Consider the following 288,358-nt stretch of genomic DNA (forward strand, 5'->3'; position numbering starts at 1 on the left):
GTGCTGTAGCAAATGAATTGAGCCAAAGGAGGGACTTGTGGGAACCTCTGGCTTATATCCAGTCGGTGAGAAACAACCTGAACTTTCTACTGGAGTCCGAGGAGGAGATCGGTGGAACTTCTGATTTTTAGCCAGTCAGAAGCACAGGTTACCAACTGGGCTTGCAACTAGCATCTGAAGTGGTACTGAGCCCTCAGCCTGTGGCACCTGGTGCTATCACCTGGTAGACAGTGTCAGCCTTGAATTGTAGGGGACCAGCCGGTGGCATCAGACCAATGCTCAGACATGTAAAGAAGCACCTTGCCCCCTGCCCTGGAAATTATGCCCAGGAACACAAAATACTTGCACATCTGGGATAAATCTCAAGTTGGCTGTGGTGTATAATGCATTTTATATATTGTTTGATTTGACTGGCTGATTTATTGAGGATTTTTTTTTGTTTCTATGTTCATGAGCTATATCGGTCTGTAGTTTTTTGTAATGTTTTTGTCTGGTTTTGGTATTAGGATAGATAATGCTGACCTAATAGAATGAATTAGGAAGTCGTCCCTTTGCTTCTGTCTTCTGAAGGAGATAGAGACTTGGTGTAATTTCTGAAATGTTAGGTACAATTCATCAGTGAACCCACCTACTCCCAGTGCTTTCTGTTTTAGAAGTTACTCATTACTGATTCAATTTCTTCAGTAGATATAGGCCTATTCAGAGTGTCTATTTCATTTTGGCCATTGTGTTGGAGCTTTGTAATCAAGGGGGAACATAATGAAACATTAGCAAAAACATGTAGCGGTACAGATATGTAGGACCTTGCAGACTACAGTAAGGACTTTGGGTTCTACTCTGAGTACTTTGGAGATCCATGGACAGTTCTAATCAGAAAAGTGACATACATTCTAATGCAACTTTTAAAAGGACCAATTTGGAGTAGGTGTCAGGAAGACTAACTAGTACATACACTAATGCAGTAATGTAGGGAGATGATGGTGGCTTGGATGAAGTAGTAGTATGTGATTAGTGTATTTTTTAAAATCATAAAGTGGAAAATAGTTTTTCAGCATCTGTTAAAATAATCATATATTTTTTTCCTTCCCTGATATGTTAATGTGGGGAATGAGATTTTTCTTTTTCTTTTAGTGAAGGAGACAGACAGACAGACATGAAGGGAGAGAGATCAGAAGCATCAACTCATAGTTGTGACACCTTAGTTGTTCATTGACTGCTTTCTCATATGTGTCTTGACTGGGGGGTGGGGACTCCAGCAAAGCCAGCAACCTTGAGCTTCAAGGCATCCACCTTTGGGCTCAAGCCAGCGACAATGGGGTCGTTCATGCCTATGATCCCATGCTCAAGCTGGCGACCCCTTGCTCAAGGTAGTGAGCTTGCACTCAAGCCAGTGACCTCCAGGTCTCAGTGTCCCAGGCCGATGCTCTATTCATTGCACCACAGGAATGGATTTTCTAACTTTAAATCACTCTTGTATTCTTGGGATCAAACTAATTCAATAGTAAATTTTAAATATATTTATAAATTCAGTAATTATAAAATTTATAATTGTTACATTTATGTTCATGAATAAGTATGAAGAAATAATTATGTTCCTCATAACATTCTTTACTCGTATGGATGGTATCAAGAGTATAGTGTACTGTGAAACTGGCTTTTTTTCCTTCTATTTATTGAATTTAAAGAGAAAGGGAGAGAGACAGAAACATCCATCTGTTTCAGTATGTGCCCTGAGGATCCAATCTGCAACCTTTACACATTGGGACAACACTCACCAGTCAAGATATCTAGCTAGCGCTTAGACAGGCTTTCTAAGAGGCATCATGATGTATTCTTTTCCTGATTTCTGAAACATTAAAGTTGGAAAGGATATATTTATTCATAGAATATTTGTTTGTAAAACTATCTAGATTTGGTGTATTTTTTATGGATCGTTTAAAATTCAGTTTCTTTAACGCTTATTTTTCTTGATTAACTTTACTAGAGTGCATTTTTTTAAAAAATATTTTATTTATTGATTTTTTTAGAGAGAGAGGAGTGAGAGAGACAGAGAGAGAAGGGGGAGGAGCAGGAAGCATCAACTCCCATATGTGCCTTGACCAGGCAAGCCCAAGGTTTCGAACCGGCGACCTCAGTGTTTCAGGTCAACGCTTTATCCCACTGCGCCACCACAGGTCAGGGATTTTTTTTTTTTTTTTATTCATTTTAGAGTGGAGAGAGAGAGACAGAGAGAGGGAGAGAGAGGAGAGACAGAGAGAGAGAAGGGGGAGGAGCTGGAAGCATCAACTCCCATATGTGCCTTGACCAGGCAAGCCCAGGGTTTCGAACCAGCGACCTCAGCATTTCCAGGTCGACGCTTTATCCACTGTGCCACCACAGGTCAGGCACAGGTCAGGCATTTTTTTAAAATTTTTATTTATTCATTTTAGAGAGGAGAAGGAGAGACAGAGAGAAAGAGAGAGAGAGAGAGAGAGAGAGAGAGAGAGGAGAGACAGAAGGGGGGGAGGGGCTGGAAGCATCAACTCCCATATGTGCCTTGACCAGGCAAGCCCAGGGTTTCGAACTGTTGACCTCAGCATTTCCAGGTCGATGCTTTATCCGCTGCACCACCACAGGTCAGGCAGAGTGCATCTGTTTTTGAAAAATATTTTGAGATATGGGTTTTGATTCTGTTGATCCTTTATTCCATTTGCTATTAATTTCTGCTCTTTTTCTTCTCCCAATTTTTAGGTTTATTTTGCTGTTGTCTTTCTATTGAAATGATTAGGTCATTAAATCTTTAATCTTTTAAGTATATTTATTAAAGCACATAAATTTCTAAAACAGTGCTTCAGTTGCACATTACCATCTTATATTCAGCTTTTATTTAAAGATTTTTGAGCACTTACGTGCATTTTTGTGAATTACGAGAAAAACTGACTAAAAGGTATTGAGATTTAAGAGTGTACAGTTGCTATTTAAAGTAAACTTATATTACCATTTGATTTGTAGTCATTGATATGACTTGATTTTTTTAATATTTAATATGATGACATTTCTGAAAAGTTAATTTTGTCAATTCAAGCATATGGGCATAAGAAATTTCTTTTGGGTTACTTTCATAGGTGATATCTAATCTTACTGCACTGTTGTCTAAAAATCTGAGTCTTTGGTATTTATTGAGATTTGCTTTGTGGTTTACGATATATCAGTTTTTATAACTATTCCATGCATACTTTAAAAAGTTTTACCTAACAGTTGACTGATAGTTATGTAAGCCTATTAGGTCTAGCTTTTAAAGTTGTATTCTTCTACTTATTGCCTACTATCAATTATCACTGTTATTGTATACCTAAACTTCTCTTTATAATAGCTTTATATATTCCAAGCCTGTTGTTTCAGAGTTGCTATCGTTTTGGTGAAATTGCTCTATTATTATTATTAAAGCCCCTTTTTTATCTTAATACTTCCTTATTTGTTTTTTTACCTTAAAGTCAATTTTATCTTTCACAATTTATCTTTGATTGGCATTTTCTTAGAATATTTTCCCCAACAATTTACTTTAGACTATTACATCATTAAGAAGTGTTTCTGTAGAAACTACAATTAGTTTTTATACTTGCAATTTGTGGTACTTAATATTTACTATTACTTATAGACTTTATTTTTAAAAATATTTTATTTATTCATTTTAGCGAGGAGAAAGAGAGAGAGAGAAAGAGAGAGAGAGAGAGAGAGAGAGAGAGAGAAGTGGGGGAGGAGCAGGAAGCATCGACTTCCATATGTGCCTTGACTAGGCAAGCCCAGGGTTTCGAACCGGCAACCTGAGCATTCCAGGTCGACACTTTAATCACTGAGCCACCACAGGTCAGGTTATTTATGATTACTTATATTTGGATTTCTTTTGCATGATTTGTTCTTTGCTTCTCTTTGCCTTCAATAGGGTTCAATTTCTCTAATACATTCTTTCTTATTAACTTTTAATTTAATCTGATCCTTGATATCTCTAAAACCAGTACCCAAATCCTTTTAGATTTATGCTTTATCAACAGTGAGGTTGAACAGGAGACTAAATGTAATGTTGCAAAAGTGAGGCAATGTTGCTGAACACAAACAATTCAACTTCGTGCAGGCTATGTGAACTATCTTGAACCATTTTTGACCTTTAGAAAGGGGGGATTTTTGAGGATAAAGTATTGGGAGGAACCTAAAAGTCAACAAACATTCCTTTTCCACCTCTGGAAGGTTATCACCTCTTTCCTATTTAATTCTTAGGGACTGAAGTTTTAAACAAAAACACGCAAAATCCTCTACAATTTCCCAAACTCGGGATGAGATAAATAGAAATAAATTTCAATTGTTCACACATCTAGACTTCAGAAGTATTTAATTGCATTTCATTGGAAAGTTTCAAGTGGATGGAGACACCACACTTTTTAGATTGAGGGTCCATTATCCTTCAAGTTCTCACAAACTGTTCAATTCCTGGAAAGTTAAAGACTAAATGCTCTAGCTTAGACCATGGGTCCTGAAGCAATTTTTTTTTTATTATCCCAATATGCTAAGCTATTTGACACCTTTTTGTCAGGAATAGCAATTCTCAAACAGAGGAACTATGATGAGACTCTCTGGGGAAGGAAGCTCCTCTTTGCCTACTGAAAATTTCTAGTCTTCAAATTCATTTATTTCTAGCTCTCTTGCACTATAAAGTTATTTTTTGACACTTCCAAAATTAGTAACTACTGTACTGCAATTGACTCTGGAAAAACATGGAATTTTTTCAGTAAATATGCAGTAGGCTCTCTGTCCCTGGGTTTTTGCATTCTCAATCAACTGAGGACCAAAACCAGTATTTTCCACCTGCGGTTGGGAATCCTCAGATGCGAAGAGCCAATGGTATGCATTGTTTTGTGCTATTTTATATAAGGAACTTGAGCATTGGTGTACTTTGGTATATACAGGTGGTCCGGGAACTAAGTCCCCATGGATACTGAGGGACAACTGTGGTTTGTTTTGAGGGAGTCAAAAGTTGTATGTGAAATTTTTTTTAATTTAGTGAGAGGAGGGGAAGCAAAGATATAGACTTCCGTATGAGCCGCAGCCGGGTCCACCTGGCAAGCCCACTAGGGAGCGATGCTCTGCTCATCTGGGGGGTTGCTCCGTTGCTTAGCAACTGAGCTCTTCTTAGTGCCTGAGGCGGAGGCCATGGAGCCATCCTCAGTGCCTGGGGCCAACTCACTCCAATAAAGCCATGGCTACTGGAGGGGGAGTGGGGGAGAGGTGGAGAAGCAGCTGGGCGTTTCTCCTGTGTGGTCTGACCGGGAATCGAACCTGGGATCCACACACTGGGCCAGTGCTCTACCCCTAAGACAACTGGCCAGGGCCATATGTGGATTTTCAAGTATGCCAGGGATAGGTGCCCCTAACTCTTGTGTTGGTTAAGAGTTATTTTAATTTTCAGAATCATTAACATCTGAGTGTTTGAAAATTTTGCCAATTTACTACAATGCCAAGCAAATTCCTGTAAAGGACTCTGATGACATGTCCACAAACTACCATCAAGTCAATGAAATTCAATCTGTGAAAATTAAACCTCAAATGTGCAAAACTCATGGGTAAAGGAGTAAGTAGATATATATTTATTATAATTACATAACTTCTTGACAGTGTGCACTGACATCCAAAATGAACTTTTATTATCAATTGCCATGTTTGCTCACTAGTTTTAAGCTGCCAATTTACATACATAGAAAACTTTGATACTGCTAATATGTAAGCATTTTTATGATATGTTTGTGAACTAAAATTGTATGCCATATATATATATATTCCTAGAACGTTACCAACATAACATCACAAACCATTCTCATGTCTGCTCATTAAAGCTAGGGACTATTATATGCAAAACTCAGTTCATCATATTTATAGACACATCCCACTTGATTATGGTTTTCAACACTGCACTGGTAACTCTTTGTATTCAAAACAAACTGGGAAATTGAGAAATCAAATGTAATAGTTTTCTTTAAAAAATTATTATAAGCTGCCTGAGATATTTTACATTAATGATTAGAATAAGAGTCACTATGTATATGAATTATTTTAATAATGGTTGAAGAAAAAAAGTGACTTGGATGCCATATTGTTATACTAAACAATTGGGTACTTTCATTCAATGTTGCTTCTATAAACTGTGGTATTAAATAGTGATGGCTTCATCCTCCCAAATATAAGGTAACAGCTTTTAATGGGAGTTTCCTTCTAAACAGTAAGCCATAAGAGCTTCTCTAAGGGGAAAATAATCACATATTAAAGCTTCCATTATCCAGATTTCCACCTCTAATTACATTTTTAACATCTACATTCTGGGTGGGGACATATGATTTTAAGATCATTTATTTTAACTCAAGGTCTTGGAAGCAAAAAAATTAAGGACATTCTAAAACAGGGGTCCCCAAACTTTTTACACAGGGGGCCAGTTCTCTGTCCCTCAGACCGTTGGAGGGAAGGACTATAAAAAAAACTATGAACAAATCCCTATGCACACTGCACATATCTTATTTTAAAGTAAAAAAACAAAACGGGAACAAATACAATGTTTAAAATAAAGAACAAGTAAATTTAAATCAACAAACTGACCAGTATTTCAATGGGAACTATGGGCCTGCTTTTGGCTAATGAGATGGTCAATGTGCTCCTCTCACTGACCACCAATAAAAGAGGTGCCTCTTCCGGAAGTGCGGAGGGGGCCGGATAAATGGCCTCAGGGGGCTGCATGCGGCCCACGGGCCATAGTTTGGGGACCCCTGTTCTAAAGCAAGGAAGATGCATAATGTGTGTAATCAGAAAGCAGCAAAGAATTGAAGATGTCTAATCTTTAACAACCATTTTAAATTTCTGACCCTTACTATTTTGTCACATTGATATTTGGATTAAAAATGAGGGGTGTTGGTTGCTTAAGACTCACAAAACTGACCTCTCTGGTCCAGAACTGCTTACAAGTAGTCTGAGTCAGATGTGAAAAATCTACTTGACCTAACCAATGTTACATTCTAAAGATATTATATGATATATAGAAGTTTATAACATGGCTTTTCAAGTATGAATTTAAGATAAAAAGAAATTCTTAGTAAGATTAGGCATTAAACTAAAAGCAGACAGAGGTAATCAAATTAGGTAGTAAAGTGATATGAAAGCAGTGGAACTCTTTAAAAATGCATGAAACAGAGCCTTCCGGTCAAGATGGCAGCATAGGTAAATGTGGTACTAGCATCCTCCCACGACCACATCAAAACTGCAACTAAACTACAGACTATCATTCAGAACTGCCTAAAATCTAGCTGAACACAAGTCCTACAACTAGGCATTTAAAGAAGCCACATTGGGAAAGCTAGAAGGGTAGAGACACAGAACAGGCTGGTCCCACGCCCACCTGTGGCAGATAAAAATCGGAGATATCACAGCTGTGGAGGTCCCCGGAGGAGTGACAGTACCAGCCCCATACCAGGTCCCCGAGCCCAGGGTTTGAATGCTGAAAAGTACCCATAATTTCTAGCTATAGAAACCGGTGAGGGTTGTGGCTGAGGGAGGTGAGAGGGCTGGTGGAGTCCCAGTGAGCCCCTCTGATGCACCACATGGAGTTCTAGCACTGCGGTAGTAGCTCTACAGGCACCAAGGACACAAGGAGGAACTGAATTGTCTGCCATCAAGCAGGTAGCTCCGGGGCAGCTTTCTCCCAGACCAAAGTGCTGGCAGAGGCCACTGTTCCTTTGATGAGCCCTCGGACAGCCAGCAGGCGGGTGCCATATCTGAGTCTCTTAAACTGGCTCACACTGTCCACCCCATCCTGTCATCCCCAAGACCCCGCCCACCAAACCTGCAGGAGCACCCACGCTGGCTCTGAGAGTGGCCAATCTGGGCTCATGCTTCACTTTCCTACAATCTCTCAAACAAGCCGTAGCTCTGGCCTGGCCATGTCCTCTCCCTCTTGTGGAGTGACTCCAGGCCTGGCAGTAGCAGCAACCAGCTGTGGTTCACAGCGTGGCTTCTCCTGGTCATTGCCAAGCACAGCAGAAGTAGCAGCCATTTGCAGATAGCTCTGTAGCTCAAGCCGTGGGCAGGACACAAGTGGCAGCTGACTTTGGCCTGCACCTCCTGAGAGGCCCCGGGGCCAGTGTACCCCAGTGGATAGCTTCAGACCATGTCGAGCACCACCCAGCTACCTCCACAGTGGCCCACTCCAGGGGGAGACGCTGCAGGCACCAGAAGTAAGCCCTGATCTGTGGGCGGCAACTGCACAGCTGCTCTCCTATGGTGGTCAAAGCCAGTCCTTGCTGCTGCTGGGCCTAGGAGTAAGCTCCTCCTGTTGATGTGATTGGGCCCACAGCAATCAAGGCTCAACTACAGCATGAGGGTGTACACAGCCTACACGGCGAGGGAGTGCACCTGAGTGCCCAGCTCGGATGCTGTATCTGTGTACTCTACAGAACAGCTACTACATTAGGCTGCTCTACCAAGCCAAGTAGGTAGACACAGCAGCTCTACCTACTGCACAGAAACAAACACAGCGAGGCTGCCAAAATGAGGCAAAGAAACACGTTCCAAAAGAAAGAATAAAATTCCAGAAAAAGAACTAAACAAAGTGGAGACAAGCGAACAGATGTAGAGTTCAAGACACTGGTTATAAGGATGCTCAATGAATTCAGGATAAGAGTAGATGAACTTAGAACTTGAACAGCATAAAAAAGGACGTGAAAACCATAAAAATGACCAGTCAGAAATGAATGCTACACCTAATTAAAATGAAGAATAATTTAAATAGGGAGTCAACAAGAGTAGATGAAGTAAAGAATCAAATCAGCAATTTGGAATAGAAGGAAGCAAAAACACCCAATTAGAACAAAAAGATTTTAAAAATCCAAAAAAATCCAAAAACAACAGCAACTGAAGATAGTGTGAGGAGCCTCTGGGACTTGAAGCACACCAGCATTCACATCGTGGGGGTGCCAGAAGGAGACAAGTCTGAACGAGAAATTGAAAACCTATTTCAAAAAAGAATGACAGAGGCCTGACCTGTGGTGGCGTAGTGGATAAAGCGTCAACCTGGAAATGCTGAGGTCGCCGGTTCGAAACCCTGGGCTTGCCTGGTCAAGGCACATATGGGAGTTGATGCTTCCCGCTCTCCCTCCTTTCTCTCTCTCTCTCCTCTCTCTTTCCCTCTCTCTCTCCTTTCTAAAATGAATAAATAAAAAAAAAAGAATGACAGAAAAGTTCCCTAACCTGGTGAAGAAAATAGACATACAAGTCCAGGAAGCAGAGAAGAATCCCAAACAAGATGAACCCAAAGAGGCCCACACTAGACACATCATACTTAAAATGCAAAATGTTAAATACAAAGAGCGACTCTTAAAAGCAAGAGAAAAGTAGTTACCTACAAGGGAGCTCCCATGAGGCTGTCAGCTGATTTCTTAACAGAAACTATGCTGACCAGAAGGGACTGGCAAGAAATACTCAGTGATGAAAACAACGACCTACAGCCAAGACTATCCAGCAAAGCTGTCATTTAGAATTTTTTTTTTTCATTTTCTTTTGCATTTTTCTGAAGCTGGAAACAGGGAGAGACAGTCAGACAGACTCCCGCATGCGCCCGACCGGGATCCACCCGGCACACCCACCATGGGGCGATGCTCTGCCCATCCTGGGCGTCGCCATGTTGCGACCAGAGCCACTCTAGCGCCTGAGGCAGAGGCCACAGAGCCATCCCCAGCGCCCGGGCCATTTTTGCTCCAATGGAGCCTTGGCTGCGGGAGGGGAAGAGAGAGACAGAGAGGAAGGCGCGGCAGAGGGGTGGAGAAGCAAATGGGCGCTTCTCCTGTGTGCCCTGGCCAGGAATTGAACCCCAGTCCTCTGCACGCTAGGCTGACACTCTACCGCTGAGCCAACCGGCCAGGGCCGGAAAAGTAAAAAATGATTAGAAAAAAAATAAATTTTTTAGCGACAGAGAGAGGAACAGATAGGGACAGGCAGGAAGGGAGGTGAGAAGCATTAGTTCTTTGTTGCAGCTCCTTAGCTGTTCATTGGTTGCTTTCTCATATGTGCCTTGATGGGGCGGGGGGGGGGGGGGTTACAGCTGAGCCAGTGACCCTTTGCTCAAGCCAGCGAAGCGACCTTGGGTTTCAAGGCAGTGACCATGGGGTCATGTCTATGATCTGGTGATCTCGAGGTTTCGAACCTGCGTCCTTGGTATCCCAGTCCGACACTATCCACTGCACCACTGCCTGGTCAGGCTGATTTAAATTTTTTTAAAAATTCATGAAATAAAAGATCTAAACAACAACCAAAAAAAGCAAAATAGACTGGAGAAAAATATAATGATTATTTAAGGGTCTTAAACTGGATGAGAGGATAAATGAAACACAAACAGAAAAAACTAAAGACCATGTAATTAAATTATCTAAAACATGTTGAATTTTACTCATGTTTTTAGAGGATGGGTCATTTTTTAAAAATTTTATTTATTTTTTATTTTATTTATTCATTTTTAGAGAGGAGAGAGAGAGAGAGAAAGAGAGAGACAGAGAGAAAGAAGGGGGAGGAGCTGGAAGCATCAACTCCTATATGTGCCTTGACCAGGCAAGCCCAGGGTTTTGAACCGGCGACCTCAGCATTTCCAGGTCGACGCTTTATCCACTGCGCCACTACAGGTCAGACGAGGATGGGTCATTTTGAGGTGTCAGTATATTTCCCTAATCATTAACCTGTGGCTTAGAACATGACAATAAATTAGAGATTCCGAAGCAAACAGCATACTATTAATTTCTGTTGTTGTGGATGTTGACCTATTTGAGAGACTGAATCAAATGTTCATGATTCAATTATTATTATTTCTTTGGCTTGAAAGCTCCAGGGTAATTTAGTAATGTATTTTAACACACGTGCTTTTTCTTTTAATACTTACTTTAACAATATGCAAGATGTATCCTTAGGGATCTGGAAAATGAAAGATCCATTACCTAGAGACACTGACCACTGCTGTGGTCATTTAGGGGTTTTGTTTTTCCTTCTAAGCAGTTTTAGTTTGTTATTCTAAAAATTACAGGTGCCCATTTATTGTATGAAACAATTACCCTTGAATTTCATAAGAAAAGAAAACTTAAGACATCTGGTTGTACTGTAAACCCACAGCTGTGTTCACAGGAAACATATGAGTACATGGAAGAATATTCATGTTAGTGTATTTTAAATTATAGATGGGAAAGTAAAATAGCTATTCATTTTTTAGTTAAAAGCCTTGGCCTTTGATCTGCATTAAAGTTTTGTTACTTTTTGTCAAAAGAAAAAGATTATATGCTTCCTGGGAATTATTTTTAAATGATACTTTAAATTAGACCTTGCCAAAAAAAGAAAGTAACTAAACCTGATTTTCATTTTTGATCAAAAAGTTTTTCTCTTCTAAAATTGATTCACTGCTTTAAGATTTAGTTTGCTAAATCAGTGCAGAAAAAATGTTAAGAGAATAATGTTAGATACAACTTTATAAGTGTCTCTACCTATGTCATTTGAAAAGTCATCAGTGGCTATTTAATTATTGCTATATTTTAAATAAAGAAATACAATTAGATATGCCTCTCATTAAGTTTTACAGAATCAAATACCACAAAACCAAAATCCATTTAAAACTCAAAACTTCCAAAGTTTAACCATAAAAATAACATTTACTTTAGAATTGTTTTTGTTGTTGTAAAATTCTAAAAGGTAAGAAAAACAAAGCATTATTTTTCTAGCCATTTAAGAAATCACTTCTAAATCTGAAATGTAAGATTAATGTGGAGGCTTTAATTGTTGTGGACTACCATATACAAATTACCGTATTAAAACAAAGTCTTAATGAATATGCTTATAAGCTTATTATTATAATTCCAATTTATGAAAATGGAGGGATGGTTATGTCCATCTGGGTCAAACTGAAGTCAGGTAATTTGATTACTGTATTTAAATGTCTATTGTCTTTAAATATGAATAATTTACAAATGTGCTAATGTGGATAAAATATTTTAACACTACAATTTTATTATATTGATAATTGAGCCCCAAAATTCACTTTCAATAAAGACTTCTATCAAGAAAATAGTCATGAACGGCCCTGGCTGGTTGGCTCAGTGATAGAGCATCGGCCTGGCTTGCAGGAATCCCAGGTTTGATTCCCGGCCAGGGCACACAGGAGAAGCGCCCATCTGCTTCTCCACCCCTCCCCCTCTCCTTCCTTTCTGTCTCTCTCTTCCCCTCCCACAGCCAAGGCTCCATTGGAGCAAAAGTTTGCCCGGGCGCTGAGGATGGCTCTGTGGCCTCTGCCTCAGGCGCTAGAATGGCTCTGATTGTGGCAGAGCGACGCCCCCTGGTGGGCATGCTGGGTGGATCCCGGTCGGGTGCCTGCGGGAGTCTGTCTGACTGCCTCCCCATTTCCAACTTCAGAAAAATACCAAAAAAAAAAAAAAAGAAAAGAAAATAATCATGAACATATACTTAAAACCAGGCCCCCCAAAGTCTTAAGAAATCTTTATTTTTTTCTTAATAAAAGTCTAATTACCCTTTAAAAACAGATTATCAGTTATTCCAATACCCTAATTCTATGGTGTGCTGTTTCTAGTGTTTTAAAACTTAAGAATTCTGTCTACTGCTAAGGAATTAAAATTTGTCATATTATTGTCATAGTACTTAACAGTTTTTGTTTTATGGCCACAGTAGAATGGGCTATTGGGAGTTGGTTTTCAAACCAAGTAATTTATACTTTTCCATATGGCCAAAGTGTGTTAATATTTATTAATCATCCTAGATAACTTCTATATACTTAGTTCTTATTTGCTTACTCTAGAAAAAGTGTATTTTGCTATGTATATTTTAAAATAACCTCTAAAATAGTGTCTTTTGATTTATAAAAAAATCTTTAATTTTTTTTATCTAGCATTATGTATTTCAGTGATTAAAATTAAACTAAACCACAGCACTTACCCAAAACTGTATTAAGGAGAACATTTTCTTTTATTAATATAGTTAATAAATAACTGCAGTATAAGGTTAAAGAGCTTTTGAAAATACTACGTAAGTTGAATAAACAGGTAAAAAGTATACATCTTATCTTTGGATGCATCTAACTTATTGAATAAGTGTTATATAACTGCAAGAATTGGAATGTTATACATCTGACCAAAGCACAGAACTATATAAAATGATTTAAGAGAAGGAATGGAAAATGTTAGGATATACCAGACAATCCAGATGAAGAACAGGTTGTTTCCAAATTTATTCCCAAGAAGTTATTGAGGTATAGCTCCTTAAAAAGTGGGTAGAGGTCTTCTTGTTAACTAAAGAAAAGCTATAAACTCCTTACTTATACTATTATGAAATCCATTTAATAACTGTTCTTCCTGAAACAAATCTATATATTCAACATACCAATGAAAACTGATACATGCTTCTTAAAATAATGTACTTATATTACTAATAATGGATATAATGATTTCATTTTAAGAGTATTAAAATAGTGATAGTTTAAAGACTTGGAAGACAGTAAAAACATATTGGGGATATATGATTTTCAATGTACAAAAGGGCCTTCTCCTTCAAAAAGGATGGATAACCTCCCTGGAAAATACCATCCTCCTTCACACACCCCTTTCAGTGCAGACTACATTGTAGAAACAGAAACTCTCTTAGAGAACTAGCTGTGAGAAATAATGACTATCCCTAAAGATATTAAACTCTCAATGTTTACTAAAGAAAAGTCCATATTAATTCTTAATATAAAGATTTAGCTTTGGGAAAAGTCTTTCAAAATTTCAAAACTGGGTCAGTGTGGTTGACTGGCATTGAACACAAGAGCCCGTGCACTATCTATGCCCCATGGCCTTACAGGTTTAAGTCATTTCAGTCTGCTCCCAGTTAGTTTCAAGCTTGTGGACAGAACTGAACGATGTGAACAAGTCTGGTGACGAAGCACAGATTAAGTCACAGTCCCTTGTCCCATATAATTTATATAAGAAGCACCAAAACTGGAGCCAAGGTCTGAACAGGTAAATTTAACAGCTGGAACTATAATTTAATCACATCATATCATATCACACTATACATTCTATATTTGCCTGTTGATATGTAATGCCGTTTAGTACAAGCATTATTTCCTAAGACTTAGGGTATAAGTGCTTCTTTTCAAGTATTACTGCTTATTTAATAGTGTTTATATCTTAACATTAAGCACTTCAGTGAGAAAGGTACATAATGCAATACATTGTGCTGTTTTCCCTTATCCTGGGTTAGGATTTTAACAGAATCAATTAATAAAACTAAAACTATTAAGATTGAAACAAGGCTATCAATATCATAGATGCATATCTGAGAAGGTCAACAGCATTTCCCACTTAACACGAAGGTATTTTCATCAAAAATGATTCTTTTCTTTAGGCTAGTTTCTATAGCAGCAGGTCTTTAGGACATGTAGATCAGAAGTTTCAAGTGAAAATGACACTGACTTACTCTGAGAAAACATCAATCCACATTACTGATAAAAGAAGAAAACTGCTGGTGTCACCTTAACATAAAAATGTGTTTTGCCATCCAACATTTGATTTGGTTCATGTATGAGATGACAGCTAAGCTCTGGAGGTCTCAGGGCATACCGATGAGATGGACTAATTTGTCAAGGACCTCTTACTTGTTTTAATATTTAAGTCAGAACAATAACTAGAAAAAGGTCAGTGCCTCAGTGACTCTAAACCACATCAATTTCAATATTTGTTTTTCAAAATAATGATCAGCTATATCTATGTTCTGCAACAATAGTGCAAATACGGTCTCCTTTCCTGAATCAAGAGCTGAAGTTTATCAAACTAGAAGCTTTAAATAAGGTAGATTGTTGCCAACTACATGACAATCTTGCATGTTTGACATAAAATATATTAGGAAAGCTTAAACTGATTTATAAATCTATATTCAGCTAAAGCTTCACATAAGCAGCAATGGAAATGAACAGACATGTACTCAATATAAAATACTTTTCAAAACTGCTCCAAAAACAAATGACAAAAAGTGGTTAAGAAAAACTGGACACGTGTTGTGTGTACCAGATGTAAAGAAGAATGGACCCGTGGCTGCTTGCACTGTTTGAATTACACGAAGGGAGAATGAAGACTTAGTCGACCTCCATCTCTCCGGAAGATTTAGCATGCTGTGCGCTGTCTTTCGGTGTCTCTGCTTTCAGCTCAGGCCCACTCTGTCCATCCATCTGTCCACTGTGTTCACTGTTAGCTTTCGCGTTCTCTTCTGCAACCTCGACTTTCGGTTTGGGTTTATAAATGATGGGGTTACAGAAATTATCCAGTTCCTAAACACATGAAGAATATTGATTAAGTTAACATATTACTGTTAATTCCACATAACTTTCTAAATTTTCATTTAATACCATACTTAGCTCAGTGAGATAACCAGCTGTTTATCAGTAAACAACTAAAGTGCTTCAATGAAGGATTTGGCTTCTGGGCTAGTGCTTGTTAGGGGTGACAGGAAACTAGTAAATCTTTAACAATGCTTTTTGTATCTAATCTTCCCCAAAATTGGTTCCTCATAATGTAAAATACAGTTTACTTCAGCAGCAATAAATTTTTTTAAACATATTCTAAAAATTATTTGTATTATAATTTACATACAATATTATGTTAGTTTCAGTTGTACAACGTATTCATTCTACATTTATACACCTTATGATGTGATTACCACAGTAAGCCTACTAATTATCATCACCATATAGTTATTGTGATATCATTGATTATTTTCCCTATGCTGTACATTATATCCCGTGACTTCTTTATCACTGGAAGCTTGTACCTCTTATTTCCCTTTTCCCTTTTTATTTATTTATTTGTTTTTTACAGAGAGAGAGAGATGAGAAGTATCAACTTATCATCTTGTAGTTGTGGCACTTTAGTTGTTCACTGATTTCTTCCCATACGTGTCTTGACAGGTGGGGGCCTCTAGCTGAGCCAGTGACCTCTTGCTCAAGCTGGTGAGCCTGCGCTCAAGACAGTGACCTCTGGGTTTCAAACCTGGGTCCTCAGTGTCCCAGGCCGATGCTCTATCCACTGTGCCACCACCTGGTCAGGCTTGACATTTTCATTAGAAATGTTTTTAGACTGGAAACTTTACCTTATAAATAAGATTTTACCATAGAATTAAACACTTTTTGAATTATGTCAGAGACGGCTATATTGCCAAGTTTTACAATAGAGACTTAAGAGGTAAGTCTTATCCAGCCCAGAAAGTCTGACATACTTCATTGTCAATAATTGTCAAACTGCTTTATTTCATTCTGTATTACACTTAAAATAACACCCCCCCCCCAAATCCTTGTGTATTTGACTAATGAAATCAAGGAACAGAGATGTACAACCTAGAATCTTTCTTTTTCCAAAATTAAAAATTATAGTTCCAGCCTGGCTGGTTGGCTCAGTGGTAGAGCGTTGGCCTGGCGTGCGGGAGTCCCGGGTTTGATTCCCGGCCAGGACACACAGGAGAAGCGCCCATCTGCTTCTCCACCTCTCCCCCTCTCCTTCCTCTCTGTCTCTCTCTTCCCCTTCCGCAGCCAAGGCTCCACTGGAGCAAAGATGGCCCGGGCCTGAGGATGGCTCTGTGGCCTCTGCCTCAGGCACTAGAATGGCTCTGGTTGCAACAGAGCAACACTCCAGATAGGCAGAGCATTGCCCCCTGGTGGGCGTGCCGGGTGGATCCCGGTCAGGCACATGCAGGACTCTGTCTGACTGCCTCATCGTTTCCAACTTCAGGAAAAAAAAAAAAATTATAGTTCCCATTAAAAAATTTAAGTGCTTGAACCCCTTAAAAAGAGAATTTTATAGTTTCTTACCTTTGATTTTGCAACTATTTCTGAAACTTTCACCATAGGATCTTGAGTGAGACTCAATTTATTCTGTGCATTCATCTTACTGTTCAGCCAACTCATGGCTTCGCTGATGTATTTTTCAACTTTTTCCATTTCAGCAGGATCCAAATGATCATATCTTTCATCCTATTAAAAGAAAACCGTAACTTATTAGAACAGATTTTTTTTTAGCAAGTAAATTTTATTAATTTCTAGTTAAAAGATTCATACTCTTATTGTATATACCTTGTACATAACCATGTGAAGAAGCCACATACACATTACATAGAATTGGAGAGTATGGCTTCTTAAAGGGAAAGGCTTTCTGAAGGGTTAAGATTTGGAAAAGAATGACTAGTGGTGAATATTCAAGGAAAGGTATTTAGCTAAAAAGAAGCTGTATGAAATTGAATTTGTTAGTGATTAAAGAGAAATAAAGGAAGCAGGCATACTACAATCTAAACAAAAAATTCTGAATATACAACAAAATATAGTAAGTTGTTGGTAAGGGGGAATAACATAATAAAAAATTCTGTCTGAAAAAGAGAACTACAGCTGGCATACCTAGAAGACCATCTCAGAAGCTGTAGTTTATACTGTTTACCACAGAACCAGAAAAAAGTGGCAGTGCAACATACAGAAAGGGGATTTCCTGATGAATGGTAGAGTGGACGTGGAAAATACACGGAAAGAGAATGTAAGAACACTCAAAGCCAGAGAACTGAGAGGACCGTGATGCCGTTTTTTAAAACCATAAAGCTTTATCAGATACTTGACTCATTTTTCTGCTTGTATGATTACAAATTATGTATCCATCATCACTGACTCAGTTTCTCGGACCTCCTTTTCTGACTTCCAACTTCATGCATCATTTAAGTTCCTCTCCATTCATGCTCCACCCACATGCTTTAAAAAAATCTCTAGCCTTAAAACTTCCCTGAAATTCCAACTCTATATCCAACTTCCAACTTGAATTTCTATTTATAAAGTTTGAATTGACTACCTACTTTATTTTTTAAATTTTTTATTGATTTTAGAGAGGAAGGGAAAGAAAGAGACAGGAACACAGATCTGTCCCTGTATGTGCCCTGACTGGGGATCAAACCGGCCACCTCTGTGTGCTGGGACGATGCTCTAACCAACCGAACTACCAGGCCATGGCTTTTTTTTTCTTTTTTAAAAAAGAGACAAAGACAGACAGGAAGGGAGATGAGATGAGATGAGAAGCATCAACTCGTACTTGCAGCACTTTAGTTGTTTACTGATTGCTTCTCATATGTACGTGCCTTGACCTGGGGGCTCCAGCTGAGACAGTGACCCCTTGCTCACGCCAGCAAACTTTGGGCTCAGGTCAGTGACCTTGGTGTTTTGAACCTGGGACCTCAGCATCCCAGGTCAACAATGCTCTATGTGCTGTGCCTCCACTGGTCAGACTATTTTTTTTAAAGATTTTATTTACTGATTTCAAAGAGAGGAGAAAGGGGGTGGGGGTCCAGAAGCATCAACTCGTAGTAGTGCCTCTCATACGTGCCATGACCGGGCAGGCCTGAGCCTTTGAACTGGCACCCTCAGCACCCAGGCAGACCACCTACATTCCAAATGCCTGATGACCTCCCGACCTACTCTTTCCAGTTCTCCATCTAAGTAAATGGAAACTTCATCCTTCTACACCAAAATCCTTTGAGTCATTTTGGACTCCTCTGTTATATTTATATAAAATCTATCAGCAAATTTTATTAGTTCTGCCTTCAAAATATATGCAGCAAAAATCCAACCACTTCTTCCCCCTCCATTATTTGGATTCAAGTCTCCCATCATTGCTTGCCTGTATTTTATTTTCCTAATAATGCCTTCACTAGTCTGTTTCCAAGTTCTTTAAAAAGTAAGTTAAATCATATTTCTTTTATGCTGAAAAGTTGCAATGGATCCCTACTCTCAGAGGAAAGGCCAAACTTCACTAATGAGCCACTAGCCCAGGGGTCGGGGACCTATGGCTCGCGAGCCAGATGTGGCTCTTTTGATGGCTGCATCTGGCTCACAGACAAATGTTAATAAAAAAATGTTAAAAATGTAAAACATTCTCATGTATTACAATCCATTCATTTCCTACCGCTCATGTTCATGGTTGCGGGTGGCTGGAGCCAATCACAGCTGTCCTCCGGGACAACACCAAATTTTTATTGGATAATGTGTAAGGTACACAGGTCGTTATATGGCTCTCATGGAATTACATTTTAAAACACGTGGTGTCCATGGCTCTCAGCCAAAAAGGTTCCCGACCCCTGCACTAGCCCCTCTGTCATGATCTGTCAACTGCTAACCCCACCCCAACAGTTTTAAGCCACACTGGCCTTCCTACTGTCATCCAACATGTTTTCCCCTTGAGGTTGTACAACTGCTATTCCCTTTTTCTAGAACTTTCTTCTTACAGTTATCATACATCTTGGGCCCTCACCTCCTGCAGTTCTCTCCTCACATGTATGTCATCTTATAAAGTCTGCCCTCTGATAAATCTCTACCTCTGAGAGTCCCTTCCTTTTCCCAAAGCCCTTTCTCACCCTTGTCTCCCTTACAGGAACTTACTGTAAAGCATCCAGTCCCTACTCAAGCATAAAGTCCAAGGTGCTGCTTCAGGGTATAGTTTTAGCACCCTGAAGGGAGCCTGGCACAAAATCAAAACTCAGAATCCTGAACATAAGCAAAGTCTCCCTTGCTTCGGATTATCCTAAACGCGCACACTCGGGAAGACTGGGAGAGCCTGGGGACACTGGGCCATAGTCACTGTTCGGGAGGCTCCACTACCACGTGTGCAGCGGTCCTGGTATTCTCACTGGTCTGCTTGTTCCGCCGCGCTTTTCCGGTATCCTCACTTTTGTTTGTACCCACGGACAGTGTGAATGCTGGCAGAGGCGGGCACATTCATAGTCAGCACCTGGGTTCTCTAGGTCACGTGGATTGCAATCTTATTTTATAAATCTCACAGGTCTTTTTTTTCTGTAATCAGTAACCTCTTTTCACATTACATATAGTGAAAAGCACTCTAGAGTTAAGAGTTTGTATGTTAACTTCAGACTGCTTAGGTTTAATCCTGATCCTACCATTTACTACCTGTGCAATCTTTGACAAGCTGCCTAAGCACTTTAGTTTTCTTGTTAGAATCAAGTGAAATATTCCATAAAAAAATGCTTCAAATTCACCAAGTGCTTGGTCAATGTAAACTATTATGATAATCTGCCTGAATCTTTCTGATACAGTATAAATTGCAATTTAAGTTCAATGCAATGACAATGATAAAAACAGGAAGAATTACAGTGACTATTTATTTAAAGCAGAAGTCAGCAAACCTGCAGGCCAAATCCAACCCGAAACCTATTTATTAATAAGTCACTCTGGGATGCAGCCACGCCCAGGCATTTCTGTATCATGTATGGTTTCTTTTGTACTGCAATGCAGAGCTGAAAGATGTAGAGAAAAAGCCCACAAAGCCCAAAATATTTGTTCATTTAAAGAAAAAGTTGGCTAAAAAACAAAAAGTTGGTTAACCTCTGGTTTAAAGGGAATATATGGTAAGCTTAATTTTGTTAAATCTTACTGTTATATCCAAATAGAGATATCATTTGTATAAATAAATTTTTGAACCTTAAAGTCAGTGGAAAGGTCCAGAGTAGTGATGTAGATTTGGGTACGTATATATATAAAAGAACAAAGAGTACAGGGGATTGGAAGAGAAATCAGAGAGAGGCCAGAGTATGAAATAAAGGCTGGCAGAGTCCTGTCTCAGAGAGGCCTGTTATAAAAAAAGGTTCAAGAAAACCTCTCTCATTGTATCAATACTGATTAATAATGGATTTGATTACTGGATTAATATTTTAGGGATTTAAAAAAACTAAAGCCACATATCTGCACTGCATTTTAAATAAATTAGTATTGTTTACCTGACAATTCTGCAATAAAAAACTAAGTGTCAAGTTTGGTGCACTGTGGCAGCCACAGCTGTGATAGCTCGTAGCTGAGGACGTGCAGGTCTGCCCTGTGCTCAGCATGTACCACCCATGCCATCATCATCAGTCGGCTTTATGCATGCAATACCTTGTTTCTGTATGCTTCTATTACTTTCATGACAAGTTGGATCTTTTTTCCCAAGTCGTTTAAAGCTTTGGGTCTCTCTTCATGTTCCATGTATCTCATTTGAATAGGCTGGCCATATTTCTGTCAACATAAGACATTTTTTTAAAAGAAAAAGTTACTAACAAACTTTTTAACAGAAGACCTTAAATATTATATATATATATATATATATATATATATATATTATGTTTACTCATTAGACTAATATGTCTGTATTATAAATGTAGTGCTTTAAAAAAATAAACCTTTGGGCCCTGGGATGGGGAGTTTTTAAATGTTAAAATAGCATCTATAACTTTGAGGAGGAGGATCCACTAGAAGAATAACTTTTCTTTCAAATGTTTTACACAATTAAATAAAATCAGCTTATTTTCGATTTTCCAAAAAAGTTCCAAAGGGAATGCTAGAGCCCAGTAGCTCACACTGCTTGTCTCTAGCGCTGACATCGATACCAGCGTGGACAGTGGTCAGACTCAGAGACCAGCGCTGCTGCATCACTAGAACCCACCTGGACTTCACTCAGACCTCATCTTTCCCTCTTCCAGAATACCGTATTACATTTTAGCTATTTACATCATAATTTTTATTGTAAATGTTTCCCAAAGTGAATACTGCATTTTTAATTTCTAAAAGCCATCTCAAAACAATAGTAAAGCCTATAAAAACTTCTGCAACATTCACTTTTATGGTTACTTATACAGTTGGGCAAAATATCCATATTGGGTGCTTCTGGGCTTTTCCAGTTATTTCTATTGGTTTTAGTTGCCTGGCTCTTCCTGTGGCCCAAAATATATGTATTCTCTTAGGGAGATCATGAGTAAAACCACCAAGAGGATAAAATAGGATAAAGCCTAGTATTTCTATCATAAGCTTAGGTTTTCTGGTTACTTTCTAATTACAGGGGGTCCTTAGGTTAGGGCACAGTTCAGTTCCTACAACAGTAACATAACCCGAATGTTCATGTAAGTTGAAACACACCCTACCCTAACACAAAGGGAACACTTGGGCTTTTAAGAGTTCAAAATGGCATAGATAAGCGCACTGGGAGATGCCAACTCCCTCACACATACGCCGCACGCTGCATTACTGCGTATTCTTCCTCCGTGCACAACCTAACTAGTTTGGCCATGTAGTTTGTAAGTATGACGCCCACTGTGTAAGCCAAAACACTCACGTCCCAATTTTTTAAAGTTTTTATGCAAGTGAGCATCGTAAACTCAAAATGTCGTATGTTGAGACTTATAACCTGAGGACCCTCTGTATTCCCTTTGCAAGTAATTTATTGGCATGAAAATAATTGTTTTAAGATACTAACTTTTTTTGCTTTTAATTAATTTCTTTGTACCTCCTCCCATCCCAGCCCATATTCTAGAAATCCTATTTTTATTTATTTATTTTTATTTATTATTTTTTATAAATAAATTTTTATTTTAATGGGGTGACATCAATAAATCAGGGTACATATATTCAAAGAAAACATTTCCAGGTTATCTTGTCATTCAGTTCTGCTGCATACCCATCACCAAAAGAGAGATCGTCCTCCGTCACCCTCTATCCAGTTTTTTTTTGTACCCCTCCCCCTCCCCTTCCTCCCTCCCTCCTTCCCTCCCCCCACCCCCCGTAACCACCACACTCCTGTCCATGTCTCTTAGTCTCGCTTTTATGTCCCACCAATGTATGGAATCCTGCAGTTCTTGTTTTTTTCTGATTTGCTTATTTCACTCCGCATAATGTTATCAAGATTCCACCATTCTGCTGTAAGTGATCCGATGTCATCATTTCTTCTAGCTGAATAGTATACCATGGTGTATATGTGCCCCATCTTCTTTATCCAGTCTTCTATTTTTTTTTACAGTGATTAAAAGCCTTTAAGCAAACTCTTGGCCAATACAGCAAGAATCCATAAAAGAGTAGTGTCCTTAACATGTTCACCAAGTCCAAGTTGGCCCCATACCATGCCAAATCCCTGAGAAATGCAACCCAACCACAGTTCAGTCTGTTAGGAGCTGTCACAGGGAGCAGGAGTCCAGGAAAAGTCCACACAGGGAAAGTCCGCATGGCACTGGAATTGTTGTCCCCATTCTATACTTTGCAGCTCATGTCCAAGTCCCAATGACAGCTGCTTCTAGCTGGTAATGATTCAGGTAGACTTTTCTAGAAATCCTATTAATGCCATCACAACATCCATGTATTCCCTTGCTATTCAAAGACTAGTTCAGGGGCCAGCAACATCAGACTCTCTCAAAAGCTTGTCGAAACTGCAGAACCATGAGCCCGCCTCACTATACTGACCCTTTACCTGCATTTCAGTAGGGGCCCCAGGTAATTCCTACGCACAGTAAAGCGCTGCCATGACCCACACACTAAGAAAGAATAAAATTCCCTGTCATTCTGCCAGGCTGAACTTTTTTTTGGGGGGGGGGGCGGTAGGGAGGGGAATAGACAGGAAGGGAGAGAAATGAGAAGCATCAACTTGTTGTTGCTTCACTTTAAAGTGAGAACCTGGCCATCTGGCTCAGTGGTAGAGTATCAGCCCGGAGGTGGAAGTCCTGGGTTTGATTCCTGGTCAGGGCACACAGGAGAAGCACCCATCTGCTTCTGCACCCCTCCCCCTCTCACTTCTCTTTCTCTCCCTCTCCTGCAGCCATGGCTCAACTGGAGCAAGTTGGCCTCGGGTACTGAGGATGGCGACATGGTCTCTGCCTCAGACCCTAAGAGCTTGGTTGCTGAGCTTGGCTGCAATGCCCAAGATGGCCAGAGCATCGCCCCCTAGTGAGCTTGCCTGGTGGATCTCAGTCCGAACACATGTGAGAGTCCATCTCTGCCTCCCTTCTTCTCACTGAATAAATAAATAATAAAGTACACTGATTCCTTCTCATCTGGGGGCGTGGGCTCAAGCCAAGCCATTGATCCCTTGCTCAAGACAGTAACCTTTGGCTTCAAATTAGCAACCTTTGGACTCAAGCCAGGGACCTTGTTCCTCAAGCCAGCAACCTTTGAGCTCAGGTTGATGATCTGACACGCCAGTTACCAGCACTAAAGCTGGTAAACCAGTGCCCAACCTGGTGACCTTGGGATTTCAAACCTGGGACCTCAGTATCCAAGGTTAACACTCTTATCGACTGCACCACCACCTGTGAGGCCCAGGCTGAACTTCTAATCAAACTTTTTTTTTCAGGGTAGGGAGAGGCTACCTAAAAGGGAACCTGGTGACCATGTCTTTAAAAAAAGAACATTTAAGAGAAGGGGTGCAACAGAACTAAATGACAAGATAACCTGGAAATGTTTTCTTTGAATGTATGTACCCTGATTTATTGATGTCACCCCATTAAAATAAAAATTTATTAAAAAAAAAAAAAAAAAAGAGAAGGGGTGCTATTTTTGAAGTTTTCGCCAGTCAGTTGTCCCCATCAGTTGCAATGTGAAAATACAAAAGGGTTAGCAGTGTATTACCCTCAAACTCAGAGTAGTGTAGGGGGAAGAGAGGCTGAGAGCATGACGCCTCTGATATGCAGGGCTCAGATTGACAAATCACTTCTTAGTGACATATCTCAGAAATACATGGCTTGTTAAAGTAATAGTAACACTCTGGTCATCTTCTAAATATATCTGAGTATCATGAGAAGACAAATATGATTATACATTATTTGATTTTAATTACATGTAGCATTACTCACCTCTCAAAATGCTTTTATTTATTTATTTTTTTAAAAAATTTTTTATTTTTTTGGTATTTTCTGAAGCTGGAAACGGGGAGAGACAGTCAGACAGACTCCCGCATGTGCCCGACCGGGATCCACCCGGCACGCCCACCAGGGGCAACGCTCTGCCCACCAGGGGGTGATGCTCTGCCCCTCCGGGGCGTTGCTCTGCCGCAACCAGAGCCACTCTAGCGCCTGGGGCAGAGGCCAAGGAGCCATCCCCAGCGCCCGGGCCATCTTTGCTCCAATGGAGCCTTGGCTGCGGGAGGGGAAGAGAGAGACAGAGAGGAAGGAGGGGGTTGGGGGTGGAGAAGCAAATGGGTGCTTCTCCTATGTGCCCTGGTCGGGAATTGAACCCGGGTCCCCCGCACGCCAGGCCGATGCTCTACCGCTGAGCCAACCGGCCAGGACCTCAAAATGCTTTTAAAATAAGAAACATTTCTTCTTACACATTATCTGTCTTAAAACTTTCTTACATAGTTATAAAAAATACACTGTGCTATTTTACAAATTTTTAGGAAAACTTAATGGTCTATTTAATAGTAACATAGACTTTAAAAAATTTTACCTTTAGTTCTTGAAGTTTATCCACATAAATTTGTTTAGGTTGGTCCTCTCCTTCTTCATAAAGCCAATTTTCTGTGTCTTCCAGTACTGAAGACAATTTATTCAAGTCCTAGATACACATTTAAGAGACAATGATTAAAAATGCTCTTCTTAGAAATAAAAGTCAAGGATACAATGTTTTCAAGCATAAAAAATTAAAGAGGACAGAGGGAAAGGGGATGATAGGATGAGATAAACCTGAAGGGAAGGGGGGAGGGCGCTGTAGGGAGGGGGGCAAGGAAGATGTTGAGGGGAATAAGAGGGAGGGGGGATGCATTTGGGGTGACCCTAGAATCACAAATTAATAAAAAAATATATAAAAGAATAAAAAAATAAAATTTTGTGGGAGGAGCAAAAAGAATGAGATAAAATTTTCCAAATGTTAAAATAAAAAGTATAAAAAATTAAATTTTATATTTTTATGAAATTTTACTCATAAATTTGTCCTTCACCATACTTCTGAAAATTAGAAAATAACTGAGAACCATTTCTAAATGTGCTAAAGAAAATTGACAATACATTTAGTACATTTATTTACATAATTTATATTAGAAGTCTGAAGCAAATACTAAAGTAGTTCTAATAAAAAATTCTAAAATTTAGACTCACTTCTTGAGTGATGAATTTTTCATATACAGTGCCCAGCTTGTCTCTAAAGTCATATACATATTCTTCAACAGCATTCTTAGCATCGTTTCTTTCTTTTTCCAACTTATCTTGCATTATCATTTTCCCCTATTCAAAGAGTTTCAGATTAGTTGCCACTAAGAGTATTAAGGAATTAGGGATGCAAATCAAAACTACAATAAATTGTCACTTCAGACTTACTAGGATAACTAATAAAAAAGTGTTGGTGAGGATGTGGAGAATTTGAAATGCTTGTGCTGTGCTGTTGGGAATGTCAAGTGCTGCTGCTATGACATAAAACAGTTTAGGGGTCCTCAAAAAGCTACACAAAGAATTACAGTATGACCCAGGAATTCCACTAGGTATATACCGAAAGGAACTGAAAGCAGGAACTCAAAGAGATATTTGTATGTCAATATTCATTGCAGCATTATTCATAATAGCCAAAAGGTGGAAATAACTCAGCTGTCTATTAACAAATTAAAGGATGAATAAAATGTGTATATTCACAATGGATATTATTCTACTATAAAAGTTCTGATACATGTTACAAAGTGTAGTCAGTCAGACACAAAAGGACAAATGTTGTATGATTCTATTCATCTTACAATAGGCCAATTCACAGAGACAGAAAGTGGATTAGAGATTAAAACAAAACAAAGCACCCAGACTATCAGACTATGCTTTTGTAAATACTCAGGTTCAAATCCTATGTTCCCCATTTATTAGCTTTGAGATTTCAGAAAAGTCACCTAAACTCTCAGCCTCAGTTTTCTTATCCTAAAATTGCACATTTCTTTCTAGCTCATAGGATTAATAAAATTGACCCAGTCCATTGAAAATATATCGTCCAGTGCATGAAACATAACTGGTACTGAAAAATGTTAGTTCTGGAAGGTAATATAATATAGTGGTTGTCATTTTGAGCTTTGGAGAAAGACAACTTGGATTCAAACAGAAAGTTTCTGTTTGCTGTTGTGTGGTTCAGTCTACCAGTTCCTGTTTCCTTATCTGTAAAACTCAGATCTCCAGCAGCACTTACATGTCACAGGGTTGTTTTGAGGTTGAAATAAAACACCAAAGATTTTAGAAAAATTATTATTGTTATAATAAAAAGCAAAAAAATTACCTGAGGAGTGTAATACGTAAGGAACAAAATTTTCACTTAAAAACATAGCATTTTAAAAACAAGACTGCAGTGTAACTAACATTTGTGAAAATAGCAAGACACTAAAAAACTTAATTTTATAACCCAAATTTGCCATAATTACAAATTCTGAATTATTCAGGGCATGCAGGAATGCTTGCTTCCCATAACATGCAGCCTTCAATAATTACCGAATAGGAATTAAACTAGGAACCACTACTTAAATGTAAATTTTAAAAATAAAAAGTTACTTCTTATAGAACTACTGGTAAAGAAACAAAACTCTTTTCTTCAAGAGACTAAAATTAAACATTTAGACATGTAAAGGAAATTTCAAGAATGACAACAGATTTAAAAAATTAAATGGAAGTCAGAAGCATTATGAATAGAGCCTTAATCTTTTAGGACAACATAATAGAAGAGGGAAGTTTCTAATACTTCCCTACATGATGTCTGTTCAGTGTTACTGTTACAGATGGAGTAAAAGGGGTACGAATCATTAATGTTGGAATAGCTTTCCTGTATAGTGGAGATAATCATGTTCTTCATATAACTAAGATAAAAAGTACATTGTAAAAGACATTAATATAGCTCAATATTTTGTCCAAAATAAAGTAGTTCAATGATCAATTTAATAATTCCTTAAGAGTTATAAACTAGTTTCCCCATTTGGGGAATAATCATTGACTTATAAAAATCTCAGAACACACGACCATCTATTTCAACATCAACTCAGATTTACAAACCTCATTTTCAATGTAGCTATTGAGAAGATCTTGACCCAATTGTCTACATAGGCTACTCTGGACAGGTAGATCAATATTCTTAACTTTTCCTTTTTTAATGGGCTGATTTAATCGGTCTTGTTTGTCCAAGGAAGCTGACTGTAAAAGAAATGCAAGAGAATAATATTAGTTTCTAAAACACTTTAAAAATAGATTTAGGCCTGACCAGGTGGTGGCACAGTTGATAGAGCGTTGGACTGGGATGCGGAGGACCCAGGTTCGAGATCTGAGGTCGCCAGCTTGAGTGCAGGCTCATCTGGTTTGAGCAGAGCTCACCAGCTTAAACCCAAGGTAGCTGGCTCGAGCAAGGGGTTACTCAGTCTGCTGTAGCCTCATGGTCAAGGCACATATAAGAAAGCAATCAATGAACAACTAAGGTGTCGCAACGAAAAACTAATGACTGATGCTTCTCATCTCTCTTTGTTCCTGTCTGTCCCTATCTATCCCTCTCTCTGTCTCTGTAAATAAAAAAATTAAAAAAATTAAAAATTAAAAAAAAATAAAATAAATAGATTTAGGAGTAATTTCAGATAAGACAAAAAAGTAAAACCAAATAAAACTTATCATCTACTATACCTTATTTAAAAATACCACTGTAATGCTGACAGCATTTTATACTCTATATACTATGTCTTTCTACATAAAATATTGGGCTGGAAATGCAAATTTAAGCCATAATGAGATACTATTATATGTACTTCTCACCCACTAGGATGGCTATAATATAAACAAAGGAAGATGACAAGAGTTGGTGAGGAAATAAGGAAACTGCAAACCTCATTCACTGCTGGCAAGACTGTAAAATACTGCAACCATTTTGGAAAACAGGCAGTTACTCAAAATATTAAACACAAAGATATGATGGAAACCAGCAATTTCAGTCATAGATACATGTCCAAGAAAAATGAAAACATACACTCAAACTTGTACATGACTGTTCAGAATAGCATTATTCAGAATAGTCAAATGTGGCAACAATCTAAATGTCCACTAGCCAATGACTAGATAAAATGGGGTATGCACCCACACAATGCAGTATTCTTCAGCTCTAACAAGGAATTAAGGACTGATACATCCTACAACCTATGAATTTTGAGGACATATATCAGCAGTGGAAAAAACCATTCACAAAGGATCACTTATTGTATGACTGTATTTTTACAAAATGTCCAGAATAGGCAAATCTATAGAGAAAGAAAGATCAGTGGTTGCCTAGCACTGACAGGGAGAGGGCTGGAGAAAAAGATGCAGTTACTGCTAATGGGTACAGGGCTTCTTTCTGAGGTGGGAAAATGTCATAAAATTGATTGTTACAGCCTGACCAGGCGGTGGCGCAGTGGGGAGCGTCAGACTGGGATGCGGAAGACCCAGGTTCGAGATCCTGAGGTTGCCAGCTTGAGTGTGGGCTCATCTGGTTTGAGCAAAAATTCACCAGCTTGGACCCAAGGTCGCTGGCTCAAGCAAGGGGTTACTTGGTCTGCTGAAGGCCCATGGTCAAGGCACATATGAGAAAGCAATCAGTGAACAACTAAGGTGTCGCAATGCACAACGAAAAACTAATGATTGATGCTTCTCATCTCTCTGTTCCTGTCTGTCTGTCCCTGTCTATCCCTCACTCTGACTGTCTCTGTAAAAAAATAAAATAAAAATAAAAAAAAATAAGAAAATTGATTGTTACAATTGTCGCAAAAATCTGAGTATATTTAAAAACCAACAAATTGTACACTTAAATGGGTGAATTATTGTACGGAAACTGTATCTTAATAAAGCTGTTAAAAACAAGAAATATTGGGTAAAATAAAAATACAGATAAATAGGTTTCAGGTTTTAAATTACTTAGACTACCACTTAAAATTGAATCTTTATAACCTCTGGGGAAAAAATAACAACTGTATAGCTAACCAACAGATTAAATTTTGTTCAGGTTAGGATCTGGCTGGATAGCTCAGTTGGTGGGAGCACTGCCCCAAAGTACAGAGGTTGCTAGTTCGATCCCCTGTCAGGACACATACAGGAGTAGATAGATGTTCCAGTCTTTCTCTCCCTCTCTCCCTTCCTCCCTCTCTAAAATCAACACAATAAACATTTTAAAAAAAAATCTGTTCAGGTTAGTAAAATCTGTTGAAGATAATACTTAAGAGCTGTAGCTACATTTATCTGGGTGATTGGAATAGGGTCTCCCCTTCTTTTATCGGAAATTAGGTCATTTTTAAAATTAAATTTATTGGCATGACATTGGTTAATAAGATTATATAGGTTTCAAGTGTACATTTCTATATTTCATCTGTATACTGCCTTGTGTGCCCGCCACCCAAAGTCACACCTTCTGTCACCATCTATTTGACTCCCTTTACCCTTCTCTACCCTCTACCTCCCCAACCCCCCCACCCCGGTCTGGTAACCACCACACTACTGTCTATGAGTTCTTTGCTTGTTTGCCTTGATTGTTTATTTGTTGCTTTCAGTTTTATACCCCAGGAGTGAAATCATATGGTTCCTGAATTTTTCTGACTTATCTCACTTAGCATGAGAAGGCAATGATGTCTTAGTAAAACAATGATGCTCAACAGTCATTAATCCTTTAAATTTTCATTCTCAAAAATATTTGTTTTTTGCCTGACCAGGCAGTGGCTCAGTGGATAGAGTGTCGGACTAGGATACAGATGACCTAGGTTCGAGACCCCGAGGTTGCCAGCTTGAGCGCGGGCTCATCCGGTTTGAGCAAAAGCTCACCAGCTTGAACCCAAGGTCGCTGGCTCCAGCAAGGGGTTACTAGGTTTGCTGAAGGCCCGCGGTCAAGGCACGTATGAGAAAGCAATCAATGAACAACTCAGATGTTGTGACGTTCAATGAAAAACTAACGATTGATGCTTCTCATCTCTCTCCGTTCCTGTCTGTCCCTGTCTATTCCTCTCTCTGACTCACTCTCTGTCTCTGTAAAATAAATAAATAAATAAATAATATATATATATATTTGTTTTTGCACAAATAAAAATATTTTAAAATATGCAGCCAAATGTATATAGTAGTTAACTTTTTTTTTTTTTTTTTTTGTATTTTTCTAAAGCTGGAAATGGGGAGAGACAGTCAGACAGACTCCCGCATGCGCCCGACCGGGATCCACCCGGCATGCCCACCAGGGGGGGGGCGACGCTCTGCCCACCAGGGGGCGATACTCTGCCCCTCGGGGGCATCACTCTGTTGCGACCAGAGCCACTCTAGCGCCTGGGGCAGAGGCCAAGGAGCCATCCCCAGCGCCTGGGCCATCTTTGCTCCAATGGAGCCTCACTGCGGGAGGGGAAGAGAGAGACAGAGGGGAAGGAGAGGGGGAGGGATGGAGAAGCAGATGGGCGCTTCTCCTGTGTGCCCTGGCCGGGAATCGAACCCGGGACTTCTGCACGCCAGGCCGACGCTCTACCACTGATCCAACTGGCCAGGGCTTATAGTAGTTAACTTTGAGATGGAGGGTTATTGCTAATTTAAATTGTCTTCATTTAGTTTATTCCATTTTCTATATTCTCTGAAATTGTATGATTTTTAATGAGAAGTCACGAAATAAACACATTTTTCCTACCAAAAAGTTAGTTTTACTTATAGTATTATCAGAGTTCATTCTTTAAAACACTCTATAATATAAATCTTTGAAATGTATTCATTCTGGTTCTGTGCTTTCTATACATTTCCATAGTAGTAAGATTGAAAACATCAAGTGCATTAAAGCATGCATTATAAAGTAAACATATCAACTTGAACTATCAATCTCAAAAGACAAAACCATAGAAATAGTAGAAAAAAAAAGAATAGAAATAGTAAAAGAAACCTTTGTTTTAGTTCCTGTATGATCAATTTCCTCTTCTGGGGTGTGTTCAGCATGACATTTTTGATGACCTTCTTCTTGGTCAACCTGCATTTTATCCTGAAAAATAAAATGTAATTTATAGTATTTCTAGTATATATTTTTAATAAACAGTATATTAGAGCCTGACCAGGCGGTGGCACAGTAGATAAGAGCATTGACCTCCAACGCTGAAAACCCAGGTTTGAAGCCCCCAAGGGATCACTGGCTCAGCTGGACCCCCTGGTCAAAGCACATATGAGAAAGCAATCAAGCTTGACCTGTGGTGGCACAGTGGATAATGTGTCAACCTGAAACGCTGAGGTCACCAGTTGGAAACCCTGGGCTTGCCCGGTCAAGGCACATATGGGAGTTCAGGCTTCCTGCTCCTCCTTCCCTTCTCTCTCTCTTTCTCTCTCTCTCTCTAATTTGCAGCAGCAAATTAGAAAGGCTAGGGAGGTAGAAAATGGGTGCCATACTAGTCTTGCTTATAGTGCCCAAGATTCACAAACATTCCACAGAGAAAACGAAAGTCTCCACAGAGACATTTAAGAAAAAAAGTGAAGTAAAATGGATATCAAGAACTCCTCCCTAAGACAGTTCTCTTAATTTTAGTAAATATTAATGTTAATGGATTAAATTTATGTCTTCCATAAATTGTGAACTACAAGAAAGAACTTTTCACCTATCGTTCTTATGTTACTTTATGAAAAACTGACTTATCTTCTAACACATTAGGATATTTCGTTCTCAATTCAAGTGAGTAAGGATGTAATAGCAACATAATAAATTGGAAGAATGAAAGAAACACCGCAGTCCCTAAATGAAGTACTTTAAAGAGTAGTGGTAGAAATATGATCAAGTCTGAAAGACTTTATAGTAAATTATCAATAAAAACAGACAAAAGACAAACTTTCTAAGGAAGAAATTATCTTGAAGTTTATAAAAAAATCCATTTTTTTTTGCAGATGACATACAATATGATATTAGTTACAGTGTAAACTTAGTGATTAGATATTTATATAACTTACAAAGTGAGCCCCGTGGTAAGTCTAGTACCCTTCTCACACAAAAAATCTGTTCTAAATATGTACAAATACATAAAAAATCTAGGGATTGCCAGTTATAACAGGGGGAAAAAATCTCACAAATGCCATTAAAAATATAACAAACAGTATATACAAAGAGATGAAAAATTTGTGTAATGGAATAGAATCATGTTCTCCTAAGATTCCTTCATCTATTGTATACCAGGAGTAAGTACAGTATTAGAGTCACAAACTCTTTCCTAAAGAAATAACCGTATTTAGAGTTACTGAATGAACAGCACATCATTCTGCCTAACTGCTGAAAAGCTCTGAAAAATTCTTCACTGTGTATTTTCAATGCACACGTTTCATATAACGCTATAGAAGGTGCACAAGCCATGAGATGTGTTACTATATGAAAAAGTATAGCACTGCAAATAGAATTATTCTTTGATGCTTTAATTTAAAGAGTTTATACTGATTCCTACAACAGAACTTCAGAGTAAAATCTGAGATGAATGTTTCTGACTATTGAAGTACCAGTTATGAATACAATACTGTATATTTATTAGAGAAACTTGAAACAGACTTGCAACATACCACATCATCTTTGCTTTCACCCTTATACAGAGTCTCTGTCTCCATAGGAGCATCGCTGTGGTCCCCTTCTATATTTTGCTTCTCAATCACTGACGCGCTGGCCACACTGAAGATCCCATGGACGTTAATGCGAACTTTAACCTTCACTTTGGAACTGTCACCATCAGACTGTGGAAAAACATTCTGAATAGCGAAGCTCCCTTCAAGAAAAAAAGAGTTTTGATCAGTACAGGGGCCTCAGACTAAGTCAGTAAATTCATGAAATTCAATAATCTGACCATCATCTTTCCAAAGCTGGCAAATAGTTGTAAAATTATTACCATATCTAGATTAATTACTGTGGGATAGGTATTTTCCCCAAGTCACTGTTTTCATACCTTAGTAAACTTGGTTGTAAGACTCAGAAAGGTTAAGCTACCTGCCCCAAATCATCAATGCTATGAAAAGTAAGAACTGGTACAATATTAACCAAGGACAATCTGACTTAAGGCAATATAACTTTTAAGTGTGTTCTATAATATTGCTGCTCTAAAAACCAAATAACAAAATTCAATTTCTGAGTTTAAAAAACAAATATAAAATTACCCCTTTTTACTATTATTAGCTTTGCAAATCATAATCATCTTGGCAATTCATAAATAAAGCAATTAAAAATTTTTCTGTATTGTTCTTATAGGAAAATTGCCATTATCCACTTACAGAGATATTAATTTTTCACATTAAGAAATCTAATTTTTAAAATAATCTCAATTGTATAATGATATTCATAGTACAAAAGAACTAACTTATAAGCCATCCGGTTCACCTCTGCTGCAGGTTAAATTGTGTCCTCCGACCCCAGTTCACATATTAAAGTCCTATTGTCCTATACCTCATGTCTTTACAGAGGTCAAACAAGTTAACATGAGGCTGTCAGGCTGGGCTCTACCCCAGTGACTGGTGTGTTTCTTTGGAGACAGACACACACAGAAAGAAGGTCATGTGAAAACAAAGATGGCCACCCACGGCCAAGGAGAGGGACTGAAGAAATGCCAGCTCCTTGACTGCCGACCTCCAGCCCCGGAACTGAGAAAAATGTCTGTGGTTTAAGCCTCCCCAGTCTGGGGCACTTTGTTTCAAAATCCCTAGCAAACTAATACCACTGTCAATAATTTACACCTACCAATTTAATTAATGTATGTGAAATATTTATACTGTCCCCTCTCTAGTCTGTCAATGAAAGCAGTTCATAGAGGATTTTAACTCCTAAAAATTATTCCTTCTCTTTTAAATGATACATCATGATTGTTTTGTACCTTCTAAAAAGCTTATTAGGCAAAAATAAATAAATGAAAATAAAAAGCTCAATAGGGATAATACAGTCTCCCATTCTCACTTTCCTATTAATCTAATCATACTCACTCGTCACTGGAGCTTAAGTTTAAAATCAGAATACATAGTCAGGCAGCACAATCTGAATTTACTGATTACAGTTTTTTCCATTAAAAAAAAATCCTTATTCAAACCTTTCACACCTATTATAGAACATTTTAAATACAGATGTCAAAATGAATTAAAAATACTCAAACCTGCTGTTATTCTAGAAATAAACTCTGAGTACTAAAAAGTACATGTTTAAAAAAAGGTACGGGCCCTGGCTGGTTGGCTCAGTGGTAGAGTGTTGGCCTGGTATGTGGATGTCCCGAGTTTGATTCCCAGTCAAGGTACACAAGAAAAGCGACCATCTGCTTCTCGAACCCCTCCCCTTCCCCTTCTCTCTTTCTCTTTCCTTCCCACAGCCATGGCTGGATTGGCTCGAGTGAGTTGGCCTTGGGCACTGAGGACGGCTCCATGGCCTCCACTTCAGGAGCTTAAAAAATGGCTCAGTTGCTGAACAAAGGAGCAACAGCTCCAGCTGGGCAGAGCATCACCCCCTGGTGGGCTTGCCTGGTGAATTCTGCTCAGAACATACATGGGAGTATCTCTCTGCCTCTCCTCCTCTCACTAAAAAAAAAAAAAAAAAGTATGAATATCCATCTTTTAAAATCCAGTTTCTTTGATTCAAATATTAACATATTATCTATAAAAGTAAAAAAATTGTAAAAGTTTTTTCTTTTCAATTATTTTTATTAAATTATTTAATTTATTGTATTAACATGGATTCAATTGTCCCCCTCAATATATTCAATAACACCGTCACCCCCAAACAACGTGAAAATTTCTTTCTTGAGTTTTCTTACCAATTCTTGGATCAGGATAAGGCACTTCATGTAAATTAGTATAAAATGCTTCTAGTTCAAATGGTTCCTTCTTGTGGAAAGTAATGACTTTTGAGAATGGGGCAGGATGGTTCTTAGAGAATACTTCACATTCCCTAAAATGGAGTGGGAAAATGCTCAGTTCAAAACAAACAGAAGGTTATCTATAAAAATAATTACAGAATCCATCTCATTTTAAATTCATAAGCAAAAATTATAAAAACCTCTCTATGTACCAATAAACAGAAAAAAAGAACTGGCTGCACTATAAACTTGCATTTTATTTAAAAAAAATTTTTTTTTAGATTTTACTTATTCATTTTTAGAGAGAAAGAGAGAAAAGAGGGAGGAGCAAGAAGCATCAACTCCCACATGTGCCTTGACCAAGCAAGCCCAGGTTTTTTTTTGCATTTTTCTGAAGCTGGAAACAGGGAGAGACAGTCAGACAGACTCCCGCATGCGCCCGACCGGGATCCACCCAGCACGCCCACCATGGGGCGATGCTCTGCCCATCCTGGGCGTCGCCATGTTGCGACCAGAGCCACTCTAGCGCCTGAGGTAGAGGCCACAGAGCCATCCCCAGCGCCTGGGCCATCTTTGCTCCAATGGAGCCTTGGCTGCTGGAGGGGAAGAGAGAGACAGAGAGGAAGGCGCGGCGGAGGGGTGGAGAAGCAAATGGGCGCTTCTCCTGTGTGCCCTGGCCGGGAATCGAACCCGGGTCCTCCGCACACTAGGCCGACGCTCTACCGCTGAGCCAACCGGCCAGGGCAAGCCCAGGGTTTTGAACTGGTGACCTAAGCGTTCCAGGTCAACGCTTTATCCACTGCGCCCCCACAGCTAAAGCCAAACCTGCATTTTGACAGGTTTATGGCTGAAAGTTTTTAGAATGTCTGTCTTAGTAATAAACAATTCTACTCAAAAGAGAAAAATTACCTAAGAATAGGTATATCTTAAGGCATAAGATTTTGCTCACATAGGAATTTTTTGCTCACATCTGAGGACCAAATCCTATTCATTAACTTCCAAAATACTTGTCATATGTAACCTGTTTTATTCTAGATTCTTTAAAATGGAGCTTTTATTTGCAAATAAATTCAAACTTACAGGGTGAAAAAATAAAGGAGAAGTAACAACTGAATACTGTATATATTTTACCTAGATTTGCTACTGTTAACATTTTACTTTATTTGTTTCAGCATTTGAGTATACACACATTATCTGTATTTTATTTCTGAAACAACTGAAAGTGTTATATACATTTATGGCTCTTTCCCTTTAAATACACTGCTAAAAAAATTAGGGGATATTTTATGGTTTCATATTAATTTTAAATACCCCCTAATTTTTGTGAGCGGTATACTTCAATGTGTATTCCTAATAAGGAAATTTTCTAATATAACCAAAGTAGAACTGTCAACTTTATAAATTTACATTGATACTTTGTGATCCATATCTCAATTTTTTTCAGTTGATATAATAGCAGCACTTGTAGTATTTTCTTCTCTCCAGTACAGGAAATTTTATTTCTATATATTTTTATTTTACTTAAGTGAGAAGTGGGGAGGCAGAGAGACAGACTCCCCTATGCACCCCAACTGGGTCCACCTGGCAAGCCGCCTATGGGGCAATGCTCTGCCCATTTGGGTCCATTGCTCTGCTGTTTGGCAACCAAGCTGTTTTAGCACCTGAGGCAAGGCCATGGAGCTATCCTCAGCACCCAGGGCCAACTTGCTCTAACAGAGTCATAGTTGCAGGAGGGGAAGAGAGAGGTACTGAGAGAGAAGGGAGAGGGGGAGGGGTGGAGAAGTACATGGTCATTTCTCCTGTGTCCTGACCAGGAATCAAACCCAGAACTTCCACATGCCGGGCCGACGCTCTACTGCTGAGCCAACTGGCCAGGACCAAGGAAATTTTGAAACCAAGAAAGCAATATGTATTCTTTAAATAGTGTAACAGGTTTATAACAATTGTTAACAGTGTCCCAGAAACTCATTCTTTAATGTATAGCACCATCCTATTAATACTGCAAGGTTGAAAGTTGCATATTCATGGGCCTTGTCTCTATCCTAGTATTCAAGAACCTACCACAATTACCTTCTACTTTCCTACTGTAGTCACTTCGATATACTTACTTTTAAATTTAACTCCCCATGTTATAAATTTTTTTCTGGATCACTTCTACCTTTAACTGAAATTAGCTTTAAAGAATAATATTTCTTGCCTCAAAATTGACATAAAACAAATGCCATTTAAATGCTATGTAAAACATTCAAATCAGATTGATAATCTATAGTTTTGAAATCTGTGCAAATATTTCTATTTCTTGGGAGTGTAGATGTATAGTATAGTACATAGACAAAAATTTAAAAGCAACTTCAAAAGCTAAGTACAACTTTATTGTATAAGCTATAATTCTGGAAAATAGTCAATTATAATATTTGAAACAAATTATATTGTAGGATTTAAACAAATTATTTAAATCCTGAGTAGTTCATTGAAAAGAAAACATAAATGTCAATAAAAGTATGAAATTGTGACTCACAATAGTTAGAAATAGAAATTTAATGAGAAAGTAATATATATGTATTTCCCCCCCCTGAAGTGCGAAGTGGGGAGGCAGTCAGACAGACTTCTGCATGCGCCCGACCGGGATCCACTCGGCATGCCCACCAGTGGACAATGCTCTGCCCATCTGGGGCGTTGCTTGTTGTAACCAGAGCCATTCTAGAGCCTGAGGCGGAGGCCACAGAGCCATCCTCAGTGCCCGGGCCAACTTTGCTCCAATGGAGCCTTGGGAGGGGAAGAGAGAGAGACAGAGAGAAAGTAGAGGGGGAAAGGTAGAGAAGCAAATGGGTGCTTTTCCTGTGTACACTGGCTGGAAATCAAACCTGGGACTTCCACATGCCAAGCTGACGCTCTACAGCTGCACTAGCCGGCCAGGGCCAAAGTACTATATTTTAATATTAGAAAATTAAATTTAAAAGTATAGGAGAAAATGAGTGATCTAATACACAATTATTAAGAATATAAATAGATAAATCTTTTTAGTGAATAACTTGGCAGTATCAGTTAAAATAATGTCATATTCTGGCTCAATTTTATTCCTACACAGTTATCTTATAGTTATACCAAAGAAATGTTACAAGGACATCCTTAAAAGCATTGCTCAAAACAGGAAGAATATAACTTTAAAGTGTATTGGTTAAGTTAATAATGGCACATATAACTGTAGAAAAAACAGTTATTTTCTGTTGGCATGGAAAGGTAATATACAACATATTTTAAAAGCAAGTTACATGGGAGATATACAGATAATCAGTGCATGCATTAAAAAGTACATGCTTTTTGCCAGACCAGTGGTAGTACAGTGGACAGAGTCTTCAAAATCCCAAGGTCCACTTGCTTGAGCGCGGGCTCATCCGGCTTAAGTGCAGGCTCACTAGCTTGAGTGCATTGGGCGTAGGATCATCAACATGATCATCATGGTCACTGGCTTGAGCAAGGGGTCACTGGCTCAGCTGGAGCGCCCCCGCCCCTGTCCAAGGCACATACGAGCAGCAATCAATGAACAACTAACAGGCCGCAATTATAAGCTGATGCTTCTCATCTCTCCTACTTAATAAAAAAATGCATGCTTTTATTCTTGAGTATTTAAAAAGTATATTTAGCCTGACCTGTGGTGGCGCGGTGGAAAAAGCATCAACCTGGAATGCTGAGGTTGCCGGTTCAAAACTCCAGGCTTGCCTAGTCAAGGCACATATAGGAGTTGATGCTTTCTACTCCTCCCCCCCTTCTCTCTCTCTCTGTGTCTCCTCTCTCTAAAATGAATAAATAAAATTAAATAAATAAATAAAAAGTATATTTTAAAAAGCATTAGACTTAGCTGTTAACTATGGTTACCTCTGCAAAATGGGCTAAGGAGAAGAGGTGTGACGAATGCAGGTTTTTAAGTTTTTATATTTCTATACTGTGATTTTTTTCATTAGAAAATAAAAATGTGGCCCTGGCCGGTTGGCTCAGCGGTAGAGCGTCGGCCTAGCGTGCGGAGGACCCAGGTTCGATTCCCGGCCAGGGCACACAGGAGAAGCGCCCATTTGCTTCTCCACCCCTCCGCTGCGCTTTCCTCTCTGTCTCTCTCTCCCCCTCCCGCAGCCAAGGCTCCATTGGAGCAAAGATGGCCCGGGCGCTGGGGATGGCTCTGTGGCCTCTGCCTCAGGCGCTAGAGTGGCTCTGGTCGCGGCATGGCGACGCCCAGGATGGGCAGAGCATCGCCCCATGGTGGGTGTGCCGGGTGGATCCTGGTCGGGCGCATGCGGGAGTCTGTCTGACTGTCTCTCCCTGTTTCCAGCTTCAGAAAAATGAAAAAAAAAAAAAGAAAATAAAAATGTTTTACTTTTTAAAAAACACTTTGAAATATGCCATCATGCTTTATAGCTTATATATTCTTTTTACTAACATTTAATTTTATTTAAATGTGTTTGAAAATTTTAAGAAGTGTGAATTTCATTAACTTATGAAAGTAGGTTCAATTGGTTATTTATAACAACCTCTACCCAAGGCTTTAAGAAGTAATTTACCCAGTTCCATCTTCAAAAGAGCTCTTCCATCTTAATGTGATTGAATAGGGAACAATGTCCGTTATGGAGAACTCACGCACTTTAAACGCTGGTGAGAGAATCGCACACTGCAAGTAAGATGTACACCACAGTTACACCAACACACACGAAACATAACCTAGGCAACACTTGATTAAAATGCTAATAAAGCCTTCTAATAAAATTGTGACATTTTAAAAACTACTGTTTAATGGTAACTGGTTAAAATTTAAGTGTGTCAGAGTATTCTTTTTTGATATTTTGAAATATCAAAAAAAATTTTGTTTGTTTACATGGATTCATAAAATAATCTTTCAGTCCAGTTATAGACATATTGTCTTATGATCGTTTAAAAATATAACTATAAGACTTACTTTTCAGGAATGTTTTCAATTTACTTTTAGCCTATTGACAAGTGGTTAGAAATGATAATATTTAAAACTCCACTTAGGCCTATCACTGTATTTCTGGCAAAATATATATTTTACAAAGAATGTCTGATACTCCCACCTGTAACGCACATCCTCGTGCAACGGCTTCGTCAGCGTTGAGTGTGGTGCTTATCTCTTTAAAGAAGAACTTAGTGATTTGTTCCTTCACTGCAGGAATTCGCGTTGCTCCCCCCACAATTTCTATACTACTTATGTCTTCACGTTGCAAGTCTGAAAAGAAAAATGTTTTTAATTGAGAAAAATAAGATAATCTTTATAACAGCGGTTCTCAACCTGTGGGTCGCGACCCCGGCGGGGGTCGAACGACCAAAACACTGTGTTTATAACAATGTGAAAAGTAGACCTTGGGAAGTACTTTTTTAAAACGTGGGTTTTTTCATTGGCTCAAAACAAGAAAAAGGTAAGAAGATAGGCAAATAAAAGGCAAAATCTAATACTAATTATCTGTGAGTCAGGCACTACACTTGGTCCCGATGACAGAATGATGACAATAAAGACAAGCACCTCCTGGGCGTTAAACGGACTCTGCAGAGTCCTTCAGTGTTCTAACTACCATCTCACAAACTGCCACAGCAGGTAATTTTTTTTTTAAGGACAAAATATAGTTATTTCCCTGGGAACAGTTTTCAATTATAACTTTCTCCACAGAAAGTGGATTTTAATTGATTACCAAAAACTTAACAAAAAGCAATCATCTCCCCACTTCTACTACTTTCATCTTAGAATCTTCTAAACACTTCAAATTTTACTAACATTAGTTTTATGATATAAAGTAAGAAATGAAGCAGGAGGAGTTCTCAAAAACCCAGACTTCTAGCACCCTACTTTTATAAATGAAAATGAGTTACATGCCCATCAATAAATGATTTGACAAAATAGCTGTGGTATGTTTATACAATGGAATACTGCACAGCCATAAAAAAGGAGATATTACATTTTGCAACAGTACGGATGGACCTGAAGGTTATTAGGCTAAGAAATAAGCCAGTCAGAGAACAACAAATACCAGTGATCTCGCTGATATGTGGAATCTAATGAACTCGGTAAACTGAGGAACAAAACAGAAACTGGCATGGACACATGGAACAGACAGACAGCTGTCAGAGGGGATGGAAGTAAAGGGAATGGAAAAAAGGAGGTGAAAGGATTAGCCAAGAAAACATATAAACATAACATACAGACACAGTCACCAGAGTGGCAACAGCCAGAGGGAAGGGGGGGTGGATGAGGACAGAAAGAGATGTCATTTGGAGCGGAGGGTGGATGCTGCCCTGTGCAGATGGTGTTATATTGAGCTGTACTCTTGAAACCTGTATGGTTTTGCAAACCATGTCATCACAATAAATTAATAAGCAATTCAAAAAAGAATGAGTTATAATTTCATCTAAAATGAAAAATAAAAATCTTAAAAAAAACATGAAGTTTTATAGCTTTTACTGTTTCCTACACCAGCGATTTTCAACCTTTTTCATCTTATGGCACAAATAAACTACTAAAATTCTATGCCATACCAAAAAAAAATTTTTTTTTGTTGATCTAACCAAAAAATTAGGTTTAATTTTGATTCATTCGCACTAGAAAACTATTGTTGTGTTGACTGTTGTAATTTCTTTTATTTGACAAAGTGAAAAGAGGTCAACGTCTTTGACTAAACAGTCAAGTATTGTGTGTTTTAAAAGTTCTTGGGTGGCCCTGGCTAGTTGGCTCAGTGATAGATCATCAGACTAGTGTGTTGATGTCCAGGGTTCAATTCCCAGTCAGGGCACACAGGTAAAGCAACCATCTGCTTCTCCACTTCTCCCCCACCCTCTTTTCTCTCTCCTTCTCCCACAGCTATGGCTCGATTGGTTCGAACTCATCAACTCTGGGTGCTGAGGATGGCTCTGTGAAGCCTCCGCCTTAGGCACTAAAAATAGCTCCGTTCCGAGCATGGCCCCAGAGGGGCAGAGCATCAGCTCAGATGTGGGGTGCCAGGTGGATCCTGGTCGGTACATATGTGGGAGTCTGTCTCCCTTATCTCCCCTCCTCTCACTCGGAAAAGAAGAAGAAAAAGAAAACAATTCTTGTGGCACATCAGTTGAAAATCGCTGCTTTATACCATCCCAATGAGTAACAACGTGCTACAGGATGGGTGAGTCCAATGCTCCCACTTACTAGCTTGTTCCATTACTGATTTTAAAGGTGGTTCCACTCTGGCAAACAGGGAAGCACATAATTGTTCAAACTGAGCCCTGTGGGAAAATGAAATAAAATTCACTATTTTGAGATCTAAAAATTGAGCATATCTTCTGAAATAACAGAATATAAACATTTTAAATTAAGCAAACACTTTTTCAGCTGAAAACATCTGTAGTACCTGTTCATTTTACTGGAAACATCAAGGTCATTCATGAAACACTCAATGTTCAGAGGAAGATCTGACGCATTTGCACTCATCAGCTTCTTCAGTTTTTCACATTCCTGATACAAACGCAACAAAGCCCGAGAGTTTTCTTTCACATTAATCTTATATTTGGTCTTGAACTCTTCACAGAAGTAGTCTACTAAAGCTTCATCAAAGTTCCTGCCACCCAAATATGGATCAAAGGTAGTAGCTAAGACCTGTTTAATTGAAAAAGAAGAATTGAGTTTTCAGAATATACATGTTTGCTTACAAACAAACAAACAAACACAAAAATTTTTTAAGATCAAAGACAAAAACCTTGTCAAAAGTCACGAGGTGCCAAATTTGAAATCAAATTAATTATAATTTATATTTAGCCAACATATTTACCCACAGTGAATTATCTGCTTGACGTTACAGATCAACATATCATAATTTAAGAATAATTCTAATTCTGGAATAACTGAGTTACAACTAAAATTTCACATCCTTTGATTCTATGACAGGACTGAACAGGTATACCAAAATCAAGTTTAAGAGAACAGAGAAATAGTCCTAAACATGCAAGCAAAAACAAAGCAGCCAAGAAAAGCTGATCCAAAGATTAAATCTAAAGTACTATAATTGCTCAATTTAGAGATCAGGAATTAGGTCTTCAAATATTTTTATTTTTTTCTTAAGTGAGAGAGAGACAGGCAGGGACAGACAGGAAGGGAGAGAGATAAGAAGCATCAACCTGTGTGGCACCTTAGTTCTTCATTGATTGCTTTCTCATGTGCCTTGACTAGGGGACTTCAGCTGAGCCAGTGACCCCTTGCTCAAGCCAGCGACCTTAGTCTCAAGCTGGAAACCTCAGGATTTCAAACCTGGGTCCTCAGCATCCCAGATTGATGCTCTATCCTCTGCGCCACCATCTGGTCAGGCTACGACTTCAATTATTTAAATAAACAACAACAACTAGGCTATTTAAAAAAAAAAATACAGAAAAAACAAAGACTACTTGAGAGGTCGAAAAAGAAAACAAAAGTGTGAAGAAAATACAAGAATCTGCTATGGTAGGCTTGTTGAGCAGTAAGCCCCAGTTAGCAATTAGGTGAAACAGGAATAGATAAGTCACGGACCTTTGTCACCAAAGCTACTAAAATCACAGGACCAGCCATCTAGTCTGCCTCCCTATGGTGCAGGGCACAAAGGACTACTTACAAAAGTAACTACTGAGGACGTCAGAGTAATGGCGGAGTAGGAAGCGATACTGATAAATCTCCCCCAAAACTCAACAAGATCTTCAACCAGAAACAGAAAAACCTATACTTGGAGCCTCCAGATGCTTCACAATACACCCGAAGGTATGGTCGAGTGAAAAATTGGCTAAATATATAACCAAATCCTGAAGGAAATAGGGAGTAAGAAATGCTCCAACTTCCTCACTAACCTAAACAGGGCGGCTTTCTCTGGTAACTGTGAATATAGAAACTGAGGTGGGCAAAGGGGGTGAATACATCCAGGCCGCGCACAAAAGGCCGAACCAGGCTGTGGCACGAAGATCCTAGCGGAGGAAAAACTGTTCCTGTGGCAAGCCGGGCAATACAAGCTAACACTCGCGCCAAACCCAAACAAAGAAAGACAAGCGGGGCAGCCATTTTACCCGTTCTCCTGGTTGGTGCGCAGTTAGTGGGCGAGAGATCTCTTCCTAAGCCCCAGAAGTGGGTGTCCGTGTTGCCCCACAGAGAGGCAGGGTCAGAGGCCTTTCTGTGGGCTGAAAGCAGAATCTCTGGGCAGCCCCAGTGCCCTGGGAAAGCCGCGCACGGGAGGGAGCGAGAACTAATTCCAACGGTGGAAATTTTCCGTGCTGGTGAGGGTTTCACTCAGGGAAACGCGGCCGGCCTCATATCCTGGTGTGCGCGCGCAGATAGGTAGTGAGAGATTCCTCCGAGTGCCTCGGCAGGGCGTGCCCGTGTTATCGCACAGAGGGGCAGAGTCAGGGGCCTTTGTGTGGGCAAAAGCGGAATCTCGGGCCGCCCCAGTGCCTTGCAAAAGCCGCGCACGGGGACGGAGCGAGAGCGAATTCCAGCGCTGCAAATTTCCATGCAGTTGGGGGTTTCACTCAGAGCGTGAGACTACTGGCCGGATATCCTGGTCTGCGTGCGCAGATAGTGAATGAGAGTTTCCTCCAAGCACCCCGGAAGTGGGTGCCCGCCTGTCTTACCGGACAGAGTGGCAGAGCCAGAGGTCTTTGAGTGGGCGGAAAGCCCGCCTGATTATGCTAGCAGCTCTGACTGACTGAGCCTTACCCAGAGCCCTGTGCTGAGTGGAAATAGAGTGGGGAGTTGCCAGGTCTTTGAACCTCTTACTATCCAGGCAGAGGCAGCAACAACCCCATAGCTGGATTATCAGGCTACTAATTGAGGAAGGAAAGACTAGGAGAAAGGCTCCAGGAACACGGACTCTCTCACTGTCGGAGCCTATGAAAGCTAATGAGTCTTGACTCCCAACGAGACTAAAGCACAATACATGACATTGCCATAGAGACTTATCAACTGCAAACCTCTACCTGAGCGTGCCAAAGGGGCAGAACCTGGGGTACAGAGTCACCGACCAGGAAGAGGGAGAGAAAAGAAAAAACAAGAAGATAACCTCTCAAAATCAAGAATAATCTGCAGACTTTATAACCTATCCCATTTTATTATATTTGTTCGTTTGTTTCTCTTATCTTCATTCTTGATACTTTTTTTCCTCCTCCAATTTGGCCGATTAACTCTCTGCCGGTCTTACTCTCTCCTCTCCTTGAACTACACTACCCATAAGTGTTACATCTCCCATTATCTTTTTCTCCTCTTCCTTTCTCTCTATGAGGTTTGCACTCCAAAACCCTTAACTCTCTCTCTCTCCTTTCTTTTTTCTTCTTTTACTGGTTCCCTCTTTTTTTCTCTCTCTCTCTTTCTTTTCTCCCTCTATATTAGTTTCTTCCTTTCTCCTTTACATCTCCTCTCATTCAAACCTCAATAACAAACAAATTATCTTATCTGGGACTCAAACTTATGTTTGTGGCATTTTGGGGGGTTTTACTTCACCTTTTTAACTCACTAGCAGTGCTCCCATCCCTGGCTCTCCATTTTATCTAGTTCTTGTTCCACTAAATACAATAGTATTTTTTTAATTTGTCCCCCCATTTTTCTGTTCTCTTATTCCTCTCATCATAACTCTTAGACAACACCAACACCTAAAAGCAAATCATTTTATTCTTGACCCAAATTTTTTCCTTATTTGCTTTTTGTGGGTCCATACCGCCCCCCCCCTTTTTTTTTTTTTCCTTTTTTTTTTCTTTTTTTTTTTTGGCCCCTTTATTACTTTTCCCCAATTCAGGACCTCCATCACAGGCATTGTTTGTTATAATTCACAGTTCACCACAAGATTTTCTCAAGAAAAAGGGGAGAGGAGAGGAAAAAAGGAGGGGGGGGAATAATTTACTTTTTTTAAAAATTATTACTTTATTTTTCTTTATTTCATTATTAATTTTTTTAAAAAAAAAAACTTTTTGACTTTTTATTTTTTTTAACTTTTTATTCTTTATTAAATCTCATTAATACTATCAACAAAACCACCCTCAGATGCCATTAAAGAAGAGAAAATTGAATATCATGGATACAAAAGAAAGAGAGGTAACACAGCTAGATGAGGAAAAATCTATGGAGAAAAAATTTAATATATTGGAAACCTTGGAGCTAAATGACAGAGAATTCAAGATAGAAATCCTAAAAATCCTCCGAGATATACAAGAAAACACAGAAAGGCAATTTAGGGAGCTCAGAAAACAACTCAATGAACATAAAGAATATATGTCCAAGGAAATTGAAACTATAAAAACAAATCAAACAGAGATGAAAAACTCAATCCACGAGCTGAAAAACGAAGTAACAAGCTTAGCTAATAGAACAGGTCAGATAGAAGAGAGGATTAGTGAAATAGAAGACAAGCAACTTGAGGCACAACAGAGAGAAGAAGAAAGAGACTCAAAAATTAAAAAAAATGAGATAGCCCTACAAGAATTATCTGACTCCATCAAAAAGAATAACATAAGAATAATAGGTATATCAGAGGGAGAAGAGAGAGAAAATGGAATGGAGAACATACTCAAACAAATAATAGATGAGAACTTCCCAAGCCTGTGGAAAGAACTAAAGCCTCAAATTCAAGAAGCAAACAGAACACCGAGTTTTCTTAACCCCAACAAACCTACTCCAAGGCATATCATAATGAAATTGACACAAACCAACAGCAAAGAAAAAATTCTCAAGGCAGCCAGGGAAAAGAAGAATACAACATATAAAGGAAGGCCCATTAGATTATCATCAGATTTCTCAGCAGAAACTCTACAAGCTAGAAGAGAGTGGACCCCAATATTTAAAGTCCTGAAAGAGAAAAACTTTCAGCCACGAATACTATACCCATCAAAGCTATCCTTCAAATATGAAGGAGAAATAAAAACATTCACAGATACAGAAAAGATAAGGAAATATATCATCAGAAAACCCCCACTCCAGGAATTACTAAAGGGGGTTCTCCAATCAGATACAAAGAACAAAAAAAAAAAACAGAGCCACAAGTAAAAGCTCCAAGAAGAACACAATAAAACCAAATTTAAACTGTGACAACAACAAAAAGAAAGAGGGGGAGAAGATGGAGATTAACAGTAGCAAAGGACGATGGAGTGCAAAAGTACTCACAAAATAGTTTGCTACAATGAACAGGGTAGGGACCCTTTTCATTACTCAAAGGTAACCACCATTGAAAAACCACCACAGAAGCACATGAGATAAAAAAGATAGCAACAGAGGAAAGATGTATGGAATACAACCAAATAAAAACAAAAGATAGAAAAACAAAGAGAAGGATCAAACAAGACACAAAACTAACAGAAAGCAATCTAAAAAATGGCAATAGGGAACTCACAAGTATCAATAATTACACTAAATGTAAACGGATTAAACTCACCAATAAAAAGGCACAGAGTAGCAGAATGGATTAAAAAAGAAAATCCAACTATATGCTGCCTACAGGAAACTCATCTAAATAACAAGGATAAAAACAAATTCAAAGTGAAAGGCTGGAAAACAATACTCCAAGCAAATAACATCCAAAAAAAAGCAGGTGTAGCAATACTCATATCGGATAATGCTGACTACAAGACAGGAAAAGTACTCAGAGATAAAAATGGCCATTTCATAATGGCTAAGGGGACACTGAATCAAGAAGACATAACAATTCTTAATATATATGCACCAAACCAAGGAGCACCAAAATATATAAGACAGCTACTTATTGACCTTAAAACAAAAACTGACAAAAATACAATCATACTTGGAGACCTCAATACACCGCTGACGGCTCTAGATCGGTCATCCAAACAGAGAATCAACAAAGACATAGTGGCCTTAAACAAAACACTAGAGCACCTGGATATGATAGACATCTACAGGACATTTCATCCCAAAGTGACAGAGTATACATTTTTCTCCAGTGTACATGGATCATTCTCAAGAATTGACCATATGTTGGGCCACAAAAACATCATCAGCAAATTCAGAAAAATTGAAGTTGTACCAAGCATATTTTCTGATCATAAAGCCTTGAAACTAGAATTCAACTGCAAAAAAGAGGAAAAAAATCCCACAAAAATGTGGAAACTAAACAACATACTTTTAAAAAATGAATGGGTCAAAGAAGAAATAAGTGCAGAGATCAAAAGATTTATACAGACTAATGAAAATGACAATACGACATATCAGAATCTATGGGATGCAGCAAAAGCAGTGATAAGAAGGAAGTTCATATCACTTCAGGCATATATGAACAAACAAGAGAGAGCCCAAGTGAACCACTTAACTTTCCACCTTAAGGAACTAGAAAAAGAAGAACAAAGACAACCAAAAAGCAGCCGAAGAAAGGAGATAATAAAAATCAGAGCAGAAATAAATGAATTAGAGAACAGAAAAACTATAGAAAAAATTAATAGAACAAGGAGCTGGTTCTTTGAAAAGATCAATAAAATTGACAAACCCTTGGCAAGACTTACCAAGGAAAAAAGAGAAAGAACTCATATAAACAAAATCCAAAATGAAAGAGGAGAAATCACCATGGACACCGTAGATATACAAAGAATTATTGTAGAATACTATGAAAAACTTTATGCCACTAAATTTAACAACCTAGAAGAAATGGATAAATTCCTAGAAAAATACAACCTTCCTAGACTGAGTCAAGAAGAAGCAGAAAGCCTAAACAGACCTATCAGTAGAGAAGAAATAGAAAAAACCATTAAAAATCTCCCCAAAAATAAAAGTCCAGGCCCTGACGGCTATACCAGCGAATTTTATCAAACATTCAAAGAAGACTTGGTTCCTATTCTACTCAAAGTCTTCCAAAAAATTGAAGAAGAAGCAATACTTCCAAACACATTTTATGAGGCCAACATAACCCTCATACCAAAACCAGGCAAGGATGGCACAAAAAAAGAAAACTACAGACCAATATCTCTAATGAATACAGATGCTAAAATATTAAACAAAATACTAGCAAATCGAATACAACAACATATTAAAAAAATAATACATCATGATCAAGTGGGATTCATCCCAGAATCTCAAGGATGGTTCAACATACGTAAAACGGTTAACGTAATACACCATATCAACAAAACAAAGAACAAAAACCACATGATCTTATCAATAGATGCAGAAAAGGCTTTCGATAAAATACAACACAATTTTATGTTTAAGACTCTCAACAAAATGGGTATAGAAGGAAAATATCTCAACATGATAAAGGCCATATATGATAAACCATCAGCTAACATCATATTAAATGGCACTAAACTGAAGGCTTTCCCCCTTAAATCAGGAACAAGACAGGGTTGTCCACTCTCTCCACTTTTATTTAATGTGGTACTAGAGGTTCTCGCCACAGCAATCAGACAAGACAAAGAAATAAAAGGCATCCATATCGGAAAAGAAGAAGTAAAGGTATCACTTTTTGCAGATGATATGATCCTATACATCGAAAACCCCAAAGAATCCACAAAAAGACTACTAGAAACAATAAGCCAATACAGTAAGGTCGCAGGATACAAAATTAACATTCAGAAGTCAATAGCCTTTCTATATGCCAACAATGAAACAACTGAGAAGGAACTCAAAAGAATAATCCCCTTCACGATTGCAACAAAAAAAATAAAATACTTAGGAATAAACATAACAAAGAATGTAAAGGACTTATATAATGAAAACTATAAACCATTGTTAAGGGAAATTGAAAAAGATATAATGAGATGGAAGAATATACCTTGTTCTTGGCTAGGAAGAATAAATATAATCAAGATGGCTATATTACCCAAAGCAATATACAAATTCAATGCAATTCCCATCAAACTTCCAATGACGTTTTTTAAAGAAATAGAGCAAAAAATCATCAGATTTATATGGAACTATAAAAAGCCCCGAATAGCCAAAGCAATCCTAAAGAAAAAGAATGAAGCTGGGGGCATTACAATACCTGACTTCAAACTCTATTATAGGGCCACGACAATCAAAACAGCATGGTATTGGCAGAAAAATAGACACTCAGACCAATGGAACAGAATAGAAAGTCCAGAAATAAAACCACATATATATAGTCAAATAATTTTTGATAAAGGGGCCAACAACACACAATGGAGAAAAGAAAGCCTCTTCAATAAATGGTGCTGGGAAAACTGGAAAGCCACATGCAAAAGAATGAAACTGGACTACAGTTTGTCCCCCTGTACTAAAATTAACTCAAAATGGATCAAAGATCTAAACATAAGACCTGAAACAATTAAGTACATAGAAGAAGACATAGGTACTCAACTCATGGACCTGGGTTTTAAAGAGCATTTTATGAATTTGACTCCAATGGCAAGAGAAGTGAAGGCAAAAATTAATGAATGGGACTACATCAGACTAAGAAGTTTTTGCTCAGCAAGAGAAACTGATAACAAAATAAACAGAAAGCCAACTAAATGGGAAATGATATTTTCAAACAACAGCTCAGATAAGGGCCTAATATCCAAAATATACAAAGAACTCATAAAACTGAACAACAAACAAACAAACAATCCAATAAAAAAATGGGAAGAGGATATGAACAGACACTTCTCCCAGGAAGAAATACAAATGGCCAACAGATATATGAAAAGATGCTCATCTTCTTTAGCTATTAGAGAAATGCAAATCAAAACAGCAATGAGATACCACCTCACACCTGTTCGATTAGCTATTATTAGCAAGACAGGTAATAGCAAATGTTGGAGAGGCTGTGGAGAAAAAGGAACCCTCATACACTGTTGGTGGGAATGTAAAGTAGTACAACCATTATGGAAGAAAGTATGGTGGTTCCTCAAAAAACTGCAAATAGAACTACCTTATGACCCAGCAATCCCTCTACTGGGTATATACCCCAAAAACTCAGAAACATTGATACGTAAAGACACATGCAGCCCCATGTTTATTGCAGCATTGTTCACAGTGGCCAGGACATGGAAACAACCAAAAAGCCCGTCAATAGATGACTGGATAAAGAAGATGTGGCACATATACACTATGGAATACTACTCAGCCATAAGAAATGATGACATCGGAACATTTACAGCAAAATGGTGGGATCTAGATAACATGATACGAAGCGAAATAAGTAAATCAGAAAAAACCAGGAACTGCATTATTCCATACGTAGGTGGGACATAAAAGTGAAACTAAGAGACATTGATAAGAGTGTGGTGGTTACAGGGGGGAGGGGGGAATGGGAGAGGGAAAGGGGGAGGGGGAGGGGCACAAAGAAAACAAGATAGAAGGTGACAGAGGACAATCTGACTTTGGGTGACGGGTATGCATCATAATTGAATGACAAGATACCCTGGTCTTGTTATCTTTGAATATATGTATCCTGATTTATTGATGTCACCCCATTAAAAAAAATAAAATTATTTAATAAAAAAAATAAAAAAAAAAAGTAACTACTGAAAGGTAGAATCTCACTGTTTTGTCAGCCTTTTTTCACAGGAATGGGTGGAGGAATAGTGATAAACCCTCAGATTTGATGGCTTGGCCCCCCACAGATTAGCACAGGGAATCCATGCACAGACTTCTCATGAAGTCCAATATTACCCAAAATTAAATGCAGAACTGTGTTGGTATGTAACTAGTGCAAATGTGCAGCATTCTGGACAGAAGGTCAAATAGCTTTTATCACACTTTCAAAGGTGTCTATGATCTAAAAATTATAGATCACTACTCTAAGGTATCTACTAAAAAGGAAAAAGAATGTTCTTTTACTTTTCCATTAGTTAAAATTCAAGACTGACTACCAAGGAGTAAACCAATTTTTACAGAAAACTACCCCATATTCATTGTGAACCATGTCCATTTAATTTTAAGATTACAAGGATGTTGTGATAGTAATAGAAACTGTAAGACAAAAGGCTTTAAAAGGAATTGGATAACCCAAAGCATTTCATATTCATGTAAATTCTACACATGTGCATAATGGAGGGAGAGAATCTGTAAATCTTTAAGATAATCAATGTAAAAATGAACATAAAACCAAATACAGACTATACAAAGATAAACAGAAGTAAATTATGTCACATCACAGAAAACTTTGATTAGGACTCCTGGATGCAGAGAGGTTTCTAAAAACAATAGAATCATTTTAGAAAATCTTTCCTAAGTATATTTATAAATGAATATATAAATTTATGCTCCCCAATAGCTGATATAACAGGTCAAAAATAATACAAATACTTAACGCACATTATAGTATTTACTATATGCATTCCAAAAATTATATATATGTTAATTCATTTTGTCCTAAAAATTCTGAGATAGCTACTAGTGTTATCCTCAGCTGAGATACCTAAGGTTTATCACTTGTTCAAGGTCACCGTTTTTATATACAAGAGTCAGGATTTAAATCTAGACATTAAAGTTCTCTATATAGTCTTATATGCTCTGAACCATTAAAGTATAATACTCAAATCATTTATTTACTTACTTTAAGTTTTCCTTTGTTAAAAGCACAAACCGAGACTTGGTAGGCAGAATGTCCCATATCGATAAATATTACATTTCTTGGTTTCTCATCTAACAGAGGAAGATCCTGTTTATAAATTCCATATGCTAGAGCAACTGTGTAAGAACAAAGAATTAGGTTAATTCCAGCATAGCAAACGTGGAAAACACATAAGTCACTCTGATACTGCACTTTAATTTAATACACAGTACAGCATGACACGTTATTAATTTCAAAGTAACTTAATTTTTCATAATTTGCTAAATATTTTTAAATTTATCTTTTTACCCATCTATAACTCTATATTAATGATTGTTATAGCCAATGTAAGATATATCTTAACTTCTGCCAAAATGTTGTACTCCAAAATAACAAGCTTACAAGAACGAATACATGATAGTTAAAAATATAAATACTTTGTACTAATTAGAAAAACACTGTAGCTATTTATCTGACAGTGATTTCAAATTGCAAAGGGCTCACCTGCAGTAGTTTCATTCATCAATCTTAAACAATTTAAACCTGCGACCTGGGCTGCAGCCATCACAGATCTTCTCTCGGCATCTGTGAAAAAGCTAGGAATCTGGTATTTAAAAAAAAAAAAATTAAGTATATTAATTTGATGTAACTTATTTGATGCTTAAAAATGTAAAATAATTGCACTAAAACTTGTGTATAACTTAAGTAAAAAAAAACAGTGTTTTAATTAAATGAGAAAATATACTCATTTTTTTTAAGTTTAGCAGTTTTTTGTTTTGTTTTTAGCGAGAGATCGAGAGAGAGAGGAAGGGAGAGAGATGAGAAGCATCAACTTATATTTGTGTCACTGTAGTTGTTCATTGATCGCTTCTCATACGTGCCTTAAAGGAGCGTGGGGAGGGGCTTTCAGCTGAGGCAGTGACCCTGGGGTTTCAAACCTGGGTCCTCTGCGTCCCAGTCCAATGCTCTATCCACTGCGCCACCACCTGGTCAGGCCAGAAACAAACAATTCTTAAGTTTTAAATTGTATGCTGTTTGTGGCCTGACCTGTGGGGGCACAGTGGATAAAACATTGACCTGTAATGCTGAGGTCACTGGTTCGAAACCCTGGTCAAGGCACTTATGGGAGTTGATGCTTCCTGCTCCTCTCCCTTCTCTTTCTTTCTCTCTCTCCTAAAATGAATAAAGTCTTACAAAAAATTGTATGTTGTGAGTAGCATGATGAAATCTCACACAATCCCGCTTCATCCTGCCTGGGCCAATCATCTTTTTGTCCCAAGTGTCCACCTGCCCAGCCCTTACCAGCCACCTCAGTTATCAGAGTGACTGCTGTGGCATTGTAGTGCTTGTGTTCAAGTCACCCTTATTTAACTTAATAACGGTGCCCAAGTGCAAGAGCAGTGAGGCTGGCAATTTGGACATGCCAAAGAGAAGCTATAAAGTGCTTGTTTTCTTTGAGTGAAAAGATGTACGGGGAGGAACAAACATAGTATAGACACAGGGTCTGGTACTATTGTGGTTTCAGGTACCAACTGGAGGGTCCTATAACTTAACCCCTGTGGATAAGGGAGGACTACTAAACACTGGAAGATATGATTCAAGTATACATTACTTGGCCCTGGCTGGGTGGCTCAGCAGTAGAGCATCAACCTGGTGTGTGGAAGTCCTGGGTTCAATTCCCAGTCAGGGCATACAGGAGAAGCGCCCATTTGCTTCTCCACCCTTCCCTCTCTCCTTCCTCTCTATCTCTCTCTTCCCCTCCCACAGCCAAGGGTCCATAGGAGCAAAGCTAGTCCAGGTGCTGAGGACGACTCCATGGCCTCCACCTCAGGTGTTAGATTGACTTTGATTGCAGAGGAGCAATGTCCCAGATGGGCAGAGCATTGCCCCTTGGTGGACATGCCAGGTGGATCCCAGTAGGGTGCATGCGGGAGTCTGTCCGTCTGCCCCCCACCCCTCTTACACCGTTTCTCATTTCAGAAAAATACAAAAAAAAAAAAAAAAAGAGTATACGTTACTGATGTAAGACTTACTGAAATCACACAGTCAGCCACTGGTTTCTTCAAAGCATTTTCTGAAGTCTCTTTAAGCTTGGCCAGCAGCATCCCTGTAACCTGCTCAATAGCAAAAGGTCTCTCTTCATCTAGGTACCGCACCTAAACCCAAAGGTGAGATTTCTACTGAATCATTTATTCACCCAACAAATATTTGTGAAATCTTCTCTATACATGATGAACATACAATAGGGAAAAAGGCAAAGTCCTTGCTCAAGGGAACTTATATTCCAAAAAGATCTTCCAGTATTACAACCTCTTAGCTCACAAGTTTCAGCATCTCACACAGTGTCATAGCCAAACTATTTTCCAGTGTCTTTATGTGCTCCAGATCCCTACCGCCCACAAAAGCAATGTTTATCATTCAGTTTCCTAGCTAACAACAAAGAGGAAAAAGATATAATGACCTTCTTCCTGGGTTTAAAATAAAAACTTTCATTATACAGTTTTAGGAAAAGAAATTATAACATCAAGAAGGAAAAAAAATTTCTTATTTAAAAAACGTTATGTGCCTGACCAGGCGGTGGCACAGTGGATAGAGCATCAGACTGGGATGTGCAGGACCCAGGTTCGAGACCCTGAGGTCGCCCCAGCTTGAGCGTGGACTCATCTGGTTTAAGCAAAGCTCACCAGCTTGAGCCCAAAGTCACTGGCTTGAGCAAGGGGTTGTTACTCAGTCTGCTGTAGCCCCTCAGTCAAGGAGTATATGAGAAAGCAATCAATGAACAATTAAGGTGCTGCAACGAAGAACTGATGCTTCTCATCTCTCTCTGTCCTGTCTGTCTGTCTCTATCTGTCCTTCTCTCTCTCACACACACACACAAAACATTACGTATTACTCCAAGGTTTCTGGAAATAATTATCAACTAAACATTAGAGTTGTATATATTAAACTTAAAAATTAGTTTTTGACCAAATAACTATTTCATCTTATACACAGGTTTAGGACTAGGTTGCATTTAAGGCCATAAAACTTGAAAGTGCTCCTTGACTAAGAAAAAGTGGAGGACCAGTGCTTATTCAAGTAATTAAGCCCTTTTATAATGACCACCACAGAATTTATAAGCAATGAAGCCCTTTTATAATGACAATCACAAAACTTATAAGCAGTACAAAGCTACCTTAGAGCCCATATAACGCCTACTCTTACTGAGGAAAGGCAACATCTGACCTCTGTACCTCCAGTAGAATGAGTTTCTTCTTTAGCACTCAGCTCTGGAAGAGCTTTAAAGAACCTCTTTCTCAAGCGGCACAATGTATGTGTGTTTATAAGTGTGTATAAGTATATGTATGTAATGTAAAAATTACTTTGAAACAGACCTAAAATTGATATCCACTTAATTTAAAAACAAGTTCAACACCAAGTATAATATTATGTGAAATTAATAAATGTGGGAAGGTATCAAAATTAGGAAAATGAACCAAATACCAACAATATAGTATTCCTTTGCATAAGAATATAAATATAGATGAAACAAACATCAAAGTATATCCAAACAAATGTAAAAAAAAATGTATAAAATGCTTAAGGAGCCGAAATCTAAAGATTGTCAATCTTCAAAAGATGAAGATATTTAGTTCAACCCAGAACTGATTGATGGTTTCAAAGCCTCTTACACGCAATCATTATGACTGCATAAAAATTGTATCACTCAAAAATCAGGTTTGGCCTTCTTTTAAAAAATCTTACTCTATTTTTCTCAAACTTCTTACAAAGCATGATTTTTTATTTTTTTTAAAGAATAAAAGCAAAACAATTTAAGTCTCTTCAAATAAAATTGCTTTACATGGTCATTAACCTGAAACACCTAAATATTTTCCTTTATCTCATTCATTGTTGTCACAGTCCATCCAGCTTCCTAGTCAGCAACCCTTGACCCATAAATTTCACCTAAAATATGGCTTCAGTTTGTCTCCTTGTCTTTAACCACTCATGTGTCTTTGAATTATTTTAACAGCCTCATATCTTATTAATAATCACCCATTATGTACTCAGAACCCTCTTTTAAAAATAGAAATGTGAACATAGTTTAAAACATATACATTACATTTAAAATTAGTTATTAAAATAACTTTGAGATATAATTCATATAGCATAAGGTTCCTACTTGTGGTGCACAGTACAGTGGTTTTTAGTGTATTCCTAACTGCAGTACATTTTCATCATCCTACAAACACAGTCCTGTACCCATTCCTCTTCACCCTCAGCAATCACCCACTTTCTGTGTCTACTGACCTGCCTTACTATGGACACCCATATATATGGAATCACACAATATATGATCTTTTGTGACTGGCTTCTTTCAGTTAGCATGTTTTCAAGGTCCACCCATGTTGTAGTACATATGAGTACTTCCCTCCTTTTTATGGCCAAATAATATTCCATTGCATAAGTTTACCACATTTTGTTTATCTACTCATCAGCTGATGGGCACTTGAGTTGTTTCTACATTTTTGGCTATTATGAATAATGCTACTATGACCATTTGTGTACAAATGTTTTTTCAAAATTTTACTTACTGATTTTTAGAGAGGAGAGAGAGAGAGAGAGAGAGAGAGAGAGAGAGAGAAGGGGGAGAAGCAAGAAGCATCAACTCCCATGTGTGACTTGACGGAGCAAGCCCAGTTTCAAGCCGGCGACCTCAGCGTTCCAAATTGACTCTATTGACTGTGCCACCACAGGTCAGGCTGTGTACAAGTTTTTGTGTGCACATACGGTTCAAATCTCTTGTGTGTATACCTATGAGTGGAACTGCTGGGTCATATGGCAACTCTGTTAAGAGGCATTGTTTTGTTTTTGTAAAATCAACAGAAACATATTTTTATTAACCAATATATAGCTTACTATCTCAGGATGTAGAATTAAAAATCCAGACTCCAGATCTTACTTGGAAGCAGTTTGCTTTAATACTTCTAATATGTTTTAGGATTCTTCTAAATTAGGGAAAACTCATTATAGCAATTAACATATTCTTTGGGACTATTTTTCTAATTACATATGCCACCTCCGCCTTTACTCCTTAAAAACAGTTCACCTCTAAAAGTTCTCCCAATAATAATCATTTTTCCTTGATAATACATGTACTGTTGGGATTAAAAAGATTATCCAGAATCAAAGAATTCCCTAGGAATGGAGAGCGGTACCTGGTTGTCTGGTACCAGTGGTGGCTCTGAGCTAGGAGCTAGGGTAGGTAACCCAAGCCAAAGGGACCATTCCAGAAAGTCAGCTGCCGAGAAGATCAGAGGAGTACTACGTCTTCCCCCAACCCTGAGGCTACTCCACAAGAGCCTGAACCTTCAAGTTCCAAGAAGAAAAAGAAGAAAAGTGGCAACAGCAAGAGGCCAGCATTCAAGCCCTCACCAGGGCTGGCCACGGAACCCTACTGGCCAGCCAGAACCATAAGGCCTTGGTCAGCTTCCAGAGGGCCTTCTCCTGGCCTTCGAGGCCTCCAAACCTGTGCCTTCAACCTGGGGGCTGCCTACGTGGAGACTGGGGACCCAGCCAGAGGCCTTGAGCTGCTCCTAAGAACCCAACCTAAAGAGGAGTCACAGGGCGGGTGTCATGGTGACCAGTGTTTCAATGTAGCTTTGGCCTACCAAGCCCTGGGCAACCTGCCTCAAGCTTTGGCCTGGTACCACAGGGCCCTGGGTCACTACCAGCCACTAGGTGACCAGGGGCAAGCCCAGGCAAAAATGGGAGCCTGCTCCCAGGCTCTGGGACAGCCGGAGCTAGCAGCCCACTGCCTGCAGGAAGTAGGCTGGGCATATGCCCAAACAAAGCAGCCCCAGGCTGCAGCACTGGCATTGGGGGCTGCGCCAGGGTGTATGCTGAAGAGTGGGCAGCATGGCCTGAGTGAAGTGGTGCAGGTGCTGGAGGAGAGCCGGAGGCTTGCTGAAATGAGTACTGAGGGGGGACTGCTGGGGCAACTCTTTAATGACCTAGGCCTGGGTTACTCTCAACTCCAGCTGTTCCCGATAGCAGCAGAGGCCTTCCAGCAGGCCCTGCCCTTGTGCCAGGGGCCAGGAAAGGAGGCCAGAGTGCTGAGAACCCTTGGGATGGCCCACAATGCCCTTGTCAACTCTCAGGAAGCCCGGAAGTTTCACCAGAAGGCTGCTGACCTACATGGCTCTGTGGGGCAGCAGTGGGAGCAGGGCCAGAGCTTTGGCAGCCTGGCATTCGCACTGAGCCAGCTGGGGGACCACAAGGCCACCAGAGACAACTACCTACATTCTCCGCAGGCTGCCCAGGACACTGGGGACACGAAGGGGCAGTGACAGGCCTGCAAAGGTCTGGGTGCTGCCGTCGCCAGGCTGGGGCAGCACAATCAGGCTTTGAAGTACTATAAGAAAGCGCTGGCCCGGTGTCAAGAAGAGCCTGATTCTGTGCGAGAGCGGCTGGTGGCCAAGTTGGCAGATGCCATGAGGACCCATTTGGCCTGGGGTGGGCTGGACCTGACTCACAACCTGACCTCAGCTCCAGAGAGGCCTCAGGCTACAGGTGGGGCCTGCCCAATGGGGACTCCAGCCAGGGTGGGAAGGGCCCGGCAGAAGCACAACACAGGCACTGGCGAATTGTTCCCACATCTAGCCCAGGCTTGTCAATAACAGAGTCTTTGGTACAGCCTCCATATATAGTGACCAACACATTCCCTAAAATCTACTTTCTTTGTTCTCCCAAAGCGTTCTCATTTCCAGCATGAGGGTTCTTAGTTCAGAGAGGCCTAGAGAATGGATAAAGGGAATAGGAAAGAATGTATCTTTGGATGGTTTTAATGGGACCATGACCACTGTTAAAACTGGGAGAAGATGGGGCCTGTGTTTGGGAAATAGTGTTCTGAGTCTCTGTCCTTGCCGTTTAGCAATCTGAACAACCTTCACCCAGCTCAGGAGGCCTGGCATGTACCCTGCCACCTGCACAGCCTGACTGTAGACCTCAGAGAAAGGGAAAGTCCCATTGAATGGGGGGATATGTAGCTTAAGTCTATTTCCCATTGCTCTGCAACCTACCGGCACAGGTAAGAGCCAGGGAGGGCGACAGAAGGTAGAGCCAGAGCAGGCTGCTTCTGCTCTTTCCACAGCCACTCCCACTGGCAAGTTCTGCCCTGTCTCCTGCAGGTCATTCAAACAGCCCAGGAGAACCCCCACAGGAACCCACAGAGGAGACCCACCATGTCAGGCTTCTGCATGATCATGTAACCCTGCCCTGCTGGCCTCAGCGGTACACCCCCAATATACACACTTGTGTTTCTGGGATCGAGCCTCTTCCCAGTGCTTCAGCGCTGTGTAGACACGAAATACAACATAGTGAGAGCACTTGGGCTGCTGAGCAGGCTGGACAAGGGCTCTGCAGTCTCAGCACTGAGGTTATTTGCTCCTTGCTGGGAGTTTTGGACTCAACAGGCAAAAGGGAAAAGGAAAATAGATGATGAATTTCCCTCTTTTCTTTCTGGATCCAAACCTCATGATCATTAAGGCCCTTTCCAGTTCTAAAAAATGACTTCTTGGCTTTGGAGTCGGTGATTCTCTCCAGACCTCTGTTTTCTCATATGGGAAATGGGATTATAATACTATATAAGGTACATTTTAACCAATGGACTCCACTTACTCCATGAAATATCACAGAGGCTGGATACAGGCCCCTGAGGCCTGTAGCCTGTAGGACAACTGCTGCCAGCAGTAACAACACTGATATCAAGTAGATTTATTGATCACTTAGCACATGCCACACATTGTTCTAAGTGCTTCACAAGTATACTTACTGCTCACAAAACTTAGGGGATATTTAAAAAATGAATATGAAGTGATAAAATGTCCCCTAATTTTTGTGAGCAGTATATTTTCTCCTTTAATCATCACAACAGGTCACTCCTCTTTTGCAAAAACATTAGTAGTTTGTCTTCTCAGGTCACACAACTAGTAGGTGAAGAAGCCATGATTCTAACCTAGACAGTGAGTTGAGTTCCTTCTATTAATGCTGGGCAGTTCTACTCCCCCAGTTAAACCATGGTTTACCAAGAGTTGGTTGTGCTTGACACCAAATGTATTTAAGCTGGTTGTATGTATTAGTGCAATTTGGTAATGTAATTTATTTTTTAAAAAAAGATTATCCAAATTATAATTTTTTGTACTCACTAAAGCTTACTAAAACAGCTGCCTGTATCTTGCCATATATGTACTACTACTACAGAAAAAAAGTTAAACTGCAAGTAAGCAATATTATCGTATTTGGTTTCTTTAAGTATATGAGTGCACTCGAGAATGCAAAGCCTACCTTAACTCCTGCACTTCCATTAGGCATCTTCTGCAGCTCATAGGGAAGTCTGATCCTTTCAGTTTGCACGATGGGATCATCAAATGATCGTCCATGAAGCTTTTTGAAGCCATGAATTGTATTTCTTACATTTGTGACTATCTGTTGGTAGTAACATTTTATTAATTACTTAATGAATGCAAAATAAACATGCTAATATCTGAGAACCACCAAGTCTCTTTATTCTCACATTGAAGTTCAGAATTACACACAATCATTCATTTTTTGGTTTCCAACTAGTAGTAAAATTATACAATAAAACATAAGCATCTTAACTATTGCCCCTCAAATTCTTCTTTCCTAGGAATCATAGATTCAAAATTAATGTCTTCAAAAAAAGAATAGAACTTAAAATTTTTTCAAATAATAAAAACCTATCTACAACTTGTATCTTTGGTTTTCTTCAACACTTTTGCTATAGTACAGTGATTTTCAAACTGTAAGCCACAAGAATTTTTAAAACATGCAATGCCTGACTATTTATAGTCAGGATGCACTGACCTCTCTCCCCTTAGACTGTCAAATAAAAACATGACAACAGCCAACTTAACAATAATTATCTGGTATGAATGCCCTATCTTGAACTATAATATATAGGTTGAACTTGAATTATATTATTTAATAAAGTTGCATCTGATTGGTCATGACACATAGTAAGGTTGTATCTGATTGGTTAATTCCTGGTACCAGAAATCTTTATCTACAAGTATAGGCATCTGATTTTTAAAAAAGTCACTTTGGAGCAAAAAGAGTAGGTAATTACTATTAATATATTTTTTGTAAATCAAAATTACACCTATTTTATTGACAGATCAGCAAAAAACATATTTTTGGTGTGCTGCAGAATTTCAGTAATTATTTTTTGATTTTTTCTGTTTCTTTCCATTTTTGTTTGTTTTCACTGTCCCGTTTTTCTTTTCCTCTGAATATCTAATTCTCTGTGAAATTTCTTACGTACTATACTGTGCTGTTACCATTGCTAAGAATTGCTTCTAGGCTAATAAGTTAAAACTTTTTCCATGTAGCATGGTGCTAAGTTAAAGTGTTAATTGCAAATGGCTTGTATTCTGGCAAAGTAATTTTTTTCTTTAACTAGAACATGCAGTTATAACTATAGAATAGTAATGAGATCCATTTGTTGCCCTCTTAGTGATTTTTAAAAGCCAGTTAAATCTTTATCTTCAGTTATGAAATGAAAACTGCAGGAATGCTGAATTGCCATGTTGGTCTTCAGCTTTTCAGGAGAAATATCTTTATAACTTTCTTTGGAGACTGATATCTATGATACACTTAGAAAATCAGCCAGCATATGAGATGTAAACTTTAGTGAAGGGCTCATTTCAGCACCAATTGACATTTGTTAGTGTACAAATAACAGTAGAAGAGCATACAAACCTATTCATATATAGACCAATTGTAAGACAACCTTCATAAACATGGTAAGCAAAAATTCCTGGATAAATGAGTCAGTTATTCCTACAAAGTCATAAAGAAAAAAGCCTCATTAAACAAAGTTAACCTATAATGGAGAAAAGAAGACCCAGGTATATATTAAGATTTAAAAAGTAACACTGGTCAGATAGCTCAGTTGGTTAGAGCATCACCCCAAAGTGAATTGCCGATTCGATTCCTGGTCAGGACACATACAAGAACAGATCAGTGTTCCTGTCTCTCTCTTGCTCTCTCCCTTCTTCTCTTTAAATCAATAAAAAAATAAACAACAACAACAGAAGAATTAACTATAAAGGGCTCTGGTTGGAGCCCAGAACATAAGTGAATGAATGTGCTACCACCAGCATTTCAGAAGTTGAGAAATAAGAACACTTAAACAGAGTCCATGTAAAGTACCAGCAGCCACATTAGTTTCCTCTGGAAATGATCTCTTCCATTTTCCCCACCAAGACACTGCTCACTGCTGTTGCAGTGGGTATCTAGATAGGACATCCCACAGAAAGTGACCGACCATATAGTAGAAAATTGAAACCATATGATAGCACATCCTAAATTCACAACTAAAGATTTTTAATAAATAAAATTTAAAAAGTATTTCAAAACCAAAGCAAAATATATCTAATAAAATACAAAAATTTAGGATGTCATGTTTTCCCACTCTTTTTTCACCCTTAATACATAAAATGGGAGCTTAGTTAATTACCAACATTTAGTTGCTTATTCCTCTAAATCAGGGGTCCCTAAACTTTTTACAAAGGGGGCCAGTTCACTGTCCCTCAGACCGTTGGAGGACCATCACATACGGTGCTCCTCTCACTGACCACCAATGAAAGAGGTGCCCCTTCCGGAAGTGCGGCGGGGCCAGATAAATGGCCTCAGGGGGCCGCATGCGGCCTGCAGTTTGGGGACAGGCACAGTTTGGGGACACCTGCTCTAAATCAAAACACCTACATTAAAAATTTACCTGGCTCGGCCTGACCTGTGGTGGCGCAGTGGATAAAGCATCGACCTGGAAATGCTGAGGTTGCCAGTTCGAAACCCTGGGCTTGCCTGGTCAAGGCACATATGGGAGTTGATGCTTCCAGCTCCTCCCCCCCTTCTCTCTCTCTGTCTCTCCTCCCTCTTTCTCTCTCTGTCTGTCTCTCCCTCTCTTCTCTAAAATGAATAAATAAAAAATTTTTACCTGGCTCTTAGCTGCATTTCCAATGGCACGAGTTCTTGATCCCAAAGATATACAGGCCCTAAAGAGGGAAAAAAGACACAAAGTTTGTTTCCACAGTGCTTTTATATCAATGTGCTATGCTTCACTTTATACAAAAATAGAAAGATTAATACATTAATGTACTATTTTTGTGTGTTTGTGATGAGAACCATCAATTCTTTGTTGTGGCTCCTTAGTTGTTCATTGATTGCTCTCTCATATGTGCCTTGACAGGGGGTGGGGGTGACAGCACAGTGAGTAACCCCTTGCTCAAACCAGCAACCCTGGGTTCAAGCCAGTGACCTTGGGCTCAAGCCAGTGACCATGGGGTCACATCTATGATCTCACACGCAATCCAGTGACCCCATGCTCAAGCTGGTGAGCCCACTCTCAAGCCAGCAACCTTGGGGTTTTGAACCTGGGTTCCTCATGTCCCAGTCTGATGCTCTACCTATTGTGCCACCACCTGGTCAAGCTAGTCATGTACTATTTTTAAAAGAGATTACCAAAAATCAGAATTTTACATATTTTAAACTTTTATAAGTAAAGGAATAGTGATTAGAGTAAATGTTATAATTTTTTAAAATGTGCTAATAGGTAGCAACACTTTGTTAGTCCACAAAATTGTTTTTTAAATTCTACTGGTATGACCCGCTAATAAAATTAACTGTATTCAGTAAGGACAGGCTGCATGGATTTAAATCCTGTTTCTGCCACATAACAGCTAAATAACCATGTGGAAGTTATCTAACCATTATTTCCTTATTTTCCCATCTGGGAGATAGTAGTAATGATAACACCTATTCATAGGCTGTATGAGGATTAAATGAGTGAATATAGGCAAGTGCTTTTAAACAACAAAATGCTGTTTAATTTCTGCATTTATTTGTAATTCTGCTTATAAAAAGCAAGTATAGAGTAACATTATCATTAAAATACCATTTCATGTAAATATTTAAGAAAAGTATTTCTATGATTTCAGATGTAATTACAGGTAACTATACATTTAAGGAACAAATAGTTTCAGATACTGTGTGTATACTAGCTACAATAACTCTCTGAAGAATTTATAGTCTATTGAAAAAATCAGAATGAAGGTAGCAAAAAAAGAGGTTAATCACTTCTGGATGATAAGGTTTTAGGAAATGCATGCAGGAGAGGTGATTTCTGAATTAAGACTTGAAAGAGAAGAAAACATTTTATTATGTTTTGTTGAGAAGGACATTTATAGTAGTTAGGTTTATGTCTAGTCTCAATGATACCCAGAGTAATCCTCTTAAAAACTAAGGTCATTGTAAAGCCAGTATCTAAGACCAGGGCCACCATCAGAGCAGCCCAGCCCATGCAGGTTCGCATTGGATTCGGACAGTCGGTAAAGAAACCATGGAGCCAAAAACTGGTGGGCCATAGCCTTTAATCCTACCTTGCACCCGGCGGGCAAGTAAAAATACACACTGGGCTCCAAAACCCAGTCACACTCAGTGCTCACAAAGCCACTGACTTATCCGAGTTTCCTAGAATCAAAGGTTTCTAGCTCACCAGACTTATTCTCCTCAGTTCCCCATCTCCTTCCTTATCCCAGATACAAACTCTACACAAACTGGCATCTCACTCAGCACTCCGCCATCTTGGCTGCTTCTCCTGGCCTCCTCCACGTGGCCTTTCTCTGTTCTCCTCTGCTCTCTCTTGCTAATCTCAGGAACCAAGCGCGCAAACTCTCATTCCGCCCCCATTTTATACTGTAGCTTCACAACCTCTAATCCAATATACAAAATAGGGAAGTCTCTAATACAAAGTCACTTCTCTGAGGCATGATTGGATTGTACCACCCCACATCAAAAAGGGTGGGAAAGGCTTAATCCCAAAACCAAGCCCCAGGCTACAAGGATTCCCAACACACATTAATATCACCTGGGCTACGGCCTCCATCTTTAACAAAGTGAGCATAATACATTTTATCTGCCCAACAGTCATGAAACTCTTCGGTTTAAAACCATCCAGTGGTGTCCTGTCTCACAAAATAAAAGCTTAAGTCCCCTAACAGCTAATAAAGCCCTTCAGAGCCTGGTCCTTGGCTGCTCTATCTACCCTGTAACTTCAATTTAGGAACAATGGTCTTGTCATTTCTAGAATAGGGAAAGCATATTTCTACCTCAGGTCATTTGTACCTGCTATTCTCTTATTGAAACACTTCTAAATATTGATATATCCATATTGGTTCCTGCTCTTTTTTCATGTCTCTGATCAAATGTCAGCTTATCAGAGACACCTTTTCTATCTTATATAAACAAAATTCCTACTCCTCCCACACATACATCTCCTACTGTTTACTCAATTTTACTTTTTCTTTATAATGTATGACCATTTGATACAATTTATTTATTTATTGACTGTATCACCATACTGGATTGTGAACTCCATGAGGGTAGATACATACACTTATGCCTTGATTTGCACTGTCCAATATAGCATCCACAGGTTGTATGTGACTAGAAAAATTTAAATTAGTAAAAGTAAAAATTTCAGTTCTTTAACATTAGTCATAGTTGAAGTGCTCAATAGCCAACTTCCAAGTGCTTAACAGCCACACATGGCCAGTGAGTACAGAGAGAACAGAACAGAAATACATTACAATGCAAAGTTCTGGATAGAATTGGCCTAGATTATTATCTGGTACATAGTAAAGGTAGTTTCTAAATAAATGGAACATACTGATTACTAAGATTTTAGCTATATTGAGTTAAATATATTAAAATTAATTTCACCTGTTTATCTTTCTTAATGTAGCCATGAGAACATATAAAAATGTATGTGGCTCATCTTATACTTTCAGTGAACAGTGTTAGAGTAGGTAACAGAGAAGGGAAGTGTCAAGAACAATATCCAGGTTTCCATTCTGCAGAAGAGAAAAGACAGACAGTGGGTGCCATTCAGTGAGAAAGAAAATCCTGTAAGGAGGACATGTTTGGGGAAGCTCCACTTCGGACGTGCTGAGATTGGGGAACCTTGGGGACACTGAAGATATAATTACAACGAAAATGTGGAAAGCGATGAACAGATGGAGAAGGGAATGCAAGTTACTGTTCTCTAACTGTGAGCTGGTGAAAACGGGAAAACGAGGACACAGCAGAGATCAGTGGGTTAGGTGACATCTTCACATCTCTCACGAACAACTCCCAGATTCGACATAGCCTCTGCCACAGCAGATACGTGCGCCCCAATATGGCAATCCATGTGGATGGTTAACACTGCCCCCAAAACTCATCAGAGAAGATACTGATTAGCCATCTCTTAGCCAACTTTATAACTTGTCTTTCTGTCTACTCTATCGTTTGGACATAATTCTGAATACTTTTAATTTTTCATTACTTGACTATCAGCAATTGTGTGCACAGAAAATCTTATGTTGAATTCTCAAGATTTTGTCTTCTATTGGAACACTAGATTCATGTCATTGATTCAATTATCATTTATTAAGTCCTAGATTCTTTGAAATATGCTTCACACATATATCACTTCACAGAGAAAGCTAAACAGTTGCCATTACCAGATATTCTCTTTAGTTGAGAGTAGACATATAAAGTTTAAAAAATTTAATGTTATAGCTTGAAAGTACCCAGTTTCAATATATAGAAAACCATCCTCAAACTCCTTTCTTCCTTCAGTTTTCTGTCAAAAATATTCTAGAACACAATCATTATATAAATGTCAAGGATTTTCAGAAAAATAAAAAGTTAAATACCTTTCTCCCTCAAAACTTCTTCATAACTTTAGTAATACCAAGGTAAATAGGCACCTCGTATCACATGTTAGGCAGATAAAAAGTTTTTATAAGAAAAGATATTCAACTGTTTATCCAAATGTGTATCATGTAATCCATGTATATTGCACTTTCAACTAACACTTAGAAATTCTATTTTACACCTAAGAAAAAGGAGTGTTTATAGTGCAACTTGCATCTGTAATATTCAGTCTAATGTTGTCACCATAGTGGTTATCACAGATTCTCAAGAGAATGCCACAGAACTCTAAACAAACAAGCAGAACTTCCAAATGTCCTATGTTCCTTTCAGTAGAGGAAGGGCATAAAATCAAATGACAGTTATCACTTTAAGTTATATTTACACTGTCCCTTAAGATTGAAGGTTAACTCTCTGTCTCATAAAGCCCATTTTAATAATGCCAAGCATGACTGGGGTGGAGAACACACTGCCAGCCGACTAAGAGACTTCTCAATTAAGAGGTCAGCACTGTAAATCTGTTTCTTCTTTGTCAATCTCCACTAAGGATTCGGAATCCCTCGAATTTACCATTCACACTTTAAAAATAGCCCTATTTAAAAAATTCCGGCTTTCCCTTGCCAGTTTCCATATGATCACAGTAACCATTTATAGCAGCGGTTCTCAACCTGTGGATCGCGACCCTGGCGGGGGTCGAATGACCAAAACACAGGGGTCGCCTAAAGCGGAAAATACATATTTATTATACAATACATTTTAAAATAAAATATGTATTTATTATACAATACATTTTAAACAAAATATGTATTTATTATACAATACATTTTAAATAAAATATGTATTTATTATACAAATACATTTTTAAATAAAATATGTATTTCCAATGGCTTTAGGTAACCCCTGTGTTTTGGTCGTTCGACCCCCGCCGCGGTCGCGACCCACAGGTTGAGAACCGCTGATTTATAGCCTCTTCGGCTATCATTAAGTAGACTCTAAGAATACAGCTCAATTAATAATGATGTGAAAGGGCAATAAGTTGGTTTAAATCATAGGGTCAGCTTACACTACCAATTTCAACTAGGGTTGCCAAGATGTCCATAAAGTAGGATTTCTCAGCCTTGGCCCTACTGACATTTGGGCCAATTTTGTTAGCAGCATGGGGCTATCCTGTGCAGTGCAGCATTTTAGAATCATTCCTGGCCTCTACCTGCAGGATGCTGGTAGCATTTCCTCCCTCTCCACCTCCAGTGTGACAACCAAAAATATCTTCTGACATTGTCACGTGTGCTCCAGGCAGAGGAAGGGGGGAAGGAGGGGATTGCTTCTACATAGTTTAGAACCACTGACCTATAGCATCATTTCCTAAATATTACTCTGTGGAAAATGATTTCTTAGTCAAAAAGTCTGGGGAAAGAAAAACAACCATTCCTGGAGTGTTTCAATGTTTATAAGTAAATTAAAGGACCTACTAAGAAGTTCTGCAGTTAAAAAAAAATCTGGTTATTTCCCAAACTTAACTATCTGGAAAAAAGTTGCCCCAGGAGGAGGTGGGTGACAAATGTTCTTAAAAAACTCATTGTTACCATTTGCCTTCTTAGAAAAATAAGACTTCTTTTAGGCCTCATGCTTAGTAATCACAAAAGCTTTCCAATCTTTCAGTGTGGACAATGGATAAAAAATTTTAACATATAAAAACAATAAAAAATTTTTTAAGTTTCCAAATGCTTTTAGTAAGCATAATTCATAAATAAATTTGTTCATAACTTGAAACCATTAACAGAAATCACATTTATAAAAGCTGATTAGATACATTAAATTAGATATATTATTTAACTATTAGATTATTACATTAGAGATACCATTTTTTTTTTTTTTGTATTTTTCTGAAGTTGGAAATGGGGAGGCAGTCAGACAGATTCCTGCATGCGCTTGACCAGGATCCACCTGGCATGCCCACCAGGGGGCAATGCTCTGCCCATCTGTGGAGTTGCTCTGTTGCAACCAGAGCCATTCTAGTGCCTGAGGCAGAGGCCACAGAGCCATCCTCAGTGCCCAGGCCAACTTTGCTCCAATGGAGCCTTGGCTGCGAGAGGGGAAGAGAGAGACAGGGAGGAAGGAGAGGGGGAGGGGTGGAGAAGCAGATGGGTGTTTCTCCTGTGTGCCCTGGCCGGGAATTGAACCCGGGACTCCTGCATGCCATGCTGATGCTCTACCACTGAGCCAACTGGCCAGGGCCTAGAGATACTATTTATAAAGCTGATTATCTTACTTAAAATTCAACAGTTCAGAGACAAATAGCATTGCACAGTAAATTGAAAGTTCTAGACCAGGGGTTTGCAAATTACCACTTGCCATCTATTTTTCTAAATGAAATTCTATCAGAACATGGCTATATGGCTATGCTCATTAATTTGTACTGCAGTGACCACATACCAAAAGAACTGCCAATGGCATTTGAAACACCTCAAACCCAGATATTATGTAAACTGTATTTATTATTCTTTGCCTTCTAGAAATCTTTTAGAATTTCTCACCCACAAATTCAAGGCAATGACTGAAAATTTTATGTTTTGTTGTACATTTCATTTTGTTGTACATGATACTCACACCCACCCAAAGGTCCTAGCTTTGGCATGCTCAAGTGTGATCTGCCCTTCTAAACATCGCAGCACAATATGGCTTAAAAAATGTGAAGACATTCATTAAATTTTTGTTTGTCAACAGTAAAATATTTCAAATTTTCCACTAACAACAGTGTATCTATCAATGGAACATAGTAGAGCCATTAAAAAGATGAGGTACGTTAGAGACACATGTATATGTTTGAAATGTTGCAATATACTTTGAAAGAAGCAATTGTAAAATATGTATAATGTAATTCCACTTTGTTAAAAATCAAATAGAAAAACATCCCAGCCTGGCCTATGGTGATGCAGTGGATAAAGCATTGACCTGGAATGCTGAGGTGGTTGGTTTGAAACCCTGGGCTTGCCTGGTCAAGGCACATACAACAAGCAACCAATAAACAAAGTGAAGCAACTATGAGTTTGATGGCTCTTATTCTCCTCCTCCTCTTTCTGTAAAATCAAGCAATAAAAATATTTTAACAAATTAGAAAAACATCCCAGTTAAGTATATATATTCACATATTTGTGTAAAACTAGGAACAAACAAGTTTTGGAAATAGCTGGAAAGGCACAAAAGGGGAGATTTACTTTGTGTAATTCTTCAATATTCTAAATCAAAGTTGATATAAGCTAATGGCAAAACGTATAAACAGAAACAACTCATATAGTACAAAGAATATTTAATAAAAAAAGCAAAAGCCTCTTCTTTCCCCCAAAATACTATCACCATGAAAAGTCCTCCTATCCAACCATAGCCACTCTTAATCTGTGAATTTTAACTTTTGAAATATATAAAAAATCTTAATATATCCCAGTGCAAGGGATTTCTACTTTTATACATTGAAGAGGACATCCTAAACACCTGAGATGTAGTGCATAAATAATATTTTCCTATACTGTCAGATTATTCATGTACTGGTAAAGAAATAGGGAAAAATAACAAAAACAGAAATTCTGGGACCTGAATATTAACTCTGATCACACAGAATTTGATGATAAAACAATATACCTAACAAAAATCTCTTGAAATAACAGTTCATTAAAAAAACCTATTCTCCTTATTGTAAAATATGTTCATAAGAATTCAAATTACAGACTCTATGTTAAAGCACTACCTCCAAGAAACACCCACTGTTAATAGTTTCTAGTCTTCCACACTGCTTTCCTCCTGTTTATACTAACATATTTTTTTTAATTTTTTTTTAACTTTTTTATTAATTTTTAGAGAGGAGAGAGAGAGAAGGGGGAGGGAGGAGCTGGAAGAATCAACTCCCATATGTGCCTTGACCAGGCAAGCCCAGGGTTTTGAACCGGTAACCTCAGCACTCCAGGTCGACGCTTTATCCATTGCGCCACCACAGGTCAGGCTATACTAACATATTTTGTGTTAGCGTATGCTTTTTATGAATGTTTAAACTAAAATTTTATGTTAGTAAAATAACTTAGGAAATTAAAACATTTTAAAGCACGATAGTATTTCTTAGAAACTAGCCAAAAATAGATGAGTTTGTCGATATTAGAGCAAAGATGCTTCTCTGTCCAGTAACTGCCCAGCTACCCCATTAACCCAGTTTGTGTACAGCATCCTAACAGCAAAGGAGAATGGAAGGACTACGGGGTTCTGGGGTCAAGCGGCCTGATACCGAATCCACTGCATTGCTTAGTTAGTTCTTGGCCAAGATACTTAACCGTGCTTTAGGTTTCTTATGAAAAAAGACGGTGGTAACACCAAACTAGAGAATGATTGAGGTATAGATGACAGTGGAAGCACTATCATCAACATAGGCAGCATGTTTTAGGTGACCTCATGCTTTCACCTGGTATTGAATGAGAATCCCTGGCTGCAGTTTCTTTTATCATGTGTGAAACTAATCACTTTAATATAATTAAGCCTAGAAATTCCAGTCTCCACATCTCTACTTAAGTGAACAACAATACAAACATATCTAAAACCTTTCAATTCTGCACACATTAATTCTACTTTTAGAAATGTATTTGAAGGAATTATTTCTGGGTGGAAGAATTATAATTTTTAATTTCACCTTTCTTTTAATTGATTTTTTGATAGAGGAGAGAGTGACGGGGTGGGGGTAGAGGCAGGAAGCATCAACTCATACTTGTTGCTTTCCATATGTGCCTTGACCAGGCAAGCCCAGGGTTTCTAACTGGCGACCTCAGCATTTCAAGTCAAAGCTTTATCCACTGCGTCACCACAGGTCAGGCCTAACTTCTTTTTTTAATGTGCCTATATTGTTACAATGAGCACATACTATTTGTTAAAAAACTTTTTAAAGAAAATGTTCAGAAAAAGTTAAGCTAAATTTTTCCTTTTCAATTTATGCATGTTAATTTTTTTTCCTGCTTCAATTTATGCATGAGATGAGAGGAGAGGCTACACACTCCAACTTTACAGAGGTGAAATCTGAAGAATTAATAGGTTAAATTATCTGGCCTTGGTTCCTTAGTTATAAGCCAAAATTAAGCAATGATTTGTTCATTAAACTGTCCCTGGTTTATACACAGTATCCTCCTATGTATATAATCAAGTATGTTACAGAATAAAACACATGGCCCTGGCCAGTTGGCTCAGTGGTGGAGCGTTGGTCTGGTGTGCGGGGGACCCGGGTTCGATTCCCGGCCAGGGCACATAGGAGAAGCGCCCATTTGCTGCTCCACACCCCCCCTCCTTCCTCTCTGTCTCTCTCTTCCCCTCCCACAGCCAAGGCTCCATTGGAGCAAGGATGGCCCGGGCGCTGGGGATGGCTCCTTGGCCTCTGCCCCAGGCGCTAGAGTGGCTCTGGTCGTGGCAGAGCGATGCCCTGGAGGGGCAGAGCATCGCCCCCTGGTGGGCAGAGCATCGCCCCTGGTGGGCGTGCCGGGTGGATCCCAGTCGGGTGCATGTGGGAGTCTGTCTGACTGTCTCTCCCCGTTTCCAGCTTCAGAAAAATACAAAAAAATAAAAAAAAAACAACAACACATGTGAAAATGTATGGATGCTAACACCAACTAAATCAAGCCTTTCTTTCCTCTTTTCCACAGAATCCTTTTATAATGTATTTGCATCTTAGAAATACCTGTCTTATTACCTTGATGTCAGCAACTGGAATATGGAAAACACTCTTTTTGAAAAACCAGTTTGCATGTATTATTAACTAGTATGAAGTATTAGAAGAGTTACACATCCCTTACTATTTATAATGCTTTTTGCCAGATAGGCATTCAATAAATAAGTACCCGGGATCAGGAAGAGATATATATTCACTCAATAATTTAATCCCCACAAAATAATTACCTAGTCTAAAAAACCTGGACTACAATGAACTACTAATTCCGTACAATACAAGATACATGCCTGAGGTAAATTATAGTACATACGGGAAAGACGGGCCAAGCTGCCGATGCAAGCAAATTAAGAATGTGATCCTTCCACCTTGGAAATTTCTAGTTTGTTAGGCTCATTAATCTAGATATTGGTAGTGGTTCTCTTACACACAAACCAGAAGTATATTAAATCTCAGCCACAAAGAATCAGCCAATATGCTCAAGAATAGTAACAGATCTCTAGAAGACTCAAATGAGCATCCTAATTTTCAAAGAACTCCCTTTGTAAGCCTAGCCAGGCTCTTTAAAGAGTTATGGACTCACTACTAAGATTTCTGAGTCTAGAAAGGCAGTATCTGTCTTACAGTTCTGGTTTCTGATCTTTCAGGATAAAGCTTTAAGGATTAAGGGAATGTCTACCCTACCTCTCATTTTTTCTCATGGGTTAAGTCCCTGAAGCCAAAGGCTGCCCCCATTAATCCCCACTCTGCTGAAAAGGAGAGACTACTATTTCCTGGTCCTTTTCTGCATGTGCTAGCCAGGTTTACCGTGCAAGTCAGGGAGTGTAGACCAGGGGTTCCCAAACTACGTATGGCCCATGGGCTGCATGCAGCCCCCTGAGGCCATTTATCCGGCCCCCTCCGCACTTCCGGAAGGGGCACCTTTTTCATTGGTGGTCAGTGAGAGGAGCACATTGACCATCTCATTAGCCAAAAGCAGGCCCATAGTTCCCATTGAAATACTGGTCAGTTTGTTGATTTAAATTTACTTGTTCTTTATTTTAAATATTGTATTTGTTCCCGTTTTGTTTTTTTACTTTAAAATAAGATATGTGCAGTGTGCATAGGGATTTGTTCATAGTTTTTTTTATAGTCCGGCCCTCCAACAGTCTGAGGGACAGTGAACTGGCCCCGTGTAAAAAGTTTGGGGACCCCTGGTGTAGACACTCAGCAACACTGTTTCCACGGTTAATGACAACTCAGCAAAGCACTGTTCTTTTTTCATGCAGTCTTCAATTTGAGAAAGGTGAGAAATACTGTTTTAAATAAACAAAATTCATACCATAAAAAATCTTGTAGAGATGTCATAAATAGTTCACAAGTACTATTTCAGCCTCTCATTATACAGAAAAACATGTAAAAAGAAGAGTTTAACAGTACAATGAAGATTAACTGACCTACGCTCATATTCCAGTATATAAAGATTCAAAATTTCAATAGAAATATATATAATGCCTATATCTGGAAAAAGTGATATAAAACCTAGAATATTCTTCAAAGAAACCAATGCAGACTGCTTTAAGTAAGATACTCCAACATTTTGACATGCTTAAAAATTTTCAGAGTTGTTGTAATTTAATCATTTAAAGGCTTAGCTTAACACTGATATTGGTTAAAATTAGTTTTACATTTAAATTATTATATTTTAGACCATTCTGAAGGGTCAAATTAATGTTTAGTGACCTCTGCATAGGAAATAAGACATGGAAACTTGGTTTCCTCATAAAATGACCAGTAACAAGAGCCCACAATAAGGATCCAATTTTGCATATCCCGGCCTTAATTTCATTTCTTTGCCAACAAACTTCCCAGCCCAGAGAAACAATGAAGCGTGTGGGAGCACGTTTCCATGACACAATGCCGCTCCTTTTAAGTCTTTCATCCAGTTTCACAACAGACTCACTCCACAACCATGTTTCCACAGGACAGAAGGCTGCGACCCGCCGACTGTCCATTCTGTACACAGGCTTCTGGATAGGTGTTCACTCCACCTCCCATTAAAGCAGGTGCATACCCGTCCACGAAGCCAACGCCGATTCTCTCTCCCTAGTAATGCACCATCAACACACCCCCTGGAAACCGGTTCCATCACCTCAAATTCTCAAGGACAGTGGGGTAGAACCCAGCAAACCTCAACTGCTTCTCAAAAAAACAAAACAAAACAAAAAACCAAAAAAAAAAAAAAAAAAATGAGGGGTGGAGGCCTGGGCCAGATGACCCTACACCTCGTCTTCTGACCCGTGCAGGCTAAGCTTTCCTTTACTCTCTGCGAGAACGTTAACACGCAGAGGGACGGGGAAGGAGGAAGGGCAGAAGGAACGCAGAACTCTTGACTCCGCTGGCGGCGGACGTCCGTCCGCAGCCGAAAATTCCCCGCAAGCTCCACTAAAGTACCCGAGGGCGGTTTTCCAGCGCCGGGGACGTCGAGCAGGTCCACCCCAGCCCCCTGCCGGAAACTACAGCAGGGCCGCCGGGGAGCCAGGCGGGGGTGCGGGGACCGACAGGGGACATGCGCTAACTGCTCGAGTCGAGTCCCCGGTCCGCCGGAGCAGCCCCGCGGCGCGGGCGGCCCGGGGAGCTGCACCTGTCACCCCGGCGCTCGGCGCGCATCCCCGGGGCCATCGGCGGGCCCAGCGCCAGGGCCGCGGCTAGGGCCGGACGTGGCACTTACGGGGTACACCTGTCGCTGTACTCGTTGGCGATGGTCTCGATGCCGCCGCTCCTGGCGACAGCGATGTAGCAGTTGAGGAAGCCGAGGTCAATGCCCACCACGGACATCCCGCCGCTGACTGGTCGCGGAGCCGGGGCCGCCTGCACGGAGACCGCGTCCTTTTCTAGGCTGTTGCTCCAGGGATTGCCACCCCTATGGGAAGCAAAGGAGGGGAGGTGACCCGAAGTCACTGCGCTTTAAATCGGGGGCAGCGCGTCGGGAAGCCGCGGAGAGCCAGCAGACCACCGCACCGCAGCCTGCGCCGCCTGGGTTCCCACTGCGGTCCGGCCGCCTCCAACCGGCAGTTACTGCGCTCTGCGCCTGCGCGCTCGGCCGCCCGGGAGGGCGCGCGGGCCTCGGCTTCGGCCGCTTCCGTCAGCGCTCGGGCAACGGCTCCCCGAGGTGCTGCGGCTTCGAGAAAGATCTGGAACGTGGAGGCGGCTGCGCCAGCCGGGGGATGGGCGAGCGGGGAGGACCGGAGAGGAGGAGGCAGGAGGGGAGCGGCCGGGCGCGCTCGCGCTCGCTCTCGCCCCCGCGCGGCGGCCGGCGGCACTGCGGCCGGGGCGCAGGGTGGCGGCGCCCGCCCGCGGCCTCCGAGGCGCCCAGGCTGCTGTTGGCAACCGGGGCCGCGCCTGGCATGGCGGCAGGACGCCGCCCAGGCTGCCCGAGCCGGGCGCGCGGGCCGAGCGCAGCTTCTGCATCAGCCCGCCGGACTCGCTGCCTCGAGGGGCCCACGTGCCGCCCGCCGCGCGCGCAGTGTGACGGTCGCCCAGCGCTGTGCGGTGGCGCCCATTGTGCGGCGCGCCCTCCTCGCCCTGCCCCGGGGCGCAGCCGATAGGCTGAAAGAGGGCCTTTTCCCCAGGATGCTCCCACCCCATACTGGGGCTGGAAGGATCAAAAGACAGACTGTCTAGAGTCCAGCACACTGACAGCTTTCTCCTCCTGTCACTTCCTTGCCACAGCTCCAGAAGTGCAGTCCCCTCCATCAACCCTCACCTCTGAAAACTGGTTTTATAGGGAAGAGACCTTAGGCGTCTGTCACCATGCCCCGCCCCCCAGCCAGCCTGGGCGACGCCTCCCGCGTCCACCCTGTAGTTGGTAGGATAGGAGACTAGCGAGGCCCGGCCGCCTGCCTGTCCACTTGATGAGCATCTGAGGTCGAAGGGACCAAGTCAAGGTTTATACTTAACGGAGTTTGGCTGTCCTGTTCCTTCTGGTTCCGTTCTAAATGAGTTTCCTGTTCCTTCTCGTTCAGGTCCTTTTGAGATTCCTGTTCTTTCTCTCCCAGTTCTTCGTGGGATCCCTGGTACTTCTTGTCCAGTTCATCAAATGTTTCTTGCTCCTTCTCCCCCAGTTCTTTATCCTGTTTCCTATTTGTTGACATCTTAAAACAGACTTCCTTACCAGACTTCTGGGTACTCGCATTGTCACTAGTTCGCCAATTCTTAAAAGAATTTATGCTTATTACTATCAATGCTGCAACAACAGCGGCAGCAGCAACTGTGGCTATAGCTCCTACTGCTGTTGCAATGAGCACCAGGAAGTCCATTTTCCAGGGCAATACTGGGAAACTGTAATGTATCGTATTGCCCTGACCCTGGTCTTTCTACATGCAAGAATCACACCTCTCCTCCAATTCAGCAGTTCGCGAAAGCAGCAGCAGCTCCAGGGTGATGCCGTAGTCAGGGACACCGCAGGCTGGCCGGAGGGGCCTCCGTCAGACAGTGTGCCTGCACAATGGGATTGGCTACCCGCTCCCCCACGGAACCCACCCCAGCCCCACCCATCGGCGCGTGGATTCGACCCACCTCCTTCAGTTGCCTTGGCCGCCATCATCCTCTTGAGCCCACTACCATCTAGACTTATTCCAAAATATTCTGAAACTTGTTATTAAAATTTTTTGTTAATATTCAAAGCTTGTACATACAGGGGTAGGCAAAAAGAGGTTTAGTTATTCTTATCAAAAAGACATATGCCAAAAAAAAAAAAAAAGACATGCCAGCCAGAGAAAGACAAGAATCATATTTCATTCATACGTGGAATCCAATGAACAAAATGAACTAACCAGCAAAATAGGAACAGACTCATACCTAAGAGCAGGCTGAGTTGTTGGGGGAGGGGGGCCCTGGGGTTGGGTGTGGGAGGTGGGAGGTGGAGAGGGCAAAAAAGAACAAAAAAATCCTTCATGGACACAAACTACAGTGTCATAATTGGTTGGAGGGTACTGGGTGTGGATGAGGGTATAAGGGGATAAATGGTGATGGACAGACTTTAAATAAAGTTAAAAGAAAGACATGCAGCTGATGATTATAAGAATAAACTTTTACATAATCACAACTATAAACCTACTTTTGTGCACCCTTGCATATGAATAAAATGTTACATATATAGACATAAAATCTCATTTTAAAACTCCATTTTTTATTTTAGTGGGCATATTAACTCACAGATAACTTGCAAAAAATTCTTCCCCCCGACTTCCCCCAATCCAGATGACCTACAAGTCAGGATGTACTGCTGAGATATTTAGAAACACTGAAATAGATGGAAACTGACACAATCAGACTGGAGTTTAAAAAATATTTTGGTAGCAGTGTTAGGAATGGATTAGAGCAGTGGTTTCAACCATTATACACTTGGGGAATTGAACTAAAATCATTGGGTTTATCTATAATCTTTATGCAATACCAGGGTAGTTAACTCTTTCGTGGACTGGTACAAAATTCTTGGCAGCCAGTCCACAATGGTAGTTGAAAAACACTGGATTAGAGTAAAATGAGATTACATACATTAAGGGTCACTTAGGAAACTGTGGCAGACTCCTACTTGTCTTTCAAAATCGATTATTTTGTCTTGTGTGTGGCTGCCCAACAACATACTATCTTTCCAACCTTCCCATATAGACACATGACTAAAGTCTAACCAATGTCCGTATGTGACATGTGCAACTTCCACCTGCCCCAGTTTCTTCCCCTTTTCATGCAGGTGGTACTACATAATAGCAGGAGCCCAATTTGACTATGCAAGTGACTACAGTGCTCTAGCGAGGTCCTTTCCCTGCGGTCTCCAGACCCCCCAGAGCATAACTAAGATAGATTTAAGGGGGGATTGTCTTGAACTAACCTTTAACTAAAACTCAACATCTTTTAAAATTATGAATGTAGATACAAATCACAAAACAGTGATTTGTACACATCATTAACAATATGACTTTTCCCAACAATAGAAATCAGACATTTTCACACTACATTATAATTATTGGATATATTGTTTCAAACCACATTTATGGTCATTAATATTATTAAATTAAGTACTCATTAGAACATGATCTTGGGAATGTTTAAAAGCATATTACTATATGTCATAAATTTGTATTTTTAAATACTTTAATAACCATAGTTCAAATAGTTTTCTTTATAATCCTACATTATTTTATGCATTTAAAAGCTATTTATAGGGGGTTCATAGGTTTTACTACAGTTAAAGGTTTCCACAGCATTAAAATGGTTAAGCATACCTGCTTTAAGAAGTTAGAACAGAAAGACTGAAGAAGGCAGGTCTCTAAAGGACTCATGGACAGAGACCCGGCTGTATCTGACGAATCACTGCCCACAACCTGTTTTCTGTCTATATGTCAGTGCCTAATTCTGACAACAATCTTGTTCCTCTGCTTATTAATAAAGTTAAAATCAAGAAAGCTCAGATATGTTTTAAACTTCCTTTATTATCAATACAAAATACACAAACTAATTTTCAAAGGGACTTTTTTTGTTCCAAGATATATTCACATTAGCAAGATTTGACTTATTTTAAAGATAAGTCAGAAGATGTACCATGTCATATCTTTTATTTTCTAACTACAGGTTTACAGTGTTCATTGAAGTCATTATCAATTATTTCTTTGAGATCTAGAATCTGTTTTTATTAAAAGCTATAAGCTACAATAAACACTACTTTATAATAAACTGAGCGTCTTAGTAGAGATATTGAGGAAGAAAACTTACTTACAGATATAATGATGACATCTTCTGGTAAGCTTTTAAGAAGTATTTGTTATATGATTTTTAAAAATGGGAAGACAATTATATTAAAAGAATGGTATTTTAAAAGAATAAACTTATATTTTAACATTATACATTTTAATTTTTAATCACAAAAGGATTTTAAACTAGTAGAAATAACATACTAAGTTTAAGTAAAATGTTTCATTACAGTGAGTTTTAGTCTAAGTGGGAAGGACACCCACATTTATCTGATTTGTAGTCTTTAAATCCTTGAAAAAGCTTATGCTTTATTGCAGAATTACCACTTTACAAAACACAGACAGTGATAACAAACTATCAAAATGTATACAAATGGCAGGCTATGTAATTTGTATGTTTAACAAATTAAATGAATGCATTTCTCATTTAATCTCCTGATGAACTACCTCCAACATCAATATTAAGGAATTCTTTAATTTTATCATATAATACCAACACTAAGGCACCCCCCGTACCGCGAAGAATATTGGAGAAGGCACCACGAAAAAATGCATTGGTTCCCTCATGTTGGTATATCTTCACAAAGCAGTCTAAAGTTCCTTTATACTGCCGTTCAGCTTCACCACTCTATAGAAAGACAAATATTTTGCCGTTATTTTAATAGGTTTTATGTTAAGGTAGATTTTATTCAGCACTAAATACCAATAAAATTAACATTGTGTTGAGTAAGTATGCTGGGTTGGGTTGAGGGCATATATTGAACATTGTATAGTGGTTGCAGAACAGAATACTCATACTTTGCAGACACACTTAACAACTGACCCGATACTAGGGTTAACAAATATCAAAGGATGGCATCACATACCATGACATCCTCTCACCAGATTGCAATGAAGTGCAAATCAATAGTAAAAAAGAAAACCAGAAAAATATCATGTTTGGATATTAAGAAAAACACATCTTAGAATATATTTAAAATGTAATAATAACCGCAAAACTCCTTAATTAAATTTGTAAGATCCTCCAGAACTATAAGAAAATAAATTTCTATTGTTTAAACTACGCAGTATGTTGTACTTTATTATGGTAGCCTTTGCAATACACTAAATACACTAAAAAACAATTATTTTGACAGTGAGTTTGCAGGTATCATGACACTCATCTTTAAACATCTGAGTATACATTTTCCAAGAATATTTTCTTTTTAGAGAGAGAGACAGGATGGGATAGAGATGAGAAGCATCAACTCACAGTTGCGGCACCTTAGTTGTTCTTTGATTGCTTTCTCATATGTGCCTTGACCAGGGGGCTCCAGCTGAGCCAGTGACCTTGGGCTTCAAGACAGTGACCTTTGGGCTCAAGCCAGCGACCTTGGCATCATGTTTGATTCCACGCTCAAGCCGGCGACCCCACACTCAAGCTGGTGAGCCTGCACTCAAGCTAGATTAGTCCACACTGAAGCCAGAGACCTTGGGGTTTGACCTCGGTCCTCAGCACCCAGGTTGACACTCTATCCACTGCACCATTGCCTGGTCTGGCTCTAAAAATATTTTCTCACATACTCAAAGTACAGTTATTAAAATCAGAAAAGTTACCATTCACACAGTACCATTTACTAATATAAAGTCTATATGCAAGTTTAATGTTCCATTTAAAAATGTTTTTAATGTACTAAAACTACAGCTAGATATAGATCAAGAATAAAAAGATATACAGTAAATTGAATAACTTTAAAGATGGTCCAAGAGTGACGTAATAGGTTAAACATGTTTTACCCTTGTAGGTGGTCTCGTGGGTTCTTCCAGGACCATTTTGTAGACACAAAATGAGGATAATGATAGTAACTATACCTCAGAGCATCGTTTTGAGAACTAAATGAGTTGAAGTGAAAAATGCTTAGGATAGTATCTGGCACATTAAGCAACAGAGTGCTGACTTTCTGGCCTCATTCTTTTCACTTGCCCTCCTGAAACCATTCACCTGGGTATACTGAACTACTTCTCAAGTGTAGCCCAGTGTTCTATATTTTTTCCACTCTGCTTAGAATGTTCTCTGACTGGAGAAAAAGCCCACTACTGAGATTCAGCTCTGAAGAGGCCACATGGGGTCACTTTAAGCACTGGGGCAGCCACTTCTATCACAATGCTGGAACCTGGGCACATTTCTGTTTAAACTTGTGACTGTGCGCCTTCAAGACTACAGTAGGAATCTGGGGGCAGGGCTGCCTTCTTTTATTTGTGTCACCATAGTTGAGCATAGACTGGGCAGTCAAATGTTTGCTGAAGGAATGAATGTAACAAGTAGCAGCAATGCAGACTGAATGTATCAAAATTCTGGTTTGGGGATTTTTATTTAGAACATAGATCAATATAAACAAGTTTTCATCTATAAAGTTAAAAGTATTTACTTTTATTAAGATATATACAACAAATAAAATTACATATGTCAGTGGCTTGTGACTGGGCTTATTCTATCTGATCTAATATTCACTTATGAATATTAAAGTTATATAATAAAGAGTTAAGATAGATATACTCATCCAATCCCTGCCACCCCCTCCACCCTTCCAACAATATACACCACAGGAGGGGAAAACATTTCTGTTCTGGGACCAGAAGAAGAAAAAACTTCTGGATGACAGCTGTTTCGGGACAGGAAAGACTATAAGATCACAAAGTAAGCATTTATTTTAATAACTAAAAGAAATGACATATGCCTTTCAGCTAAATTTTCCTCTAAAATTTGAATAAATGATACCTGAGTATCAGAGAGATTGGAAACTCAAACTTTTAAATAATAATATAAAAATACCTGCATCATCATACGTCTTCTAACTGTGTCAAAGGGGTAAGAGAGTATTCCAGAGCATGTAGTCACGACTTGAGCAATGAAAAAGGAGACAAGAAAGGGGGTTTCTTTTGGTTTGGGTAATAAGTCCTGGAAAAGAAAAATGTATAAAGTAACCATCTCAATTCCTCAAATAATTAAATACTTAAGTCACAGAATAATTCTTAGAAATATATGAAAGAGGGCTCATTATACTTAAAGTGCAATTAAAAACAGACTTAATGTGGAAAAATTAAAATATTAGTACGAGGTCAGGAAGAAAGAGAATGTCATACATGGCTATACTTAAAAAATATATTTGATTTGAAAAATAAAAGTGTATTTTCTATTTAATTGATTTGTCATTAATGCCACTGAAGACTAGGAAAGATGGCAGCCAGTGAGCGAGTTTTCTTCCATGGCTCTTCACAGTGTTGAAAAAGGTGAACTAATTCCTGCTATTATATGTAACTGATGACAGTTGATAAACATGAAAGCTCTAATTTAGTGAAAAACATTCCTAAATTTCACAATTACTACAGGCGGTAAAAGAGAAGTGAGGGAGATCTCACATAAATTTTCTGTTATTAAATTAACATACATAAGAAAAAACACTCTACCAGCTAAAAGTTGTATGTCCAGACCACAATGACATTTGAAAACATTTGATGGAGCACACAGATAATATATAAAGCACTTATAAAATGTCCATAAACTTTTAATCTTATTTAGTAAACTATAGTGATATTGATTTCATTGCTTTATTTTGGAAGCATTATGATATAGTGATTAAGAGCATAAGACTTTTACCACTCTGGGGTTATCTATCTTTAAAATGCGGGTTTTAAAAGCTATCCTAGAACACCACGAGGATATAAAGAACTTAACAAAGGTCTCAGAACTAAGTAATAGCTCACAAAATGGTAGCCATTATTACAATCTTCTTCCTTTCTACCTTATAAAAATGCTATTACAATCTGAAATGAAGAGGCAAATTCCTACAATAACCTGGAGGATACAATAATAAAGTATCTAAGAGTACGCAATAGACACCTGATCTACTATAGCACTGATTACATTTAACTAATTATGCCTGTCTTACTTTCCAAAAATGATGAGAGTAAATTTACTACTTGCATGTAAAAAAATGATAATGAATGTAAAATCAGATAATTCTGTCAGAAGACTTTCTGTATGTCAAAGACTTGATTATGATGTGAGCCTAATCAGAATGTTTAATGTTTGCAATATGATGCATACTAAGTCTGTCAGTGCAAACAGCACAAAAACTTAATGTTTGGGTTCCTGCTTTATATCTAGTCATATCTAGTTATAAAAGAATTATAACTTAATTAGGTCTGGCAGAGTTGTGGTTAAGCAGGCTTCTATAATGTCTCTTATTCCATCATTTATTCTGATTGATATAATTAAAAAGTAAACATATATGCTGAACATGTTACTAATTACAACAATAAAAAAGTTGTTTAATATATACTAGTTAAAGCCCCAAATTACCTTAACTGTGTCATAAACTCCAAAATAAGAGGCTCGGTACACAACGATGCCCTGTACTGAAACACCAAAGCCTTGGTATAAACCAACAATTCCATCTGACTTTGCTATTTTCATAATACAGTCACCTAACCCCTTGAACTGTCGCTCTTCAGGACCTAAAATAAAGCCATTTAAAATTTGTTAGCAGAATTACATATCAGATAAATACTTTATTTAAACAGTTTATATATTTAAAGTATTTGGATTTGCCACTTAGAAATCTTTTTAATAATAATAATAAAAAGCACACATCAAAGTCCTCCCATTCATTAAAAAATAAATAAGGTTTTAAGTAGTACTTTAAAAATATTTAAATATATATATATCTTAAAGATTTTATCTATTGATTATACAGAGAAAGGAGAGAGAGGGGCAGTGGAGCGAGAAGTATCGATTCATAGTTGTTTCACTTTAGTTGTTCATTGACTGCTTGTCGTATGTGCCTTGACCAGGCCAGCCAAGGGTTTCGAAACAGCAAACTCAGCATTCCAGGCTGACACCTTATCTACTGTGCCACTACAGGTCAGGCAAAGTTTTAAATATATATTAATCTCTAATAAAAGCAATTAATTCAAGCAATACGACTGGCTTAAAACATTACAATAAAATTACCAGAAGTTACTAGAAATATAGTTACTGTACTGGGAATGCAGAAATTTATAGTTTTCATTAGAAATTAATAACTCCATGACTTGTTTCAGTTGAAGAACAAAAAAATAGATAATAAAGCAAAAGACAAAACTAAAAACCAGTAACTTAAGAATCATTAACATTTTAGATGGGGTGTCCTATTTTTCGAGTGTTTGTTGGTTTTGTTTTTATTGTTCCTTCATTTAATATACATAATACAAACTAAATATAAATAATATAAACTAAATTCTCTCAATTTTTAAAGAAAACAAAACTACTAAACTTAAAGCAAGTTATTTGAGTTATTTTCACTTTCTTAGCAATAACAAGAAAAAGTAGACTGCTGGTTAAACTAAGATGGAACTCCTGTTTTCATGTTTGCTCATAATGTTACCCTTTCTGAGGTATTTTTCTCTGATCGTTTATCTAAAATTGATGTCATTCCTTTCTCCTATTTTTCCCATGGTATTTATTAGTAAGTGACAGTATATTTTAGTCATTCATTATTTATTTATTTATTTATTTTTAATTTTTCTGAAGCTGGAAACGGGGAGAGACAGTCTGACAGACTCCTGCATGCGCCCGACCGGGATCCACCCTGCACGCCCACCAGGGGCGAAGCTCTGCCCACCAGGGGGCGATGCCCTGCCCATCCTGGGCGTCGCTATGTTGCGACCAGAGCCACTCTAGTGCCTGAGGCAGAGACCACAGAGCCATCCTCAGCGCCCAGGCCATCTTTGCTCCAATGGAGCCTTAGCTGCGGGAGGGGAAGAGAGAGACAGAGAGGAAGGAGAGGGGGAGGGGTGGAGAAGCAGATGGGTGCTTCTCCTGTGTGCCCTGGCCGGGAATCGAACCCGGGACTTCTGCATGCCAGGCTGACACTCTACCACTGAGCCAACCGGCCAGGGCCAGTCATTCATTATTTTATTACTTGTGTCTTCCACTAGACTACTGAGTACATGAGCCCTGAGCTCCATGTTTTAAATGAGGGGTGTGTGTTTGTGTGAGATATGCACACATCTTGTATCTGAGGCAGGGCCTGATTCATGGAATGCAATGAAGAAATATTTATTAAATGAATTTTTCTCCCTTAAGACATTCCATTGAAATGACAATAAAGAAATGAAACAGGTTTAAAGCTATACAAGCAAAGAAGAGTACATGACAGAGAATCAAATCCACTTTAGCAGATGGCAAGGAGGATGAGGAGTAGAACCTCTCCAAGTAGAACAGAGAAAGCTGAAACTTATTTTCTTGCAGAAGAAGATACTTTTGAGAAGCGAGCCACCAAACTCCGACCTCAGAAAAACTTAGAAATTGGGAGGAACGAAATTCTATTCTTGTGGTGAAAGCAAAGTAGCATCTGGATGCTCAAAATGCACAATTTCGCCCTAAGCCGCCAGGGGACCTGCTCCTCTGCCATCCTCAGAATCGAACACAGGGCTCCAGATTGAACGGGGCCAATTGAGTTACCTCCACAATCACTGAAGAAAGATTCATACAAACATTCCTGTGAAATGTCAGATCATATGTCAGGGATATAAGGTGATTAAAAAGAAAGAGAGGCACATACAAAAGGATCAGCGGTAAGAGATCAACTTCTTAAGAGCACTTCTAGAGACTAGGATCCAGAGTAATACTTTTAAACTTGTGAAAGAAATTAAAACCCAGAATTTTTTACATCACAAAGAATTAAGAGGATAAAGCTGACATTTTTAGACAAGCAAGATCTTAATTTATCTCCCATTCTGCTCTTCTCAGAAAGCTACCAGAGAACATAATCTAACAAAACAAGTGTGTAACAAAAAGAGAGGAAGATGTGGTATATAAAGTAAGGACAGGGAAGAGAATCTCTAGCATGAGATGTGTACGTGTAACCTAGAGAGGAGTCAGTCAGGGCAGGAGTAAGTGTACGAGTCACCAAGTAGGTGGCGCTCTAGGAAAAAAATGGAAGTGAGTTATAAGCAATCTTTGATTTGCTTTTTTGTCACTACAGTGTTGGCCTACCCCTCCCTTCTTTTAAAGAAACAGAAGGAAGTAGTAATCTTTAAGCCCTATGACTGTACCATTTGGTTGGGGATAAAGATTTTAATGTAACTAACACTGCTGTTACAGCATAACTACATAAATAACACATTGTTCCACAGAGACAGAGAAAAAGCTGACTGACAGCTGCCATAGAGGGGTGGATGAAAAGGTGAAGCGATTAAGCAAAACAAAACAAAGAAATCCCTCACAGACAACAGCATGGGTACTACCAGAGGGAAAGGGGGTTGGGGGTGATAGCAGAGGGTAAAGAGAGATAAATGGCCTAGCGTGCGGAGGACCCGGATTCGATTCCCGGCCAGGGCACACAGGAGAAGCGCCCATTTGCTTCTCCACCCCTCCACCGCGCCTTCCTCTCTGTCTCTCTCTTCCCCTCCCGCAGCCAAGGCTCCATTGGAGCAAAGATGGCCCGGGCGCTGGGGATGGCTCTGTGGCCTCCGCCCCAGGCGCTAGAGTGGCTCTGGTCGCAACATGGCAACGCCCCGGAGGGGCAGAGCATCGCCCCCTGGTGGGCAGAGTGTCGCCCCTGGTGGGCGTGCCGGGTGGATCCCGGTCGGGCGCATGCGGGAGTCTGTCTGACTGTCTCTCCCTGTTTCCAGCTTCAGAAATATAAAAAAAAAAAAAAAAAAAAAAAAAAAAAAAGAGAGATAAATGGTGATGGAAGGAGACTTGAACTGGGGTGGTGAACACACAGTACAATGTACAGATGATGTAGTACAGCATTATGCCCCTGAACCCTATACAGGGTGGGGTAAAAAGTAGGTTAACAGCTGTGAGTATATGAAAGTTTCTTCTTGTATTATTATTTATTATCATATTATTTTCCATATAAACTGAAAACCTTTTACACCACCCTATATAATTTTATCAGCCAATGTCACCCCAATAAATTCCATTTAAAAATAAATAACAACTGTTTAAAAAGAGAAAAAATACATTGTTCAAAACACAGAGCAGGAAGAGTTAGTATTTCCAAAGTCCCATACCTTTTCCAATATCAACACCTAATCGGGTTCGGGCAAAATCTAGCGGGTACACCACACATAAGGAGGTTGCCCCCGCCGCTCCTCCAGAAGCCAGGTTTGCCAAGAACCACCTCCAGAACTGAAACATTGTAAATTAAAAAGTGGTTATTAAATTTCAGGATCTGACTGTAAAATTCTCATTTTTCTAAAGATTCAAAGGCCAAATTTATAGACTGCTTTTCTGCAGTAAACACATATACTGTCCGGAACACGGTCTCTTCACGTCCATGTAGCCTGCATTTCTCGTCAGGCAGTCTGCGAGGTACACTTCAGATGCGGACACACTGAAATGCCAAAGCAATCTAATGGTCTTCAGCAAAAGTAGCCCAGATTAGTGCAAGTGGCCGCATGAGAGAATCATCTCTTTAGATTGTATACACCATACACTTTAATCTCAGCTAAAAAGGTCCTTAGTCATAAAAGAATTATTTATCTTTTTAGAGAATTAACCCAGAGGTAGAAATACATATCACTTGACTACTTTATTTATTTAGCTTAATAAAATAGAATGCTGAAATTTTCCTAGCGAAGTAAAACAGTGATTATAAACTATACTAAAATTAATATTTATTCAGAGAAATACTGCCTTGAAGCAAAAGATCCCTTAATTATTATTATTATTTTTTTACAGAGACAGAGAGAGAGAGAGAGAGAGAGAGAGACAGATAGGGACAGACAGGCAGGAATGGAGAGAGATGAGAAGCTGAGAAGCATCAATCATCAGTTTTCCGTTGTGACACCTTAGTTGTTCATTGATTGCTTTCTCATATGTGCCTTGACCATGGGGCTACAGCAGACAGAGTAACCCCTTGCTTGACCCAGTGACCTTGGGTCCAAGCTGGTGAGCTTTTCTCAAACTAAATGAGCCCACGCTCGAGCTGCCAACCTCAGGGTCTTGAACCTGGGTCCTCCACATCTCTACTCACTGCGCCACTGTCCGGTCAGGCAAGATCCCTTAATTATTAAAACTGCGTTAAAAGGTTTAGAGAAACTTGTAAGAGTTACTGAATATATAATTTTACTTTCCATATAAATTTCTATAACATATTATACATCGTTAGTGTTTTAACTATTATTTTTCCACCTCTTGAGCACACCCTCACAATATCACATGTAAGACAAATCCAACTATTCCCTAAAAATTTAGACATTAAAATACACTTGCCTGTTTTTCTTTATTAACTCCAGACATGAAAAGTTGTTTGTATTTGTCCTTAAAAGCAAAATTTAGAGCTTGTGTTGGAAAATACCGAATAACATTTGCAAAATTGCCACGCCAATAACTGAAGAAACCTGCAAAAGAAAACATACTAAATATAAACTTTCATTGTATTATTATTAAATAATTTCCAGTTTAAAAAAACTTAGCTATTTATTTAAAACTAAATCCCTTTCTCATGAGAAAAAATAAGTTTGTGTGTGTGTTCACTAAAGAAAAAAGGCAGCACCTTGTTCCAATTTTGTTCATTTCCAATAAAAAACCTTGAATACCTAAGAACCTACGGAAACCATTATCAGTTAAATATAAGGCTCTTCACCAGCAGAAAAACAGCTCAGGAGTGTTTCAGAGACGTTAGTAATCCTTAGCATTATTCCCAAATCCTGATGTGCAATTCCTATAGTAGTAAGGCTGCTGGACAAAATGGGATTGCATCAAACTTATGAGGAGTCTAAAGCATCCTTGCCTGCCCAGGTGGTGGCGCAGTGGATAGAGTATTAACCAGGGATGCTGAGGACTCAAGTGTGAAACCCTGAGGTGGGTGGCTTGAGCACGGGGTCACTGGTTTGAGCACAGGACCATACACATGACCCCCTGGTCACTGGCTTGAGTCCAAAGGTTGCTGGCTTAAAGCCCAAGATCGCTGGTTTGAGCCCAAGGTCACTGGCTTGGCTGGAGCCCCCCAGCAAGGCACATATGAAAGCAATTAATAAACAACTAAGGTGCTGCAACTATAAGTTGATGCTTCTCATCTCTCTCGTCTGTCCCTCTCTCTCTTTCTCTAAATAAATAAATAAATAAATAAGCAAATACATAAAGCACCTTTGTCTTTATGGTCTGAAAAGGCATTAATTTATAATTCAAGCCAATTTCCAGAGGCCTGATTTGAGAGACTAGAGGAAACTTTAAAGGTCAATGGTCTTCCCATTTCAAATCTCAATGGATTGACCAATCCTAATGTGTGACTCTTATAATTTAGAGCTGCCCTAGAATACAAGTTTGCTCTTTAGTAGCCCAAATTATCTTTACTTGATTACAAATTGTCAAATGATTTAATCTCGCTACTCTGAATAGGGTACCTCTAGTCCTAGCTTGGAGAATATCTAGAATCAGATTCAAATGAAAATAATTTCAACTGGTCTGCTACTCAGAAACTGAAAGTTAAATAAGTATACAGAAGAAAATATATTTATTTGTTCCATAAGTATATTTAGTGGGGAAAAAGCCCCAGAATCTTGGTGAATACATGCTGAGCTGAATATAAAGTTGCACAAAGACAATTAAGAAGCACAGTAAATAGCCAAGAAATAATCTTCTCGGTGCTCATAGCTGACTCCGTCTTTACCCATACATTTACCACGTAATAGTGATAGCTACCACTTCCTAAGCATCTGACATGTGCCAGGTGCTAGTACAGGCTTTATCTGTATTTCACTTGATCATCACATTATGCTAACGATATAAGTTCTCCTATAGTACCTATTTTATACATGCACAAACCAAAACTTTAAAAATTTAAACACTATTTAAGAGCCAAACCAGGATTTTGAATCAACTTCCATCTAGCTTCAAATTTCTACTGTAGGTTTGGGTTTCTGGCGGGTTTTGTTCATTTAGTCCTCATAATTACCCATAAGGTAGTCACTTTATTCTCTTTATTTTAAATATAAAGAAATGAGTTCCTTAGGATTACAAAAGTCTGCTCTCTGGGTAATGCCAGTGTAGAGGAGCAAAATTTACCAACCCCAAAATGTGTCCCTGGAGTAAGGATTATTTAGGGCTGATTTTTTTTAACTTTCCTGTTAACTACCAGAAACAATTTAGAGGGCTTGGTCCAGGGAGAGAACTAGCACCAGAGATAAATGTAGAAAACGGGCCAGTGTGACACGCTGGGGGGAGCTGGCAGCATCTGCTGGTTCAAAGTCCCCTCCGTATCCTTGTCTTAGCACAGTACAACAAACACTTGTTTACAAATATCTGCTTTTACCATTTTCCTGTAAAAACTGTCTTTTTCCCATTGGAAGACCTAGAGACCCTTACCCCCTTCTCCTTAGTTCAGAATGGCATCTGAGCCTCAACTGACTGCCTATGGTTCTGGGTCTTTTAGGACCCCGTCCATATGCAAGTAAATGTTTTTCTCCTGTTTTCTGTTAATTTGATTAGAATATCCAAAGAACCTAGAAAGGTAGAAGAAAAATATTTCCTCTGCTACCCAAGTTTATCCCAAATACACTCACTTACAAATGAACATAAGAAATACATATTTGCAAATTTAGGAATGCATACATAATGATTAAAGAGTTAAAATTTTGTGAGCACTAACTACGCAATAGACATATTGTAGAGGCATTATCTTGTTTGACCCTCACAACTACCACATCATTAGATATGCGGCATATAACTGAGGAAACTGAGCCTGAGAAGGGTTAAGTAAAACAATTCGAAGTCACAGGTAAGGGAAAGGCTGGGACTTGATTCTAGATCTGACCCCAGAGCTACAGCTATTAAATTTCTACTACCTCTCTATAAAAACCTATTTTCCATAAAAACAGTAGTCATTTTGGGTCAGAATAAAAAAAGGGAAAAACAAGAGTAATACAAAAGCAAGAGTATTTTGCCTCTCCTGTCATATCAGAGTAAAAGGAGTTTTCTAATATATAATCACAAAAATTAGTAAAGAAAAACAGCAATTGTGGTATCTTTGATAATAGCAGAATAGCTAAGCTAAGTTTTTTACTTAACTGGTAAGAAAAAATAATCTCTTCAATATTTAAGGGCAATGAAAAAACACACCCTGAACTTAATTCTAAAAAGAAAAAAAATTAAGAATTAAAACAGAACTTACGGGAAAATAGGAAAAAGTTATTGGGTCACTTCCTGTCAACTCACAGACAAGAATGGGCATGCTAGGCACACTTAGGTGCATATTTAGACTAGTGGGCCCCAGTATATTCTGACACAATGCCTATCAGTAAAAATATATGTAGTTAGCATGGTTCACAAACATGTATATATTAAAAATGTTATATACCTTTGTTACTATACTATCCTGTTATGTACATTTTAAAGATATACCCAAAATAGAAATTAAAGTATGAGATAAAGATTCTTCTTTTAAAAAAACTCCTTTTTGGTACCTAGTGCATAGCAGACCTGCTGGGGATAGTTCTAGGAACAAAGTTCTTGGTCTTACAGAATGTACCTTTTGAAGGAGTGAGGCTAAGGAGAGAGACAATGACCAAATAATTATGTCAGGTAGCCACAAAAATTATATAATTATGTCAGTTAGTCATAAGAACAAAAATAGTGTATGGAGACGGAGAATGACAAAGGGCTATTTAGATAAGGTGCTTAGGGCAAACTGCTAGCTAGGAAATATTAGAACATAAATGAACACTTATTTGAACATTTAAAAAACAATATTTTCAAATATCTTGCTAATTATGATGTTTTCACATCACAATTTGCTATTATCACAAGGCATCCTTAGGGTCAGGTTAAGTCTTAAGAATAGTGTACATAAATCTGTATTTCAAATAGTCTTGTTGATAATTTAAAATATTCAAATTCTTCTTGTCTCTATAAATCCATTTAATCCAGTGAACATAAACTATAATGTTTATTATGTAATGTTGAGAATGAGGGCCTGGATCCCCTCTAGACTGTGTAATGAACTCCTGCTCCTTTTTCAGAATGTCTTAGTGTCCTGTGATATGTAACTGACATTTGGTCCAAGCATAAACGCCAGTGTTAACATACTAAATACCAATGTAGTTTATTTTCCCATTTTCTTTTCTTTTTTTTTTTTTGTATTTTCCCATTTTCTTTAAAGTGAATACCTAATATTTTATTTGCATGTCCCAGAACATCATCTTCAAGATATAAAAACTTTACTGTTACTGCCTTCAAAAAAGTAAGTTTGGAAAAGTTCAGATTAGAGATAGCTGATGAACTCATGTCCAGGAATTCCTATATGAGAAGAGTTCTGGTAGGGTCTTAAAAATGAGAATGCATAGTTCAGATCTTTAAAAGACTAAGTGACAATATATTAAACATAACAATTGTGATAATTAAAAATACATTTGCATATGCATATTTTTCCCAGTGAAAAATCATAGAGTAAGTATCAAAACGTTAACTAGTGATCTTCATCAGTGATTTGTTTTTACTTGTTAAATTTTGTTTTAATTTTCTAAATCAGCATGCATTACTGTGTAACAAAGATTCACAGTATTAAATAAAATGCATACACAAAGCTAGAAGATCATAAAACCAACTAAAGAACAGAGTAAATCTTTAAGAATAGCATTAGTGGAGAAAAAAGATGGCAGCGGAGTAGGCAGATGCACAGACGCCCAGCTCTCACCACCAAACTGGAATACAAATCAATTTAGGAAAAACCAGCATGAAAAACCAACTCTGAACTGCAAGAACGGCTCTCAAAAACCAAGGAGCAAAGAGGAAATCACAGGAATCCTGGTAGGGAGCCCCTGAACCTCCTCTGCTTGCCGGAAAGGAGGGGGTGGGGTGGGGCTGAGAGCCCAGAGAGGATCTCGGAGGGAGGGGAGCAGAAACTACTGCTCACAGCCACTTGCCTGGCGACCAGGGAACGAGGTGCGTTGAAAGGACCAGCTTATCTCCCAGGTGGAGAGGACAGGGAGAGGGACAGACTGTGAGGGGATAAGGAATGCGGGAGAGGAGCTAAAAGGGCTCACTCATCGTGCTGGAGGCGGCCATAGCTGGGGGGAGGGACTGAACCTTTCACAAAACAGAGCTGAAGTGCTTCCAGATCAGAGACCTCTGGACATCTCTCCAGCTCCAATCAGCGCAACAAAACACAGCTGAAAACAAGAAGTGGGGAGGAGGGGCAGTAACTCAGGTCTCCATGGAGATCTGAGATACACCTCCCCCTACTGAAGCTGAGAAAACACCCTGCCCCCAGTGAGTCTAGCCGGCTAAAGAGGCCTTCAGAGTCTCAGGTTACACCCACCGCATTCCTGGATACAGTTTCAAAGAAGCCCCCTGCTGAGATCAGTAAACAAGACTATCACCTGTTAAGAAAACAAACAAATCAAGACTTCAAAGCTGCCCAAATCCGAAAGTGGATTACAGATAACAGCTGATACCAACCCAAGAAGACCTAGAAATAACACAACTGAAAACTAGAGGCAGACAACACCAAGCCTAGACTCAACCAACTCTACAAATAAAACAAACAAACAAAAAAGAGGATGAGAAGACAAAGGAGTGCAATCCAAATGAAACCACAAGAGATGCCTTCGAGAGCTGAACTGAGTGATATGGAAATAATCAAACTTCCAGATGCGGAGTTCAAAATAATGATTGTAAGGATGCTTAGGAATCTTAGAACAACAATGGAGGGGCAGTTTGAAAACCTAAATAAAGAAATAGCAAGTATAAAAAGAATCAGATGGAGACGACAAATACAATATCAGAAATAAAGACCACAATGGAAGGAATTAAAAACATGATAGATAGAGCAGAGGATCGAATCAGCAAGTTAGAGGACAACTGGAATGAAGGCATGAAAGCAGAGAAGAAAAGAGAAAAAAGACTCAAAAAGTCAGAGGAAACTCTTAGAGAGCTCTGTGACAACATGAAGAGAAATAACATCCGCATCATAGGGGTTCCTGAAGAAGAAAAAGAACAAGGGATAGAGACTTTGTTCAATCATATCATAGCTGAAAACTTCCCTAAATTAATGCAAGAGAAACTCTCACAAATCCAAGAAGCACAGAAGACTCCATTAAAGAGAAACCCAAAGAAACCTACACCAAGACACATCATAATTAAAATACCAAAGCTAAGTGATAAAGAGAAAATATTAAAAGCTGCAAGAGAAAAAAAAGTTATCACCTACAAAGGAGCCGCCATAAGGATGACATCTGACTTCTCAACAGAAACACTTGAGGCCAGAAGGGAATGGCAAGAAATATTCAAAGTAATGCAGAACAAGAACCTACAACCAAGACTACTTTATCCAGCAAGGCTATAGTTTAAAATCGAAGGAGAAATAAAAAGCTTCCCAGACAAAAAACAACTCAAAGAATTCATTACAACCAAACCAATGCTGTAGGAAATATTAAGGGGCCTGGTGTAAACAGATCAAAGTGGGAAAAGAATACAGCAAAAACAAACAAACAAACAAAAAAAAAACAATAAAAACAAAAAAAACAAAGGAATACACCTTTAAAGAAGAAAATGGCAATAAACAACTACATATCAATAATAACCTTAAATGAAAATGGATTAAATGAACCAATCAAAAGACATAGGGTAGCTGCATGGATAAGAAAACAGGACCCATACATATGTTGTCTACAAGAGACACACCTTAGAACAAAAGACACACATAGATTGAAGGTAAAAGGATGGAAAAAAACGTTTCACGCAAACGGAAATGAAAAAAAAGCTGGGGTAGCAATACTTATATCAGACAAATTGGACTTTAAAACAAAGGATATAGTAAGAGATAAAGAAGGCCACTACATAATGATAAAGGGAGTAATCCAACAGGAAGATATAACTATTATAAATATCTATGCACCTAATATAGGAGCACCTAAATATATAAAGCAGACTTTGATGGATTTAAAGGGCGAGATCAACAGCAATACTATAACAGTACGGGATTTCAATACCCCACTAACATCATTAGATAGATCCTCAAGAAAGAAAATTAACAAAGAAACAGCAGACTTATTGGAAACACTAGATCAACTCGATTTAATAGATATCTTCAGAACCTTTCACCCTAAAGCAGCAGAATATACATTCTTTTCAAGTGCTCATGGTACATTCTCTAGGATAGACCACATTTTAGGGCACAAAAGTGCTCTCAACAAATTTAAGAAGACTGAAATCCTATCAAGCACTTTCTCCGATCACAACGGCATGAAACTAGAAATGAATCACAACAGAAGAGCTCAAAAATTCTCAAACACATGGAAACTAAATAGCAGGTTGTTAAATAATGAATGGATTAAGAATGAGATCAAAGAAGAAATAAAAAAATTCCTAGAAACGAATGACAATGAGCATACAACAACTCAAAATTTATGGGACACAGCGAAAGCAGTGCTGAGAGGGAAGTTCATAGCACTACAGACACACTTTCAGAAGCTAGAAAAAGCTCAAATAAACAACTTAACCCTGCATCTAAAAGAATGAGAAAAAGAACAGCAAGTAAAGCCCAAATGTAGTAGAAGGAAGGAAATAATAAAGATCAGAGCAGAAATAAATGACAGAGAGGCTAAAGAAACAATACAGAAGATCAATGAAACTAGGAGCTGGTTCTTTGAAAAGGTAAACAAGATTGATGAACCTTTAACTAGACTCAACAAGAAAAAGAGAGAGAGGACTCAAATAAATAAAATTAGAAATGAGAGAGGAGAAATAACAACTGACATAACAGAAATACAAAATATTATAAGAAAATACTATGAAGAACTGTATGCCAAAAAACTAGACAACCTAGATGAAATGGACAAATTCCTTGAAACATACAATCTTCCAAAAATCAATCTGGAAGAATCAGAAAACCTAAACAGACCGATTACAACAAAGGAGATAGAAACAGTTATCAAAAAACTCCCAACAAAGAAAAGTCCAGGGCCCGATGGCTTCACAATACCAAATATTCAAAGAAGAACTAACTTCTATCCTTCTCAAACTATTTCAAAAAGTTCAAGAGGAAGGAAGACTTCTAAGCTCCTTTTATGAGGCGAGCATAATTCTGATTCCAAAACCAGGCAAAGACAACACAAAGAAAGAAAATTATAGGCCAATATCTCTGATGAATATAGATGCTAAAATCTTCAACAAAATATTAGTAAACCGGATCCAACAATATATGGAAAAAATCATACACCATGATCAAGTGGGATTTATTCTGGGGAGGCAAGGTTGGTACAATATTAGTAAATCAATCAATGTGATTCATCACATAAACAAAAAGAAGGAGAAAAACCATATGATAATTTCAATAGATGCAGAAAAAGCATTTGATAAAATCCAGCACCCATTCATGATCAAAACTCTCAGCAAAGTGGGAATACAGGGAACATACCTCAACATGATAAAGGCCATCTATGAGAAACCCACAGCCAACATCATACTCAATGGGCAAAAATTAAAAGCAATCCCCTTAAGATCAGGAACAAGGAAGGGGTGCCCCTTTCACCACTCTTATTTAACATGGTCCTGGAAGTCCTAGCCACAGCTATCAGAGAAGAAGAAGAAATAAAAGGAATTCAAGTGGGAAAAGAAGAAGTAAAACTATCATTATTTGCAGATGATATGATATTGTATATAGAAAACCCTAAAGTCTCAGTCAAAAAGCTACTGGACCTGATAAATGAATTCAGCAAAGTGGCAGGATATAAAATCAATACTCAGAAATCAGAGGCATTTTTATACACCAACAATGAACAGTCAGAAAGAGAAATTAAGGAAACAATCCCCTTCACAATTACAACCAAAAAAATAAAGTACCTAGGAATAAACTTAACCAAGGAGACTAAAGACTTGTACTCAGAAAATTACAAAGCATTGATAAAAGAAATCAAGGAAGATACAAACAAGTGGAAGCATATACCGTGATCATGGTTAAGAAGAATAAACATCATTAAAATGTCTATATTACCCAAAGCAATCTATAAATTCAATGCAATACCAATTAAAATACCAATGACATACTTCAAAGATATAGAACACATATTCCAAAAATTTATATGGAACCAAAAGAGAACACGAATAGCCTCAGCAATATTAAAAAAGAAGAATAAAGTGGGAGGTATCACATTTCCTGATATCAAGTTATACTACAAGGCCACTGTACTGAAAACAGCCTGGTACTGGCATAAGAACAGGCATATAGATCAATGGAACAGAACAGAGAACCCAGAAATAAACCCACAGTTCTATGGACAACTGATATTTGACAAAGGAGGCAAGGAAATACAATGGAGTAAAGACAGCCTCTTTAACAAATGGTGTTGGGAAAACTGGACAGCTACCTGCAAAAAAATGAAACTAGATCACCAGCTTACACCACTCACAAAAATAAACTCAAAATGGATAAAAGACTTAAATGTAGGCCGTGAAACCATAAGCATCTTAGAAGAAAACATAGGCAGTAAGCTCTCTGACATCTCTTGGAGTAAGATATTTGATGATTTATCTCCATGGGGAAGTGAAATAAAAGGATAAACAAATGGGACTATATCAAACTAAAAAGCTTTTGCACAGCTAAAGACAACAAGAACAGAATAAAAAGACAAACTACACAATGGGAGAACATATTTGACAATACGTCTGATAAGGGGTTAATAACCAAAATTTATAAAGAACTCGTAAATCTCAACACCAGGAAGACAAACAATCCAATCCAAAAATGGGCAAAAGAAATGAATAGACACTTCTCCAAAGAGGACATACAGATGGCCAACAGGCATATGAAAAAATGCTCAACATCACTAATCATTAGAGAAATGCAAATTAAAAACCACAATGAGATATCACCTCACACCAGTCAGAATGGCGCTCATCAACAAAACAACACAGAATAAGTGCTGGCGAGGATGTGGAGAAAAGGGAACCCTCCTGCACTGCTGGTGGGAATGCAGACTGGTGCAGCCTCTGTGGAAAACAGTATGGAGATTCCTCAAAAAACTGAGAACTGCCTTTTGACCCAGCTATCCCACTTTTAGGAATATACCCCAAGGACACCATAGAACGGCTCGAAAAGGAGAAATGCACCCCCATGTTTGTGGCAGCATTGTTCACAATAGCGAAGATCTGGAAACAACCCAAGTGTCCTTCAGAGGACGAGTGGATTAAAAAGCTTTGGTACATATATACTATGGAGTACTACTGAGCCATAAGAAATGATGACATCGGATCCTTTACAATAACATGGATGGACCTTGATAACATTATACGGAGTGAAATAAGTAAATCAGAAAAAAAACTAAGAACTACATGAAACCATACATAGAAGGGACATAAAAATGAGACTCAGAGACATGAACAAGAATGTGATTGCAACAGGGGTGGGGGGTGGGGGTTGGGGGGAGGGGGGATGGGGTGAAGAAGGAGAGAGGGGTTGGGGGAGGGGAGGGGCACAAAGAAAACCAGATAGAAGGTGACAGAAGAAAATTTAACTTTGGGGGAGGGGTATACAGCACAATCAAATGTCAAAATAATCTAGAGATGTTTTATCTCTACATATGTACCCTGATTTATCAATGTCACTGCATTAAATTTAATAAAATTAAAAAAAAAAAAGAATAGCATTAGTCAGGATAAATCCAGAAGCTTTCATTACCCAATGAAAACTTATAAAAAGTATCAAAGACACCCAAGAGATGCTTAAAGCAAGAATAAAGTTATTTATCCTTGGACTGGAAAGAAAGCAGACAGATAAAGTAAGATAGTAGTGAGAGAATATCTAGCTGTGCCTTCTGAATTCTTGTTTCAGACTCATTCCATGTTGCCTTAAAGAAAGGAAAAGTTAGTAAAATTAGATCCAACATAAAAAACAAGAGAAACTTGCCTGACCTATGGTGGCACAGTGAATAAAGCGCTGACCTGGAACACTGAGTCCACCAGTTCAAAACCATGGGCCTACCTGGTCAAGGCACATATGAGAGCAGGGTTCCTGCTCTTCCACCCTTTCCCCTTTCTCTCTCTCCTCTCCTCTCTCTAAAATTCAATAAATAATTGAAATGCGGTTATGTCTTGACTTTCAGAAAAGAGACAGAAGGTAAATTCCAAAAAAAATAGCAACCTCAGAGTGGGATTACCTAGTAAATTCCAAAATAATCTAGCATGGTGATTCTAAACACTACCAGGCTCAAGTCCTCTCTTAATAAATATTTATTGTAAATACTTCACTATTTAGAAACAGAATTCAAAGACAATGAGCTCTTTACCAATTCAAAAATAATCAATGTAATGTCTTCACTATTATATAAAAGAAAATAAAGGAATTTATAATCAAATATGTATTTTAATTAGTAAATTGAGCAATGATAACACTATAGACATAATAGATACTTGCTTCTACTTACAATTTATCTGTTCTATTTAAGATACACATTGACATTTAGGAAAAAAAAAAGGTCTTAATAAATATATTTATGTATGTACAATGATCATCAATGCAATAGTTACAAATACAGATGGTGTAAGTGGTGATCCAGTACCACAAGCAGAGTTCCTGATATGAACTTTCACAATGAAGAACTCTTAAGTAAAATTCTGAATAAAAAATTCTTAATAATCTTCCCTCAACTTACATGGTGCCTATAATACTGGAATCAGTGTTCACTAGAATTATGACCAGATAGTTTGTGTTTCTAAGTAAATCAGTTAGTTTCAAGGCTTAGACAATCATAACCAGGTTTTACATGAATGTCCAGTGAAAGGTCTGAGTCCTTCAAGTTGCAAAATAAGTCTTTGCTGTGTAGGACTGGCCATGTATAGCAACAAGATGTTTAGCCTTCCTGGCTTTTGCCTTTCACATCATTACAATGAAAGATTACACTCCTCTAGCTTTGTGCTAAACAAAAAATTCCCCATGAGTTTCCAAGAAAGCCCCTGGGTGGCAATATTATTCCTGTTGTGAATTCCTAATCTCTAAACCTCAGATATACACCATAGTGTATTCATAAGAAGGTCTCATATGTAAGAATAGAAAACATCTTAAAGTTCTGCTATTACCATTTCATCTTTGAAGGTAAAGAAAAGAGGAACTGGAATTCTATTCAGAATGATCTCAATTTATAAGAGCCATATTGAATATATTTAGGTTGAAATAGTATAAAGAGCATCTAAAATATAAAACAAATTAGCACCACCACTTAGCACAATCTAACCAGACTTTGCCCAACTGAACATTTAAAGCATATATATATATATATATATATATATATATATATATAATCTCTGAAAAGGTTTTAGAATATAAACCAAGGAGAGAGAAGTTCCTACTTTTCCTGTAAAAACCTTAGGAGAAATGGGAAGCTTGCTCTGATAAAATAAATTGGGTGTAGAGATGTGAACCATTCACGACAAAGATCCAGGCACAGCTCTCAGATGGGCATTTTAAATTCAGTTTAGTTAATCCCTTAAGAGTCTACCTTAAACACTAAATATTGCACCCAACATATCAAGAAGAGTTGCAACCAGATCTATAGGAAGAGAATGTTTTTGCCTTTTTTTTTTTTTTAAGCAAGACAGAGACAGAGAGAAAGACAGACATCCAGGAAGGGAGAGAGATGCAGCAATTCTTTGTTGTGGCACCTTAGTTGCTCATTGATTGCTTTCTCATATGTGCCTTGACCGGAGGGCTACAGCAGAACGAGTAACACCTTGCTCAAGCCAGCAACCTGTGGGCTCAAGCCAGTGACCATGGGGTTAAGTCTATGATCCCACGCTGAAGCTGGCAAACTCCGGGCTTCCAAACTGGGTCCTCAGCATCCCAGGCCAATGCACCAATGCCTGGTCAGGCGTGGCACTGTCTTTTCATGGGATAGTAACCTGCTCTAGACTTAGAAATGGAAGAAAAAACTACATATAAGTGGAAGCCACTTCATTTCCTGTTCAGAATACACAACAAATAGGCCTATTTCCTTTTTAAAGTTCATACAGAATTTTCAATTGAATCCAACTACATGAGTGGATTATAAAAGACTTCTGATAAATTTATCCTGGTATCCACTGAGCTAACTTAGGAGCCATTCTGCAAAAGGAGGACATTTAATGGTTAAGAAAGTACTTTCATTATTTATTCTTTGAAATCTTTCAATATTAATGGGGGGAAAAGCTCTCCAAAATAAAAAAATCAAAATTTTAAATAAATACAAGGTCTGATGCAAAAGAAAATATTAGCAATACTGATCCTGCCTTTATATTAAATTTTATTTTGTTTTGCTCATCTTGAATTTTTACAATATACTGCATTAACATATTATTTGTCTTTACGAAGTTATTTTGCTCCCTTCCCCAATTTGTGTAGAGGTGAGAGCCTCTTCAGGCTCAGTCCTGGTCCTCACGAGTTCTCAGGAATGAACAGAACCTCTTTTCACTGCAGAAAGCCCAGAGTACTGAGGTGGGGGCAATGGTCCCATATTTGGAATACTTCTCAAACATAAGATTTCAACAAGTACTTAAGCACGTTAAGCATCTGTTAAGGCAGAGCCAAGTGCCTAACAGCGTCTTCCTGAAGCCTGGGAGCCAACCACTGCCTTGGGCGCCAGGCCCAGAGGCGCCAAGGTGTGAACCCCACTGGGAAGGAGAAGTTCAAGAGAAGGCAGGGACCTCCCTAGGGAAAGCAGAGCCTCTTGGACTGGACCGAACCGAATTCTCCAAGGGGAGAAACAAACCCACACCCACTGACTGGCACGGGCCCGGCTCCCGTAGCCGCCAGCTCCCGGCTGTCCCCGCGGGGAAGGCCCGCGCGGAGGCCGCCCTACCCACCCTGCTCGTGGGGAATCCGCACCAGACAGTCCACCATGCCTTTGTACTGCGCCTCGGGGCTTATCTGCTTGGACGAAGCCTGCACCTGCAGCAGCAGCTTCACCCGCTCGATGGGCGCCACCGCCGTCTTGGACACAGCGGCCGCCACGCCGCCCGCCAGCAGGTCCTTTCCGAAGGACTTCGCGTCCAGCAGTTGCTTCGACACCTTCTTGTCCGGCTTCTTCTTGGGCAGGTCACGCTGCATGGCAAGACCACGGTGGTGTGTCCCAGCCCGACAGCAGCAGGTCAGAAATGAGCCTGGCAGAGACTACGAATAGGGGGGCACAAAACCGCCTGTCGTCGTCCTGGCGGGAACGCGACGCTGAGGACGCCGGGAGATGAGCGCACCACGTGGGCAGGGCTGGGAGCTGCGCAGGCGCGCTCCCAACTGCCTCCCGCCGCCGGGTGCAGGCCACGTGACTCCCCCACGTGACGCCCCACGGGAAGCGCGGGCAGGAGTTTTTCCCGCTGCAGTGGGTGCAGGTGGGGCATCTGCAGCCTGCAGGCAGAGCGGGAAGGTGCGGGGAGAGCCGCTTATGTGTGATGACAGTTAGTGTACCAAGGGGCGCACAGCCCCCAGCCGCCTGGGCCTCACAGAGTTTGGTGTTAGTTCCCACGGCTCCTCTCCATTTTTCTGTGAGAAACTGCTTTCATGTCTGCTCCTTTTCTTGTGCAGGGGCCGTATAGTCGCATTGTCCTTGGCTGATTGCACCCCCCTTCTCTTTTATGTGATTGAACTCGGTGACCCCATCTGGAGCGGCGCATCGCAGGCCAGACTGCACACCCCAGGGGATGGGATCAACCTTCTCTAGAACGGGGCTTCACACCCTTTCTCATTTTCGGACCCCCACCCCCACCCCCTTCCACTCACAAAAATTCAGAGCACAAGGAAGCTTCTGTTTTCCTGTAACTTAGATGATCTGTACCATTTCAGAAAGGGAAACCAAATTTAAAACTCTTTAACTCATTTAAAAGAATAATTCACAACACAAATAACACTTAAAATAAGTTTTCAAAAAGAAAAGTAAAATGTAGTGAGGAACATAGCCTTGTTTTATATTTCTGGAAATCTCCGCACTGTCTGGAGAAAGACCCGGAGATTTGCAGCAGTGCTTCTCAGCCTCTAGCGAGGTCACACCTGCTGGGGCCGCAGGACCCCCCCACCCCCACCGTGGAGGAATGGGAGAGTGAGGGTGAGACTGGCAGGTGGCTTAGTGTTGTTAGGGCAGTGCTGACCTGATGGAGGCCCAGACATCTGGGTGACATCTGCACCTCTCCCCTACCACACTTTGAGAACTGATCAGAGGAGGTACGACTTTGGGCTAGAGTACTCAGTACATCTTCATCTGTCTCTATTTCCGTCCACCTCCTTTATAAAAAAAATTCATGTATCCCCGCAATCCCTCTAGAACGGTGTTTCCCAACGTGGGGCCCACGCCCCACAGGGGGCAATTCGATAGTTAAGGGGGGCAATTTGAAAATGGACTCGACACGACTTTAACTCTTTTGCCCCGGGCCATTTAAATGCAATGCTAGATATCGGTGCCAAATTTAACAAAAAATGCAATTCTTAAATAATTGCGGTAAATAATTATTAAGTATAATTTCGTTTGACGAGACCAAAATATCAACTGGGTGATTGGCGTCGTCAAGCTGGGTTCACCGCGAAGCGTGCCGTCTGCCGCGGGGAACCCCGGACGTTTTAAAAACTCGCAAACAACGCAGTTATTCTCACCTAATTGGCCCGTCGCAAATTCTGTAGTGTTTCACATCATTCAGTTGGTGTTAATTTGAAATAAGTGTCAGTCAAAACTGTTGTAAAAGCTCGTTGATTTAATAAATATACATATATATATTGTATAGATACAATTGGTAAGTATTTGATTTTATTTTTATCAATATTAAACTCTTTATTAAGTATTGGGTTGGGGAATAAGTTCGTAGCGTTTTAACCGAAGACTTTTATTTAAACAAAAAACAATAATTATATCAATAAGTTAATCAATTATATATTCGCCATTGCTGTTTACAACCTCTTCCCACCTCTCAACCAATTTGTTGATGCTGTTCCGCCAAAAATCACCTGGTCTGGTGTCAAAGAAGTTGTTGAGCCAGTTTTTAAGGACCTCTTTGTTATCGAAGGTAACGCCCTTCATATGGTTTGACAGGGAGCGGAAAAGATGGTAATCGGTCGGTGCAAGGTCCGGAGGATATGGCGGATGCTGAAGGACCTCCCATTCGAGCTCTTGGAGTGTGGCTTTGGCAACTTGTGCAACATGCGGCCTGGCATTGTCATGAAGGAGTATGGTTTGACCATGTCGATCAGGTCTTTTCAGTTGAATAGCCTCATTCACGTGGTGTAGCTGGGCAATGTAGAGCTCCTTGTTGACAGTGGCATTCTTTTCGAGCATTTCCCAGTGCACCGTGCCCTCCCAGTCCCACCAAACACATATCATGATCTTCTTTGGATGAAGGTCCTGCTTGACTCTCGGCTTTGGCGTATCTCCTGGAGCCACCCACTCCTTTCTTTGCCTCATATTGATGTATAGGCACCGTTTCTCATCTCCCATGATGATTTGGTACAAAAAGCGCTGTTTATGACCACGTGTTGCTCTATGGCGGGCAAGATGCTGAGAAGCAATTTGAAGGCGACTTTCTTTGTTTTTTTCATTGAGCTCGTGAGGCACCCAGGCTCCCAATTTTTCGGTAAATCCCATTGAATGAAGGTGATTGAGAATTGTTTTATGATCGCAGTTCATTTTTTCCGCCAATTCACGACTGATTTGGCGACTGTTCTCCTTCAAAAGTGATTTGAGACGTTCTTCATCGAATTCAGAAGGCCTTCCACTGCGGGACGTGTCATCGACGTCAAAGTCGCCATTTTTGAACTTTGCAAACCATTTCCGTGCTGTAGACTCACCTATGACACCTTCTCCATACACGTCGCAAATGTCCCGGGCTGCTTCGGCAGCTTTTTGACCTCGATGAAAAGCAAAGAAGAGCAGGTGTCGAAAATTTGATTTTTGCCTCCTGGGTATTCCATTTCTAAGCCTCAAAACTAATAAAAAATTAAATAACTCAAAAATACAATTAACATAGTTTTGTAGAGCAGAAAGAGTTTTATCGAATGAATACCTGCCCTTTGCCAAACAGCAAACAAATCGTTGTAAAATAAAATATAAAAACGCTACGAACTTATTCCCCAACACAATACTTCTTGCATCGGGGCTAGAAAACACTAATATTTTACAAATATTATTGGGGCTATAATAGTGCATGCACGACAATTTTAATTTTAGAAGCATAACTTTCCAGAAAATTTTGTTAAGTGGAAAAAATATAGATACCTTTTGATTTGCGGTGGTAGTGTAGTAAATGTGTTATATACATTTAAATAAATATGCATTTTTAGTATACATTTACTCTATGTCACATTGAATATATTTTAACACATATTTTAATATTATTTTTAATTGATCTTATTTTTATTATAGCCCATAGTAAAATGAGTGGTGCAAGCAAGAAAAAAACTCATCACTATTCGGGGGAATATTTAAAATTTGGGTTCATACCCGCTGTTCACGATGAGCGGATTCCTTTTTGTCTTTTATGCCAGCAATGCTTGACGAACGAATCAATGAAACAAGGTCATCTTGAGGCACATTTGAAGGCAAAACATAGTGCTCATATTAATTCAGATTTGAGTTACTTTAAAACTTTAAAGAAAAAATTTGAAAAAAGAACATTAAAGTCTCTATTTACTGCTCATACTTCAACTAATAATCGTGTTCTGCCTGACCTGTGGTGGCACAGTGGATAAAGCGTCGACCTGGAAATGCTGAGGTCGCCGGTTCGAAACTCTGGGCTTGCCTGGTCAAGGCACATATGGGAGTCGATGCTTCCAGCTCCTCCCCCCTGTCTCTCTCTCTCTCTCTCTCTGACTCCTTCTCTCTCCTCTCTAAAATGAATAAAAAAAAATAATCGTGTTCTTGAGGCTAGTTATCAAATTTCTTTATTCATCGCTAAAACTGGAGAAAATCACACTATAGGAGAAAATTTAATAAAACTGTCAATATCAGCATTTCTTAAAACGGTTCTTGAAAAAGATGACAAAGATGTAAAAGCTATGCCACTCAGTAACAATTCTGTTACCAGAAGAATAGACAAAATGAATGAGGATATTGAAAAACAACTTATTGAAAGCTGAAAACAAGAAAATTCTCCTTGCAAATGGATGAATCAACTTTGAGAGACACTGAGGCAGTATTGATAACTTACATAAGATATATTGATAAAGGACATTTTGCTGAAGAAATGTTGTTCTGTAAAAGATTAGAAAGCACCACTACCTCCAAAGATATATATAATAAGCTAAAAAACTACTTAGATGTCAATGATATACCAATGAAAAATATAACATCTTGTGCTGCAGATGGTGCTCCCAATATGATGGGCAAGAAAAATGGCTGCTTAAAATTGATGAAAGATGTGAATCCAGAAATGATTCTTGTGCATTGTGTTATTCATAGAGAAAACTTGGTAGCTAAAAACATCTCGCCTATTCTGAATGAAGTATTACATACAGTAATAAAGTGTGTTAATGCTATTAAAGCTAGTGCCAAATGTGAGCGTCTTTTCAAGCTATTTTGTGAAGAACAAAATGAAGACCATGTGAGACTTTTACTTCATATTGAAGTAAGATGGCTATCTAAAGGAAACTGTTTGAAAAGATTTATGGAACGGTTTGATACTCTTAGTGATTTTTTAAGTGACAAACCTGAAATGAAGTATCTGTTAACAATAGATGGTAAAGCATTTGTGAGTTATTTAGCCGATATCTTTGAAAAACTAAATATATTAAATAAGCAACTTCAAGGAACAAATAAAACTCTTGTCGATGCAAAAGCAAAGATATTTGGTTTCATTACCAATATTGAGTTATGTCAGAAACATATTAACAACAAAAATTTTAAAGTTTCATTGGCATCAAAAATGTGAAGTAACTGATACCGCTTTACTTGTTATTGTCAATCATTTGAATATTCTATCGGCTGACTTAAAAGAAAGATTTTCTGATTTAAAACAAATTGATTTCCCAACATGGATGATGCAGCCAATGTTAGTGGATTTGTCTGATATATCAAATATGCAGTATCAAGAAGAACTCGCAGAATTGCAAAATGATGAGTCAGTTAAAGCTTTATTTAATATCAAAGGAGCGATGGCATGGCTTTGTGAGGAAACAGAAATCAAATACCCAAATTCAACCAAATGTGCAAGAAAACTATTGCTACCGTTTCCATCTTCATTTTTAGCTGAATGTGGATTTAGTGCTGTAAATGATTTACTGGTAAAAAAAAAAAGAAATTGGCTGGATATAACACAACATGGAGACTTGAGACTAAAGCTAACCAAATTGGAACCTAATATAAAATCTCTGTGCAGCAAGCATCAAGCGCAAGGATCACACTAAATTAAAATAATAAATTAATATAGAAAAATCTGTATTAAAATTATTTGGAATTTAAATTTCTGTTTTTCATTATATGTTTTGAAATTTTACTTACTGTGCTTTGTTAACAATTTCATAGTGATTTCTTCCTAGAACCTATCATTTATGTTTATTAAGTGAATAAATCAAATTTTTAATGTTAAAAATTATGTATGTTACATAGAGGGGGGACATAAAAATTTTAGAAAGGTTAAGGTGGGGCACGGCACAAAAAAGGTTGGGAAACACTGCTCTAGAATAAATTCCTCATTCCTTTTTTTTTTAATGTTCATTTTATTGATTTTAGAAACAGAGGAAGGGAGGGTGGGAGGGAGAGAGTGAAAGAGAGACAAGAGCATCGATCTGTTTCTGTATGTGTCCTGACCAGGGATTGAACCGCTACCTCTGCGCTTCCGGACCGTGCTCTACCCACCGAGTGACCGGCCAGGGCTCCGGATTCCTTTTGATAGCCTGTTGGATGGTTTCGCATAAAAGCAGTCTCCATTTTATCATCTCTTACTCTGTAGGATCTGCGCGGTCTTGAAACAAACCCAGAAAACCTGGGATGGACATTTTTAAACTTAGATTCTAATTTTTTTCTTTCATATCTTAGGTGTGTTATAACACTTTTTATATAACTTGTCACTAGTGAAAAAACAAATATGTAGGCCGAAGGGATTCCAGAGTAGGAATTTTGTTAATATTTTGATGACCTCACATCAAGCAAGTTGGCAAGCCCTGCTGGTGTGTTGTTTTATGCTACTGTACCTTCCTTGCCACAGCAGCTCACTCGACTCTTAACTGGTTTTTCAGCCAGAGTTTCTCTCTGTTTTACATGTCACCACCAGATTAATCTTTCTGAAGCAATTGCGTTAGTCATTATTCCAAGGCTTAAAAAATTTAAAGTCTTCTCATTGCATTGACTTCAGGATCCTTTGTGAAAACCATTGCAAATTCAAGAAATGAATTGTTTTACTTGCAAAAATCTGAAAAATGAAAGGTTTCAATCTCCTTAAAGGGAATTTGAAACATTAACAAGCACACAGGGAGAAATTTAAGCGGTGATTACTTGAATCACAATCCAAGGCGCCAAGAGGAAACATCTCTGGTCAGGGAACATAAGTATCTGAGGACAGAAAGGCAAATGGCCATCAGCTCCTTAGGGACTCTCCCTCCTTCCTTCTTGCCTCCCTTTCCCCTCACTGTTGCATTTGACTGCAGTTGAGAATGTTCATGACATATTTCTGTACGGTATCCTCAAGCTTATTGATGATCTATGTTCTCTGATAGAAGACAGCAAAACTGAAAGTATATACTTAGAAATGTAGCTTTTTTACCTTATTAAGAACTTAAGCCCTGGCTGGTTGGCTCAGTGGTAGAGCGTCGGCCTGGCGTGCAGAAGTCCCGGGTTCAATTCCCGGCCAGGGCACACAGGAGAAGCGCCCATCTGCTTCTCCATCCCTCCCCCTCTCCTTCCTCTCTGTCTCTCTCTTCCCCTCCCGCAGCGAGGCTCCATTGGAGCAAAGATGGCTGGGACGCTGGGGATGGCTCCTTGGCCTCTGCCCCAGGCGCTAGAGTGGCTCTGGTGGCGACAGAGCGACGCCCCAGAGGGGCAGAGCATCGCCCCCTGGTGGGCAGAGCGTCGTCCCCTGGTGGGCGTGCTGGGTGGATCCCGGTAGGGCACATGCGGGAGTCTGCCTGACTGTCTCTCCCTGTTTCCAGCTTCAGAAAAATACAAAAAAAAGAAAGAAAAAAAAGAACTTAAGATCAACCCTTTTTAATAGGCTGAGCTAAAAATGCTCATTTTAACTTGCTGTGTTGCATTTTATATACTAATTTAGGGAACAAAAGCAGTTCTGGTGATTCATTTGTTAATATTAAAAGGACAGAGTTTCAGGGCCTTTGTGTTCCTCACTCCCACGAAGGTGAGGATTTTTAGCTTTTTTTTCATCATTGTATCGCCAGCATCCAGAATAGCTTGGCACAGAGTAGAAATTAAATACACAGTTTTTGGACCAATGCACAAAAAGGCAACACAATCACAAACAAACCTCCAAACCATCTTTATTAAAAACTATCAATACAGTATAAAAATAGCTTCAGTGATACTGAATATAGAAATATAGCTCTACAAAATCAAATTGTTTTCACACAGTTTAGTGTATAAAGTTTTAGTAACATTTAACAATATTTTAAAAATTATCCAAAAGTATATATCCTTGTTCTTGAAAGTGTTTAGTGCTGAATAGGTTTCCTCAGCATCTTCCCAACATTTTGTACAGCAGCACGTAATGATTTAACTGAACCATTGGTTTTCAACCAACGGCTATTTGATAATAGTAGCAGCAGCTAACACTTTTACAGCACATAACATGTGTGAGGCACTATTTAGAGGGAATTCACACACAACAAACAATTATTCACAATATTTTCAAGAATGTTCAAAGCAGACAAACCTAAATTGGTTTCATAGGTTTTCCCATTTGTATTACAAATTTACAAAGGCAGACACTGCAGATTTTCTATTTGCCTGTATGCATCATCGTTAACAGTCCCTTGGCACAAATAAGAAACTCTCCCTTGCTAAATATAGTTCTCTAACCCCACAAAAATATACCAATGAGAGCTAAAGAAAGGGAAGAAGAAGAGGGAGTAGAGTCTAAAATGGAATTTTGGGGGGGGGGCTAAAAATATAAGGTGAGGCAATAGTAGGTTTACAGGAGTGAATATGCAAAAGTTTATTCTTGTATTAATTATTGTATTATTATCCATACAAAAACCTGAAAACCCATGTTTGCCACATTCAGTATATGACAGTGATAAATAAGTACTTGATACTTTTAAAATGGTAGTCACATAATCTTTTGCATAAACAGTCTTTGGTGAAAGGACCATGTGCAGGATGCTAACAAAATCCAACTGAAGAGTATTTCTGTACCTGCTAACGAATACACACCTCTGTGGTGTCTGCACTGTCACTGTGTTCCCTTTGTTTAATAAAGTGGCAGATAGACATTCACTATTCAGTAACAGCCTAAACTAATTTCAGATGTGACTATGAACATATTTGGGAAAATGAGCTGCTGAGTTTACTTGCAATGTTTACTTCAAGGTACATTAGGAGATGAAAGCCAAGATGACGTTTGGTTTCATTTAAAAAAAAATGCAACATCTCCTCAATATGTACATCTATAATATAGCAAATGATTTCCCCTTATTCAGATCCGTAGTATGCAAAAAGAAAATATATATATCAGTAGTTTGCTTAGTCTTTTTATTTCAGTTACTGAGCAGTAGTCAATATGATTCTGACACCAGGAAAGCAGTTCAACAGACAAAAATTTCATTAAATGAAGCAAAAAAAAAAAAAAAAAAAAGGTTTGCTATGATAAAACCCCAAGTTTTCAGTCTGTTTGAAAATCTGAGGTGATAGGTAGCTACATTTATTAATAATTCTCAGTATTAAAAATAGATCATGGTGAGGCTGAACATCGCCCCCTGGTGGGCATGCCGGGTGGATCCTGGTCGGGTGCATGCGGGTATCTGTCTGCCTCCCCTCACTTCTTACTTCGGAAAAAATACCAAAAAAAAAAAAAAAAAAAAAAGATTATGGTGTTTTGGGGGAAAATATCAAGAAATTTAAGACATTTAATAAATATTTTTAAACAAAGTGCCTAATACCCATGACACTTTAATGCCCTGAGCTCAGAGAGGTACAAAGACTTGCTCATGGTCACAGCATTAATGATTCTTTTATCAGACTCAGTATTAGTCTTGAAATAAATACACAATGAATTGAGAATTTTTTCAAAATAAATATTTCCTATATTAATTTTATATAAAACACTTCACATTATTTCAAACTAGTCAATAAATTAATGTATATACCAACATGGAAATAAGTTAACCGTTCCTTCTTCATACTTGGACCAAGTATTTTTTCAAAAGTCTCACAATTCTACATAAGATGTAGGGCATCAAATATACAATGTAACAGTCGTGAATATGCAATCCTGCACAGTGAGCAGGCGCTCACCCCTCTCCTGTGTTGGAGGTCAGCAATCCCAGCGCTGCTCAATGCTCCCTGCAGTCTTGCTGTGCAGCCAGAGCACAGTCACAGGGTCAACCCCAAGAACAACTTAAAAGCCATTTCAATGGCAATTTCTGTGACTGAGTCATGAAAACAAACGTAAAGTTCCTGAACTTTGGGATGAAGAAAGAGTCTCCTGTAGAGGAAAAGAAAACACTTATTTTAGAAATTCAAAAAACAAAAACCAAAGTTCACACTTTCATTTTTTTGTTTTGTTTGTTTCTGAAAGTATCAGTAGCAAATTGAAACACTAGTGTTAAATCTGTAATGGGGGAAGTACAAATAGATTTACTTTTAAATAAATATATATAGTATGCCTTAGGTCAACTTTTTAAATTTTTTTCCCAGGGTGTAAAAAGCCTATTTCACCAATATGTATTAGCATATCCCTCAATTTTTAAACATTAAATTTAGTCATTATTATTACAATAAAGTCAATGATGATACCATCATTTTACGTACAATATTTATTAAACATTGCCACTTACTTTTTAGAAAAGTTAATTATTATTAAAACATTAAATATATGACAGCTCTTCTTTCAAGTAGTATTGAATTGGGATTAATAATGAAATTTGGTTTCTTAAAGAGTTAAAACATATTAAACCACTACTACTGTATATAAATCCGACTATTTAAATCACAGGTAGTCCTGCTTGACACCCTTAATTAAGTCTCTGTTCCACATAGATCTGCATCATCAGAACTCACCCGCTCTTCATACAATACTTTCTAGTCCAGTTGTGAATGCAGCTAAGGCTCCACTGCACACCTGCCAGCATGCCTAATTGTTCCCATCTCTATTCTTTGGCATATCCACACCCTTCCAGTTGCTATCCCAACTTAAGCGTCCAGTGGCACAGCTGTAATTACGCTGCACAGAACTGAACTGAGGCTGGTCTCCAAACCTTAGTGAGGTACACATCAGAATACAAGGGAGCTTACTGGGGTAGCCACAGGCATCTCTGATTTCAACAAGTGACTCAGGTGATTCTAAATGCCATGGACCAGCACATGGGAATTACTGCTTTGGGTGACATTTGTCAAGTGTTTGTCATACAATTTAGAACTATATGGTAGGTGTCCAGTTAGTGTCACCTAACTTCCTGCTCCTTCTTCCCTCAAGTCTTTACAACTCAGTGATAATTTTATAATTATCAATATTTCCCTCAAAATTCAATTCTTTAGTCAGGGATTGAAGGCTCTCTGCTTTCCATTTTGATCCTTTTCACCTTCTCTTTGTATATGTCATTCCTTTATCTTCCTGGCAAAACAGCCTACTCACTGCTAGGCTTTATGACTTCTCTTGTTTAGATCTTTGTTCATCCCATCTTTTTCCTAAAGTGTTCTATCCAGATCAATTCATTTTCTAAACCAGATCCAATGGAATCTGAAGGCCTTTCTTTGTATTTGGTTGCAGCAACTAACTTATTGTCTATCTAACTATATATCTCTCTCTATAGAAATATATCTATATCCATATAATATATATTCCTAAATAGGTATCTAATCATAATTCATATTTCTTCTGCTAGATGTAAGGCCTTTAGAGGCAATGAATGTGACTTCATCTTTCTGTTCACCATATCAGCCTCCCACCACCATAGTCTTCCAAGCACAGCTCCATTTACTAAACTGGTGTATCTTTACCAGTGGTGTGCTAGCTGCCAGTGGTGGCCGAGACAGACAGGATGCCTGACCTCATAGCGCTGAAGTTCTAGTTTGAGGGAGAAAGACCATAAACAAGAAAATAACTAGTAAAGAAAGGGGTTATATATTGTAAGAGAGCATAATAGAGTAGCTCTTTTAATGCAGGAAAGAGATCATGGATCCTCTCTTTGAGGAGATAACTATTAAAACTGGTCTGACTATCAAGGAGCCAGACATGCCAAAGTTAAGAGGCAGAGATCCCACACCCAGGGAATGGCAGGAGAAAGACTCTAGCGGTGTCCATGTGGCTGTGCATGTGGAACGGAGGTGGAGAGGGGAGGGGCAGGAGACTGGAACAGAGTGCTGGGCGGGCCAGGCGGGGCCAGATTGGAGGTGAGAGGTGAGGGGGAGGAGAGAAAAGGGAAGAGAGAAAGAACGGAAGAAAAGGAAAGAGGGAAGGAAGGAAGGACACAAAAAAGTTGTGAAATCATTGTTTTTTAGTATATTGCTAATTGAATTTTATAAGATAGCTGAGTAAGGTTTTTGTTTTTATTTTATTATTTTTATTTTATTTTTTGTATTTTTCTGAAGCTAGAAATGGGGAGAGACAGTCAGACAGACTCCCGCATGTGCCCGACCGGGATCCACCTGGCACGCCCACCAGGGGGCGACGCTCTGCCCACCAGGGGGCGATGCTCTGCCCTCCAGGGCGTCGCTCTGTTGCGACCAGAGCCACTCTAGCGCCTGGGGCAGAGGCCAAGGAGCCATCCCCAGCGCCCGGGCCATCTTTGCTCCAATGGAGCCTCCGCTGCGGGAGGGGAAGAGAGAGACTGAGAGGAAGGAGAGGGGGAGGGGTGGAGAAGCAGATGGGCGCTTTTCCTGTGTGCCCTGGCCGGGAATTGAACTCGGGACTTCTGCACGCCAGGCCGACTCTCTACCACTGAGCCAACCGGCCAGGGCCAGTTTTTTGTTTTTAATAAAGACTTGGGAGGACTTTAAAAAAGACACTTAGCAAATAAAATAAAATTCTCAAAAACATTAAAATATATATTACAGTTAGATTGATAATTGCATGCCTACATCTTAAAACTTGGTCTCCTTTACCACGTTTCTTTCACTTTTCTAACATTTTGCTTCCTGTTCACTTTCCCCACTTACCCGACAACCCAGTAAGCCATAACTGGTGGAGCTTTTCTCTGGTCAGTCCAGCGTTCAGGCGAGCACTCAAACAACACCCCGTGTTCCTTCACAGGGTTAAGAGAAGACACTGAATTTGTAGCTGAATCTGCAACATTTACTGCTTTCTTTTTCTGTAAATGAATAGGTATTATTAGTATTAACTGGCATTAACAGTGTTACTTGAACATGTTTGCACACTCTCCCAGGGAACATTTTGTTCATAGCCCCATATCAGTATTTACATTACATTATACTCTCAGTTTTATAAGTCTGTCTTCCCCAGTGCATGACAAGCTTCTTTTCCAAAGCAGGGACAATATATATACTATTCATCTTTGTATTTTTTTGAAGTGCCTGGTACATAGTAGGTGCTTAATGAATAGCAATGAACAGATAATTTTATAACATACTGAAAACACATTAAACTTAAAGCACTCTTGTCTCTTCCTCTGATGCATACTCTCTAAATTTCCCATGGATTAAATCATTAGCAAAACAATGACTTATGTGGAATGTAAATCCTTTTTGTAAGTCTCAGTCTAGAAGAGTAGCGTGATCCTTGTTTCTTCTTTCTTTCTGAATCCTTATGTAACCCATCAACAGATCTTTTTGCCCCTCCCTCACCTGCAGAATACATCCAGAATCCAGACGCCACTGATTTTTGCTTTGAGAATCTCCATAGCCCCTAACTGGCCCCTGCCTCCAGCCCTGCTACTCTATAGCACCCGTTCTCCCATCGCAGCCCGAGTGATCCCTTTAAAATTAAGGATCACGTCCCTGCTCTGCTCAGAACAGTCCAAGCACCTCCCATCTCTGTCAGAACAAAGTTCAAGTTCTTAAGTCCACCAGACCCTGCTGCCTTTGCCACCGTAGCGCCCGCCACTCTCCTGCCCACGCGGCCACTCCAGTGCTCTCAGCCACTCTGACCTCTGTGGCTTTGCACCTGCTGTTCAGAAACTCTGCCTCCAGATTTGTCACTTGGGTTCTCTCTCACATCATTCAGCTCTTTGTTCAGATTTACTTGATATGACCAGAGGGCTCTTTTTTCCCATTTTTTTAGCGAGAGAGATGGACAGGAAGGGAGAGAGATAGGAAGCAGTAGTTCTTCATTGTGGCACCTTAGTTGTTCATTGATTGCTTTCTCACATGTGCCTTGACCAGGGGCTACAGCAGACCGAGTGACCCATTGCTCAAGCCAGGGACCTTGGGCTCAAGCCAGCGACCATGGGCTTCAAACCAGCAACCGTTGGGCTCAAGATAGTGACCATGGGGTCATGTCTATGATCCCACACTCAAGCCGGCAACCCTGAGCTCAAGTCAGGTGAGCTTGCGCTCAAGCTGGCCACCTTGGGGTTTGAAACCTGGGATCTCAACATCCAGGTTGACACTCTGTCCACTGTGCCACTGCCTGGTCAGGCCCAGAGAGCTCTTTTGAAACAGTAACCTCACCTCTCATACCCTGTTTTATTATTCCTTTTGGAACTTACCGTACTGGGCATGTTCCACGACTTGCTAATGCATTGGTTGCCTCTATTAGAATACAGGCTTCATGAGAAAAGGGGCCCTGCTTTGTTCACTGCTGGATCACCAGCCCCTCAAATAGTGTCTAGCAAATAGTGAGTACTCCAGTGTTTAAATCATATGGGAAAGGCTAATGTGTATTACTAAACATTATTGAATAAGCGAGTGAGCTATTTCCTTATAGAATATCAGCATTGTTAAATAGGAAAGGAGGAGCACAGGAATGTAGATCGCATGGGAGATAAGGTTAAACGTGATGTTTCACTGAAGACCAATTTCTGATAGCTTGAAGAAGTCCTATGAGATACAGAAGTTTCCTGCGGAACGGGTCCTAAGAGATTATATAATCCAGCCCACTTTATAGCTAAGGAAATAGGAAGAGTTTTGGTTCAGGGCAGGAATCCTATTCCTAGCCCAATGTTCTTGCACCTTTAAGCCCAATTTCTTCATAAATTTAGATCCTGAACACACATACTGCTATATACATTATAATCCTCTTCAGAGTTTTGGGGACTCTATAATGAGTGAACAATCACAGTACAGTAAACTTCTGTGTGTTTATCCTTTTCTAGAAATGAATATTTATCTTTTCCTGCTATTAAAACAACCTGATATTTTAATTATATACAACATTGCTACTTATCCAGACGGTACAATAGTAAATGAAATTTCATTCTGGATGAAAAAGCAACCAAACCACCAAATGGCTAAAACATCTGCAACAGTATTGTGTCTGCTGCTGTACCTTATCCCATTCCATTCCAAACACCTTATACTGCTGGCTGAATGCTTAATCTGGTAGATATCACTGTCCAAGGAGTGGGTGAATCATAGATATCAAATATGGGAGGCTAATTTACATTACAAGCTATACATTCTACTTTGCTGTAGAAAACATAGGTCTACCGCCCTGGCCGGTTGGCTCAGTGGTAGAGCGTCAGCCTGGCGTGCAGAAGTCCCGGGTTCAATTCCCGGCCAGGGCACACAGGAGAAGTGCCCATCTGCTTCTCCACCCTTCCCCCTCTCCTTCCTCTCTGTCTCTCTCTTCCCCTCCCGCAGCCAAGGCTCCATTGGAGCAAAGATGGCCCGGGCGCTGGGGATGACTCCTTGGCCTCTGCCCCAGGCGCTAGAGTGGCTCTGGTGGCAACAGAGCGAGGCCCCGGAGGGGCAGAGCATCGCCCCCTGCTGGGCAGAGCGTCGCCCCCTGGTGGGCGTGCCAGGTGGATCCCGGTCGGGCGCATGCGGGAGTCTGTCTGACTGTCTCTCCCCGTTTCCGGCTTCAGAAAAATACAGAAAAAAACCCCCAAAAACATAGGTCTACCGTTTCCTGAAATAGTAAGGTAGGATATCAAATTCAGTATTATAAACAAAGCTTTGAAGTTAAGTACTGTGAATATAATTCTTATGCCACTCTAACACTGTTAGAGTGGGTGACTTAAAAGAAGTAAGTGAAAATGGTCATTGCTGGACATACTGATTAAAGAGCTTTTAGGGAGACTACTTAGAGATCTTGAAATGAAACTGGTAGAAAACTATAGTATTTAGAGCAGTGCCTACCTCTTCCATCAGGGTCTGTTGGAAAACGGCACGAATGGAGAGACAGCACTGATGGAAATTCTTTATTAGCTGAGGGTGGAGAGAGCCGCTTAGCTGGGCCACTTCTTCGTGGGTAGGAGTAATGAATATCCCTTGCACTGTTTCTAAGGCAACATAGTGGAAAAGTGTATTCTCAGGACCAGATGTCAATCTTGACCAAAAAAAAAGAAAAGAAAAAAGATATTTAAGTAAACTTAAAAATATTGCTTCATTTTGAATTGTGTAGACTCCTAATACGTTTTTAATCTACAATATAATATTAGGAGTATAATTAGGAAGGCAGAATTAGGCCAAACATTTAATTCCCTCTTCCTCCTTAACAGAAGTACAGGCTAGGGTTATTATCAATTCCCTTAATGGAGGCAAGTATTACATAGTATGCAAGGATAAATAAACACCAGTTCATTTGCAAGTAACCTAATCACCCCTTTGCTAGACAATCCAAATTGGCTAACCCCCTCTTTTTCCACTGTTAGTAATGAAGAACTCAGCCCATGTCTGGGGCGGACCTCCACAAGCCATGAACATGCTATCAGTCGAGAGCGCATCCCATATAAAAACAACTTTCAACAAACTGAACACATTTAAGTCAGCAGCATTCAAGCCTTTACCATGATAGTTAAATTGATGATCCTGAAGAAAAATAGAATTATTACCTACTGTAGAGCTGGGTTAATATTCTAGAATACCATGGCAATTACTAGTTGTATTGTATTTCTCATTGTTTCAGTCTTACTTTTTGACTGTGTCCTTACTATTTTCATTTCTCCATTCTTCTTCTTCTTCATCCCTCCTTCCCCTATTTAGGTCTCACACAATCCAGCATAACCTCTATATACTGTTCATTTCTACAATTAGTAAGTAGAGCTAAAGAACAACAAAATAATAATAACCATATACTGAATGCCCTCTATGTACCAGGGTAGGTGTTTTAAAATATCTTAGCCTTAATTCTTATAATGACCCTGCAGGGTATTAAATATTACCAGCTTCATTTTAACCATGGGAAATCAATGTTCAGAGGACTTAGATTAACTTACTTGAGGTTACGGAGCTAAGTAGCAGAGCGCAGCTCACTCTAAACTTCATCCACTCTACTCTGCTTTTTTTCTCTCCACTGCTGACTTCTGATTGGCAGTCTTTAAAGATATGGACAGTAATTCCCCATCTGCCTCTCAAACACTTGTGCTGCCTCATTCTAATTCTAATGTATGTAGTAAAAAATCCCTTCAGTTGATTTGTTTTTCCTAGTCAGGAGCCCAGAGGCAAAGAAAGTGCAGGTGGCAGCTTTAGCCCAGCTACTGCCTCAGTGGTCCCGGCCAGGCCCTGGAAACGAGCGCTCTGGGTAGGGAGCTTCCGGGCAGCACAACGCAGCGCCCGCCAGAGTCTAAAAATAGCAAACTCTAATTTAAAAATCAGACCCACAAAAGGAAAGCTACCTGTGGAAGAGAGATAAAGGGAGACTTTCACATTTTGAAATACTACTTTGTATGTTTTTATCTCTTATAATAGGAATATGTTTCCTATATGTGTAAGGAAGAACATTAGGGAAATGGCATAGATATTAACTTTAATATACAAGACACATCATAATTATAGTTGTTGAATATAATCTCTATCTGCTATAAGCTTATCCTTCCTCATTGTTTATTTGTATGAAGATAGAGTTTAAGTGAAAAAGAATATTATAAAGAAGTTTCTTACTTCATTGTGTTATATATTTCCATTTCTTTTTCTGAAAGGTCCCTTTTCAAGTTCCCCAAATGAAATGGATTTGGAAGAGTCGACTTCTTTTTAGTGACCTGAAGAATACATTAAGTAGGTCAGTTTATACCTAAGAATGGAATCAATGAGCAGAAATGATGTAAAAACTAAATATCTGTCTAAGAGATTTACTATTTTGCAGTGTTGCCTTTAAGTATCTTCGGTGCTAACTTGTGCCTCTTGGCTTATCCTTCACTATAAACCCAGTGACCACAGGGCCATGGCATAGGAGGACATGGAAGTTCTCCCTGAAAACCTTCTACCACAGCCACGATGGAGCCTTTACCCAGTTCTGTTATAATTTACATGTATGTGTATATGTCTCCCTCTCTGGACTGCACTCCTCAACAGCAGGGGCTGTATCCTATCATCATTGTATCTCCTTTGTGTAGCCCTAGGGACATAGTAGGTGTTCAAGCAACAGCTGTTGAATGGCTAAATCTTAGACATTAATTCAATTTTTCTTAGGAGTTGTTCATGGCCTCTTAGTTCTTTCCAACTAGTCTTTTTTTATTTTTATTTTTTTATGTGCCTTGACCGCGGGCCTTCAGCAGACCAAGTAACCGCTTGCTCAAGCCAGCGACATTGGGCTCAAGCTGGTGACCTTGGGGTCTCGAACCTGGGTCTTCTGCATCCCAGTCCAACGCTCTATCCACTGCGCCACCGCCTGGTCTTTCCAACTAGTTTTAATGATATTTCCCACCAATTTTACCTACCAGGATAATGAGTAAAATACCAGCGAGCACTTCCTAAGTACATCCCCTTCGGGCCCTAAGAGCGCTCTATTGTTTGGAATTAGGAGATCAAATCTACGTTCTTTATGCCAGGACACTCAGAATCTCATATTCTATTCCTGTCCCTCCGCAGATTTGCCTTCTTTAGGCTTTGTCACCTCCATCCACCCGAATGACAGCTTTCAAAAATGTTTTGAAAAAGCAACATCACTGGAATAAGTAGGAAACGTCCTAGCATGATTATTTTGATAATCATTTGGATATACTATGGTAATTTTCATGGAAAAAATTATAGAAAATGATAAATAAGCAGTCTGAAAAATGAACATTCTCTTTGCTTAATAACCACATTTTCAGTTCTTAAGTATGGAGACCAGAACTTCACAGGTGCAGATAGATAAATAAACAATCTGTAATAGGTAGAACAAGAAACACAGGTATATTTTAAGTTACCGATTCTCTTTTTGTTTCTGCTGAGAATTTTATTGGCTAGTCAGATCAGCCCCCTAACTGTCCCACAATGAGGGTGTCCCTGTTAACACTGTGAACAGAGAAGAAAGAGATGAACAGGGAAAGCAGGATGAAAGAGTTTCTCTGCTTATATATAATAGTGTCAAAGCAGATGTCCTGGATGTTAAGGGGCTACTGTTTCACTACTTGATAATTCTTCCTCTTTTTGGTTCTAAATCATTGGTTTCCCAACAGTGACTAAAACAACCACCAATTCAAGTGAAGAATGGTCTGCCATTAAGAATTCTGTTGCAATTATAAAATAAGGACCGGAAAGACAGCTTAGCTTCCAGAACATGCACACCTGAATGAACACCCACCTTAAGCAAGGCCCCACTCTCTTCTGAGCCGTCCGATTCCCTTTGCTTTCGTACCGCATCTGGAGTAGCGTGGGGGCTCGGGCCAGCTCCGTCTCCCCCTTCACAACCATTGTCAGATCCTCCACTGCTTTGGGAAGGGCTGGGCTTACGGCTCTTTAAGGCATAGTCACCAAAAAGAGTTCTTCTGCAGGTTGGAGAGGTTGCTACTTTGGAAGTACCTTGTAGCCTACTGAGGATAGGTGAGGTTGTCAAACAATCTAGTTTTTCATGGGACCCAGCAAGGAACCAGTCGGCACAAGACAAGTAGGGGCGTGGAGAAGATTCCAGCTGCTCGTTTATGCGGCAGTCCACTCCTTCCAGCTGGTGAAGAGTTGTTCTGACCTGATCCACGTATATACAGTCTGGTCCTGGGTTCCCAATAGCTTTGGATGCACAGCCTCCAGCTTCTAACAGTACACACAACATATAATACCTCTGTAAGAAAAAAAGTTGTTAGTGGGATTTAGCTACATGAAGATACTTATATGCAATATGCATCTATCAGTTTATGAATACTGAAGACAGATGGGCATGTGGCATAACCATGTGATGATTATTACAAACTCCTCCCTCCCCTTTTTCTTAGTTATTCTCAGTGCTTCTTGATCACCCTTGAAAAGAAATACCGTATTGCCTTATCCTGATAAACCATCAGTCACTACTTTGGGCACATGGAATTCCCTAATGTAGCTTTCAAACAGCCTCAATTACTGGAAGTCCTTTCATTTATAATCCCATATTTATTCTGACTCTGTATTCTTTTTATGTCTCCTTGTATTTCCCAAAACAAACTAGAGGATAAAACCACTATAGAAATTGGAACAAAAGACCTTAAGAACCTGCTGAAATCTTATCCTAGGTTTCATTAATATTTCTGCATGAAGATTAAATGGATGCTAAAGAAAAGAAATAAATAAGGGGCTCCTGACCAGGCGGTGGTGCAGTGGATAGAATGTCAGACTGGGATGCTGAGGACCCAGGTTTGAAACCCCGAGGCCACCGGCTTGAGCATGGGCTCACTCAGCTTGAGCGCAGGCTCATTCAGCTTGAGCATGGGGTTGCTAGCTTGATTGTGGGATCACAGATATGACCCCATGGTTGCTGGCTTGGGCCCAAAGGTTGCTGGCTTAAAGCCCAAGGTCATTAGCTTGAGCTCAAGGTTTCTGGCTTAAGCAAGGGGTCAACCGCTCTGTTGGAGGCCCCCCCCCCGCCCCCGCAGTCAAGGTACATACGAGAAAGCAATCAATGAACAACTAAGGTGCCATAACAAAGAATTGATGCTTCTGATCTCTCTCCCTTCCTCTCTCTCTTTTCTGTCTTTCTCTCTCACTTGAAAAATAAATAAATAAATGAATAAATAAATAAATAAATAAATAAGGGACATATAACATTTTCTTGAATACTGGTATTTAAAATGCTCAAAAATTTAAATTATCACATTGTGTATTTATGTAGATGGTAAACTGCTCTGTGTGTGTGTGTGTGTGTGTGTGTGTATGTAAGAAAGAAACCAAGGTAATCTTACCCAGCCAACAATTAGCAAAAAATATCTCCCTTCAGGTTCTGGAAAGGCTTCAGTGTTTGCATCTGTAGGAGGTTGGAGGTGATGTCGAGGAAACACTTCTCTCCATATTACCAACTGACCAACTCTTTGTTTTGCTGCCAAAGGCAGTAGGCCACAGTGACGACAGTATAAAGCTATATCAAGAAGATCATCTTTAGGCAAATGACTGCATATCAAATAACCCTTGAATTTAACCACAAAGAGCAGAAATCAACAAGTGATATCAAGCAATAATCCTATAATATATTTTAAGAGTTTTATAGGTACTTCTTCAGTTGGCTTAAAATATTCTACTTTCAAATGGAATAAGTGAAGACATAGTAAAAATAATTTCTCCCCTGTGGTCAACTAGACACCAAATATTTACGATAACTTAAGTCTACAACAGGTACATGGTGGCACAAAGCAAGATCACCTCCAAGTAATATAAGCCTAAGTGTTGGGCAAAATTAGAACAGAACTGAATCCTATGGATAGAAAGTGGAGAATGAGGAGTTGAAAAATGAACATACTTAGATTCATTTGATGCTTCACTTTCTTTAGATTGAGCCAACTCCTTGGTGTTAAAGGACTCATTCAGAAGGTGCATGGTTATGTGTGGAGATAGGAAAGCAGTGTACTACTGCGAAAGGAAGCCCAGGAGCATTCTCTCACTCTTACACACTTGGTTGTTTGCGTATGACTTCTCCTTTACAGATGTACAAATGCTTTAGAGCACTCTGAAGCCAGAAATAGTCATTGTATTTGTAAATATGTAGGTACAGTTTGGTTTTAAGATCTTAATTTTAGGGTACCTACATTCAGAGGAAAAAAGAGGGATGTATTTTTCATATTTGTAAAAATCAGAAAATTTAGGTCTGTTCATATAGCAGTTCAACATTTGTAAAAGATTCAAGCTTCAACTTACCTTGTAAAATAGAGAAGACCCTAAAATTGTATACAGCCGCCTCATGTCATAGTAGTCTTCAGACTGGGGGAAAAAGACAACCATAGTGGATTTAGATTTCGCAGTTAAGAGAGAACAGTTAAAATGGCAATTACGTTCTTGGTAAACTGAACAACTAAATGGAACAGTGAGTTGATGCTCCCCGCCCCATCTCTCCCTTCCTTTCTCTCTGTCAATGGAAATATTAAAAAAAAAAAAAAAAGATTAAAAAAGCCAATATGGCCCGGGCTCTGGGGATGGCTCCTTGGCCTTTGCCCCAGGCGCTAGAGTGGCTCTGGTCGCGGCAGAGCGAAGCCCCTGAGGGGCAGAGCATCGCCCCTGGAAGGTGTGCCGGGTGGATCCTGGTCGGGCGCATGCGGGAGTCTGTCTGACTGTCTCTCCCCGTTTCCAGCTTCAGAAAAATACAAAAAAAAAAAAAAGCCATACTGTTCCTTTCTATTTAAAGTCAGATCTACAGAGTTTTTATTTAATTTAATGAGCATTACATATATGTCCTATCTCACAAAGCCCAGTTCTTAATGATACAAATGTGAATTAATCATTAGATACACATTATGTAACAAATATTTTTAACTGAGTAGAAAATTTTAAGGCAAGCAAAACAGATTTTGTCCTTGTCAAAATAGGAAACTAATGTATATCAAGATTATTATATGGTACTTGCAAATGACTGATTTACAAAATGAGAAATCAACAATGATCTTTCCTAAAATTCACTGCTTATCTTACCAATTCTGCAAAATCTGCAGCCTCCAAGTCACTCAGTGCATTGTCTAATTCCATCTATGTGGGGAAAAAAGAGTAACATAAACATTTAATTCATAGTTACTTTTCAATATTGGCCATATAAACATGTTTGAGAATTACTTGTTAGGAACTGAGTAAGTATCTTTCTCCCTTGTATTATTTAAGAACAGTCCCAAATAGAACATCTTATTTTTAAATTTTGCAAATGTAAAAAAAAAATTTAACACGTAGGCATTTACAATTAAATAACAATTGCAAAATTGGCTTTACTCTGTATTCAATATAAAACAATTTATGAGATTAAAAACTACTTTTAGTTTTATGTTAGAAAAATTTTTAATGTATTAAAATTCTTAAAGAGGAAATAATAACAGTCATAACGTGGCTACACTATTTTGATTTTTTTTTCTTTTTCCTATGTATTTCTCAAAAGATGGATTCTTGGGAAATACCAACATTCTTCCCAGTGTCTCTCCTGAGTTTTGTATAAAGGACTGTTAATCTTTATTCATGAGTTAAAACATGAAGGCAAGTGTCCCCTGGAATCTGGCACAGTTTAACTACCCTACAGAGTTATTAGGAAAATCTTTTACTTAGGGTTTAGCCTTTGTTTCTATGGAAACTGCCTCAACTCTTTCATGCATTTTTTATCGCCTAAAGCATTTGCAACTTAAAAGACAATAAATTTAATCAGCAGTTTAATCTGTAATGCATATTTAAAAACTATTGGCAATATATGCTATTTGTGAAAAAGAATTCTTTTCTTTTCTTTTTTAAATCCAAGACACTCTCTGCAGGACTGTCTTACAAACTGGTTCTCACTGAGATGACAAAAACTTTGGAAACATTAGTCATGGCTTTTAGTGCTTTCGCATGATATGACTTATTACTCATTTGTGATCTATATTCTGCATCTAGCAAATACTTCATGTTCTCCTTTTTGAAGCCCTAGTTTCTCTTGAGAAAAACTGAAGGACAGAAAGAAAGTTACCCAGCTGTGATTTCTAATTTCAGAAATGTTACTGTTTAATAGATTGCTATTCCTGCTCCAGAACTCTGTAGCCTAATGTACAAGAAGGTTACTATAATTGTTTCCTCATATTACTTAAGAGAAAAGGTAAAGTATCCTTTCTCTTAATTATTCCAATGTACTGTGGGAAAAATAATTTTTAAAAAATAAAACATATGACAGACAAACAAAAATAAGGAAATTCTCAAACATCTGGGAAAGAAAACTGCCCTCATTGTATACTAAACAGAGAACTAATTAAGTTATTTTTTCCAAGTTAAAATACTTTCCACCTAAAATTTATCAGGCACAAGTAACCTTACATAAATGTTTTAAACTAGGTTTTTTAAGACATAAAATTCCTTAATATTTTCATTAGCAGATATATAGTCACTAAACCCCACTATTTTTAACACAATAAGCAATTTCAAAGCGAAAAAAGTAAGCTTTTTGAGTTTTATGGTAAAACAAAAAATATTACTAGTTTTAAAACTATACATTCACGAGACAGAGAAAGACAAGTACTGTATGATTTCACTTATATGTGAAGTCTTAAAAATCAAAACAATAAAATTAAGAGGACTCTTCAACCAAGGAACACTGAAGAAGCCACACCGGGACTGGTAGGAAAAACGGAAACACGGAGAGGGCTGCCCAGCTCCCTGGAGCGAACGGCTGCAGGGAGAGACTTGCGTGGGGGGAAGTGAGTTTAGCAGAGGGGAAAGGGTTCTGAGATCCAGGAACAAAGCCCCAGCCTACAGCCCCAGAGCCCAGAAGAGGTGTAAGGACAGTATTTAGCTGGAAACAAGTCAGGATACTGTTTGTGAGAAAGAGTCTGATTTCTCAGACCCAGGAACCTTCTTAAAGGGACCGCACAGAACATCATTCTCACAACCACTCACCCGGGGCTCCTGGGGACGGGGGTAGAGAGGAGAGGACCAGAGTAACAGGAAGAGAGTGTAATCTAGGAGGCACAGGGAGAAACATTTTGGGAGATAGCCACCCTAACCCCTGGGACGAGTCACTTCCCAAAGCTGAAGTGAATATTTCCCCCGGAAACAGCAATACCAGCAAAGGGAAGCAGGAGAGCAGCCGAACAAGCTATCCGGCATTCAGAGCAGAGTCGCATAGAAGGACTTTTGGGTCTACAGGAGTGAGTCTTAGGGTCCGAGCTGCAACGCTCCCACCCACGCGGCTGAGGGCGCACCGGAGGGCGGAGGGCGGGCGGCAGCGGGAGACAAAAGCGTGGTTCTGCTGGCAGGGGCAGAAGCCAGGTGGCCACCACTGGGCTCAGGTGTGAGCTCAATCTTGCACAGCTGGGGAGAAAGGGGCGTGCAAAAGCAGTCAAACTCAGCTGCCAGCAGCCTGTAATCCAGCCTGCGGGAGAAGGGCGGGAACCCCGGAAAGGGTGAAGACCAGCCCCTGAGCAAAGGCAGAGGAGCACAGCCTTGCCCCGCCCATGCAACCCAGGCTTGCAGTCTGACTTGGTAGCCAGCTCCTCCAGTAGGGGTGGAGCCAAAAGACCAGAAGAGGCGGAGTTCCGCTACTGAGCTGAGCTTGTGCACGTTGTCCTTCCCGGCAGTAGAGCCAAGGCTAGCAGCCATTCCTTGAGTAGGCTCCTCCTGCAAGGACAGGGCAAAAGCCCAGAAACAAGCGGAGACCCACAGCAGAGCAAAGGTGCTCGCCAGTGCCCTCAGGACCAAGCATAACATCACACATGGGGGCGGGGCAAAGGCCAAGGCCACCAACACTTGTGCACCCGAGCACGTGATCACAGCCACTACCGTGAAGAGAAAATGCGGAGTCAGAGAAATATAACACAAATAAACCAAGAGAAATCCCCAGAAAAGGACCTAAGTGAATCAGATATAACCAAATTACCAGATGCAGAGTTTAAAATAATGATTGTTAGGATGCTCAAAGATATCAGAACAACCATAGATGGCCATTACGAAAACCTAAATAAAGAGATAACAAATATAAAAAAGGACACTGAAATAATAAAAAAGAATCAGTCAGAAATGACAATACAATATCTGAAATAAAGAATACAATGGAAGGAATTAAAAGCAGGATGGGTGAAGCAGAGAATCGAATCAGTGAGTTAGAGGACACGATAAATAAAGGCACGGAAGCAGAGCAGAAAAAAGAAAAGAGACTCAAAAAGTCTGAGGAAACTCTAAGAGAGCTCTGTGACAACATGAAGAGAAATAACATCCGCATCATAGGGGTTCCTGAAGAAGAAGAGAAAGAACAAGGGATAGAGACTTTGTTCAAACATATCATAGCGGAAAACTTCCCCCAATTAAGGCAGGAAAACATTGCACATGTTCAGGAAGCACAGAGAACTCCATTAAGGAGAAACCCAAAGAAACCAACACCAAGACACATCATAATTAAAATACCAAAGCTAAATGATAAAGAGAAAATATTAAAAGCTGCTAGAGAAAAAAAGACTATCACCTACAAAGGAGCCCCCATAAGGATGACTTCTGACTTCTCAACAGAAACACTTGAGGCCAGAAGGGAATGGCAAGAAATATTCAAAGTAATGCAGAACAAGAACCTACAACCAAGACTACTTTATCCAGCAAGGCTATCATTTAAAATTGAAGGAGAAATAAAAAGCTTTACAGACAAAAAAACCCAAAAAACTTAAGGAATTCACTGCAACCAAACCAAGGCTGCAAGAAATGCTAAGGGACCTGTTGTAAACAGATCAAAGGAAAAAAAGAATATAGCAAAAGAGGAATACATTTTTAAAGAAAAAAAATGGCAATAAACAATTACATATCAGTAATAACCTTAAATGTTAATGGATTAAATGATCCGATCAAGAGACATAGGGTAGCTGCATGGATAAGAAAACAGGACCCATACATATGCTGTCTACAAGAGACACACCTTAAATCAAAAGATGCACACAGACTGAAGATAAAAGGATGGAAAAAAATATTTCACGCAAATGGAAATGAAAAAAAAGCTGGGGTAGCAATACTTATATCAGACAAAATGGACTTTAAAACAAAGACCATAGTTAGAGATAAAGAAGGTCACTACATAATGATAAAGGGAGCAATCCAAAAGGAAAATATAACCATTATAAATATCTACGCACCTAATATAGGAGCACCTAAATATATAAAGCAGACTTTGATGGACTTAAAGGGCGAGATCAACAGCAATACTATATTAGTAGGGGATTTCAATACCTCATTAAAATAATTAGATAGATCTTCAAGAAAGAAAATTAAAAAAGAAACAGCAGACTTAAAGGACATATTAGATCAACTCGATTTAATAAATATCTTCAGAACCTTACACCCTAAAACAGCAGAATATACATTCTTTTCAAGCGCTCATGGTACATTCTCTAGAATAGACCACATGTTAGGGCACAAAAGCAGTCTCAACAAATTTAAGAAGATTGAAATCATATTGAGCACTTTCTCTGATCACAATGGCATTAAACTAGAAATCAACCACAATAGAAAAATTGAAAAACATTCAAACACTTGGAAACTAAATAGCACATTATTAAATAACGACTGGGTTAACATTGAGATCAAAGAAGAAATTAAAAAATTCCTAGAAACAAACGATAATGAGCATACATCAACTCAAAATTTATGGGACACAGCAAAAGCAGTCCTGAGAGGGAAGTTTATAGCATTACAGGTATACCTCAAGAAGCTAGAAAAAGCTAAAATAAACAACTTAACCCTGCATCTAAAAGAACTAGAAAAAGAACAGCAAGTAAAGCCCAGAGCTGGTAGAAGGAAGGAAATAATAAAGATCAGAGCAGAAATAAATGACATAGAGGCTAAAGAAACAATACAGAGGATCAAGGAAACCAGGAGCTGGTTCTTTGAAAAGGTAAACAAGATCTATGAACGTTTAACGAGACTCACCAAGAAAAAAAGAGACTGGACTCAAATAAATAAAATTAGAAACGAGAGTGGAGAAATAACAACCAACACAACAGAAATACAAAATATTGTAAGAAAATACTATAAAGAACTGTACGCCAAAAAACTAGACAACCCAGATGAAATGGACAAATTCCTTGAATCATATAATCTTCCAAAAATCAATCTGGAAGAATCAGGAAACCTAAACAGACCAATTACAACAAATGAGATTGAAACAGCTATCAAAAAACTCCCAAAAAAGAAAAGTCCTGGGCCTGATGGCTTCACAAGTGAATTCTACCAAATATTCAAAGAAGAACTAACTCCTATCCTTCTCAAGCTACTTCAAAAAATTCAAGAGGAAAGAAGAATTCCAAGCTCCTTTTATGAGGCGAGCATAATTCTGATTCCAAAACCAGGCAAAGACAACACAAAAAAAGAAAATTATAGGCCAATATCCCTGATGAACTTAGATGCAAAAATCCTCAACAAAATATTAGCAAACTGGATCCAGCAATATATGAAAAAAATCATACACCATGATCAAGTGAGATTTATTCTTGGGAGGCAAGGCTGGTACAATATTCGCAAATCAATCAATGCGATTCATCACATAAACAAAAGAAAGGAGAAAAACCACATGATAATTTCAATAGATGCAGAAAAGCCTTTGATAAAGTCCAGCACCCATTCATGAATAAAACTCTCAGCAAAGTGGGAATACAGGGAACATACCTCAACCTGATAAAGGCCATCTATGATAAACCCACAGCCAACATCATACTCAATGGGCAAAAATTAAAAGCAATACCCTTAAGATCAGGAACAAGGCAGGGGTGCCCCCTTTCACCACTCTTATTCAACATAGTTCTGGAAGTCCTAGCCACAGCAATCAGACAAGAAGAAGAAATAAAAGGCATTCAAGTTGGAAAAGAAGAAGTAAAACTATCATTATTTGCAGAAGATATGATATTGTATATAGAAAACCCTAAAGTCTCAGTCAAAAAACTACCAGACCTGATAAATGAATTCAGCAAGGTGGCAAGATATAAAATCAATACTCAGAAATCAGAGGCATTTTTATACACTAATAATGAACTGTCAGAAAGAGAAATCAAGGAATCAATCCCCTTTACCATTGCAACCAAAAAAATAAAGTACCTAGGAATAAATCTAACCAAGGAGATTAAAGACTTGTACTCGGAAAATTATAAAACATTGATAAAAGAAATCAGGGAAGATACGAATAAGTGGAGGCATATACCGTGCTCTTGGTTAGAAAGAATAAACATCATTAAAATGTGTATATTACCCAAAGCAATTTATAAATTCAATGCAATACTGATTAAAATACCGATGACTTACTTCAAAGATATAGAACACATATTCCAAAAATTTATATGGAACCAAAAGAGAACACGAATAGCTTCAGCAATCATGAAAAGGAAGAATAAAGTGGGAGGTATCACACTTCCGGATATCAAGTTATATTATAAGGCCATTGTACTCAAAACAGCATGGTACTGGCATAAGAACAGGCACACAGATCAATGGAACAGAACAGAGAACTCAGAAATAAACTCACAGCTCTATGGACAACTGATATTTGACAAAGGAGGTAAGGGCATACAATGGAGTAAAGACAGCCTATTCAACAAATGGTGTTGGGAAAATTGGACAGCTACCTGCAAAAAAATGAAACTAGAACACCAACTTACATCCCTCACAAAAATAAACTCAAAATGGATAAAAGACTTAAATGTAAGCTGTAAAACCATAAGCATTTTAGAAGAAAACATAGGCAGTAAGCTCTCTGACATCTCTCACAGCAATATATTTGCCGATTTGTCTCCACAGGCAAGTGAAATAAAAGACAGAATAAACAAATGGGACTTTATCAAACTAAAAACTTCTGCACAGCTAAAGACAATAAGAACAGAATAAAAAGACAAACAACACAATGGGAGAATATATTTGACATTGCGTCTGATAAGGGGTTAATAACCAAATTTTATAAAGAACTTGTAAAACTTAATACCAGGAAGACAAACAATCCAATCCAAAAGTGGGCAAAAGAAATGAATAGACACTTCTCCAAAGAGGACACACAGATGGCCAATAGGCATATGGAAAAATGTTCAACATCACTAATTATTAGAGAAATGCAAAGTAAAACCACAATGAGATATCACCTCACACCAGTCAGAATGGCGCTCATCAATAAGACAACACAGAATAAGTGCTGGTGAGGATGTGGAGAAAAGGGAATCCTCCTGCACTGCTGGTGGGAATGCAGACTGGTGCAGCCACTGTGGAAAACAGTATGGAGATTCCTCATGAAATTAAAAATCGAACTGTCTTTTGACCTAGCTATACCACTGTTAGGAATATACCCCAAGAACACCATAGCACTGTTTGAAAAGAAGAAATGCATCCCCATGTTTATGGCAGCATTGTTCACAATAGCAAAGACCTGGAAACAGCCCAAGTGTCCATCAGAGGACGAGTGGATTAAAAAGCTTTGGTATATATATACTATGGAATACTACTCAGCCATAAGAAATGATGACATAGGATCTTTTACAACAACATGGATGGGCCTTGATAACATTATACTGAGCAAAAGAAGTAAATCAGAGAAAACTAAGAACTATATGATTCCATACATAGGTGGGACATAAAGATGAGATTCAGAGACATGGACAACAGTGTTGGGGTTACAGGGTGGGGGGAGGAGAGGGAGGGGGTTGGGGGAGGGGGGGCACAAAGATCATGGCTTTTCAGCATTTGCCATATTCCCCTCTTAATCTATAGACAGACAGCAAATATTTACTTATGGTGTTTTCACTATAAAGACTGCTGTCTTAGGGACAAATGCTGATGAACTATTTCAGCAGTTCCTCCTTCTTCAAAGACTTATATGTCAACATAGAGCTCCATGTTTCATAGGACATACTCAAGCTCACTCCATGCTCCCTGGAGCTTTAGCACAAAGGAATGCCCTTTTTCTCTCTCTATCTTTTCTTCTTCTTTTTTTTTCTTGTTGTTGTATTTTTCTTTTATTTATTTTTTGTATTATTCTGAAGATGGAAATGGGGAGGCAGAGAGACAGACTCCCGCATGCGCCTGACCGGGATCCGCCTGGCATGCCTACCAGGGGGGGAATGCTCTGCCCATCTGGGGTGTTGCTCTGTTGCAACCAGAGCCATTCTAGCGCCTGAGGCAGAGGCCATGGGGCCATCCTTAGTGCCCGGGGTGGCTTTGCTCTGGTGGAGCCTTGGCTGTGGGAGGGCAAAAGAGAGTCAGAGAGGAAGGAGAGGGGGAGAGGTGGAGAAGTAGATGGGCGCTTCTTCTGTGTGCTCTGACTGGGAATTGAACCCGGGAATCCTGCACACCAGGCCAATGCTCTACCACTGAGCCAACCGGCCAGGGCCTAGGAATGCCCTTGTTGATCAAGCTACCCAAAAGAAAATTATATGGAGCAACCATGAGAGACCGAGCAAGTCAGTCTCATACTATTCATCACCAGAACGCTGCAGCCCGGTGTAAACAGTTTCAACTTTCTCGGGAAGCAGCACGGCAGATTGGGAAATCCTGTCCAAGGGGTCCTATATTGCCCCTTCATTTGGAGTTAACCCTCAAGGACCCCTACCAGGATAACTTTGGCAGATGGATGTTACTCATATACCTTCATTTGGCAAACAGTCGTATGTCCACATTACAGTGGATACATATTCCGGATCTATAGTAACCTCTGTCAGAACAGGAGAGGCTGCTAAGCATGTTATAGCTCATTGTCTGTATGCATTGTTATATTATTGGATTTCCTAAACTGGCTAAACTGAAAATGCTCCTGCATATGGAGCAAAAGCATTTACTGTATTTTGTCATGCTTACAATCTTTAAAGTTAAGGTATTATTAAAGTGTACTCAGCAAACATTTTAAGGTCAATTTAAAAAAAAAATTTAAAGGGGGTAGTCATAGCCTGGAACTCTACGGGTCTACCATATCATGCTTCTTACTTAAAAAAAAAGAAATTACATTTCTTTTGAATGCTGATGAACAGGAGACACCAAATCTTTTTCGCCTGCAAACTACTATCCTCTTTATTAGATCCAGCTAATAACACTGTTCTGTCTTTTTCCAAATAGCTCCAGATATATGGAAGAGATTTATAGGCGGATGGGGATCTTCAAACCCCTCAGCGAGATCTTCTGAGAATGGCTTTTAAGATACCTAGAGGCAGAAAAAGCCCAATAGAGATCAGGGGAACTACCAGCTTTTAGGATACACCCTTAAAGGCTCCAACGCCCCAAAAGGATCTCATAGGATTCCATCTGGGTCCTGCTTCAATAGTGGAACGGAAGGTCATTGAGCTAAAGTCTGCTAGACTTACATGCCTCTGCTGTGAGGAAACAGGGACACTGGAAGGTAGGCTTCCCCCTTGCTCCTCTAAGGGAGGGTTCAGTCTCTTCCAGCCCTGCTCCAGCCACCTATAACCTAACCTTGCCCAGAAAGCTGGGGTTTGCCACTGAAGGCTGAAGGTGCCCAGGGCCGTCGGCCCTATCTACGACACTGTGGACGAGCCTAGGGTATTTCTTCCAAGAAGCAGGTAAACTGATCTCATTTGCACAAGGGCCACTTAACTATGTTTTGCCTGAATAGTCAGGTTTTTTATTCTTCCCTCGAAGATCTCTGTTGTGGGTGTTGATAGTCCTATTTTCTGCTGCTTTGCTTAATATATAGTGTTTCCTTTATCCCTCCTACCTCAATGCCCCATGCATATTTCAGGCTGGGACCTACTCCTAATTTAGAGCTCTCTTTCCTCCTTTTGCCAACTTCTATTATGAATCTACCTTTGCCACCCAGTTTAGTGTATCCGAAGGTTCTCTTTACCAGGCCACAGTCGCAGAGCTCCAGGGAAAAGCAACCTGGTCTCATCTCTCCAGGCAGAGGAGAACAGAAGCTCCATATCCACACATGCTGCAAATGGCTTTTCCAGTCTACCTGAATCATTACCAGCTAGAAGCAGTGGTCATTGGGACTTGGACATGAGCTGCAAAGTATAGAATGGTGACAACAATTCCAGTGCCATGAGGACTTTTCCTGTGTGGACTTTTCCTGGACTCCTGCTCCCTGTGACAGCTTCTAACAGACTGAACTGTGGTTGGGTTGCATTTTTCAGGATTTGGCATGGTGATGGGGCCAACTTGGACTTGGTGAACATGTTAAGGACACTACTCTTTTATGGATTCTTGCTGTATTGGCCAAGAGTTTGCTTAAAGGCTCTTAATCAGTGTAAAAAAAAAAAAAAGAAGACTGGATAAAGAAGATGGGGCACATATACACCATGGTATACTATTCAGCTAGAAGAAATGATGACATCGGATCACTTACAGCAGAATGGTGGAATCTTGATAACATTATGCGGAGTGAAATAAGCAAATCAGAAAAAAACAAGAACTGCAGGATTCCATACATAGGTGGGACATAAAAGCAAGACTAAGAGACATGGACATGAGTAGGGTGGTTACGGGGGGTGGGGAGAGGGGAGGAAGGAGAGGGGGAGAGGGAGGGGTACAAAGAAAACTGGATAGAGGGTAACGGAGAACGATCTCTCTTTGGGTGATGGGAATGCAACAGAACTAAATGACAAGATAACCTGGAAATGTTTTCTTTGAATATATGTACCCTGATTTATTGATGTCACCCCATTAAAATAAAAATTTATTTATTAAAAAAATAAAAAAAATAAAAAAAATAAAAAAAGAAAGCAAGCACAGACAAAACAAACAAACAAACAAACAAAAACTATACATTCACCAAAAAACTTCAGATAACTTAATAGCAAGTATACTTCTCTTTCCAGAAATTTGTTCTTAATTTTCTTAACTAGACTACAAAATGTAGAAAAGCCTAAGCTCTGTCCTCAAAGTTTCTGTGTGTTAATTTTGCCTACCCGGCTGAAGTTGAGCGTGCAGAGAAGACTTGTCTGGACTCCCCAGAGCATAACACAAACCTGAGTACTTGGCACAAGGAAGACTGATCTCCAGACAAGTAGCGTTGGTCTCACAAGAATAAAAGCAATGGAAGCTTTATGAAGATAAGCAACTGGTATGATTTGAGGCAACAAATTAAAAACATACACCAGAACTCACACCAGAATTTCTCAATTCAAAATTTCTTTCAGGTTGAGATAAATAAAAGCATATAGTCCTTTTAATCAAATGTATGCTAAATTAAGGAGAAATGCCAATAAAAAAGAAATCTGAATGTAGGAGGTAGCCTTCACATGTTATTTGTAAGAACAAAATAGGCTGTATATTAAAATGTCTTAAATTTTTTAGGGGGAAGATAATACTTAACTCAATGTATTCATCAAAGACATTAAGTACCTTTATCACAAAAGAAGAGACTACCTATTTTGAAGGAAGAGATTTCTCTAGTGAAGAGGTTCGGAGACAGGAAAGAACCAGACACTACCAGACCAGACTGGCAGACCACAGGAGACTGTAGCTTCTGACTCAGGAAATCGACCTTCTGTTTATCAGAAGAAAAAAGACACCGGAGTGGCCATGAGACAGACTTTGGAGCCAGAGACTTCCTATCTTCAAGGTAAAGTTTTCTCTTTCTTTTCTGTGTATATTGAACACTTATGATTTCTTATGAAAACACTGGTGGGGGTAGAATTATATCTCACATACATTTTAGTTTTCACATAATTTAGGAAAATGGTAATCTTCAGCCTGAGATATTAAAAGTTGCAGTATCAGTAATTGACAAAGGGAAGAACAAAACACAAATACCAGAAAGCAAAGCTTCCTCTAAACATGCTCTAACCCCTCAATGCCATTCAATTAAAAATATACAATAATACTCGAACCACTGCAACTATGACTAGAACATGCCAGGCTTGATTCTAAGCACTTTACCCAAAACAACATATAACTCGTCTGGGAAGTAGCTTCTGTTATTGTCCCTGTTTTATAGATGACAAAACTCAGCAAAGTCACTGATATACAAGTTTAAAATATCAGTCAACCATCAAAAGCAATTTATTTGATTGTACACTCAAGAATTTCATGAAGCATAGAACCCTGAATGGAGTTTTCACTACGACACAGGCTGGGTTTCCTCATGGACAGGGAGCTGGCTCTGGCAGAGCATGTCATTTAATACCAACCCATGTCATTTAATACCGTCACTGTTGGTGATGAAAACATCTGACTTGCTCCTTTCAATTATTCAGCAGTCAAGTTATTCTAGGTCTCCAGCTATGACTAAAATCACATTGATAATACTTAACCATCATGAAGCCTTACTTTTGATATGCTATCTAGGGGACAAGGCAAAAGTTAGTTATAGGTGTTCATGTGAAGAAAGATTTTGCCATTATTAGTGGAGATCTGTACTTTAGCTAAGAACATTGTTTGTTAGCTAATCACTTTATCTATCTTAATTTATACAGAAACATAGCCCTGCCCTGGCCAGTTGGCTCAGTGGTAGAGCATTGGCCTGGCGTGTGGATGTCCAAGGTTCAATTCCCGGTCAGGGCACACAGGAGAGGCACGCACCTGCCTATCCACCCTTCCCCCTCTTGCTTCTCTCTCTCTCTCTCTCTTCCCCTCCTGCAGCCATGGCTCAATTGGAGCAAGTTGGCCCCAGGTGCTTAGGATGGCTCCATGGCCTCTGCCTCAGGTGCTAAGAAGAAGGTGGTTGAGCAACCAGCAACACCCCAGGTGGGCAGATCATCGCCCCCTAGTGAGCTTGCCGGGTGGATACTGGTCAGGGCGCATGTAGGAGTCTATCTGCCTCCCCTCCTCTCATTGAAGGAAAAAAAAAAAAAACATAACCCTAACATAACCTTGCATTACAAAATCAAAGTCACAAAATTCATAAAGCAGAATATATCATATAATTAGGATTTCTGAAAAGTATTCCAAGTTTGGACAAAGCTTAGATATTATAATAAGATGAAAGCGCTAATTTCTGTGTAGAAAGGAAAATTTGTCTCAGTTCACTGCACTGGACCTCCTTTTTCATCAGCCAATTGCCTTCTTAATTTTTACCCACAATCCCAAAGGCAACAGAAAGCTTAAGGTAAAAAGTAAAAGAGAGAAGACAGAGAGTTAGTTATAAGACAGCTTGTGACGATTCTTTTCCGGAAGCTCAGCTTACCTTGATTTCCGGCGGGAGCGGGAGCCACCGCACACCAGGCAGGCCGTCTAAGAGCACCGCGCTGGAGGCCTCGTACTGCTGGGCCCCGGGGCTGGCCCGGCCGTGCAGCCTTGAGGGCTGCAGCGCTCTTTGAAAAAACAGTTCAAAGAAATGGTCCAAACGAGGAGCCGACTCACCCTGGCAGAAGGCACTGAGGGACCAAGCAAGAGCTCTGAGTTAGAACAGCACACGGAAACGGCGGGCATCTTCTGCAGGCTGCCAAGGGGACTGGGTCTGCCCCAACCACATACGCTCTCTTCCTGATCCCTGTCCTTTCGCAAGGATCACTGCTGTACCGTTTCGAGGGAGTGTGTGAACTGAAGAAATGCACTGTTGGTATTTCTTACCCTAACACTTTCTCTTAGAAATACTGGGCAGATGGTCCCATGAAGAACCACAGGCTAATACAAGTGATATGTCTACAGCAGAATGGCTGAAGTACCCTTCCGTAAAAATAAATAAATAAATAAATAAATAAATGTAAGTTGTTTTTTACCTCTGCCTACCAACCATTTACAACACCCAGTATCTACCAGGTGATATAGGAAAATAAAGAGGTTTTGAGCTTTGTAATAGAATAGCTCTGGCTTTGAATCTGATCATGGTACTTACTAGGTAAATACAGGGATATTGTTTAACCTTTCTCCTAACTTTATTTTCAGCTCTGTACAAACCGGGATAACACAATCTAATTCACATGCAAAGTATCTAGTCCAGCGGTTCTCAACCTGTGGGTCGCGACCCCGGCGGGGGTCGAACGACCAAAACACAGGGGTCACCTAAAGCCATCGGAAAATAGGCGACCCCTGTGTTTTGGTCGTTCGACCCCCGCCGGGGTCGTGACCCACAGGTTGAGAACCGCTGATCTAGTCTATAGTAAGTATGTATTCGGCTTATTACTTTGTAAGCACATAAATTAGCCTGAGTATTTCCTGATAAAGACATAACTACTGAAAAACTCAAAAGAAGTGGAGAGAGAAACTTGGTTTTAGCCATGTAAAAGTAATACAGTACTGCCTGCGCCATTCATGGGAATAGCTCACTGGATAATACAACAACTGGATATATCAGAATAGTATTCACTGATGCAGTCAACAAATTACTTGAGTACCTATTGTGTTCTAGGCACTATTCTCATTGCTGGAGGTACAGCAGTAGGAATATCAAGACAAAAGACAGCATCTCTGCTCCTGTGGAGCTCACATTCTATGTACAACGAATGAACAAACAGTAAAAGTGTGAACTACGAAGGACCAGGAAGAGAACAGGACAATGTGCATGTGTGATGTCACGGTGTTTGAGATCAAATGGCTGGGGAAGAGCCTCGTAGAATTGGGCGTGTAAGCTGAGGTCCCAGTGCCTGGACGGTCCGGTGAGGGGAGAGGGCAAAAGTGAAGGGAGGGAGAACAGGCTTGGCCAGGTGCCTGTGGAGCTGGGCAGGGGCTGCGTGCACTGGGAGATCTAAATCAGGTACGTATGCGCCACATACTGCGCAATGGTCACTTTCCACATTGGGAATGACCTGAAGTGGCAAGAATGAAAGCAAGGAGGCCAGGAGGTCAGTGCAGCAGTGAGAGCGGCTGTGGCCAGACAGGGCGATGGGGAAGGTGAGAGTGGACAGACTGGCCGACGGAGAGCTGCTGATAAATGGACTGGGGACGCTGAGGGAAATGGTCAGAGCTTCACTTGGATCACAACACTGAAACTTGATTAGCATACCCTCAGTCTTCTGTGGCTCGGTGAGCCTTTCTTATCCTTCATATTCAGGAAAAAAACCTTTTTTTTTAAAAGGTACTGCAAATTAACATTGGATCCGTGTGCTTTTTGGTTTTAAAACTCAATGGATCTTCATATGTATTGCAGTTTGCCTTTCAAATTCTCACTTGAACAAGAAACTAGTTAAATTTGCTGCCAACTCAGAGATAATTCCAAATCAATGGGCGCTAAATTCATGAGGAACTTCAGAGATATTGAGTCTCTCTGCCCACCATCTACTCCATTGAAATTTGCAGAATAACTCCAGTTGGTTATCTTCGTGAATAGAGTTCATTGCAAGAACCGATTCTTTGACTATCATTTTATGAAAATAGAAGATTCAACTAGGACAGAACATAGCAAGGTTTGCGCAGCTAGTGTAAATTTAACGAGGTAGTTTATAACCACATCCTTACACTTCATTGGTTAAACACTTCTTTATGAGTAAAGGGTGAAATCCCTGTTTGTGGCTGCCAGGTCTCTTGTAGTTCACACATTTGGGAAATGCTAATAAGTACTTGGGTTTGAGAGGAATGTGTCTTCTAAGCAGCTTCTGGAGGAGAGTACTGTAAACCACACAGTTTGCCCAGATGTCAATCACAGAAAATTCCTTAAGGCTACTTAAGAACAGCGACAAAAAAGATCCACGTAGATAAAAAGAGAGCTGGTACCACTGTGGTTGGAAAAATGCATAAACTGTCTTTGGATATATTGATATATGCTTAAGACTTTGTAATCAAAGGTATCATTTTAGTTCTCTGAAGTACGGTGACTTGCAAAAATCTCACTAAAAGAAAAATCTATTTTCCATCTATACTTTTACATGTTCAATTGTTGAGTAGTTTCTTCAAATATCCTTCTTCAAATAAGAAGACGTGTATCACATTAAGTTGTAAGGTTAAAAAAGTAAAAGGCAGAAAAATATGTACAATATGAGCCCCTATGTGTATAAAAAAAGAGTCTGCAATTCATATTATATAGAAAATAAATGGAAGGATAAACAGAAAACCAAATTGTCAATACCTTTTCTATTGTGTCTTTTATTTGTTTATTTTATTTGTTTTAATAGTGTTTTTTTACTTTAAAAGTTTTTTAGAAGTATTATGTTTTAGGATAGTGAATTTGCTAATAGTCTTATAATCAGAGAAAAACACACACAAAGAAACATTTGAATTCTTCTGTTATGAATAAATGCTCTTACATTTGCTCCTACAGAAATATATCAAAACAAAATATAACACTGGGGAGCAATTTATTTTCATTTTCTGTTGCATGAGGTTTCTGAAATGTTTCTATATATTTCTGCATTGCTGATTCCAAATCTGAAATCGTTTTTTGGTGCATGCTCTAGTTTTTATGCAATTTTAATTTCTTTTTGTTACAGTTAATGGCATACATTGGTTTTTAAATTGGAGTTAAAGGGCAACGACTCTTGGATTGAACATAACCACAAGGCAATTAATGTTTTACAAACATCATTTTTACATAATTGTAGTTGTTTTTTTTTCTTTTTTTTATTTATTTATTTATTTATTTTACAGACAGAGAGAGAGTCAGTGAGAGGGATAGACAGGACAGACAGACAGGAACGGAGAGATGAGAAGCATCAATCATTAGTTTCTCGTTGCACATTGCGACACTTTAGTTGTTCATTGAATGCTTTCTCATATGTGCCTTGACCGTGGGGCTACAGCAGACTGAGTAATCCCTTGCTCGCGCCAGCGACCTTGGGTCCAAGGTGGTGAGCTTTTGCTCTAACCAGATGAGCCTGCGCACAAGTTGGCAACCTCGGGTCTCGAACCCGGGTCCTCCGCATCCCAGTCCAATGCTCTATCCACTGCGCCACCACCTGGTCAGGCTAATTGTAGTTGTTTTTAAATGTAAAAAATTATTATCTGATAAAAACTCCCTCATTTTGTTTTAAGATTGAATCATGGCTTCTTCCAGTAGGCGAAAATGTAAGAATAGTCCTGACACCTTCTGTTATATATGTGGCTGTTACACACTTCAACGTCAAAGGTGCAATATTTCATCATTTGTGACACATGCATATATTGCCTATTTTCAAGTTCCCCTTGGCGATCAAGACAAGAATTGGGCTCCTCATATTGTGTGTCATAACTGTGAGGAAATGTTTCGTGCATGGACAAAAGGAAAATGCAAAGGAATGCCTTTTGGTATTCTCATGGTTTGGCATGAACCTAAGGACCACAGCAGTGACTGTTATTTCTGTCTGATCCATACAAAGGGCATCGGCAAGAAAAAACGGCCTATGATCGCATATCCTAATATTCCTTCAGCAATACGACCTATCCCACACTCTGAGACACTCCCAGTTCCAGTTTTCAATGGTTTTATTTCTTCTAAGGATGAAGAAAGTGAACATGGTGATCAAGTGTATTTTGATAAGATGCAAGAGGAAATGGTTGTAGAATCTGAAGGGTTGTCTCCTGATGCCAAGCAGTCATTAACCCCTCAGCAGTTTAGCCAACCCAAATTGAATGACTTAGTAAGAATGACATAAAAATTGTCCTCAACTTTCTGAAGTATGAGGAGCATAACTGGATCATTTGTGTGGATCTTAAAATGGTAAATTTCCTGCTAGGACAACAGAGAAGTTTCACAAAGTACCCTTGCTTTCTGTGTTTGTGGGACAGCCGAGATCGGGAGAAACACTGGACACAGAAGGTGTGGCCAAAACGTGAAGCTCTGGAAGTAGGGATGCAAGATATTGTGAATGAACCTGTAGTTAATCGAGACAGGATCATTTTTCCCCCACTTCACATCCAACTTGGCTTAATGAAGCAGTTTGTTCAGGCTCTGAATAGAGAAAGTGAATGCTTTCAACATATTATTTCTGCTTTTCCTGCCTTGTCTTTTGAGAAGATAAAAGCAGGTGTATTCTATGGACCTTAAATTCGAACCCTCATACATGATGAAGAATTTGCCGGGAAGATGAATAAGGAGGAGAAAGCAGCATGGCAGTCTTTTGTGGCAGTTACAAAGAACTTTCTTGGCAACAAAAAAAGCAGAAAACTGAACTTCTGGCTCAAAGGATACTGTTGGCTTTCCTCGACATTGGATGTAACATGACCATTAAGATTCACTTCCTGAACAGTCATCTTGATAAGTTTCCCGAAAATCTTGGAGCTGTTAGGATGATCAGACTACCGCTGGAGCATCAAATGAGACTGTCCTCAACAAGTACACAAACGCAAGAGCTACAAACACAAATTTTTGCCTGAATAGAATTTAAGTTTTGCACAAATTTTATGATTAAAATAAGTGTTTTAATATGTTCTGTTTCAAAATTGTAGACAAATTCTAATGCAATCATATCTTTTAGTGTTTATTGTATTTACTGCATTATATAAATTATTATATTTTCACAAAGATGATGCCCAAGAAGATATTCTACTTCATTATGATAAACCAAATGTTGAAAATTTTACAATAAGATGAAAACCCAAAATCTTGAATTGCAAAAAAACTGTAGCTTACAGAGAAAAACTAATGTCAGATTTGAGATCAGCATACTCAAATGAGATAAGAACAAGTGTTTTTGTGGATGCAATAAAAATTTTGTTCCCCAGTGTAATTGTGGTTCATCACTATTTCACTAAAGTAAATGAGATCCTCCCCCCAAAATAGCAAGGGATAGAATGAATAATTGCCTAGAGCTGTAATAAAAGGATGAGAAAATAAGAAGGGAAAGAAACCCAAAACTCAAACAACTAACTTGCCAATCAATGCAAAAGGTGATTTAGAATCATACACTTAAAACCTGAGATTCAATTAAAAAAAGTACTTACCTATCTAAAGAACCATACATAAATTTTAAGGTTTGGGCAACATCTTCTATCATATTCCTTAGCTGAGGAAGAGGAACACTAAAAATGGCAAAAACATTTGTTTATTTACAACATAATCAAATACATATCTAAAGAAGCAGACCAAGTTTGTTTACAGCTTCTACTCAGTTCCGGAGCTGGACCCTCCTCCCCGCTCTAACTGCCTCGGCTGCCTGTATCTTGCCACTGTATTGTTTTTCTTCTCACTTTTGGCCTACTACAAAAGCCCAGAGACAAATATTTTACCCTGCCACTACATCCTAAAGTATCTTACTATGGTGTTCTACAATTCTTATAAACCCGCACTTGCAAAACACCCAGCTTTTCATAATCCAACCTATTGGCTTCAGGCAATCTTATGCTGTTTTACATAAGGAACTTGAATATCTGCAGATTTCGGTACCCACGAGGGGTCCTGGGACCAGTCCCCCGTGGACAGCAAGGGCCGACATAATCTCCGTTAGACTGAAAAACATGCAGTAGTTGGTTAAAAAGAGCATCACCTAGTGTGTGTCACTGTTATCCCTTCATGTTAAATGTTTTGAACCCCACATTTATGATAGATTGTATATCTGTTAAAAACTAAAGTCACCTTCAAAACACAGTCCTTTTGATATTTCACTGAAGCCTACTTTGGAGTTGCTAATTGTGATGTTAAAACATGTACATTAATTCTCTTCTCAAGAGATGGTGCTTAATTCCTTCCCCTTTAGTGTGGGCCTGACTTGGTAACTCAGTCTAACAAATAGCATCTAGTGGAAATGATAGGATAGCTCTTTTAAGACTACGTCATAAAAGGGCTTGCAGCTCCGCTCTCCTTGGATCTTGCTCGGGATCAGCCTGCTGACATGTTGTGAGGATGCTCAGGCAGCTAGCTCTATAGAGGGGACGATAGCAAGGAACCGAGGCCTCCAGACAATGGCCGTGTGTGTAAGCCATCTGCAGACTATATCCCTGGCCCCCATTTTAACTCCACCCTCAAAAAAAAGCCTGAGCCAGAACCCCCCAACTAAGTTGCTGCTGGATTCCTCACCCACAGAAATACCTATGAGATAATAAATGTTTACTGTTTTAAGTTCCTAAGTTTTGGGGCAATTTGTTACATGGCAATAGAGAACTAATACACTGTTCTGTGATGAAAGAAATCTGGTTAGCAAAGTCATTACTCATAGAGAACAGTCATATTCGATATGACTACTGCATTGGGGGGAGGATGTCTAAGGTAAAACACCAAAAAAAAAATTTGTCCAAAATGGTCTTCTCTGAAGTTGTGTCAGTCACATACTATGGTATTTATTTTATATTTGATTACTGTATAGACAATGTATGATGGTTCTGTTGACCAACAAGGTAAACTAAAGTGCATATAATAGTTTTTATTTAATTTACTGGGGTGGTGTTGGTCAATAAAATTATATAGGTTTCAGGTACACAACTCTACAACACATTTCTGTACTCCATCTTGTGTGTTCACATCCTCCAAGTCAAGTCTCCCTCCACTGCATTTATCTCCCCTCTACCCTCCTCCACCTCCCTCACCCCTGCTCCCTCCTGAAATCTCCACACAATTATCTGTGTCTAGTATAGTTTAATAGGAATTCACCAATCACTCCTTAAAGTAGGCAAATGTCTAAATGACAAAGTTTACAAATCATTGCATAGGGACATCGACTAGTCTACGTGTAGTTAATCCAGCTCTTTGGGGCTGTTCTCCTTGTCTTTACCCCATTTCCTCAGCTTTTCATGTGCTAGGACATAGGGGAAGCGATGTAGTACTAAGAATACAGACAGACTATTGTTCACTTTCCAATTCTGCCTCTGGCTGATTATGTGACCTTTGGCAAGTTATTTAACCTTCTTTTTACTTTCCTCATGTATAAAATCGGGCCAGGAATCATTCAGTCCATTTGGAGCTGGTTTTGGAAATTAAATGAGATTAATGAATGTCAAGTGCCTAATGTAGTTCCTAGGTTCACGGTCAGCTCATTATCAGTATCAACCCTGTTCTCACCTCAAACTATTAAAGTAAGATCTATTTCAAAATACTTGCAAACCAGTTAAGAAGGAGATCATGATAATATTATAAGATATAACATTAGAGAAGTCACTTTAGAGTTAAATATTCCTTATTTTGCCAAAGGAGCTCAAGATCAGGGAAAAACACTTTCCTGCTGACCATAATTCGCCAACATCTCAACAGTAAAAAACTATAAACATGTCAACGTTGAATCATGGTATTGTCCAAAATGTGACCAGAGGACAAGCTCATCTCTCAGTTACCTCTACTGGCTGTCATAGAGGAAAGTGATTGACAGCCCCACCCTTACCAGCTGGTCCAGTGGGCCTTCTGTTCCCCATTCTGCACTATTCATACCATGTGAACACATGTATCTATCTTATTCCCACAACAGACCTTTAAATCATAAAGCTTTTTAAGGAGTTTGCCTTTTGACGAAAATGTCATCATAATGAAACAGACTCTCTTGGCAGCATTTGAGAAATGATTTTAAGGTAAATAAAAATCTCAACTTACTCCTCAGCAGGCAGGCCAATTAACAACAACTTGTCAGATTCTTTCCAATAAGCCACATGAATCTGTTTCCCATTTAAAAGAAGGGATGAGCTAAAAAAAATAAAGTTGAAATAAAGTTAGACTATCTTTAAATGATATAAAATTATTAACAGTCATTCATAAAAGACTACATATGGGATGGTTTAAGAACTGCATGCTTAAGAAGCAGATTTTTTGGCATATCCCTAACTGCCATACAGAAAAGGAATTGTATAACAACAAAAATATACTCTGAAATGTTTTTTAAAACCCGACGAAAATTCAGACAAAAGTAATCCATTATATAAAAACAAATGAAATTTTTTCCCTAACGTTGACTATACAATTTTTTTCCAAAGGAAAGTTTCCATCCCTGTGTGTTAATTTAACAAAACTTGTCTATTTGCCTGCTTATGAACCTGATTTAGTAAAAGAAATTACAAAAAATGAAGATATAGCCCCATCTTACAAGATGATAATTCAGTATAGGACACAGATATAAACAACTAACCAAAATATAAGTCAGATTTAAACGTGTTCCTTAAGGAAAGTTTTGAAGTGATGGCTACATTCATCATAGTGATGGTTTCAACATCTATACCTTTGTCAAAAGATCATATTGTACATTTTACATATGTGCAGTTTATTGGATTTATACTTCAGTGATGTTATAAAACTAATTGTGTATTAAAAAGAGATATAATCATGAACTATGAAAACAGAAAACACAATTCCTTTTTATAGTGTGGGTATGTGATGAGAAGAAGATAAAATAAAAATATATTTAATGTTATCTTTCTTTAAATGAAAATACATACATCAGTCTTTACCTGTTGAGTTCTTAGGATACAGTGTACTTTCTATACTGCAGTAGATATGTGGGTGGGATTTTAAATATGAATTGTGGATTTTTTTTTCAAAAAGGATATTATTTTTGGCTTAAAGATTAAAAACATATACATTTAGAACAATATTAAACTCTATAGTTAGAGATTAATATTACTCTAGTTTTGTAACAGTATATACAACAAATGACACACACATTACTAAGGAACCCCTGAAATAATAATTATTTTCATGCTTATTTCACAAAAAGGTTTTTCTGCCTATATTTAAAAGCTAATCCACATGGAAAAGTTTGAACCAAGTTTTCTTTCTAATAAGATTAGAAAGGAACCCTGCACCTTGAAAATATTATGTAAACTGAGAGAAATAACCACATAGTATGATTCCATTCACACAAAATATCCAGAAGAGGGAAATCTGCAGACAGAATGCAGATTGCTGGCTGTCCCGGGCTTGGGGTTGTGTGGGTGGGCTGAAGCACAGCCTCTCAGACACGTGCTCATTACAAGTCACGTACACCTGTATAACAGCTACTTCTACCAGCATTTAGTCAGAATCGAGATGAAGAACTTGAAAGAAAAAGAATGAAAGCTAAATAAAAGTCAGTTATTACCTAGTAACTTGTGTCCTCGTCACATTTTCCAGCATGTCGCACAGTGTGAGGAATATCCCTCTCACACTTTTAAGTTTCTGAGATGCATCAGATACTGGATAATGGTAAAGGATTTCCTGCTGTTAAATGAAAACAAACAAAATGATCACACTCTGCAGATTTTCAACCATTATTTTCTGTCATGTAAAGTTCAGATTTTGTATTAAAACAACAACAACAGAAAGGACCCTTAAGCTTCAGTGGGAGTTTTATTCAGGCATAATGAGAAATATGCCTGGAATTTTAACACATTACCTAGCAGTTAAAATACTCCATTTGAAAATAGGTAGAGACTGTCAAACTTGATCATGATACCAGAATGTGCTGAGTAGGACACTAATTAGTTGGAATAATTTCAAACATTGTTTTAAACTTTAACCTCCTTTACAATAAATACTAATACTAGTATCTTATTATATTTCATTATACAGATATTTTTTAGCCCCTATAGTTAATATCTACACAGATACTACATGTAACTTTTAGGCATCTTTTAACTACAAAGATAATCTTTGTCATTTTTGTGAATTTGTTAAATTATTAAGTCTTTACTTAAACCCAAGACAACACTGAAATTAAAAAGTAAGAACACAAAACTATATTAGTGTAGTACAGATAGGAAAAATGAAGTACTGTATTATAAAATTGTATGTCTTAAATTTGAAAGGGTTTGCCCACTACAAATTAAGCTGAACAAAATCTTTTAAATATAGCACATTTTAAATTATAGAAGATACTATGTCTAGAAGATAATTCAAAACATGCTAATTACTTTTCTATTTTCAAGAAGAGCATGTTCCCAAGAAACATCAGTTTTAACAAAATAACAAATTTCAGAATCAGGGTGTGCTCTGTGCTACACTTTTACACAAAGGTATCAATAATTCTGTACCTCATTTTTTTGCTGTTTCTTAAAGCAACATGTTATTTTTCTTATAAGACAAATAAAATAAAGATTTTCAGAGAAAAACCTCAGAGAATTCAGAGTAGCTTCCACTAATACTGTTTAATGGCAATGTACATAAATATTACTATAGCCACTACTGAAAGCCCAAACTCCTAAAATGATCAGATCTCTTCCTTGGTTCTGTGTCTCTGTAAGAGGGTTCTACATCTTGCTTTGATTCCTTTACAAGAACTAATTATGTGAGAAGGTGTGTATGTCTTGGCAACTTTTACATAAGGACACATATAAATAATAAGAAACTGAATACATCTGCTTTTTATACTTATTAATAAGTACAATCAATATATGCAAATTGCTATGGAGCATGTTGGCCAAATAAATACACTCTGCCTAACAACTCAGACTTTCTTGCAATATTTCTAGTGTAAAAACAGTTAAAGACTTTATCTCTAGAAATTAAGTCAAACATCTGTTAAGATCTTCTGTTATGTCTACTTACTACATTTGAAACTTGGCTAGTAAATAAACATTGTATTTAGCCACGTAACAAATACCACTTTAAATAACTATATTTCCTTTGATTCATTTTGTAAAATTTCTAAATCATGTGACTCAAAGAAAACAAGCTTTTCTTAAATATGTAACTCACATGAAAACACAATGACCTTCTGACACCTTATTGTAAAATAAGTCACACCGGTAAAAAAGGTCCTTAGAAAAACCTCTATTTCAGCTGCTGAAGCAACCGGAAAGCCTCACTATCAAGGCCTGGCAAGCTCTCCGATCCTGACCAGCTTAATTAGCTATATTTTTAAGCACTTGTTAGCAGCATGCATTTGTAGCAGCCTCTACTCCATTCAATGAGAATAAAAAGCCTCTCCTGATTACAGTGTTGACACAGGGCTGTCACTGGACAGAAACCTGTTTGTTCATTTGAGAAATACCCACACACTTTCCCCTGGAAAGAAAGGCAAGGGTGACAAAAGCCTCCACAGTATCCTACTCTAAGGTGACCGAGAAAGAGCCGGGTGCTACCGCCCAGAAATTGGTTGTGTGTTTTATATAATAAATGGTTAAATTTCTCATTTGTTTTAAAGATAGGAAGAACTAATCATACATGCAAGAAATTAGAATTAACTCTAGTTTTCTAGGCATTTCAGAATACAGAAAATAATAAAAATACGTATAAGTAAGTCCCTTCTTTCCCATTTCAATTATTGACTACATTTGGATATATGAAGAAGCAACCTAAGGAGATAAATACACCCCTTGCATAAAATGGTTTTGGCATTCAGAATACAGACTACAAGGATTTCAAAAGCAGAGAAATGTAAATTAGGTAAAATCTTTTTTACCTAAACTAGATGCTCTGAGAGACCTTTGTGCTGTAAAACAATTAGACCCATGGCCAAACCCACTGGTTTGAACTGCTGGATATGTGAGAAGTAGAGAGGTTTCCAAGAACATACTCTCCATACCCTTCCACTCCCCTTTCCCCCACTGTGAAGCTAGCCTGGGCCCAGCGGGGAGTGCTGAGTGGTGGGCAGAAAGATAGAGGGAGGCCTGTCCTGAGGGCTGATGCCTACAGTCACTTGGGTCAGGACACAGCACTGGGGCTGGTGCTCAGTAGGTAAGCTAAGCCTATGACCAGTGTGCTCAACCCAAATCCTTGAGTAAGGCCGAAGGGCCCTAGGTCAGTGGCAGAAGCAGGAGCAGCAAGTCCTCTCTGGAGGAACACATTCCCACTTTGGAACCACAGGACCCCCAAAGACGGAAATCAGACAGGAAGTTAAGCCGATGATCTCCGAGGACATAAGAAGGCAAGCACCAGAAGTCAGAGTGCCCTCAGGACTTAGAGCCAGTGCAATGGGCAGATTCGGAACAGAGAAGAACTTGGTGTGAAATGCTTAGAGAAATAAAGTAACGAATCACTAAGATGAGCAAGCAACAAGGGACTACCAGGAATAGCTCTGCAGATCTATATGCCTAAGAGTTTAACTTTTTTCAGAAACATTTAAAGATAAAACTGTGACTTTTTAAATAGAAAACAAAGGAGAGGTGAAAAAACCATATGGATATAGCAGAAGCAAGAAAATGAACAAAGAAAAGACATTTCTTACAGGAGAATGACAGTAGACTTCGTCACAGCAATTACAGAAGACAGAAGCCAAAGGAATACTGTCTTCAAACAGATCAGAAAAAATCGCTTTCTACCTGGTTGGCATAAGCAACACCATGTCTTGACCTCTTCTTCTTCCTGGACACACAGGAAGACTACATTTCTTACCTCCTCACATCAAGAGACCATGTAACTAGCTCGAGGCGCTGGGACAGGAGCAGAAGTGATGCTGCTTTTTGTGTGTGTGTGTGTGTGTGTGTGTGACAGAGAGAGAGACAGAGAGAGGGACAAATAGGGACAAACAGGAAGGGAGAGAGATGAGGCATCAGTTCTTTGTTGCAGCACCTTAGTTATTCATTGATTTCTTTCTCGTATGTGCCTTAACCGGGCGGGCTACAGCAGACCGAGTGACCCCTTTCTCAAGCCAATGACCTTGGGCTCAAGCTGGTGAGCCTTGCTCAAACCAGATAAGCCCGCGCTCAAGCCGGCAACCTCAGGTCTCGAACCTAGGCCCTCCGCGTCCCAGTCCCACGCTCTATCCACTGCGCCACCGCCTGGTCAGGTGATGCCGCTACTTTTAAACCAGGCTTCTAAAATGTGCACTTGTTATGGCATGCTTTCTCTCCTCTCATGTTGGCCAAGTGGATGCAAAAGATGCAAGAGGGCTCGGAAGCTCTTGGGAATCATAGAACCACTAGAAGAAGGGCTTGGATCACTGAGCCACACGGCCAGGAATATTTACATTGAAGTGAGAAATAAACTTCCATTATGTTAAGCCTCTGAGACGTGAGACTTGTTTGTTACAGTGATGGGCCTATTCTAACTAATCCAGTGTAGAATTATAAAGCTACCTTTTAAGAAGGCGTGAAAAACACATCACCTAACAAATAACAAAAATCATTTATTGTGAACAGACTTTCACTAAAATATAGAAATTCCTAAAATATATGTTTTAAGGAAAAAAAAGATCAGTTAAGGACAATCTGAGATGTAAGAAAGAATGGTGAGTAAAGAAACTGGAAAGCAAATATGTAAATTTAAAGAAGGTTCATCTCTAGAAAATATGTATGAAACATGAAATTTATAATATACAATTTATACACTTTATAAAGTATCAAATATAGTAATTATTAGTAATAATAGTATAATTATGCCCAGTTTGTGGAATTGAAATGATGGCACTGAAATATTGATGACAATAGCAGGCAGGTGAAGAGGGGATGACTGACATCAAGGCCTTGAATTATTCTGAAAAGGGGTGAAGATACTGTTTAACTTTGGAATCCGGTAAGACAAATATGATAAACGTTACGAGTAATCACACACACAAAAAAGTAGAAATATAGAATACAACAAGAATAATAATGAAACAAGCAACCAAAAATAGGTAAAAAAAAAATATCATGGAAAAATCAGTTCACAGGGAATTTTTGAAGAAGGCAGCAGAAACAAATCCAGGTATTTCACTAATCTCTCCGAGTGCACTCGTTAAGCTTGTCAGGAAGACTGCACTTGGAAGAAGTAAGAGACGTGGGTATTCTTCACTTGGAAGATTACACAGGGTCCCTCCGTGTTTCCCTGGCATCTCTGCGAAGACACTCACCTCCTCCTTTGTGGACTCCGAGTCTGGCTCTAGAGTGAGGTACAGGACGACATGAGGGCTGCTGAGCGCGCTCTGCTGGACACCTTCGCCCTCTTCTCCCCACAGAAGTTTGACCAGATCTCCTTCTGTGTTCGGCTGTGTCTTTTTCTGTTTTGGTTGAGTCGTTTCCTTTTTCACAGCATACGCATTTTCAAGTGTCAGTTTCACCTTTAAAAATGAAAACAACCTGTTAACGACTAAACAAGGGAGCATCAGCTGCAGTTTTCTCAGAGGCTGGGGGGCACTCGCACTCAGGTGTGCGCGCAGAAAGGCATCCCATGGCGTGGGCTCCCTGGTGGCGGGGACTGTGTGTGTGGCTCCTGGCCCAGGTCCGGAGCATGATATTAACCCTATTTACTGAGCAAGAATATGTAATTCTCTGCACAAAATTTATTTGTTTAAACTTAATCATTGTCTTCTAAGTGTGACAACAAAAACAAGAAATGCCCCAGGAAAACAAAACTGAGTGTGATCTGACAGCCTAATGAAGACTAACACCACGTTATGAGCACGGAGAGCCCTGACTCACCCAGGGACAGCGAAGGAGGAAATTTGGATTTAAGAGGGCCTTAGACAACCAGAGGTAGGGCTCCTTTCAAGTGAGGTGACACTCAAATACTCCCTTAGACCTTCTTTGTGGTCTTTTAAAATGAGGGCTCAGGAGAGTAAAAACCAGTGGTGGATCTTGGCCCACAGCCCTGAGATTATCAATCAGTTTTATCAAGGTAGTTTTCCTTTATGGTATGATGTCAAACCAGCCTGGTAAGTGTCCAGGAGGAGGCCAGTTTCTAGCCGTTGAAAGGAAATTAATTACCTTTCCTTGAAAAGGGAGCTGTGTGACTAGATATCCATTGGCCAATCATAACTCCCTCATTTCAAAGCACCCAGTGTACATCTTGACTAAAAGAAAAGTTAAATATACTTAATCTGTGTATCAAGGATATCATCATAAACTAGAGAGGACAAAGTATCCCTAATATTTAAAATCTGGCCAGAATATTGATGAGTGAAACGGAACATTCTAACTGTAACAATCCAAAGTTTTTTAGATTTAAATATTAAAATACAATGACTCTTCTTAGATTAAATTTTAAAAGTCAAAAAATGAATTAATGCTTATCAAGAAGTCTTGTCAGTATATGGATATTAAATATCACATTGTGTAGTTTTTAAAAATCACATTGTACAACCTAGATATATACAATTTTTATCTCTCAAGCATACCTTAGTAAAGCTGGGGGAAAAAGAAATCTGGTCAATATTTTAAATGGATAAAACTGTATGTAGTAAGTCACAGTCTGGGGTAAAATATCTAAAATTATTATCAGAACAGTAGTAATCCCTATTTTTAGAAATTTATTATGAGGTATATCATTTTCAAGGCCAACTTTAAATATATGATAAATACTAAAAAACATACTATAACTTTTTAATAATGAGCTTTATTTATATATTTTTATAAAAATTGTTAAGCATATTATTTTAAAAACTCATTCATAATCCCACCAGCCCATCCAGTGGTTGTTTGTATTATACTGTAAAATAAATCTGCCCCAATGAATAAAACCTTCCAAAAGTAAAATATCGAGAGGTCTTCTTTTTTGTTGGCAAGGAATGACTACTTATGATTGTGCTTGGTTCTGTTATATGTAGCTGTCTGGGATTTCAAGGGCACTAAATCTCTGTTTACCTTAAGTAAACTAAGTAACACGAGCATCTTTTCTAAAATAAGTCTCAGAGTTTATTTCACTAACAAGGAGAAAACAAGAAACATGAGTTCTAAGTTCATCAATATGTATGCATTCAGAATAAAGATAAACCAGGTCACAATTAGTAGTAACCTGTAGAGAGACTAGGAGGGGAGAGGTCCCTCACGAAATTTTTCTGAGGCCTGCTGCTTATCTTTCTTTACAAAACATTTAATTTCATTCCAAATGGAAAAGATCAACCTTTATTAAACTTTTTGTTTTCTGTAAACCTGATATTAAGAAATGGGCCCTTGGCCCTGCCCGGTTGGCTCAGTGGTAGAGCGTCGGCCTGACATGAAGGAGTTCTGGGTTCGATTCCCGGCCAGGGCACACAGGAGAAGCGCCCATCTGCTTCTCCACCCCTCCCTCTTTCCTTCCTCTCTGTCTCTCTCTTCCCCTCCCGCAGCCAAGGCTCCATTGGAACAAAGATGGCCCAGGCGCTGGGGATGGCTCCATGGCTTCTGCCTCAGGCGCTAGAATGGCTCTGGTCGCAACAGAGCGACGCCCTGAATGGGCAGAGCATCGCCCCCTGGTGGGCATGCTGGGTGGATCCCGGTCAGGCGCACATGGAAGTCTGTCTGACTGCCTCCCTGTTTTCAGCTTCAGAGAAAAGGCAAAGAAAAAAAAAAAAAAAAGAAATGGGCCCTTGATATTAGAACACTGTATCAAGAAAGGCTGAGTATAAACTTAGTATATTTGGTGGGGGGGCATATTAAGTAAACTAAACAAAAATATAAAATATTATAGATCCTACATGGGAAAAATCAAGATTTATCTGATGGCAATTAATATATGATTAAGGTGAGGAAGAATTGAAGAGACGCTGTCTTAGAAACGATCTTAGAAGGATGTGGAACGTATTTGGTATGAAATTTTGACCCAGACATGCAACATGGAAGCATTATATGGCCTAAAAAACTACTTTCTGAGGTGGCATCTGTTCTAGTGAGTAATTCTCAGTATGTTCAATATATGTATGCACAAATATAAACAGAAGCACACATACATAAAATCCTGGAACCAGGATCTGATGAAGTGAATGGCTTGGTGGTCAGGGGGTTCTTTTATCTGAGAATGAGGATTTAGGAGTGTCCAAAAGAACACCTTCGATGGTGTTCCTTAGAAATGTAAGACATGTAGAATTTGGGGAAATCCCAAGCGCAGACTTTGTGACAAGATAGAGGGGAGCTTTGAAGACAGTTCCCAGGCACTGAGCTTGGGGGGAGGAGTGGAGGGGATGGGAGACACCTGATAGTCAGGTCCCGTGGTGACTGGGAAAGGTGGGTCCTCAGAAAGAAATGGGCCTCAGAACAGGGAAGGCGTCTTTTCCAGCTGAGACTTGTGGGTGGAGAGGTCAAAAGGTAGGGCGCAATTCCCCAGAATGACCACAGGAAATGACTTGGTAGACTTGAAATACACTTCGCCATTTACTTGAGGCAGCAATGGAAACCTCAAGTTGAAGACCAGTTTGCTAAGCTTCATGAAGAACAAAATACTTGAAAACCAGCTTTCATGTTATACTTGGCGGACGACAGCGCTTTCTCTCTGTGGTACAAGGACCTATTCCCCTCACCACGATAAAGACTCAAACCAATGCGCACACCATAGGGCACTCCGCTAAAATTCCTTAAGGAACATGTTAGCCACCATTCTTCTGATTTAAGTAACGTTGGCTCTATAATTCAAAAATATATAAGTATACTTTAGCAAGACATTTTTAAAAAGCTTACATGTTAAGCAGCTATAAATGTCAGGAAATCTGGTTGCCTAGATAGAATAATAAAGGGTGAGACAGATAACCAAATAAAGAGTTAAGTGCTATTTTGTAAAAGGGGGTTGATATATGTAAATATTAGGGTATTGGGTGTTTTATAGGAAAACATTTTTTATTAAACATCTAATATAAGATAGTTTATATGAAGCTTTTTATAAAAAGGTTATCCTGATCTTCCACAGACATGAACCTGTGACAACCTTCCCGGACCCCCAGCTCCAGTCTCCCCCAGAACAATTCTGTTTTGTGTATGTCGCCCTTCTTGTTTCTTTTTCCTCTCCCAGTTCAGGAGAGGGTGTGCCTTTCCTCAGGTCTCAGGACATGCTAACTCCTCACTTCCAAACCCTTGTTGCTGCAATGATCTCCTCTCTCCTTCCGTCTCTAGCCGCCCTGTCAACACGCACATTCCGTCTCCTTGATCCTCTTCTCTCTTGGAAAGCCTCACTGAATTACTCAAGACGAAACTTCGAAGGCATCCTGAATTCCTCTCTGTCCTACAGGAAGCACTGTCCTCTTAGCTTCCCCTGTGTCTTAAAGCTAATCTCTTCCTCTTCCATATCCCTGGCCAATGCCTTACCTCGGGCCTCAGTCATCTCCCTTCTGGACTTCTCTAACGCTGACCACCTGGTTTCCCAGCCTTCAGTCCCAACCAGAGTGATACATTTCTGAAATGCAAATCTGCTAAACCTCTAGCACTTTCAGTTTACATTTCCAAAGATAGTTAAATTGTGTGTGTGTGTGAGAGAGACTGTGTGTGTGTGTGTGTGTGTGTGTGCACATTAAGAGAAGGCAGTGAACATAGGGAAATCTTATTTCTTAAAAATCAAGGAATTTCATCATGGGTCCTATTATGTGAGAATCTTAATCAGATGCAGGTAAGATCCTGACTTATCAGGGATTCTGTTCATCCTGATCAATCTCAAAACTGCTCTATCCTCTCACTGCCTGATGGAGTCTCTAAACTATCCTGAAGTATATAATCCTCCTCATTCCTCAAAAGAGAGAAAGTGAGCCTGACTAGTGGATAGAGCATCAGCCTGGGATGCTGAGGACCCGGGTTCGAAACCCTGAGGTTGCTAGTTTGAGTGCAGGCTCATCCAGCTTGAGCGTGGTCTCCTCATCCAGCTTGAGCCCAGGCTCGCCGCTAGAGCGTGGGATCATAGACATGACTCCATGGTCACTGGCTTGAAGCCCAAGGTTGCTGGTTTGAGCCCAAGGTCGCTGGCTTGAGCAAGGGGTCACTTGGTCTGCTGTAGCCCCCTGGTCAAGGCACATATGAGAAAGCAACCAATGAACAACTCAAGTGCCACAACTATGAGTTCATGCTTCTCATTTCTCTCCCTTCCTGTCTGTCCCTGTCTGTTCTTGTCTGTCCCTCCATCTCTCTCTCACTAAAAAAAAGAGAGAGAGAAAGCGATTTCTTGATGCTAACAAGAGCAGGGCATTCATAAATAGGAGTTGTAGCACTTTCAAAATACATCTAATGATCTGAAAATGCCACCTCTGACACGAAAAGTCAATGGTTGGCGTATCAAAATAAGTTATTATGAAATAGATTTATTTTTACCTACAAAGAATGGAAAATAATTCATTAAGTAGCTAAACAAAAGCTCAGGAATAAGGCTAAACTAGATAACAGAAAAATCAAGAAAATAGTATGATTTTAAAATAAATAAAGCCACATAAAAAACTTGGTAGCAATAATGATTTTAATAAGTCAGATAATAAAAAGTTCCATGACTGCTTAAAATGACTTGTCTAGCCTGACCAGGTGGTGGTGCAGTGGATAGAGTGTCGGCCTGGGATACGGAAGACCTAGGTTAAAACCCAGAGGTTGCTGGCTTGAGTGCAGGCTCACCAGCTTGAGTGCAGGGTTGCCAACCTGAGCACTGCATCGTAGGCATGACCCCAAGGTTGCTGGCTTGAGCAAGGGGTCACTGGATCAGCTGCAGCTCCTCAGTCAAGGAATGTATGAGAAAGCAATCAATGAACAACTAAGGTGCCACAACTATGAGTTGATGCTTCTCATCTCTCTCCTTTCCTGTCTGTCTGTACCTATCTGTCTCTCTCTGTCTCACTAAAAAAAAAAAATAAATAAATAAAATGACTTTTCTAGGAACTGGATTTTCATCAACACATATGGTAGTTAAAATGGCAAGTTGGTTATTATATATGATTTTATTATTGTTCTTGTTCCTGCTTTACTTAGGATGAGTTTTATTTGTAGATACTATTCTCTCTTTTAAGAAAGTCTCCCAAAGCTAAAATGTTAACAAGAACTAAAATGTTTCAAATATCTGAGTATGTTAAGTAGAACTCATTATACATAATTTCCATAATCTTAAAAAAATAAAAAAAGAAAATAACACAGATGCACTTATTTTATGTAATTCATCATAAGATCCAAAGAACGTCCATACCTGCATAGGTCCAGGAATGCAAGACAGAACTCTCTCTATGTTTTCAGTGGTCACATCAACATCATTCACAGCAACAAGGACATCACCTGAAAAAAGAACAACAATAAAAGATAGTTGTGTGAATATCCAAAAACCAAGAAGATCTAGAATATTAAAAAGCATCGATTCGCACTTTTTCAAAGTACAGTAGAAAATATAGTACAGACATTCAGGGCCTTGGCCAAGGTTTTAAAGCTCATTAATGTCAGAGCTAATATTCTACTCCAGTCTTAAACTATAATACAGCCTAATACTGTTACATCAATAAATACAACCAGTGAATATCGAAAGAGATGACTATTCTTATTTTTGATAGAATTGGGAGATGTAAATCCAAAGGACAAATGGAATATTTGTAGCATATACCAACTATTGTCCTTAACAAAATTGAATCTAACCACTTATACCCATAGTAAAAAAAAAAAAAAAAAAAAAAAAATCAGCTGAATTTTTTTTTAAACATCACTGAGAGGAGGGGAGGCAGAGAGACATACTACCACATGTACCCCAACTGGGATCCACCCAAAAAGTTCACATGGGGAGTGTTGCTCAGTTGCTCAGCAACCAAGCTTTTCTTAGCACCTGAGGCAGAAGCTATGGAGCCATATTCAACTCCGGGGGCCAGTTTGCTCCAATTGAGCCATGGCTGCAGGGGCGGGGAGAGAGAGAGAAGCAAGAGGGAGAGGGGTGGAGAAGTAGGTGGGCGATTCCTGACCAGGAATCAAACCCGGGACATCCATACGCCGGGCCGATGCTCTACCACTGAGCCAACTGGCCAGGGCCGTGAAATTTTAATTAAATCCAGGTGGTATATCTTAACTCAATATGCTGTGGTATTCAGTTATTGATCTGTGTCTACACATAGCTCCTTGTTTCAAACGCCCCACCATATCAAAGCCCATTGAATGTTTTGGTAAAAATCTCCTTTGCCATCGCTTTTCTTTAAATGTTTATGTTTGTAAATCTGGGCATGTAGTATAATAAAGATCATTCTTAAAATGGAAATTGACTTTCACAACATAGTTCAAGGTAACATGAAGTCACCAGTAAGCTATAGTAATAAAAATGTATACATAACAAGATTATTTCTCTTTATACTTTCATTAGGAAACTGATCAAATAATTCATAATCATCCATCCATTAATTCTTCCAACAGATATTTATTGAGTACCTACTGAGTGCCAGGCATTACAGACAGAACTAAACAGAGAAATATCTCTACATGAAGCTTAATACTCTTTGGGGAAGATGGATAATACATATGAATATAGATTAAATAGTGTTGATAGACATGCTCCATTGGTCTCTCATATTTTGTCCATCTAGTTGAAATTTTTCTTTCTATAAAAGAAGTGTGACATCCACTTTGAAACCTCCCAGATACTTGTTTTCCTTAAGTTTTCCGAGCACCTCAGTGAGGTGACTCATTGACGGCAGGCTTCCGGGACATCGCAGCTCTGTGGCAGGCAGCCTGCATGCCAGGAAAGTCCTTTCTCAGCAAGTTCAGGGAGCCACTAGTACACACAGTCCCATTCCAAAGGCTGAAAGGAACTGAACTGCATGAATTGCTTTGAATCGTTAAATAAGAAATGGCCCAGGGATTATCGACGGCATAAGAAATCATTCTTATTTTTAGAAATAAGAAGAAAAATGTATTATAAGAGATACAGTCAAGGATCAAATAAAACAAAGAGGTGAGATCAGTTTATCATAGTGCTTAAATCAGTCCCTCAACATAAAGTTAATTGTTTGAGAAAGCCCATCAGTTTCTCAGCATCTACTTATTATCCAATGAAAAATGTGTACTGAAAGGCTACTAGATAAAGTTCCAAGGGCTATGACAATAGACTTGCAGGAGTTTGTTTCGTGCTCTATTTGTTTCTTGCTCTATTAGACTGTAAAAAAAAATGAATATACAGCTGAAGAAATTCCTTTTGAAATAAATTGTATATACAAAAGTGTAGGAAAAGGAAAGATCTCAACAAATACACACACAAAACTCCAACCTACCATGGTAGGCAGAGCAATAATTGTCCTTCAGATATCCACATTGTAACCCGTGAGGATGTTGCCTTAGTGGCAATAGAGACCGAGATGTCCTTAAGTTAAGGCCCTTGAGAGGGGGAGATGATTCAAGTGAGCCCGATGCATCACAGGGTTTTTACAGAGAGAGATGGGGGTCAGAGCCAGAGAGAGAAACCGAGGACACTGTGCTGCTGGCTTTGAAAATGAAGAAAGCTACCAGACAAGGAATGCAGGTGGCTCCAGAAGCTGGCAGAGGAGAGGGAAGCCCCTGAAACCTCCAGAAGGAGCCCAGCCCTGTGGTTTGCTTTTTGTGCAGGAAGCAACACTTTTAGAATTTGGACTTCCAGAACTGCCAGATGATGAATTTGTGCGGTTTTAAACCACGAAATTTGCAGTGATTCGTCACAGCAGTAGTAAAAAATGAATACATCCTTCTAATAACACAAGGCAATGTTGGCAGAACACCAGTAGAGAGTTGGAGACCGTGAATGCTAGAGAATGGAGGTGGCTTGACAAGGAACATTTGGTGGCCATTGGGGAAAAGTCTGTCTTGTTGGAAGGGGGACTCACGCATGGCAGGACTGGGAAATAGGCATGGGAAAGTGGGGGAGGGATCAGATTCTGAATTTACACTGATCATTGAAACTCGGCCCCATTTAACTTCAGAGGGGAGAGGATCTGGGTTTTGAGACATTGTTACCATACTGACATTTTATACATTTAAGTGAATGCATTTACTCTTAATAAATTTACTGACAAATTCCCAAGTTTTAAGAGAATGTTTAATGTTTTGAGCTTGAAGATCAATCCTTCACCTATAATACACGAGTACTGAAGTAGAGAAAACTAAGGGCCCTCCCAACCCACCCTTGCAGAAGTTCTGGAATAGTGGCTGCTCATACATTGTAACTATCACCTAGAACATTTGCCCGAGCAAAATGTCCCATTCCCTGGAGATGCTGTACAAATTATTGTTTTTATTTCTCATTAAAATAGAAAAAATACTAGACACGTTGGAAAAATTATTGATGACCCCATCACTATTGCCATGATTATTTTTACAAATTATTTTTAATCTTTATTTATGTTCACACAAATAAGGTATCAAGGACTTTTATCCTTCTAAACCTCTCAATAAAATTTCTGTACTAGTGCATAGCTTTTATAATTTTTAACAGTTGAGTAAGATATAGAATTATTAAATTATAATTCAAACAGCCATATTCTTGTTTGATTTTCATGCATTTTTTTATTATTGCTAAAAAAACCGGTTCAATAAATATTTCAGTCACACGGTTTTTCCTCTTTTTAGATTTGGGGTCAGCAAACTTTTTCTAGAGAGGGTCAGATAGGTAAATATTTTAGACTCCGCAGGCCATATGGTCTGTGTCACAACTACTCAATGCTATTCCAATAAACTTTTATTTATGAACACTGTTATTTGAATTTCATATCATTTTCATGTCATAAATATATTTATTTTGAACCACTGAAATAGATAAAAAAGCATTCTTGGTTTTCAAACTGTATAAAAGCAGGTGGTGGGCCTAATGGGACATGCTAACTGTGGTTTGCAGATGTTTTAGATTCTTTCTGTAGGAAAAATGTCTCAAAATGGACTAACTGGGCTACATGATACATTGTTGTGGCTTAATATTATGATATTTCCAAATTACATTTTGAAAGATTAAATAGTTTATTTTCTTGCTTCAAATGGAAAGCCTCTGACCTACCAGTTCAAGGGAGCCCATACATGACAAGTGAAAGAGCTCTGGGGACAGAAACCAGAGCCGTGGGGGCTGGCTTTCTCACGGACCGCCTCTGTGCTGGGCACCTCACTAGTCCTCTTGGTGCCCATATGTAGGAGGAAGCCACTGCACCCGACGCCCCCTAGAAAGGCCTAAAAACACTACAATTCTGTCTTTCCAATGAACTCACTGCCCACAGTTGCTTTCCTTTACTCCTGGGCAAAGGGCCACAGGTAAAAGTGTGGGCAAGAAATGCTGGGACAGAGGAGAGACAAACACAGTAGAGTTATTTTCATTACGAGAATCAAAGCATTAGTATTCCAGAAGGTGAAAATAAAAATGTGTACTGAGTAACAACAGCATGCAAACTAGAGAATAAAACGATACATGGAGGGGAAAACCTAACCTATCTTAAAAAGAAAAAGCATTTCAACTATTTTCACTAAAGTATCCGTGACCAGGAGAAGAGAGAAAGAAATAGTGTATATTCACACCATAGGATACTACATAGTGACAACATGAGTATTTCTCATAGATTATAAAACTAAAGAAAATAGATGCGAGGAAATATACATCATATACTTCCATTGATGTGAAGCTCAAGAAGAGGCAAAATCAACTGTTGACAGAAAGCTTGGGACTTCTAGAAGATTCTTTGGGGGAGGGCGTGTTGACCGGAAGCATCACGAGTATCCTGAGCACTGGAAATGTTCTCCTGTCTTGACCTGGATGGTCTTTACACAGGTCAGAATTCATCAGTTGTACACAAGATTTGCACCTGTTATAATGTATGTTATACCTCAATTAAAAGTGTTTTTAAAATATAAACCAAAAGAAATGAAAAGAGAAACATAGCAGAGGTGTTACACAAAACAAATTTATTTAGTGATCATAGGTGGGAGCATTAGAAGTTATAAAAAGAGAGCCTGAAATGAAGGCTTGATTGTTCAGTAAAATAGTCTGAAGAGTACGCATGTCTAGAGCATTAGTGTGTCATTAAAATGATCAAAACTCGCCTGACCAAGAAGTGGCGCAGTGAATAAAGCATCAGACTGGGATGCAGAGGACCCAGGTTCGAGACCCCGAGGTTGCCAGCTTGAGCACGGGCTCATCTGGCTTGAGCAAAAAGCTCACCACCTTGGACCCAAGGTCATTGGCTCGAGCAAGGGGTTACTCGGTCTGCTGAAGGCCCACAGTCAAGGCACCTATGAGAAAGCAATCAATGAACAACTAAGGTGTTGCAACGAAAAACTGATGATTGATGCTTTTCATCTCTCTTCGTTCCTATCTGTCTGTTCCTATTTATCCCTCTCTCTGACTCTCTCTGTCCTTGTAAAAAAATAAATAAATAAAAAAATAAATAAAACTCAGTAATCTTGAAGAAAGAAATACCACCAGGGTGATATGAAGTTTCCAGAATGTACAGTATATAAAAGAAGGCCTCCCATTTGCTCCTACAGGAGTCCAGGGCCCACCGGCTGACTGTAAAACTGAAGAAAACCTCGGGAATAGAAAGATAAAAAATAAAGATGCAAGACCTTGGCAGAAGGAACAGTGAAAATGACACCAAAAAAAGGCAGCAAGTCTCCCAAGATCCCAGCGAAGAAGAATCAGAATGGAATGAGATCTGCCATCCTGAAAGGAAAGAAGAAAGTCACCGGTCTCACTGTGCTGGCCAAACACTTTGTCACAGGAAGGTCATTGTCCAGCAGGACAGAGGCAGCAGCAAGTCCGCAAGCTGTCCTAGGAAAGCTGCCATGATTCTCCCGCCTGCGGGGTCACCTCCCAGTTCAATCCCAGACTGCAGTATGAAAGGTAACTATGACAAACTGCCATCACACAAGCACCTTGTGGGATTAGCAAACCCACAAAGTCTTTAAAACAGTCTGTTCTTTATTCCTAAAACAGTTAATTTTAAAAATATAGACTATAATCAAACCAAAACTCTGAAGTAGAGAAAACATACTGTCCCTACACTAACACAACACGATTAGCCTTTTGTTGTATTTATACAGACTTCTAATTGTGTTCCCTGTAAAATTCTTTTGACATAGTTTATCCAGTTATTCAATACATATTTTTCAGAGCTTATTTTGAGGCAAGCATTTTGCTATACACCAAGGTTGAAATATTAATTTTATTCTGACAAATCTTTTTTTTACTTATTAGTAAATCATAAGCTTTTCCATCATAAAAGTAAAATTATGAGCCTAGTTTTCTTGCATTTTATTGCTCCTTACTACACATACAGAGAAGTGTACAAGCTGTAGAGGCACAATACAGTGAGTTCCCCCAAAGTGAGCACATCCATGTAACCACACTCGGGTCAAAAGCAGACCACGAGGATTTTTCGGATAGCAGCGGAGTAGGCCGACGCTCAGACGCCCAGCTCTCATCACCAAACGGGAATACAAATCAATTTAGAAAAAATCAGCATGGAAAACCAACTCTGAACTGCAAGAACACCTCTCAAAAACCAAGAAGCAAAGAAGAAGCCACAACAAACCTGGTAGAGAGCGCCTGAATCTCCCCTGCTTACAGGAACGGGGGGGGGGGGGGTGAGGCTGAGAACCCAGAGGGGATCTCACACAAGGGAAAAGAGCAGAAACTACTGCTCACAGCCACTTGCCTGGCAACCAGGGAGCGAGGTGTGTTGAAAAGACCAGCTTATCTCCCAAGTGGGAAGGAAAGAGAGAGAAACAGACTGTGAGGGGCTAAGGAATGAAGGAGACGACCTAAAAAAGCTGACTCATCCGTGCTGGAGGTGGCCATAGCTGGAGGAGGGACTGAACCTTTCACAAAACAGAGCTGAATTGCTTCCGGATCAGACATTTCCGGACATCTATCCAGCTCCAATCAGCACAACAAGACACAGCTGAAAACAAGAAGTGGGGAAGAGGGATGTCGGGAGCCGATCAACAACTGCTGGCTGACAAGGTCACAGCAGGAGAAGACCCACAACTGCTGGCTGACAAGGTCACAGCCGGAGAAGACCCACAACTGCTGGCTGACAAGGTCACAGCATAAGAAGATCAAAAACTGCTGATTGACAAAGTCACAGCAGAGAAGACCAACGGCTGCTGGTTGACAGAGTCACCGCAGTGAAGACCAATGGCTGCGGGTTGACAAAGTCACTGCAAAGGAAAGGCACAACAATACTTCCCCCTTTGACTTTTTGAATTAATCTGGCCTTATATCCCCCCTTTTCTGGGTGTGTGCTATTATTTATAGCACAGGGATAATAGTACCGTGCTTTCCCTGTAGATTCGTAGGAATTTCTTTGGAAATGAGACAGAGGGTGTGAGTTCCACAGAAAAGCCTGTAAGCCCCTTGAACTGGGCTCATAAACATAAGAGGCTGGCTATGATATCCCTCGTAAAGGGTTAAGTTTGTAGGAGAATTTCTTCTTAATCATGTTAGAAAGAATAGATTGTGACTTGTGAATGGGTAGAAGGCAGTGGCTGTGCACAGAGCACCTTTCGGCCTTCACTTAATTCAACATTTTTCCTCCCTAGCCTTTTCATGTGATAGAGTAGAGAAACATTCCTTTCTTCTTGCTTATTTGATCTGCAGATGGTGGAACACTCTAAGAAGAATATAGTTAGAACTTAACTAGTGTGTGAATATAGTAAATAAATAAAATTTGACTAGACAATAGAATCTTAGGAAAGGAGTAATGGAATGGCCCGTTGCATTGCCTGGGATGGGAATGCAGTCAGCAAGAAAAGAATGTTTTGCTAAGAGACTTGTTTTATGACTGAAGGCAGTTGCTGGGCTTTCTCAGTGAGACACTCTCATGAGGTTTATATACTTCCCAAGATTCTTTCTTCTGATAATGAGAGGAATGTGGGGGAATCCACAGAAGCGATAGCAATAAATGTCTTCTGAAATTATGTTGCTACTAAGCTATCTTGCGAGTGCACTCTATATATCTTTAAGTAAAAGTTACTCTTAATGTTATGTCAATTTCTTAATGGGCAAGCCTTTTGTTATCTTGTGAGAAAAGTCAGGACACTGCATAAACTCAAGGCCATTTGCCTGAGCAAGCAGTGGTCCTTTGCTAATCCTTAATGATTTTGTCTGTTAATCTCTCTCTGCCCCTTGACTCACAACAACAGTAAAAGTTGAGTTATTAGTTAGTACTAATCCTTTAAAAGCTTTTACCAATGTTGTTATCGCGATTCAAGTTATTTTTTAGTTGTACTTTGAATGACTTGCCACCTGATTGTAGTTTATAGATATAAATTAACTATTATCTGGAAACATGTAAACATAGTGAAACAGAAGCAATGATTAATAGCATGTAATTGTAACTTGGTGTGTGTGTATAAAAAAGGAGCTGTACTAGCATTTGGCGGAGATGCCTGGCAGTAAATGCTAACTAGAGAATAAAGAGAAAGAAAAGAATTCGGCTCTCTCACTCGATTTTCGCCGACGCCATCTACTCCTGTGGGAACCCTGGATGCCCCCCCCCCCGGGGCTGGACCCTGGCAGAGGGACAGGAACTCAGGTCTCCATGGAGATCTGAGATACACCTCCCCCTACTAAAGCTGAGAAAACACCCTGCCCCCAGGGAAATTAGTTGGCTAAAGAGACCTTCAGAGTCTCAGGTTACACCCATCTCATTCCTGGATACAGTTTCAAGGAAGCCCCCTGCTGAGATCAGTAAACAAGACTATCACCTGTTAAGAAAACAAACAAATCAAGACTTCAAAGCTGCCCAAATCCGAAAGTGGATTACAGATAACAGTTGATACCAACCCAAGAAGACCTAGAAATAACACAACTGAAAACTGAAGGCAGACAACACCAAGCCTAGACTCAACCAACTCTACAAATTACACACCCAAAAACAGATAATGAGAAGACAAAGAAGTGCAATCCAAATGAAACCACAAGAGACACCTTCAGGAGATGAACTGAGTGATATGGAAATAATGAAACTTCCAAATGCGGAGTTCAAAATAATGATTGTAAGGATGCTTAGGGATTTTAGATCAACAATGGATGGTCATTATTAACACCTAAATAAAGAAATAGCAAGTATAAAAAAGAATCAGTCGGAGACGACAAATACAATATCAAAATAAAGACCACAATGGGAGGAATTAAAAACAGGATAGATAGAGCTGAGGATCGAATCAGCGAGTTGGAGGACAACTGGAATGAAGACATGAAAGCAGAAAAAAAAGAGAAAAGAGATTCAAAAAGTCAGAGGAAACTCTTAGAGAGCTCTGTGACAACATGAAGAGAAATAACATCCGCATCATAGGGGTTCCTGAAGAAGAAGAAAAAGAACAAGGGATAGAGACTTTGTTCAATCATATCATAGCTGAAAACTTCCCTAAATTAATGCAAGAGAAACTCTCACAAGTCCAAGAAGCACAGAGGACTCCATTAAAGAAAAACCCAAAGAAACCTACACCAAGACACATCATAATTAATATACCAAAGCTAAGCGATAAAGAGAAAATATTAAAAGCTGCAAGAGAAAAAAAAGCTATCACCTACAAATGAGCCCCCACAAGGATGACATCTGACTTCTCAACAGAAACATTTGAGGCCAGAAGGGAATGGCAAGAAATATTCAAAGTAATGCAGAACAAGAACCTACAACCAAGACTACTTTATCCAGCAAGGCTATCATTTAAAATTGAAGGAGAAATAAAAAGCTTCCCAGACAAAAAACAACTGAAGGAATTCATTACAACCAAACCAATGCTGCAAGAAATATTAAGGGGCCGGTTGTAAACAGATCAAAGTGGGAAAAGAATATAGCAAAAAAGGAATACACGTTTAAAGAAGAAAATGGCAATAAACAACTACATATCAATAATAACCTTAAATGTAAATGGATTAAATGATCCAATCAAAAGAAATAGGGTAGCTGCGTGGATAAGAAAACTGGACCCATACATATGCTGTCTACAAGAGACACACCTTAGAACAAAAGATACACACAGATTGAAGGTAAAAGGATGGAAAAACACATTTCATGCAATTGGAAATGAAAAAAAAGCTGGGGTAGCAATACTTATATCAGACAAACTGGACTTTAAAACAAAGGATATAGTAAGAGATAAAGAAGGCCACAACATAATGATAAAGGGAGTAATCCAACAGGAAGATATAACTATTATAAATATCTATGCACCTAATAATATAGGAGCACCTAAATATATAAAGCAGACTTTGATGGATTTAAAGGGCGAGATCAACAGTAATACTATAATAGTACGGGATTTCAATACCCCACTAACATCACTAGATAGATCCTCAAGAAAGAAAATTAACAAAGAAACAGCAGACTTATTGGACACACTAGATCAACTCGATTTAATAGATATCTTCAGAACCTTTCACCCTAAAGCAGCAGAATATACATTCTTTTCAAGTGCTCATGGTACATTCTCTAGGATAGACCACATGTTAGGGCACAAAAGTACTCTCAACAAATTTAAGAAGATTGAAATCGTATCAAGCACTTTCTCTGATCACAACGGCATGAAACTAAAAATGAACCACATCAGAAAAGCTCAAAAATTCTCAAACACATGGAAACTAAATAGCAGGTTGTTAAATAATGAATGGATTAAGAATGGATTAAAGAAGAAATAAAAAAATTCCTAGAAACGAATGACAATGAGCACACAACAACTCAAAATTTATGGGACACAGCGAAAGCAGTGCCGAGAGGGAAGTTCATAGCACTACAGGCACACTTTAAGAAGCTAGAAAAAGCTCAAATAAACAACTTAACCCTGCATCTAAAAGAACTAGAAAAAGAACAGCAAGTAAAGCCCAAATGTAGTAGAAGGAAGGAAATAATAAAGATCAGAGCAGAAATAAATGACATAGAGGCTAAAGAAACAATACAGAGGATCAATGAAACTAGGAGCTGGTTCTTTGAAAAGGTAAACAAGATTGATGAACCTTTAACTAGACTCACCAAGAAAAAGAGAGAGAGGACTCAAATAAATAAAATTAGAAATGAGAGAGGAGAAATAACAACTGACATAACAGAAATACAAAATATTATAAGAAAAACTATGAAGAACTGTATGCCAAAAAAACTAGAAAACCTAGATGAAATGGACAAATTCCTTGAAACATACAATCTTCCAAAAATCAATCTGGAAGAATCAGAAAACCTAAACAGACCCATTACAACAAATGAGATCGAAACAGTTATCAAAAAACTCCCAACAAGGAAAAATCCAGGGCCTGATGGTTTCACAACAGAATTTTACCAAATATTCAAAGAAGAACTAACTCCTATCCTTCTCAAGCTATTTCAAAAAATTCAAGAAGAAGGAAGAATTCCAAGCTCCTTTTATGAGGCGAGCATAATTCTGATTCCAAAACTAGGCAAAGACAACACAAAGAAAGAAAATTATAGGCCAATATCTCTGAGGAATATAGATGCTAAAATCCTCAACAAAATATTAGCAAACTGGGTATCCAACAATATATGGAAAAAATCATATACCATGATCAAGAGGGATTTATTATGGGGAGGCAAGGCTAGTACAATATTTGTAAATCAATGTGATTCATCACATAAACAAAAGAAAGGAGAAAAACCATATGATAATTTCAATAGATGCAGAAAAAGCATTTGATAAAATCCAGCACCCATTCATGATCAAAACTCTCAGCAAAGTGAGAATACAGGGAACATACCTCAACATGATAAAGGCCATCTATGACAAAACCACAGCCAACATCATACTCAATGGGCAAAAATTAAAAGCAATACCCTTAAGATCAGGAACAAGGCAGGGGTGCCCCCTTTCACCACTCTTATTTAACATAGTCCTGGAAGTCCTAGCCACAGCAATCAGACAAGAAGAAGAAATAAAAGGCATTCAAGTTGGAAAAGAAGAAGTAAAACTATCATTATTTGCAGATGATATGATATTGTATATAGAAAACCCTAAAGTCTCAGTCAAAAAACTACTGGACCTGATAAATGAATTCAGCAAAGTGGCAGGATATAAAATCAATACTCAGAAATCAGAGGCATTTTTATACACCAACAATGAACAGTCAGAAAGAGAAATTAAGGAAACAATCCCCTTCACAATTACAACTAAAAAAATAAAGTACCTAGGAGTAAACTTAACCAAGGAGACTAAAGACTTGTACTTGGAAAATTACAAAGCATTGATAAAAGAAATCAGGGAAGATACAAACAAGTGGAAGCATATACTGTGCTTATGGTTAGGAAGAATAAACATCATTAAAATGTCTATATTACCCAAAGCAATTTATAAATTCAATGCCATACCAATTAAATTACCAATGACATACTTCAAAGATATAGAACACATATTCCAAAAATTTATATGGAACCAAAAAAGAACACGAATAGCCTCAGCAAAAAAGAAGAATAAAGTGGGAGGTATCACACTTCCTGATATCAAGTTATACTACAAGGCCATTGTACTGAAAACAGCCTGGTACTGGCATAAGAACAGGCATATAGATCAATGGAACAGAACAGAGAACCCAGAAATAAACCCACAGTTCTATGGACAACTGATATTTGACAAAGGAGGTAAGGAAATACAATGGAGTAAAGACAGCCTCTTTAACAAATGGTGTTGGGAAAACTGGACAACTACCTGCAAAAAAATGAAACTAGATCACCAGCTTACACCACTCACAAAAATAAACTCAAAATGGATAAAAGACTTAAATGTAAGCCGTGAAACCATAAGCATCTTAGAAGAAAACATAGTCAGTAAGCTCTCCGACATCTCTCGGAGCAATATATTTGATGATTTATCTCCACGGGGAAGTGAAATAAAAGACAGGATTAAGGGGTTAATAACCAAAATTTATAAAGAACTTATAAATCTCAACACCAGGAAGACAATCCAATCCAAAAATGGACAAAAGAGATGAATAGACACTTCTCCAAAGAGGACATACAGATGGCCAATAGGCATATGAAAAAATGCTCAACATCACTAATCATTAGAGAAATGCAAATTAAAACCACAATGAGATATCACCTCACACCAACCAGAATGGCACTCATCAACAAAACAACATAGAATAAGTGCTGGCGAGGATGTGGAGAAAAGGGAACCCTCCTGCACTGCTGGTGGGAATGCAGACTGGTGCAGCCACTGTGGAAAACAGTATGGAGATTCCTCAAAAAACTGAAAATCAAACTGCCTTTTGACCCAGCTATCCCACTTTTAGGAATATACCCCAAGGATACCATAGAACGGCTCGAAAAGGAGAAATGCACCCCCATGTTTGTGGCAGCATTATTCACAATAGCGAAGATCTGGAAACAGCCCAAGTGTCCATCAGAAGACGAGTGGATTAAAAAGCTTTGGTACATATATACTATGGAATACTACTCAGCCATAAGAAATGATGACATCGGATCATTTACAATAACATGGATGGACCTTGATAACATTATATGGAGTGAAATAAGTAAATCAGAAAAAAAACTAAGAACTATATGAAACCATACATAGAAAGGACATAAAAATGAGACTCAGAGACATGAACAAGAATGTGATGGCAACAGGGGTGGGGGTTGGGGGCACGGGGGAGGGGGCGAAGAAGGAGAGAGGGGTTGGGGGAGGGGAGGGGCACAAAGAAAACCAGATAGAAGGTGACAGAAGACAATTTAACTTTGGGGGATGGGTATACAGCACAATCAAATGTCAAAATAATCTAGAGATGTTTTCACTCAACATATGTACCCTGATTTATCAATGTCACTGCATTAAATTTAATAAATAAATTAAAAAAAAGAAGCAGACCACGAGCACCCTGCACATCTTTAAATGATAAAAATAAAGAGCAGGACCATCATGGTAGTCTCTTTCTATGGTTTATTTTCTTCCCTCCTACATGGATTGTGCAAAAAGGTCAGGCCTAGCGGCCACTGGGATTCCTAGAATATTCAGGAGACGAGTGAGAATCAGGGAAAGATGTGTGGAACAGAAGGCTCTCTCCACCAGGTTTTAGGAGAAAAGGGTAAAAAGAATTTTTAGAGATTTGCCTATAAACCAGTCCACACAGGTATTCAGAGCAGAAGCCCCAGGAAACTCCCCGTCATTCCATACCCACGGGGAATTGATTCCAGGATCCGCTGCAGATAAAATCTGCAGGCACTGGGGTCCCACATATAAACCTGCACGCCTCCTCCTGTATACTTCAAATCACTTCTAGATTACTTACCATACCTGATGCAATAGAAATGCGATGTAAATAGTTGTTATGTATGTATATATATATATATCTATATCTATATATATATACATAACAATACACAATATATACTGTATTATTTAGGTAACAATGACAAGAAAAGAAGTCTGTGCATGTTCGGTTAGATACAACCATCATAGGCCTAACTACATAGTATATGTACATCAGCAGTAAAGTAACAATTTACTTTAGAATAGTTCCCATTTGAGGTTGGTTGAATTCGCAGATGTGGAACCTGTGGATTCCAAGGCCCAAATGTACAAAGAAAATGCATTAGCTGGAATTTCCTGTCACATGGGATCCTAAAATGATGGGGGTCAGCAACAACCAGGCAGGATTTCATAAGCAGGAATGCTGGCCTCCTTTGACGACTAAAAGAACAAACCTTAGAGATATTGCAGTCCAGTCTATCATTTTACAAACGAGAAAGCTGGGGATGTGAGTTAATGTAACCATTCATCAGCTCTGGTTCCAGCTACCTAGGGCCGTATAGTGAATCACCCAAAGAACTTAGTAGCCTCAAACAACAGTCATTTTTAACTACATGTGGTGATGGATGTTAACTAGACCTATTGTGGTTATCACCGTGCAATGTACACAAAAATCAAATCATTATGTTGGACATCTGAAACTAATTTATGTTATATGTCAATATAATTCAATAACAAAACGAACAACCATGTATCATCTCTCCCGGTTTGGGGGTCCACTGGGCTCGGCTGGGGTTCTCCAGCGGGGCTTCTCGTCGTAGTCATAGCAGATGGTGGCGGGGGCTGGAGGCACTGGAAAGCTCCACTCGTGTCTGGTGGCCAAGGCTACGGGTGGCTCGGGCCCTCAGAGCTCTACCGATGGCCTTTTCACATGGCCTGGCCTTCCTCGCAGAACAGAACGGCGACTGGGTTTCAAGGATGCCAGGCAGAAGCAGCAGCATCTTTTCTCTTATAGTCCCACCTCTTAAGTCACATGGTGCTACTTAAACTGTAGTCACAGGCCCACCCAGATTTAAAGCGGTGGGCAGGTAGAGACACACAGACCATAGCGCTCCATGGACGAGGATCAGCATGAGCCTGTAAGAGCAGAACCTGGGGTCTCGCTGCAGCCCCTGTAACACACACTGCGCAGGCGCCCTTCCCACTGCACAGGCGAGCCTCTCTGCAAACCCCTCCCCTGGCTGGGAGTTCCCACCCCGTAGGTAACTCCCGCCTGTGCCCCACCGTCCTTGTTACTGCAGTCCGAGCTCCATTACGGATGCATCTGGATCATTCACCTTTGTACTGCTGCCAGGTAGTAAACCCTCAACACGTTTTTGTTCAATCAGTGAACAAACAAGTCAAATGTAGACTTAAGATAGAAAATTATTTATGAATATTTCTAAAGTATCAATAAAAGTTTCTTTATCTAAATCTCTTAGGCTAGATCAACTTAAGACTGTCAGCTTTTAGCACTGTTAACCTTTAAATTTTACTAATAATATAGTCTCACATTTGTCTAATTTATCTTTAAATAATAAAGTTACTAACTCAAACATCATATACAACAGCTTAAGATGTATCAGTAACACAAAATGCTCATCTTAATATATATTCAGAATAACTTGTGGATTTATTTTTTCCCATCAAAATTAGTGGGATATATATGGTAAGCACCCTTAAAAGGAAATTTATGTATAACACCACTGTTGCTAAATAGGCCAGATTAAACAGTTAAAACCAAGCCAAGATCTTGGTGCACTCATGTGCAAACGTACAATTTTAAAGTGTTTTATTCATAAATCATATATTTTTGTATCATGTTATTAGACATAGGCCATTCAACCCTAAACTATCACTGTACAACCAACTTATTTTCTTTTGCTTGTCAGCAAATATAACCAAGATTACATAAAATTATATAACTCAAAAATTAGCCAAGCTGTTCCTTGGCCTAAGCAAGGCACACACACATATGCAAGGCACCAAAATGTGTATTTTCAGAACGACATGCCTGGAAGTCCACCGCCCTTAACAATTTCACTGCTGTTCCCAATCCCATCCAGCAGTCCTTCAGCAGCTGAGACTCTGGCTGTAATTCTGTTCTGATCAAGTTCCTGACAAGGCATTGTTAAGTCCATATCTCAGCAAACAAGGACCGGCGCTCAGCAACAGCACTTACCAATCAGTATCTGACCGCTCTTCATGGCCGACCCCCCGGGCAGCAGGCCATGGACCACCAGCCGCTCTCCCCCGGCCTGCTTCCCGGGTCTCCTCCAGCTCCACTTGGTCTGATGGATGATCCCAACCAGCACTTCCAGAAGCTTGAGATGCTCTTTGGCTTTGGTGACCGTTAGCTTTTTGGGGTTTACATAGATGTTGACATCTTTGTATCGCTGTTGGACAACAACTCCTGTTTTCTGATTGGACTGATGCTTTAGAATGGAGACGGGCCCACTGTCTTTGCTATTTTTTTTATTATAGCGCTTGGGTAAAAGTCTTTTACTTTTTAAAATTTTGGTAAACCTCTTGAGTTTCGGTTCATACTTTCTTCCTCCTCTGTAATCATCCTCTTCAATAATAATCTCGTTTTCACTGAACCGGACGTGGTTCACAACAGGCGGCTCAGGAAGGAGGCTCTCTTCTTCTCCCTCGCTCAGTTCCAGGTAGAACAGCTCTCCATTCTTCTGCACGCTGTCCAGCCATTCAGGCTCCAAGTCACTACAAAAAAAGGAAAGGAAAGACAATCTGAATAGCCGCTGAGCAGAAGAAACACAGTTGTCCGCCGGGCATGGGGACATGGGTAGGGGCAGGGTGCAGGGGCCGGGAGGGGCAGATGTAAAAGTTCTTGGAGTATGAGAGTCTCCTTAATGTTTCTCATTTATTGTGAGTACTAACACTTTATTTTGGAGGATGCTTTTTGAACCTTGAAGAAAGGGCATTGGAGGACTCCAACAGGCATGGTGATTGAAAAGAAAACATAAAAAATGAGATGCCCCTTTCTAGAATCTAAGATTTCTTTTTTCTTTCTTTTGTTGTGACAGAGAGAGTCAGAGAGAGGGACAGATAGGGACAGAACAGACAGGAAGGGAGACAGATGAGAAGCATCAATTCTTCATTGCAGCACCTTAGTTGTTCACTGACTGCTTTCCTTGGGGTCTCAAACCTGGGTCCTCAGCGTCCCAGTCCGACGCTCTATCCACTGCTCCACTTCCACGTCAGGCTACAATCTAGAAATTTAGTGTAGCCCCTGTGTGGTTATTGTTCATATAAGACAAATTCATTGAACAATATTTTACATTAGTAGTTGATTATGCAATTATATCCACAGATGTAAACCATTTGGAAATTGTACATAAAAATATCCTTTTTGCATAGAGATTTTCAGCATGGTTGTCATATTAAAATGAAAGCTATAGACCGCTATTAATAGACTTTGTTTATATAATAATTTTTTTTAAAAAAGCATTCCCTTCACTATGAATAAAAATAGTTGTTGAAAACAACCAGTTTATAATCATGGTTAATAACGATCATGTCTATAGCCTATAATTTCTATAAAACTACTTTATATCTGAGTAATTGTAGTAGGAAAAGTAAACCACATATTACATAATTCATCATGTGATTGTAAAAAGAAAACTTTTAACTGGGAAGTAGGCCGCTGAAAGGAACAAAATTATTGCTATTTGAAATGACTGAAACAGCATTAAAAAACGAAAATACCCATCTTAAAGTAACACACCTAAGCACAAACTCTTTATTCTGTTCAATGATATGAACATTTTCCTTCTTAAACTACTATTCTTTAAAGCAAAACTGGTTACAATGGAAAAACTAACTAGTGGAGGGAGTTTTTAGAAACATGAGCTGTAATATCCTGGCACAAAAGGGTATAATTTGTGTTCTAATCATTCAATCAGAGAGGAGGCAGTTTGGTGTTCTGCAAAGTACATTAGCAACTCTCGTTCCTTTAACTTTAAAGTCTCTTTCTAAATACTGAGAAAAATCAGTCCTTAAATGCACTATTCTATTACTCAACTCTGAAACTAACCACCGTCTGAGGTTGGTAATTAATACAGAATTTTTAACTATATATGAAAGGTGAAAAAAGGCATAACTAGCTCCAAATATCAAAACTAGTCATTCTTTGGCACTTGTTGGTTCCCAGCTTGTGGCATCATTTTAGGCACTTAGCACCCACCATAAATAATTTTATAACAATGTACCAAAATTTAAAATGATGTAATTTAAATACACAATACTTACAAAGATATATATCAATTTAAACAATGAATGTTGCCTAACCAGGCGGTGGCGCAGTGAATGGAGTGTCGGACGGGGATGCAGAGGACCCAGGTTTGAAATCCTGAGGTCGCTAGCTTGAGCGCGGGCTCATCTGGTTTGAGCAGGCTCACCAGCTTGAGCCCAAGGTCACTGGCTTGAATAAAGGGTCACTCACTCTGCTGTACCCCCCCCATCAAGGCACATATGAGAAAGCAATCAATGAACAATTAAGGGGCCGCAATGAAGAATTGATGCTTCTCATCTCTCCCTTCTTGTCTATCTGTCCCTATCTGTCCCTCTCTCTGTTTCGCTCTGTCTCTGTCACAGAAAAACAACAATGAATGAATTTATTTGTTTTATAATCTCAAATCTCATCCTTTAATCTCTGGTGTGTTATTTGTATTAGAGATATGACCCCCCCCCAAAATAACTCTCCCGAACCCCATTAAACAAGACAACAGTTTATCTTACTCTCTAAACTCTAAATGTGAAACCACTTTTTGGTTATGATTTAAAGATCCGTGCAGGTGGGGGCAGGGACTCCAGGTGGAATTCAATCATGAAGGAAACAACAGTGCCAGGCACTGTAGTAAAATCTAGACCTCCAAAGATGAAAACATCAGTTCCTTCCTCTGTCTAGCGGAACGAGGAAGTGAGAGGAATTCATTGTAAGTGCAAGAGAAGGGCCACCTGGCTTAGCCAGGGATTGAGGGTGAGGTCAGGGGAGACTTTCTGGTCAATGAGACCCTACAGTGAGTTTTAAAAGAATCAGTGACCAGGGGAGCTGAAGGGGCAGAGAAGAGAATTCCAAAAAGAAGTAACAGCATAAACTAAGCCCCTGAGCGATCGATGGTCTCCAGGGCCTGTGTGGACAATTTAAGCTAGTCTGCAGTGGGAAGAGCTTAATTCATGAGGTAGAGAGGGACCTAAAAATTAGGCAGTCAGGTCCTAATTTGGTAAGGCCTTAGGACCACGGCAAAGGGTTGGGGTTTTGAAGTGTAGGTAAGAGAGCATCAATGAAGAGTTTAGGTTTAAGTATCACATATCCTTGGACAGAGCTACTTTGACAAGGTAAGAGAAGAAGGAGTTGAGGTGGAGAAGACTCAAGACAAGAAATCAGTTAGGGGGCTTTTCCTACCATCCAGGCAGAGAAGATAATGAAGACGATGGTAGAAAAAAAATTGAAATCAGGAAAAACATAGTAGAAATGCTTGAAAATTACTAGGGCTATCAGATCGCTTGGATGAGAGGATGACGGCGAGAAAGGGAGCAATTTGGACGGACTCCCAGCTGGTGATTATTACTTTTGTGCATCCTCTTATGCATACGACTGCACAGCCCCATTCTACACAAATACCATACACATCCTTTTCCCTTGCTATCTTTCACTGACATCAACAATGTTAAAGAAAATCTATGTTCTTATAATCATATAAAAACATACAGGCTTATTTTGTCACTGTTTTTTAAAAGTGGCATCAGCCTGACCAGGCGGTGGCGCGGTGGATGGAACGTTGGACTGGGATGCCGAGGACCCAGGTTTGAGACCCCAAGGTCGCCAGCTTGAGCACGGGCTCATCTGGTTTGAGCAAAGCCCACCAGCTTGGACCCAAGGTTGCTGGCTTGAGCAAGGGGCACTCGGTCTGCTGTAGCCCCACGGTCAAGGCACATATGAGAAAGCAATCAATGAACAACTAAGGTGTTGCAACAAAAAAGTAATGATTGATGCTTCTCATCTCTCTCCGTTCCTGTCTGTCCCTATCCATCCCTCTCTCTGACTGTCTCTGTCTCTGTAAAAAAATAAATAAAAAAATAAAAAAGTGGCATCAGTGTAGAGGATGTATCTTTATTATTTATCATTTAACAATACAATTCAGAAACCCCTAACTATCCACATTAGAGATGTAACACATTTGTTTATTCAACTACTGATATGCTTTGTGTTCAGCTGTTTTTATTTTTTTTGCCCCTATAGACAATGATACAGTAACCATCTTTATATGCATGTGTATATATAGATCTTTATACAAAAGATGATACCAATTCCCATTAAACTTTTAAAAAAGACTTTACTTTAAGAGAAAGAAGAAATTTTTGAAAAAGAAATATTACAAGGGAATAAACACAGGAAGTGGCCTGACCAGGTGGTGACACAGTATATAAAACCGTTGGCCTGGGACGCAAAGGACCCGAGTTCAAAACCCCAAGGTCACTGGTTTGAGCGCAGCTTCACTAGCTTGAGCGCAGGATCATAGACATAACCCCAAGGTCACTGGCTTGAGCCCCAGGTCTCTGGCTTGAGCAGGGGGTCACTGACTCAGCTGAAGCCCCCCAGTTAAGGCACGTATGAGAAAGCAATCAAAGAACTAAAGTGCCACAACTAAGAATTGATGATTCTCATCTCTCTCCCTTCCTGTCTACCTATCCCCTGCCTCTCTCTTTCTCTAAAAAAAAAAAAAAAAAAAAAGACAGGAAATGAACTTAGGAGACTCAGTAAGAGAGGGTAATGTACAATGAAAAGGAAATGAACCGAGAAGACACAAAGCCTTGGTTCTTTGTGTTACTAACTTCCCCTTCCAGGAGATGGAGCTTAATCTTTCCTCCCCTTGAGCATGACTTAATGCTTAGGAAGCACATCCAAAGAACGGTGTGCAAAGTGAGAAATAGAAACCACGGTGAAGAAACCTGGCTAACATTACCTTAACCAAGAGAGAGAGGTTATGTAAAACAAGGAAGGACTGAGAACTGTCAGAGACCAAACAAGACTAAGTAGACGAGATTACTAAATGCAATATGATATATATCCTGGATTGGATCCTGGAACAGAAAAAGAACGTAAGTAGAAGAATGGTGAAACCCGAAAAAAGTCTGGAGTTTACTTAACAGCACAGTGCCAGTGTTAATGTCTTAATGTGCCAGAGCTGTGTCAGATGTTATCAACATCCAAGGAAACCGCTGAAGCCGAAGGGACTCTGCTCTATCTCTGCAACTCTGCCGTGAATCTAAACTTACTCCAACATCAAAGGTTTACTTTTAAAATGGAATTAAAGTCAGCAGTTTTAATTCAGATTTTTGTAATATGTGGGTCACATGAATCAGTTTTAATATAAATATTCTTTCATCCCTTTGCCGAGAGTCTGGTGCAAGCTGCAAAGTTGTCACTGTGTAAATGTCTCTCAATGAGATTCTTATTTTGTTTAGTCTATTTCGCCCTAAACAGAAATAACTGTGTAGTTCTAGTCTGCTCCAAGTTTGGCAGCACTTTTGTTGGTGTTCAAGGCCCTAACTGATGTGGTTAACATGAGTAGAATCCTTTTCAAAGAAGACTTGCTAATTTGCACATAAGCAAGTTCTTACAGGGGGCTGTAACATGGATATATTAAAGAATATGAAATTCAGATAATGCTAATAAGTTTCTCAGTTCCTGATGTATTTAAGAATTATACATTGATACTAAATCTTTTTTTCCTTCTTCTAAGTCAGCGGTTCTCAACCTGTGGGTCGCAACCCCAGCGGGGTTCGAATGACCAAAACACAGGGGTCGCCTAAAGCCATCGGAAAATACATATTTATGCCCTGGCCGACTGGCTCAGTGGTACAGCGTCAGCCTGGCGTGTGGGAGTCCCGGGTTCGATTCCCGGCCAGGGCACACAGGAGAAGCGCCCATCTGCTTCTCCACCCCTCCCCCTCTCCTTCCTCTCTGTCTCTCTCTTCCCCTCCCGCAGCCGAGGCTCCATTGGAGCAGCGATTGCCCAGGCGCTGAGGATGGCTCTGTGGCCTCTGCCTCAGGCGCTAGAATGGCTCTGATTGCGGCAGAGCATTGCCCCCTGGTGGGGGTGCAGGGTGGATCCCGGTTGGGCGCATGCGGGAGTCTGTCTGACTGCCTCCCCGTTTCCAGCTTCAGAAAAATACAAAAAAAAAAAGAATAAAAAAGAAATCTTTAAAAAAAAAAAGAAAATACATATTTATTATACAATAAATTGGCCATTTTAATGGCCAATACACAGAGTTACAAGGTGCGAAAGGTACAGCAGGACAATCCTAGGGACAGAGGAAAACCACACATGATAAAAACACCAGGGCAATGAACATAGGTTCTATCTGGTGCTCAGTCAGTAAATACCGGTCTGCCTAATGCTTTTCTTTGTTCTGTCTACTAGCAATACCTCATTTTTATCCGTAAAGTCTTTTTTCTCTCCCTCTCTCTCTCTCTCTTTTTTTTTGTGACAGAGACCGAGACAGAGAGAGAGGAATAGATAGGGACAGACAGACAGGAAGGGAGACAGATGAGAAGCATCAATTTTTTGTTGTTGTGGCACTTTAGTTGTTCATTGATTGCTTTCTCATATGTGCCTTGACTGGGGGGCTACAGCAGACCAAGTAACCCCTTGCTCAAGCTAGCAACTTTGGGCCCAAGCTGGTGAGCTTTGCTCAAACCAGATGAACTCGCGCTCAAGCTGGCAACCTCAGAGTCTCGAACTTGGGTCCTCCACATCCCAGTCCGACACTCTATCCACTGCGCCACCACCTGGTCAGGTCATGAAGTCCTTTTTTTTCTAAAAGAAAACCATGATTTCAGTGGTTAACATCTATGCTAGATGTTATAGCAGCTTGAGGGGGTGGGGACCAGAGACGGACTGATGCTCTTTCTGGTTTAGTCACCACTGGAACAAATGCCCAGCTTGTCAGAGAAGAGAAAGTGAACTCCTAATTGTGTCATCACTGAGCAAAATACATTTTTACATCAGGAATACATCTCCATTGGAACCATGCTCATAGCAATGCCGTTCCCAGAATCCCACTCCCTGTCCGCAACCCTTCAGCTCAATGGCGCATGTCTATGCATCACTAAGTTAGCGAGAAGATCCAACCCTGGCAGAATGGAAATCACAGACCAGCAAGCCATTCTATGATAGGGCTTTATTTCATTTTTAAAGATGTCAGATGGACAAGAGCTCATCACCTTGCTGACATGCAAGTGCCAAGAGTGAGGAATCAAAGCTTCCATGGCAGGGTAGAGTTTGGAGAAATGAAATTTAAGAGGGATCAGAAAAGGCTCTGGGAGAAAGTGGCACTTAGTAGGATCCTGAATGATTTTGGCAAGTAGAGAGGAACAAAGTGTTTCGAGCAGAAAGAGGAAAGCGTGTACAAGTGTAGGTGTGAAGAAAATATGGCAGGTATGAGAGCAGGTGGTATTTCAGTGTAGTGACGTTCTTCAGTTGTGCCCTCACTGTTTATGTTCCCCCCAAGTTACACGTAATGGTATTAGGAGGTAAGGCCTTTAGGAAGTAAATAAGATTTGATGAAGTCAGGAGGGTGCAGCCCTCACAAATGGGATTAGTGCCCTTATAAAAGTAACAAGTGCACTTGCTTTTCCTCTTTATTCTCTGCTATGTGAAGACACCTCTGTGTAATTCACGCTCTGCCGTGAGAAGACACTAGCAGTCTACAGCCTGCAAGTGTGCCCTCACTAGAGCCCAACCTTGATCTTGGATTGGCAGCCCCCAGAACTGTAAGTAATAAATTTCTGTTGCTTATAAGCCACTCAGTCTATGTTATTTTTAAAACAGCAGCCGGAGCTAGGGCAAGTAGGAATATAGGTGGCTCAAAAGAGGAAGAGCATCAAAGATGAAAGCAGAAAGGCTAGAGACAGGCCCTGGCCAGTTAGCGCAGTGAACAGAGTGTGGGCCAGGTGTGTGGAAGTGCCAGGTTTGATCCCCAGTCAGGGCACACAGGAGAAGCGACCATCTGTGTCTCTTCCCCTCCTTCTCCCCCTTTTCTCTCTCTTCCCCCCTCCCAGCCAGTGGCTGGTTGGGCTGATGCTCAGGGTGCATGCAGGAGTCTGTCTATCTCCCCTCCTCTTATTTAAAAAAAAAAAAAGGCTGGAGACGGATCTACAAGAGCTTTAAAATTCATTCTAAGAGATCTAGAGTTTACTTGGGAGGACATCAGGCTTTTGAGTAGTGTGAAAAGTGATTTAGTCAACTTTATTTGTTTTAGAGCAGTTACAGGTTCACAGCAAAACTGAGTGGATGCTGGATATTTCCCATATACTTACTCCCTGCCCACACCCCAGATGCACAGCCACCTCCATTATCAAGACCCCCACATCTCATAGGGCCTGCAAGAAGGGAGAGGAGAAGGAGGGGTGGCTATCAGAAAAGGAAGTCACCAGGCCCAGAGACTTAGGAGACCGGAAAATATGAGTAAGGACAGAGTGACATCCGTGAATGAGATGGGCAACAGCAGAGAAACAAGGAAGGAAATGAGTTCTCTTCCAACATGCTGAGCTGAAGCTGAGAGAGATGGCAGCAAAGAATTACCACTCCTCATCATAAACCTAGTTCCACACTATTTGACTTTTTAATCTATATAATTTGATAAAATAAAAATTAAAAGTATGAAGAAGTAAGGGTTCACAGCAGGAAAGGGAAAATAGAACTATCCTAAATGGTATGTTAATATATAGGATTATAAATCTGAATGAAATATTTTGATTTTACATCCTCATGGCTAAAACCCAAGAAAAAGATAGATTTTGGTATATTCATACAATGGAATCCTCCTATTCAGAAATAAAAATCAATGAACTAAGGGTGACAACACGGATGTGTCTCAAAATAATTATGCTGAGTGAAAGACAGACAAAAAGTAGTCCATATGCTATGATTCCATTTATATAAAACTCTAGAAAATACAGACTCGTCTCCAATTACACAAAGCAGTTTAGTGTACGAATATCATTAACAATCTTCATTGCATCATGCATCAGTGTGTTCAATTCAGGGTCAAGTTTCCTTACAACTAAATGCTGCTGGCAAACCATACAATGCGGGGCAACATTTCCGGATGTGCAGTGTCCTTTATTTTCCCAGCTACCCCTCAGTGATGCCAATCATGCTTGCAGCACCATCCATATGCACTCGGACGCACTTTGCCCAGTCTAAGCCCTCCACTTAAAAGTACTCATAAACAGCATTCAATATCTCTGAACTAGTGATCCAACCAGGTAGAGCAAGACAAGACTAGTTCAACCCTTAAGTCTTTATTGTCAATATACCTCACAAAGTCAAGTAGAATAACATGGTTACTTATGCCAGTTGGTTCATCAAGTTGAATGGCAAAATATTCTGATGTCCTTATCCCCTCTACAATTTGTTCTTCTGTATCATTGGCCATATCAACATTACTATAAATGGCATTGTCTAAAAGTGGTATAGCCTCAAGATTTTGTGCAGCTTGAGGACCCAAAATTTCGAGTCACATCTAAGAGGCAAGGATCTCCTAATTCTTCACTAACAGTGAATGGTTTCTTTGTTTTCAGTATTCAAAGGTGCTCGAAGCAGCGATTTGTCACTAGTCATCATTTTCTTCACTTGATTTTCTGACTTTTCATTTGGTTGTGTAATCTTTCAAAAAAGAAAAAGATCCAGTGTCATCTCAATAAAGTCACTATGCTTCAAATGCAAATGACAAGGAAGTCTGGAAGGTTTCACTGCATCATTTGACAGAATTTCAGAAAGTACTACCGGACAAGGGCAATGGCGAGAATTCATTACCGGGTGCTACAGTGAAATGAAGTTGTAAATACTCCTTATACTGCCTAACAGTTTCCTTTTCTTATTGGTTTCTGTTGCACCTTCCAAATTATCAACACATTTCTTTTCCACTTTTCCTTTTAAATTTGAAGCACTAGTACTTGGTTTAATTTTGGTGTTGTCACTACTTTTCTTTTGATTTTTGTTTTCCCCATGAAGAAGGTTAAAATATTTTGTTGTTTTTTCTTTCCATCTTGTAGGGTTTAAAATTTATAGCACAATGATACTAAAACACACAATAATTTATTTGCAGATAATATGGACATGTCCTGAGTAGGCAAGTACATGCATAAATGTTTGCACAAGTGTGAAAAAATGTACAACTGAGAGAGGGAGGGGGCTGGAAACAGAAACACACAACAGATCAAGTTTCATCATACTGCGCACAATAGTGCATTATGGTGCAAGTTGGTAGTTGGTTTCCAAACGTCATATGTACAATGCATTGAATGCTACATAAGTTTGTCCAAACCCTATTTGTGCAAGCTTGAAAAAAATGAACTACAGAGACAGGGCGTAGGAGTTACAGCCAGGGCATTACCTAGCCTTTTGGAAAGAGAAACACAGGTAATAGTGCAACCTACAGGTGAAAGTAACTGCCAAGTAACTGCTACTCCTAAATACACATTAAATACTAGTAACTGTTATACCTAAATACACATAAAATGTCATCCTAAAACTGACACAGATGGCAGTCCATTACAGGGTTGGTTGGTTGATGTTTTGGCACCTGGACCTTTTCACTGTTAATCATTTCAAGCTACCATTGATTGACTTTTCCAAAAAGTTCTTAGTCCATAGAAATAAGAGATAGATTCCTCCAAAACTGAAGTAGCACTGGATATGGTGAATCAAAGTAACTTTTTCATATCTGACCAGGTGGTGGCCCAGTGGATAAAGCAACCTGGGACGCTGAGGACTCAGGTTCGAAACCCCAGGGTCACCAGCTTGAGCACAAGCTTATCCAGATAGACTGCGGGGTTGCAGGCTTGAGCGTGGGATCATAGACATGACCCCATGGTAGCTGGCTTGAGCCCAAGGTCACTGGCTCAGATGGAGCCCCCCACCCCCCCTTACCTCCCTCAAGGCACATATGAGAAATAAATCAATGAACAACTAAAGTTGATGCAACTGTAAGTTGATGCTTATCATCTTTCTCCCTTCCTGTCTGTCCCTTTTTCTGTCTGTCTCTCTCTAGCCAAAAAAAAAAGTAACTTTTTCATTATTATTAAGGATAAAAAGAAGTGAAAACAATACTTAAGTATTCTGTATTTTAAAAATTACATTATGACATAAAATAGAAAACAAGACAACCATGAAGATGTCTAGGAAAATATAGCAGACATACCAAAAAAATGGTAAGAGTTTGTCCTCCATAGACTATGGGTGGATTTTCTTTCTTTTATACTATATATCTATCTATTCATTTTGTAACAGGAAAATATCTACATACTTTAAATAGTTGGCATAGAAAACATGCAGCGTGTCCTTTCACTCTAAATACTAATAAGATTGAAGTCACAAAGATCACGCTGTCATACAAGCAAGAAGGCACTGTGACAGGGCAGTTTTATGAAGACCCTCATACATACTGGAACCCACCACAAAGAGGAGAGAGCCTCCTCATCTGAGAATCGTAAAAAACCAACAATGGCAAAAAATGACGCCCTCATTCCAACTCAGTAGATCACACAACTGAAAAGTAGTGCAAATAAATCCCAGTTACCACAGAACAACGACTTTCCACCAGTGTGTTCAAGAATGTTTATGCAATACCTATTTAGTCAGGGTCACTGAACTCTTTTTTCCCCTTAGATTGGCAAATAAAAAAAAAAAGAAAACAGCAAACACAACAATAGCCATATGGTGTGAAAGAATCAAAATTATACCTACTTTTTGTGATATCAGCAAAAATAAATAAATAAAAATTTTTTTGGTCTGCCACATAATTTTAGTAATTAGTTTATGTGTGCCCGGAGATGAAAAAGGTTGAAAATCTCTGCCATAGAAGGTCACCCAATCCCAACCAGCCAACACTTTGCAGTCCCCACTGCCCACGTGTACACCCTCGGATCTAACTGGATGGATTCCATTGTCCCTCTTAGAGATCCTTACTCATAATCGGTACTTGCGGATGAATATGAAGCCGAGTCGCCTGCGGGATCTTCAGGTTCACAATCCTCATCTTCCTCCTGCGAGAAGGGGTCTCCAAGGATCCCCTCCGGGCTCTGGCGCCAACCACACAAATCTGAAGACGCCATCAGCAGGGATGCAGCAGCAACCAGTAGAATAATTCAAACCCGGCTGTTAGGGATTGCCGGGGCCGCCATGTTGCCTCCGCTAGAGACGCGGCAGAGGCCACGTGGTCACAAATCCTTGGCTGCGATTGGTGGCAGCCCCGGTTGCCCGGGAGACGGGGAAGCATCCCCGGGAGAAGTGGAAAGACTGAAAGGAGCCAATGAACTGACACTTCTGGGAAGGCGTGTCGGAGGAACGGGGAGACCTAACCCTTAACCTTAAGCGTGTGTTCTCCGAAGCGCGCTCCTTTGAAGCAGCGTGATTTATTAAAACATGTGGAGACCCACTGGATTTACCCCCATGCTCTTTCCCTCCCATTTTGCACTTTGTTTCTGCGCGAAACAGCTGTCCGAAGTCTTAGAAACACTCAGCCAGCGTTCCGTTTGAGGCAAAGGAAAGTCCCCTCCGCCTGTCCTAGGGTCTTGGCTTCTAATCAGGGAATCAGGGAATGGACGCTTTTAAGCAATACACTCCGGGTGTTAATGTAAATACACGCCATTCTTTGCTTTTCTTATTGTTAAGCTTTTCCAAACATTTGTACAGTTCTCCCGAACAGATACTGTAGACAGGTGCTTCAAATAGGTGGCGATATTGTGCAGAATACTGTGTTCATTTTCTAACTTAAAATTTTCTATTTTGAGGGAGTGTTCTCATCACTGATGCTGGAACTGTAAACAGATTAGTTTTACCTGTCATTTGCGAAAACCTACATCAAGAATTTTTTATCAGTACAAAATTATAGCTAGCATTTATTGAGAGTTAATCATTGCTCTAATTACTTGTTCTATTCATATAGTATGCTAAATATGCAGATACTAGGAAGTAAATACCCTATACTAAAAGTCAACCAAGAATTGAACTGAGTCACTAATCACTAGATTGTATTTCCTCTTCAAGACTCATTCAACTATTTGAGATCTATTCTAAGAAAATAAAGGATGCAAATACAATTAATAAAACTGAAAATGTGAAAACAATCTAAATATTCAACAATAGAGGAAAAGTTAAATACACTTATGTATTATGTGAATATTATGATATTACTAGAAGTGTTTTCAAAGAGGAATGCAGGGGGGAAATGTTCCTCTTACCATAAGAAAAAAAGGATATAATGTTATTTTACGGTATTACTGGTTGGGGGCTGAGGATTCAGTTTAAACTACGTGGTTAGATGGTGGGGACTGAAAGGTGAAGGGGCATTTTATGACATAGTTATAAGTATTATCTGAGAAACACAGGGTTCTAATGGGATACCCACAAGGAAAACAAACTGAGGTATACAGGGCCACAGCAAATGTCTTAGGGGAAGCCTTAACTTACCTTTTTATTATGGGGCAGCGATATTCAACTTGTGTGCCAAGAAAGTTTTTTAAATATGCAATACCTGACTATTTAGTCAGAGACACTGACCATTTTTTCTTTAGATTGTCAGATAGCAACATGACGACAGCCAACATGCCAAAAGCCGTCTGGCGTGAATGAATTAAAGTTATATGTAACTTTTTTTTATCAGACCAGCAAAAAATATATTTCTTGGTGTGCTGCAGAATTTTGATGTGCCATAAGATGAGAAAGGTTGAAAATCGCCGGTATCGGGTGTAGTGTTGCAAACAAGGAAGGGTGCTGGAGATGCGTCATTCCCTGGCCCAGAGTGACTGATACACACATGGTGAGCTCACGAGGACCGGGAAGTAGCGGTCACACACTCCAGTTTTCAAGCTTCAGTTTAGTTTCACTTGTCTCCTTCAAGTGCCCATTTGAATACCGGCATTTTACAGCTTTATTTGTATCAATTTTCAAATGTGCCTTTTTAGAGTCGTATACCAGCTATTGAATTTTATTTTGCAGTTTATTTGTATTAATTTACAAATTTGCTTTACTTCTTATAAGAGCTATAAAGCAGAGAACTTATCTGTTTATGTAAAATAATGGTTTAAAAAACATTTAAGTCATCCCTGGAAATCTCCAAGAGTTTTTTTCCCCTTAAATATCACTCAAATTGGAGAACAGGGGACTAGTTTCTAAAGGGATAATGGCCAAAGCAGGTCTATGAGGTGGCGGGGGGGTGGGGGTGGGGGTGGGTGGCACTCAAGGCGCAAGTGGAGGGATGTGACTTGCTGACACCTGCCCCTAACACTGGTTCCCATAGGAGGGTGCAGGTGGGGGCCGCCTTGCCAGTTTTAGTTAGGAGGCTGAGACAGTCCCATGGAATGATGCTCATTTTGTCTGGTAAATGCAGGGCAACCTTGCTGGCTGAAGGTGATGGAGGAAGCAAAGGAGTCAGCTGTTTGAGGAGAATGGGCCCAGGAAAGAAGGGGAGAAGACACTGCCATCAGCATTATGGTCCAAAAAAGATACCACTTTTAAAATCAGAGAAACAATATTATTTTAAAAAGTTGAAATCACTACAACAGTTATATTTCATATTAAAACAGACATACTCATTCTCACCACAATCTCATGTGTTAAAAATTAGTTAAGATTCCATTACCCACCCCAAAAATGCTTTAGATACCTCTTTAATAAGTTACCCAAACTTCTCCTCACTTTAAAAGCACCATATTGCACCTGTCCAGGTGGTGGTACAGTGGATAAAGCAGCGGCTTCAGATGCTGAGAACACAGGTTTGAAACTCTGAGGTCACAGGCTTGAGTGCAGGGTCACTAGCTTGAGCATGGGATGCTAGACATGACCCCATGGTCGCTGGCTTGAAGCCCAAGGTCGCTGGCTTGAGCAAGGAGTCACTTGCTCTGCTGAAGCCCCCCCCCATCAAAGCATGTATGAGAAAGCAATCAGTGAACAACTAAGATGCCGCAATGAAGAATTGATGCTTCTCATCTCCCTTCCTGACTGTCCCTGTCTCTCTCTTGCGTGCGCTCACGCATGTGCTAAAAATAAAATAAAAATAATAAAAGCACCATATTGGAATTTTTTTAAAATCGCATTTTAAGTTTAAACAAAAAAACACATTCCTATAAATAACACTCCATTTTTCTATATGCCTCTAATAACTATATATCCTGCTCATAAACTTTTTTATTTATTTATTTTTTTGTGTGTGCATCCTGGCTCTGCCATTTATTTATTTATTTATTTATTTATTTATTTTTAATAAATAAATTTTTATTTTAATAAGGTGACATCAATAAATCAGGGTACATATATTCAAAGAAAACATTTCCAGGTTATCTTGTCATTTAGTTCTGTTGCATACCTATCACCCAAAGAGAGATCGTCCTCCGTCACCCTCTATCCAGTTTTCTTTGTACCCCGCCCCCTCCCCTTCTTCCTCTCCTTCCTTCCCTTCCCCCACCCCCCATAACCACCACACTCCTGTCTCCATGAAAAGGAAATAAAGACTCCATGTCTCTTAGTCTTGCTTTTATGTCCCACCAATGTATGGAATCCTGCAGTTCTTGTTTTTTCTGATTCACTTATTTCACTCCGCATAATGTTATCAAGATTCCACCATTCTGCTGTAAGTGATCCGATGTCATCATTTCTTCTAGCTGAATAGTATACCATGGTGTATATGTGCCCCATCTTCTTTATCCAATCTTCTATTTTTTTTTACAGTGATTAAAAGCCTTTAAGCAAACTCTTGGCCAATACAGCAAGAATCCATAAAAGAGTAGTGTCCTTACATTGTTCACCAAGTCCAAGTTGGCCTGATCACCATGCCAAATCCCTGAAAAAGGCAACCCAACCACAATTCAGTCTGTGAGGAGCTGTCACAGGGAGCAGGAGTCCAGGAAAAGTCCACACAGGAAAAGTCCTCATGGCACTGGAATTGTTGTCCCCATTCTATACTTTGCAGCTCATGTCCAAGTACCAATGACCGCTGCATCTAGCTAGTAATGATTCAGGCAGACTGGAAAAGCCATTTGCCGCATGCGTGGATATGGAGCTTCTGTTCTCCTCTGCCTGGAGAGTTGAGACCAGGTTGCTTTTCCCTGGAGCTCTGCGACTGTGGCATGGTAAAGAGAACCTTGGGATACACTAAGCTGGGTGGTGAAGGTAAATTCATAATAGAAGTTGGCAAAAGGGGGAAAGAGAGTTCTAAATTAGGAGTAGGTCCCAGCCTGAAATATGAGTGGGACATTGAGGTAGGAGGGATAAAGGAAACACTATATATTAAGCAAAGCACCAGAAAATAGGACTAACAACACCCACAACAGAGATCTTTGAGAGAAGAATAAAAAACTTGACTATTCAGGCAAAACATAGTTAAGTGGCCCTTGTGCAAATGAGATCAGTTTACCTGCTTCTTGGAAGAAATACCCTAGGCTCGTCCACAGTGTCGTAGATGGGGCTGACGGCCCTGGGCACCTTTAGCCTTCAGTGGCAAACCCCAGCTTTCTGGGCAAGGTTAGGTCATAAGTGGCTGGAGCAGGGCTGGAAGAGACTGAACTCTTCCTTAGAGGAGCGAGGGGGAAGCCTACCTTCCAGTGTCCCTGTTTTCTCACAGCAGAGGCATGTAAGCCTGGCAGGCTTTAGCTCAATGACCTTCCTTTCCACTATTGAAGCAGGACCCAGATGACATTCTATGAGACCCTTTTGGGGCGTTGGAGCCTTTAAGGGTGTATCCTAAAAGCTGGTAGTTCCCCTGATCTCTATTGGGCTTTTTCTGCCTCTAGGTATTTTAAAAGCCATGCTCAGAAGATCTCGCTGAGGGGTTTGAGGATCCCCATCCACCTATATAAATCTTTCCCATATATCTGGCGCTATTAGCTGGATCTAATAAAGAGGGTAGTAGTTTGCAGGCGAAAAAGACTTGGTGTCTCCTATTCATCAGCTTTCAAAAGAAATGTAAATATATTTTTTTTAAGTAAAAAGCATGATATGGTAGACCCATAGGAGTCATTGGTGTGCAGGATTCCAGGGTTCCATTCCTGGCCAGAGCACACAGGAGAAGTGCCCATCTACTTCTCCACCCCTCCCCCTTTCCTTCTCTCCGTCTCTCACTTCCCCTCCAGCAGCCAAGGCTCCACCAGGGCAAAGCCACCCTGGGCTCTAAGGACGGCCCATGGCCTCCGCCACAGTCGCCAGAATGGCTCTGGTTGTAACAGAGCAACACCCCAGATGGGCAGAGCATTCCCCCCTGGTAGGCATGCCAGGTGGATCCCGGTCAGGCGCATGCGGGAGTCTGTCTGACTGCCTCGTTATTTCCATCCTCAGAAAAATACAAAAAATAAATAAATAAAAGAAAAAATGCAATTCCCCCCGCCAAAAAAAAAAACAAAAAAAAAGGGCATTCCCTTGTGTTAAAGCTCCAGGGAGCATGGAGTGAGCTTGAGTATGTCCTATGAAACATGGAGCTCTATGTTGACATATAAGTCTTTGAAGAAGGAGGAACTGCTGAAATAGTTCATCAGCATTTGTCCCGAAGACAGCAGTCTTTATAGTGAAAACACCATAAGTAAATATTTGCTGTCTGTCTATAGATTAAAGGGGGAATATGGCAAATGCTGAAAAGCCATGATCTTTGTGCCCCTCCCCTCCCCAACCCCTCCCTCTCCTCCCCCCAACCTGTACCCTCAACACTGTTGTCCATGTCTCTGAGTCTCATCTTTATGTCCCACCTATGTATGGAATCATATAGTTCTTAGTTGTTCCTGATCTTAAGGGGATTGCTTTTAATTTTTGCCCATTGAGTATGATGTTGGCTGTGAGTTTGTCATAGATGGTCTTTATCATGTTGAGGTATGTTCCCTGTATTCCCACTTTGCTGAGAGTTTTGATCATGAATGGGTGCTGGACTTTATCAAAGGCTTTTCTGCATCTATTGAAATTATCATGTGGTTTTTCTCCTTTCTTTTGTTTATGTGATGAATCACATTGATTGATTTGCGAATATTGTACCAGCCTTGCCTCCCAAGAATAAATCCCACTTGATCATGGTGTATGATTTTTTTTCATATATTGCTGGATCCGGTTTGCTAATATTTTGTTGAGGATTTTTGCATCTAAGTTCATCAGGGATATTGGCCTATAATTTTCTTTTTTGTGTTGTTTTTGCCTGGTTTTGGAATCAGAATTATGCTCGCCTCATAAAAGGAGCTTGGAATTCTTCCTTCCTCTTGAATTTTTTGAAATAGCTTGAGAAGGATAGGAGTTAGTTCTTCTTTGAATATTTGGTAGAATTCACTTGTGAAGCCATCAGGCCCAGGACTTTTCTTTCTTGGGAGTTTTTTGATAGCTGTTTCAATCTCATTTGTTGTAATTGGTCTGTTTAGGTTTTCTGATTCTTCCAGATTGATTTTTGGAAGATTGTATGTTTCAAGGAATTTGTCCATTTCATCTAGGTTGTCTAGTTTTTTGGCGTATAATTCTTTATAGTATTTTCTTACAATATTTTGTATTTCTGTTGTGTCAGTTGTTATTTCTCCACTCTTGTTTCTAATTTTATTTATTTGAGTCCTGTCTCTTTTTTTCTTGGTGAGTCTCGTTAAACGTTCATAGATCTTGTTTACCTTTTCAAAGAACCAGCTCCTGGTTTCATTGATCCTCTATATTGTTTCTTTAGCCTCTATGTCATTTATTTCTGCTCTGATCTTTATTATTTCCTTCCTTATACTAGCTCTGGGCTTTACTTGCTGTTCTTTTTCTAGTTCTTTTAGATGCAGAGTTAAGTTGTTTATTTTAGCTTTTTCTAGCTTCTTGAGGTATACCTGTAATGCTATAAACTTCCCTCTCAGGACTGCTTTTGCTGTGTCCCATATATTTTGAATTGATATATGCTCATTATCTTTGTTTCTAGGAATTTTTAAATTTCTTCTTTGATCTCAATGTTAACCCATTCATTATTTAATCAAGTGCTATTTAGTTTCCAAGTGTTTGAGTATTTTTCAATTTTTCTATTGTGGTTGATTTCTAGTTTAATGCCATTGTGATCAGAGAAAGTGCTTGATATGATTTCAATCTTCTTAAATTTGTTGAGACCGCTTTTGTGCCCTAACATGTGGTCTATTCTAGAGAATGTACCATGAGCGCTTGAAAAGAATGTATATTCTGCTGTTTGAGGGTGAAAGGTTCTGAAGATATTATTAAATCGAGTTGATCTAATATGTCCTTTAAGTCTGCTGTTTCTTTGTTGATTTTCTTTCTTGAGGATCTATCTAATGATGTTAATGGGGTATTGAAATCCCCTATTATTATAGTATTGCTGTTGATCTCGCCCTTTAAATCCATCAAAGTCTGCTTTATATATTTAGGTGCTCCTATATTAGGTGCGTAGATATCTATAATGGTTATATCTTCCTTTTGGATTGCTCCCTTTATCATTATGTAGTGACCTTCTTTATCTCTAACTATAGTCTTTGTTTTAAAGCCCATTTTGTCTGATATAAGTATTGCTACCCCAGCTTTTTTTTCATTTCCATTTGTGTGAAATATTTTTTTCCATCCTTTTATCTTCAGTCTGTGTGCATCTTTTGATTTAAGGTGTGTCTCTTGTAGACAGCATATGTATGGGTCCTGTTTTCTTATCCATGCAGCTACCCTATGTCTTTTGATCGGATCATTTAATCCATTAACATTTAAGGTTATTACTGATATGTAATTGTTTACTGCCATTTTTTTTTCTTTAAAACTGTATTCCTCTTTTGCTATATTCTTTTTTTCCTTTGATCTGTTTACAACAGGTCCCTTAGCATTTCTTGCAGCCTTGGTTTGGTTGCAGTGAATTCCTTGAGTTTTTTTTTTTTTTTTGTCTGTAAAGCTTTTTATTTCTCCTTCAATTTTAAATGATAGCCTTGCTGGATAAAGTAGTCTTGGTTGTAGGTTCTTGTTCTGCATTACTTTGAATATTTCTTGCCATTCCCTTCTGGCCTCAAGTGTTTCTGTTGAGAAGTCAGAAGTCATCCTTATGGGGGCTCCTTTGTAGGTGATAGTCTTTTTTTCTCTAGCAGCTTTTAATATTTTCTCTTTATCATTTAGCTTTGGTATTTTAATTATGATGTGTCTTGGTGTTGGTTTCTTTGGGTTTCTCCTTAATGGAGTTCTCTGTGCTTCCTGAACATGTGCAATGTTTTCCTGCCTTAATTGGGGGAAGTTTTCCGCTATGATATGTTTGAACAAAGTCTCTATCCCTTGTTCTTTCTCTTCTTCTTCAGGAACCCCTATGATGCGGATGTTATTTCTCTTCATGTTGTCACAGAGCTCTCTTAGAGTTTCCTCAGACTTTTTGAGTTTCTTTTCTCTTTTCTGCTCTGCTTCTGTGCCTTTATTTATCGTGTCCTCTAACTCACTGATTCGATTCTCTGCTTCACCCATCCTGCTTTTAATTCCTTCCATTGTATTCTTTATATCAGATATTGTATTGTTCATTTCTTACTGATTCTTTTTTATTATTTCAATGTCCTTTTTTATATTTGTTATCTCTTTATTTAGGTTTTCGTAATGGCCATCTATGGTTGTTCTGATATCTTTGAGCTTCCTAACAATCATTATTTTAAACTCTGCATCTGGTAATTTGGTTATATCTGATTCACTTAGGTCCTTTTCTGGGGATTTCTCTTGGTTTATTTGTGTTGTATTTCTCTGCCTCTGCATTTTCTCTTCATGGGAGTGGCTCTGATTACGTGCTCGGGTGCACAAGCGTTAGTGGCTTTGGCCTTTGCCCCGCGCCTGTGTGTGACGTTATGCTCGGTCCTGAGGGCACTGGCGAGCACCTTTGCTCAGCTGCGGGTCTCCGCCTGTGTCCGGGCTTTTGCCCTGCCCTTGCAGGAGGAACCCACTGAAGGAACGGCTGCTAGCCTTGGCTCTACCGCCGGGCAGGACTGCGTTCCCAAGCTCAGCTCAGTAGCATAAGTCCGCCTCTTCTGGGCTTTTGGCTCCACCCCCATGGGAGGAGCTGGGTACCAAGTCAGAGTGCAAGCCTGGGTTGCATGGGCGGGGCAAGGCTGTGCTCCTCTGCCCTTGCTCCGGGGCTGGTCTCCACCCTTTCCGGGATTCCCACCCTTTTCCCGCAGGGTGGATTACAGGCTGCCGACAGCTGAGCTTGACCGCTTTTGCACGCCCCCTCCCTAGCCGGGCAAGATTGAGCTCACACCTGAGCCCAGTGGTGGCCAGCTGGCTTCCGCCCCTGCCAGCAGAACTGCGCTTTCGTCTCCCGCTGCCGCCCGCCCTCCCGCGTGCCCTCAGCTGCGTGGTTGGGGGCGTTGCAGCTCGGACCCTAAGACTCACTAATGTAGACCCAAAAACTCCCTCTTTCTACGCGACTCTGCTCTGAATGCCGTGGGGTAGCTTGTTTGGCTCCTCTCCTGCTTCCCTTTGCTGGTATTGCTGTTTCCAGGGGAAATATTCACTTTAGCTTGGGGAGTGACTCGTCCCAGGAGTTAGGGTGGCTATCTCCCAAAATGCTTCTCCCTGTGCCTCCTAGATTACACACTCTTCCTGTTCCTCTGGTCCTCTCCTCTCTCCCCCAGTCCCCAGGAGCCCCCGGTGAGTGGTTATGAGAGAGATGTTCTGCGCGGTCCCTTTAAGAAGGTTCCTGGGTCTGAGAAATCAGACTCTTTCTCAAAAACAGTATCCCAACTTGTTTCCTGCTAAATACTGTCCTTACGCCTCTTCTGGGCTCTGGGGCTGAAGGCTGGGGCTTTGTTCTTGGGGCTCAGGACCCTTCCCCCTCTGGTAAACTCACTTCCCGCCATGCGAGTCTCTCCCTGCTGCCGTTCGCTCCGTGGAGCTGGGCAACCCTCTCCGCATTTCCCCGTTTCCGCTTTTCCTACCAGTCTCTGTGTGGCTTCTTCAGTATTCCTTGGTTGAAGGGTCCTCTTAGTTTAGTCCAAAGTTGGTTTTTTCAGCTGATAGTTCATAAAATTAGTTTGTAATCCACTTTGGTTCTGGGAAGTATATGTTGGTACGTCCGCCTACTCCAGCGCCATCTTGTCTCTCTTCCTGCTCATAAACTTTTAATGCCACCCCATTATACAGAAAATAAAGTGCTAACTGCGTAGTTTCTTTAAAAAATAAAAATCCAGTTCTACAAACAATTGAGCACCAATTGGGAGATAGATGCCTTATTCCCTGCTTTACATTAATCAGGTTAATCAAGTGTGCCAACTTGCCCAATTCAAGGGTGACTTAGGGTCCTTGCTAAACATACAGATTTTAATGCCCTTCCCACTCCAGAAGAGTCCTCCTGGAAGTCTATTTTTAAACAAGAGCCCCTGTGATATGTGGGTGGAGACAAAATTGAGGAACACTGCCCTGAGCCTTCCTCATCTCTGTGCTTCACACTACTCACCAGTTCCCGAACAGGCTGGACCCGTCCCACCTCCTGATTTTGAGTCTGCACACACACTTCTCCCTGCTCCGGAACTCATCATCATCTGTATCATCTTGTGCTTATCAACCTCTCTGACTTCACTTTCTGCATCTGTGAATTTGGATATTGGTACCTACTTCATAGGACTCTTTGGGGTCCAGTGAGTTAATACATGTAATATACACAGCACAGAAAGTGTCAATCAAACTATTTTATAGATTGTTTACTCACACAATTCTCTCACTGTGGGATCCTACTTATTTAAAATACTACCTGGTGGCCCTGGCTGGTTGGCTCAGCAGTAGAGCATTGGCCCAGTATGTGGAAGTTCCAAATTTGATTCCTAGTAAGGGCACACAGGAGAAGTGACCATCTGTTTCTCCACCTCTCCCCTTTCTTCTTCTTTATCTCTCTCTCTCTCTTCCCTTCCTGCAGCCATGGCTCAAGTGGATTTGAGCAAGTTGAACCCTGGTGCTGAGGATGGCTCCATGGCCTCACCTCAGGTGCTGGAGTAGCTCAGTTGCTGAGCAATGGAGCAGCAGCCCCAAATGGGCAGAGCATCGCCCCATAAGGGGCTTGCCAAGTGGATCCTGGTCGGAACACATGCAGAAGTTTCTTTGCCTCCGCACCTCTTACTTAAAAAAAGATACTAGGTTGCCTTGACCGGTTGGCTCAGTGGACAGAATGTTGGCCAGGCATGTGGACATCCTGGGTTCAATCCCCAGTGAGGGCATACATGAGAAATAACTATCTGTTTCTCTTCCCCTCCTTCTCCCCTTTCTCTCCCTCTTCCCCTCTCGTAGCCAGTTGCTCAATTGGTTTGAGGGTCAGCCCGAGTGCTGAGGATAGCTAAGTTGATTCAAGCATTGGCCCCAAACGGGGGTTGCCAGGTGGATCCCAGTCAGGACACATGCAGAAATACATCTCAATCTCCCCTCCTCTGACTTAAAAAACAAACAAACATTTTCTTTCAAGACACAGCTGAAATAGTACCAAGAAGCCTTCCCAGACTCTTCCTATCTCCATAAGCATTCCTGTTTCAGTTCTGTTATAATAAGTATCAGTCTGGTTAGTATCTAAATTATTTAGGGATGTGTTTATCTTTGCTGCCAAAGGACAAGCTCCAGGAGAAATGGCTGGGTCTTTTTTTTTTTTAATCTTTCTTATTATATAAGATTAAATTGGAACAAGAAATGACACATAAATGAGTATCTTTTAAGAAATGTTCCTTCACACTAAATATACCTGAGGTATGACAATTTCCTTGGCTAATTTGTTTCTATATGTTAGTTTAATAGACAAAATACCCCCCACTCCTAAAGTTACCACTTCCTTGATCTATCACAAAAGAAATAATAGCAATCACTTTTAATTCTAATTTAAAATTTCAGGGTGAGGTATTAGCTAACCAGATTTCTAACTTTATATGTCATATTTGTACTAACTGAATTAATATTTCTTAGATGTATTATAGAGGATGAAGAAAGGAAAATAATAAGATGCCATTTTAAAGGCCTTCTCACGAATACTTTTTTGTCTGTTTCATAATCAGCAATTGCAGAAAGACTTAAAAGAGTTAGACTAAGGTATATTCTTATTTTCTACTTTCCACTTCATAGATGACCAGTCATCTCAGCCCCAAAAAGGTTTAGTTTTATATGAGTCTTAAAGTCCTTATTTCCATAGATTATCATCTCAATTAGGCAAACAATACAATTCTGACATAAAATACACCAGATAAGAACATAATTAAATATTTAGCATCTGTAGTGGGTTCCAGAGCTCTTTCCCCACTAGTAATAGAATCTAGCATTGAGAAGTAAATGAAAACAGAGCCAATGGAGGTCATGTCCATTAAAAAAAAATTAAACTTTTTTAGAAACTAATTAATACTGCCTTACTTGAGAAACATGGAAATATTAATTCCTAAACTATATGGTAATTCTGACAACCACAGCCATTTTTTGTTTTGTTTTTTTATTTTTTATAATTTTTATTTATTTTTTACAGAGACAGAGTCAGAGAGAGGGATAGATAGGGACAGACAGACAGGAACGGAGAGATGAAAAGCACCAATCATTAGTTTTTCGTTGCAACACCTTAGTTGTTTATTGATCGTTTTCTCATATATGCCTTGACTGCGGGCCTTCAGCCAACCGACTAGCCCCTTGCTTGAGCCAGCAACCTTAGGTCCAAGCTGGTGAGCTTTTGCTCAAACCAGATGAGCCCGCACTCAAGCTGGCGACCTCGGGGTCTCGAACCTGGGTCTTCTGCATCCCAGTTCGACACTCTATCCACTGTGCCACCACCTGGTCAGGCCCACAGCCATTTTTTAAATCATGAATAAATAATTTGGGAAGTCAGCAAATTAGGATTTTAAAAAACTGAGACTTATAATGTGGAATTTAGAAAATCTGGGATAGAGACAAACAATATAAAAATAACATTTCAGCAATCCTGTGTTTCTAGAACTGCATTACATTCTAAAATTCTCATTTGCTGCCGTGACGGGTAGCTCAACCGATTAGAACATTGTTCCAATGTGCCAAGATTGCTGGTTCCTTCCCTGGTCAAGGCACATGCAGGCATCAACCAATGAGCGCATAAATAAGTGGAACAACAAACTGATGTTTCTCTCTCTCTCCTTTTCTCTCTCTCTCTCTAACCAAATCAATAGAATCTTTAAAAATTAAAAAAAAATAAAATTTTCATTTGCCTATACAAAAATGATATTACCTGTTAAAAGGTATGGAACTTGGTTCTAAGAATATGCAATTTCCACTTGAATAATAACAGAATAGAGATGAGAATCCAAAAGTAAACAGAAAAGACACTAAAGTAGATGGCACAAAGCTCAAGCCCCATGCCCTTTATTTACTCCCATGTCTCCTCAGTAGGTATTTTCATTGACACACGATAACGAATCCAGTGAAGTGTCATGCTGCGAGATCAGTAGCTGCCAGTCAGGGGGAAGGGAGGCTTACAAACGGGAATACAGCCACTGCAGAAATTGCTGATGGCTGACAGTCGGAGGCTCATGAAGAGGAAAGTTGGAGACCAAAGCAGACAGAAGAGTTACAAGAAAACCATAGCTTATAGACAAGTGCCAAGTGCTCTCAGTAGCACCTAGGAAAAGGTCACTGCATTGTGGAATCTTGCAGTAATTTGAGAGCAACTGTAAAAATGCTTGAGAATCATTAGGTGCCATCCATTCCCCAGTCAGGGGAGCCAGGTCCTCATCCTGATTTTGGAACTACACCAAGTGGACACCGTTTCCTCATCCAGAGACAAGGATGAGAATCCCTGCCTACTAGGCAGCACTGCCAAGAACCAAACGTGACAACCATTGAAGTCTCATGCCTTCTACCTAAGATAGGGAGAAATAGAGCAGTGTGTGCTACATGTTACAAGTTTTTAAAGTTTTGATTCTATTATATATTTTAGTTTCTACTTTGTAAGTATACTTTTATCTTTTCTTTTTCTTTTTTCTTTTTTTACAGGGACAGAGAGAGAGTGAGAGATAGGGACAGACAGACAGGAACGAAGAGAGATGAGAAGCATCAATCATCAGTTTTTTGTTGCGACACCTTAGTTATTCATTGATTGCTTTCTCTTATGTGCCTTGACCGTGGGCCTTCCACAGACAGAGTAACCCCTTGCTTGAGCTAGCAACCTTGGGTCCAAGCGGGTGAGCATTTTGCTCAAGCCAGATGAGCCTGCGCTCAAGCTGGTGACCTCGGGGTCTCGAACCTGGGTCCTCCGCATCCCAGTCCGATGCTCTATCCACTGCACCACCGCCTGGTCAGGCAATAAGTATACTTTTATGCATCAGAAATATTATCTAATGGGGCCCACCTCTACCCTTGACAGTTCTAGATATCTGAGGTATTTTAAATATGAACATTTTGCTGTTGATAAAAGAATGACATGTAGGTCATCCAACATTTTCACAGGCTTGCCTCTAGCTTACGGTCCCGGCTGACTTAGGCGCCTGAACACGCCAGCACACCATACTTTAGCCATTAGGTTTGGGGCACAGTCATTTAGCTGAATTCTCAGAGTCTTTAGGAATAGCTATCTTTCTGTGCTTTGTTTTAATATTTTAGGACAGTTGTTAACCTAATCCCTTATTTTCATAGAACTTTGATTTTTTTCGAGCAGTTATATATCATCTGAAATTCACACCACCGCCCTGTAAAGTGAGTGTTATCTCTTCATATTCCTGAATGAACAGGAAAATATAGACAAGTTAGTATCTTGCCAAGTCACACAATTAGTTTGAAATAGGACTCCAAGGGAATGATTAAATTTCAATAGCCTTGTGCATAATCTTTTTAAAAATCTTTGCAAAATGCTGAGTGCTAATATATTTGGGGACTTCCTTTTTATATACATTTTTTCATCTTTATTGATTTGAGAGAGAGAGAAAGAGGGGGAGGAGCAGGAAACATCAATTCTCAGCAGTGGCTTTTGGAGCCTGTGCTTTGACCGGGCAAGACCAGGGTTTCAAACCTCAGTTTTCAGGTTGATGCCCTATCCACTTCACCATCACAGGCCAGGCAAGTAATTATTATAGTCAAGATGACAAGTATGTGTTCATTTACTAAAGTAAAAGTAACTAGAAATGCAGTACTAACACCACCCTCCCCCCAACGCAGGCAACCTATATGTTACTTTTTTTCAAGAACCAGGACAGCTGAACCGTTTTGGCCAAGCTATTGTTATTTTGGTATTGACATATTTTGAAGTTAACACCACATGTAGAGAAAAGTTTGCAACTTTGCTTTAATTTTGATTTGGCTGAAGTATCTTTCTCAAAAGCACAGCAATTTAATGCTTTACATTTTGAAAACCATATTTACAACAGAAAGTACACAAGTAATTAAAAAATAAACACTCAGGAGACATCCTTCAAAATAAGATGTAAAAATCAAATAGAACACTCTGCTAGTTTCTCTTGTCTATAAATGTTCTATGACTCAGGGCTACTGGTCTCTTTAATGCAATTGCCAACATTTTGTGGATATTCTTAAAAGGGATGGTTTAAAGGAAAAACAAAAAACAGTTTGTAAAGCTGATCTTAAAAAAATAGGCCATGCACTGGACTAGATGCTGAGAACTACAGTGAACAGAGGAGTGTGGTTTAAAGGTTATCTAATGTCTCTATTTCTATTGTTCCATCTAAATTTATATAGTATTTTACAAGAAAAATACTTGATTATATATATATGATCTTGTGTGAAAAGACAGCTTCATTAAATGAAAGAGAGACCTCTATAGATGTCTCAAAAATTTTAACTGTTTGAAAACATTAAATAACAAATAACCACTTATAAAAATAACTCATTGTAAAAAGATTTCCATATACTGTTACGGAATATGGAAATAACAGAGCAGTTATTATTGTAGCGCTGCTAGCTATGATACCGACAAACACGTGTATAGTTTCAATTCCATTGGTTCCTAAGCATGTGGGAGCAGTTATTTGTAAATCAGATAGAGTATCTTTTCATTTGCTGAGCAGGCTTATTCCAGAAACACTCCACTTCCTTTCAAAATAATCATCTCCGTCTTGAGTATGGGTTAAAGATATTCTTTTGCCCAGGGTCATTCAGACAGGTTTGTGCTTTGGGTCTGAAACACTGTCACGTTACTCAGTTCAGAATCTTTTGGCATCTGTCATTTAAAACACGAAGAAATTCTGTTGCAGGGGCGTCTTAAGCTTTTAAAATCAACACCCCTTCCAGCTTCATCAAAGTCATGCTGTGAATGAGTTTCTAATTAATATTTTTGAGGATTATTTCTAGTCTGTTTAATTTTATCAAAGGCAGGGGAAACTGTCTCTGACAATTTCGCAGAATCCCCTTTCTGCTGCTCACTTGACAGTATTTCACCGGGTATAGCAGGGCCTCTTTGGAGGAGAGTGGGGGACAGAAACCAACTGCGGAGAACGGCGGGTTTCAGAGGACAGCTTTTTAAATCGAGGAGACCCAATTCCCTCCTTGCACAACGTCTTTCTTTTTTACTCACACTTCTAGCAGAATACAGTTTCCACAGCTCATATGGTTTCGTACAAAGACTTAAAAGGGTCACTTGAAACGTTTACAGATGAGAGAACGCACATAAACCTCCCCCTGACAGTTACTAAGCCGCCACTTAGCCTTTCTCACCACAAATGTGTTCAAGAGATACTTTCGCTATATTTCTAGAAGAGTTTTCCCCATATGTCTTAAGAAGTTTGCTTGCTAAAAGCAGCACGACCGCCTGGCATACCATCCGTCCTCTCAGTCTGAAAATGGAAAGAGAATTTGCTTTCCATGTGGATTCTAATTTCTTTCTCTTCTATAACTCATCACCGTTACCATGGAATTCAATATGCTAGTCTATTTTGCATAAAGCATAAGGTTGGACATAGACAGCAGCAGTAAATGAATACACTAGCAGTCTACGGAAAGTTGAGGCTCTGTTCCAAGGAACTCTTGAATTTCTTTTGTGTAGTTATGCGTGTGGGGTGTGTGTGCGTGTGCGCGTGTATGTGGGGAGAGAGGATGTTAAATTTAGATTTCTTTAAAAAGTGGCTCATTCTGACTCCAGTCACAACCAAACTCCAAACACAACTCTCGGATATATTTTTCCTGGAGAAAAGTCTAGAGGTGTTTAAAGAACGGCTTTGTTCAATCTTTTTTTTTTTTTTTTCTTCTGCTGCTTTAGAAAGTTGTGTTTTTGGAGGGGGTGGGTACGCCGGACCGCGTAGGGCCAGAATCCCCACAGCGAGACCGGGAGCACCGAACTGTGGGTCACGCCGGGGCAGGTCCCGCCGCCTGTCCCGAGTGAGCCCCGTACCAGCGAGCGTCCCCAGGAGCCTTCCGCGAGGGCCCGGGGGGAGCGCGGCCATCCCTGGCCGGACCCGGACCGCAGCGCGCTCTCGCCCGAGCCCCGGCCGGCACTGACCTGTGCAGGAGGACGCGCTGCACTGAATCCAGGTCCTCCAGGCTCCGCGGCGCGGGTGTGGGCACGCTGGACCTGCCCGCCTGAAACATGCCCGCCGGACACGCGCCCGGCAGGCACCAGCGGCGGGCGAGGGGCGCCCACTCTCTGCCCGGCGCTCGCGGTGAACGAAAAGCCAATCAGTTTGGATGCACGACAACCTGCGACGGAAGGGCAGCGGCGTCAGCCACGGCTGTGCCTCTTTTTCTCCCTCTTGCTCACCCACGCAGAGCTTGGAGCCCCGGGGTGGGCACGTGGCCACCCTGGCGCCGGAGCCCGGGCAGGTGGGAGCTCCGTGAGCCGCTACCCCGCCTGGGCTGCCCAAGGCCGGAGCGCCCCTCTTTCACGTCTGGTCCCCGCTCTTCACTGTCCAATCGCTTAGAAGGGACCTCGCACCCGCGGCCAGCCGTCTAGCGCCTCCGGCCGGCTGCTCAGAGCTGCACTCTCTCGCCGCCTAGTGCTGGCCGGGAAACACCAGTGCCCAGGCACCGCCCCCAGCAAAGGAGGCTCCCACCCACAGCCTGAAGGGCAGCGAACATTGATTGATGAGCCTCGTCCGAAAACTGGAAAGGGAATGGGAAAGAGAGGCGAGTTACGTGTGGTTCTTGGTGGGAATGTAAATTATGCGTAAAGACGCTATATCCATCCTTCCACCCATCCATCCATCCTTTCTTCCTTCCTTCCTTCCTTCCTTCCTTCCTTCCTTCCTTCCTTCCTTCCTTCCTTCCTTCCTTCCTTCCTTCCTTCCATACATACATCTAGATTATCTGCTATATCCCAGGCTGGGTTCTAGTCTCCGTGGATAAAAGGTTTACTAAAAGTTGGTCACTGACCTGTCAAGTATGGACCCTATATTCTCTTTTGGGGATTTATTTGCTTTAAACATACACATGACTCTGTGCAAGATAGTACAGGAAGAAATCTGGGTGAATTTGAGTGTGGTGATGACTTTTTAAATAAAACACCAAAAGCACTGACCCATGAAAGAAATGATAAATTGGACTTAATTACAATGAAAAACTTGCTGTGCAAAAAATGCAGTCAAGATATTTGAAAAGATACAGCATGAGTGAAAGCATGGAGCAGTGTCTTATTTCTACCCCCAGGCAATACATACATAGGCTGTCTAGATTTTTTAAATTATAGAAATATCATCATCTCGTCTTTACTCTTAAAGAGATTAGTTTTCTTTGGTTTTTACAATGATCAGAACAGGCTTCTCTATTTTGTCTATACATCATCATTTGGGAGGGGTCTTTTAGGCTAAAATAAATTGAAATTATTGTCAATTGCCAGGAGAGTTTTACTTGTTGAGTAGGTGCTCCTTTATGAAGAATTTGAGGATCCACCATTGCACTAGAAAATGGAAAAAAAAATAGACCTCAAAACCACTTTGACTACAAAAGACACCAGAAGGATGATCCCCTGGCAGAACAGGATGGAGTGAGAGGGAGGTGAGGAGGAGGCTGAGTGGGAATAAGGAAGAAGAACAGGTCTTTGGGGATACATACCAGCCTACAGAAGGTAGACAGTAAAGAAATGTGTACCCTCTGCATTCCGTGTTCATGATTGAATTCTGGTGACACTTCCAGACATTGAGGGGGCACAGTGACAAGGTTATAACAATTTAGCATTTCTGACTTTTTCTCATTTATTTAACAAATGTTTAGTGATTAGCCTTAAATGCGTATCACTTGTGCTATTATGTAGAAATGGTTTTAAAAACCCTTTATCACTTGGTTCCAGTTCCATCTTCCAAATGAGTGGAGGTATCTTGTTTGAAGCTCAGCCTCCCAGAGGGCCAGGGATCCCAGTAACTTTCTCAGAAACTGGCTCCCAGCTCTGAGCAGCCAGGCTCTGACCAGCTGGGTTTGGACCAGCTGGGTTAAGACCAGCCCTGTTTCAGGCTGTTCCCACTGTGGTTCCACTGGAACAGAGTGGGAACATTTCTGTCTCTGCTCTCTGATGCCCTGTTGATACACACTTGCCATTTCCCAGCCCACTGAACCCACATTCAGGTTTCGTTTTCATCCTGAACGTGTTAATAGATGTATGGAGGGAGATGATGATGGGTGGATAATATTTGATTTGCCTTGATCCAGCTCCTTTCTGTGTGTCAATCCTTAGAACAAAGTAAACAAGAAGGGCTCCTTCCTCCTACTCCTCTCCCTGGGGCCTGGCATGCACCCCCTCTTCAGGAGCTGGGGATCAGTTGAGTGGCCCAGAGACCACTAATGACACTCCTCCCTTGCTGAGTTGGAAGTTACACTGCAGTCTTACACTACAGAGCTGTGTTTTTGAACACGCTCTACTGTGTGTTTGTGTGAGCTGCTGACAGTGCCACCTTGCACACTCCCTGTAAGAGTGTCACACAATGGAAAGTGAGGTTAGTCACAAGAACATGTGAGAACCCGTGTGGGAAGTGGGAACAGACAGAGAAGCGCTACAAAGTCCCTGTGCCTTTGGTAAGTACCTTTCAGTCTTCTGTGGCTCAAGTATAAATAATGGCTTGGTGAACTGGTAAAAAGAAGGATGTTGTGTCCACCTGACTGAGAATTGAGGAAATGAGACCAAACCTATGAGAAAACATCTGAAAGGAAATAAGATCAGGACTGCACAGAAAGTCAATGATTATCACAGCTGGCTCATGTTTATGTGTGGGGACATATATGAATGAGGACACACAAAAACAATACATAATTTGTTATATTCAGAAAAACCTTTCATGAACTTTCCCAATGCTACAATGGGATAAGGTGCAGAGGGTAGAAGATTTAACTCTTTGAGTAGTACGAATGTTCATGTACGTCCTCACTCAAGGTCTCACAAAAAACTCACTACTCAAAGGGTGTAAAGAATAGTATTAGAGACATAAAACAAATAGTGTCTGTGAACAATAGGAGCCTCCAAAAACAAAGCTAAGGCTGGCTGGGTTAAACAATGTATAAATAATGGAAAGTAGGTATAGGCAATGGAATCTTGGTACATGAAGGTATCACTTGTTGCTAAGCTATTTTGAAAATTCTAATGACTGTGGAATAAACTATAGGAAGATTTTAATAACTATGAATAGACAAAAAAGGCACATTACATTTCAGTGATAGAAAATACATGGGAAATTTATCCCAATTATATCGATTTATGTGTATCAGTTATGAACCAAGCAAAGGACTGGATTGTTGATTAAGATATAATCTCAATGTGTATAGCCTAAAAATTCAAGATTTTTTTAAAAAATGTTGATATTGGATACAGAATAAAGGCTATTATCAACTCTAGGTCAATGACAGGATCCTCTTTTAGCAGAGTTTCACGTAGTTTTGGATGGTACTCTATATTAAAATTATTAGGAAACTAACTGGCAAATATTTCCAGAGAGTCACTTTAAATGATCTTTAAGGTGGGTGGGCTGAGTAAGGGATAAGGATTGCATGGCCAAGGAATGTGATTTATTCATTGTTTCTTGAATTTTTTATTTTGAGAAGTTGCAACCCTACAAAAAATTGGAAGAACAGTGCAACGAACACCCACATGCCCTTCACCTAGTATTCATCAATTTATAGTTTTTACATTTGCACTCTGTTTTCCTGAGTTATTTTCTAAATAAGTTGCAGATATCATGTTGCTTAGCATGTATTTCCAAAGAGAAAGAACGTTTTCTCCCATAACTACAATACCATTATTGCAATATTACTGATACACCAGTATTACCTAATAAATGGTTACAAGTGTTTTCAAATTTCCTAATTGTGCAGTAATGTCTTAATAGCTTTGTAAAAACAAACAAACAAACAACAACAACAAAACAGGAACCTACCATTATTTGTTATCATGTTGCTTTAATTTTTTATCTTGAACATAATACCAGACTTTTCCCTGCCTTGGTCTTGATGTTTATGAAGAGTTCAAACCAGTTGTTTTGCAGAATGGCCCACAATTTTGATTTACTTACAGTCTCCTTATGACTGAATTTACATTAAACATTTTGCACATGGACCCTGCATAGATGATATTGCTTTCAGTGCGTGGCACCAGGAAGCATGTGTTGTCAGTTTTCCTCACCATTGGTGATCTAAAGTTATTACTTGGTTAAGGTGGAACTTGTCAGATTTCATCACTATGAAAGTTACCCTTTCCATTTGTAATCAATGAACAATCTTTGGAGTGATATGTCAAGGTTGTGTTCTACAACAATTTTTTTTGACAGAGAGAGAAAGTCAGAGAGAGGGACAGATAGGGACAGACAGACAGGAAGGGAGAGAGATGGGAAGCATCAATTCTTTGTTGGCGGCACCTTAGTTGTTCATCTGTCGATTGCTTTCTCATATGTGCCTTGACCGGGGACGGCGGGGTGGGGGGCGGCACAGCAAAGCAAGTGACCCCTTGCTCAAGCCAGCAACCTTGGGCTCAAGCCAGCAACCTTTGGGCTCAAGCAAGCAACCATGGAGTCATGTCTATGATCCCATGCTCAAGTCAGTGACTCCGCGCTTAAGCTGGGGAGCCTGCACTCAAGCCGAATGAACCTGTTCTCGAGCTGGCCACCTCAGGGTTTCAAACCTGGGTCCACTGTGTCCCAATCTGATGCTTTATGCACTGCGCCTCTGCTTGGTCAGGCCATAACAATTTTTTTTTTATTAAAGTCTCCCTCCATCACTGTCTGTCCCCCTTTAACTTATTCTACCCCCCCCCCCCACCCTTTCCCTCTAGGATCCCTACACTGTTGTCTGGGCCTATGAGGTTTTTTCTTTGCTTAATCCCTTCACCTTTTTTTTTTGCATTTATTTTGCATTTTTCTGAAGTGAGAAGCGGGAAGGCAGAGAGACAGACTCACGCGTGTGCCCAACTGGGATCCACCTGGCATGCCCACCAGGGGGCAATGCTCTGCCCATCTGGGGTGTTGCTCCATTGCAACCTGAGCCATTCTAGTGCCTGAGGCGGAGGCCATGGAGCCATCTTCAGTGCCAGGGCCCCCTTTGCTCCAGTGGAGCCTTGGCTGCAAGAGGGGAAGAGAGAGAGAGAAAGGAAAGGGGGACGGGTGGAGAAAGATGGGCGCTGGCTGAGAATTGAACCTGGGACATCCACACACCTGGTCGGCACTCTACCACTGAGCCAACCAGCCAGGGTCAACCCCTTTAACTTTTTTTACCTTGGCCTCACCTCCCTTTCTCCTGCCCTGTCAGCCCTGTGGGAGGCCGCCTCACATGCACCCCCCTCCCCCGTGGTAGCTCTGGGCAGTGCAGGCACCTGCAGGCTTCCTGCAGCTGCCGACCCTTCCATGCCATCAGCTCTGACGTCCATGTGGAGAGACCGGCCTGTCTGTCCCACCAGCATTCACTGTACTGGGGCGGGGGAAGGACAGACAGACACTGGCTCAGGGACCCCCAGTGCTGCCTGGCTGGGCTACTGTGGGGCACAGTGCAGGGAGCTCGTAATTCTCCCCTGTGGAGGGGTCAGCAGAGGCTGTACATAGAGGGGGCACTCAGCTGCTGCTGCCCTAGACCTGGGCCAACCTATGCCCCCTTCACAGTGTCTCTCCTCCCCAGAACCCCTGCACCCTGGCCACATGCTGGACCGGCCCCAGGCCCGTCATCAAGGCTCTGTCACCTCTAGACTAGGGATCCCCAGGACAAGTCCCCCATGCACCCCTGACTGGCAGAAGCAGGGCAGAGATGGTTGGTGTCCCCGGCGTGCCAGAAACAGAACCCGAGAAGAAGGTGCAGGTGTGGGACCTTGGCCCAGTTAAGCCGAGGTCACTGCTGGCCTGGAGTAGTTGCTACCTCTTCCCCAGCCTCTGTCATCTCCCCCAAGTGGGAGCAGCCCAGACACCAGCCTCGTCCCCTCACTCTGCACAGAGAGGCAGGGAGACCTGGGCGCTGGCAGGTGAGCTCCTTCCTCTCTGTCTGCAGCTGCTACCCAGGACAGCTCAGTACCCGAGTCCATAACAATTTTTTTTTTCATTTTTTCTGAAGCTGGAAACGGAGAGACAGACAGACTCCCGCATGCGCCCGACCGGGATCCACCCGGCACGCCCACCAGGGGCGGTGCTCTGCCCCCCAGGGGGCGATGCTCTGCCCCTCCGGGGCCTCGCTCTGTTGCGACCAGAGCCACTCTAGCGCCTGAGGCAGAGGCCACAGAGTCATGCCCAGCGCCCGGGCCATCTTTGCTCCAATGGAGCCTTGGCTGCGGGAGGGGAAGAGAGAGACAGAGAGGAAAGCGCGGCGGAGGGGTGGAGAAGCAAATGGGCGCTTCTCCTATGTGCCCTGGCCGCCATAACAATTTTTTAATTAGAGTTTTGGTATCGTTGGAGCAGGTCACTGAGAGGCTGTGATCTCAGGTTGGTCCTCTAGTTGGATCCAGGCAGTGGGAGGCTCCTCCCCACTCCCATCCATGGGCTGTGCTTTCTGCTTGTCTTCCTCATGGTGGAAGCTGCCTCTACTCCAGGGGCACAGCCTGGAGACAGTAGTGTGGTGTCGAGACCATCTTGACTGAAGATGTGACTGAACTCCATTAAGGCTTCGATATCGACTTTAAAGGTTCTGGATGGCAGGTGTGGAGGTTATCTTGGGCTGTCCAGACAAGCCTTGTAAGTGCCCTTGCTTATTAAACCTGCCACCTACCAGTCAAGAGTGGTCAGTGTCTTTCTCTGGTCTCTCCTTGCCCTCCATGTACAGAGGGAGGTTTCCAACCCAAGAGGCATTCCTTGACGAGTCATACTTAGTTTCCCATTCTTTCATTGCTTCTTATTAGCTGGCAGTCTTCTGTAAGCACAGCTCCCTCCACCACCATTTAAAAGGATTACTACAGCCTCATGAATTTGTTTAAATATGTAATGTATCATAACCCATTCCTTAATTACTTGTTTTGATGCTCATATTGTTCTAGCTCCTGCCTTCCTCTGAACATCCTTTATCAATGTTTCAGGGTTCCCTCGTTCCTTACACAGGAAGATATTCCAGCCTCGCCTGTTCTTTCTGTGCCCTAAATTTACACTCAGCTACTTCTCAAAGGAGTCTCTCTCTCTCTCTCTCTCTCTCTCTCTCTCACTCTCTCTCTTCTTTCTCTCTGTTTCTCTCTTTCTTTTTTTAAGTGGAGTGTGGTATTTAGACACCAGGATTTGAGTGTTGGGAGACAATTCTCCATGGTTCTCTCATGTTTCAGTACATTCTGTCAGTGACGTAGTCACTTCCCTTGTCTGAACTGTTTTCTCAAGGATGTTTGTATAGTTAACAGCCTTAGAACAGACAGATACTGTCTCTCTCCAGAGCAAAGTAAAGGTTTGCTTACTGTCCAGAATAACAAAGATAATGTCTTCCTTTGGGGGCAAATCTAAGACAGCCGTCCCATTCTACAAGATTCTGATTTTCCCAAGGTGCACGGTCCTGTAACAGAACCCACTGTCTGTCCAGATACCACTGGGCCATTTTCACATTCTCTTGTGGATTGGGGCTGGGGAGCTGGCATGACTATGGATACTCTGTTGGCTGCTGTTACTGAGAGTAATAAAGTCCTTTGTTGCTGACCCAGGAGTTCCTTGTGTTCTGTGAGCATTCATGAAACTATGTCAGGTGAGCTTATTAGGTTGCAAATAGGACACAATCTCAGACCCTGTACAGTTCTTGACTCTGGGGAATAGGTGTATTCACTGCTACTAGTGTACCATTGTTTCTGTGACCTCCTTGTGGAAAAAACTGGGAAATACATATTTAAAAAAATGAGTCGATATACTAATACCTCTTGTTCCAAACCAATGCTGTAAGGTTCTTTCTTTCTTTCCCTTAATCCATATTTGTATATCTTCTCCCCAGAGAGAATTTCAGGGCCAAAATATCAATAGATTTACTCTTTTGCTCTCTCCTACAATTCATATAAACTAAAATTAGAATTATTATGCCAAGTCCGCTACCAGAGCCAAATCTTCTAAGCAGTTTTGCAAACCAGTGTCATCCCAATAAATTCAATAATAATAATAATAATAATAAAAAGAATAAACCCAGATACAGTTTTGGCAGATACAGACAATCTCCGCCCAATGGATGCACCATTGTGTACTACCACCAGGAAACTTTGAGATGCCTGCAGAGCTTCTGTATAGCTTCAGGTATGTACATATTGAAAAGCTCTTGAAGTTTTGCCAACATGAAAGATAAAAGGTAGCATCAGTATTTTGCACTTCTCTTATTAGAAGTGAAAGTATATATCTTTTCATATGTTTAAAGGTATTTATTTACCTTTCTTAAAAACTGTCTGCTTCTGTCTTCCCATTTTTCTATTGGGGTTTTGGTCTCTTTCCTGCCCCCTCTTAATTTTTTAAAACCATTTTTCGCTGACAGTTTTATCGAGGTATGATTGATATACAATAAACAGTACACATTTACAATATAGAATTTGTTGAGCTTTAACATATGTACAATGCACATACAATTACCCTGCAAAGTCTGCTCACCCCCTTAGCAATCTACCCCTTTCCTGACCCTCACTCCCATCCCTAGGACCCCCCTTTCCGGCACTGCAGACTGACTTTGGTTTATTTCCAGGATCCCGCCCTCTGCTGGTGGGGCTGTACTATTCCTAGTGTGGCATGAGCTCTGCGGAGTGCGTGTCTGCTCCTTCCCCGGGGTTCTTTTCGGGACCAGGTGGAGAGACTCAGCAGGCAGGAACCCTCTCCAGTCTCTGCAGCTCTCTGGCTGCACTGGCCTCTCCTCTGCACACTGCTTTCCCTCCCTGCCCCACCCCGGCCTCCCCAAACTCTACCTCTGTCTCCTCATCTCAGAGGAGACGGCCTGACTTTGTTTGGGTTCCTGTCCCTTTGCTGTGGCCTGGAAACTCCCTCCAGGCAGTTAACTGGGGCCATCAAAGACATGAATTCATTTGTTTTGCTTCTCTCAGGGCTCATGCCCTGTGGTCCAGGGTCTGCAAACCATTCTTTCATGTGTCTGGTTTTTCCTTTGTTTGAGAAGGGAGAGCAATCTGGTCTCTGCTGCCTCGTTATGGGCACGGTCCCCATCGTGAGGACTTTTTCCCTTTAGCTTTTACTATTTTTTTTCTTTTCTTTCTTTTTTTTTTATTACATATTAGTGAGATTATCTTTTTTTTTTTTTTATTTTTTTTTTTTATTTATTTTTTTTATTTTTTTAATAAATTTTTATTAATGATAATGGGATGACATTAATAAATCAGGGTACATAGATTCAAAGAAAACATGTCCAGGTTATCCTGTCATTAACTTATGCCTCATACGCCTCGCCCAAAGTCAGATCGTCCTCCGCCACCCTCTATCCAATTCTCTGTGCCCTGCCCCCTCCCCCTAACTCTCTCCCATGTCCTCCCTCCCCCCACCCCTGGTAACCACCACACTCCTGTCCATGTCTCCTAGTCCCGCCCCTATGTTCCACCAATGCATGGAATCATGCAGTCCCTGCCTTTTTCTGATTTACCTATTTCACTCCGTACAATGCTATCAAGATCCCACCATTTTGCCGCAAATGATCTGTCATCATTTCTTATGGCTGAGCAGTACTCCATAGTGTATATGTGCCACATCTTCTTTATCCAGTCCTCTATTGAAGGGCTTTTTGGTTGTTTCCATGTCTTGGCCACTGTGAACAGTGCTGCAATGAACATGGGGCTACATGTGTCTTTACGTATCAATGTTTCTGAGGTTTTGGGGTATATACCCAGTAGAGGGATTGCTGGGTCATAAGGTAGTTCTATTTGCAGTTTTTTGAGGAACCACCATACTTTCCTCCATAATGGTTGTACTACGTTACAGTCCCACCAACAGTGAATGAGGGTTCCTTTTTCTCCACCGCCTCTCCAACATTTGCTATTACCCGTCTTGTTGATAATAGCTAATCTAACAGGGGTGAGGTGGTATCTCATTGTAGTTTTGATTTGCATTTCTCTAATAACTAATGAAGCTGAGCATCTTTTCATATATCTGTTGGCCATTTGTATCTCTTCCTGGGAGAAGTGTCCGTTCATGTCCTCTTCCCATTTTTTTATTGGATTTTTTGTTTGTTGTTGAGTTTTATGAGTTCTTTGTAAATTTTGGATATTAGGCCCTTATCTGAGCTGTTGTTTGAAAATATCATTTCCCATTTAGTTGGCTGTCTGTTTATTTTTTTTTTTTTTTATTTTTTATTTTTTTTATTTTATTAAATTTAATGCAGTGACATTGATAAATCAGGGTACATTTGTTGAGAGAAAATATCTCTAGATTATTTTGACATTTGATTGTGCTGTATACCCCTCCCGCAACGTTAGATTGTCTTCTGTCACCTTCTATCTGGTTTTCTTTATGCCCCTCCCCTCCCCTAACCCCTCTCTCCTTCTTCACCCCATCCCCCCTCCCCCAACCCCCCCGCCCCTGTTGCCATCACATTCTTGTTCATGTCTCTGAGTCTCATTTTTATGTCCCTTCTATGTATGGATTCATCTCAGTTTTTTTTTTCTGATTTACTTATTTCACTCCGTATAATGTTATCAAGGTCCATCCATGTTATTGTAAATGATCCGATGTCATCATTTCTTATGGCTGAGTAGTATTCCATAGTATATATGTACCAAAGTTTTTTAATCCACTCGTCCTCTGATGGACACTTGGGCTGTTTCCAGATCTTCGCTATTGTGAACAATGCTGCAACAAACATGCGGGTGCATTTCTCCTTTTCGAGCCCTTCTATGGTGTCCTTGGGGTATATTCCTAAAAGTGGGATAGCTGGGTCAAAAGGCAGTTCGATTTTCAGTTTTTTGAGGAATCTCCATACTGTTTTCCACAGTGGCTGCACCAGTCTGCATTCCCACCAGCAGTGCAGAAGGGTTCCCTTTTCTCCACATCCTCGCCAGCACTTATTCTGTGTTGTTTTGTTGATAAGCGCCATTCTGACTGGTGTAAGGTGATATCTCATTGTGGTTTTAATTTGCATTTCTCTAATGATTAGTGATGTTGAGCATTTTTTCATATGCCTATTGGCCATCTGTATGTCCTCTTTGGAGAAGTGTCTATTCATCTCTTTTGCCCATTTCTGGATTGGGTTGTTTGTCTTCCTGTTGTTGAGTTTTGCAAGTTCTTTATAAATTTTGGTTATTAACCCCTTATCAGACGTATTGTCAAATATGTTCTCCCATTGTGTAGTTTGTCTTTTTATTCTGTTCTTGTTGTCTTTAGCTGTGCAAAAGCTTTTTAGTTTGATATAGTCCCATTTGTTTATCCTGTCTTTTATTTCACTTCCCCGTGGAGATAAATCAGCAAATATATTGCTCCGAGAGATGTCCGAGAGCTTACTGCCTATGTTTTCTTCTAAGATGCTTATGGTTTCACGGCCTACATTCAAGTCTTTTATCCATTTTGAGTTTATTTTTGTGAGTGGTGTAAGCTGGTGATCTAGTTTCATTTTTTTGCAGGTAGCTGTCCAATTTTCCCAACACCATTTGTTAAAGAGGCTGTCTTTACTCCATTGTATTTCCTTACCTCCTTTGTCAAATATCAGTTGTCCATAAAACTGTGGGTTTATTTCTGGGTTCTCTGTTCTATTCCATTGATCTATATGCCTGTTCTTATGCCAGTACCAGGCTGTTTTGAGCACAATGGCCTTGTAGTATAACTTGATATCAGGAAGTGTGATACCTCCCACTTTATTCTTCTTTTTTAAGATTGCTGAGGCTATTCGTGTCCTTTTTTGGTTCCATATAAATTTTTGGAATATGTGTTCTATATCTTTGAAGTATGTCACTGGTATTTTCATTGGTATTGCATTGAATTTATAAATTGCTTTGGGTAATATAGACATTTTAATGATGTTTATTCTTCCTAACCATGAGCACGGTATATGCTTCCACTTGTTTGTATCTTCCTTGATTTCTTTTATCAATGTTTTGTAATTTGCCGAGTACAAGTCTTTAGTCTCCTTGGTTAAGTTTACTCCTAGGTACTTTATTTTTTTGGTTGTAATTGTGAAGGGGATTGTTTCCTTAATTTCTCTTTCTGACTGTTCATTGTTGGTGTATAAAAATGCTTCTGATTTCTGAGTATTGATTTTATATCCTGCCACTTTGCTGAATTTATTTATCAGGTCCAGTAGTTTTTTGACTGAGACTTTAGGGTTTTCTATATACAATATCATATCATCTGCAAATAATGATAGTTTTACTTCTTCTTTTCCAACTTGAATGCCTTTTATTTCTTCTTCTTGTCTGATTGCTGTGGCTAGGACTTCCAGGACTATGTTAAATAAGAGTGGTGAAAGGGGGCACCCCTGCCTTGTTCCTGATCTTAAGGGTATTGCTTTTAATTTTTTCCCATTGAGTATGATGTTGGCTGTGGGTTTCTCATAGATGGCTTTTATCATGTTGAGGTATGTTCCCTGTATTCCCACTTTGCTGAGAGTTTTGATCATGAATGGGTGCTGGATTTTATCAAATGCTTTTTCTGCATCTATTGAAATTATCATATGGTTTTTCTCCTTCTTTTTGTTTATGTGATGAATCACATTGATTGATTTACGAATATTGTACCAGCCTTGCCTCCCCAGAATAAATCCCACTTGATCATGGTGTATGATTTTTTCCATATATTGCTGGATCCGGTTTGCTAATATTTTGTTGAGGATTTTAGCATCTATATTCATCAGAGATATTGGCCTATAATTTTCTTTCTTTGTGTTGTCTTTGCCTGGTTTTGGAATCAGAATTATGCTCGCCTCATAAAAGGAGTTTGGAAGTCTTCCTTCCTCTTGAATTTTTTGAAATAGTTTGAGAAGGATAGGAGTTAGTTCTTCTTTGAATATTTGGTAGAATTCCGTTGTGAAGCCATCGGGCCCCGGACTTTTCTTTGTTGGGAGTTTTTTGATAACTGTTTCGATCTCCTTTGGTGTAATCGGTCTGTTTAAGTTTTCTGATTCTTCCAGATTGATTTTTGGAAGATTGTATGTTTCAAGGAATTTGTCCATTTCATCTAGGTTGTCTAGTTTTTTGGCATACAGTTCTTCATAGTATTTTCTTACAATATTTTGTATTTCTGTTGTGTCAGTTGTTATTTCTCCTCTCTCATTTCTAATTTTATTTATTTGAGTCCTCTCTCTCTTTTTCTTGGTGAGTCTACTTAAAGGTTCATCAATCTTGTTTACCTTTTCAAAGAACCAGCTTCTAGTTTCATTGATCCTCTGTATTGTTTCTTTAGCCTCTATGTCATTTATTTCTGCTCTGATCTTTATTATTTCCTTCCTTCTACTACATTTGGGCTTTACTTGCTGTTCTTTTTCTAATTCTTTTAGATGCAGGGTTAAGTTGTTTCTTTGAGCTTTTTCTAGCTTCTGAAAGTGTGCCTGTAGTGCTATGAACTTCCCTCTCAGCACTGCTTTCGCTGTGTCCCATAAATTTTGAGTTGTTGTATGCTCATTGTCATTCGTTTCTAGGAATTTCTTTATTTCTTCTTTGATCTCATTCTTAATCCATTCATTATTTAACAACCTGCTATTTAGTTTCCATGTGTTTGAGAATTTTTGAGCTTTTCTGCTGTGATTCATTTCTAGTTTCATGCCGTTGTGATCGGAGAAAGTGCTTGATATGATTTCAGTCTTCTTAAATTTGTTGAGAGCACTTTTGTGCCCTAACATGTGGTCTATCCTAGAGAATGTACCATGAGCACTTGAAAAGAATGTATATTCTGCTGCTTTAGGGTGAAAGGTTCTGAAGATATCTATTAAATCGAGTTGATCTAGTGTTTCCAATAAGTCTGTTGTTTCTTTGTTAATTTTCTTTCTTGAGGATCTATCTAGTGATGTTAGTGGGGTATTGAAATCCCCTACTATTATAGTATTGCTGTTGATCTCGCCCTTTAAATCCATCAAAGTCTGTTTTATATATTTGGGTGCTCCAATATTAGGTGCATAGATATTTATAATAGTTATATCTTCCTGTTGGATTACTCCCTTTATCATTATGTAGTGGCCTTCTTTATCTCTTACTATATCCTTTGTTTTAAAGTCCAATTTGTCTGATATAAGTATTGCTACCCCAGCTTTTTTTTCATTTCCATTTGCATGAAACATTTTTTTCCATCCTTTTACCTTCAATCTGTGTGTGTCTTTTGTTCTAAGGTGTGTCTCTTGTAGACAACATATGTACGGGTCCTGTTTTCTTATCCACGCAGCTACCCTATGTCTTTTGATTGGATCATTTAATCCATTTACATTTAAGGTTATTATTGATATGTAGTTGTTTATTGCCATTTTCTTCTTTAAAGGTGTATTCCTTTTTTTTTTTTCCTGTATTCTTTTCCCACTTTATCTGTTTACACCAGGCCCCTTAATATTTCCTGCAGCATTGGTTTGGTTGTAATGAATTCCTTGAGTTGTTCTTTGTCTGGGAAGCTTTTTATTTCTCCTTCAATTTTAAATGATAGCCTTGCTGGATAAAGTAGTCTTGGTTGTAGGTTCTTGTTCTGCATTACTTTGAATATTTCTTGCCATTCCCTTCTGGCCTCAAGTGTTTCTGTTGAGAAGTCAGATGTCATCCTTATGGGGGCTCCTTTGTAGGTGATAACTTTTTTTTCTCTTGCAGCTTTTAATATTTTCTCTTTATCACTTAGCTTTGGTATTTTAATTATGATGTGTCTTGGTGTAGGTTTCTTTGGGTTTCTCTTTAGTGGAGTCCTCTGTGCTTCTTGGATTTGTGAGAGTTTCTCTTGCATTAATTTAGGGAAGTTTTCAGCTATGATATGATTGAACAAAGTCTCTATCCCTTGTTCTTTTTCTTCTTCTTCAGGAACCCCTATGATGCGGATGTTATTTCTCTTCATGTTGTCACAGAGCTCTCTAAGAGTTTCCTCTGACTTTTTGAGTCTTTTTTCTCTTTTCTTTTCTGCTTTCATGCCTTCATTCCAGTTGTCTTCTAACTCGCTGATTCGATCCTCTGCTGTATTTATCCTGTTTTTAATTCCTTCCATTGTGGTCTTTATTTCTGATATTGTATTTGTCGTCTCCAACTGATTCTTTTTTATACTTGCTATTTCTTTATTTAGGTTCTCAAACTCCCCCTCCATTGTTGTTCTAAGATCCCTAAGCATCCTTACAATCATTATTTTGAACTCCGCATCTGGAAGTTTGATTATTTCCATATCACTCAGTTCATCTCTCGAAAGTGTCTCTTGTGGTTTCATTTGGATTGCACTCCTTTGTTTTCTCATCTTCTTCTTCTTTTTTTTTATTTGTAGAGTTGATTGAGTCTAGGCTTGGTGTTGTCTGCCTCCAGTTTTCCGTTGTGTTATTTTTAGGTCTTCGTGGGTTTGTATCAGCTATTATTTGTAATCCACTTTCGGATTTGGGCAGCTTTGAAGTCTTGATTTGTTTGTTTTCTTAACAGGTGATAGTCTTGTTAACTGATCTCAGCAGGGGGCTTCCTTGAAACTGTATCCAGGAATGCTGTGGGTGTAACCTGAGATGCTGAAGGTCTCTTCCACCAACTAATCTCACTGGGGGCAGGGTTTTTTCTCAGCTTCAGTAGGGGGAGGTGTATCTCAGATCTCCATGGAGACCTGAGTTACTGCCCCTCCTCCCCACTTCTTGTTTTCAGCTGTGTCTTGTTGTGCTGATTGGAGCTGGATAGATGTCCGGGGATCTCTGATCCGGAAGCACTTCAGCTCTGTTTTGTGAAAGGTTCAGTCCCTCCCCCAGCTATGGCCGCCTCCAGCACGAATGAGTCAGCTTTTTTATTTCGTTTCTTGCATACTTAGCCCCTCACAGTCTGTCCCTCTCCCTGTCTTTTCCACTTGGGAGATAAGCTGGTCTTTTCAACCCACCTTGCTCCCTGGTCGCCAGGTAAGTGGCTGTGAGCAGTAGTTTCTGCTCTTTTTCCTCTGTGAAATCCTCTCTGGGCTCTCAGCCTCACCCCCCTCCTTCCCTTCCTGTAAGCAGAGGAGATTCAGGCACTCCTTACCAGGATTATTGTGGCTTCCTCTTTGCTCCTTGGTTTTTGAGAGCTGTTCTTGCAGTTCAGTGTTGATTTTTCATGCTGATTTTTTCTAAATTGATTTGTATTCCAGTTTGGTGTTGAGAGCTGGGCGTCTGTGCATCCGCCTACTCCGCTGCCATCTTCTGATCTCCGAGATTATCTTTTTATATATGACATCTGTTCAAATATTTCCTCCTAGTTTGTTTATCCTTTGACTTTGATTATGGTGTATTTTTTTCTTTGTGCAAAAGCTTTTTCTCTTTGCAGATTAACTTTTCATTTTGTTGCATCTGGATTTCAAGTCATGTTTAGAAAGCTCTTCCCATACTCAGATTATAAAGGAATTTACCTACATTTTTTCTACTATTTGTATGGTGTCATGCTGGTGGCCAAAGCCAGGCAGGTTCACACTGAATTTAGGCTGACAGTAGAGGAGCTGCGGAGCGGGAAGGCAGCTGGCCATTCCGTTTATTGGAGGCTCGCAGAGATGGGCGAGCAAATAAACAGAAAAACCTGCTTTTTGCAGAGGAGGGCAAGGGATCAGGAAAAGCGTCCCTTATGGCTGAGGGAGTCAGGGAACCGCCCCCCCCCATGGTGGCGGGAGAGTGATCTGGGAGAATGCCACTAAGGGAAAGCACCCCTAGCTTTTCATAGAGACACACACCTGACTTTCTGCCACGAGCTCACGCACTAAGCCTGCCAAGTGCTTGCAGTTGGAAAACCAGCAAGCGAGCCTGACACAGCTGTTTCCCCACATATGGTTTGTTTCTTTCTTTTTCTTTTTCTTTTTTTTTTAACATTTGATCTTTATCAAAGGAGAACGGCCCAGGGGAAGCTGCCTTCCTCAGCTGGCTGCTCCGTGGGCGGGTCTTGAGGTTCTGGTTCCAGAGGCCTCTGTTGCCTTCTCCTTCCTAAATTGTATGGTGAGGGGCTGGCAGGCGAGGGCGGGTGGTCACCATGGCCAACCTGTGCAGGCCCCCGACCTGGGGTGTGAGTGGGGGCCGCTCTGGGACCCCCTGGAGGCACTGCTGTAGCTGAGTGAGGCCTGGGCTGCCCCGTGCGCGCCATCCTGAGCGTGAGGGAGAAGCCTGCGCCACCCTGGAGCTGGGCACTATCACCAGGACCTGCCTGCGCAGGCCAGGCCTGACGCCACCTTGCAGCTGTCAGAGCAGTCGCACCGTTCACGCAGGTAGGCCTTGAGGTGCCAGTTCTCCTCCCCCACGAGGAGCCCAGCCCAGCGGGAGTCAGGTAGCAGGGCATGTCCTGGAGACCCTCGGGCGCTCTCCCGCTCCGCTCTCTGTGAGCAGGTTGGTGGCGTTGGCCAGCGCGCTGTAGGCCCGGCCCCTCCCGCTCCACCAGGGCCAGCCTGTCCCCTGCACAGCCTGCAAGTGGCCGGCGGCTCCAGAGCAGTGCAGGACTCACGCGGTGTGTTTTTTTATATGAGCTTTAGCGTCAGATGTCCTAGCACTAAAAACAAAACAAAACAAATAAACCACTAACTCTTGGTATGGGGGGGAGGCACATTACATTTACGAATTAACTTGGGGAGAGTTGATTGATATCTTTATATGACACATTCATCTTACCCAATAGAAAGATAGGTCTACCAGTTCAAGTCTATTTTTGTGTTCTTTAGGGCTTTCTTAAAAGTTTTCCTTATATAATGTTATTCTCAGGTGTTCTGTGTATTTTAATTCTTTTTATAACTGGAATTTCCCTTCCTATTAAGGTTAAAAAAAAAGACTTTGACAAAATTTTACTCATTCCTGGTCTCCACTCCCCTAAAATAAATAACTATGATTTTACACACTTTAGTCTTAAAGCCAGCACTTACTTTCTAGGTCACGAGTGTCATTGCCACAGAGACCTAGCACAAGGCGACACCTGGCATTGCCTGGTTGTATACATATTTGACTATAGAAAGGCTGTTGATGTTTGCATGTTAATTTTATGTCCTGCTATATTATTGAGCACTTCTACTGTCTGTGTTAGTTTTATTAGTGATTCTCCTGGGCCAGTAGGTATAAGGTCATATCAGCTGCATAGAGAAATTGTTTTGCTTCTTTTCTGAGGAGCATGTCTGCTTTGTGTCCTGCGGCCTGATTTCATTGCAACAGTCTTGTATAACAGTGGAGGCCATTGGCACCCTGGCTTTGTTCCCGGTCTCTGTGGGAACGCCTTTAGCGTTGCCTTATTAAATAAGGTGCTCGCTTTAAGAATGAGTGTGTAAAATCATATTGTAGTTAGTTATTTTGGGTGGTGGCATGGGCTAGGTTTGTTTGTTAGGGTGCTTGTAAGAAAATCCCACTGAGTGGGTGGCTTACCAGAAATTTATTATTTTCCCACCAAGCTGGAACCTAGAAGCCGGAGATGAAGATGTTGGCAGGTTTGCTTTTCTTGAGGCTCTTCGCTTGGCCACCTTCTCACAGTGCCCTCACCTGGTTGTCCTTCTGTGACTGTGTCCTATTCGCCTTTTCCTATAGGAACACACTCTTCTTAGAAGGCTTAGTGCTCACCCTAATGATCCGTTTTCACATGATTATCTCTTTAACAGTCCTATTTCAGATATACTCTTGAGGGGTATTAAGGCTTTAACATACGAATTTTGCGATACACAGTTAAACCCATGGCAGCCGTATGATGAGTGGGCATAAACTTTTTTCAGACTTTTTTTTTTTTAGCATTAATGGAAGTAATTATAATTTTTGTCTGCAGTTACATAACTGTAGTAAATTATAACAATGGATTTGATAATACTGAATTATTCTTACAGGACTAAATAAACCTCATTTGATTACAATGTCTTACTTTGTTAACATGGTTTTGAATTCTGTTTGCAAATAGTTTATTTAGGATTTCTGCATTAAAATTCATCAGTAAGATTGGTCTGCAACTTTTTTGTCCCAGTGTTTTTCATATGTAAATATCAACGTTATACCTGCTTTGTGAAAAGGGTTTGGGAGTTTGGCTTCTTTTCCCATGCACAAGAACAATCCACAGGCCATTGGGGATTATCTGATATTTGATATTTTTAGTCAACTTTGCCTGTGAAATCATCTGTGCTTAGTGCTTTCAGGTGGTGTAGTTCCTCAATAATGTTTTTTTATTCTTTTCTAAGTTGAGAGGAGGGGAATTAGAGAGACAGACTCCCACAGGTACCTCAACTGGGATCCACCCGGCAACCCCCATCTGGGGCGGATGCCCTGCCCATCTAGGGCCATGGTCACAACCAAGCTGTTTTTAGTATAATACTTGAGGCAGAGGCTCCATGAAGCCATCCACAGTGTCTGGGGCCATTGCACTGAAACCAATAGAGCCATGGCTGTAGGAGAGGAAGAGAGAGAGAAAGAGAGAGAGTCAGAGTCAGAGAGAGGGATGGACAGACAAGAAGGGAGAGAGATAAAAAGCATCAAGTCTCCGTTGCAGTATCTTAGTTGTTCATTGATTGCTTTCTCATATGTGCCTGGACCTGGGGGCTCCAGCAAAGTGAGTGATCTCTTGCTCAAGCCAGCAACCTTGGGTTTCAGGCCATTGACCTTTGGCTTAAACCAGTGACCATGGGGTCATGGCTATGATCCCATGCTCAAGCTAGCGACCCCACACTCAAGCTGGTGAGCCTGTGCTTAAGCCAGCAACCTCAGGGTTTTGAACCTGGGTCCCTGCATCCCAGTCTGTTGCTCTATCCACTGTGCCACCACCTGGTTAGGCTAAAATTTCTTATTTTTCTAGAAGCCTATTTATACTTATTATTATGTCTCAGATTTCTGATTTCAACTCTGTCTTTTGTAAACACCTATTTTTTGATTAGTGACATTATTTCATTCTTGAAAACCATAACATTAAACTAAAAACATGCCACAGACCTGTGGTGGCACAGTGGATAAAGCATCAACCTGGAACACTGAGGTTGCAGGCTCAAAACCCTGGGCTTGCCTGGTCAAGGTACATATGACAAGCAACTACTATGAGTTGATGCTTCCTGTTCTTCCCCTCCCCTTATCTCTCTCTCTCTCTTTCTCTCTCCTCTCTCTCAAATCAATCAAGTCTTAAAAAAAAAAAGCCTGGCTTGGGGTGACTCAGTGGATAAAGTACTGACCTGAAATGCTGAGTTTGCTGGTCCCAAATCCTGGGCTTGCCCAGTCAGGGCATATGCTACAAACAACCAATGAACAACTAAGGTGAAGCAACTGTGAGTTGATCCTTCTTGCTCCCTTAACTCTTCTCTGTAAAATCAATAAATAAAATCTTTTAAAAAAAGCCATAAACAAAAAATATATTTTTGTGAATTTTAATGGAAAAATCACAGTGTCTTCCATCTCACCTCAAGATAACCAAACACTTTTACAGATAGAAAAAATCAATTAAATGGTGTAAATATAAATAATAAACAAAAATTTGAATGTAAATAAGTTTCAATTGCACATAAAATGCAACAAACTAATGAAGATTTCTTGTATTCTCCAAAGGAGAAAGAGACTATTTGATAGTGGCTGGAGGAGGGTACAGGGAGCCATTCTTTGAAAGTGTGTTCTGCTTGCATGATCTTTGGTTTGTTGGTTGGTTTGTTTTACCTTAAGGAAGCTCATGATTATTTTGTACTTAAAAAGACAGTTACAGCAATTAAAAACACCTTAGAATACAATAACAGGTAAACACTACTGTGCTTTGAAACACATGTGCACGACCACAGACTGCAGAGTATAGATTTCTTGACACAGGTGTACGAGCAAAATATTTTGGCTCATTCCTGTCGTGGAGCTAAATTCTGATTCGCTCTATTAGAAAATTTCTGACTGGAAATGTATGGAGTAAATTGGTGACTGTTTCTGAAACTGTAACATTGAAATAATCACTTTTTTTTTCAGTGAATTTAATTAGTATGTTTTAGGTGTAAATATAGCCACACCAAGGGAAAAAAATCTGAAAGGCAGTGTAACTTTTCAAGATATGTATGGTAAAAAGGCACTAAAATTAACAGTCATGCCCTGGGTGGTTGGCTCAGTGGTAGAGCATCAGCCTGGCGTGTGGATGTCCCAGGTTCGATTCCTGGTCAGGGCACACAGAAGATGTGCCCATCTGCTTCTCCACTACTCCCCCTCTTGTTTCTCTTTCTCCCTCTCTCTCTTGCCCTCCTGCAGCCATGGCTTGGTTGGAGCCAGTTGTACCCCAGGTGCTGAGGATGACTCCATGGCCTCTGCCTGAGGCGCCAAGAAGAGCCTGGTTGCTGAGCATCAGAGCAGCACCCCAGAAGGGCAGAGCATCACTCCCTATTGGGCTTGCCAGGTAGATGTGGATATCTGTCTCTGCCTCCCCTCCTCTCACTGAATAAAAAATATTAAAAAAAATTAAAAACCCAGTCATTACTGAAATTGAGTCTATCTTAATGTTATTCTAATGAATAAGCAAAGCTAAAAGTATTAGATCTAAGATGTTTATGTCAGTAGGAATATGGATGATTCTTCCAACATATTGCTCCTTTAGATGCCAATTCTTAGTCTGGTTATCACATCCTTTCAGGTTTAAACTCATCCTTTCACATTTAAACCATCCTTGATTTATACTTCCCATGATTCTAGGATAAAATTAAAATTTCTTAATTCACTCAAAAGATCCTTCACATTCAGGTTTTCACAAACATCTCCAAATCTTTTATTCTTTGTCCCCCTGCCCCCAGGACCTCCTTGTTTCGCTATTTTGAACCATTTCGACTTTTGAGAATTTGAGCTACTCTAACCTCTTGGCCTTTTTTCTTAAAAAACAAAAGCAAAAAAGCTTTTTACTTTTCACTTAGAGTTAACGTATAAAATATTATATGAATTTCAGGTGGATTTCAGGTGTACAACCCAGTGATTAGACATTTATATACTTACAGAGAGATCATCCCCCGACCTTTATAAGAGCTTATCTTCACTTTAAAAACCCTGCCTCTTGTTTTCCATCGTCTTCTCTCCTACTGAGGAGTCCGAGCGTAAAGGGCATTCTTTGGGAAGGTCTCCTCTGTCACCTAGATGGGGTCAGCCACAGGGTGTCGTTGCTGTGCGCTCCCTCCGTTCCCTGCACTTCCTTAGTTCTGACAGCCTTTATTAGGATTGCTTGTTTCCTGGATGGCTGCATGCATTCTGATCTCAAGCTCCGGCCGTCTGCCTCAGTCCTCTCTCTGCTGCCGGTGGCCGGTGCTCCGTAACTGTTTCCTGAACAGAAGAAAAAATAAATACGCACACAAACTGTTCCATTACATACAGTTGTCTCTTGGGATCTACAGGAGGTTGATTCTGGGACACACAGACCCATCTCCACCCGCATGCCCGTACCGAAACAAGGGGATGCACAGGCCCTTTATATAAGTAGCATATTATTTGTATAGAAAGCATGTACCTCCTCCTGAATACTTGAACTCATCTCTAGATTACTGATAATTCCTAATACAATGTACATGCTATGTACAGTATTGTTTAGTGAATAATAACCAAAAATAAAAGTCTATACACTTCGGTAAAGACGCAAGCTACCATCGCAGGCCTAAGTACTTGATATATACACGTCAGCGACAATGTGAAGTGTTTTTCTTTTATTATATTTTTTCCTGAATGTTTCTGATTCTAAGTCAGTGGAATCCCCAGGTGCGGAACTGAGGATGCACAGCCCAAGGACACGGACAGACGGTATACTGTGTGTTCCTTTGAGGGTGTGGCAACCCTTTCATTAAAAATAACGTTTTTGATACAAAAAAAATTCACTTACTTGTTTGTATCTGTATATGTCTCCCTGCAATGAGGAAGAAAGAATTCTGAGGCATCCAGGCGTCCCCAAACTACGGCCCACGGGTGGCATGCGCCCCCCCCCCCAGGCCATTTATCCAGCCCCCTCCGCACTTCCACTTCCGGAAGGGGCACCTCTTTCATTGGTGGTCAGTGAGAGGAGCACCGTATGTGGCGGCCCTCCCATGGTCTGAGGGACAGTGAACTGGCCCCCTGTGTAAAAAGTTTGGGGACCCAGACACAGAATCAGTAATGCCTCTCACTTGTCACAATTTTCTTGTAAAAAAGCACATCTTCATGATAAAGTTAATCATTTAGTTCTTTTGAGAACTGACATAGAGAAGTTGTTAAAAATTTTATACATTATTGTTATAACCTAAACTCCGTTTTTTAGCAATATCCTTCCTCTAGAGAAGGTATATTGGATAAAAAAGAATGATTGTGGAGCAAATTGAAGGTGTGGGAGGGCATTTTCAGTAGATATTGATTTATTTAAGGATTTACTATGAGATTTAAATTAGATTCTCAGGTCTTTCTTTGGAAAGAACACACACGTTTAAACTGGTGGTATTTACAATTTTATTTTAGAGATTTAATATTTTTAGTCTTGGTGGTTTTGTTATATTCCTGTTGCAGTTTGATCTTCTAGTCCATGGTGTTTGGAGAAAATATCAGGTTTACAATGGTGACAAATAGGGTGTGAAAGCACTTGAATGATTTTAAAAGATGACTTGAGAGCTATAAGATAATTAGCCTAAGTCTGTATTAAATTAAGAAAAAAGAAAAAAACCTAAACTCTTTCATTGTTTAAGAAAGCAAAAGAGCTCCACCTGGTGTTGAACAAAACTACTGGATACTTTTTATTTGATGAGTTAGACCTGTTGATTTTCTAAAAATTGTCATTCAGAATGCTTTTGTATTCTCTTTATAGTAATGCTATTGATATTGCTCCCAATTAATGTGAAATTTGTTTTTTTTTTTATGAACTAATGCATTTCTGATAAAAACAGGCCTTCTCTTTAATGTTTTAAAAATTTAAAGGCTTTTTAGAAAAGTCTCCCTCTGCAGTGGGGGGAGTAAGAAGGCTCCTCACAGACCTGGGGTCCCAGCGCTGTTTTTTTTTTTTTTTACATAGGCAGAGATAGACAGGGACAGACAGGAACGGAGAGAGAGATGAGAAGCATCAATCATTAGTTTTTCGTTGCGTATTGCGACTTCTTAGTTGTTTATTGATTGCTTTCTCATATATGCCTTGACCGCGGGCCTTCAGCAGACCGAGCAACCCCTTGCTGGACCCAGTGACCTTGGGTCCAAGCTGGTGAGCTTTTTGCCCAAGCCAGATGAGCCTGCGTTCAAGCTGGTGACCTCGGGGTCTCGAACCTGGGTCCTTCCGCATCCTAGTCCGACGCTCTATCCACTGCGCCGCCACCTGGTCAGGTGGCGCTGTGTTTTGAAATCCATCCACCCCTTGGTTTGCATGGAGGCCGCGCCTCCCATTGGCGGCTCCGCCAATGACTGAATGCAGGGATAACTCGAGGCAGACCTGGACCTGGGAGACAGGTGGGACTCCTTGTTGGCCCATGTTGGCTCCTAGATGCCCCGCGGTTTTGCCAAACCTTTTTCTTTTTTTTTAATGCGCAGCTGTCTCAGATGCATCCATTCAACCATCTCCCAAATTTCTCATTCTCTCGAATTAGATTTGCATGCAGTCTGACAACCCGACCTGCCCTGCCCAGTCACCTCCCAATTTCTATTTACACAGACATTTCCTTCTCATGAAACCCTGTCTTGGTACCTGCGTCTGAGAGATACCAGACTAACACAATGTCCATTCTGGAAGTTTTAGGAAAAATGTGGAAGTGGAGACATCTGTCTCAGGTTCTGATATCTAGGTTATCTAATACATGGCATGTATGCATTAAATTCAATTTTAAGATATTAAACTCAGATCTGGGTCTCTTCTAGCTTGGCTGATGAATGCCTGTGTGGAAAATGACATGTGTCTTGTGAGGCCATTCGGTTCTTTGATGCTTCATGGCCAAAGGGGTCTCCTAGATTAGCCAGCCATCTGCTGTTTACCTCGTCAATAAGACATGTAGGCAAGGGTGCGATGGAACAAGGCAGATCCAACACCTCTTGCAGAAAAAAACTTTCATAGATTTTTTTTTTTTTTTTTTTTTTTTTGTTTGTTTTTCTGAAGCTGGAAACAGGGAGAGACAGTCAGACAGACTCCCGCATGCGCCCGACCGGGATCCACCCGGCACGCCCACCATGGGGCGACGCTCTGCCCACCAGGGGGCGATGCTCTGCCCATCCTGGGCGTCGCCATGTTGCCACCAGAGCCACTCTAGCGCCTGGGGCCGAGGCCAAGGAGCCAACCCCAGCGCCCGGGCCATCTTTGCTCCAATGGAGCCTTGGCTGCGGGAGGGGAAGAGAGAGACAGAGAGGAAAGCGCGGCGGAGGGGTGGAGAAGCAAATGGGCGCTTCTCCTGTGTGCCCTGGCCGGGAATCGAACCCGGGTCCTCCGCACGCTAGGCCGACGCTCTACCGCTGAGCCAACCGGCCAGGGCCATAGATTTTTTTTTAAACACACAGAGGGAAGCACTTTAGTGTCATATTTGTATGCACCCAATAGATTATATTCAATATTATATTTCAATATGAAGTCCTGCTGATTTCAATGCAGACGCCGATTTGTTTGACTTTATTATTGAAAGGGACACACGTTATTGGAGTATTCTAGAAAATCATCAGCCCTCTGGAGTGAAAGAGGCTTTGCAGTTCCTGACAGAAAGGGCGTGAGCACCAGTTAATTTACAACTCCTGGGCAGTGCATGGGGGTTTTGTGTCATTGCATGTTCTTGGTTTACTTCCGTGTCACTGCTAGTGACTCTAAGAGGTAATACGACTCTAGGAAAACAAAACCTCACACTGTTATGTGTGGTGCAGTGGAAAGAACGGTGGCCTGGAAAATAGAATAACTGCGTTTGAGTTGGCTTCACTCCATGATAACCCTTTTCTCGCTACAGTTTCTATGCTTGTTAGATGGAGCGACAAATCCTTGACTCTTTCCCACAGTTATTAGGTTTCAGTGAAATAATTCATGTAAAATCATTGGGTAAGCTAAAGCACATAGCATACTAAGGTGTCATTATCATTGTTTAATTGTATTCCTAATGAAATTATCTGCTAAATACGCAAGTAGGTGTTCTCTTCTTATACAGGAGTTATGGGTTTCATAGTCCATGCTAAGGGGTTTCTTAAGTAAAAAGGTTCTGAAACACTATTTCAATAAACAAAATGGACCTTATTTTACTTTGCTGCCTTCACATAAAATATATGAATTATTGACTAAGAAAGAGAAAAGTGTTATTATTTAATTATCCTATGAAAGGTTAAAAATGAAAACAAAAGCAAGTACAGATTTAAATAAAAGGATTTAGATGGGTTAGAGAAGTAATTATCTGTCTTTGATTTCGTTTATTGGTGGTGAAAAAGATACTGATTTATACCTACCTGACAATTAGAGCAAAGAGGTAAATGAGACAATTTCATTAATTTGTAGAAAATAGCAATACAAATATTTTATTATACTCTTTTTGAGGTTATTATGAAGTACATTAAAATGTTACTTCTCCACAAATTGTTTTAAAACTGTAGCTGACAATGTTATTCTATAACAAAATGTTGCAATAAATTACTTATTTATGGTTAAAACACAACATAATGATGCCATTTCACTTTATTCTTCACGTTTTACACTTCAAGTGTAACATTGTTATCACAAAGTCATTCGATGTGGCATCCTTATTCTGGTTACTATAAGCAGAAAGTGAAGATAGTAAGATACTGGGATCTCACACAGATTCCAAGGATGGACTGAATGTCTTGGCCATGGATGTGCAGGAACAGGCAGCTCTGGGGGCCAGGGAGCAACCTTTTGTCCTCCTTACTCCCTCCAAGATTCCTGTTCCTCTGATTCAAAACTGGCTAGGGTTGCATTCCATGCCCACCCCTTGCTCCTGCGAAGGCTAAACACCCTCCATGCAACACCAATTCCATGTACCAGGAGAGGTGTGGGGCTCCTGAAAGAAGAAAAAATAGCAGATATCCACTAATTGATATCATCACTCAGGTACTCCCTAATGCTTTATTTTGTTTGTTTGTTTGTGATAATCATTTTCCTTAGCTCTTGAGATGATATACAGTAGTCTGTTAAGCTGTGTCAACTTGAACACCGCTTTTGGTGTCCTGCTTCTTCTCCCGAAGCAACTGCTACCTAAAATAGACCAGGCACTGGTTCGTGGCCACTTGGGCATGGGCATTGTTTACACTGGGGAACAAATTTTTTTCATTTTCTGTTGCATGAGATTTTAGAACTGTTTCTATATATTTCTGCATTGCTGATTCCAAATATGAAATCCGTTTTTTGGTGCATCTCTAGTTTTTATACAATTTTAATTTCTTTTTGTTACAGTTAATGGCATGCATTGGTGTTTAAATTAGAGTTAAAGGGCACAACTCTTGGATTGAACATAACCACAAGGCAATTAATGTTTTACAAACATCACTATTATATAATTGTAGTTGTTTTTAAATGTAAAAAATTATCTGATAAAAATACCCTCTTATTTTGTTTTAAGATTGAATCATGGCTTCTCCAAGCAGGCATAAATGTAAGAATAGTCCTGACACCTTCTGTTATATATGTGGCTGTTACACACTTCAATGTCAAAGGCACAGTATTTCATCATTTGTGACACATGCATACATTGCCTATTTTCAAGTTCCCCTTGGCGATCAAGACAAGAATTGGGCTCCTCATATTGTGTGTCGTAATTGTGAGAAAATGCTTTGTGACTGGACAAAATGAAAACACAAAGGAATGCCTTTTGGTATTTCCATGGTTTGGCGTGAACCTAAGGACCACAGTAGTGACTGTTATTTCTGTCTGATCCATACAAAGGGTATTGGCAAGAAAAAATGGCATATGATCGCATATGCTAATATTCCTTCAGCAATACGACCTATCTCGCACTCTGCGACACTCCCGGTTCCAGTTTTCAATGGTTTTATTTCTTCTAAGGATGAAGAAAGTGAACATGGTGATCAAGTGTATTTGCATGATCAAGGATAAGAGCATGAGGAAATGGTTGTAGGATCTGAAGGATCTTCTTCTGATGCCAAGCAGTCATTAACCCCTCAGCAGTTTAGCTAACCCGAATTGAATGGCTTAGTAAGAGATTTGGGCCTATCAAAGAAAGCAGCTGAGTTATTAGCCTCCAGGCTTCAAGAAAAGAATGTACTTCACCAGTCAGCTAAAGTATCCCATTTCAGGAAGCATGAACAAATTTTTATGGACTTTTTTCCCAAAGACAAGCACTTTGTTTACTGTCATGATATCAGTAGTCTTCTCAGCCAGCTAGGTGTTACCACATACAGTACAACAGAATGGCGTCTATTTCTTGACAGCTCTACACGGAGTCTGAAATGTGTTCTCCTACACAACGATAATGTTTATGCAGTTCCAACTGGTTATTCAAGTAATCTGTGAGAAGATCATAATGACATAAAAACTCTCCTTGACTTTCTGAAGTATGAGGAGCATAACTGGATCATTTGTGTGGATCTTAAAATGGTAAATTTCCTGCTAGGACAACAGAGAGGTTTCTGTGTTTGTGGGACAGCCGAGCTCGGGAGAAACACTGGACACAGAAGGAGTGGCCAAAACGTGAAGCTCTGAAGTAGGGATGGAAAGTATTGCGAATGAACCTGTAGTTAATTGAGACAGGATCATTTCCCCCCCACTTCACATCAAACTTGGCTTAATGAAGCAGTTTGTTCAGGCTTTGAATAGAGAAAGTGAATGCTTTCAGCATATTATTTCTGTTTTTCCTGCCTTTTCTTTCAAGAAGATCAAAGCAGGTATATTCGATGGACCTCAAATTCGAACCCCCATACATGACAATGAATTTTCCAGGAAGATGAATAAGGAGGAGAAAGCAGCATGGCAGTCTTTTGTGGCAGTTTCAAAAAACTTCCTTGGCAACAAAAAAGCAGAAAACTATGAACTCTGGTTCAAAGGATACTGTTGGCTTTCTGTGACATTGGATGTAACATGAGTGTTAAGATTCACTTCCTGAACAGTCACCTTGATAAGTTTCCCAAAAATCTTGGAGCTGTTAGTGATGAGCAGACTACTGCTGGAGCATCAAACGAGATTGTCCTCAACAAGTACACAAATGCAAGAGCTACAAATGAAAATTTTTGCCTGAATAGAATTTAAATAAGTTTTGCACAAATTTTATGATTAAAATAAGTGTTTTAATATGTTCTGTTTCAAAATTGTAGACAAAATCTGATGCAATCATATCTTTTAGTGTAATTACTGCATTGTATAAATTATATTTTCACAAAGATGGTGCCCAAGAAGACATTCTACTTCATTATATTAAACTAAATGTTGAAAATTGTACAATAAGATGAAAACCTAAAATCTTGGATTGCAAAAAAACCTTGTTGCTTACAGAGAAAAAGTAATGTCAGATTTGAGATCAGCACACTTGAATTAGGTAAGAACTAGTGTTTTTGTGGATGCAACAAAAGTTTTGTTCCCCAGTGTTATTCTTGGTGTGACTGCCACTGTAAAGTTAGGGCAAGGCGCACAGGCTCCCTGCAGGTATGACAGAGGTCCAGGTATGTTGTGTTCCTTGATGGCTTCCCATGTTCACGGGGCGTTACCGCACCGGAAGACTCGAGTGGAGGCAGGAGATGCTCACAGAAGCAGTGTTTTATTTTCCAGCGACAGAAGTTCTGTGTCTGTGCATGCGTGCCTGTGGACAGGACACAGGTGTCACTCTGGGGACTACTGGATATTGCTGCTTTAAGAATGACTCTTGTAATTCCTTTAGTTTGGAGTTGGCTAGGAAGGTAGCACTAAATGGTAGAACAAGGTGTGTTGTAGGGGTGTCAGCTGCCCTGTTCCTGAAAAACTCAGCACAGCTCTGATTTCTATCCCCTCTGTAATAAATAAAAATTAAAAAACAGTTTGCTGTTTAAAAACTATTCTTTTTCATTTTGCAAGAACTAGTTCAAAGTATGCACACTGAAATCCTAGACAGATGAAAATGCTGATTTTGAGAGTTTTTTGGGGTTGGGGAAGGGAGATACAGCCTTTAAACTTCATGACAGTAGGTCTTTTCAGTTCTGTTTTGCACATTAATCACATCCTTGCTGCTTAACACATAAATACTAGGAAAATCCAAATTAATTTTGGTAATAACCCAGGCAACACAAATTGTGACTAATAAACAAAATGTGGTCCTGGCCCCTTTTCTCCTCCTGTTAGTAAGGGTGGTGTACACATCACAGTAATATCTATTATTCAGGGAGGACAGCACTTAACCAAATGTCTTGCCTCTCCATATTTGGGTAACACGTGAAACATTATTCAACTCAGATTTTATTGTTTATGAGTTTATTTTTTAAATAATTATGAAAATATCATTTGCATATTAAATTTATTTTGTTATTAGAACTGATATTCTAGCAAGAAACACTAGAGGGCATTCATTGCTCTGTTGAAAGACGTTTGTACACTATTTTATGCTTTCCAATGCAATTTGTTCATATACTTGAGAAATAAAATATGAAAATTTGAATTTGCCAAAGTATGTCACTGAATACTCAAAAGAATAAGGAAACAGAAGCAAAAACAGAATGTGGATAAGGCCACAAGGTATAAGAATACCCCACTGAGGATATAATGGAAACAAACCCTTAAATAGTCTTCATTTGACTTATTTTTCCTTAAAGTATGTCAACAAATACTGCAAACTATGAAGTGTTTAGAATTTCTAGCATAGATGGCAAAACAAACCCGGCACAACTTTAGACCTTTATTTAGATCACACAGAATTTAAAAAGTTGAAAATAAATTATGATGTGGAAGTAAGATCGATGAGTTAAAGGCATCTATACATGACTCATTACATTTTATTGTGAAGTATTGCCAAAATTGCTCCATTTCTAGTTCCATTCTCGATCTCTCTTATTATACTTTGCTCTCTATTAATTTAACTTATTCATTTATGAATTCAGCTCTTGTACTGGACACATTCTTCATGTACGAGGTATTGAGTTGGGTATTGCAATGATCAGCCTACTGTATGTTCGCCACAGCAAAATGTACCCGAAGAGTTGAGACTACGCACAAACCCTCACAAACTTTTCCTGTGGAGATGACCCAAAAAGCCGCACTTTCTTTTAGGCTCAGTTTGGTTTGGATAGGTTTATTTTAGACTGTACATATGGCTCAATATTTACTTGATTTTATACCACAATATGTAAAATTATACTAACAATTTCATAAACAGTTAACTTTATAAAACCAAGAAAACATTTTCTTAGCATTTTTATCCCCAATTTTTGTGTTTATATGTGAAAAAAAATTTTTTTAACCCAAGTGTCATAAACATAAATCTTAACAGGTCCCGTCGTGTCTTTAGGAACTCGTATTTTTCAGATCAAGTAAGAATGTAATGAAAGTTAAATAAATTGAAATAATACATATGAAGTCCTTTTAAAAATAAAGTATAAGCCCTGGCCGGGTGGCTCAGCAGTAGAGCGTCGGCCTAGCGTGCGGAGGACCCGGGTTCGATTCCTGGCCAGGGCACACAGGAGAAGCGCCCATTTGCTTCTCCACCCTTCCGCCGCGCTTTCCTCTCTGTCTCTCTCTTCCCCTCCCGCAGCCAAGGCTCCACTGGAGCAAAGATGGCCCGGGCGCTGGGGATGGCTCTGTGGCCTCTGCCTCAGGCGCTAGAGTGGCTCTGGTCGCGGCATGGTGACGCCCAGGATGGGCAGAGCATCGCCCCCTGGTGGGCAGAGTGTTGCCCCTGGTGGGCGTGCCGGGTGGATCCTGGTCGGGCGCATCCCGGTCGGGCGCTTGCGGGAGTCTGTCTGACTGTCTCTCCCTGTTTCCAGCTTCAGAAAAATGAAAAAAAAAAAAAAAAAGTATAAAATACTGTTGCATTCCAAGAAGTCATTATTTGGGACTTTGAATTCTGACTTTGATACAAGCTCAGTGTTTTCATCTGTAAAATGGGGATGACAGCTCATTTTGTGACTCCTACCTCCCTTTTGCTCTATTATTTTCCTGAGAAATGACAATCTAGTTGATGGATAGTGTCTAGGTCAGCATGGCCAACATACAGCTCATGGAATGAATTTATGCAGCCCACAATTAAACTTTTAATATTCTCCGCACGATGCACTGTGGAAATGACATAAGTGGTACTTTTAAATCGTTATATATAAACTACCATACCTAAACATTATGCAACAATGGAAGTTAAAAATCTCAGCTACTCAGAAGTGAAAGCATCTTTGATTATTGGAAATGGAGATATTTAAGAAGATAGAGATATGCAGAAAAGAATTCCGCATGTGACTAATCTAGGGTTAACTTCCAATAATTGGTCGAATGGATTCGCGATACTTGTTTATTTTTTTAAAAAATTCCATTATAAAGATTTACAGCCTGAGCTGTGGTGGCGCAATGGGATAAAGTGTTGGCCTGGAATGCTGAGGTTGCTGATTCAAAACTCTGGGCTTGCCTGGTCAAGGCACGTATGGGAGTTGATGCTTCCTGCTCCTCCCCCTTCTCTCTATCTCTCTCTTCCCCTACCTCTCTCTCTCTCTCTCTCCTCTTTAAAAATGAAATAAAGTCTTTTAAAAAAAAGATTTACAACTTTTGTACTCATCTGTGCAATTTTTAGAAGCAATTGAATAATGGAAAATATGAAAATTTAAAAAAACTTGCCGAGGAATATTTAGTAATCTTCAGCTCAATTTATATTTGTGAACAAACTTTTTCTTTAATGAATCTAAAGGAAAGTACAACAAGATCAAGAATGAATGATTTACATTTGGAGGCTGTGTTAAGAATAGCTACTACAAGTATAGAGCCAGATATTAAAAAAATAATAGGCGATGCAAAGCGCCTCAACACGTCACATTAGTTCTTTTGTTAATTTGTTGTACTAAATTACTTACATTTATTCATGAACAAATTACATAATAAAATTTTGTTTACTTAAATGAATCGTTTTTGTATTTAACATTTTTTAATTTTAATATTTCATCTGGCCTGTGAAAAAAGTTTTCTTTCTAATCTGGCCAGGGGGCAAAAACTGTTGGCCACACCTGGTCTAGGCACATCACCTGAGGAATAAGAAAGATAAAAGCAAGAGAAAATTTTGTCAAATCAGGGAAAATGATAGAATTGTGATGATTTTTTTTCAGTCGTAATGTGATACTGCCAGTGTAAAAGATAATAAAAAATTACAAAGGGACATTTGGATCTCTTTTAAGTCCCTAACCTTACAGTATCTTGGTTGTCAAATCTCTGTATGTGAGGGTATCTGTTTTATAGATTATTCCAATGTGGTTTGGACCTTCTACTGGCTTCTTCCACTCAGCGCTGTTTGCAGGTGTCACCTTGTTATAAATCAGTGTGGGATTAGGGAATGCAATAATAGATGAAATTAAGCATAAATGAGAAAAGTGCCTCATGAGTTAGCATTCCACAGTGTGGGGGAAACAGCTGTGTTCGGCTTGCTCGCTGGTTTACCAGCTGCAAGCACTTTGCGCAATTAGTGCATGACCATGTGACAGCACTCTTGTGAGGCTAGTAAGTGCTTTCCCTCAGGGCGATGAGATCAGGTTATGCCCCTGCCACAGCAGGGTGCTGTTTGTTCCCTGATCCCTTACCCTCACTGCCAAAAGCAGGTTTTCCTTTGTTTTTCCCCTTCTTCTTTTGGCTTGCCTGTCTTTGCGAGCCTCCAATAAATTGGTATGGCTCACTGTTTTCCGGCTCCACGGTTCCTTTACCATCTGCCCAAACTCAATAAGAATCTGCATGGCCACGGCCCTCAGCCCGACACACAGTAAAACTTTTGACGTTTGGGTTATTAACTTTACCCCCCTGCTTTTAGTGTAGATAATTAGAAAGTTTAACTAATAAATTCTCCCCTCCCCTTTTTTTTGAGTGTGGAATTAGTTCAGAGACAGCAAAGCACTGTTTCTGTAAACAATAGCTCTGTCTCAGAGTCAATGTTTTCGTTCAGATATTCCAGATGTTGTTTGTTTGTTGTGGAATGGAAGAGTGTCTCCTGGGAGGTAGCTGACAGAGGCAGCAGGATCCAAGCAGATGTGTTGAGAAACTCATCGTGGACAGCTTTCTCAGCACAAACCATCTTCTGTTTTGTAAATAGTATCTATAGCACTGCAGGATTCCTGGGCAAACAGAATACAGTTTGATCTTTTAAAATTTTCTTTATCCACGTTTTGTGAGGGATTAGATCTACTTTGGAAATGATGCCTATCTGGAACTTTTTTTTTTGCAATCTTTTTTTATTATTAATTTTAATGCAGTGACATTGATAAATCAGGGTACATATGTTCAGAGAAAATATCTCCAGATTATTTTGACATTTGATTATGTTGCATACTCCTCACCCAAAGTCAAATTGTCTTCTGTCACCTTCTATCTGGTTTTCTTTGTGCCTCTCCCCTCCCCCAACCCCCTCCCTCTCCTTCCTCCCCCCCTACCCCTCCCATTACCATCACATTCTTGTTCATGTCTCTGAGTTTCATTTTTATGTCCCATCTATGTATGGATTCATATAGTTCTTAATTTTTTCTGATTTACTTAATGCTGGGCGACTCCTAGTTCTGACAAATTCTGGAGGAAATGAGGTGTTGAGGGTCCCAGCCCAGGGCCAAAATGGCAGCTTCTCCAAAGGAATCCTTAGTCAGCATTTTTGTCTTCTTAAACTCCCAGCATTATCTTGAACCTCTGTCACCCTCAGCCTGCCTCTTAACCCTTACCAAACGCTTCAGTGACCCACCAACATATCTGAAATCAAACACATATTCTCCAGCTCATTATTTAAAGCCCTTCATAAGATGCTCGATCAATATAACTTCTCAGGTGTTTTTATTCCATTCTCTACATTTCAGTCATACCCATTAATTTGCCTTTTCCCCCTAAAATTGTGCCATATTTTTTTACCTTTGCATATTTGTTCCATGTAGTAGGAATTACTCTATTTCCATTTTTATTTGCCAAAATTCTGTCATCTTCAAAATGCATCCAAATACCAAATTCTTGATTTGTTTTGTACTACTCTGTATAAAACAAGACAGAGTATCTTATCCACAGTGTCCAAAACAGGGCTGGATTCATATTAATTGCCAAATAAATATTTTTTGAATTACGGTTAACTCCCAAATCTACCCATGAACTCTCTACTGGATCACCTCTCATGCATGTAGAATAATGAAATCACCTGAAATTACAGGTACTTTTTAAAGATATGTATTTTAATTATTAATTCTAAAAATATGCTCTTTTTTGGGAAAGGCTTTTACTCTCATTTAGCAATCAGAAATAAAATATTTTTTGCATGATTTTATTATTATTTTGGGTCGGTTTTAAAGACTGACTGGTTTTTAACACAGGGGAGTAACCATCTTATAAAAGGAATGGTTATATAGCAGGTCATGGTTTGCACTGGAACACCATGATTCTGAGGGACTCGCTGTGCGCCTGATCAAGGACTTTGGCAACCATGCATATTGGATTCTTTAGCTCACCTGTAGGGTGGTTGTGACACTTCTGGATTTAAATCACTCTTATGAATGGAGGTCAATATTTACACTGAACAGTATAATTCCCAAGGGGGTGGAAACCTTGGCATTGACTTGTTCCCTTCAGCTTGTCTCAGTAGAAAAATGTCCTAAGTCACATTGGCATCAGACAGTTGCTTGGAGGTCATAGTGTCAATCTGAGCAATGCGAGGACCCAAAGGAATTTTGTCAAACTCTGGATACTGGTGACCTTTTATACCAAGTGGTACTAATTTTATAGGGCATCCTCTTTCCAAAGTCTTTTCCTTTCATTCTTTTCCCAAAATCCGTGTAGACCACAAAAATGTGTCAGAACGGGGAGAACTTAGTAGAAGGGGCTTTCTGCAGGGTCTGGCAAAAGTAGATTTATAGTTGTTTGTTTGGAAGATAATACAATAATAAGTAATACAAGAATAAACTCTGTTTCATGTACTCACAACTGTAAACTTAACCTTGGCCCTATCCTGTGTATCAATTGCTGTTTGCACCTTGAACTGCTTATCAGAGAGGGACAAAATGGATTCGTTTATTCTGCACATAGACTGATGTCTGCTGGTCTTGATTTTGGGGACTTTGAACTCTAGCACACATCTGCTTTACTTTGTGTAGACATGTTATAAGTAATTACACTTCTGTGGGCTGCACTGTAGCAGCCCGTGTCTACATGTCTGCCAGTTCTGTGGCATTATCTGTGTGCAGCACGGGCCTCTCCAACTTGCTGGGAAACTTTGATTTCCTTGGTCGGTCCCCTGTTTGGCTACTTAAGCTCCAGTTCTGACAGACTCACATTTAAAACCTACCTCATGGTGAGTTATGTCTCACTTTGCTTATCGTATGCAGTTGGAGAATCCCACTCATTTTATCATGATTGCAATAACCATTCACCTTAGAAAACAGGAGGCACCTTATGAATTGTTTAATTTTTTTATTTGAGACCAATTTTTAATCCTTAGGCTCCTAAAAATCCTTAACCCCAGTTCTGCAGCTGATCTTCCATTCTGCAGTGCTTATCTGGTAGCATACCTGATGGAAACATATGACCACTTATACACACTCTATAGAAACACAGTACACTACTGAGTCTTGCTGTGATAGTCGTATCCTGTTAAACTTCCCAGATCAAGAATAGTACACAGGACTATATTAGTAATCAGTTTACATACTATTCATCAGTGTGTAGTTCTTTTTAATTGGTATTGCATTTCTTTAATAACCTAAAGTCATTAGAAGGAATTCTTCATATATTAAGTTAAATGAAGTCTGAAAAGAGATTATAAATAATAACTGAAAAACCGTTAGAAACCCCATAAGACAAGATGAACAAGGACTCTTTAAGAGGTTATATGTGTGTGGGGTGGTGTATGTGTACACACAGGTGTGTGTGAAATCTTTTTGCCTGACCCAGGTTTAAGATGACATTATAAATAGAAATAGTCCATTTCAAAGGCCAGTCCGATGGAGAGAGTGGTCTCACAGAAGTCTTTAGATTGTCTGTATAATGAGGTGTTAGCTGAGACACTCTGAATAAATGCCAGCTTTAGTGGGGGAGGATTTGGAACGAGTCTTTGTTACACTCTGCTGAGCATACAACTTGAACAAATGCCACCAATCCGGCTGATTCTGAGTGTAATCTTTCTTAGCCATAAAGCAGGTCTTCAAACAGTCATGATTCCAGCTACTTGCTCAATTTTAGGCTATGTGAGATTAGTCAGCCAGCAGGACGTCATCTTAGTATTTACAAAATCATGGAGAAAGTTATAAGGAAGTAGCAGGAGTGACTGTGCTGTGGACTTTGTAATTGGGCGAGCCCGTTGACGTGGTCTGTATATGTCTGAGAACGTAAGCGTGTCTGCTGGCGTTCACTGAAGAAATGGCTAGTGGGAGATACGTATGAAGAGATTTACTGCAGGTACGGTAATTGGCTTACGGGTGGTGGGGGCTGGCCCGGCACATCTGAGGCTTATAGGGCAGGCTGTCAGGAAGGGCATTATGGAATGTTCAGGCATGTGGGCTAAAGCTGGTGTCTCCGTGTGGCACTTCCCCAGGAAGCCTAAACTCTGCTTTTAAAGGCCTGTCAACTGACTTCATGAGGTCTACCCAGACTAGGACAATTTCCCTTATGTTAAGTCAGGGGTCGGGAAACTATGGCTCGCGAGCCAGATGTGGCTATTTGATGGCTGCATCTGGCTCGCAAACAAATCTTTAATAATAATAAAAAAAACGTTAAAAATATAAAACATTCTCATGTATTACAATCCATTCATTTCCTACTGCTCATGTTCATGGTTGTGGGTGGCTGGATCCAATCACAGCTGTCCTCTGGGACAACACCAATTTTTTTAAAATTTTAAATAATATATTTTATTTAACCTAATATATCTAAAATGTCCTTTCAATATAAAAGCTTTATAAAGTTATTAAGCTATTTTAACTTTATTTATATGAAGTTTTTTTGTTTTTTTTAATAAATACATTTTTATTTTAATGGGGTGACATCAATAAATCAGGGTACATATATTCAAAGAAAGCATGTCCAGGTTATCTTGTCATTCAATTCTGTTGTATACTCATAACCCAAAGTCAGATTCTCCTCCATCACTTTCTATCTAGTTTTCTTTGTGCCCCTCCCCCACCCCTACCCCTCTCCCTCCTTCCCTCCCCCCACCCCTCGTAACCACCACACTCTTGTCCATGTTTCTTAGTCTCGTTTTTATTTCCCACCAATGTATGGAATACTGCAGTTGTTGTTTTTTTCTGATTTACTTATTTCACTCTGTATAATGTTGTCAAGATCCCATCATTTTGTTGTAAGTGATCCAATGTCATCATTTCTTATGGCTGAATAGTATACCATGGTGTATATGTGCCCCATCTTCTTTATCCAGTCTTCTATTTTTTTTTACAGTGATTAAAGCCTTTAAGCAAACTCTTGGCCAATACAGTAAGAATCCATAAAAGAGTAGTGTCCTTAACATGTTCACCAAGTCCAAGTTGGCCCCAACACCATGCGAAATCCCTGAAAAATGCAACCCAACCCCAGTTCAGTCTGTTAGGAGCTGTCACAAGGAGCGGGAGTCCAGGAAAAGTCCACATCCAGGAAAAGTTCGCATGGCACTGGAATTGTCACAATTCTATACTTTGCAGCTCACGTCCAAGTCCCAATGACCACTGCTACTAGCTGGTAATGATTCAGGTAAACTGGAAAAGCCATCTGCAGCATGTGTGGATATGGAGCTTCTGTTCTCCTCTGCCTAGAGAGATGAGACCAGGTTGCTTTTCCCTGGAGCTCTGCGACTGTGGCTTGGTAAAGAGAACCTTGGGATACACTAAGCTGGGTGGAAAAGGTAGATTCATAATAGAAGTTGGCAAAAGGGGGAAAGAGAGCTCTGAATTAGGAGTAGGTCCCAGCCTGAAATATGAGTGGGACATTGAGGTAGGAGGAATAAAGGAAACACTATATATTAAACACAGCAGCAGAAAATAGGACTATCAACACCCACAACAGAGATCTTCGAGGGAAGAATAAAAAACCTGACTATTCAGGCAAAACATAGTTAAGTGGCCCTTGTGCAAATGAGATCAGTTTACCTGCTTCTTGGAAGAAATACCCTAGGCTCGTCCACAGTGTTGTAGATGGGGCCGACGGCCCTGGGCACCTTCAGCCTTCAGTGGCAAACCCCAGCATTCTGGGCAAGGTTAGGTCATAGGTGGCTGGAGCAGGGCTGGAAGAGACTGAACTCTCCCTTAGAGGAGCGAGGGAGAAGCCTACCTTCCAGTGTCCCTGTTCCCTCACAGCAGAGGCGTGTAAGCCTGGCAGGCTTTAGCTCAATGACCTTCCTTTCCACTATTGAAGCAGGACCCAGATGGCCTCCTATGAGACCCCTTTGGGGTGTTGGAGCCTTTAAGGGTGTATCTTAAAAGCTGGTAGTTTCCCTGATCTCTATTGGGCTTTTTCTGCCTCTTGGTATCTTAAAGGCCATGCTCAGAAGATCTCGCTGCTGAGGGGTTTGAGGATCCCCATCCACCTATATAAATCTTTTCCATATATCTGGAGCTATTTGGAAAAAGACAAAACAGTGTTATTAGCTGGATCAAATAAAGAAAATAGTAGTTTGCAGGAGAAAAAGATTTGGTGTCTCCTGTTCATCAGCATTCAAAAGAAATGTAATTTTTTTTTTAAGTAAAAAACATGATATGGTAGACCCGTAGGAGTTCCAGGATATGACTCCCCCCTTTAAAATTTTTTTTTAATTGACCTTAAAATATTTGCTGGGTACACTTTAATAATGCTTTGACTTTAAAGATTGTAAGAATGACAAAATACAGTAAATGCTTTTGTTCCATATGCAGGAGCATTGTCAGTTTAACCAGTTTAGGAAATCCAATAATAGAACAATGCATACAAACAATGAGCTATAACATGCTTAGCAGCCTCTCCTATTCTGACAGAGGTTACTATAAATCCAGAATATGTATCCACTGTAATGTGGACATAGGACTATTTGCCAAATGAAGGTATATGAGTAACATCCATTTGCCAAAGTTGTCCTGGTATGAGTCCTTGAGGCTTAACTCCAAATGAAGGGGCAGATTGTAATATAGGACCCCTTGGACAGGATTTCCTAATCTGTCGTGCTGCTTCCCCAAAAAGTTGAAACTGTTTACACAGGGCTGCAGAGTTCTGGTGATGAATAGTATGAGACTGAATTGCTCGATCTGTCATGGTTGCTCCAAATAATTTTCTTTTGGGTAGCTTGATCAACAAGGGCATTTCTAGGCTCTGGCTGGTTGGCTCAGTGGTAGAGCATCGGCCTGGTGTACAAGAGTCCTGGCTTCGATTCCCAGCCAGGGCACACAGGAAAAGCACCCATCTGCTCAGTATAATGTTATCAAGGTCCATCCATGTTGTTGTACAAGATCCGATGTCATCATTTCTTATGGCTGAGTAGTATTTCATAGTATATATATAACAAAGCTTTTTAATTCACTCGTCCTTTGATGGACACTTGGGTTGTTTCCAGATCTTTGCTATTGTGAACAATGCTGCCATAAACATGGGGGGGCATTTCTTCTTTTCAAACAGTGCTATGGTGTTCTTGGGGTATATTCCTAACAGGTATAGCTGGGTCAAAAAGCAGTTTGATTTTTAATTTCTTGAGGAATCTCCATACTGTTTTCCACAGTGGCTGCACCAGTCTGAATTCCCACCAGCAGTGCAGGAGGGTTCCCTTTTCTCCACATCCTCGCCAGCACTTATTCTGTGTTGTTTTATTGATGAGTGCCATTCTGACTGGTGTGAGGTGATATCTCATTGTGGTTTAAATTTGCATTTCTCTAATCATTAGTGATGATGAGCATTTTTTCATATGCCTATTGGCTATCTGTGTGTCCTCTCTGGAGAAGTGTCTATTCATTTCTTTTGCCTATTTTTGGATTGGATTGTTTTTCTTCCTGGTATTAAGTTTTACAAGTTCTTTATAAATTTTGGTTATTAACCCCTTATCATACGCATTGTTAAATATATTCTCCCATTGTGTAGTTTGTCTTTTTATTCTGTTATTATTGTCTTTAGCTGTGCAGAAGCTTTTTAGTTTGATAAAGTCCCATTTTTTTATTCTGTCTTTTATTTCACTTGCCTGTGGAGACAAATCGGCAAATACAATATATTGCTGTGAGAGATGTCAGAGAGCTTACTGCCTATGTTTTCTTCTAAGATGCTTATGGTTTTACGGCTTACATTTAAGTCTTTTATCCATTTTGAGTTTATTTTTGTGAATGGTGTAAGTTGATGGTCTAGTTTCATTTTTTTGCAGGTAGCTGTCCAATTTTCCCAACACCATTTGTTGAAGAGGCTGTCTTTACTCCAATGTATGCTCTTACCTCCTTTGTCACATATCAGTTGTTCATAAAAGTGTGGGTTTATTTCTGGGTTCTCAGTTCAGTTCCATTGATCTATATGCCTGTCCTTATGCCAGTACCAGGCTGTTTTGAGTACAATGGCCTTATAATACAACTTGATATCCGGAAGTGTGATACCTCCCGCTTCATTCTTCCTTTTCAAGATTGCTGAGGCTATTTGTGTTCTCTTTTGGTTCCATATAAATTTTTGGAATATGTGTACTATATCTTTGAAGAAAGTCATTGGTATTTTAATCAATATTGCATTGAATTTATAAATTGCTTTGGGTAATATAGACATTTTAATGATGTTTATTCTTCCTAACCATAGGCACGGAATATGCCTCCACTTGTTTGTATCTTCCCTGATTTATTTTATCAATGTTTTATAATTTTCCAAGTATAAGTCTTTTTTTTTATTTTTATTTTTATTTTATTTTTTTTTTCTTTTCATTTTTCTGAAGCTGGAAATAGGGAGAGACAGTCAGACAGACTCCCGCATGCGCCCGACCGGGATCCACCCGGCACGCCCACCAGGGGCGACGCTCTGCCCACCAGGGGGCGATGCTCTGCCCATCCTGGGCGTCGCCATGTTGCCACCAGAGCCACTCTAGCGCCTGGGGCAGAGGCCAAGGAGCCATCCCCAGCGCCCGGGCCATCTTTGCTCCCATGGAGCCTTGGCTGCGGGAGGGGACGAGAGAGACAGAGAGGAAAGCGCGGCGGAGGGGTGGAGAAGCAAATGGGCGCTTCTCCTGTGTGCCCTGGCCAGGACCAAGTATAAGTCTTTAATCTCCCTGGTTAAATTTATTCCTAGGTACTTTATTTTTTTTGGTTGCAATGGTAAAGGGGATTGCTTCCTTAATTACTCTTTCTGACTGTTCATTGTTAGTGTATAAAAATGCCTCTGATTTCTGAGTATTAATTTTATATCCTGCCACCTTGCCGAATTCATTTATCAGGTCTAGTAGTTTTTTGACTGAGACTTTAGGGTTTTCTATATACAATATCATATCATCTGCAAATAATGATAGTTTTACTTCTTCTTTTCCAATTTGGATGCCTTTTATTTCTTTTTCTTGTCTGTGGCTAGGACTTCCAGAACTATGTTGAATAAGAGTGGTGAAAGGGGCACCCCTGCCTTGTTCCTGATCTTAAGGGGATTGCTTTTAATTTTTGCCCTTGAGTATGATATTGGCTGTTGGTTTGTCATAGATGGCCTTTATCATGTTGAGGTATGTTCCCTGTATTCTCACTTTGCTGAAAGTTTTGATCATGAAAGGGTGCTGGATTTTATCAAATGCTTTTTCTGCATCTATTGAAATTATCATGTGGTTTTTCTCCTTCCTTTTGTTTATGTGATGAATCACATTGATTGATTTACCAATATTGTACCAGCCTTGCCTCCCAAGAATAAATCCCACTTGATCATGGTGTATGATTTTTTTCATATATTGCTGGATCCGGTTTGCTGATATTTTGTTGAGGATTTTTGCATCTAAGTTCATCAGGGATATTGGCCTATAATTTTCTTTTTTTGTGTTGTCTTTGCCTGGTTTTGGAATCAGAATTATGCTCGCCTCATAAAAGGCACTGGAATTCTTCCTTCCTCTTGAATTTTTTGAAATAGCTTGAGAAGGATAGGAGTTAGTTCTCCTTTGAATATTTGGTAGAATTCACTTGTGAAGCCATCAGGCCCAGGACTTTCCTTTTTTTGGGAGTTTTTTGATAGCTGTTTCAATCTCATTTGTTGTAATTGGTCTGTTTAGGTTTTCTGATTCTTCCAGACTGATTTTTGGAAGATTGTATGTTTCAAGGAATTTGTCCATTTCATCTAGGTTGTCTAGTTTTTTGGCATACAGTTCTTCATAGTATTTTCTTACAATATTTTGTATTTCTATTGTGTCAGTTGTTATTTCTCCACTCTCATTTCTAATTTTATTTATTTGAGCCCTCTCTCTCTTTTTCTTGGTGAGTCTAGTTAAAGGTTCATCGATCTTGTTTACCTTTTCAACGAACCAGCTCCTAGTTTCATTGATCCTCTGTATTGTTTCTTTAGCCTCTATGTCATTTATTTCTGCTCTGATCTTTATTATTTCCTTCCTTCTACTAGCTCTGGGCTTTACTTGCTGTTCTTTTTCTAGTTCTTTTAGATGCAGGGTTAAGTTTATTTGAGCTTTTTCTAGCTTCTTGAGGTATGCCTGTAATGCTATAAACTTCCCTCTCAGGACTGCTTTTTCTGTGTCCTATAAATTTTGAGTTGATGTATGCTCATTATCGTTTGTTTCTAGGAATTTTTAAATTTCTTCTTTCATCTCACTGTTTACCCATTCGTTATTTAGTAACATGCTATTGAGTTTCCAAGTGTTTGAGTATTTTTCAGTTTTTCTGTTATGGTTGATTTCTAGTTTAATGCCATTGTGATCAGAGAAAGTGCTTGATATGATTTCAATCTTCTTAAATTTGTTGAGACTGCTTTTGTGCCCTAACATGTGGCTTATTCTAGAGAATGTACCATGAGCACTTGAAAAGAATGTATATTCTACTGTTTTAGGGTGAAAGGTTCTGAAGATATCTATTAAATCGAGTTAATCTAATATGTCCTTTAAGTCTGCTGTTTCTTTGTTAATTTTCTTTCTTGAGGATCTATCTAATGATGTTAATGGGGTATTGAAATCCCCTACTATTATAGTATTGCTATTGATCTCGCCCTTTAAATCCATCATAGTCTGCTTTATATATTTAGGTGCTCCTATATTAGGTGCGTAGATATTTATAATGGTTATATCTTCCTTTTGGATTGCTCCCTTTATCATTATGTAGTGACCTTCTTTATCTCTAACTATAGTCTTTGTTTTAAAATCCATTTTGTCTGATATAAGTATTGCTACCCCAGCTTTTTTTTCATTTCCATTTGCATAAAATATTTTTTTCCATCCTTTTATCTTCAGTCTATGTCCATCTTTTGATTTAAGGTGTGTCTCTTTTAGATAGCATATTTATGGGTCCTGTTTTCTTATCCACGCAGCTATCCTATGTCTTTTGATCAGATCATTTAATCCATTTACATTTAAGGTTATTATTGATATGTAATTGTTTACTGCCATTTTATTCTTTAAAACCGTATTCCCCTTTTGCTATATTATTTTCTTCTTTGATCTGTTTACAACAGGTCCCTTAGCATTTCTTGCAGCCTTGGTTTGGTTGTAGTGAATTCCTTGAGTTTTTTTTTTGTCTGTAAAGCTTTTTATTTCTCCTTCAATTTTAAATGATAGGCTTGCTGGATAAAGTAGTCTTGGTTGTAGGTTCTTGTTCTGCATTACTTTGAATATTTCTTGCCATTCCCTTCTGGCCTCAAGTGTTTCTGTTGAGAAGTCAGAAGTCATCCTTATGGGGGCTCCTTTGTAGGAGATAGTCTTTTTTTCTCTAGCAGCTTTTAATATCTTCTCTTTATCACTTAGCTTTGATATTTTAATTATGATGTGTCTTGGTGTTGATTTCTTTGGGTTTCTCCTTAATGGAGTTCTTTGTGCTTCCTGAACATGTGAGATGTTTTCCTGCCTTAATTGAAGGAAGTTTTCAGGTATGATATGTTTGAACAAAGTCTCTATCCCTTGTTCTTTCTCTTCTTCAGGAACCCTTATGATGCGGATGTTATTTCTCTTCATGTTGTCACAGAGCTCTCTAAGAGTTTCCTCAGACTTTTTGAGTTTCTTTTCTCTTTTCTGCTCTGCTTCCGTGCCTTTATTTATCGTGGCCTCTAATTCGCTGATTTGATTCTCTGCTTCATCCATCTTGCTTTTAATTCCTTCAATTGTGTTCTTTATTTTAGATATTGTATCTGTCATTTCTGACTGATTATTTTTTATTATTTCAATGTCCTTTTTTATATTTGCTATCTCTTTATTTAGGTTTTTGTAATGACCATCTATTGTTGTTCTCATATCTTTGAGCATCCTGACAATTGTTATTTTAAACTCTGCATCTGGTAATTTGGTTATATCTGATTCATTTAGGTCCTTTTCTGGGGATTTCTCTTGGTTCATTTGTGTTGTATTTCTCTGCCTTCGCATTTTCTCTGTGTAAAGGAAGGTTTTGGTCTCTGGAGTCTACTGGGTGTGGCTTCTGTTATCTAGGTATGGTCTGTCTGCAGGCCCGCCACCCCCTCTTCTGTTGCTGCCTAGGGTTTTGGGTTTGGGCATTGCTGGTGCCTTCCCACTGGGGCTGTTGCTGTGGTTTTCACCTCTCCTTCACGGGAGGGGAGTGGCTGTGATTACGTGCTCGGGTGCACAAGTGTTGGTGGCCTTGGCCTTTGCCCCGCCCCCGTGGATGGCGTTATGCTCGGTCCTGAGGGCACTGGTGAACACCTTTGCTCAGCTGCAGGTCTCTGCCTGTTTCCGGGCTTTCTCCCAACACTTGCCGGAGGAGCCCGCTCGGGGAACGGCTGCTAGCCTTGGCTCTACTGGCTGGGTAGGACTGTGTGCCCACGCTCAGCTCAGTAGCAGAACTCTGCCTGTTCTGGGCTTTTGGCTCCACCCTCATGGGAGGAGCCAGCTCCAAAGTCAGGCCACAAGCCTTGGTTCCATGGTGGGGCAAGGCTGTGCTCCTGCGCCCTTGCTCAAGGGCTGGTCTCTATCCCTTTCAGGGTTTCCGCCCTTCTCCTGCAGGCTGGATTACAGGCTGCTGGCAGCTGGGCTTGACCGCTTTTGCATGCCTACTCCTCCCCAGCTGGGCAAGACTGAGCTCACACGTGAGCCCAGTGGTGGCCACCAGCTTCCACCCCTGCAGACAGAACCACGCCTCCGTGTCCCGCTGCCACTGCTGCCACCCACCCTCCAGCGAGCCCTCAGCCGTGTGGGGTGTGGGTGCTGCAGCTCAGACCCTAAGACTCACTACTGTAGCCCCAAAAGCTCCCTCCTTCTAAGCAACTCTGCTCTTAGTGCCATGGGGGAGTTTATTTGGCTGGTGTCCTGCTTCCCTTTGCTGGTATTGCTGTTTCCAGGGGGAAATATTACTTCAGATTTGGGGAGTGACTCGACCCAGGGGTTAGGGTGGTTGTCTCCCAAAATGTTTCTTTCTGTGCCTCCTATATTACATTCTCTTCCTGCTACTCCGGTCCTCTCTCCCTATCCCCTGGAACCCCGGGTGAGTGGTTGTGAGAGAGGTGTTCTGCGCAGTCCCTTTAAGAAGAATCCTGGGTCTGAGAAACCAGACTCTTTCTCACAAACAGTATCCTGACTCGTTTCCAGCTAAATACTGTCCTTATGCCTTTTCTGGGCTCTGGGGCTGCAGGCTGGGTCTTTGTTCCTGGGGCTTAGGACCCTCCCCTCTCTGGTAAACTCACTTCCCGCCAAGAGAGTCTCTCCCGGCTGCCATTTGCTCTGGGGAGCTGGGCAGCCCTCTCCACGTTTCTGCTTTTCATACCAGTCTCGGTGTGGCTTCTTCAGTGTTCTTTGGTTGAAGAGTCCTCTTAGTTTAGTCCAAAGTTGGTTTTTCCAGATGATAGTTGTTAAAATTAGTTTGTAATCCACTTTGGTTCTGGGAGGTGGATGTTGGTACGTCCGCCTACTCCAGCGCCATCTTGTCTTCTCTCACAACACCAAATTTTTATTGGATAATGCATAAGGGGTCGTTGTATCACTCTCACGGAATTACATTTTAAAATATGTAGCATTCATGGCTCTCTTAGCCAACCCCTTCATTAAGTCAACCGATTGTGACTTTAGTCACATCTACAAAATACCATCACAACAACACCTGGGTTAGTTAGTATTTTTTTTCCTTTTGTATTTTTCTGAAGTTGGAAACAGGGAGGCAGTCAGACATACTCCTGCATGTGCCCGACAGGGATCCACCTGGCATGCCCCCCAGGGGGCGATGCTCCGCCCATCTGGGGTGCCGCTCTGTTGCAACCAGAGCCATTCTAGCTCCTGAGGCAGAGGCCATGGAGCCATCCTCAGTGCCCAGGCCAACTTTGCTCCCATGGAGCCTTGGCTGTGGGAGGGGAAGAGAGAGACAGAGAGGAAGGAGAGGGGGAGGGGTGTAGAAGCAGATGGGTGCCTCTCCTGTGTGCCCTGGCCGGGAATCGACCTGGGACTCCTGCACATCAGGCTGACTACCACTGGGCCAACTGGTCAGGGCCGGATTAATTAGTATTTGATTGAATAACTGGGGACCATAGCTAGCCAGATTAATCTGGCAAAGACCATCAAATTGATCATGGCAGGATATAAGCCTAAGTCATGAATAGCTTACTGTGCATATCTATTCAATTTCACTAAAAAATCTGGGAATGTTAGGTTATTGAATAATAGCTAAATGGTTAAATTATGGTATAGTAATATGAGAGATATTATGTGCTTAAAATGATGTTTTACAATGATATGTATCTTTTGTTTCATAATTAAAAGCTCAAGATATGTGATTATAACCTTTTAATAATTTAGATGGAAAAAATGGACATCAGCAAAATGTTAGAAAGGGAATATTGATGTGGTAACACTATTTGCTAACTTTATTCAAATTATCTCTAAGAAGCATGTATTACTTTTATAGTAGGAAAAATTAAATTATAAAAATGATTATTCTGAATTTTCAAAATATCATGCTTTATCAAGGACATTTTATTTCTATTAGGCCAGCTAACTTTCTAAAAATTTTTTCAATAAATTTTTTTGTAAAGTTGTTATAAAATATGCCTAAACTTTTCTTTTTCTTAGTATTTTTCTGAAGTTGGAAACAGGGAGGCAGTCAGACAGACTCCCGCATGTGCTCGACTGGGATCCACCTGGCATGCCCACCAGGGGGCGAAGCTCTGCCCATCTGGGGTGTTGCTCTGTCGCAACCAGAGCCATTCTAGCGCCTGAGGCAGAGGCCATAGAACCATCCTCAGCGCCCGGGCTAACTTTGCTCCATGGAGCCTTGGCTGCGGGAGGGGAAGAGAGAGAGACAGAGAGGAAGGAAAGGGGGAGGGGTGGAGAAGCAGATGAGCGCTTCTCCTGTGTGCCCCGGCTGAGAATCGAACCTGGGACTCCTGCACATCAGGCCGATGCTCTACCACTGAGCCAACTGGCCAGGGCCTGCCTAAACTTTTATGCTAGGGTCATTATCATAAATTAGGGGGGACTATATAACTTGCTTGATGCCCTTTTAAGAAAGGCAGAAAAAAATATAGATCTCAGATTTATGGCTATTTTTTATTACAGACAAGAGTTTTTAAGACTAACTTATTTGTACAAATGCATTCTGCTTTAATAAAACCTGCTGGAGAAAAGTACAGAGTTATAACATGAATTAGTCCATGCATATTCTACTTTGTTAGAACTGACCAACAATTCCTTGAAATGGATCATGTTATTGCAGATATGGCCATGTGGAAAGGTTGTGTATGCCGATTTAGGATATATCCTATTTTATGTTTAAGTGAAAATTTATAATACAAAACTATATAGTCTGTATCATTCCAACTGTGTATAAACTATATGTTTGCATAAGTGAGTGAGTGTGTGTGTGTGTGTGCGTGTGCAGGTATGTACTTATGTGTATGTGCATAATACAACAAATTGTTAGAGATTTTGTGTGGGTGGTAGTTATTGTTATATATTTTTCTGTATGTTCTGTGCCTCATCGGGTTAAGTGGAAGTTGAGGGGCTCAGTTGTTAGTCATAGTGATGGGCGTTTAACCATAATAATCTATTTGAGAATGGTTTATAGCCTGACCAGGTGGTGGTGCAGTGGATAGAGCATTGAACTGGGACATGGAAGGCCCAGGTTTGAAACACCGAGGTCACTGGCTTGAGTGTGGGCTCACCAGCTTGAGTGTGGGGTTGCTAACTGGGATAATAAACATGACCCCATGGTCGCTGGCTTGAGCAAGGGTCACTCACTCTGCTGTAGCCCCCCAGGCAAAGCACATATGACAAAGCAATTGATGAACAACTAAAGTGCCACAACAAAAAATTAATGCTTCTCATCTCTGTCCTTATCTGTTCCCTCCTCTGTCTCTGCCAAAAAAACAAAAACAGTTTATAAGTGAAAAATATATATATATTAAAAAATATATATATTTAAAAAAAATATATTTTTATATATTTTTTTAAAAATATATTTTTATATTTTTTAAAAAATATATTTTTATATTTTTTAAAAAACTAAGTGGGACACTTGAATCCATGTTAACACAATAAATTAAAATTAATAAAAATAGAAAACAGTTAAAAGATTATGACTAAATCTTAAGTGGGGAAGCAGATTTTGTGCTTGCACAGTATTTCAAATGTAAGATATTTGAATTGGAATTGAGTTAGAGGAAACTATAGTAACCATCAAGAAGCATCTTATTTCATAGATGAGTCAATTGTGAGTCAGAAAAGATCATCATAACGTGTAGTCATTGCTGTAACATTCCATGTCAAACATTCTGCTGAGCGCTTTATACGTTGACCCCTCACAGCAGACCTGTGGCATAGGCATCATTGTCCCCATTGTAAAGGGGAGAACACCTAGGCTGACAGAAGTTAAGTAACTTAGAGAAGATCAGAGCCCTCCTAAACACCAGAGCCATGAGTCAAAGGCCAAGGCAGTCTTTCTCTTGACTGGCAGAAGCTTTCTGACAATTAATGTTTTATGTTTAGACCCTAAAAAATTCCAGTATCAAGGCTCCTTAAGTTTTGGGACAAGGCCTTCTATTTTTTCCTTTGCTTGACTCAAAAACTTGGGCTTTTGACCAATATGTTCTGTTTCTGAGTGATAATGTGTTCCAAGTTGACTGTTGGAATAGTTGGGTCCCAAACCATAAACCAAAGCCGTTAGACTCCTGGTTTGGTGATCTTTATAGGATGCCACCCCACTGATAGAACCCCCACCCCCCACTTCTCTAACCAGCTGCTCAGGGACCACTCAGGGAGGTAAAGGGTGTTGCATTAAAGCCTTTCTCTCTTGGTGACTCCCGCTGCCACAGCCCTGTCTTCCGATGACCAGTTCCTCTGACAGAACCAACCATGAATGATTGCTTGAAATTTGGTCCAGGTCGGCTTTACCTTCCTCACTTGCCCTAAATGAGTTTCGACGTTGGTCCAAGAATGTTTCCAAATTAAACTACACAGGGAAAATAATTCTATCAGTAATTTTTTTTCTTCTGAAGAATTATTAACTAGGGGAGAAATTGGAGGAAAGACAGAGCACATTTAATGGTGTGCAGATCATACTGTTCTGCCAGAAATTCTTCCTTGTTTTTAATTCTTTTCTCCAGAGACAACATTTTAAAGAACATTCAGAAGGAAGACATAAAAGCCTAACATCTCTGGAGAAGAGAAATATGTGTTATCTGAGTGGAATAACCTGGACCAACATTTGCAAATGACATAATAAACATCAGAAATGCTGAAACCAAAGAATAACAGATTATAGCCTTCCAGCATGTTCTTTGACTTCTTGCTGTGTCTTTGTTTTGTTTTTTTCTTGTAGGACAAGACCCTTATGCACACATCCCAAAGGACTCAGGAAAGTTGGCTTGTTCTTTTTCTGTCCTACACCTGGCTAAATATTCTCTGGCACAGTATAGCTTGGGGTAATATTTGGATTTATTGACCACAGGGTAGGGGTGACTGTGTCAAAAGAATACATTCAATAATCTTTCAGAAATTCAAATGAGCAAGAAGATTCTAAACCATTAGGAGTCCTGAAAATTAGAAAATTGACTCCCAGCTGGTTAGGTCAGTAAAGCATCCTCCCGAAGTGCCAAGGTTGTGGGTTCGATCCCTAGTCTGGGTACATATGGAAGGCAACCAGTGAGTGTACACCTAAGTGGAACGACAAACTAAGGCTTCCCTCGCTCTTCATCTCCCCTTCTTCTCTTTCTCTCTAAAATCAATTAATAAAAAATTCATTAAAAAGAAAGAAAATTAGAAAATTGACTTAGCAATACTACATCTAGACATTTATATGCAGGAAGTAATAGAACAAGTAAACAAAGTTGTAAATGCAAAGTGTTCACTGAAGAGCTGTTTATAATAGCAAAAATAGGAAACACCATTTAGAAGAATTAAGATGTTTTAAAAATAAATCATGTGCGTGACGTCAGCATCATGGTAGAGTAAGATCTTCCACATTTCCGCCCTGCCCGCCCCCCAACTATGATTTGGCATTTATCTATGGACAACAGTGCCTCTGTGGGAGCTGGGAGAGACTCATTGCTCTCTAGCCCCATGGAAGTACTGAATTGTGAGCCAGGCGGTGTCCCTGGTGAATTCTACCAAAAACATTTAAAGAGTTAACACCAAATCTTTTAGTTCATCAAAAAAATTGAGAAGGAGGAAGCCCTTCCAGACTCATTTTATTTATTTATTTATTTATTTATTTATTTATTTATTTATTTATTTATATTTTTCTGAAGCTGGAAACGGGGAGAGACAGTCAGACAGACTCCCGCATGCGCCCGACCGGGATCCACCCGGCACGCCCACCAGGGGTTGATGCTCTGCCCCTCTGGGGGTCGCTCTGCCACGACCAGAGCCACTCTAGCGCCTGGAGCAGAGGCCAAGGAGCCATGCCCAGCGCCTGGACCATCTTTGCTCCAATGGAGCCTCGGCTGCGGGAAGGGAAGAGAGAGACAGAGAGGAAGGAGGGGGGGTGGAGAAGCAAATGGGCGCTTCTCCTATGTGCCCTGGCCGGGAATTGAACCCGGGTCCCCCGCACGCCAGGCCGACGCTCTACTGCTGAGCCAACCGGCCAGGGCCCAGACTCATTTTAAGAAACCAGCATTACCATGTTACCAAAACCAGGCAAGGACACTCAAAGAAAAGGCAATAGCTGTCCAGTATCCCTGGTGAATAAAGATGTAAAAATCCTCAACAAAGTACTAGTAAGCCAAACTCAACAGCACACCCCAAGTGATATCCCTGAGATGCAAGAATGGTTCAACATTTGCAAATCAATAGATGTGGTATGCCATGTTAATAAAATGAAAAATAAAAATCATATGAGTAGGTGTACATAAATTATTCTCAAGTGCATGGATTGTTTATAAAACTGTCTATATTCTGGGTGATAGAGCAAGAATTTAAGAAAGGTCATTTTTTTTTTTACCTCAAGACAATTGTTAGAAATCAATAGAGAATAAAACAATAAGATAACCCCCTATATTTAGAAAATTTAAAATAACTATAGTTTATTTATCAAAGAAGAAATCACAATGGGAGTGAGAAACATTTGATGTGGAACAAGAAAAACCTTATGGGAAATGTATAGCCTTAAATATTTGTATTATTTAATAAGTAATTTAAAAAATATTGACCTAAACAGGTCACCTTAGAAATTAGGAAAAGCACAGGAAAAGACATATAAATAAAGTAAAAGAAAATAATAAAGGCAAGAGAAAATAATAAAATTAAGATACAATAAAGGGAATTAGGAAGTCAGAAACTGACTCTTTGAAGTACTAGGAAATGGTCAAAGACCATCATGATTTATATCAAAAAGAGAAAGGTCACAGAAAAACAGTAAGAAATGAAAAAATGATTAAGTACAGGTATAGCAGAGTTTTAAAAAATAAAAGTAAAAACACCTTTATGCCAATAAATTTAAAAACAAAATGGACAAATTCCTACAAAAATATTTAGTTGACTTAAAAAGGTTTTAAAAACCTGAATTATTACAAACATTTAAAAAATATAATTATAGAAGACACTGATTCAGTGGTTACGTATCTTTTCACAAAGAAAGCACCAGGCCAGAGAGTTTTTTTTGTTGAGATCTAGCAAACATACAAGGAAGATATAATTCCAGTCTTTCAAATATTGTCTAATTCATTTTATAAAAACGTTATGATTTTTATATCAAAACCAAAGAGTAGGAGATAGAGAAATTGCAGACTAATTTTATTAATAAAAATAGATGTAAAAGTAATAACCAGACTCATAAATGCAGTAGTAAAAAAATTATAATTCATGGATTACTCCCAGTGTTATATTTAGATATCTTATATCATATTATAGATTAAAATATGAACTCATAAAAGAAAAGACTGATCAACATGCTTGTATCACAATTAAGGTCTGTTTATCAAGAGACCCAGAACAGAGTAACACACAAGACCTAGCCTGAGAGGAGAAGTTTGCAACATATATGACCAACAAGGAAATGTTGCCTAAAATACAACAATTCCTTTTAAAAGATCAAGAAAAAGGCAAGTAACCCAACAGGAAAACAGGCTGGTGACACAACCAGGCATTAAACGGAAAAACAGGAGTGATCAATAAATTCTGAAAAGATGCTCAACTTCCTTAGTAATCAAAGAAATACAAACTAGAACCACAATGAGGCACTGTTTTATAGCCATTATAGTGGCAAAATAATAAGATGTATAATACCAAAGATTGCTGAGAATGTGGATGAAGCAGGGATTCTTATACACTCATGATTAAAGTATAAATTTGTACAAAATCCTGGAAAAGATTTTGGGATTATCTGGAAATGTAAATAAATCTTGTAAGTCAGCAGTGACCCTCCTACTTTTATATCTGAGAGAAACTCTTGCTCTTGTGTGGATCAGGAGATGTGTACAAGAATATTCATAGCTGCAATGGACATTAACACGTGATAGCCCCAGTCTGGAAGTGACCCAAAGGTTCAACAGCGAGAGACCAGACAAATACATTGTGACAGTCATATTGTGGAATACTATATGGCAGTGAAAAATGAATGAAGTAACGCTACTCACATTGACACAGATTCAGCTCACACTGAAAACATGGAGTGAAAGAACAAGTTGTAGATGACTATGAACAATTTGAGCCCATTAAAAAATACAAAAGAACAGGCAAAATTCAACAATATATATATATTGGGTTGGGCTTGTTCACAATGAAAAGTCACCACTAGTTTCAATGACCTGGGCAAGGAGATATATATATATATATATATATATATATATATATATATATATATATATTAGGTTTCAATTACAGGTTACATTCTATATTATTCTATATTAGTTTCAGATGAACAGCATAGTGGTTAGAAAATTATATATTTTACAGAGTGGTCCCCATGGTGTTTCAAGTACCCACCTGGCACCCTATAGAGTTATTAAAATATTATTGACTATTCCCTATGCTGTAATTTACATCTCTGACTATTCTATAACTACCCATTTGTAATTCTTAATCCCCTTACCTTTTTCACCTAGCCTCCCAACCCACCTTTCTCTGACACCTGTCAGTCTGTTCTGTTTCTAGGAGTTTCTATTTTATTTGTTTGAACATTTTTAGAGCAATACAGATCTATAATGAAATATCAAGAACCGTGAGATAAGAATGAACGCAGCTCAGGACCCAAGGAAGAGAAGACGTAGGGGCGGGGCTGCCAGCTGCACACCCCCAGGGGGCGCCCTTCCCACTGTGTGCTGAGGGAATGATGACCCCTGAGGTTGAGAAGCACAGTGACCCTTGGGGAGGAGATCACAGGGGCTTCGATATCAGTGGGAAGGTTCAGGTCCTTAAACTGAGTGCTTGACAGGAATACCTATCCTTTTACATGTCAAAGAAAATAAAATAGGAAAAAAAAAGTGTAAAAGAAAAACCCCTGGGGACAGAGAATGTGTTTTGTTCCAGCTCCACGTCTTAATAGAAAACGATGTCATCTTTGGCAAGTCATGTTCCCTGAGCCGCATTTACTCATTTTAATAAAGGGCCATGACAAATCCAGTCCTACTTGTTTTATAGGATTGTGTGAGGATCAAGTGTACTTGAAAACATTTACAATGTTATTAGTGAAATGAAACGTTCACATGCAACACGATTTTTTTCCTGCACGTGAAAGCAAAGGTTTTATCTCTCCAACTAATAGTCAAAATCCACATGATGAAAGGTAAGAATGTTCAGTTTGATCAGGCAGGGCTGCCCCTGCCAGGTGAAGTGTTCAGTATGGTTATTGGCTAAAGGCTAACTCTGGAGCAGCCGCGCTGCAGCTGGGTTTGGAAGAAACACCGCCTCGGAATTAGGAGGTCTGGTTTGAAATCCTGGCTTTGTCCCCTACTGACTCTGAGATGTTGGCAATTCGCTTCCTACCTCTGCCCTTGGGTTTCTTGATGGACGAAATGCTGATTTTAGGGGCCTTCTTCTAAAGAGGGAATTGCAGTATTGACATCCACATGACTGTGTGGCCATGGGGAACAGCAGCCAGTGTCCTTGCCCAGGTCATTGAAACTAGTGGTGACTTTTCATTGTGAACAACAAGCCCAACCCAATTGTTTTCTTCTGTGTTGGTTTCTTCTGTGAATAGGCTATTGTTCATCTGCAGACAGGGGTCTCTTCTGTCTTCTAATTATTGACTTGCCTGTAGACAGGGCTAAGGCTACAAACACACGCTTCTCTTAGGAGGAGCTGCCAGTTTCGCCCTTCTGTTCCTCACGCTCCAGACTCAGCAACACACAGTCCAACCAGTGATTCTAATTCTTTTGATTGAAATCATATAATTAAGTGCTGTGTAATGGTAATGCAGTAACCAGGGCTGGGCAAAGTTAATGCGACCTGGGGTTCTTGTCCTAACTTCACGAATTCTTTAGGGGTTAAGAGTCAGCTCCACAGAGGCAGAGCATCGGCCCAGCGTGTGGAAGTCTCGGGTTTGATTCCTGGTCACGGCACACAGGAGAAGCACCCATCTGCTTCTCCACCCTTCCCCCTCTCCTTCCTCTCTATCTCTCTCTTCCCCTCCCACAGCCAAGACTCCACTGGAGCAAAGTTGTCCTGGGCACTGAGGATGGCTCCATGGCCTCTGCCTCAGGCACTAGAATGGCTTCGGCTGCAATAGAGCAAAGCCCCAGATGGGCAGAGCATCGGCCCCTGGTGGGCATGCTGGGTGGATCCCTGTCAGGTGCATGTGGGAGTCTGTCTCTCTGCCTCCCCACTTTTCACTTCAGAAAAATACAAAAAAAAAAAAAGTTCCAGTAGATTATTTTGATGACTAAAATCTAGAGATAATTTTTCAAGAGGAAGCTTCTTATTTTGAGATAATTGTAGTTTCAGATGCAGTTCTACAAAGTAATACAGAGAGATATTATGTATACTTTACCCAATTCTCCCTAATTTCAACATCTTGCAAAACTATAGTATGTTACATGTAATTCAGATTTTATGTAGCCTAACCATTGGCAACTACAAATATGTTCATTTGTAAAATTTTGTCATTTCAAAAATGTTATATAAATACACTATTCTTTGGGGATTAGCTGTTTAATATTTTTTCTTTATTGATTTTTCAGAGAGAGAAAGGATGAGGAGAGAGAGAGAAACATTGATTTGTTGTTCCACTTATTTATGCATTCATTAGTTGATTCTTGTATGTGCCCTGATCAGGGATTGAACTTGCAAACTTGGTGTATTGGACAACACTAACCAAGTGAGCTACCCGGCCAGGGCCAGAGATTGTTTTTTTTCAGCATAATTCCCTGAGGAGTTATCCATTGTTGTGTGTGTGTGTGTGTGTTAATAGTTCATTCCTTTTTATTGCTGAGTAGTATTCCATGACTGAATGTTTAAACATTCATTTGTTGAGACATCTGGGTGGTTTTCAGTTTTTGACTTTCATAAACAAAGCTGCTATTCATGTACAAATTTTTCTGTGAATGTAATTTTTCATTTCTCTGTGATAAGTGCCCAACAGTACAATTGCTGTGTCATATGGCCGTTTTATATGAAACTGGCAAACTGTCTTCCAGAATATCATATCATTTTGCATTTCCAGCAATGTAGGAGTGCTCTAGTTTCCATGAATCCTTGTCACCATTTAAAATGTTTTTGCTATTTTTTTTTTGCCATCCTGATAGGTGTGTGGTTTTAATTTGCATTTTTAATTTTTTTATTTTTCTTTCTTTTTCATTAAGATAGAGGAGGGAGGCAGAGACAGATTCTTACGTGCACCTTAACTGGGATCCACACAGCAAGCACCTACTGGGCAATGCTCTGCCCATCTGGGATGTTGCTCCATTGCTCAGAAACTGAGCTAGTTTTATCACCTGAGGCAGAAGTCATGGAGCCATCCTCAGTGCCTGGGGCCAAGTTGCTCCAATCAAACCATGGCTTTGGGAGGGCAAGGGAGAGAGAGAGAGAGAGAGAGAGAGAGAGAGAAAAAGAGAGAGAGAGAGAGAGAGAGAGAGAGAGAGAAAAGTGGGAGGGAAGGGGCAGAGAAGCAGATGGGCATGTCTCCTGTGTGCCCTGACTAGAAATCAAATCTGGGACATTATCCACACACTGGGCTGATGCTCTACCACTGAGCCAACCAGCCAGGGCCAATTTTCATTTTTCTAATGGCTAATAATGCTGAACACCTTTTCACATGCTTATTATTCATCTCCATATTATCTTCAGTGAAATGTATTTTCATGTCTTTTGCCCATTTTATAATTAGATTTTTTTGTATCATGAAGTTTTGAGAGTTCTTCATACAATAGAGATACTAGTCCTTTGTTGGATATGTCGTTTGCCAATGTTTTCTTCCAGCCCATATCTTGTCCTCTCATCCTGTTCACCTGGTCTTCTGCACAGCAAACATTTTTAATTTTGATGAAACCAATTTATCAATTTTTCCTTTTATGGGTTGTGCTTCTGCTGCCAAGTCTAGAGTTGTTTTTTTTTTGTTCTTGTTTTTTAACAAGAGAGAGAAAGAGAAAGAGAGACAGACAGACAGGAAGGCAGAGAGACAAGAAGCATCAGTTCTTTGCTGTGGCACCTTAGTTGTTTATTGATTGCTTTTTCATATGTGCCTTGACTGGGGGACTCCAGCTGAATCAGTGACCACTTTCTCAAACCAGTGACCTTGGGCTCAAGCCAGTGCTCTTTGGGCTCAAGCCAGCGACCATAAGGTCATGTCTATGACCCCATGCTCAAGCTGGTGACCTTGGGTTTCAAACCTGGGTCCTCAGCATCCCAGGCTGATGCTCTATCCACTGTGCCACTGCCTGGTCAGGCTATTTTCTAGAGTTTTACAGTGTTAGATTTTTAGACTTAATTGTGTGGTTCATTTTGAGCTAATTTTTGTATAAGGTTATGTGTAAGTTGACCTTTTTGCCTATGGATATCTAATTGCTTAAAAGGCTATCCTTCCTCAATTGAATTAATTTTGTACCTTTCTCAAAAATCAGCTGTAAATATTTGTGTATATATGTATAATAAAAATGAGAAAGGAATAAAATCAGAAATCAAGAAGTCACAATAATCAATTCATAATAAGCAATTTATAAATTCCTAAATATTACTGAAAGTTCTCCACATTAACTCACATGTAGAATATAATGTTTATTTAAGAATAAGTGGAGGATGACGTCACAGTGATGGCGCGGTAGGAAGTGATACCGAAAATCTCCCCATAAACTCAACAAGTTCTTCAACCAGAAACAGAAAAACCTATCCTTGGAGTCTTCAGATGCTTCACAACACACCCGAAGGTATGATCGAGCGAAAGATTGGCTAGATATATGGTCAAACTCTGGGGGAAATAAGGAGTAAGAAATGCTCCGCCTTCCTCTCTAATCCAAACAGGATGGCTTTCACTGAGAACTGAGAATATAGAAACTAAGGCGGGCATAGGGAGTGAATAGTTCAGGGCTGCGGTACAAACAGCCAAACCAGGCTGTGGCACAGAGATCCAAGCCGTGGAAAAACCTGGGCAATTCAAGCTAACACGCGCGCGCCAAACCCAGACAAAGAAAGACAAGTGGGGCAGTCATTTTCCGCATCTCCTGGTTGGTGCGCCCGTGGTTACTGGGCAAGAGATTCCTACGAACACTTCAGGGGTGGGCGCCGCCCGTGCTAACCCACAGAGAAGCAAAGTCAGAGGCCTCTGTGTGGGCAAAAAGCAGCATCTCCTAGGAGCCCCAGCGCCCTGAGGGGACCGGGCACAGGGAGGGAGCTGGAGCCAACTCCAATGGCGGAACTTTTCTGTGCGGGAGGAGGGCTTTCGCGGAGCGAGAGGCGTCCCACCTGAGCCTCATAATCTGGTCTTTGCGCACGCACGCAGAGTGGGCAGGAGATTCCTCCGAACTCCTCAGGGGTGGGCGCCCGTGTTTTCCCTCAGAGGAGCAGAGTCAGAGGCCTGTGAGCGGGCCAGGAGTGGAAGCCCCAGCGCCCTAGGAAAGCCGCACGGGGACAGAGTGAAAGCCAATTCCAACCCAGTAACTTTTCCGTGTGGGCAGAGGACTTTCTCGGAGTGAGAGGCGTCCCGCCTGAGCCTCATAATCTGGTCAGTGCGCACGCAGGAAGAGTGGACAGGAGATTCCTCCGAACTCCTCAGAGGTGGGCGCCTGTGTTTTTCCCACAGAGGAGCAGGTCTGTGAGCGGGCCAGGAGCGGAATCTCAGGCAGCCCTAGCCCCTTGGGAAAGCCGCACGAGGATAGAGCGAAAGCCAATTCCAAAGCTCGATCTTTTCCGTGTGGGTAGGGATTTCACTCAAAGTGTGACCTGTCTGGTCTGACATCCTGGTGGGTGCGCACGGAGAGTGGGCTAGAGATTCCTCCGAACGCCTCAGGAGTGGGCACTCGAGTTATCCCACAGAGGGGCAGAGCCAGAGGTCTTTGAGTGAGAGGAAGCCACGCCTGATTATGCTGGCAGGTCTGACTGACTGAGCCTTACTCAGAGCCCTGTGCTGAGGGGGAATAGAGTGGGGAGTTGCCAGCTCTTTGAGACTCTTATTATCCAGGCAGAGGCAGCAGCAACCCCATAGCTGGATTATCAGGCTTCTAATTGTAGAAGGAAAGACTAGGAGAGAGGCTCCAGGAACACTCTCACAGTGAGAGATCCTCTCACTGTTGGAGCCTATATACACTAATGAACCTTGACTGCCAACGAGACTGAAGCCCAATACATGACATTGCCATAGAGAATTATCAACTGCAAACCTCTTCCAGAGCGTGCCACAGGGGCAGAACCCGGGGTACAAAGTCACCAACCAGAAAGACAGAAAAGAAAAAGCAAGACGACAACCTCTCAAAATCAAGAATAATCTGCAGATTTTATAACCTATCCCATTTTATTATATTTGTTCGTCTGTGTCTCTTTTCTTCATTCTTGATTTTTTTTCTACTCCAATTTGGTCATTTAATTCTCTCTCAGTCTTACTCTCGCCTCTCTTTGAACTACACTACCCATAAGTGTTACATCTCCCATTATCTTTTCTTTCCTCCTCCTTTCTCTCTTTGAGGGTTGCAATCCAAAACCACTAACTCTCTCTTTCTCTCTCCTCCTTTTTCTTTTTTCTTCTTTAAGTGGCTCCATCTTCTCTCTCTCTCTTTTCTCCCTCTATATTAGTCTCTTCCTCTCCCCTTTACGTCTTCTCTCATTCAAACTTCAATAACGAACAAATTATCTTATCTGGGATTCAAACTTAAGTTTGTGGCATTTTGGAGGGTTTTTACTTCACCTTTTTAACACATTAGCAGTGCTCCCATCCCTGGCTCTCCATTTTATTTAGTTCTTGTTCCACTAAATACAATAGTAATTTTATAATTTTCCACCCCTTTTTCCTGTTTCCCTCTTATTCCTCTCATCATAACTCTGAGTCAGCCAACACCTAAAAGCAAAACATTTTATTCTTGACCCAAATTTTTTCCTAATTTGCTTTTTGTGGGTCTATATTGCTCCCCCCTTTTTTATATATAAATATTTTTTTCTTTTATTTTTTTTCTCTTTTTTTTCTTTTTCCTTTACCCCTATATTACTTCTCCCCAATTCAGGCCCTCCACTACAGGTATTGTTTGTTCTATTTAGTACAATATAATTCACAGTTCATCACAAGATTTTCTCAAAAAAGAGGGGAGAGGAGAGGAGAGGAAAAAAGGAGGGGAAGGAATTATTCCCTTTTTTTCCTCAAATTTTTATCTTATTTTATTTTTCTTTATTTAATGATTAATTTTTTTAAAAAAAACACGCAATTTTTTATTTTTATTTTTATTTTTTTATCCTTTTATTCCTTATAAAATCTCATTAATACTATCAAGAAAACCACCCTCAGATGCCATTAAAGAAGAGAAAATCGAATATCATGGATACAAAAGAAAGAGAGGTAACACAGAGAGATGAGGAAAAATCTATGGAGAAAAAATTTAAGGTATTGGAAACCTTGGAGTTAAATGACAGAGAATTTAAAATAGAAATTCTAAAAATACTCAGAGATATACAAGAAAACACAGAAAGGCAATTTAGGGAGCTAAGAAAACAACTCGATGAACACAAAGAGTAAATCTCCAAGGAAATTGAAACTATAAAAACAAATCAAACAGAGATGAAAAACTCAATTCATGAGCTGAAAAAGGAGGTAACAAGCTTAGCTAATAGAACAGGCCAAATAGAAGAGTGGATCAGCGAAATAGAAGACAAGCAACTTGAGGCTCAACAAAGAGAAGAAGAAAGAGATTCAAAAATTTTAAAAAATGAAATAGCCCTACAGGAATTATCTGACTCCATCAAAAAGAATAACATAAGAATAATAGGTATATCAGAGGGAGAAGAGAGAGAAAATGGAATGGAGAACATACTCAAACAAATAATAGATGAGAACTTCCCAAGCCTCTGGAAAGAACTAAAACCTCAAATTCTAGAAGCAAACAGAACTCCAAGTTTTCTTAACCCCAACAAACCTACTTCAAGGCACATCATAATAAAATTGGCACAAACCAACAGCAAAGAAAAAGTTCTCAAGGCAGCCAGGGAAAAGAAGAATACAACATATAAAGGAAGGCCCATTAGATTATCATCGGATTTCTCAACAGAAACTCTACAAGCTAGAAGAGAGTGGACCCCAATATTTAAGTCTTGAAAGAGAGGAACTTTCAGCCATGAATACTATACCCATCAAAGCTAACCTTCAAATATGAAGGAGAAATAAAAACATTCACAGATACAGAAAAGATGAGAGAATTTATCACCAGAAAACCCCCACTCCAGGAAATACTAAAGGTGGTTCTCCAATCAGATACAAAGAACAAAACAACAACAACAACAAAGCCACAAGTAAAAGCTCCAAGAAGAACATAACAAAACCAACTTTAAACTGTGACAACAATAAGAAAGGGGGGGAGAGGATGAAGATTAACAGTAGCAAAGGGCGATGTAGGGCAAAAGTACTCACAAAATAGTGCACTACAATGAACAGGGTAGGAACCCTTTTCATTACTTAATGGTAACCACCATTGAAAAAACCACCACAGAAGCACATGATTTAAAAAAGATAGCAACAGAGGAAAGATGTATGGAACACAACCAAATAAAAACAAAAGATAGAAAAACGAAAGAGAAGAATCAAACAAGGCACAAAACTAACAGAAAGCAATCTATAAAATGGCAATGAGGAACTTACAAGTGTCAATAATTACACTAAATGTAAACGGATTAAGCTCACCAATAAAAAGGCACAGAGTAGCCGAATGGATCAAAAAAGAAAATCCAACTGTATGCTGCCTACAAGAAACTCATCTAAGTAACAAGGATAAAAACAAATTCAAAGTGAAAGGCTGGAAAACAATACTCCAAGCAAATAACATCCAAAAAAAAGCAGGCGTAGCAATACTAATATCTGATAATGCTGACTACAAGACAGGAAAAGTACTCAGAGACAAAAATAGCCATTTCATAATGGCTAAGGGGACACTGAATCAAGAAGACATAACAATTCTTAATATATATGCACCAAACCAAGGAGCACCAAAATATATAAGACAGCTACTTATTGACCTTAAAACAAAAACTGACAAAAATACAATCATACTTGGAGACCTCAATACACCGCTGACGGCTCTAGATCGGTCATCCAAACAGAGAATCAACAAAGACATAGTGGCCTTAAACAAAACACTAGAGCACCTGGATATGATAGACATCTACAGGACATTTCATCCCAAAGTGACTGAATATACATTTTTCTCCAGTGTACATGGATCATTCTCAAGAATTGACCATATGCTGGGCCACAAAAACAACATCAGCAAATTCAGAAAAATCGAAGTTGTACCAAGCATATTTTCTGATCATAAAGCCTTGAAACTAGAATTCAACTGTAAAAAGGAGGAAAAAAATCCCACAAAAATGTGGAAACTAAACAACATACTTTTAAAGAATGAATGGGTCAAAGAAGAAATAAGTGCAGAGATCAAAAGATATATACAGACAAATGAAAATGATAATACGACATATCAGAATCTATGGGATGCAGCAAAAGCAGTGATAAGAGGGAAGTTCATATCACTTCAGGCATATATGAACAAACAAGAGAGAGCCCAAGTGAACCACTTAACTTCACACCTTAAGGAACTAGAAAATGAAGAACAAAGACAACCCAAAACCAGGCGAAGAAAGGAGATAATAAAAATCAGAGTAGAAATAAATGAAATAGAGAACAGAAAAACTATAGAAAAAATTAATAGAACAAGGAGCTGGTTCTTTGAAAAGATCAACAAAATTGACAAACCCTTGGCAAAACTTACCAAGGGAAAAAGAGAAAGAACTCATATAAACAAAATCCAAAATGAAAGAGGAGAAATCACCACGGACATCGTAGATATACAAAGAATTATTGTAGAATACTATGAAAAACTTTATGCCACTAAATTCAACAACCTAGAAGAAATGGATAAATTCCTAGAACAATACAACCTGCCTAGACTGAGTCAAGAAGAAGCAGAAAGCCTAAACAGACCTATTAGTAGAGAAGAAATAGAAAAAACCATTAAAAACCTCCCCAAAAATAAAAGTCCAGGCCCAGACGGCTATACCAGCGAATTTTATCAAACCTTCAAAGAAGAATTGGTTCCTATTCTACTCAAAGTCTTCCAAAAAATTGAAGAAGAAGCAATACTTCCAAACACATTTTATGAGGCAAACATAACCCTTATACCAAAACCAGGCAAGGATGGCACAAAAAAAGAAAACTACAGACCAATATCTCTAATGAATACAGATGCTAAAATACTAAACAAAATACTAGCAAATCGAATACAACAACATATTAAAAAAATAATACATCACGATCAAGTGGGATTCATCCCAGAATCTCAAGGATGGTTCAACATACGCAAAACGGTTAACGTAATACACCATATCAACAAAACAAAGAACAAGAACCACATGATATTATCAATAGATGCAGAAAAGGCTTTCGATAAAATACAACACAATTTTATGTTTAAGACTCTCAACAAAATGGGTATAGAAGGAAAATATCTCAACATGATAAGGGCCATATATGATAAACCATCAGCTAACATCATACTAAATGGCACAAAACTGAAGGCTTTCCCCCTTAAATCAGGAACAAGACAGGGTTGTCCACTCTCTCCACTCTTATTTAATGTGGTACTAGAGGTCCTAGCCAGAGCAATCAGACAAGACAAAGAAATAAAAGGCATCCATATCGGAAAAGAAGGAGTAAAGGTATCACTTTTTGCAGATGATATGATCCTATACATCGAAAACCCCAAAGAATCCACAAAAAGACTACTAGAAACAATAAAGCAATATAGTAAGGTCGCAGGATACAAAATTAACATACAGAAGTCAATAGCCTTTCTATATGCCAACAATGAAACATTTGAGAATGAACTCAAAAGAATAATCCCCTTCACGATTGCAACAAAAAAAATAAAATACCTAGGAATAAACATAACAAAGAATGTAAAGGACTTATACAATGAAAACTATAAACCATTGTTAAGGGAAATCGAAAAAGACATTATGAGATGGAAGAATATACCTTGTTCTTGGTTTGGTAGAATAAATATAATCAAGATGGCCATATTACCCAAAGCTATATACAAATTTAATGCAATTCCCATCAAAATTCCAATGACATTTTTTAAAGAAATGGAGCAAAAAATAATCAGATTTATATGGAACTATAAAAAGCCCCGAATAGCCAAAGCAATCCTAAAGAAAAGGAATGAAGCTGGGGGCATTACAATACCTGACTTCAAACTCTATTATAGGGCCACGACAATCAAAACAACATGGTATTGGCAGAAAAATAGACACTCAGACCAATGGAACAGAATAGAAAGCCCAGAAATAAAACCACATATATATAGTCAAATAATTTTTGATAAAGGGGCCAACAACACTCAATGGAGAAAAGAAAACCTCTTCAACAAATGGTGCTGGGAAAACTGGAAATCCACATGCAAAAGAATGAAACTGGACTACAGTTTGTCCCCCTGTACTAAAATTAACTCAAAATGGATCAAAGATCTAAACATAAGACCTGAAACAATAAAGTACATAGAAGAAGACATAGGTACCAAACTCATGTACCTGGGCTTTAAAGAGCATTTTATGAATTTGACTCCAATGGCAAGAGAAGTGAAAGCAAAAATTAATGAATGGGACTACATCAGACTAAGAAGTTTTTGTTCAGCAAGAGAAATTGATAACAAGATAAACAGACAGCCAACTAATTGGGAAATGATATTTTTAAACACCTGCTCAGATAAGGGCCTAATATCCAAAATATACAAAGAACTCATAAAACTCAATGACAAACAAACAAACAATCCAATAAAAAAATGGGAAGAGGATATGAACAGACACTTCTCCCAGGAAGAAATACAAATGGCCAACAGATATATGAAAAGATGCTCATCTTCTTTAGTTATTAGAGAAATGCAAATCAAAACTGCAATGAGATACCACCTCACACCTGTTAGACTAGCTATTATTAACAAGACAGGTAATAGCAAATGTTGGAGAGGTTGTGGAGAAAAAGGAACCCTCATCCACTGTTGGTGGGAATGTAAAGTAGTACAACCATTATGGAAGAAAGTATGGTGGTTCCTCTAAAAACTGCAAATAGAACTACCTTTTGATCCAGCAATCCCTCTACTGGGTATATACCCCAAAAACTCAGAAACATTGACTTGTAAAGACACATGCAGCCCCATGTTCATTGCAGCATTGTTCACAGTGGCCAGGACATGGAAACAACCAAAAAGCCCATCAATGGAAGACTGGATAAAGAAGATGTGGCACATATACACTATGGAATACTACTCAGCCATAAGAAATGATGACATCGGATCATTTATAGCAAAATGGTGGGATCTTGACAACATTATACAGAGTGAAATAAGTAAATCAGAAAAAACCAGGAACTGCATTTTTCCATACGTAGATGGGACATAAAATTGAGACCAAGAGACATTGATAAGAGTGTGGTGGTTACGGGGGGAGGGGGGAGAGGGAGAGGGAAGGGGGAGGGGGAGGGGCACAAAGAGAACTAGATAGAGGGTGACAGGACAATCTGACTTTGGGTGATGGGTATGCAACATAATTGAACTTTAAGATAACCTGGACATATTATCTTTGAATATATGTATCTTGATTTACTGTCACCCCATTAAAAATAAATACAATAAAAAAAATGATGATAATAAAAAAACTTAATTATCACCTAAAAAAAAAAAAAAAAAAAAAAAGAATAAGTTATGCCTGACCTGTGGTGGCGCAGTGGATAAAGCATCGACCTGGAAATGCTGAGGTCGCCAGCTTGAAACCTTGGGCTTGCCTGGTCAAGGCACATATGGGAGTTGATACTTCCAGCTCCTCCCCACCTTCTCTCTCTGTCTCTCTCTCTTCTCTCTCTCCCTCTCTGTCTCTCTCTCTCTCCCTTTCTCTCTAAAATGAATAAAAAAATTAAAAAAAAAAAGAATAAGTAACACAGGCCCTGGCCTGTTGGCTCAGTGGTAGAGTGTCGGCCCAGTGTGTGGAGGTCCTGAGTTCGATTCCTGGCCAGGGCACACAGGAGAAGTGCCCATCTGCTTCTCCACCCTTCCCCGCCTCTCTCTATCCTTCTCTTCCCCTCCTGTAGCCAAGGCTCCATGGGAGCAAAGTTGGCCCAGATGCTGAGGACAGCTCCATGGCCTCTGCCTTAGGTGCTAGAATGGCTCCAGTCACAATAGAGCAATGCTCCAGATGCCTCACTTCAGGAAAAAAAAAAAAAAAAGAATAACGAATATGCCAATTTGAAGTTTGCACGCATGTTATCAAAACAAAGCACTAACCACAGCAATTGTTTAGAAATTAGTCCAGCAAAAGATTTTTTTTCAGGTAGCAATATTTTATCACTGACGTTGTTTAGAACTGTTAGCTCATGGTGATAAAAAGCAGACCCGCTTTCTGTATGTTTCATTACTGTTTTAGAATTTCTGTATTTATAATGAGCCCCTTTATGGCCTCCATCTGGGACAGATCTGTGCAATCTGGTATTGGAGGTTCTGAGATGTTTGGGGCCTTCTTGGCGGGGGGGATGGATAGCTGTTCCCGAGGACAGGGGGGATTGGAGCACCTACTTGTGGCCTCTGCAACCAGGTGGCCTCAGGCCAGTCTGACTTCTCAGTGGTGGGGATGCAGGGTCTCTCCATCCCCCAAGGTTACCCCACACGTCCCAGGCAGGGCTGCAGGCCTCTGGGCCTGGCCCAGGAAGGCAGACTATTGCTTCCCATGCATGGGTCAGGTAAGGCCTTCATTCAGTCCAGATTCAGGAGGAAGGGAGATTAGCTTCACTCTCTCAGCAGAAGGAGTAGGAACACATTTGCAGTCACCCTTCCTCTTCCAGGGTCAATGTCATTTGTGTTTAGGGGCACGCCTCCTCTTGTCATTGTGTTGATTTTCACTCCTCTCTCTTCCTTACCTCTTATTCAATAAGTACCCAAGTCTGCAAGTTCTTTCTCTGTCAGGCACTTAGAATTTATGAATTTATCATTGTGACTTCTGAATTTCTGGTTTTAATTATATCTTTCTTTCTTTTTCTTCTTTTTTTTTTTTACAGAGACAGAGAGAGGGACAGATAGGGACAGACAGACAGGAAGGAAGAGAGATGAGAAGCATCAATTCTTCATTGCAGCACCTTAGTTCATTGATTGCTTTCTCATATGTGCCTTGACCGGAGGGCTACGGCAGAGGGAGTGACCCCTTGCTCAAGCCAGTGACCTTGGGCTCAAGCCAGCAACCTTTGGGCTTAAGTCAGTGACCATGGGTTTAAGTCTATGATCCCACGCTCAAGCCAGTGACCCCACGCTCAAGCTGGTGAGCCTGCGCTCAAACCGGCAACCTCAGGGTTTCAAACCTGGGTCCTCTGCATCCCAGTCTGATACTCTATCCACTGTGCCACCACCTGGTCAGACTTAAGTGTAAATTTCTGTGATCTATGTATCAAATCATGTGCCCACCACCCAAAGTCAAACCATCTGTCACTGTATATTTGGCCCCCTTACCCCAACCACCTTTGCACCCCCTTCCCTCTGGTAACCGCCATCCTGTTGTCTATATCTTTGAGTTTATCTTTCTGACAGCATGAAGTACAGTTAGAAAAAAAGTCTTGAGGAAAGGGCATTGTGTTTCTGATATTTCTGGCCTGTATCACTCTGGGTAGGTCTTGGAGCTGATCTATATAACCCAGGAACCAAAGATTTAGTGCTGGGCTGGTTTTCGTGGTGGGACACTGCTGTCTCCTACTGGAGTTATCTGGGCCCAGCCACACTGGGAATGTTTTTGAAGTGGTAAGCTTGTTAAAAAAAATCAAAACTGAAGGAAATCGGAGAAGTGAAGCATTGCAAATGGCTCTGTTTGTTTAGGCAGGGTGTCACCACTGTGCTGACGGGAGGTCCATAGCTCAGTCTGGGACCCGTCCCCTGAAACCAGAGCTAGAGCCTCATCAGATGTTCAACCAGCAAGTATTTGGTGAGAGCTCAAGGGATATACCACTGAATGTGGGAAGCGTATGTGAAACAACGCCCAGACTCTGGCCTGGTTGAGTTTATCGTTTCTTTAGGTCACACTAATGTGTAATCAAAATTAACGTAGACTTATAAGTACAATAATGGCGGATGTGTGTTTAGGGAGGTGGATGGGTGAGAACTGAACTACGGGGTTGAAGAAAGGGGAGAGTCAAGTGAGGGAGCTGCAAAGACACATTTCCCAGCAAGCTTTTCTTCCCTGGTTTTCCGCAGGCTTGAAGAAGCCGGGCTGTAACTACAGACTAATGGGCACCCAGCCGCAGAGTGCTGGGAGGCTCCCTCCTGCACTGTCAGCGCTCACGAAGGAGTGGGGCAATAGCCGTTAAATTAAAATGCCTGTTTTTTCTCAAGTTGATACCCCTGCTTCTAGGACTCTGTTTTAGGAATAGAAACATCCATATCAATGAACATATGTAAGGACACTCAAGTAGCATTATTTGTAGTAGGCAAAACGTAGTAGTCAATTCGTGTGTCCATCAAGAAAGGGGTTGTTGTACTTGTAGAGCATTTGTACTGTGGATGGATAATACAGTTATTAAAAGTAAATGGAATGCATATCTATTAATCCAGAGGGATATCAATGACGTATTGCATTTATGAAAAATTTCCAAAACTTGTAAATAAAGCAGTAAAGATGATTGCATGATCTTTATGTCCGGCAATAGCATTTTCTAACAGGCCTTTCTGAGGGTCAGCTAAAGGGACTTGGATTGACTTAATAAATGCACAGGTGATTAGGGCCCAGCATTTTACATCTCGGGAATGTTAAAGTTTAACTTGTAGAAATCTAATAAGGTGTGCAATGATTTCTTTTTCTTTCTGTGTAGGAAAGGAGATAACCTCAAAGGTTATGATTTTATTTCCCTGTAGGACAATGACCAATCTTATATTTAATCTAGCAGCCTTATTTATAGCATTCTTTGCTTTTCTCACAGTTTATATAAGGCCAAGTTTCTCATATCCAAACTAAATCAATATCATCATTCTGCTGAGTTCCTCATTAATGAGTCAAATAAAGTTTTGACCTGTGGCCATTATATTTGTGTGGAACTTTGTTTTAACCAATTTGAGAATTAGGTTTTAACAATTGTGTCAAGTGAGAAAAGCAAGTTGCAGAGTAACATGTATAGATTATTTATAGAATGATACGAAAATCCCTACTGACAGGTCTGCCTATCTGTAGATCGTTTATGAGCGTGGATACAGTGGTAGAAAAATGCACACTAACCCCAGCTAATATTACTTCTGTTATCTTGAGGGATGGAATACAAGGAAAATTATATGATCTTATCTATATTTTAAAACTTATTTTGTGAATTAATTTTCAATAAACATTTTATTGAAGAAAATTAATGAGGGAAACACTTAAAAGATTCTGCAAAAATGATTATTCGTCACTTCTTTCTTTTTTTTAAATTTTTATTTAAATTTTTTATTCATTTTAGAGAGGAGAAGGAGAGACAGAGAGAGAGATAGAGATAGAGAGAGAGAGAGAGAGAGAGAGAGGAGAGACAGAGAGAGAGAAGGAGGGGAGAAGCTGGAAGCATCAACTCCCATATGTGCCCTGACCAGGCAAGCCCAGGGTTTTGAACCGGCGACCTCAGCATTTCCAGGTCGACGCTTTATCCACTGCGCCACCACAGGTCAGGCTCGTCACTTATTTTAATAATGTATATAATATATCCATAAAAAAAGTTTATATTTTCAGATGAAAAATAATTTCACAAAATTGGGGTTCTCTTTTGCTAGCTGCATCCAACCATACTTGTATGCTTGATAAAACGAGTTTGAAATTTATTGATACACTTTTCTCTTTTCCCCTTTTGACTATATCACCTTAGCTCTGTCTGGTCCAGAAACTCATTTCTGTGGGGCGGAGATGGAGAGGTAGCTTGGCAGAAATAGAGCTCCAGAGCCCGAGTTTGCTCCAGCACCACAGTCTTGCAAACCGGGCTACGGACAAGAAAGAGTTTTGTAAAATCCTGTATTCTCCCCTTTTCGCATCTCAGGGAGCAGATTGGGAGCATTCCGTTTGTGGAGGGGTGCCAGTTCCCTGCCACCTAGCACATGAGTGTGCTGCTCTTTGGGAAAGGGACCACAGGATGCCACCTGGGAGACGGTGCATACTCTGGCATTGGACTCAGGTTTGAACCATATTTGACATTTAGTTATTCTTTCCCATTACCCAGAGAGAGGGTCGGGGCTCGTGAGAAAAACCACATTCACTTCAAAGTGGGGGGGCTGCTTTCTCTCTGTACACCTGGGATGAGCTCGGAGTGAACTAAGAATGCCTTCACGCTTTTGTGAGTTGTGCCCATAGTTAGGGTTGTGTGTGGTCTGGTCAACTGGGAAGGGCTTGGGCTTTGAAATCAGCCCCGCCCTTCAAAGTCATGTGTCTCTTAGTAGGTGATTTAGTGTGACCTGTAAGAACCTCAGTGACTTGTCCATATATACACTGTAAAATAATAATGTGTGTAATACACCCAGCACTGTGCTTGCCACAAGGTAGGCTGTCAGAAGCTGTGACCTTCCTGTCTCTTAGGGGGAGATGTTAAACCACTCCATTCTGGCGTGACTCTAAAAGAGCGACTTCCCCAGCACAGTGCACAGAATGGAGATTGCCTATTACTGTTTTTTGGCTAAGAAAAGTCCTCCACTGTTTAATATTTAATAAGACATTTGTAATGGTTGCCACCTGCTTTATTAATAAAATGTTTTCTCATTAGGGTAGACGAGATAAATTGACTACTCTGGGGCCCGGGTGTGTCCTGCTGAAATCAGTAGGAATTTCGCAAGGGCAAGTCCCTATTGGTATTATAAAAATGTGTGGCCATGGTTTTGGTGGTCTGAAAATGTATAAGGGACTCCTTTTATGGGAATCTAATAGTTCCATTGGCATAGACGAACGGGCATTGAGGTTTGAAGTAATGATGTAGCAAACTGGAATAAAAGTAATCTGTAATGAGTAGTTTCTCTTGTATAGACTCCGCATTGATGACAGACAGCTTACTCCTCTACGACTAAATTCCTTATGCCGGGATAGCTGGGCGGGTTCACGTGTCCCCTGCCCAAATAAAGATTCTCCAGTGGGAGAGGATTATCGCTTTTGAAGGCATGGTGTTATGAAGAACTTAGTGTTTTATGTAGCCACTGAGTCCTTTGATCGACTCTGAGGCATGTTTGCGCAAACGGGAGATGTTTTAGTGCAACAATGGAAATGTGTAGTGAGCCAATCAGATTAGCGTAGGAATAGTGCCTCAATTCATAAACGGTTTATTGATTTTTGTTAAATGATCTCCAGATGTGTTTGCATTTTTCATAACTTATTACAACCCATATTATAATATTTATATATAATACAAAGGATTCTTTGGGGATGATGCTATATATAATAAGCTAATCTACACCAGATGGCATTAGGTAAGAGGTAAATACTGTTAAACTTGAAGGCCTGTGTGGTGTAGGACTTGAAGCAATTCCCAAGCAAGTCGTAAAACACCAGATAGCTAAAATTTAGAAATGTACATCTTCTCTAAAAGGAAAAGTTTTGCAGATTTAATCAGATTCTCATTTCATGTGTGTGAGATGGATTTTTGCTGTTGAAGTTAGCTATTGCTACTGCAATCACAACCTTACTATCGGTTCTAGAACTCAATAGCAAGTGTTACCATTTGCAAAGACCATTTACCTAAGCGGCTGGACAGAACCAGAAGGAAAAAGAAATCTTGTTTTTTGTGTGTGTGTTGTGCCTATATTGTATAACAACTGAAGATGCACTACAAAACACTGTATGTAATATATGTATATGTGTACATGCATGTATATGTACACACATATTTGTGTACTAGGGTGAGAACAGCGTAACGTAAGAGAGAGGAGAATCTCACCCCCCAAAAATTAATTTAAGCAGTATGTAAATATAAAGCAATTAAAATTCATTACAAGAAGTAATGTTGAGCCTGACTTGGCGGTACCGCAGTGGAGACAGAGCATCGGCCCGGGATGCCGGACCAAGGTTGCCGGCTTGAGCACCGGTTCACCAGCTTGAGTGCGGGGGTCACTGGCTTGAGCGTGGGATCATAGACATGACCCCATGGTCACTGGTTTGAGTCCTAAGGTCGCTGGCTTGAGCAAGGGGTCACTTGCTCTGCTGAAGCCCCTTGGTCAAGGCACATATGAGAAAGCAATTAATGAACAATTAAGGTGACGCAATGAAGAATTGATGCTTCTCATCTCCCTTCCTGTCTATCTGTCCCTCTCTCTGTCTCTCTTGCTAAAAAAAAAAAAGAAAGAAAAAAAAGAAGTAATATTGACATTATTTTCAAGACAAAGAAATAAGAGAAAAGAGAAGAAATTCTTTTTTGGAAAATAGCACAGTTGACAGAACACAAACAGGAAAAGCCTGTTTTTTCTTGGTGGTGTTCTATGTGCTTCTAGTTTCTCAGTATCAAGTGCTAAATACCACTTTTTAAAAAAATTTATTTATTAAATTTAATGCAGTGACATTGATAAATCAGGGTACATATGTTGAGAGAAAACATCTCTAGATTATTTTGACATTTGATTGTGCTGTATATCCCTCCCCCAAAGTTAAATTGTCTTCTGTCACCTTCTATCTGGTTTTCTTTGTGCCCCTCCCCTCCCCCAACCCCTCTCTCCTTTGCCCCCTCCCCCGGGCCCCCAACTCCCACCCCTGTTGCCATCACATTCTTGTTCATGTCTCTGAGTCTCATTTTTATGTCCCTTCTATGTATGGATTCATATAGTTCTTAGTTTTTTTTCTGATTTACTTATTTCACTCCGTATAATGTTATCAAGGTCCATCCATGTTATTGTAAATGATCTGATGTCATCATTTCTTACGGCTGAGTAGTACTCCATAGTATATATGTACCAAAGCTATTTAATCCACTTGTCCTCTGACGGACACTTGGGCTGTTTCAAGATCTTCGCTATTGTGAACAATGCTGCCACAAACATGGGGGTGCATTTCTCCTTTTCGAGCCGTTCTATGGTATCTTTGGGGTATATTCCTAAAAGTGGGATAGCTGGGTCAAAAGGCAGTTCGATTTTCAGTTCTTTGAGGCTGCACCAGTCTGCATTCCTACCAGCAGTGCAGGAGGGTTCCCCTTTCTCCACATCCTCGCCAGCACCTATCATGTGTTGTTTTGTTAATGAGCAACATTCTGACTGGTGTGAGGTGATATCTCATTGTGGTTTTAATTTGCATTTCTCTAATGATTAGTGATGTTGAGCATTTTTTCATATGCCTGTTGGCCATCTGTATGTCCTCTTTGGAGAAGTGTCTATTCATTTCTTTTGCCCAATTTTGGATTGGATTGTTTGTCTTCCTGGTGTTGAGATTTACGAGTTCTTTATAAATTTTGGTTATTAACCCCTTATCAGACGTATTGTCAAATGTCTTCTCCCATTGTGTAGTTTGTCTTTTTATTCTGTTCTTGTTGTCTTTAGCTGTGCAAAAGCTTTTTAGTTTGATATAGTCCCATTTGTTTATCCTGTCTTTTATTTCACTTCCCCATGGAGATAAATCAGCAAATATATTGCTCCAGGAGATATCGAAGAGCTTACTGCCTATGTTTTCTTCTAAGATGCTTATGGTTTCACGGCCTACATTTAAGTCTTTTATCCATTTTGAGTTTATTTTTGTGAGTGGTGTAAGCTGGTGATCCAGTTTCATTTTTTTGCAGATAGCTGTCCAATTTTCCCAACACCATTTGTTAAAGAGGCTGTCTTTACTCCATTGTATTTCCTTGCCTCCTTTGTCAAATATCAGTTGTCCATAGAACTGTGGGTTTATTTCTGGGTTCTCTGTTCTGTTCCATTGATCTATATGCCTGTTCTTATGCCAGTACCAGGCTGTTTTTAGTACAATGGCCTTGTAGTATAACTTGATATCAGGAAGTGTGATACCTCCCACTTTATTCTTCTTTTTTAAGATTGCTGAGGCTATTCGTGTTCTCTTTTGGTTCCATATAAATTTTTGGAATATGTGTTCTATATCTTTGAAGTATGTCATTGGTATTTTAATTGGTATTGCATTGAATTTATAGATTGCTTTGGGTAATATAGACATTTTTTTTAATTATAATTTTATTTTTTTAATGGGGCGACATCAATAAATCAGGTTACATATATTCAAAGATCAACAAGTCCAGGTTATCTTGTCTTTCAATTATGTTGCATACCCATCACCCAAAGTCAGATTGTCCTCTGTCACCTTCTATCTAGTTTTCTTTGTGCCCCTCCCCCTACCCCTTTCCCAGTCCCTTTCCCCCATCCCCCCCTAACCACCACACTCTTATCAATGTCTCTTAGTTTCACTTTTATGTCCCACCTACGTATGGAATAATGCAGTTCCTGTTTTTTTCTGATTTACTTATTTTACTTCATATAATGTTATCAAGATCCCACCATTTTGCTGTAAATGATCTGATGTCATCATTTCTTATGGCTGAGTAGTATTCCATAGTGTATATGTGCCACATCTTCTTTATCCAGTCGTCTATTGACGGGCTTTTTGGTTGTTTCCATGTCCTGGCCACTGTGAACAATGCTGCAATGAACATGGGGCTGCATGTGTCTTTACAAGTCAATGTTTCTGAGTTTTTGGGGTATATACCCAGTAGAGGGATTGCTGGGTCAAAAGGTAGTTCTATTTGCAGTTTTTAGAGGAACCACCATACTTTCTTCCATAATGGTTGTACTACTTTACATTCCCACCAACAGTGGATGAGGGTTCCTTTTTCTCCACAGCCTCTCCAACATTTGCTATTACCTGTCTTGTTAATAATAGCTAATCTAACAGGTGTGAGGTGGTATCTCATTGCCGTTTTGATTTGCATTTCTCTAATAACTAAAGAAGATGAGCATCTTTTCATATATCTGTTGGCCATTTGTACTTCCTCCTGGGAGAAGTGTCTGTTCATGTCCTCTTCCCATTTTTTTTTATTGGATTGTTTGTTTGTTTGTTGTTGACTTTTATGAGTTCTTTGTATATTTTGGATATTAGGCCCTTATCTGAGCTGTTGTTTGAAAATATCATTTCCCATTTAGTTGGCTGTCTGTTTATTTTGTTATCAGTTTCTCTTGCTGAGCAAAAACTTCTTAGTCTGATGTAGTCCCATTCATTAATTTTTGCCTTCACTTCTCTTGCCATTGGAGTCAAATTCATAAAATGCTCTTTAAAACCCAGGTCCATGAGTTGAGTACCTATGTCTTCTTCTATGTACTTTATTGTTTCAGGTCTTATGTTTAGATCTTTGATCCATTTTGAGTTAATTTTAGTACAGGGGGACAAACTGTAGTCCAGTTTCATTCTTTTGCATGTGGCTTTCCAGTTTTCCCAGCACCATTTATTGAAGAGGCTTTCTTTTCTCCATTGTATGTTCTTGGCCCCTTTATCAAAAATTATTTGACCATATATATGTGGTTTTATTTCTGGACTTTCTATTCTGTTCCATTGGTCTGAGTGTCTATTTTTCTGCCAATACCATGCTGTTTTGATTGTCGTGGCCCTATAATAGAGTTTGAAGTCAGGTATTGTAATGCCCCCAGCTTCATTCTTTTTCTTTAGGATTGCTTTGGCTATTTGGGTATTTTTATAGTTCCATATAAATCTGATGATTTTTTGCTCTATTTCTTTAAAAAATGTCATTGGAATTTTGATGGGAATTGCATTAAATTTGTATATTGCTTTGGGTAATACAGCCATCTTGATTATATTTATTCTTCCTAACCAAGAACAAGGAATATTCTTCCATCTCATTATATCTTTCTCAATTTCTCTTAACAATGGTTTATAGTGTTCATTATATAAGTCCTTTACATTCTTTGTTATGTTTATTCCTAGGTATTTTATTTTTTTTGTTGCAATCGTGAAGGGGATTATTCTTTTGAGTTCATTCTCAAATGTTTCATTGTTGGCATATAGAAAGGCTATTGACTTCTGTATGTTAATTTTGTATCCTGCGACCTTACTGTATTGGTTTATTGTTTCTAGTAGTCTTTTTGTGGATTCTTTGGGGTTTTCGATGTATAGGATCATATCATCTGCAAAAAGTGATACCTTTACTCCTTCTTTTCCGATATGGATGCCTTTTATTTCTTTGTCTTGTCTGATTGCTCTGGCTAGGACCTCTAGTACCACATTAAATAAGAGTGGAGAGAGTGGACAACCCTGTCTTGTTCCTGATTTAAGGGTAAAGCCTTCAGTTTAGTGCCATTTAATATGATGTTAGCTGATGGTTTATCATATATGGCCTTTATCATGTTGAGATATTTTCCTTCTATACCCATTTTGTTGAGAGTCTTAAACATAAAATTGTGTTGTATTTTATTGAAAGCCTTTTCTGTGTCTATTGATAAGATCATGTGGTTTTTGTTCTTTGCTTTGTTGATATGGTGTATTACGTTAACCGTTTTACGTATGTTGAACCATCCTTGAGATTCTGGGATGAATCCCACTTGATCGTGATGTATTATTTTTTTAATATGTTGTTGTATTCGATTTGCTAGTATTTTGTTTAGTATTTTAGCATCTGTATTCATTAGAGATATTGGTCTGTAGTTTTCTTTTTTTGTGCCATCCTTGCCTGGTTTTGTTATGAGGGTTATGTTGGCCTCATAAAATGTGTTTGGAAGTATTGCTTCTTCTTCAATTTTTTGGAAGACTTTGAGTAGAATAGGAACCAAGTCTTCTTTGAATGTTTGATAAAATTTGCTGGTATAGCCGTCAGGTCCTGGACTTTTATTTTTGGGGAGGTTTTTAATGGTTTTTTCTATTTCTTCTCTACTAATAGGTCTGTTTAGGCTTTCTGCTTCTTCTTGACTCAGTCTAGGAAGGTTGTATTGTTCTAGGAATTTATCCATTTCTTCTAGATTGTTGAATTTAGTGGCATAAAGTTTTTCATAGTATTCTACAATAATTCTTTGTATATCTATGGTGTCCGTGGTGATTTCTCCTCTTTCATTTTGGGTGTTGTTTTTATGAATTCTTTCTCTTTTTTCCTTGGTAAGTCTTGCCAAGGGTTTGTCAATTTTATTGATCTTTTCAAAGAACCAGCTCCTTGTTCTATTTATTTTTTCTATAGTTTTACTGTTCTCTATTTCATTTATTTCTGCTCTGATTTTTATTATCTCATTTCATCGGCTAGTTTTGGCTTGTTTTTGTTCTTCTTTTTCTAGTTCCTTAAGGTGTGAAGTTAAGTGGTTCACTTGGGCTCTCTCTTGTTTGTTCATATATGCCTGAAGTGATATGAACTTCCCTCTTATCACTGCTTTTGCTGCATCCCATAGATTCTGATATGTCGTATTGTCATTTTCATTAATCTGTATATATCTTTTGATCACTGCACTTATTTCTTCTTTGACCCATTCATTCTTTAAAAGTATGTTGTTTAGTTTCCACATTTTTGTGGGATTTTTTTCCTCCTTTTTACAGTTGAATTCTAGTTTCAAGGCTTTATGATCAGAAAATATGCTTGGTACAACTTCGATTTTTCTGAATTTGCTGATGTTGTTTTTGTGGCCCAGCATATGGTCAATTCTTGAGAATGATCCATATACACTGGAGAAAAATGTATACTCAGTCACTTTGGGATGAAATGTCCTGTAGATGTCTATCATATCCAGGTGCTCTAGTGTTTTGTTTAAGGCCACTATGTCTTTGTTGATTCTCTGTTTGGATGACCGATCTAGAGCCGTCAGCGGTGTATTGAGGTCTCCAAGTATGATTGTATTTTTGTCAGTTTTTGTTTTAAGGTCAATAAGTAGCTGTCTTATATATTTTGGTGCTCCTTGGTTTGGTGCATATATATTAAGAATTGTTATGTCTTCTTGATTCAGTGTCCCCTTAGCCATTATGAAATGGCTATTTTTGTCTCTGAGTACTTTTCCTGTCTTGTAGTCAGCATTATCAGATATTAGTATTGCTACGCCTGCTTTTTTTTGGATGTTATTTGCTTGGAGTATTGTTTTCCAGCCTTTCACTTTGAATTTGTTTTTATCCTTGTTACTTAGATGCGTTTCCTGTAGGCAGCATACAGTTGGATTTTCTTTTTTAATCGATTCTGCTACTCTGTGTCTTTTTATTGGTGAGTTTAATCCGTTTACATTTAGTGTAATTATTGACACTTGTGAGTTCCCTATTGCCATTTTTTAGATTGCTTTCTGTTAGTTTTGTGTCTTGTTTGATCCTTCTCTTTCGTTTTTTTATCTTTTGTTTTTATTTGGTTGTATTCCATACATCATCTACTGTTGCTATCTTTTTTATCTCATGTGCTTCTGTGGTGGTTTTTTCAATGGTGGTTACCTTTAGGTAATGAAAAGGGTTCCTACCCTGTTCATTGTAGTGCACTATTTTGTGAGTACTTTTGCACTCCATCGTCCTTTGCTACTGTTAATCTCCATCCTCTCCCCCCCTTTCTTATTGTTGTCACAGTTTAAATTTGGTTTTATTGTGTTCTTCTTGGAGCTTTTACTTGTGGCTTTATTTTTTTTTTGTTCTTTGTATCTGATTGGAGAACCCCCTTTAGTAATTCCTGGAGTGGGGGTTTTCTGATGATAAATTCCCTCATCTTTTCTGTATCTGTGAATGTTTTTATTTCTCCTTCATATTTGAAGGATAGCTTTGATGGGTATAGTATTCGTGGCTGAAAGTTCCTCTCTTTCAGGACTTTAAATATTGGGGTCCACTCTCTTCTAGCTTGTAGGGTTTCTGCTGAGAAATCTGATGATAGTCTAATGGGCCTTCCTTTCTATGTTGTATTCTTCTTTTCCCTGGCTGCCTTGAGAATTTTTTCTTTGCTGTTGGTATGTGTCAATTTCATTATGATGTGCCTTGGAGTAGGTTTGTTGGGGTTAAGAAAACTCGGAGTTCTATTTGCCTCATGAATTTGAGGCTTTAGTTCTTTCCACAGGCTTGGGAAGTTCTCATCTATTATTTGTTTGAGTATGTTCTCCATTCCATTTTCTCTCTCTTCTCCCTCTTATATACCTATTTCTTATGTTATTCTTTCTGATGGAGTCAGATAATTCTTGTAGGGCTATCACATTTTTTTCAATTTTTGAGTCTCTTTCTTCCTCTCTCTGTTGTGCCTCAAGTTGCTTGTCTTCTATTTCACTAATCCTCTCTTCTATCTGACATGTTCTGTTAGCCAAGCTTGTTACCTCGTTTTTCAGCTCGTGAATTGAGTTTTTTATCTCTGTTTGATTTGTTTTTATAGTTTCAATTTCCTTGGACATATATTCTTTGTGTTCATTGAGTTGTTTTCTGAGCTCCCTAAATTGCCTTTCTTTGTTTTCTTGTATATCTCTGAGTATTTTTAGGATTTCTATCTTGAATTCTCTGTCATTTAACTCCAAGATTTCCAATATATTAAATTTTTTCTCCATAGATTTTTCCTTATCTAGCTGTGTTACCTCTCTTTCTTTTGTATCCATGATATTCAATTTTCTCTTCCTTAATGGCATCTGAGGGTGGTTTTGTTGATAGTATTGAGATTTAATAAAAAATAAAAAGTTAAAAAAATAAAAAATTGAAAAAAGTTGTTTTTTTTTTAAAAATTAATAATAAAATAAAGAAAAATAAAATAAAATAAAAATTTAAAAAAAGGAAATTATTCCCCTCCTCCTTTTTTTCTCTCCTCTCCTCTCCCCTCTTTCTTGAGAAAATCTTGTGGTGAACTGTGAATTATATTGTATTTAATAGAACAAACAATGCCTGTAATGGAGGGCCTGAATAGGTGAAAAGTAATAAAGGGGCAAGAAAAAATAAATAAATAAAAGGGGTGGTGGTATGGACCCACAAAAAGCAAATAATGAAAAAATTTGGATCAAGAATAAAATGGTTTGCGTTTAGGTGTTGGTTGACTAAGAGTTATGATGAGAGGAGTAAGAGGGAAACAGGAAAATGGGGGGACAAATTAAAAAATTACTATTGTATTTAGTGGAACAAGAGCTTGATAAAATGGATAGCCAGGGATGGGAGCACTGCTAGTGAGTTAAAAAGGTGAAGTAAAAACCCCCCAAAATGCCACAAACATAAGTTTGAGTCCCAGATAAAATAATTTGTTTGTTATTGAGGTTTGAATGAGAGGAGATGTAAAGGAAAAAGGAAGAAACTAATATAGAGGGAGAAAAGAAGAGAGAGAGAGAAAAAAAAGAGGGAACCACTAAAAGAAGAAAAAAGAAAAAAGAGGAGAGAGAGAGAGAGAGAGTTAAGGGTTTTGGAGTGCAACCCTCATAGAGAGAAAGGAAGGGGAAAGAAAAGATAATGGGAAATGTAACATTTATGGGTAGTGTAGTTCAAGGAGAGGAGAGAGTAAGATCGGTAGGGAGTTAAACGACCAAATTGGAGGAGGAAAAAAAAAAAAGAAAAAAGGAGAAAAAAAAAATCAAGGATGAAGATAAGAGAAACAAACGAAGAAATATAATAAAATGGGATAGGTTATAAAGTCTGCGGATTATTCTGATTTTGAGAGGTTATCTTCTTGCTTTTTCTTTTCTCTCCCTCTTCCTGGTCGGCGACTCTGTACCCCGGGTTCTGCCCCTTTGGCACACTCAGGTAGAGGTTTGCAGTTGATAAGTCTCTATGGCGATGTCATGTATTGTGCTTCAGTCTCGTTGGCAGTCGAGGCTCATTAGCATTTATAGGCTCCGACAGTGAGAGAGTTCGTGTTCCAGGAGCCTCTCTCCTAGTCTTTCCTTCCTCAACCAGCAGCCTGAGAATCCAACTATGGGGTTGCTGCTGCCTCTGCCTGGATAGTAAGAGGCTCTAAGAGCGGTCAACTCCCCACTCTTATTTCCACTCAGCACAGGGCTCTGGGTAAGGCTCAGTCAGTCAGAGCTGCTAGCATAATCAGCCGGGGCTTTCGCCTACTCAAAGACCTCTGGCTCTGTCACTCTGTCCGGTAACACGGGCGGGTCTGCGTGCACAGAGCAGGATGTTAGACCAGAAGTCTTGCCTTCTGAGTGAAACCCCCTGCCCGCACTGAAAAGTTCCAATGTTGGAATTGGCTCTCGCTCGTCCCCGTGTGCCGCTCTTTCAAGGCGCTGGGGCAGCCCGTGACTCCGCCCTCGGCCCACACAAAGGCCCCCGACTCTGCCCCTCCGTGGGACAACACGGGCTCCCACTCCGGAGGTGCTGGGAGGAGTCTCCTTCCCACTCTCCGTGCGCGCAGACCAGGATGTGAGGTCGGAGTCTCGCCCTCTGAGTGAAACCTTCCGCCCGCACTGAAAAGTTCCAGTGTTGGAATTAGTTCTCGCTTCCTCCCCGTGTGCGGCTCTCCCCGGGTGCTGAGGCAGCCCGGAAGCTTTCGGCCCACACAAAGGCCTCTGACTCTGCCTCTCTGTGGAGTAACACGGGCGCACCCTCTGGGGGCTTTGGAAGGAATCTCTTGCCCACTATGCGGCTACCAGGGGATCAGGTAAAATGGCCGCTCCGCTTGTCTTTCTTTGTCTGGGTTTGGCGCGTGTGTTAGCTGTATTGCCCAGGTTGTCACAGGAACAGTTTTTCCTTGGCTTGGATCTCTGTGCCACAGCCTGGTTCGGTCGATTGTGCCGCGGCCTGGATCTATTCACCCCCTTTGCCCGCCTCAGTTTCAATATTCACAGTTACCAGAGAAAGCCGCCCTGTTTAGGTTAGTAAGGAAGGCGGAGCATTTCTTACTCCCTATTTCCTTTGGGGTTTGGTTATATATTTAGCCAATTTTTCGCTCGATCATACCTTTGGGTGTATTGCAAAACATCTGGAGGCTCCAAGGATAGGTTTTTCTGTTTCTGGTTGAAGATCTTTTTGAGGTTTGGGGGAGATTTATCGGTATTCCTTCCTACTCCGCCATTACCCTGACGTCATCTTCAATATAGACATTTTAATGATGTTTATTCTTCCTAACCATGAGCATGGTATATGCTTCCACTTGTTTGTATCTTCCTTGATTTCTTTTATCAATGCTTTGTAATTTTCTGAGTACAAGTCTTTAGTCTCCTTGGTTAAGTTTACTCCTAGGTACTTTATTTTTTTGGTTGTAATTGTGAAGGGGATTGTTTCCTTAATTTCTCTTTCTGACTGTTCATTGTTGGTGTATAAAAATGCCTCTGATTTCTGAGTATTGATTTTATATCCTGCCACTTTGCTGAATTCATTTATCAGGTCCAGTAGCTTTTGACTGAGACTTTAGGGTTTTCTATATACAATATCATATCATCTGCAAGTAATGATAGTTTTACTTCTTCTTTTCCCACTTGAATTCCTTTTATTTCTTCTTCTTGTCTGATTGCTGTGGCTAGGACTTCCAGGACCATGTTAAATAAGAGTGGTAAAAGGGGGCACCCCTGCCTTGTTCCTGATCTTAAGGGTATTGCTTTTAATTTTTTCCCATTGAGTATGATGTTGGCTGTGGATTTCTCATAGATGGCTTTTATCATGTTGAGGTATGTTCCCTGTATTCCCACTTTGCTGAGAGTTTTGATCGTGAATGGGTGCTGGATTTTATCAAATGCTTTTTCTGCATCTATTGAAATTATCATATGGTTTTTCTCCTTTCTTTTGTTTATGTGATGAATCACATTGATTGATTTACGAATATTGTACCATCCTTGCCTCCCCAGAATAAATCCCACTTGATCATGGTGTATGATTTTTTCCATATATTGTTGGATCCGGTTTGCTAATATTTTGTTGAAGATTTTAGCATCTATATTCATCAGAGATATTGGCCTATAATTTTCTTTCTTTGTGTTGTCTTTGCCTGGTTTTGGAGTCAGAATTATGCTCGCCTCATAAAAGGAGCTTGGAAGTCTTCCTTCCTCTTGAATTTTTTGAAATAGTTTGAGAAGGATAGGAGTTAGTTCTTCTTTGAATATTTGGTAGAATTTCGTTGTGAAGCCATCGGGCCCTGGACTTTTCTTTTTTGGGAGTTTTTTGATACTGTTTCTATCTCCTTTGTTGTAATTGGTCTCTTTAGGTTTTCTGATTCTTCCAGATTGATTTTTGGAAGATTGTATGTTTCAAGGAATTTGTTCATTTCATCTAGGTTGTCTAGTTTTTTTGGCATACAATTCTTCATAGTATTTTCTTACAATATTTTGTATTTCTGTTGTGTCAGTTGTTATTTCTCCACTCTCGTTTCTAATTTTATTTATTTGAGTCCTCTC

General features: G+C 39.8%; 4 protein-coding genes across 4 annotated transcripts; 1 reads left to right on the forward strand and 3 right to left on the reverse strand.

Moving 5' to 3' along the window:
• Positions 1 to 13,261: 13,261 nt before the first annotated feature.
• HSPA4L (heat shock protein family A (Hsp70) member 4 like) lies at positions 13,262 to 76,575 on the reverse strand. Its single transcript, XM_066233351.1, has 19 exons — positions 76,246 to 76,575; positions 64,089 to 64,146; positions 61,415 to 61,555; positions 55,123 to 55,245; positions 53,594 to 53,693; positions 53,093 to 53,226; positions 43,001 to 43,245; positions 42,799 to 42,875; positions 40,703 to 40,854; positions 40,175 to 40,281; positions 35,580 to 35,713; positions 33,361 to 33,560; positions 31,718 to 31,813; positions 27,859 to 27,996; positions 25,948 to 26,073; positions 25,301 to 25,408; positions 20,993 to 21,112; positions 16,889 to 17,050; positions 13,262 to 15,355 (listed from the first exon to the last, which is right to left on the reverse strand). The coding sequence occupies exons 1-19, from the start codon at positions 76,350 to 76,352 to the stop codon at positions 15,164 to 15,166; spliced, it is 2,520 nt and encodes an 839-aa protein (XP_066089448.1). The 5' UTR covers positions 76,353 to 76,575; the 3' UTR covers positions 13,262 to 15,163.
• On the forward strand, positions 58,274 to 59,748 carry LOC136321041 (tetratricopeptide repeat protein 24-like). Its single transcript, XM_066254129.1, is given in 4 exon segments — positions 58,274 to 58,330; positions 58,363 to 58,462; positions 58,465 to 58,588; positions 58,590 to 59,748. Coding segments are annotated over 4 exon segments (1,440 nt in total).
• A 4,118-nt stretch (positions 76,576 to 80,693) lies between the features above and the next one.
• On the reverse strand, positions 80,694 to 103,336 carry SLC25A31 (solute carrier family 25 member 31). The gene is made up of 6 exons (XM_066253473.1): positions 103,071 to 103,336; positions 89,514 to 89,641; positions 88,310 to 88,427; positions 84,609 to 84,763; positions 83,079 to 83,204; positions 80,694 to 80,894 (listed from the first exon to the last, which is right to left on the reverse strand). Exons 1-6 carry the CDS (start codon positions 103,312 to 103,314, stop codon positions 80,694 to 80,696), a joined length of 972 nt encoding a protein of 323 aa, XP_066109570.1. The 5' UTR covers positions 103,315 to 103,336.
• Positions 103,337 to 110,715: 7,379 nt separating this feature from the next.
• On the reverse strand, positions 110,716 to 186,886 carry INTU (inturned planar cell polarity protein). Its single transcript, XM_066233466.1, has 16 exons — positions 186,688 to 186,886; positions 174,870 to 175,408; positions 158,664 to 158,749; positions 152,683 to 152,889; positions 148,015 to 148,133; positions 146,538 to 146,627; positions 143,966 to 144,043; positions 138,360 to 138,549; positions 125,243 to 125,296; positions 124,475 to 124,537; positions 123,529 to 123,750; positions 121,965 to 122,438; positions 120,341 to 120,438; positions 118,598 to 118,787; positions 115,499 to 115,650; positions 110,716 to 112,826 (listed from the first exon to the last, which is right to left on the reverse strand). The coding sequence occupies exons 1-16, from the start codon at positions 186,831 to 186,833 to the stop codon at positions 112,715 to 112,717; spliced, it is 2,820 nt and encodes a 939-aa protein (XP_066089563.1). The 5' UTR covers positions 186,834 to 186,886; the 3' UTR covers positions 110,716 to 112,714.
• Between the last annotated feature and the right edge of the window lie 101,472 nt (positions 186,887 to 288,358).

Source organism: Saccopteryx bilineata, chromosome 1, assembly GCF_036850765.1.
Source record: "Saccopteryx bilineata isolate mSacBil1 chromosome 1, mSacBil1_pri_phased_curated, whole genome shotgun sequence".
NCBI classification, from domain to species: Eukaryota; Metazoa; Chordata; class Mammalia; order Chiroptera; family Emballonuridae; genus Saccopteryx; species Saccopteryx bilineata.

Bases quoted from the DNA above. Each gene is read 5' to 3' on its own strand.
- HSPA4L (XM_066233351.1), bottom strand. From the start codon at position 76,352: ATGTCCGTGGTGGGCATTGACCTCGGCTTCCTCAACTGCTACATCGCT. The intron at 64,147-76,245 runs GTAAGTGCCACG...TTCCCTCTTTAG, and splicing joins TACAGCGACAGGTGTACCCC to GGCCTGTATATCTTTGGGAT. The intron at 33,561-35,579 runs GTAAGAAAACTC...TTTTTCTTGAAG, and splicing joins TTATCCTGATCCAAGAATTG to GGAGCTTCGCTATTCAGAAT.
- SLC25A31 (XM_066253473.1), bottom strand. From the start codon at position 103,314: ATGCAGCGTGACCTGCCCAAGAAGAAGCCGGACAAGAAGGTGTCGAAG. The intron at 89,642-103,070 runs GTGGGTAGGGCG...TTTCTTTTGCAG, and splicing joins GCGGATTCCCCACGAGCAGG to GTTTCTTCAGTTATTGGCGT. The intron at 88,428-89,513 runs GCAAGTGTATTT...ACAATGTTTCAG, and splicing joins GAGTTAATAAAGAAAAACAG to TTCTGGAGGTGGTTCTTGGC.
- INTU (XM_066233466.1), bottom strand. From the start codon at position 186,833: ATGGCGTCTTCAGATTTGTGTGGTTGGCGCCAGAGCCCGGAGGGGATC. The intron at 148,134-152,682 runs GTGAGTGTCTTC...TTCATTTAACAG, and splicing joins CGGAGTCCACAAAGGAGGAG to CAGGAAATCCTTTACCATTA. The intron at 120,439-121,964 runs GTGGGTGTTCAT...TGTATTCTTCAG, and splicing joins AGAGTGGGGCCTTGCTTAAG to GTCACTAAAAAGAAGTCGAC.